The 255,275-nt window shown below is 38.1% G+C and overlaps 3 protein-coding genes and 1 long non-coding RNA gene across 10 annotated transcripts; 3 read left to right on the forward strand and 1 right to left on the reverse strand.

Moving 5' to 3' along the window:
* The first annotated feature begins 5,425 nt into the window (after positions 1-5,425).
* On the forward strand, positions 5,426-87,330 carry LOC106084469 (attacin-A). Of its 5 annotated transcripts, none has more exons than XM_059364118.1 (3): positions 5,426-5,543; positions 86,450-86,795; positions 86,861-87,330. In XM_059364118.1, the coding sequence occupies exons 2-3, from the start codon at positions 86,569-86,571 to the stop codon at positions 87,258-87,260; spliced, it is 627 nt and encodes a 208-aa protein (XP_059220101.1). In that variant the 5' UTR covers positions 5,426-5,543; positions 86,450-86,568; the 3' UTR covers positions 87,261-87,330. The 5 variants fall into 5 exon arrangements, with proteins under 5 accessions (XP_059220101.1, XP_059220105.1, XP_059220102.1 ...); XM_059364122.1 differs by having other exon boundaries at positions 86,467-86,795; XM_059364119.1 differs by lacking the exon at positions 5,426-5,543 and adding an exon at positions 5,821-5,883.
* LOC131995378 (uncharacterized) lies at positions 48,697-49,841 on the forward strand. Its single transcript, XM_059364117.1, has 2 exons — positions 48,697-49,457; positions 49,542-49,841. The coding sequence occupies exons 1-2, from the start codon at positions 48,789-48,791 to the stop codon at positions 49,692-49,694; spliced, it is 822 nt and encodes a 273-aa protein (XP_059220100.1). The 5' UTR covers positions 48,697-48,788; the 3' UTR covers positions 49,695-49,841.
* Positions 87,331-109,179: 21,849 nt separating the features above from the next.
* On the reverse strand, positions 109,180-243,224 carry LOC106084472 (gelsolin). Of its 3 annotated transcripts, XM_013248174.2 has the most exons (10): positions 243,040-243,224; positions 198,911-199,240; positions 171,499-171,679; positions 132,266-132,340; positions 127,299-127,491; positions 120,132-120,425; positions 118,983-120,043; positions 118,552-118,911; positions 118,366-118,491; positions 109,180-109,748 (listed from the first exon to the last, which is right to left on the reverse strand). In XM_013248174.2, the coding sequence occupies exons 2-10, from the start codon at positions 198,949-198,951 to the stop codon at positions 109,674-109,676; spliced, it is 2,406 nt and encodes an 801-aa protein (XP_013103628.2). In that variant the 5' UTR covers positions 198,952-199,240; positions 243,040-243,224; the 3' UTR covers positions 109,180-109,673. The 3 variants fall into 3 exon arrangements, with proteins under 3 accessions (XP_013103628.2, XP_013103629.2, XP_059220098.1); XM_013248175.2 differs by lacking the exons at positions 198,911-199,240; positions 243,040-243,224 and adding an exon at positions 198,728-198,885; XM_059364115.1 differs by lacking the exons at positions 171,499-171,679; positions 198,911-199,240; positions 243,040-243,224 and adding an exon at positions 148,460-148,559 and having other exon boundaries at positions 132,266-132,339.
* LOC106084473 (uncharacterized) lies at positions 240,069-242,918 on the forward strand. Its single transcript, XR_001220820.2, has 3 exons — positions 240,069-240,568; positions 240,656-240,729; positions 242,655-242,918. It is a non-coding gene; the product is annotated as an uncharacterized LOC106084473 (long non-coding RNA).
* Positions 243,225-255,275: the final 12,051 nt, after the last annotated feature.

Raw genomic sequence — 255,275 nt, forward strand, 5'->3', positions numbered from 1 at the left:
CTTATGATCATTAAATCTCCAATGACTTGGTTAGATTTAAGAACAATAGGATGAAACAGGCAATTGAATCACAAAAGGAGCATTTATGCAATGCACCATAAATAGATTCGCATTTTCACTCCAGTCCCTTATTCTCCTAGGTTAGTTTGTCGTCGTTGCAGTACTAATGACCGATGTTAAACACAAAGGATGACCACCGAGTTTGCGAATCCAAGCCATGAAGAAGAAGTTTCTAATTGCAGTTGTACTTCTGGAATACATGGCGCTGAGTTTGTCACTCACTTTGCCTTTGTCTCGATAAGAGATGTGAGCTAAAGGTGTTAAACCAAAACTATTCGCTTTGTTTTGTGCATCTCTAAAAAGTAACATATGTGAACATTTAGATAGCATAACTTAAAAAAGATTTATTTTGGTACTTTTTCTCCAAAGAGAGTCGGGCTAAATCTGGGTGAGCATAATGTTAGTAAAGAAAACTTAACTTTCGTAAAGTCACCGAACCCATGCCCATGAAAATTCCTTTAAGGTACAGGGGCAAACTTCTTACATATCAATGGGTGCTGTCAGATTCAATTGTAAGCTCAATGATCCGTTTATATAGCCCGAACGGCGTACCTCAGTGAGACACCTCTTTGGGGAGAAGTTTTAAATTGGCCTCTATGCATTGCATAGTATCCCAGAATTAGGAAGGGATTACCACTTCCGACATTTTTATACCCTCCTCCATAGGGTATACTAATTTCGTCATTCCGTTTTTAACACCTCGAAGTATGCATTTAAGACCTCATAAATGGTAAATGGACCAAATCGGTCCATGTTTTCATATAGCTGCCATATAAACCGATCATGGGTTTTGACTTCTTGAGCCTCTAGAGGGCGCAATTCTCCTCCCATTTGACTGAAAGTTTGCTCGTAGTTGAGATCACTTCCAACAACTGTGCTAAGTATGGTTCAAATCGGTTCGTAACCTGATATAGCTGCCATATAAACCGATCTGGGATCTTAACTTCTTGAGCCTTTGGAGAGCGCAATTCCTATCCGAGTTGGCTGTTATTTTGCACGTGCTATTTTGGTACCATTTCCAACATTTGTGCGAAGTATGGTCCAATTCGGTCTATAACCTGATATAGCTGCCATATAAACCAATCTGGGACCTTGACTCCTTGAGCCTCTAGAAAGAGCAGTTCTCATCCGATTTGGCACAAATTTTGTACAACGGCTTCTCCCATGCCCTTTAACATACGTGTGCAATATGGTCTGAATCTATCTATAGCTTGGTACAGCTCCTATATAAACCGATCTCCCAATTTTGTTTCTTGAGATCCGAATCGGACTTTAACTTGATATAGCTCCTTCTCCCCCCCCCCCGCCCTCATTCATTATTCTTGTTTGTCTAGAAAGAGATACTGCACAAAGAACTCGACAGATGCGATCCATGATGGAGGGTATATAAGATTCGGCCCGGCGGAACTTAGCACGCTTTTACTTGTTTTTCTGATGTTCTCGCCAGGTGTTCAGAGTCATACTAACCACTGTGCAACGGTGGCCCACAAAATATGAGAAGAACTGTTAATAAATACCATTTCAAAGGACAAAAATTTCAAAAAGAGATCCTGTGTCGATCCGTATATTTATCAATGGATCTATCTCTCTTCCTCATGGATGTTAAAAACAAATGCACTACGCTATATAGCTTACTGTGGTACTACTGTGGTACAGGGTAATATATATTGGTACAGGGTAATATATATTACCCTGTACCACAGTAGTGTGGTGTAGCCTTTCAAGAAACAAATAACTAACAAACTTAGCTCGAAGCCTTTCAGGTCACTCAATCGGATTTAAAGGCGTAGTCGACAAACGCACTAACATGGGACGACGAAAATCCTATGGATATTCGGATCGTGAGAAAATGAGGCTGTTACTGAAAGGAAGTTAGAAGGATGTCAGTATAGCTTTCCGTATCATAACTGGAAATATAGGACTACGATCTCACTTATGCAAAATCGGTGCGGCAAGTGATAGCATGAGTAGAGCGTATCAGGAAGATGATGAGATGTTGAAGCATTTCCTATGTCATTGCCCTGCTTTAGTGTTTCATCACACAAAGGCCTTTTATGTTTACCTGTTTTTGGTGTATACGTTCCTTTCCCGCTTCGTGTGCAGTGGTGGACGCTCTTGCTCTCTTGTCGCTGTCATCCCACTGTTTAAGGCATAATAGCAACCAGTAGAGGTATTCACTGATAACTTTTAATATTTATGATTGTCACAATGATTGGCCAACATACGAGGGTTACGTTCGAAATTATTAACGGTATATTCCCATTTTCATTATTATCGAATTGATGTCCTCGCTTTATGTAAAACCCATGTGGGTGAATATTCTGATCCACAGGATTCCAGGGTATCACACCCTATCTCTTTTCATTCCTCACAGAGGCCTTGTGCTATATGTACGTAATGATAAAGTATTCCAGAGGCAGCAACACTTGGACTCACAAGATCCGGAATTTAGCTCCCACACGTACTTTACTTCGGATATTTATATAGAAGTTCAAAATCGGAAAGGGAGGCTTCCTTAAGCGGCTTTGACTACCTTTCTGACTCAATTACTACTATTTTAAAGGATTGTCCGGACATACGACTCCGGAGAGTCAATATGCCGAGCTTTTCGCCCCGAAGAATGGACTGACGCAACTAGTGAATGAACCGCGACATGTTTCATGTGTCGAAGGGCACCAGTATAGCACTCTTGACCTTTTCTTAACTTCTCACCCTGAGAAGTACAAAGTTAATATCCTTGCACCCCTTTGTAATTCCGATCACTGCATCATTTCAGCCTCCTTATCGTATGCTGCTCTTCGTGGCGACTCTTCTTCAGCCCCAAAAGGTCAATATTTGTATACGAAACGGCACGGTGGAAATAAGTCTGCCATTTTGGAACTTGCTGAAATGTTTACAGGAAATTCTTCCCTGATGTCTAGCAATCAACCACTCCCGGTGATTGAAAGTATATATAGTTCGATGCCTCAGATATTCTTTCGAACACGTGGATTCAAAAGCTTCCTCAATGTTAACAAATCTCCAGGCCCGGATGGTATTCCAACACGTGTCCTTTGTAAGTGTTCTTCGACGCTTGTTCGTCCACTACGCAACTTTTTAAACCTAGCTTACCGCTTGGGAGTTTTCCCGGTGGGTTGAATGGTTACGAACGTTAAGCCCATCCCCAAACAGGGTGAGACGAACATCCCTGAGAATTTCTGGCCAATTGTCGCTTGTAGAGTCGGTAATAACTTCGTTCGATTTATTTCAAGTTTTCTCAGAGATCGCACTATACGAGTGGTTGTAGATGGATTCTTATCCGATGAGTATACATTAACCGCAGGTATGCCACAAGGCTCTGTTCTTTCCCTTTCACTTTTCTTATTCTCATTGATGAACTATTGGGTCAGACTTTGAATCCAGTCAACTCATTTGCCGATGACAGAAGTCTGTCATTCGTAGTCATTCGGCAATAGACCCAATCTCAAGAAATTTGGGACAAGAGGCTCATCATGGATGAGACGCTCTCCGAGGATTTGTTGGCCATTTCCGAGTGGGATAGAATGAAGAGAGTAGACTTTAACGCAAAGAAGAGTGCTTGTTATACCCTCCACCATAGGATGGGGAAACACTAATTTCGTCATTCTGTTTGTAACTCCTCGAAATATTTGTCTAAGACCCCATAAATAATATATATTCTTGATCGTCATGACATTTTAAGTCGATCTCGCCATGTCCGTCCGTCTGTCTGTCGAAAGCACGCTAACTTTCGAAGGACTAAAGCTAGCCACCTGAACTTTTGCACAAATACTTCTTATTAGTGTAGGTCGGTTGGGATTGTAAATGGGCTTTATCGGTCCACGTTTTGATATAGCTGGCATATAAACCGATCTGTTATCTTGACTTCTTGAGCCGCTAAAGGGCGCAATTCCTTTCCGATTCGGCTGAAATTTTGCACGACGTGTTTTGTTATGACTTCCAACAACTGCGTTAAGAATAGTTAAAATCGGTCTACATCCTGATATATATATCTTGAGCCACTAGAGGACGCAATTATTATCCGATTTGGTTGAAATTTTGCATGTAGTGTTCTGTTATGACTTCCAACGACTGTGCCAAATACGGTTCAAATCGGTCTATAACCTGATATAGCTCCCATATAAACCGATCTCCCGATTTGACTTCTTGAGCCCGTACTAGTCACAATTTTTCTCCGATTTGGCTGAAATTTTGCATGCGGTATTCTGAGACGACTACCAACAACTGTGCCTAGTACGGTCCAAGTCAGTCTATAACCTGATAAAGCTTCCGTATAAACTGGTCTCTCGATTACCCTTGTTCGGTTCCTAAAAGCTTAATTTTTTTCTAAATTTATTTTGGGTAACATATCTGTCTCCTTATTTCTGACGTTAGGATGTTCACCAAGAATACAAGACTTGCCAGCAACTCACACCCGTTTGTAATTGATTGGCCAGTTGGCCGTACCATGCACTACAGAGAAATTTATTTTTTCCCCTGAACCATTTGCATGTAGAATCGACTTCCAGCAAATGCCTTTCCCACCAACACTGACGTTCAGAAATTTAAAAGGAATATCAATAAACGCTACTCCCTCTTTCCCCTCTCCAATCCTTAATTTTCCTAATCGTCAACGCAATGCACTGCATTTATAGGGGACAACCCCTGATTGTTGGTTACGAGAAAAAAAGAGACACAATATCAGACTTGAACTGAGGACACAATATCAGACTTGAACTAACTTAGGGGTGTGGTATGAAAAACAATTAAGGATTCTCGACTTAGATTTTCTTTTTCGAGGTTAGTTTTAGTATTTAGAGTGCACATCAAGCCGATTACTGGCTTCGGTGTATGTCCATAGTGGCACGGAGCGGATTAACATCCGCACTCTCTGTTCATCCTAACCTAAGCAATAAACTCTGACTTTTTCTATAAAAATTTCACTTTAAAACGAAGTGCACAAAGTTTAATGTAGAAGGTAATTTAATGCTTACTATAGCAGTTTCGCCTTCTCCAACGACATTGTAAGATCAATCTATCTGGAATTGCGAATAGTCTTCTCTTGACAAAACTAATTTTGCTATTTTAACAAACACAACATTTGATTGATTCAGGGTGTGATATTTTTGAAAAAAGCATGGCAGGACAGTTGCATGTGTCTGTGAACATTATTTTATTTTATTTTTTGTTGTATAGTTTGAATTTCGAAGTTGTCGTTGTTATTACCTAACGACACGTACAAAAACTTAATTAAAAACTTTTCAAAATGTCTCTCGCTTTTTAAATTACAACTTACTTTGGAAAATCATGTTTTAGCTTCAGATTCACAAACGAAACTTTGAGTTACGATTCATACATGTATAGCAAGGCAAGAAAAGTGGGAGTTGTTATCAGACTATTTTTGTTTTTTTTTTTTCTTTTCGATACATAAAAAAAATTATTTCTTTAAGGTTAAAATAGTTATCATAAATCTACGAAAAGATGCGGTAAATACGAAATAAAATTGCAACGGTGAAGTAATGCGTCAAAATTGAAGCACACTGAAGCAAAATGACAAATATTTTGTGTAAAGTTCGAATGCATTTCTATTATCTTTTATCGGAAAACAATGAAAAACATACATTTACTCATAAGAAGGTGAGTCGGAACATTTGTCATTTTATTTCTATTTCTACACGAACTTAATGATCGAAGAATTTTTTGCAATGGAAAAGTAAAGCCAGAAGATATCACAACACCAACCATTGTACGACGCGTTTCGGCTTCTTGGTTAAGGAAGTCTAATCGGATACCCTAAGGCATGAAGCCTTCAAGGCCCGTACGTTGGTAAGTTATACCTATGTATGTGTAATTCATTACGATTTTAGTACGACACTAACCAAGTTCTACACCCTATCTGCTAGCCATTATTTTAAATGGATGTGTTTGTGTGTGTAGTGATATGTTTTATGTCAGTGCAACTATTGTATAATGACTTCCATTGTATACACATGTTTCAGTGCACCTTTCTGAAGTTGTGTGAATAGGCTCGAACGCAAGAAATTTACACACCCGATAAGCCCAGTGAAGGTGGGTCAACCGGTTGGACCACTCAAAGTGTGCTCCAGCGGGGAAGAACAGAACTAAAAAGATACTTCGACAGCAGTAACTAGTGCAGCATCTAAGGAGGAATCGTCCACACCGTAAGTGTACGGTGTCCTGAGGAAGAGTGGTTCCACTTCTTTCTCAACTGCCAAAATCTTACGAATCTTGTAAGGATGAACTTCTGAAGGACTCAGGAGACGAGGCTAACAGTCGAGGAAATTCTGAATCCATGAATCCTAACTATGATCCGGTTTCTGCAGATAAAACCACCATTGTAAGGCAGATTCGGCGGAACTAAAGGTCCTTCTGATGGCAGGACGATTTGACGTGGTTCAGGAACCATGGGTGTGTGGAGGAATGGTTCGTGAACAAAGAATTCCTGGACACAGAGCCAGTATTCTTGCAAAGAGTTGTCTAAATGTTTTTTTCTTCCGCTGCTAAGCACTGATGAATCAGTAGTAGTCTGCCTTGAAATAAATAAGTCTCATTGCTGACTGGCTTCCCTATATATGGCACACGATTCAGAGATGCCGCCTTTAAGCCTTAAGTTGCTCGTTGAAACAGCTTCTGCAGGGAAAAAAAGCCTCATTGTAGGAAGTGATGCAAATGCTTATCACCAGGTATGGGGAAGTTTGGAAGTCAATGACTGGAGTGAGCTGCTTATCAAATACATTATAAGTTGCAATCTGGCAATTTGTAATAAAGTGAATTAACCGACCTTTATTACCAGGAACAGGCAGGAGGTATTAGATGTTACCTTTGTATCGGAAGATCTAAGTGGAAGGATATGCGACTGGGCCGTGTTGGATGACCAGAGCTTCTCCGTTCATCGGTATATCAGTTTCAGCCTTGATAAATATACTGCAGAAGTAGTCCCGAGGCTAAATAGAATAAAAGCGGATTGGGAAAGATTTCCCCAAACATTCTGTACGACTTTCCCTTTTAGACTAGAAAAGGAAGTGGAAACTGCAGAGGATATAGGCATAATGGTGAAGAAGATCACGAAGGCCCTGAATGATTCGCCTGTGTCAGCATGTCCTAGACAGGGGGCTAACAGCGCCCGCCCTAGAATAAGTTGGTTTAAGGAAGAACTGCAGAAAACTCTTTAAAAGAGCAAAAGCCACATGGGCACCACACGATTGGGACGTCTATAAAGCTGAACCAAGAAAATATAAGGTCGAGCTGAGAAAGGCTCAGAACAAATGTTGAGTGGAATTCTGCAGCTCCGTGTTAGATACATATAAAGCCTCTAGGCTATAGAAGATCCTATCCTCGAGTTCCATTACTATGGGTTATATTCAGAAGTTAGAGAATCAATGGACAATATCTAGTGAGGAAACACAAGAACTACTCGTTTACACACATTTTCCGGGAAACTCTCCAACGGACAACGTGGCTCTGGAAGAGGTTGTCATGGGCATGCATTCGTTAGAGTTCATTGGGGAATACATGTCGTGTATACCTTTGGGATAGAGGGACACAAAGGGCATTTTCATACCAAAAGCAGGAAAACCTTAACAAACGAAACTGAAAAAATTTCGACCAGTGGTCGCATATGCTGATAACGTTGCTATTGCTGTTGCTGTTTGGAGAAAGTTTCCCAGCACTCTTAAAGAAAGTGCGACATCGAAGTAGGCTACCAAAAGTGTTCTAGGCATAAATACGTGCAAGACGGAATTAGTTCTTTTCAGCAAGAGATACAAGTTATCTACAGTGGTACTTGTGTTCTTGGGAAGAGATAATGTTGGATTTATTGAAAGCTCGTGTTTTGCTGGACAGGAAATTGAACTTCAAATCCAACATATTGGAAAGGCCAAGAAAGACAACTGACGTCCTATACACCTGCAAGAGAGCCATTGGCAAAAGTTGGTGGTTTAAACCACGTGTTATGCACTGGGTATATACTGCAGTTGTGAGACCGTAAATGGTATATGGTGTTGTGGCCTGGTGGGCGGCGCTTCAAAAGTCCACCTACTGTTCAATACTCAGCCGGATCCAAAGAATGGCTTGTTTGTGCATCACAGCCACACTGAGGCCGAAACCATCAGATGCACTGAATTTAATGTTACTCTTATTGCCCGTGGACATTATGGCTAAACAAATTGATGTGACCACAGTTGTGAGTCTAAAGGAGGTTTCTCTTTGGTTACGCGAACACTGTGTTATCCTTTATATAATGTCCGATGTTCTAAACATTGTGGATTACACATTGTCTCAGTGTTTTTTTTTTTTTTTAATAGAAAAAAACTACAGTACCACTATTCCTGATAGATCCGATAGAAAGTACGATATCCCTGGTAAAAGAAGTTGCATAAAAGAAGTTACACACGGATGGTTCCAAACTAGACGACCGGGTGGGCTTTGATCTGAAGAACTAGGACTGGTCATATCGAGAGGGTTCCTTACCACTGTAGTGTTTATAAATCGAATCGAAACTCATAAAGATATCGTTTGAATTTTTACATCGTTTTGTAGATAAATGTCTCCTCAAAAAAAAAAAAAATAATGATATAAATCTTACCAACATTTCTTGACGAATATACCTAAAATCTCCATACTGGGGAAAATGTTTGCAAATTTGGCATTTTTTAGTCAAATAGCCTTATTTTCCTGTATAGAGATTAAACAATGACATTACCTTTTCTTCAAAAAAAATTCCATGCATTGACTTTTTTTAAAATTTTTTGTTTTGTAACTCGCATAACTTTTGACTGAAGAATTGAATCTAAATATTTATATCACAGCAAATATAGTTAATTTTATCAGCTTTCCTAATCAGTTAAAAAAGTTTAAATCGGTTCAGAAATGCCTTCACAAGCAACAAAATAAAGGACGAACCTCAAAAAAAATGTTGTTGGTCGAATTTCTTGGACACTATAAAAGATATCCCGCACATTTAAGCATTTTTTTGTAGGGTTTTTTTTCAGCAAATAAAAAAATGTTGAAAATCGGACCAAAAATGCTCTTTTGCTAGCCCGAAAAAAAACTTTTGTATTGGCTGGGGCGACCAATTTTGAAGGCCCACCAACGGGCCTTCGAGCGTTCTAGGGCGCTGAAATTTTGCACATAAGCAGGTTAATAACTCAGCTATTACCAGATCATGAATATGTTTTAATCCGTTCGAAAATGGCAGATTTATTGCCACTTATTTTTTCCCCATCTCACTGTGTGTCCCTGGCAAGAACAGGCGTCTCGACCATTATGTCCGTCATTTCAGCCCACTGCCTGATCGCAAAACCTGCTGACAGACGGGTTGCATGGCACGCCTTCTGCAGAAGCCGTGAGGATGTCGAGGAAGAAGAGGCTATAGAACATCTTCTGTGTGTGTGTCCCGCACTGCCAGTAAGAAGGAGTTCCACATTAGGTTAGGTTTCTTTGAAAACTTTTCTGAATCAGTGGATGTGGACATCCGCAAGTTGTTGGTTTTTTAAAACAATCTGGATGGTTAAACGATGGGAACAAGAAGGCATCTTTCTTCTCCTGTTCACAATGGACGAAAACGTCTAAGTGAGTCTGATTGCAGACTGCAATTTAAACTTAACTTAGAACCAGTAAGGAAAGGCAAAAGTCTGGAGGAGCCGACTATATAATAGCCTACACCACCGAGTGTACGTAATAATTTAAATAGATAGCACTTATATCCAAATTTAGTCAAACTTTAATTTTGCATACCTATTGAAATATCGTTCTATTCGATTTTCTTACGATGGTACGAAAATTGTGACTTTTGCAGCCTTAAAAGTCGAAACCCATAAAATATATTTATATAGGGGAGTTTAATCTAAATCGATTTTGATGAAATTTTGCACTCGTATTGAGATGTCAATTAAACCATCTCATGAAAAATTATGTAGAGGTTGGAGCAAAATTGTGGCTTCTATAGCCTTAAAAGACCATATCGGATGAAAAATATACATGGGAGCTATATCAAAATTTGGATCGATTTTTATAAAACTTTGCACACATATGAGGATGTTGAATAAAACGGCCCATGCGAAAGATCGGCCCAAAATTGTGGATTCTGCAGCCTTAAAAGGCCATATCGGATAAAGAATATATATGGGAGCTATATCAATATCTTGACCGATTGTTATGAAACTTTGCACACATATGAGGATGTTCAATAAAACGCTCCATTCCAAATTTTGTAAAGATCGGACCAAAATTTTGCGGGCTACAGTCTAAGAAGACCATATCGGACGAAAGATATATATGGGAGCTATATATAAATCTAATCCGATTATGATGAAATTTTGCACACATATTGGGACGTCACAAAAAGCACTTCGTGCCAAATTTTGTAAAGACCGGATCAAAATTGTGCCTTCTACAGCCTTAATAGATCAAATCGGACGAAAGTTATATATGGGATCTTTATCTAAATCTGAACCGATTTATATGAAATTTTGCACACATATTAGGACGTTGGTAGAGATCACACCAAAATTGTGGCTCCTACAGCTTTAAAAGAGCATATCGGATGAAAGATATATATGGGAGCTATAGCTAAATTTGGATCGATTTTTATAAAACTTTCCACACATATGAGAACGTTGAATAAGACGACCCATGCGAAATTTTGTAAAGATCGGACCAAAATTGTGGCTTCTGCAGCTTTAAAAGGGCACATCGGATGAAAGATATATATGGGAGCTATATTTAAATCTGGAACGATTTTTTTCAAAATCAGTAGCGGTCGTCCTTGGACCAAAAAAGACACTTATGCAAAATTTTGTGAAAATCGGACAACAAATGACACCTGTCCTTGATTACGAGAATCCATGAATAGACAGACAGACGGACAGTTGGATATGGCTAAATCGAATCAGGAAGTGATTCTAAGCCGATCCGTATACTCTTCTCCTGCTTAGCGTTGCAAACAAATGCACAAATCTATAATACCCTGTACCATAGTAGTGGTGTAGAGTATAATCAATGAAAAATATTTCACTGATTTTTTTATACTCTCCACCATAGGATGGGAGTATACTAATTTCGTCATTCGGTTTGTAACTACTCGAAATATTCGTCTGAGACCCCATAAAGTATTTATATTCTTGATCGTAGTGACATTTTATGTCCATCTAGCCATGTCCGTCCGTCTGTCTGTCGAAAGCACGCTAACTTTTGAAGGAATAAAGCTAGCCGCTTGAAATTTTTTAAAAATACTTCTTATTAGTGTAGGTCAGTTGGGATTGTAAATGGGTCATATCGGTCCATGTTTTGATATAGCTGCCATATAAACCGATCTTGGGACTTGACTTCTTGAGCCTCTAGAGGGTGTAATTCTTATCCGATTGGCATGAAATTTTGCACGACGTGTTCTGTTATGATATCCAACAACTGTGCCAATCAGTCCATAAACTGATATAGCTGTCATATAAACCGATCTGAGGTCTTGACTTTTTGAGCCTCTAGAGGGCGCAATTCTTATCCGATTGGAAGGAAATTTTGCACGACGTGTTTCGATATGACTTTCAACAACTGTTTTAAGTTGTGTTAAAATCGGTACATAACCTGATGTAGCTGCCATATAAACCGATCTTGGGTCTTGACTTCTTGAGCCTCTAGAGGGCGCAATTCCTATTTTCGATTCGATTTTTCTGAAAATTTGCATGAAGTATTTTGTTATGACTTTCAACAACTGCGCTGAATAAGGTTCAAATCGGTTCATAACCTGATATAGCTGCCATATAAACCGTTCTGGGATCTTGACTTCTTGAGCCTCTAGAGGTCGCAATTATTATCCGATGTGCCTGGAATTTTGTACGACGGATCCTCCCATGACCATCAACATACGTGTTTATTATGGTCCGAATCGGTCTATAGCCTGATACAGCTCCCATATAAATCGATCTCTCTATTTTACTTCTTGAGCCCCCAAATTTTTTTTCGAATTGGCTCACATTTTACACAGGTCTCCAACATATAATAGAATTGTGGTCCGTACCGGACCATATCGTGTTATCGCTCTAATAGCAGAGCAAATCCTTTCTTTTATCCTTTTTTGCCTAAGAAGAGATGCCGGGAAAACAACTCTACAAATGCGATCCATGGTGGAGGGTATATAATATTCGGCCCGGCTTAGCACGCTTTTACTTGTTTTTTTTTTTGTACATTCCCTTAAAACGACACTCTAATCCATGAAATTTTTCTATTCATTGACTAAACCCAGCAATTACTCTTCCAATGTTACAGACTCAATGAAACATCAACATAGCAAGAAACTAATATCATATTTTAAAAATAGTTTCCTTTGACTTTCGGTGAACTTTTGAACTTGAAGGATGGGAAAAAAGTGCCCTTACATAACGACACATGCCAACACACATTTGTACGTGATTGATATTAATTGCATCCACATGAAAACAACCTGACCAAAGTTAAAAAGCGCCAAGAATAAATATCGACGACAAAGTGAGATGCAAAAAATAAAAGTTTCCTCTTTTCAAAGTGGAAAGCTTGGGACTAAGAGGCATCATAAAAATAAATATTATGGCAAAAATTGAAGGAGAATGTTACACGGGGGACTTTGTAATTTTAAACTTTGTTGAATAAAGGGAATGGAAAATGTCTTCACTTATACAAAAGTTTGAAACACATAAAAATACGTTTTTAACACCATATCTTGTGGTCAGCTAGAGAAGTATTTTAGTAGAAACCAAGGTTTTGTTGTTAAAAATACAAGAAACTTAAAACATAAGACTATCAAAAATTCGAATTCGAATATTTAAAGCAACGTTGGTAATAGCACACATTGTTACCCCTGAATTTAGAAGAGAAGGGCAGCAAACTAATCAACGCTCACTTCTATTTTGCGAATTCTGAAGTGATTGTTTGTAACTACAATCAAAAAATAAAACGTTTGGAACATTTTTACGACAAACAAAATACATTTACGGCGATTTTTTTTTATTGTAACTGTGTAACGTATTGCTTCAACATATCAGACGTGAGCCATAAATGTAGCATTATCGAACATAATTGACATTGCTTATTTTAAATCCTATAGCAGCTTCGTCTAAGGAAAAAGGGATTTCCTTTTATCATAAAACCAACAACTCATTAATGGCAAAAGTATTTCGATAGCTGCAAACATTTATTCGTTAATGGGCCAATAATAAAACTAGAGAGAAAGGGTGAGTATTTGAGCGTAGAAACCAGTACATAAATTCTCACTTTATTACACATTACTGTGTACATTCACAAGAAAATTATCCCAGGTAAGCCCATGGGATCGTTACTGGTATAGACACAATCTCTCACACAACATTTTTCCTCATTTTGTTTTGACTGAGCAAAGAGCAGTATGTTGAGCAGTTCGGTCAAGTGCTGTTGGTAAACTCGGAAAGTGACAATTTTTAAAGTTTCGTCTTAAGTACACCAAGTAAATTCGGGCTAAGTTCGGCGGGGCCCAATCTTATATACCCTCCACCACAGATCGCATTTGTCAAGAACTTTGCCCAGTATCTCTTCAAGAACTAAATCCGGGAGATCGGTGTTATGGCAACTACATATATCCAAATAAAGCATGATCTAGAACATACTCGGTACGAATGTCGGGAGGCCTAATGCAACTCGTTGTGCCAAATTTCGGTATATATGGCATCTTTATCCAAATATAGACCGATCTGGGCCGTATTGAACCGAGATGTCGATTGGCCTAACACAACTCATTGTTCTTAATTTCAGCGATGTTTTGATCTTCGCTATCTGCGTAAACCGCAGAATGACTCAGAAGCCACTAAATCCAGTCCACGGCTTTGGAACGTAGTTTTTACAGAACAACCGGGTAATTCATTAACCAATAATGGAAAAGACAATTAATAGGAGATCGGCCATTATGTGCCCCAAAAATGACCCGATCTGAGCCATATTGAAGACGGTTGTCGAATTGCTTAAAACGAGAATCTGTACCAAGTTTCAGAAAAATCGGGTAATAAATAGGTTTTTTTTTACGGGCGCAAGAACTTTAATTGGGATACTGGTATATATGACAATTATATCCAAGTATAGACCGATCTAAACCATATTCTTGAACCCCTACAAGGCACAATTCTTATCCGAATGAACTGAAATATTACACAATGACTTCTACAATGTTCAGCATTCATTTATGGTCCGAAATGGACTATAACTTGATACAAAGAGATACCGCGCATAGAACTCGACAAATGCGATCCATGGTGGAGGGTATAAAAGATTCGGCCCGGCCGAACTTAGCACGCTCCTACTTGTTTGGATACTAAAGAGTACTTCATCGTTGTGGAGGGTATAACCACCATAGGATGGGGTATATTAATTTCGTCATTCTGTTTGTAACACCTCGAAATATGCGTCCGAGACCCCATCAAGTATATATATTCTTGATTGCCATGCCACTTTAAGTCGATCTAGCCATGTCCGTCCGTCTGTCTGTCTAAAGCACCTTAACTTTCGAAGGAGTAAAGCTAGCCGCTTGAAATTTTGCACAAATACTTCTTATTAGTGTAGGTCGGTTGGGATTGTAAATGGATCAAGTCGATCCATGTTTTGATATAGCTGCCATATAAACCGATCTTTAGTCTTGACTTCTTGAGCCTCTAGAGGGCGCAATACTTGTCCGATTTGACTGAAATTTTGCACGTAGTGTTTTGTTATGACTTCCAATAACTGTGCTATTGTAAGTATAGCGCAAATCGGTACATAACCTGAAATAGCTGATAAAAAAACCGTTATAGCTGTCATATAAACCGATCTGGGATCTTGACTTCTTGAGCCTCCAGAAGGCTCAATTCTTATCCAATTGGAATGAAATTGCGCACGAAGTATTTTGTTATGATATTCAACAACTGTGCAAAGTATGGTTGAAATCGGTTCATAACATGATATAGCTGCCATACAAGCCGATCTTGGGTCTTGACTTCTTGAGCCTCTAGAGGGAGCAATACTTGTCCGATTTGACTGAAATTTTGCACGTAGTGTTCTGTTATGACTTCCAATAACTGTGCTACCGTATTGTACAGCGCAAATCGGTACATAACCTGAAATAGCTGATATAAAACCGTTATAGCTGTCATATAAACCGATCTGGGATCTTGACTTCTTGAGCCTCTAGAGGGAGCAATTCTCTCATGACCTTGAACTTACGTGTCTAATATGGTCTGAATCGATCTATAGCTTGATACAGCTTTCATATATCTCCCGATCTCCCGATGTTGCTTTTTAAGCCCTCACAAGGCGCAGTTCTTATCCGAATGAACTGAAATATTACACAAGGACTTCTACAATGTTCAGCAATCATTTATGGTCCGAATCGGTTTATAACTTGATATAAAGAGATACCGCGCATAGAACTCGACAAATGCGATCCATGGTGGAAGGTATATAAGATTCGGCCCGGACGAACTTAGCACGGTCTTACTTGTTATATGTTGCAATCGGAATGACTATAAGAATTTATGGTGGGAATAAAAACACAAATTTTGCGCTATAGGATAGGGGTTATACTAATCTAGCCATTCCGTTTTTAACACCTCGAAATGTTGATCAGCGACCCCATAAAGTCTTCATTCTCGATCGTTTTGACAGTTTATATTGATCATATGTCCGTATGTCCGTCCATATGTGAAATCACGATAGCGGTCGAACTTGTAAAGCTATCCGCTCGCTATTGTACAGATACTTTTTGTTGATGTAAGTCGATAGGGGTTCCAAATGGGCCATATCGGATCAGATTTGGATATAGCTCTCATATAAAGTGGACCTTTGATTTGACTTTTTGAGCTCCTAGAAGCCGCTATTATTATTAATAACCAGATAAAGCTCCTCTATAAACCGGTCACCCGATTTAACTTCTTGAGTTCTTAGAAGCCGCAATATTTATCAGATTGAGCTGAAATTTTGCTCGCAGTGCTTTGTTTGGACTTCCAATAATATGTACTTATATGACCCAATTTTGTTTTTAGTATTATGCGAATTTAACATTTGCTACCATTTTCGGATTTTTGTGCTTACAACGTTAACCCTAATAAAGACTTTCAATGTGTGTGCAGAGTTTGGTCTAAATTGTTATGTAGCCTGTATAAACCCTCGGTTCGGATTCTCGATCACCTAACTTTCTGAAGCTGTACGGGAATAGGTTATAACATCGGTTTTAGTAGCCAAAACCATTTTTTACTTACACGAAAATTAGAAGATTTCAATAAATTCTTGCAATAGGAGTACTTGACCCCAATGTAATCTACTCTAAGCTATTGCATTTTTGTTTGTACTACCTGACCAATCGACCAACCTACAGACAGCCATCCAACCACTAAATGTGCGTTAAAGTTTTAAGTGTGCCCGAAACAAATTGAATTGTTTTGGTCTGATGTTTGTGACCGGATATCTACCACATCGTCTGTGCTGGTAGTATTACTCTTTTTGCTATGTTTTTCAATCAACCTTTGGCTTTTTCCAATCTGGAAAAAGCCACACACACACACACCAATCAGTTGGTGTGTGTGTGTGTGTGGGTTGTAGTTACAAGTTAATGAACTTTTCACTCATCGCCTCCTGAACTTAGTGCTTCCATCGGCAATGCTCTTTACCTGGTTCCAACTATTGTCGGCAAGTTTCTTGTGCAATTTTCTCGCTTTTTATATTGTGGGATCACATTGTCATCTTATGGTTTATATGGTTTAGTTTAGAAAATTGTGGGATAGCACAAAGTTGCTATTGTTTAATTTACCACTGCATCGAATTGTTTTCTAAGTTAGTTTAGGGATCTTTTTTTTTTTGTCAAAAAGAGCAATGTTAAAATCTATAGGGAATATTGCCACAAAATTGAAAAATAAGTTTGTATTACTTTGGGATTTTGAGTACCAGAAAATATTTCTTTGGGCTTGTTTACCATGAAAATAAAACCAAAAATTTTTAAAACTAAAAAAGGCAACCTAAACCCTTAAATGATTAATTTTATATACTTGATTATATTTTATTTTCTGCGGTAATGAAATTCTGCTTTTAGTTAGCCTTCAGTGTATCAGCATGTCATTTGTCATAATGGGCAGAGGAGTGAGACACTGTTTTACCCAACAACAGCATAGCGATTGACCAGTGCACAGTGTTTTCTGTCAATGGCCAAAAATTAAACTTGGAAACGAATATGTATACATTAACTCCGAAGAGCTTTATCTTCCCCAAAGTAAAGTTGTTATTGATTCATCGTAACGATACTCTTACAAAATTGCCCCAAAAGTGCAAATGCAAATTTTGCCCATGAACATTCCACTACGGAACAGGGCAAACTTCTCACATATTAATGAGTGCAGTCCGATTCAAGTTAAAGATCAATGATAAGAGGCCTCCTTTTTATAGCCGAGCCCGAATGGAGTGCCGCAGTGCGACACCACATTGGAGAGAAGTTTTACATGGCATAGTACCTCACAAATGTTGCCAGCATTAGGAGGGGAAAACCACCGCTGAAAATTTTTTCTGATGGTCTCGCCAGGATTCGAACCCAGGCGTTCAGCGTCATAGGCGGACATGCTAACCTCTGCGCTACGGTGGGCTCCTGCCCCAAAAGTGAGAAAATGTAATAAGTTGGTTTCAGATGTGAGTTCATTGCAAAACTGAAGTGAAAACAAAACATTAATCAAAACATAAATCGAATTTATATTGACAAAACATATAACGAATATTGAGAACAAATGTATCAACTTAAGTTTTATGCAGTTTTGTGTACGAGTAAGTTGAGTTTGTGGAAAAAACCCATGGTTGATTAAAAATAAACTGCTTTTGAATAAAGTTGAACTTCATATAGCGCTAAAAACATTTTTATTCTTTTTTGGTCAATTTTGATCAAAAACAAGTAAAAAGCCGTTAAGTTCGGCCGGCCAAACTGTGGGTACTCACCACCTTGGGTATATATGTAAACCACCTTTCATCAAAATCTGGTGAAAAATGATTACCTTATATCCCATGGCAGCGATATAGAAATATATTCCGATTTAAACCAAATAATAATAAGTACAAGTCATTGTTCAATTTTATATAATAAAATATTCGTCTTTTTAGTAGCTATAATATATCTAAAAATAAACCGATCTGAACCATATACGACACGGATGTCGAACAGCCTAATATAAGTCACTGTGTCAATTTCATTGAAATCGGTTTATAAATGCGTCTTTTATGGGGTCAAGGCTTTAAATCGAGATCTCGTTCAATATGGCAGCTATATCCAAATCTATCCTAAGTCTCGGCGAAATCGGACAAAATATGCGCCTTAAATAGCCCCAACACCTTAAATCGAGAGATCGGTCTATATGTCATATAGCTGGACCGATCTGAGCCAAATTGAAGAAGAATTTTGAAGGAAGGAAGGAAGAATGTTAAAGGAATTGAAGAATGATCTTGAGGGGCTTAACACAACTCACTGTCCCAAATTTCGGCAACATTGGACAAAAAATGCGCCTTTTATGGGCCCAAAACCTTAAATATAGAGATCGGTCTGCATGGCAGCTATATCCAAATCTGAACCGATATGAGCCAAATTGAAGATGGATGTCGATTGGCCTTACGCAACGCCCTGTCCCGAATTTCAGCAAAATCGGATAATAAATGTGGCTTTTATGTGCCTAAGACCCTAAAACGGCGGATAGGTCTATATGGGGGCTATATGAAGATATAGTCCGATATAGCCCATTTTCAAACTTAACCTACTTATGGACAAAAAAGGAATCTGTGCAAAGTTTCAGCGCATATCCCATTTTTTTTTTGACTGTAGCGTGATTTCAACAGACAGACGGACGGACATGGCTAGATCGTCTTAGATTTTTATGCTGATGAAGAATATATATGTATATACTTTATAGGGCCAGAAACGGTTATTTCGGTGTGTTGCAAACAGAATGACAAAATGAATATAACCCCATCCTTTAGTAGTGGGTTTAAAAATAGACCCCAAAATTCATTCCGCCGTTCAGAAATGAATGAACCATCCTGCAGCGTTACCGGTCTACCATAGATATCCATTCCTGTTGTGCATGTTTGTCAACCCAGTATTCTTCCAAGTCTGAAGCTAATGTAACGATGATCAAAGAAGTTGCGATCATATAATGTAATAAGGTTAGGATTCAAAGCCGCCACATGCCACTATGGTCATACACCTAAGTCATTCCTGGTAATAAAGGTTTTCTTATATCCTCTATTACAAATCAAGTCATTTGTCAATGAATCTTGACATTTTCAGTCGATGTTAGTGATTCAATAATTTAAACTTTCTTACTATAATTTACCCTAAGCTGACGATGAAATTTTCTAAGGTTCCATTACATATTTTTTAAGCATATGCATCCTTTGTGACGAAACGTATAATTAAATGAATGAAATGCACATTCACAAGTGATAAATTACAGCTCCAGTGATTTGTTGCTATTTTGGTATAGTCAATTTTGGAGGGAGCGTTGCTTTTTTCCATCATAATGTAGATTGATATTTATTTATCATAGAAAAAGATTGAATATTACTCAGATTACTCGACAAAGTGTTTTTCTTTTTTGTGTTATTCTGAAAGTAAATTCAAATGTTGTCTCAGGTGATTGTGTCCACATTTATAACAGCGTCAAGGGTAGGGACATGGTGGCGTCACAGTACTCGCTGCTGTTGTATCAATCCTACGTTGCTACTCTAGACGATAAGGAGATTCCAAGGACTTTTGAAAGAAAATGTATTTTTATATTTTTGCATATCATGCGAATGAGAAGATTTCGTTGTATCGTTCTTTTGGAAAAATAAATCCAAACCTTGTTCCTTGGTTCCCGTTCACTAGTCTTGTCCTATTCCATTTGTTTTTCTTCTATACTTGGAAGCAAGTCCTTTGGCAAATGCTTATAAATAGTCGTGAGTGTGCAGTTTTCCATTGGTAAACCTCTCAAAGTGCAATTTGACCGTGTATATCTTGCAGCTTAACCAAATACGAATCCTTGTGCACTGTATGCTAAAATACAAAGAGGGTAGCAGAGAAAGCAACGACACAAAAATTCACCTTTGAAGGTGACCCTTGCTGGGCGATGAGCTTACAATGAGCGAATGCACAACAACAGATATTATTGAACCAACAACAAATTTGATTTCAATTTGGATTTCTCTGAAAATTCTAAAATTCTATTGTATCAGCATTGCTGGCATCGCACAGCGTATTAGAATTAGAGCAACAATTTTATTTGGAGAAATCAAATGGTTAGATGCGACTGATATAATTTCATAATGTTAGAATTGTGTATCTAGGTAGACATCTATGGACATGATAACAATTACGAGATACAATCAAATCACAAAAAAGGAGGATAAAAATTCGTCCGGGACAAATTATTATACATACCTACCATCATATCTTCCATGCATATATTTTTGCGTAACGACAGACATTCTTTCTGTGACAAATTACACTTCTTCCGTACTACACATGATTTTATGAATCTGTTGGAAGTTGTATTGATGGCTACGAACGCTAAGACAATAGCGAAGCTTTGCCGAATTTTTAATTCTTTTTGTCCGTTTTTTGCCTGTTAGGGCGAAGATCATTAAATTTTACAATTTCTATTTCGGGGAAAAGTATAGCTAATAGACAGGGTTTTTAAGGGTGGTTAATATGGTAATTCTATCATAGATGCGTTTTCGCTATTAATTCGATACCTTTTCGCTATTAATTCGCACCTAATATGTTTGAAAAGTCTTCCAACCAAAGACGAAACGCGTCCCATAGTGGTTGATGTGGCTTTCCTTTTCCATTTGCATCTCCGATCATTGAGCTCATCTCGAAAGAGAAACAAACAAAGATTTTTTACTTGATTTGAAAAAAAATTATTTCTAAAATGGTAGTAAAAAAAGATCCTTAACCACGCGTCTTATTATGAAAGACAAAAATCGTGTGATGAAATTCAAGACATAGACTAATATTACGAAATTGATTTTGGTAAATGAACAAATTTCGTTTATAGTTGAAGACATGTGGAATAAAATGAGAATCAATCCGCGATCGAAGCGGAAGGTAGTGTTTGTTAGCATAAAGGGACATACAATTATCCAATAGCATAGATGTTTTAATGTTTGCTTCTTTGGCTTTGAAATAATTACTAAACACCTTTAATTTAGGAAAAAATCTTAAATGAGTTGTACTTTTTTGTGTGTATCGAAAATATATCACATTTTGGCCTCAAGCGACTCCAATCCGCATGCAAATGCAAATTTTTGTAAAATTATCCACGAAGATTCTTTTAAGGAAGAGTGGTTCCACTGCTTCCCCAACTACCCCTGGATGAGTAAAGACACTCATTATGACAAGATCAAACGAGTCTTGTGAGGATGAACTCCTGTCGAATTCAGACGACGAGGCAAACCCAACAGTGGAGGTAAATCTGAACCCTGACTAAGGTATGGTTTCTGCAGATAAATATCCACCATTGTAGGCCGCTTAGACGGCACTATAGGTCCTTCGGATAACAGACAGATTTGATGTTGTTCTTATCCAGGAACTAAGGGTGTGTAAGGAGTGGATCGTGTTAGAGTATATCAGCGGAAGGATATGTAACTGGGAAGTGTTAGATGGGCACAGTTTCTCTGATCACGGTTGCATCAATTTTAGCCTGAAAAATACTGCAGTAGTGGCCCATGGGCTAAATAAAAAAAGTCGGATTAGTATAAGATTCGGCACACATTCTGCACGGCTATTCCCTCTAGACCTGAAAAGGAAGTGGAAACTACGGAGGACATTGACTTAATGGCCAAGCGTATCACGAAAGCCCTGAACGACACGCGTCTATCACAGAGCGGTTGGCATTTTGACGAAGCTTTAAGCGCCCACTTCTTTTCACAACTTTTTTTGTTTTTTCGTTTAAAAAGCCAAAAACACACTTTCGGCATAAATTTTTTGGCTACCCGACAATCTAAAAAAAAACTAAAGCAAATAATTTTGCCCATATTTCGGCAAAATTTGTAGTTTTTTTTAAGTTCCGCAGATATATATTTCATCTGATTTGGATGAAATATGAAACAGCGCATTTTGATAGACCTTTACACCTTTTTGTTCAATATATATAAATACCTTTTGGGTATTTACCCATCGCCCATTCCTACGCATATGCACATAATAAGTTTCCAAACTTTCTAAGAGATATACTTTGGGATGCTCACTTGCGAAAGCGAAGTGAGCTGCCGAAATTAGCCCTAAATCCGTGCAAGACAAAAGTAGTTCTGGACAGGAAAGTTAACTTTAAATCAAACATTGTGGAAAGGCCACGAATGGTAACTATTGCGATATATACCTGCAAGTAGTGTTACATAAGTCTGAAATTCCAACTCTTTTTTAAGCCTTCTCTAAATTTACACTAATTTACGACTTTTTGCCAAATTGTGCGACATTTCCCAAAGTTGAACGACTTCTTCTACAATTTATGAGAGTATATAAATTGAACTAAAACTTGGAAATGCTATGCGGATGAAACTTTGGAAGAAAATTCTGATTAGTGAAGATCGGTTAGATTGTAAATGAGCCAAATCGGTCCAAGTTTTGACATAGCTGTCATATAAATCGATCATGGATCTTGACTTTTTAGCCACTAGATGGCGCAACTCTTATCCGATTTGAATGAAATTTTGCGTGAGGTATGACCCCAAATCGGTTCATAACCTCGTATAGCTGTCATATAAACCGAAATGGGATCGTCGATTTTTAAGCCTCTAGGGACGCAATTCATATCCGATTTGGACGAAATATCGCATAAAGAATTTTGCCATGACTCGCAAATACTGTGGAAAGTACGGTCTAAATCGGCTCATAACCTGATATAGCTTCCATATAAACCGATCTCTCGATTATACTCCTCAAGCCCCTTAAAGGAGCAATTCTTATCCTAATCGGCTGAAATTTTGCTCAATTATTTATACTATGGTCTTCAACATTCAATACATTTATGGTCCGAAACGGACCATAACTTTATATAGCTGCACTAGCATAGCAATTCTTATCCATTATCCTTTGAACTCGACAAATGCGATCCAAGGTAGAGGGTATATATAAGATTTGGCACGGCCGAACTTAGCACTGACTTACTTGTTTTAATTATATTTTTTTTTATTGTTGAGATGCTTGAAACAATGTTTTTATGAATTTGTATGTTCTTTGTTATGTTTACATCATTTTGTTAAATAAAACTAAAACCGCTTGTCAAGCAATATGTGTTTACTGCAGTTGCCAGACCTATAATATAATACTGAATCCAAAAGACCGCTTGTTTGTGCATCACAGCCGCACTTAGGACTACACCATTTGAAGCACTGAATTTGATGCTACACCCATTGCCTCTGGACATTGTCGCTAGTAAGTTGCTGCGATCATTGTTGTGAGACTGATGGAGTTTTCTCTTTTGTAATATCCTTTACGATGTTCCAGACAGTGTGCACTACATTTGGCCTGAGCCGCTTTTTTGATAATAAAACAAGTTATGGTCCGATTCGGACGATAAATGAAAACTGAACATTGTAGAAGTCATTATGTAATATTTCAGTTCATTCGGATAAGAATTGCGCCTTGTAGGGGCTCAAGAAGCAAAATCGGGAGATAGGTTTATATGGGAGCTGTATCGAGCTATTAATCGATTCAGACAATATTAGACACAAATGTTGAAGGTCATGAGAGAAGCCGTTGTACAAAATTTCAGCCAAATCGGATGAGAATTGTGCCCTCTAGAGGCTCAAGAAGTCAAAACCCCAGATCGGTTGATATGGCAGCTATATCAGGTTATGTTCCGTTTTGCGCCATACTTGGCACAGTTATTGGAAGACACAACAAAACACCTCATGCAAACTTTCAGCCAAATCGGATGAGAATTACGCGCTCTATTGGCTCAAGAAGTCAAAATCCCAGATCGGTTTATATAACAGCTATACCAAATTATGAACCGATTGAATCATACTTAACTCAGTTGTTGGAAATGATACCAAAACACTTCGAGTAAAATTTCAGTCAAATCGGATGAGAAGTGCGCCCTCTACAGGCTCAGGAAGTCAAGACCCAAGATCAGTTTATATAGCAGCTATATCAAAACATGGACCGATTTGAACAACACTTAGCACAGATATTGAAGTGATACCAAAACACCAAGTGCAAAATTTCAGTCAAATCGGATAAAAATTGCGCCCTCTAAATGCTCAAGAAGTCAAGACCCAAGATCGGTTTATATGGCAGCTATATCAGGTTATGGACCAATTTCAACCATACTCAGCACAGTTGTTGGAAGTCATATTAAAACATCTCATACAAAATTTCAGCCAAATCGGATAAGAATTGTGCCCTCTAGCGACTCAAGAAGTCAAAATACCAGATTGGTTTATATGGCAGCTATATCAAAACGTGGGCCGATATAGCCCATTTACAATCCCAACCGACCTACACTAATAAGAAGTATTAGTGCAAAATTTCAAGCGGCTAACTTTACTCCTTCGAAAGTTAGCGTGCTTTCGACAGACAGACGCACGGACGGACGAACGAACAGACAGACGGACGGACATGGCTAGATCGACTTAACTGGGGTCTCAGACGCATATTTCGAGGTCAGAATTATGAAATTAGTATACCCTCATCCTATGGTGGAGGGTATAAAAATAACTATACCACTGTTTTCTAATAAAACCGATTTAAACTACAATATCCCTGTAAAAGTTACATCGAATTCTTTAAGAATGGTTCTAAACTGGAAGACCAGGCGTGCTTCGGAGTGTTCTCTGAAGAACTAGAACTGGCCATGTCGAAAAGATTACCCGAACGTTGTAGTATGTATCGAGCGAAGATCCTTGCAAACAAATAATTGGTGGAATGGCTAAGATATAATGCCATAATGACGATTGCCATATATATCTTTTCAGATAACCAGGCAGCCATAAAACATATTTCTGAATTCAAAAAACGCGTTGACGTTGACGAGTTGGCTGAACCGTTCAAAATCTACCTGTTCTGCGAGCCGGGCCACAGAGATATCCCAGGAAATTGTAGAGCAGACGAGCTTGCGAGACTAGGAACTACCTTACACTTACCTTATCTTTAAGTATTAGGCGCAAAGCGCAACTTTTGGAAGTGCAACGAATAACAGATGATCACGAAGTGGTGGTTGTGAGCACTCCAAAATTATTGGGCCTAATCTATACTTGAAAGGTCTACCGCTTTGCTGTCGCTTGCTAGAACAAACGTCTTAGTCATTGTGTCCGTCAAGACAGGTTACTGTCTGATCGGAAAACATGCTAACAAACTTAATGTTGCAAGTAACGACTTTTGCAAAGCTGTGAGAACATTGAGGCAGAAGAAACTATAGAACATCTGCTGTCTATATATTTTCGCACTGGCAGTCAGAAGGAGTTCCACGGTGAGTTCTCATTTCTTTGAGAATTTGTCTGATTTAGCGGATGTGAAGATTCGCAAGTTATTAGGTTTTTTAAAGCAATTTAGATGGTTCAATGATTTTTCCTTCTCATGTTCAGGTGGTATCTCAATCGTCTAAAACATCTAAGCAAGTCTGATGGCCATACAAACTTAACCTTACCTTACCATCTTGTCGGGACGGGAATTGTCTTCACAATAATTACAGTAGATTTATAAGTTGGTGAATTCTAAAAGGAAATTTACAGAGTTCTCTAGTTGCATGAAGTTTGAATGTAGAGATTCGTCTGACGATTCGAAGAAAAACAATATGTTTGGAGGCATTTTCTAAAGCATCAACACTTAATTTTCTTTCAATTGCGCTCATATCATGTCCTACACATTATTATACCCTCCACCATAGGATGGGGGTATACTAATTTCGTCATTCTGTTTGTAACACCTCGAAATATGCGTCTGAGAGACTATATAGTATACATATTGGGTTGCCCAAAAAGTAATTGCGGATTTTTTAAAAGTCAATTTGTCAACGCCGACTATATGAAAAATCCGCAATTACTTTTTGGGCAACCCAATATATTCTTGATCGTCATGTCATTTTAAGTCGATCTAGCCATGTCCGTCCGTCTGTCTGTCGAAAGCACGCTAACTTTCAAAGGAGTAAAGCTAGCCGCTTGAAATTTTGCACAAATACTTTTTATTAGAGTAGGTCGGTAAAGATTGTAAATGGACCAAATCGGTCCATGTTTTGATATAGCTGTCAATTGAACCGATCTTGGGTCTTGACTTCTTGAACCAATAGAACGCGCAATTATCATCCGGTTTGACTGAAATTTTGCATATCGTGTTTTGGTACCACTTCAACAACTGTATTAAGTATGATTCAAATCGGTTCATAATCTGATATAGATGCCATATAAACCGGGCGTAATTCTTATCCTATTGGAATGAAATTTTGCACGGCGTGTTTTGCTATGACTTCCAATAACTGTGCCAAGTATGGTTCAAATCGGCCCATAACCTGATATAGCTGTCATATAAACCAATTCTTATCCGATTTGGCTGAAATTTTGCATGACGTCTTTTATTAAGACTGTCAACACCTGCGCTACAAAAGATTCAAATCGGTTCATAACCCGAAATGGCTGCCATATGAACCGATCTGGGATCTTGACTTCTTGAGCCTATAGAGGTCGCAATTATTATCCGATTTGCCTGAAATTATGTACGACGGATCCTCTCATGACCATCAACATACGTGTTAATTATGATCTGAATCAGTCTATAGTCTCATACAGCTCCCATATAAATCGATCTCTCTATTTTACTTCTTGAGCCCCTAAAGAGCGCAATTATTATTCGAATTGGCTGACATTTTACACAGGTCTCCAACATATCATTTAATTGTGGTCCGAACCGGACCATATCTAAATATCGCTCTAATAGCAGAGCAAATCTTTTCTTTTATCCTTTTCTTGCCTAAGAAGAGATGCCGGGAAAAGAAAACGACAAATGCGATCCATGGTGGAGGGTATATAAGATTCGGCTTGGCCGCTTTTACTAGTTTAACTTTGGGATATTTCCTCATTACATGGTGGCAGCTATAAATAATTACTAAGCTACCATTAGAAAAATATTGGATAGCGGGGATATAAAAAAAAAACCTTGAACCCCAATTTAAATAATTTTGTTGCTGAACTTGTAAATTGTTATGTGATACAAAAGTACATTCGTTAATTGAGCATGTTGCTGTTAAAAGGGTTATGCCACCGTTATTTTAGGATTCATTTGCATTGTTATGCTGGGTTATTCATATCTTCCATTAAAGTAACTTGACATTCATTCTCTTTGGCACTCTGCACGAGTATCTCTAGAATCGTCTTCCGATGCATTTTCGCGGCATTATGTGGTTTCAAATTGTTCGCCCCATTGTACGGGGTAATGCTCAGCATGAGCTTGGGTTAGCCGGGGGGTAGTCGTTGGGAGATAGCACTGCTGCTGTTAATGTTGCGTCATGAATTTTTAATTAATTTACTTTTTGCGGTTCTTAGACATTTCTCGCATTTCATTTGCGATATTTGTTGGCCCACATTTTAGCCCACCCGCTGAACCTTAACTCAATGGGAGGAAAAAACACATCTCACGTAGAATTTTCTGGCCATTCTTCACAGTGTGGTGGTCCTTGTGGTCCCACACACACTAAAACCCACAAAACAAAAGTGTTTGATAAAGAAAGCGAACGAAGACTTAGTCGTCGTAGAAGCAAATGCAAATATTTCTCGCGAAATAACATCAGAAATGCATTTAATTTGCATGACGCCTTCTCAGCATTAGTTAATTTCTACGTTACGTTCTTCGTATCCATCTAAGTCCTCTCGTCGTCATCTTTACGGGCGAATTTTTAGCACTTATTCCTTTCTTTGTGGCATTGTTGTCGCTGCTTAGTCTTCGTTTAATTTCATTGTACTTTTTTAAGTTTAGTATTCGTTTTTTTTATTTCGCCGAGTTCTTTACACCATTATCATTTTAGTTGGCCCTCTTAAGAAATTGTTTTCAAGTCGCAGTGTAGGGGTAGCAAGGTGGCGCTTCTGAGGAGCATTGAGTGCACTATGTTAGCTAAGTGGTCGTCTGTCGCAAAATTAGAAAGGAAATTAGGCACAAGACCTTGGTATACTTCTGCTGAAAAAACTGATACGACAACTTTATATCCGAATAAAAGGAGGAGTGCGATAAAATGACCATTTAGTTTCACTAAATTTAAATTAAGTCTTTATTGTTTTTTACATTCAAACGTAAAGTGCTAAGTATTGCTTGAAAAGTTGAAAACTTTAAACAAAATTTTCATATAAAATGTTTGCTCTAAATCGCTTTTAATTGAAGACTGATATATACCCTCCACCATAGGATGGAGGAGGGGGAGGGGTGGAGGGAGGGAGGGGGGTGGGGTATACTAATCTACTTATTCCGCTTTTAATACCTCGAAGTATTGATCTCCGACCCCATAAAGTATATTATGTTATGATTTACAACAATTGTGTCACGTATGGTCCAAATCATTTGCTTAAACTTTTAGCAGAATCTATGGTGGTGGATTCTCAGGATTCGGCCCGGACGAACTTAGCACGAATTTACTTGTTAAATCTAACTTGAACCCACGTGATAAAAAAGAATTTTAACCGCATTTTCGTTCATTTTCTCATCAATAAGTAGCAACTATTGGTAAAAATAGCTCTTCCATTTTAATTTTATATGACGAAGGATGAGGGTGTATTCATTTTGTCATTCAGTTTGCGATACTTCGAAATGTTCGAAAAATCTAAGGCGATTAAGCCAGCTCCCTCTGTCTGTCTGTTGAAAAGTCTTTAAAAACAGAGATATTGAGTCGAAACTTTGCACAGATTCTATTTTTGTCCATAGGCAGGTTAAGTTTGTAGATGGGCACATCGGACTATATGTTGATATAGACCCCCTATTTACCGATCTGCCGATTTAAGGTCTTAGGCCTATTATAGCCACATTTATTATTCGATTTGACAGAAATTTGCCACAGTAAGTGGCGTTAGGCTTCTCGACATCCTTGTTCAATACGGCCCAGATCGGTCCATATTTGGATATAGCTGCCATATACCGACCGATCTCTCGATTTAAGGTCTTGTCCGATTTCGCTGAATTTTGGGACAGTAAAATATGTTAGGTCCCTCGACATTCATGTTCGATTTCGCCCACATCGGTTCAAATTTGGATGTAGCTGACTTAAAGACTGATCTTTCGATTTATAGTCGCGGGTCCATAATAGGCACATTTATTGTCCGATTTCATTAAAATTTGGTATATCGAGTTGTGTTAGGCTCCTCGACAACCCTGTTTGGATCGGTTCAGATTTGGATATAGCTGTCATATGTACCGATCTCCTGATTTAAGGTTTTTGGATCATTAAAGATGTATTTATTAACCAATTTTGCTGAAATCTGGCACAATGAATTGCATTAGGCAACTCGACCTTCATACGAGTATGATTAAGATCGGTCTATATTTCGATATAACTACCACATAGACCGACCTCTTAATTTAAGGTGTAGGGTCAATAACAAGCGAATTTATTGGCCGATTTCGCAGAAATTTGATACAGCGTGTTGTGTTTGGCTTCTAAACATCCCAATTCAATACGGCCCAGATCGGTCCACATTTGGATGTACCTGTCATATATACCGATCTCCCGATTTAAAGTTTTAGACCCATAAAAGGTGAATTTACTAACCGATTTCGTTGAAATTTAGCACTATGAATTCTCTCTCTGTGACATTCATACCATGTATGGTCAAGATAGTTCGACCCGGCCGAACTTAATGACCTTTTACTTGTTCATAATAAAACTACTCAAACAATATAATTTACCAAAATATATGTTGATGGTGTAATATATGATGGGGTTGCCATATAGTCTTTGTTTGCAAACAGCGCTTTTTTGAGGCCAAAATCAGAAATGAAACTTGACTTCACCGAATTTCTACAATTAGTGAAATGATATTTTGTGAAAAATTCAATTAGTGGACGAACTTAATACCAACCTTAACGAAGTAAGGCCTGATAGATGCAGAAAAATTTTAATGAAATTTTGTCTTTTTAAAAAAATAATTTTGGCCGGGCTGAAGAGAATGGTGCTCTCAATTATTAACATTTTGTCTTCAGGACAAATTGCGATGAAGATTTGTCATTAAAAAGATTACGCTAAAATTAATTAAATTAATTTAATTAAAATTCGTTCAGAAAAAATTTTGAACTTAAAAAAAATTATAAAAAATCTGTAGAATATTATAAATATTAATTTTGTCGTTTTAAAAAGTTTTACTAAAATTTTGTATTAAGAACAAATTTAATTCAATTTTTTCTAAAGTTAAAATCATTTTGGGAGTGTGCTATGGCCCGATAAGAACGATTAGAGTGTAGCCATCCACAACTGCCCACACCACCACTTGAGATCACTACGGATGGCCGTTCATGATCATGTTGGGAGTTTACGAATTGCCCAGTTGGGATTTTTTTTCTCATCAGAGAACACGATGTATGGAAATTCACCACGTTCGAACAAGGGCAGCAACTCATTTGCTCTTCGAGTCTAATTAGTTTTGGTGTAAGATGGTGTGCCTTTTGCAATTTTTAACCTTGGGCTCGTTTTTATTTCCTCCATCATAGGATAAGGGAAATACAAATTTCGTCATTCTGTTTGTAACACCTCAAAATATGCGTCTGAGATCCCATAAAGTATATATATTCTTGATCGTCATGTCATTTTAATTCGATCTAGCCATGTCCGTCCGTCTGTCTGTCGAAAGCACGCTAACTTTCGAAGGAGTAAAGCTAGGCGCTTGAAATTTTGCACAAATACTTTTTATTAGTGCATGTTTTGATATAGTTGCCATATAAACCGATCCTGGGTCTTGACTTCTTGAGCCTTTAGGATGTGGTGTTCTGTCATGACTTCCAACAACTGTACCTGGTATGGTTGAAGTCGGTTAATAACCTGATATAGCTGCCATATAAACCGATTTAGGGTCTTGTCTTCTTCAGCTTTTGGAGGGTGCAATTCTTATCCGATATGGCTATAATTTTGCACTTGGTGTTTTGGTATCACTTACAACAACTATACATGATTCAAATCGGTCATAACCTGATATAGCTGCCATATAAACCGATCTTGGATCTTGACTTCTTGAGCGGCTGGAGGGCGCAATCCGATTTCATCCGATTTAGCAGAAATTTTGTAGAACGGCTTCTTCCATGACCTTCAACATATGTGTCCAATATGATTCGATTCGATCAATAGCTTGATATAGATCCCGTACATACCATATTTTCCGATTTTGTTTCTTGAGCCCCTACAAGGCGCAATTCTTATCCGAATGGACTGAAATATTACACAATGGCTCATTCAGCATTTAATTCATTTATGGTCCGAATCAGATTATAACCTGATATATTGTAGCTCCAATAGCATACAGTTCTTATTCATTATTCTTTGTTTGCTTAAAAAGAGATACCGCGCAAAAAACTCAACAAATGCGATCCATGGTGGAGGATATATAATATTCGGCCCTGTCGAACTTAGCACGCTCTTACTTGTTGTCAAATAAGTTATTTTTTGCACAAGATGATTAATATATACACCCAAATCTTAATCAATCAACAACAGTATATGTGAATGAAACGTTTACACCCGTTCACATTCTGACAAAGTCTAGTGCACAGTTTTTTATAAGATTGCAAAAAGATTTTGTGTGCTACTGAGTATCGAACCTGCGTTCCATTCATTCCATTGAATATTTACAAATGCTTTACCACAGCCGCCTATGTACATACAATATTTTTAAAGTAATTTAAACTTAGAGTTGGTATACATACACATTTTGTAGGGATGATGTTCACAACGCTCGGTGTATGAAACAACAAAGCGTGTTGACAAAATCATCCGCGCTTGTTAACAATATACGTCTGTGTATGATAATGACAACATTGGTGTATAATTTTGCAACGTCTTTTTTCTATCAGTGTACTTTATTTCAATGCGATTCTATTAAAACAAGTAATTTTTCAATGCATTACAATGGATTACATTTACAAAATTAAAACCATTTACTTAAATAGTTCTGCCTACAGTAACCCACATTCGAAATGTGTACATCAAGTAAGAGTCACAGTCAATTTTTATTTTTTCTTTTTTTTTTCAACGTAGTATCATAAAGCAATCTACTTTTAAACTCCCCTAGCGTATCTAAGCCGTAATTGTTTTGTTGCCGTGCATTGTTTCAAGAGCCAAGAATGCGAAATTGAATGACGTAAAAACAAGTAAACAATTTTCACCATAATGAAATAATTAAAGTGTTAACACAAAAGCCGCTGCTAACAAAGCAATTTAAGTAGCAGTGAAAAAGCGATTATTAAAACATGTTAACATGAATATTGTTTACGGCGTTTTTCAAACAAATTGTTTTAATTATTAAAATGTAATGAAGCTCCTCATAAAAAGCTTCTATAATTCGCATTCAAGTATACGCAGACACATAGAAAGTCATCAAGCAGGCAAACTAACACACGCACTTCCATGAGCCTCCTCATCTAGGACATATTCAACATAATTTCCTTGAAACTTACTCAAGCCAAATGATGAGCGTTTTAGACAAGTCAAGTAATGTGGGTGTTAATTAATGCAAAATGTTTGCTTATCATTTGTGCGTATTTCAACCTAGAGATAAGTTTACAAATAGATTTTCACGAGCACTGGGGTGTTCTAGTAAACATATGCGAACATAAACAAACCATACACTCAAAAACAAATTGTTAGTAAAAACAGCAAAAAATTTTGCTACAATAGCAGAAAGTCTGCTGAAAATGGGACTGTAAACATTTTCTGCTGTTTTCAAATGATAAAAGAAAATAAGTTCAAAAATGTCAAAAATATTTAATCAACTTTTATGTATTTTCTGTAGTTTGCTATTTTTAAATCGACTATATATATCACAAAAAACCTAACTACTACTATTACATTTATACTTTGTAACAAAAAATTAGCAACTAAATTGGCAAAGTTTTTATTAATATTTAGCAAATGGCTCAATTCAAAAGTCTAAAATCATTCATTCAAAAGTCTAAAATTTTTAATTTAAAATCAGTAGACAGTGTTTGCCGATATCAGCAGACAAATTTATCTGCGTGTAGCTATAGTGGGAGCCATGAGAGAGTGCAATGCTATGTATGGTTCAAATCGGTTCAAAACCTGATATAGCTGCCATTTAAACCGATCTTGGCTCTTGACTTCTTCAGCTTTTAGAGGGCGCAATTCATTTTTCACGTGGTGTTTTGGTGTCACTTCCCACCACTGTGCTAAGTATTGTTTAAATCGGTTAATAACCTGGTATAGCTGCAATATAAACCGATCTGGGATCTTGACTTCTAGGGCCTCAAGAGGGTGTAATTCTCATCCGATGTGGCTGAAATTTTGCATTAGGTGCTTTGTTATGACTTCCAACAACTGTGCTTAGTATGGCGCAAATCGGTACATAACCTGATATAGCTGTCATACGGATCTGGGATCTTGACTTCCTGAGCTACTAGAGGGCGTACTTATTATCCAATTTGGCTGAAATATTGTACAACGGCTTCTCCCATGATCTTCAGCATACATGTGAAATATGGTCCGAATCGATCTATTGCTTGATTCTGCTCCCATATAAACCATCTTCCGATTTTGCTTCTTGGGCCCCAACAAGGCGCAATTCTTATCCGAATGGACTGAAATATTAGTTTAGCATTCAATTCATTTATGGTCCGAATCGGACTATAACTCGATATAGCTCCAATAGCATACAGTTCTTATTCATTATTTTTTGTTTGCCTTATAAGAGATATCGCGCAAAGAAATCGACAAATGCTACCCATGGTGGAGGGTTTTTCGGCCCGGCTGAACTTAGCACGCTCTTAATTGTTATACCCTGCAACACTACTGTGGAACAGGGTATTATAACTTAATGAATTTGTTTGTAACATCCAGAAGGAAGAGAGATAGACCCATTGATAAGTATACCGATAGACTCAGAATCACATTCTGATTCGATTTAGGTATGTCTGTCTGTCTGTCTGTCCGCCTGTTCATGTTAATTTGTGTACAAAGTACAGGTGGCAGTTTTCATCTGATCGTCTTAAAATTTGGTACAGTCATTTATTACTAATATTGCCAACATTTTGTACAACGCTTTTCTCGAGAAGTTTGCTCGAAATCGATTCAGATTTAGATTCAGCTCCCATATATATATTCGTTAGATTTTGAAAAATATTGCAATAAAGTGCTCATATCTCAACCGATTCTCTCGTAATTCGGCAGGAGGAATTTTCTTATGACTTTCGACATTACTGGCGAATTTCATAGAAAACTGTTAAGATTTAGATGTCGCTATCAAATAAGTATATCGCCCGATTTTCATTCTAAGAAATTTTGCACCACGCTTTCCTCGACAACTACCACAACATATACATAAGTTCGTCAGATTTTGGGTAATTTGCCATAATGTTATCATTTGTCAACCGTAATTTTTACAGTTTGAACATATTTGCTCGAAGCGGTCTGGAAAAATCCGCCGAGGTCCATCGAAATTGGTTCAGAATTAGATATAGCTCCCAGGATATCAGGGACATTAACATAGTCCCTTATGCACTTTCTTGAGTTCACGCCGAGGATTTGTCTGGAATGGATTTAAATTAGTTGTCTGCTGCGGATATTAAATGTGAATTATATTTAAATAGTGGATTATTCGAGGATCTAAATTCGGCGCATTTTAAATTGGATGCCTATTAACACTTTCTTGAAAGGATGGGAATAGCCTGGATATGATGCCAGATTTCAAAAGATCTATGGATATTTATACCGTAGGATGAAGAATACTATTGATGTGCAAGTGCATGATGACTTATCATGGATACCTTGAAAATTGATTCCAGAAGTTTTGAAACGAGAGCATGGTCATCACATGGTAGCATAAATAAAACCTAACATAAAATTCAAATTCATTCAGAAGTATGTAAAAGTTGTGAAACTAATATATCGATCGAGCATCCTAGTCAGCCCCTACCACCACAAATAGTGAAACATCAGATTCAACTTGTTTCTTAGGAAAGGTTAATGTTGATGTTTTAGGAAATATTGGCATACTTGTTGCATTTTACCTTTACAGAAAGTTTCCATTTTTGAAAGCCGTGAAGAAATTTACCTCGGTTATAGTTATGGGTTATCTTATGTGGCCCCAGATCAGAAAAATTGGGATCATTTGTCGAGCAACATTGGATGTGCTTTAAGAATTAGCACTCATTCCGCAGTAGGAACCCTCACCCTATTTTCTTGCCTTCGGTTACCATATGATCACCAACGCTATGGTGAATCTTCGTCTACGACAATTGCAAATGTTGGATGATAGAACAGTTCGATTCTGTTTAAAAGAAACGATTTGTTAGCTATTATGGGTAGAAGGGCAATATATCACGGTAAAGCCATAGGGAAGTAATTCCTCATTGGCTGCAAGCGTGATCTGCTTTGGGTGATAATGACTATCCGACATGATTACATGATTTTAGGATAAGATTCAGCGCCATCTAAATGACGTTTTGTGGCATTTGCAGAATTTACCTTAACATCTTGAAATTTCTCTCGGTTGTCAGCAATTTTTTTTATTTCTGACTGGGAAGAAAAATGCTGAGTTAGATGCGTTCCAGAGGTTTCGATTGCGGAAATTGTGTACCTTCGTTCATGTTGTCTGTTGAACTCCTTAAAGCTAACATCGAAAAAGAAAATATAAAAACTGCTAAGTGGTCCTGTAGAGGAAGAACTGTCTTTCTATTCTCGGTTATTAAATCGTGTTTTTTCGGATTAAGAAATTTATTTCTTTTAAACAACTACATCGGTTCAATGTCATCAGTTGTCATATAGCAAGTTATGATTCTACCAATAAAGCTGAAGCGAGATGTTTAATTTTCTTAAAATTTCTAACTGACACTAAAGCCTGCCCATCAGTGAAAAACTTTTAATTTTGACCTCCACTTCATGTGGTTGGTTTCAAGAAGGGAAAAATAACATATTCAACTCCATTTGTAATGATTTTTTTATGAGCCCTTTGATTATTTCTTCTAATCGAAAGTATTTTATAACACCGGTATTCACAAAACTAAATGCAGATTTCAAAAAGGTTAATTTGAGAGATTTCCTTTACAGAACTATCCAATTAACCTATTTTAAGGCTTCAATAAGTTTTGTGAATAAGTCCGTAAGTGATTCACCAACAAAATTCCGAAATAGAAATTTTTGTTTGATTCTTTCAATACGGGCAGCCAGTGGCGGTATTCTGCCAATGTCAATTACTTTCAATAGAACTGCAATTAATCCTCCTTTTGCATAGGCAGCAAGCAAATTGCCGATGATATGCCATGTGTAATCGATAGTCGCACAGTGGGAGAGAACCGTAAAAAACTAGTAACAAATATGCCATTTGAGAACGGATAGCGATAACACTTTGAAATTTGAAAATTTTATAGCAGAGGTGATGTCGAGGCCACGTGTATTTCAAGGCCCTAGGTGGTCCATGCTCATCTTGACAGGTCCCCAAATTGAGTCAACTCGGCATATCGAAAAATTTTTCGGGCTGTTAAATCTTTACTTGTGGTCCAATTTTCAAATTTTTTTTTTGCTGGATAGTGCTCACAAATCCCTACAAAAAATTCTACTCGAGTTGCGCAATTTCTCCACTGGTTTCGGAGATATTCGATTTTTTGTTTTTATTGTTAAAATTTAGGCCGAGATTGGCTTCGTATTTTGCAATTTGATGTACTTAACACACGATATCTCACTTAAAAGTTTTATTGTTTGGAAGTTCCAAATAGGCACATTTTTATTAAAAAATTGGGAAATCGTCTCGAGTTCTCAAAATACAAAGCCAAAACACCCCATTTCGGCTAATGTTTTATTTACTTCATATGTCTTCATATGCACCAAACAGTATTTGTGGCCAGTAAGGAAAGGCAAAAGTCGGGCGGAGCCGACTATATAATACCCTACACCTACCCCACAATTATAAATACGGGCAACATATAAATATATATGTATATGAGAGCTATATCTAAATCTGAATTGACTTTCAAACAGATCGTTTGAAAATTTTTGTTACCACGGTCATATAAGTCCAAATCCGGCGATAAATATGTATGGATGCTACATCCAAATTTGAAGCGATTATGATGAAATCTCGCAAACAGTTACAAAGCTGTCCTTGCTAAATTTTGTGCAGATCGGTTGAAAATTGTCGCTACTACAGCCATTTAAATGCAAATCGGGCGATACATATATATGGGAGCTATATATAAATGGGAGGTATATATATGTATATATATAAACCGAATTTGATGAAATCTTGCAGATATGTTAAGATCAAAAACAAAATAGTCCGTACCCAATTTTGTGCAGATCGGTTGGAAATTGTTGCTACTACGGCCATTTAAGTGCAAATCGGGCGATACATATATATGGGAGCTATATCTAAATCTGAACCGATTTTTTCCAAAATTAATAGCGTTCGTCCTTGAGTGATATGTGCAAAATTTCGTGATGATTGAACAACAAATACGACCTGCACTTTGATTACAAGAATACATGGACTCACAGACGGACAGATGGACGGACGGACATGGCTAAATCGAATCAGAAAGTGATTCTGAGTCGATCGGTATACTTGTCAATGGGTCTAGCTCTTCTCCTTCTAAGCGTTGCAAACAAATGCAAAAACTAATAGTACCCTGTACCACAGTGGTGGTGTAGGGTATAAATACACCATTATGAACCTACTACAGCTTTATCGACATTTGGTCAGATCTGGACAAAACTTACCACAATTAACTCTTCAAAATTTCAACAAAATCGGGTGATAAAAGGGTCTTATCGATCGATATATACGGCAGCTATATCTAAATGTGATCCGATTTGCATCAAATTATGGAAATGTGGAGGTTTAACATAGTACTTACTTTACTTTAATTGGCTACGACAAAATATTTGTTCCACTAGCCGAACGTAGAATAGCGTTCCAAGCACCTCGATCTTTTGCGCTCATTCTAAAATCTTTGACACCAAGTTTCGAGGTGTCTCCCACAACTTGATCTTTCCATCGGGCTTTTGGTCTTCCCGGTTTGCGTGTACTAACGTGTTTACCTTCAAAAAACTTCTTCACTGGAGCTTCTTCATCCATTCTGACAACATGGCCTTGCCAACGCAGCCGTTGTATTTTGATACGTGTAACTATGCTATCGTCGTCATACAGCTCGTGGTTCATACGTCGCCTATATTCTCCGTTAACGCAAACTGGTCCATATATTTTACGAAGAATCTTTCTCTCAAATACTCCAAGCACTGCCTCATCTGCTTCCACAAGTACCCATGCTTCAGAACTATATAACCGCACGGGTAGTATCAGTGTCATGTATAGTGTAATCTTCGTCAGTCGAGAGGTGGCCTTGTTTCTAAACTGCTCACTAAGTCCAAAGTAGCATTTGTTTGCCAGTATTATTCTTCGCTTAATATCAAAAATGGTGTCTTTCTTTTCGGTTACGGCGGTGCCGAGGTAGATAAAGTTACTGACTATCTCAAAGTTGTGGTTCCCAACTTTCTCCATTTTCTTTATCTGCTCGGTTGTGCAAGGCTTTTTGGCAGCTGAAACCATCCATTTCGTCTTATCTCCATTTATAGCCAGACCCATTTTGACTGACTCTCTTTCGATTCTTTCAAAGGCTGCAGTTACTACTTCCGGTGGCCGACCTATGATATCGATGTCGTCGGCATAGGCGAGTAGCATGTGTTCTCTTGCGATTAGTGTGCCATATCTATTCAAATCTGCATCTCGTATAATCTTCTGCAACAGGATATTAAAGAGATCACACGATAGGTTGTCTCCTTGTCTGAAACCTCGTTTGGTATTAAATGGTTCGGAGAGATTCTTTCCTATTCTTACTGAGGAACGAGTATCAGCAAGTGTCATCCTGCAGAGTCTTATTAATTTTGCAGGGATACCAAACTCAGACATGGCCTGAAATACCTTTGAATGTAAAGGAGTATCGAAGGCGGCTTTGTAGTCAACAAAGAGGTGGTAGGTGTTGATTTGTCCTTCTCGGGTCTTTTCCAGGATTTGGCGCAGTGTGAATATCTGGTTTAGGGCGGATTTACCAGGTCTAAAGCCGCATTGATAGGGCCCAATTATCTCACTGACTTTAGGTTTTAATCTTTCACACAGTACGCTTACCAGGCAATAAATTCGGGCTTTTATTGGCCTAAGACTTTAAATCAGAAGATCGGTCTATATGGGGCCAAATTGAGATAGTCCGATTTGGACCACATACGGTACGGATGTCGGGGATCTCAACACAAATCATTGTGCCAAACTTCAGCCAAATCGGGTAATACAGGTTTTTACGGACCTAACACCCTAAATCGGGAGTTCGGCCTATATGGGGGGTATATCAGATTTTATACCGAATCGGACTATACTAAACATTTCTGTTGAATGTCATAAAAACGTCATAGTACAAAATTTAAAACATATGGAATAAGAATTTTCCTCTCTAGAAAATCAAGAAGTAAAATACGGAAATAGGTTTATATGGGAGCTATATCAAAAAATTGGCCGATATGGCCCATTTACAGTCCCAACCTACTTCCACAATAACAGAAAGTATTTGTGCAAAATTTCCTAACTTTGTTCATTCGAAAGTTAGAGTGCTTTCCACAGAAGGACGGTCGGACAGCTGGATCGACTTCAAATGTCATGGCGATTAAGAATATATATACCTTATGGGATCTTAGACTAATATTTCGATATTACTACAAACGTAATGACAATGTTAGTTTTCCCCCATCCTATGGTGGTAGGTTTAACAACTTTTAGGGAAAATCAAGGCTAGAGTTTAATTATTATCTTGTTTAAAAAAAAAAGTTTAACAATTTTGATTTGAGCTGAGCTATCAACAAGTTATCAATATTGGAAAATCGTAACTCCCACCCAGATGGATCTTGAGCCTGCGAAGGTTAAATTCTAATCTATTGGAACCTTTAAAATTTTCCGCCAAACTATTTATCTTTGTAAGCTTTAACTAAATCAGAAGTAGACCTTTTTTCCCCCAAAGTCTAAGCATTCGGGTCATTCAAAGTGATGTTGTACGACCTCTATGTTTTCTTATAAAGTAACTTTCATGCTCCTTCTCGAGTAACACCGTTTTGAGCTATATGTGACTCATATTTAAGTTTTATATCTTTTAGATCAAGAAAAAAATATTCAAATTTTTTTTAATATTTCATGCATATCCATGGACAATGAAATACTCAAAGTGCAATAAAAAAATTTTATTCCTCGTAAATGAAATAGTTAATGTGACCAAAAAAACCCCTAGGCACACATATCCGTATAAGTGTGACCTATGGTTATTAAAGCAGCCAATATGACCTCTGTAAAACTAACGATTAACGCCTTATTTGCAAGCTAGAAATCGCGTGCAACAGATTTCTTAAGCAACATGATCTTATTTTGCGGAAAGCCTAATAAAATTATGGCAAAATATAACGTTTAACTATGGAGGAAATGAAATACAAAAAATATGTGTATGTATGGACAACTAAACACGCAGAATGCTATACTTAATGGTTGGGGCAAGGTGGGAATCGGTCATAGTCCTTGGGTGCGGAACAATGTTACCACAAACTGTAATGTTTGCATAACGAGAGCGTATGGCATGTGGTTTTTGAATTAAGACAATCGTATAATAAATGAAGCGCTGGATTTATGGGTATACTAAAATATTGTCACCAAATTTATATTACGAGAAAGGCAATAAAATCATTTAAGCCCTAACGGTCAAAAGAAGTTGAAATAACACAAGCATTTATCACCATGGAAATAAAATCAACAGCTGAAGGAATTGGCTACACTGATAGAAAAAAGATTACTGAAAATAGCAAACACTGTCTACTGAATATTAGTAGTTAAGTTTGGTGCTATTATAGCAGTAGTTCTGAGAGCATCAGGCTGATTGCTGAACAGACTGTTTCTTTAAATTTATAAACAAAAGGCCATGCCAGTCATTTAAACATTGGTAGTTCAATAACAAAAAATGCGAGCGAGCTCAGCCACATTTCAAAATGTATGCAAATGGATGGATCTGGTAGCTTATTTACAGTAATATTCCACAAATTAAAATTATCTCTTCCAACAAAATTTCTAAAAAAATGTCTAAAGTAATCAAACCAAGTAAAAAGGTGTTAAGTTCGGCCGGGCCGAACTTTGGATATCCACTACCTCGGATATATATGTAAACCACCTTTCGTCAAAATCCGATGAAAAATGCATACCTTAAGCCCCATAGCAGCTATATCGAAATATGTTCCGATTGGACCAAATACCATGTACTCAGAGGTTAGCATGTCCGCCTATGACGCTGAACGCCAGGTATCGAATCCGGGCGGGACAATCAGAAAAATTTTCAACGGCGGCTTTCCCTTCCTTATGCTGGCAACATTTGTGAGGTACTATGCCATGTAAAACTTCTCTTCAAAGAGGTGTCGCATTGCGGCACGGCGTTTGGACTCGGCTATAAAAAGGAGGCCCCTTATCATTGAGCTTAAAACTTGAATCGGACTGCACTCATTGATATGTGAGAAGTTTGACAATGTTCCTTAGTGAAATGTTTATGGGCAAAATTTGCAATTGCACTTAAAAGTGCAAGTCAATTGTGTATAAAAAAATATTGGTCTCGATCTGAACCATATACGACACGGATGTCGTAAAGTCTAATACAACTCACTGTCCCAAATTTCGGCGAATTCGAACAATAAATGCGCTTAACATAACTCACTGTCCCAAATTTCGGCGACATCGGACAATAAATGCGCCTTTTATGGGCCCAAAACATTAAATCGAGAGATTGGTCTATATGGCAGCTATATCCAAATCTGGACCGATATGGACCAAATTGATGAAAGATGACGAAGGGCCTAACACAACTCAGTGTTCTAAATTTTGGCTAAATCGGATAATAAAGTTGGCTTTTTGGGCCTAAGACCCTAAATCGGCGGATCGGTCTATATGGCAGCTATATCCAAATCTGGACCGATCTGGGCCAAAGGTCGAAATCAACAAAAACACATGCATTGGGAAAAGTACAGCTAATAGACAGGGTTGAAGAGCGTGCTAAATGTGGTATTTATATCAAAGAGCTTAATATGGTTAATGAGTAATTCTAAACCTAATATGGTTAACGAATAATTCTAAACCAATTACGAAACTCGTGCCATAATGGTTGGTATGTGTTGCGATCTCTGGCTTTCCTTTTCCATTTGCAAAGGAAATCTTCGATCATTAATTTCGTCTGGAAAGAAAACCAAACACAAATTGTACAAGTAATAAGAAGGCATTAAGTTCGGCCGGGTCGAACGTTGGATACCCACCACCTCGGGTATATATGTAAACCCCCTTTCGTCACAATCCGGTGAAAATTGGATAACTTATGCACCCAAATTCGGCACAGACATTGAGTGGTCAAATTCAATTTTGTAGAACCAAGTATTGGTCTTTTTGGCAGCTATATCAAAATATTACCGATCTGAACCATATAGGTCACGGATGTCGAAAAGCTTAACATAAGTTACTGCGTCAAATTTCAACGAAATCGGATAATAAATGGGTATTTTATAGGGCCAAGACCTTAAATCGAGAGATCTTTTTTTATGGCACCTATAACCAAATCTGGAGTGATATGGACCAAATTAAACAAGGATATAATAATCATCCTATTTTATTATATCTCATATTTTATTCAGGTCCCGAGAAATCATATACAAGCAACATTTTCAGACAATAAATCAGCTTATTATGGGATTAAAACCCTAAATTGGAAAGTCGGTCTATATGACAGCAATATCTATATAATCCGATCTGACCCATATTTGGGTCGGATGTCGGGAGGCTTTAAACAACTCACTATTTCAAATTTCAACGAAATCGGATAATAAATAAAGCTTTTATGGGTTTCATCGGGCTTATCGGCTGATCGGTCTATATGACAGCTATATCTAAATATAGTCCGGTCTGTATCATATTTAGGTCGGATGTTGGGTCCGGTGTTGGGAGGCCTAAATCTACTCACTTTTTCAAATTTCAGCGAAATCTGTTTAAAAAAAAATAAAGCTTTTATGGGCTTCAGACCCTTTATCGGCAGATCGGTCTATATGGCAGCTATATCTAAATATGGTCCGATATGAACCATATTTGGGGCAAATGTCGAGAGGCTTAAAACAACTCACGCAAATCGGATAAAACATAAAGCATTTATTGGCATTAGACCCTTTATTGACAGATTGGTCTATATAGCAGCTGTATCCAAATATGGCCCGTTCAAGAACTTAACCAGCGTACATCAAAAAGACTTATCTGTGCCAAATTTCAACCCAATATCTCAATTTTTGAAGGCGGTAGAGTGATTACAACAGACGGACGGACAGACAAACGGACATCGTTAAATCGTCTTAGAATTTTACGATGATCCGAAATATTTAAACTTTGTAGGGTCGGAAATTGATATTTCGATGTGTTGCAAACGGAATGACTAAATGAATATACGCTCTATCCTTTGGTGGTGGATATAAAAATAAATAGTGAATTCAAATGTAAAGGAACGGGAGCGGAGCGTAGGGCAGAGCAGAGCAGAGTGATAGAGAAATTGTTGGAACAGAGCGGAACGGAAAAAGGGTACCCGCTAATAAAAATCCAATCATATATGGTCTGGCAATTTCTTATCAGCTTTCAGTAAAAATCGATTATTGTGGAAATACTCATCATTAGCAAATTAGCAAGATTCCCTCCCCATTGGGAGAAATAACGTTAAAAAAGATCACATTGGTTGGCAAATTTGGTGTAAATTAGATAAAGTTTATATCGACTTTTGAAGTAAGGTTAATCAGAGGATGTAGATATCAATCCGCCCCATGCTACTGTTGACAAACACCTGAGTAAGTAATCGGCTTGCTGTGCGCTCTAAATACTAAAATGTAACCTCTTCAATACCACGCCCCCAAGTTGAACCATTTCTGGTATTGTGTTGCCACTTAAGTGCCGGTATCTGTTAGCAGCGAAAGACGGGAAATGCCGTAGAAAATATTTCAACGTCTCATCAACATGCTCACCATCTTTTTGTGATTTTCTTTTCTCAACCATGTGTTCCATTCCATAGCCCAACGCTGTTGAGTAAAAGTATTTATGTACACATAAATACGGTATAAAGTTATAATAAAAGTACAAACGTTCTAATATTAATTACAAATACAACAACAAAGTTAACACATAGTTGTAGACTCCAACACACCCATACACGTACGTCCACAGCCGTCCATAAAAAGCACGCAAGTTACGACACCCACCTTATTGTCTCCACCAAAACCAGTTACGACACCCACCTTATTATCTCCACCAAAACCACCGAGAACGTTAACCTATTGATTTAGGTCATAATTAACGCTGAATAACCAATAAATATATTTGTCTCATATAACCAATATCATTGTTAGCAATAAGAACACCAACTAATTAATAAGAAATTGTTTTGTAACTTTTATTGTATAATTCCAAGAAATCTAGCTTTTACTTTAATCATCATTTATTATATTGTAACTTAGTTTTCTTTAAGATTTAAAATGAAAATAAAAATTATTCTTTGTTCAGACTTCAAATTGCAAAGAGTTATTTTTTTTTAACCACGGAGGTTCCACCATCCTTATCTGGCGCAGTCGGCAGTTCAGTGGACAATCTCGTTGTCCCTTGGAGGAAACACGAAAACACACATCAAGCCAACAACGAGATAGTGGGTATCAACCCTTTATCCACTGGAACCTAGGAGGACACAACAAATCACAACATGACGAAATCAACAAGGAGAACGAGCATCGCTAACTTCCTGATCGGGCTTATGTAAGTGTTTGTGTGTGTGTGGAAAAGAAAATAATAATAAAAAAAAAAAAAAAAAAAAAAAAAAATAAATAAAAATGGAACTAAGATTATTTTAAGTAAATTAAGAAAAAATATAATATCAAAAAAAAAAAAAAAAAAAAAAAAAATCGGAATAGTTGTGAAAAACTCTAAAGAAACATCTTTACCTTTTAAACGCAATTTGAAGGTTAATTTTTTTTTCTGTACCAACCTTTAGAACAGTGTCGAAGGTATATCGACAAAACAAAAAAAAAAAAAAGAAAAAGAAGAATTTGTGTGGTCAGACCGAGAAGTGAAAGTCGATCCTTGTCATAGACCTTGAATGATCATCATTGGCTTATTCGACAGGAGTACAGAAGGAATATCTGTATAGTGGCACCCACTACTCAATAGTCCACAAATTTCTTCTATTAGATAGAAGAAGAGATAGACAAAATATAAGTTTTTTTTTTCCCCTCTCTCTCGAATATATATAAGCGAACAAATTGTGAAATCAAGAAATATCGGTACTTATGCCCGACAAAAAGAATCAGAAACAGAAACTTCGATTTATCCCTTATAAATTGAGAAAATTTACTAGCCTAACCTCCATCGCCGGAAGAGACAGTGAATCCCTCGCAGAGGATCCGGACGAAGGTATTGACAAAAGTAACCAGACCCTCACAAATTCTAACAGTACTATTGACGGAGGTGATTTGACCACTTTTGAAGGTAGCTCGTGTTCCATTTTAGATCAAATGAATCAATCGACGCAACCAACTCAAGGCCCGGCAACCAATCAGGTCGAGATTTTCAACTCACTGAGAATCCCCGACGCGATTAAGGATTTGCCTAAATTCGACGGAAACCAAAAACTCCTGTACGAATTCCTCAATAACGTTGAGGAGATCCTATTATATATACGTGGCACGGACAACACTCCGTATGGCCAGATTTTACTAAGGGCCATACGAAACAAAATTGAGGGACAGGCCAATGAGGTCCTCAATATGTACGGAACTCCACTCATTTGGGATGACATAAAGAATAACCTCATACTTCACTACTCAGACAAACGGACTGAGACATCCCTAATAAGAGACTTACACAATGTCAGGCAGTATAATAAGGCTATCGAGCCATTCTACGGAGAGATTATAGAAATTCAATCTTCTCTTTGTAATAACATACTTATTCATGAAAAAGACCCTGGAGTAATAAACGCAAAGAAATCCCTCTATTCCGAGATGTGTTTAAACTCTTTCCTTAGTGGCCTAAATGAACCACTTGGATCTAGGGTAAGAGCGATGCAACCGCGTTCACTGGCTGAGGCATTATCTTGTTGTGTCAAGGAGCAGAATATATCATACCAGAGGGCACCACAGACAAATAGGGTCGGATACCATACACAGTACAGACCGTATGAGAACCGTTTTCAACAGAACAGGAATCGCAATCAGAATTGGCAACGAAATCAGGATTACGGGAATACTAGACACTTGCCTCCAGTGGACAAGCGACCCCAATCAAACCAGTTCGACCGAAATTTCACCCCTCAGGTCCATTTTAATAGAAACAGGAATCAGTATCTTCCAAACAGCTCGAGATACCAACCTTATGAGCCCAGGCATTTGAACCACGACATACCAAGAATAAAAGCGAGTCCTAGCCAACAGACTAGATTTAATCCAAATCTGAATTTCCATGAGACAACCACATCCAACAATTATCGGCAGCTAGATAAGTACCTAGACAACGACCCAAACAATTTCGTAGAAAATCAAAACTTACACCGACGGCAGGAATTTATCAACAACGGGCACAATAATAACGAGCCAACCAATATTGAGGACGCTGGAAATTTTTTCAGATCAGCCTCCAACAGCCAATTGGTTACATAAATCCAACTAAACACCCGTCGACCTTACCATACGTTTCCATCCTTCTACCTTGCGGCAAACCTTTGAAATTTCTCCTAGACACGGGAGCATCCTCTTCTTTTATAAACCCCGAATATGTCTCGCCAAAGGAACAAATTCAGTGCGACCCCGTAACTATTACTACTGTCTTTAAAAGTTACCAAATAGATAAACAGGTAGACCTGCCAATATTTCCAGAGTTCAACCAAACAGGATCCCTTAAATTCCTCATTTTTAGATTTCATAATTTCTTCGACGGACTTTTGGGCATGGATGCACTTCTTTTACTCAAAGCCAAAATTGACCTTGCGAATAGAACCTTAATTACCGGAAACGCTGTCAACAATATCAGTTTCAAGACAAATCAATCTACCGAAATTAAAGAAATTCAAGCTAAATCTAAAACCCTGATAAAATTGCCTATCAATGAGCAGAATGGCACTGTCTACATTAATCCCATTGAATTAGCACCAAAGCTTTTCGTTAGCTCTGGTCTGTACAATGTCGAGAACGGGTACAGCTCTATCGAAATAACAAACTTATCTGACGGAGACCAGATATTTATGTTAGACGCCCCATTGGTGGCGAGACGGTATGACGAGACCGACTTTATAGAACTGAATAATTTCAACTTGGCAATTAGTAATGATGGCGAGGACGAACTCGATCATCCTTCCGGACCTCACCTGAACGACTTATTGAGAACAAGTCACCTTAATAGCGAAGAACGAAAGAAACTCTTAAAAGTATGTACAGAATACAGTGACCTTATTTATAGGGAAGGGGAGCCACTTTCGTTTACAAGTAAAATAAGACACAAGATAGTCACTAGTGATGATATCCCCATATACACGAAGTCGTACAGATACCCATACGTGCACAAACAGGAGATTCAGACTCAGATAAATAAGATGTTAGAACAAGGGATTATTCAACATAGCTACTCACCCTGGAGCTCTCCAATCTGGATAGTCCCTAAGAAGATAGACATCCATGGTAATAGGAAATGGAGATTGGTGATAGACTATAGAAAAGTCAACGACAAGACTATATCTGACAGATATCCAATACCAAATATAAATGAGATATTGGATAAACTGGGCAGATGCATGTACTTCACCACCCTTGATCTAGCTAGCGGTTTCCACCAGATTGAGATGGACCCTAGACATATTCAGAAAACGGCATTTACCGTGGAAAATGGGCACTATGAGTTTACTAGAATGCCTTTCGGGCTAAAAAATGCCCCAAGCACTTTCCAACGGGTAATGGACAATATCCTAAAAGATCTCATAGGGAAGGTATGCCTTGTATACCTAGATGATATAATCATATATTCCACTTCACTACAAGAACACCTGGAGGGTATAACGCAGGTATTCAGAAGACTTAGGGAAGCCAATTTTAAGATCCAAATGGATAAATGTGAGTTTCTTAGAAAGGAGATCTCCTTCCTGGGGCACATTATAAATTCTGAAGGTATAAAACCCAATCCGGCGAAGATCGATGCCATAAAAAATTTTCCATTACCTAAGACACGTACGGAAATTAAGGCATTCCTTGGACTCGTGGGTTACTATCGCAAATTTATTAAAGATTTGGCCAAACTCACTAAACCACTCACCCAATGCCTGAAAAAGGGAGCAACCATCCAGATAGACCAGAAGTATAGCTGAGGCAGTAGTTCTGTCAAAACTAAATATGATTTCAAGATTCCTCCTCAGCCCGGAAGAACTCGAAAACATAGAAGTCAAATTAAAACAAAAAAATATTGAAGTCAGATCTATCGAAAATATTTATGAAATGCTAGGCATGCAAGCCTACTACAATGAAACAAATATCATTTTTAATATTCTTGTACCGAATGTCTCTGAAGAAGACTATTTTCTATACCACATAATTCCTTTACCAATAAACATAACTAAGTTAATAATAACAGAACCATATATATTGTTTAATGAAAATTCCACACACCATCACAAAACACTTTGCCCATCGATCGAAGGAACATATTATTGCGGTATACCGATCCGACAGGAAGAAACCAAATACTCGTTATGTATTGGAAACTTAATAAACAATAAAGAAGCAAATTGCCCAATTAGTGACGTTGGAAAAAGGGAATCGATCACACAAGTGGAACAAAACCTAATACTTTTTATACACTCACCAGAGACACTAATAAATTCTACTTGCAGTATCAAAACTCTCACAGTAAAAGACACAGCCCTTGTGCGTTTCCAGAACTGTGACGTCTCAATAAATGGTATAACATACCACGATGATACCGATGCATATTGGGATCAACTCCACATACCCCCGTTACCAAACAGCAACATTTCCGTAAACTCCACAATCGAAATACTTAGTCTTCAAAAACTCGAGGATTTCAACTTTCTAACCAACAACAGAATTAGCAACCTGGAAATAACCACTACAACAGTTCACTCAGTCACAACAACAACAACATTAGTATGCACAATAGTAGTCATTACCATACTCATCATTGTCATTAAACGAAAAAATACGTACAAACACCACTTTCCACCTCCACAGCCTATCACTCCGACCACAACATCTTCATTGTGGCCGTCGCTCTATCTTAAGGGGGGAGGAGTTACGACACCCACCTTATTGTCTCCACCAAAACCAGTTACGACACCCACCTTATTATCTCCACCAAAACCACCGAGAACGTTAACCTATTGATTTAGGTCATAATTAACGCTGAATAACCAATAAATATATTTGTCTCATATAACCAATATCATTGTTAGCAATAAGAACACCAACTAATTAATAAGAAATTGTTTTGTAACTTTTATTGTATAATTCCAAGAAATCTAGCTTTTACTTTAATCATCATTTATTATATTGTAACTTAGTTTTCTTTAAGATTTAAAATGAAAATAAAAATTATTCTTTGTTCAGACTTCAAATTGCAAAGAGATATTTTTTTTAACCACGGAGGTTCCACCATCCTTATCTCGCATCCGTTTCAACTGAACTCAGCAGGAAATCAAAGGAATGTGGAAAATAAACCCTTCATCCTGCGGTTGCGGAGAAGCAGTGATGGCAAATTAAACTGCAATGCTAACTACGAGTACGTTGCATGCCTCCTGTTAACCAATAAACCGCGACCGGAGGCATGCGTTCCGCCATATCATTATGCGATTCGTTGAGGTACATGTTTATGATTTGCATATTTTCCCCCCTCCTGGTCAATTAGAAATGTTGGTAATGGTTGGTAAGGAGCAGACTGTGTACTCAATCCAAGAATATATGAAAAAAAACACTTTTGATAAATTCTGTTACATTTTGCTTGTATGAAATTAATTAGATACATTAATTAAAATTATGAATATAAGAAAAAAAGAGCAATAAATGGATCTAAACAAAACAACGGCGGCTGGACAAGTGGTACAGAGAGGATAAGTGGACAGACGGATGGCTAAGTCCAATCAGAACAAATTTCTTAGTAGGAATTCAAGTTAAATGAAAAGGTCTATTTTACGAGTTGTTCTGTCGATTTTCGACTTTTTCCGATTATGAAAAAGTCGAATTTTTCCGAATATCGAAAAATCTACTTTTTTTTATAGAAACAATAGAGTTTTCTACTTTATTCGGTATTAAAAATCGATTTCTGAAATGTGAAATCTGATATCTTTTTAAGGTGGGAACACTTCATCCTGAATGGGGATATCGAATTCGTGCCATTGCAGCCTGGCGAGAAAGCGGTGTTTATCCCCTCTTAATGATGGCGACATTTGCAACTTTTCCCAAAGAAGTGTCGCACTGCGGTACGCCGTTCGGACTCGGCTATAAAAACGGTCCCTTATCATTGAGTTTAAACGTGAATCGGAAATCACTCATTGATGTGTGAGGATTTGCCCCTTCTTGATTCCTGGTGGTAAGATTCTTCCTTAGGGTTATGTTCCCATTAGGGGTGGCATGGTACCTCAGACATTTCGACTCAAATATGGATATCAAATTCGTGTTGCACTTCCAAATCCCTTTAATTTGACCCCCATATTGCCATGGCCCGTTAATATGAACCGTTTGGAGGTTGTTACGAGGCTGGTGCGGCCACTGGCAATTTCCACTGAAAATAGATATCAAATTCGTTCTTTTTTCTGGTGCGGCCACCGGCACTTTGTACTGAAAATAGATAATATGTTCGTTCTTTATTCCCAACGGAAATGCAGTTCAGTTTAAGCGGTGCTTAAGGGCGTACCCCAAAACATTTGGCTTCAAAATTGGATATGAAAATCGTTTTCTACTCTCAAATACATTTCATTTGAGTCCCATATTGTCATAATGGGTCAAATAACCCATTTGACGTATCTTTAGGAGGAAAAGCGCCTTCTAGACTTGCAGGTAAATTTTAATGTCATATTCTTAACCTTCTCCCAAATACCTATCATTTGAGTGCAATTTAGCCATGGTCGACTAATTTGCCCGTTTGGGCGTATTTGGGTGTGAACGACCTCCCATTATTTGGACCTAATGTTTTATGCCATATATGTAGTCTAATGCCGAATACTTTTCATTTGAGTCCCATATTGGTATAAACCAAGTATGATATAGTCATAATGGGTCTAATGGCGTTTTTGAGGGGTGGCGTGACCCCTTATACTTCGATCTGATTCTGTATAGCAGATTCGAAATCTACTCCCGAATACCTTTCATTTGAGCCCCATATTAACATTAACGCCCGAAATTACTGTTAAGGGGAGTTTTGGGGATGGGTTACTTGGACTAAAATTTTAGTACCATATTCGTATTCTACTCTCCAATACCTTTCATTTGATACCTTTACTGTCCGGATCGAATCACTTTTGATTTTGGGTTGTGTTATTGGGGCTGAGGCGGCCCTTAGGTACTTGGACCCGATTTTTATTATGAAATTCGTACTCTTCTCTTGAATACCTTTCATTTGAATCCCATATTGTCCCGATCGGTCCACTTTTATTTGTGGGTAGTACTTTTGATGTTAGGGGGAAGGTCCGCTCCCCTCCCGACATCAAAAAATTATAAAGCCTATGTTTCCTTCCACACTAACCTACACAATCTGTGAAAATTTCAAGGTAATTGGTTCAGCCGGTTTTGAGTCTATACTAACAAACCGACAAACAATCAAACAAACAAACAATCATAGAAACAAACATATATTGAATTTTATATACTAGCTGACCCAGGCCCGCTCCGCTGCGCCTTCTTTTACTTTATATGGAACAAAAGTTTCCTTCAAATATTTATTTTCGACAATTAAAGAGCTTTTAGCGCAATACCATGCTACGAAAGTAGTACATCGCTTGATAAACAGTTTATCAATATAAGTGCCTTTATCTGAATCCCATATGATCTTTATTATTCGACGAATTTAATTTTGGATGTAAGGCGTACTGCATTCTTAAAATACTTTATTTCAGCCCGATATTCTCATGATGTCTGATTTAGGGGTGTTTTCGGGGGTGAGGTGGTCCCCCAGACACTTGACCCTGAAAAAATTTCAGCATCGTTCTCTTCTCTCAAATACCATTTATTTAAACCCCATATTACCATAGGTTTTGAGTGGAGTTTACAGGATGAGGAGTCGCCCAAACACGTGGTCCCAAAATTGGTTATCAAAGTCGTTTTCTAATCTCAAATACCTTTCATTTGAGCCACATATTGGCATGGTCGAAAAATGTTTAACCTTTGGGGGTGTTTTAGAGAAGGGGTGATGCCTTAAATACATGGTCCTACATTATATTATTATATTCCCAAATACCTCTAAATTGAGCCCCATATTGCGCTGGTTAGTAAAAAATTGCTGTTTGTGGGGTATTTTGGAAAAGAGGAAGATCCCCAGAAAATTGGTCCCGAAAGTGGGTATCAATTCTTACTCGGCCCCCCAATACCTTTCATTTATGCCCCACATTGTCATGGTCCGTAAATATGCCCGATTTAGGGGTATTTTGGGAGTGGGGTGGTCCCCCAAATTGTTAGCCCTGAAAATATATCAGCAACGTGCTCTATTCTCATATATCTATGTATCATTTATTTGAACCCCATATTGCCATTGCCCTCAAAGTTAGATATCAAATTTGTTATCTAATCCCATTTAAACTCCTTATTGCAAAAGTCAGCAAATATGTACGATTTGGGGTATTGGCCCTAAAACTATGAATATTTAGTTCCACTCTCTTTAAGACCCAAATTGTCTTGGTGACCAAATACCTCCTATTTGGGGGTTGTTATGGTGGTGGCACGTCCGCTAGACAGTTGGCCCCTAATGTTGATATCAGATTTGTTGTCTACTCCCACATACCTTTAATTTGAGCCCCATATTTCCATAGTCGGCAAACATGACCGGCTTGGGGGTGTTTTGAGGAATGGGCGGCCACTCAGTGAGTTGGCCTTGAAAAAATATATAGGATTCGTGTTCTACTCTAAAAACCCTCTTATTTGAGCCTCATATTGCAAAAGTCAGCAAATACTTCCTAGTTGGGTGGTGTTGTGGTGGTGGGGTGGCCCCATAAACACTTCGTGCTTTACTTCCAAAGACCTTTCATTTGAGGCCCATATTGCTATGGTCGTAAATTTGTCCCCATTGGGGGATGTTTTTGGTGAGAGGCGGCCCCCCAAACACTTGGTCCCATATTTTGATATCAGATTCGAATTCTACACTCAAATACCTTTTATTTAAGCCCCATATTACCATGGTCAGTAAATAAGTCCTGTTTGGGGGTATTTTGTGGAGGGGGTGGACCCCCAGAAACGTGGTCAAACATCTGGACATCAGATTCGTATTCTACTCGTAAATACCTTTCATTTAAGCCCCATATTGCCATGGTCGGTAAATAAGTCCGATTTGGGGGTGTTTTTGGGGCTTGGGGTGGTCCCCCTAGCACTTGGTCCGACAGTTGGATATCAGATACGTGTTCTTATTCTAAATACCTTTCATTTGAGTCCCATATTGTCGTGATTGGTGTAAATATATGTTTGGTAGGTTTAAGGGTGGGGCAGCCCCCCTAGGTACCCCATCCGAAATTTGGATACAAAATTTTTATTTTTAGGGTACTATATGAGAGCACACAAAATTTCGCTTAAATCGCACCACGCATCTCCGAGATCTGGCGGTTCTGAAAATTAGGGTAGGGGGGAGGGTCCGCCCCTCCTTCAGATATCAAAAAATGTAGTACCCTATTTTCACCACGGGGTCAATATGTACCATCTGTGAAAATTTCAAGAAAATCTTCAAGAATCTTAATATATAGCCAAAATATAATTCATATGAAAAACTTCAGCCAGCAATACAATTATGACTCTCAATAAGCCAAATCTAAAAATCAGTTTAAACTATATCATATGCGGAGAATTTTGCGGTACCACAGATATAGAAAGCAATAACATGACGTACCTTTCAAAATATTTTTGAAATTGTCTTCGTTGACTTTAAAATGTATAAAAGGAAAATCGTTCCATGATACAGAAAATAACAGGCCGACAATAATTCATATAAAACTTCTCTTTTCAATACGTTTAATCTTTAACAAGCAGGATTCACTAACATTGCCTGAATAATCGGAATTGCATGCATACGCCTCGGTTTCCGATTTAATGCAAGGAGGAAAACAAGTTTTATTAAACAAAATAAATAAAGCAAACATGCCACGCATACGCCCAGATGCAACCAAACACTGTTCTATATGCTGTCCTTAATGATAAAGGATAATATTTTCCTTAATAAAGGCACACGCGATTTGCATTCCAAAGGGTTTCAATTATTTTCCTCTTGCTTTCGAGAAATTTACTTTCCACACCAACTACTCATTCGTATCGCCTCCCCAAAAAATATGTCGTAAATATCAGGTGACTTTCATTTATTTGTATTTTGCAGTCCCAACCACATACATGTGTCCATATACACTTGGAAATAATTGAATATTGATATGAGCTAAAGGACGAAGAATGGACAAAAGTAGAAAATTAAAAGGACAGAAAGAAAGACAAATTCAGAAGACGATTGAATAATATGGAAATATTGACTCATATGTCAAAGTAAATGTAAGTAAAAGTGGATAAAATGTTAACAAACTCCAGTTTTTGAAAGGGACACCTCGAAAAGTTTACGTTTTCACATTCTTATATAGAAAGCCGAATAAATATTTTGATAAATGAAGGCATACCTCATCACTCATAGATGTCCATTTTGTTTCCCCAATTTGTAATACACTTAAGATTATCTCTATGGCTACACTGGCATATAAATGGGATCTAAACCCTAAGCATGTGTGTTCGAGGCAGTTTTTGTTCTTAATCCAGCGAATAATTGCATCCTGTGCCTTAAATGCAATCGCTATACATGGATCTTTTGGATCTTACAAAAAAAGCATACTTCAAATTAATCTTGAAGCTCATGAAGCTCTACGTTCGACGTTCGACAGTTCGATAGAACATCTTTAGTTTGTTCTTTAACCATGAGTCGTCTTACAAACGAACAATGCTTGCAAATTATTGAATTTTATTATCAACATGCGTGCTCTGTTATGAAAGTAATTCTTGTTCAAATTGTGTTCAGCGACGAAGGTCACTTTTGGCACAATGGGTACGTAAATGAGCAGAATTGTCGATTTTGGAGTGAAGATCAGTCAGAAGCGTTGCCAATGCATCCAGAAACAGTCACAGTTTGTTGCGGTTTATGGGTTGGTGGCATCATTGGACCCTACTTCTTCAAGATGATAAAAATCGTAACGTAAATGTGAATGGTGAGCGCTATCGTCAGATGACATCTAACTTTTTTTCACCCAAAATGCAAGAGCTTGACTTGCATGACGTGTGGTTTCAACATGACGGTGCCACATGCCACACAGCACGCGTAACTTATTGAGAGGCGAGTTCGGTGAACAATTTATTTGACGTTCGGGACCGGTCAATTGGCCGCCTAGATGGTGGGGCTTCGTTAAAGTTCATGTATATACCAAGATATTTTCATTTACAGGTAGTGGCAGTTGGGCAACGACAAAATATTGAGTGCACTATCTGTCTGTTATTAGTGCAACTCTGACTTTGTGTATACTACTAATTCATGTCATTTTTCGTTGTTTGTGTGTAGTGATTCTTCTCGGGTAACTGCCACTTCAAATAACGCATTGGAAGACAACATTGAAGCATTTATTCATGAGATACCATCCGAAATGTTGGAACGAGTATGCCACAATTGGCATACTCGTTTTTTTTTAACAGAGCACGTCGTAAAAACGTGGAAGTCTAATGGGATGAGTATTACACACTGCTCAAGAAATACAATAAGATAACGTTAATGACTCCGCCAAGTTAAAAAAGTTTCTCTCAAAAACCCATGTCCAAACTGAAACGTTAGTAGACCACATGGAAGTGAGATCGTAGACAACGGAGAACATGTTTATACTACGAAGGCCTGGCAGGAGTCAAGGGTGGTATTTATACACAAGCCCGGGAAGGCAAGTTATGCGACATCAAAGGCCTACAGACCTATAAGCCTTACGTCCTTTTTACTCAAAACCATGGAACGTATTGTAGACACCATGAAAAAGAGTAGGACATCCAGCGAACTGCTCAAATAAATATGATGTCACGCATAAAATAGAAGAATTCTTCGATACAATAACTTACACACTGGCGGTATGCATTGACATCGAGGGGGCTTTTAACAATGTTCTGCCAATCCTAGGCCATTACCGGATGGACCCGGTCCTTAGAGACTGGATAAAACATACGCTTAGGAACGGGTGGATAATTTGTGTGTCCCATGACATAAATATAAGGGAGAACATGGCTCAAGGCACGCCACTCCCATGGACGACCACCATAAACGACCAATTACAGATGCTGACTAAGGAGAGATTTGAGCCCGTCTGCTACGCAGACGATGTTATACTGCTCCTAAGGGATAAGGATACGAATAAGTTATGCATAGGGGTGGAAGGGTCTTGCATTTAGCATATGACTAGGCCAGACCCAGAGACATCAATGATAACCCAGAGAAGACTGAAATATGCCTGTTCACGAGGAAAACGAAGGTGGGCCAATTTAACACACCACGAACAAGGTCAAATACTTAGGTGTGATCTTGGACAGGAAACTGAATTGGAAGTGTCACACTCAGGAGCGTAATGAGAAGGCTCATAGATGTTGGGCACTATGTAGACGGGTCGTAGGTTCCAAATGGGGCCTGAATCAGAGGATAGTCCACTGGCCCTACAGAAGCATGATTAGATCAATACTTACTTACGCCTCAGTAGTTTGGTGAACTGCTATGGAGAAAAAGTGCAACGTAAGAACCTTACAACAGGTTTAGAGAACATGTTGTCTTGGCATAGGCGGAGCGATGAGGACCACGCCCACTAGGGCACTGGAGACTAGAGATACTAGATATTAGACTACACAAGAAATCCGACCCATTGACATACAGATTAAGTGTGAGGCAGCCACTGCGGCTATGTGACTTAAGGCGATGGGAGAATGGATTGAGGGTGGGAGCAGCTCATACCGTCGCGGTATAATCGAGGCGACAATAGGAAACCTGGAAGGAAGGGAAGAGGTTTCCGATAGGAACCTTGAGGTCGAGTGCGAGGCACTGCTGCCATCGGCACAGTCTTGGATTGACGGAACCCTAGTTTTGCCATCAGGAAGATCATGTTGCACGGATGGATCAAAGCCAGAGGAGTGCCGTCAAATAAACTTGGTTAACCCGAATCTTTTCGGGTCGACGCAATCCGAGTTAAGGGCGTGGGTGATGAATGTGTATGCAACCCTGTTGCACAACGGAACGGTCGGTAGGACGGCGAAAATCCTATGCGAGGAATCCAGTTCGTGAGAAAACGAGGCTACTACTGAAAGGAAGTAAGAAGGACGTCAGTATAGCTATTGGTATCATAACGGGACACATAGGACTACGAGCTCACTTATGTGAAATCGGTGCGGCAAGTGATAGCATGTATAGGGCATGCATTTCCCGGCTTTCGCGTCTAACAGAACCCGGTGCTTAGGTGGGAACACAATACCAGGCATGAGCCAACTTAGGGGAGTGGCATGGAAAACAATGTAAGGAGCACGGAATTCCTAACTTACATTTTCTTTTCGAGTTTAATTTTTAGATTTTAGAGCTCACAACAAGCAGATCACTGGCTTAGGAGTATGTCTTTAGCAGCATGGGGTAGATTAATATCTGCACCCTCTTTTTAACCTAACCTAACCTAGCATAAAAAGGTTAGGACTTGTACCACAAAAAACTGGTCGAGCTGAATTTTGGCCGCATTATTTGGGTAAAAACCAAAATGTGTCCAAAATATAAATTTTTGTGAAACACTAAATTCAAATCGAAATTATCATAAAACCAAAACCAATAGGAGGCCACCGTAGCGCACTCGGCTGTAAAAAGGAGGCCGCTTATCTTTGAGCTTTAACTTGAATCGGTCTGCACTCATTGATATGTGAGAAGTTTGCCCCTGTTCCTTAGTGGAATGTTCATGGCCAAAATTTGCATTTTGCGAAACCAATAGAGTTATCGTTTTAGATTTTAGTGTTTTGCAGACGCATATCTCCTCAAAACAAGTAAAAAGGCGTTAAGTTCGGCAGGGCCGAACTTTGGATACCCACCACCTCGGGTATATATGTAAACCACCTTTCGTCAAAATCCGGTGCAAAACTCATACCTTATGCCCCATAGCAGCTATATCAATATATGTTACGATTTGGACCAAATAGTAATACAATAATAGTCATGGTTCAATTGTATATAACAAAATATTGGTCTTTTTAATAGCTATATCTATAAATAAACCGATCTGAACTATATACGACACGGATGTCGAAAAGACTAACATAAGTCAATGTGTCAAATTTCAGTGCAATCGGATTAAAAAAGCGCCTTTTATGGGGCCAAGACTTCAAATCGAGAGATCGGTCTATATGGCAGCTATATGCAAATCTTGATCGATCTAGACCAAATTGCAGAAATATGCGGAGGCGCTTATCTTAGCTCTTTGTCCCAAATTTCGGCATCATCGGACAACAAATGCGCTTTTTATGGCCCCAAAACCTAAAACCGAGAGATCGGTCTATATGGCAGCTATATCTAAATCTGGACCGATCTGAGCCAAATTGACGGAAGATATTGAAGGGCCTAACACAACTCACTGCCCCTAATTTCCGCAAAATCGGATAATAAATGTGGCTTTTATGGGCCTAAGATCCTAAATCAAAGGATCGGTCTATATGGCAGCTATATTCAAATCTGAACCGATCTGAGCCATATTGACGAAGGATGTTGAAGGGCCTAAGACAACCCACTGTCCCATATTTCAGCAAAATCTGATAATAAATGTGGCTTTTATGGGCCTAAGACCCTAAATCGGAGGATCGGTCTATATGGCAGCTATATTCAAATTTGAACCGATCTGAGCCAAATTAACGAAAGATGTTGAAGGGCCTAACACTACTCACTACCGCAAATTTCAGCAAAATCGAATAATAAATGTGGTTTTTTTGTGCGCAAGACCCTAACTTGGAGGATCGGTCTATATGGCAGCTATATCCAAATCTGTTGAAGGATAATAAATGTGGCTTTTATAGGCCTAAGACCCTAAATCGGAGGATCGGTCTATATGGCAGCTATATCCAAATTTGAACCGATCTGAGCCATAATGACGGAGGATGCCGAAGGGCCTAAGGCAACGTACTGTCCCAAATTTCAGCAAAATCGGATAATAAATGCGGCTGTTATGGGCCTAAGACCCTAAATCGGAGGATCGGCCTATATGGCAGCTATATCCAAATCTGAACCGATCTGAGCCAAATTGACGGAGGATATCGAAGGGCCTAAGACAACTTACTGTCCCAAATTTCAGCAAAATCGGATAATAAATGTGGCTTTTATTGGCCTAAGACCCTAAATCGGCGGATCGGTCTATATGGGAGCTATATCAAGATATAGTCCGATATAGCCCATCTTCGAACTTAACCTGCTTATGGACAAAAAAAGAATCTGTGTAAAGTTTCAGCTCAATATCTCAATTTTTGAATACTGTAGCGTGATTTCAACAGACAGACGGACATGGCTAGATCGTCTTAGATTTTTACGCTGATCAAGAATATATATACTTTATAGGGTCGGAAATGGATATTTCGATGTGTTGCAAACGGAATGATAAAATGAATATACCCCCATCCGTCGGTGGTGGGTATAAAAATAAAGTCAAAATTTTGGATACATTTCTTGACGAAAATACCCAAAATTCTCATACCTGGGGAAATTTTTTTGCAAAATCGGCATTGTTCAATAGAGTTTTTGAAGAGCGCACACAATTTTTCGCACGCATTTAGTGACCACCAGGGTTAACTCAAATTGGAGGTTTATGTCTTGCCTTTGAAAAACTCGTAGGGTTTTTTTCTTTTTACGTAAAAATAAAAAAAATTTTTGACCACCCAACATCATAAATAAATTCTTCTCACTGTATAAGCAAAAAGGGCATAAAAGAAGCCACCTGTACTCTTAAGTGGGGAATTGGAAGGAAACACTCTGAATAGCACAGCAGGAAAATAAAAATTATGACATTATCGCTAATGCAAAACAACAACGAAAAAGGGATATTCATTACTATGCACACATGCATATCAATAAATTAGTATGTGTGTTTGTGTATATAAATTGCTGCGTCAATTTCAAAGAAGGCGTGTGAATGTATGTCTTTACATCCTCGAAGGCAAATAACATAACTTGTAATTAAAATAAGCTGTATAACCTGTTAATCTGAACAAACTTTACAACTGGCAAACACATGCACTCTCACCATTAGGCATATGTGTATGTATATAAGATTTTCTTTATGCTTTATGCTGATAACGGGGTGGCTAAAGGCACCATTACCAAACCACTTTGCAGGAACTGCAATGCCTTCAAACTAGTCACAGCTTAAAAGAATCAACAAAAAGTTAATTTTAATAGTGGGTTGCCCAAAAAGTAATTGCGGATTTTTCATATAGTCGGCGTTGACAAATTTTTTCACAGCTTGTGACTCTGTAATTGCATTCTTTCTTCTGTCAGTTATCAGCTGTTACTTTTAGCTTGCTTTAGAAAAAAAGTGTAAAAAAAAGTATATTTGATTAAAGTTCTTTCTAAGTTTTATTAAAAATGCATTTACTTTCTTTTAAAAAATCCGCAATTACTTTTTGGGCAACCCAATAGCATAACTTGGGCAAAACTTGCCTGTTGGTCTTACATAAACTGATCAACGATGGCTAAAATTGGGTGTATGAAATATACTTTTGTTCTTCCACATACACACTAATATGGTCAAGGTAGGTCCACATGCAGAAGTAACGCAAAATTCACAAAGGTCTCCAATAGGTCCTTCAGCACATGGCCTCCATATAAGTCAAGGCCTCAACTAGAATTATTGCGACTTTCATAGTCTCCTTTTTTTCAATATTTCGCTGTTATGCAAAGTTCAAATTATCAGTATATTAAGGACTTCAGGACAAATAGGACAGTCTAGAAAACAATTGGAATTTTCTTTATTTATTGTATGAATACGGTACCATCTTAGGGTGATGCCATCTTGGATCTCTTATCAATATTAACTATCTCTATTGTTAATTACATTTAATATCAGCGTCGTTCTTCCCAATAAATCAAAATTAATAGCTATAACAAAATAAGATATTATGAAGACCAGGGCAACAACAACACAAATAGCAGAGAAATCTGATTATAAATACGCATTCTATGAAGCCGAACGAACGAAGAACCGTCGAGCTGACCAGGAATATGCCTATGATTGGAACAGATCACCGACGTAATCAGTGAGCCCTCACCACACACTAAGGACCTTATAATGTGTTTATCTGCACCAAGATCCAGATTTGAACTCCAACACCACACACCGAACCAATTTTAGTCGACATGATAGTAAGTTGCGTCTTAGTTTAAATTGCGAGGCTTTTAGTAGGGTGGGCTCCTTCTACGATTGCAGGGTGACACAGGCCCTGTGGCTGAGTATTTCACAGAACAGAGCGTAGAGTATCCTTCGGACTTCTTATATACAACCTAACTGATCATCGTAACGCCAGATCTTTAACGTTGCGCTGCATGAGAAAGAGGCAGACTTCTGCAGGCGATAACGAGGATGAGTTTGCTACGGTTGTCTCACTTCCACGCAATTGCAAGAAGAAGACACAAGATAATGGGTAACCAACTCTTCCCGTGCCTGGATTCCTTCCAGGCACTTAATCCTCTTATCACTCTTGAGCTCTGTAGAGGCATGAATCGGCTGACTGGGCCATACTCTCGCCGGTTATCTCAATCTGGTTTTCTCCGGCTTCTTTTTCTTTTCTACCTTCTTCTACGGCGAACACCATGAACCAAAGCCCCCCAACCTAACCTTACCAATGCCAAACGCATTCTACGACTTAGAAGATACAAATAAGTCACTTCCTCACAAATCTTTCTGCTCGAATAGCTGAGAAGAAACAGTAATGCAAGGAATCTTAAATGGGCGGTACATTGGCTGGATCTGAATCATGCTAAAACTCAGAAACTGAATTAACTGTCGTTTTTTCTAACCATAACACAGCCCTGCATATGCCCACACATGAAACATTCAGTAGAATTTAAGCGGTAAGAATAACTGTCAAAATCCTATAGAGAGATCGTGATAATCCTATATGGATATTTTATTAGTTTAGTTAGCACTTTATGTATCATGTAAACACAGGCATGATCCCCATCGATCTCCTCCCAATGGAGCAACACAGGATCTTTAGAGCCAAAATCGAGGGCGTCGGTCATACTAACCTCGCATAAAAGAAGATACCACCCAAAGATGGCAATAGAGATGGTAAAACTAGATAGGGGGGAAGGTGGACATACCGACTTATCCCAGATATACAGGCGTGGAGAGACAGGAGGCACGGGGACGTAAACTTCTATCTAACCCAACTATCATCCGGCAATGGATCTTGTAGAAAATACATCGAATGGGTAAGTGTACATCTTACACCTGTGTGAACGAGGCACAAGAAGTCGAAAACTACGCCGAACATGCGTTCTTTGATTGCAGTCGCTGGACTGGGCGATACAGGGAACTAGAGACGCTGATTGGCGACTTCTCACTCGACAACATAACGCAGAAGATTCTCGAAAATAAGATGAACTGGGAGGCAATCAACAGATACGCTGAACAGGTACTGCGTAGAGAAAGCTGGACCTCAACGCATTGGCTCAGGGGATAAAACGGAAGTCTGGAAGCAGACACTATGTGAAGGAGATGATTAAGCACCAAATTATGAGGTCCACCTCGAAGCCATGCGAAAATATCTGCGAGGTGGAATCTGTACCCCGAGATCATATAAGGTGGGTTTTTAGCCGGTATCCCCGATTCGACGGTGTCCGGTATACGACGATGGACGTAAGCGTTAGATGTGTAAAGCATATCCAATCCTATCTAGCAAAAACAATTAAAACAAGTAATAACGTGTTAAGTTCGGTCGTTTCATACTTTGGATGCACACCACCAAGGATATAATAATCATCCCATTTTCTTGTAACTCCACTACTACAATATATTCATAGTTATATCTAAATAGGGGCTGGTCTCGATCATATTTTATTCAGGTCCCGAAAACTCATATGAAGGTAACAGCTTCAGCAAAATCGGGCAAGAAATCCGCTTTTTATGGAATTAAGACCCTAAATTAGAAGATGGTTCTATATGACAGCTATATCTGAATAGTCTGATCTGATTCATATTTGGGTCGAATATCGGAAGACTTAACACAACTCACTATTTCAAATTTAAACGAAATCGGGTAATAAATAAAGCTTTTATGGGCTTAAGACCCTTAATCGTTATATCGATCTAAATGCCATATCTAAATATCGTCCGATCTTGGTCAGATGGCGGGAGGCTTAAAACAACTAACTGTTTCAAATTTCAGCGAAATCGGGTAATAAATAAAGCTTTTATGAGCCTTAGACCCTTAACCTGTAGATCGGTCTACATGGCAGCCAACCTAAATCGGGTAATAAATAAAGCTTTTATTGGCCTTAGACCCTTAACCTTCAGATCGGTCTATATGGCAGCTATACCTAAATGTAGTAGGATCTAAACCATATTTGGGTCGGATGTCGAAAGGCTTAATAAATAAATATCCGCAGAAGAAATGTCGCTGCAATCCATGGATGATAAGCTTACACCATTGATGTTAAGCTATTGACATTAAATATTTTTACACGTTAGCGTAGTCTTTCAAAATTTATCCAAGGAACCACAAAGCAATTTCTTTATTTCTTTTATACCTTCCACCATAGGATGGGGGTAAACTGATATCGTCATTCTGTTCGTAACACATCGAAATATGCGCCTTAGACCCCATAAAAAATATATATTCTTGATTGTCATGACATTTTAAGACGATCTAGCCATGTTCGTCCGTTCGTCTGTCTGTCGAGAGCATGCTAACTTTCGAAGGAGTAAAGCTAGGCGCTTGATATTTTGCAGAAATACCGATTTGGGGTCTTGACTTCTTCAGCTTTTGGGGGGTGCAATTCTTATCCGATTGGCTTGTAATTTTGCGCGTGGTGTTTTGGTATCACTTATAACAACTGTACATGATTCAAATCGGTACATAACCTGATATAGCTGCCATATAAACCGATCTTGGATCTTGACTTCTTGAGCCGTTGGAGGGCGCAATTCTCATCCGATTTGGCTGAAATTTTGCATGAGGTGTTTTATTATGACTTCCAATAACTGTGCTAAGTATGAATATACCACTGTGACAAATTTCATTGAAATCGGATTATAAATGCGCCTTTATAATTGAAGAGCCTAACAATATAGGATAAGGGATATACTTACTATACCCACCACCCAGGATTCACTGAATAAGGTTAAGCCAAGCGATCAGCCGATATACTTTTTTTTTAATATTTGGCAGTACTTGGCATTGAGGATGTCAACTTGTTCTCTTTTTACATTCATTCTTTGTTTACGTTTTCTCCTATATGATGACATTTTCAATCGTCAGATTTGACATCCTTAATGATGTTTATGGGGCCTATCCACTTTGTGTTTTTGCATGTGACCTAACTTTTTTTAATGGTTCCTGCCCACCACCGAAGGATGGGGGTATATTCATTTTGTCATTCCGTTTGCAACACATCGAAATATCCATTTCCAACCCTATATAGTATGTATATTCTTGATCTTCGTAAAAATCTAAGACGTCTAGCCATGTCCGCCCGTCTGTTGAAATCGCGCTTTGCACAGATCCTTTTTTGTCCATAAGCAGGTTAAGTTCGAAAATGGGCTATATCGAAATATATCTTAATATAGACCTCATATAGACCGATCGGCCTATTTAGGGTATTAGGCCCATAAAAGCTACATTTATTATCCGATTTTGCTGAAATTTGGGACAGTGAGTTGTGTTAAGCAACTCAATATCCTTCTTCAATTTGGCCCAGATCGGCCCAGATTTGGATATAGCTGCCATATAGACCGATCTCTCGATTTAAGGTTTTGGACCCATAAAATGCACATTTATTGTCCAATTTTGTCGAAATTTGGGACAGTGAGTTGTGTTGAGCCCTTCGACATCCTTCTTCAATTTGGCTTAGATCGGTCGTGATTTGAATATAGCTACCATATAGACCGATCTCTCGCATTTATTATCCGATTTCTTCGGAATTTGGGACAGTGAGTTGTGTTAGGCCCTTCAACATCCCTCTTCAATTCGGCCCAGATCGGTTCAGATTCGGATATAGCTGCCATATAGACCGATCTCTTGATTTAAGGTCTCGGGCCCATAAATGGCGCATTTATTATCCGATTTCGCCGCAATTTGGGACAGTGAGTTGTGTTAGGCCCTTCAACATCCTTCTTCGATTCGGCCGAGATCGGTTCAGACTTGAATATAGCTGTCATATAGAGTGATCTCTCAACTTAAGGTGTTGGGTCCATAAAAACCCATACTGCGATTTCGCTGAAATTTGACACAGTGCCTTATGTTAGGCTTTTGGACATCCGTGTCGAATATGGTTCAGATCGGTCTATATTTGGATATAACTACCAAATTCTACAAAATTTAACAATGACTCAAACTTATTGGAGCGCTCAATGTCCGTGCCGAATTTGGTCCAAATCAGACCATATTTCGATATAGCTGCCTTCGGTGCGTACTTTATGCATTTTCACCGGATTATGGCGAGAGGTGGTTTACATATATACCCGACCAAACTTTACGCATTTTTATACCCTACACCACTACTTTGGTACAGGGTATTATAGATTTGTTTGCAACGCTAAAAAAGAAGAAGAGCTAGACCCATCGATAAGTATACGGATCGGCTTAGAATCACTTCCTGATTCGATTTAGTTATGTCCGTCTGTCCATGTATTCTTTTAATTAAAATCGGACAAGAAATGTCCGATATTCACAAAATTTTGCATAAGTGTCTTTTTTGGTCCAAGGACGAACGCTATTGATTTTGCTATTGAGAAAATCGGTCCGGATTTAGATATAGCTTCTATATATATCTGCCATCCGATGTGCCCTTTTAAAGCTGTAGAAGCCACAATTTTGGTCCCATCCTTACAAAATTTGGCACGAAGTGTTTTTTAACGACCCAAAATGCTTGCAAAATTTTTATGAAATCGGCCCAGATTTAGATATAGCTCCCATATATATTTTTCATCCGATATGGCCTTTTAAGGCTGTAAAAGCAACAATTTTGGTCCGATCTTTACAAAATTTGGCATGGCCGTTTTATTCAACATCCTCATATGTGTGCAAAGTTTTATAAAAATCGGTTCAGATTTAGATATAGCTTCCATATATATTTTTCATCCGATATGGCCTTGTAAGGCTGTAGAAGCCACAATTTTGGTCCGATCTCTACATGAGATGGTTTATTTGACATCCCTATACGTGTGCAAAATTTCATTAAAATTGATTTAGATGTAACTCCCCTATATATCTTGTATGCGTTTCGACTTTTAAGGCTGTAGAAGCCACAATTTTCGTACCATTGTAAAAAAATCGTATAAGGAAGGTAAAGTATTACGTCTACTCGGTGGTGTAGGGTTTTATATAGTCGGTTCCGCCCGACTTTTGCTTTTCCTTACTGGTTTTGAATTTAGCTTTATGTAGGAATTATACTCATGTATGTAACAAAACGCATGTACAAACAAAAAAAAAACCAGCAACAAACGGATCCAGACTGGCGGCAGCAATAATTTCTACAGAAAATTCTGCAATTTATCGTAAATTATCCATATAAATGGCTAATAATTAGTCACATATTAGCCATATTAATTTTTTTGCTTCAACGGCCAGTTTCCACTTACAATAGATCCCCACACTTGGCAGTATATACAATACCAAACTTGAACCAATTAGGACATTGAATGGAAATGATTAACGACTATGTATGTATATGATGTTGATGAATAGCGAAAAGTCTTCTACAATTCACCGTTTCAAATTATACTAAAATTAAATTACAAAAAATTGGCTTTTTTCAGATCTACAAGTTAAAATGAGAACTACAAGCTTTAATTTTTGGGATATTCCGTATACTACACAATTGCTGATTTTAATCCTGCCCCACCTACTATTCATGCATCCATCGATCAATGTACGTTGGATGATATGCACGTATGCAAGAATAATTCACACAATAGAATTTTCTTCTAATTGCACATGCATACCATCAAGTACGTATTACACTTGAGATTTTATTGTTAACGATAAATAATTTGTTGCATACAACAGAATGTGTCATCAATTCAATGCGTCTGGAGATTTGAAAAGATGGAACGGTGTTCATTCCATAGCACGTTCTGTCATATGCAGAAAATGCATTACGAAAGATATTTCTATCGTGACGACATACTCAAGAAGTCGTTTAAATTGAAATTACAAGAGTGCATTGTCATTTAAAGTAAATGTAATTGGATAATATTTAAGAATATCAATTGAGAAGCGATTATAGTTCTTTTTTTAATGAAATTGTGTATGTCAGTATTACATAAAATATTGATAGAAGGATTGAGAAACAGCAACTAGAAAGGCAAAGCTTTAGCCTTATTTATTTATATGTCCTTTGGCAAAGAACCAATAATACTGCATCATCGAAAGTATAATAGCATACACCAACACTACAGGTGTAAATAGGCGAATTCCTTATATGGACTATATACACTGTCGGACAAAACAAAGTGCGGTTTTAAATGTGACAAAATAAAATATAACTTCTCTAATAAATGTTATAGAAAATTAAATAAATTTAAAATTTAGTACGAAGTTGCTCTTCCTTTGCTATTTATGACTCAATCTTTACCGCATACTTAAAGCAAGGTTCTTCAAAGTATTTGTTGGAATTGCCCTACATTCACTTTGCATTTTTTCCCAAAATGTTTGAAGATTTGATCTGCATTCCTTCGGGATTTTGTCATATATGATAGCCCAAAGATCCTCCCAACTCCCTAGGCAGCCGGTTCTATGTACCGGATTGACGCGATGAAGTCCTTCATCGGCAAGGGCTGCCGCTTCAGTGTACAACACACTGCTACAACAACATCCTCCAAGGGGTTTAGATCAGGGTTTTGGGCAGGCTATTCTATATTTTCAACGTTATTTTCTTCAAAATATTTTTTAGCCACCTTACTCGTGTCCGTTGTGTTCGTTGTATTGTTGTAAGATAAATTCCACGAAGCCCATTTCCTCCGCACTGCTATAAAGATTTTATTCCAAAATATTTACAAATTCCTGAACAGGAAAAACATCCCCACGCTTCCTCCGCTATGTTTTGCAGTATGAATAATATTTTTCGATTTTAGCCTTTGTGTTCGTTCACATCATCCTTTCTTCCGATTTTTGCTAATTTTTAGTTCACATATTGACTCGTCTGTGCAAAAACTTTATTCCAAAATTATTCAGGCATATTTATATGATTTTTTGCAAAAGCCAATCGTTTTTTTCTATTGACTGCTCGTAGGAGAGGTTTTTTCTTAGCTAAGGCACTTTTTAAACCCCCTTCATTAAGTCTTCTTTGGACAGTTTGAGTCCAAATATTTAATTCAAGCTTCTATTTTATATGTCCGTCGTAAAAGAATTTCTCTTTGCTAGAATTGCTACAAATTATTTAGGTACTTTGCTTATTCTTTTTTAATAACTAAAGATAATGAAGAAAACTATAAGCAATACACGTAGATAAAAAATATTGAGGATTAAAGAAGAAGGGTACACAACCGCACTTTATTTTGTCCGACAGTATATATATATAAATATGTCCTTTATTTAAAATTGGAGTATATTATATATATATATATATATATATATATATATATATATATTACAATGAAATATGGCCAATAGTAAACTGTTCAGTGTGAACATAGGGCACCAGCAAACTCTCTCCATCGAGCTCTATCGCTGGCCAAAGCCTTGGCTTGATTCCACTATATATGGGTTGATTCCAAAACTCTTCGCGTACAGCGGATCCATGTGTTTTTCGGGCGTCCCTCCCTCGCTGTCCATGTGGGTTCCAGTCTAGGACATTTCTCGCTATATGAACGCAATGTCGGCGTAGGATATGACCCAACCAAGTCCATTTTCTCTTCCGAGTTTCTACTTCGACAGAGGAAGCGTTTGTTCTTATTTGTAATTCTACATTTGAATACGGTTTAGCCAAAAAATTCGAAGTATTAGTCATATGAAGCGATTTATGAAAACTTGGACTTTACAGCTAGTTGCTTGTCTCAAGCTCCAAGTTGTACAACCATATAATAAAATAGATTTCACAATACTGTTGAAGATCCTGACTTTTGTATTTTGTGAGATGTCACTGCATCTCCAAACTTTGTTGAGTTTAAGAAAGGCGCTTCTAGCCTTGTTGATACGTACACGTATGTCTGCATCCGATCCTCCGTCCTTTATTATTTTGCTGCCAAGATAGGAGAAGATGTAAACGTCTTCAATGATATGGCCGTTTATAGTGAGAGGTGTCAGATTTGATATTCATATCCTCATCATTTTGGTCTTTGCTATATTCATTCTCAGGCCTACTTTGGCAGAATTTTCATTCAGCCGTTCCAGTTTCGCCTTTATGTGATCGAAGCGATGCGCAAAGAGGCATGTATCATCCCATGCCTTAGGATGCCTCAGAATAAGTTGCTTCTAATACGGAGTCTAATAAAATTAAAAATAGCGTCGTTGATAGGCTGCAACCCTGCTTCACTTCTTTGTCAATCCCGAAAGTTTTAAATGAGTCCATTGAAACGGACTGAAACTTCAGTATTCCTATACAGCTCCTATTAGTTCCTATTAATGAAAAATCGTGAGATTTTTTTCAGGGATGCCCTTATTCATTAGTTCCATTTACACACAACTCAATTATGATCTGCTGTATTCTTTGTACTATGAATAAAACAAAAAATTGCTTATGAGAGTTATGTGTGAGTTGTTTGCGCACATCTAAATACGTATTTTGGGATCGATATTGCTTTATCGCGTAAATTTACAAAGTCTTGTTGTTTTTTTTTTTTTGAACCTGTTTGTTGCTCTAATAATTTTTGCCATTGGACATACCACCATTTTTACGCGTACTCTGTCTTTACGTTTAAATTCTCACGTTCTCTCTTGTAGGAGAGACACAAGGGAATATTTATTGGACCGGTACAGGAATATTTGTTTGAGCCTATCGAAGCACGTTTCCAATTAAAGAGTGTTTGGTTTTACAACAAAAGAAAGGTCCTTTTACCGCAAGCGAAAATAAAGGGTTTACAATAAAGAAAGTCAGTCTTGTTCAATAATACTACGTTTATGGATAACGTTTGATATGTTGAACGGAAACGTTACACGTTACAATAAAAGAAAAACTTCGTGATAAAAGTATTTCGTTTGCCATAAAAATGTACCAAACGTTTTATTTTGTTGCGTGTATTATTAAACGGTTAAAACGGTTTTATAAAGGCGATTTTGTGGTACATATTATGGCCAAACGGCTGAATGTATTTTTAAGAAAATGGTATCAATCGAAAGATATTTTTACAGAGAAAAGACGACTATGTACGAAATTAATTTTGTCGTAAAGAAAAGCCATGAAAATAAGGAATAATTTTCAATAAAAAAAGAGGAAGCATAAACACAGCAAATTGTTGTTGATTTTTAAACCTTATACCATAGGATGGGGGTATACTAATTTCGTCATTCCGTTTGACACCACGAAATATGCGTCTAAGACCTCATAAAGTATAAATATTCTTGATCGTCATGACGATCAACGACGACAAAGTCGATTTAGCCATGTCCGACGGTCCGTCCGTCGAAAGCACGCTTACATTCGAAGGAGTAAAGCTAGACGTTTGAAATTTTGCACAAAAATATCTTATTAGAGTAGGTCGGTAGGTAGGTAGGTGTAAATGGGCCAAATCGGTTCATGTTTTGATATAGCTGCCATATAAACCGATCTGGTGTCTTGACTTCTTAAGCCTCTAGAGGTCGCTATTCTTATCCGATTTTGTTGAAATTTTGTACAACGGCTTCTTCCATGACCTTCAATATACGTGTCTGAACTTAATCGATCTTAAGCCTGATACATGCCCCTACAAGACGCAATTCTTATCCGAATGGACTGAAATATTACACAATGGTTTCTATAATGTTCCGCATTCAATTCATTTATGGTCCGAATCGGACTATAACTTGATATAGCTCCAATAGCAAAACAGTTCTTATTCATTATACTTTGTTTGCCTAAAAAAAGATACTGCGCAAAGAACTCGACAAATGCGATCCATGGTGGAGGGTATATAAGATTCGGCCCGGCCGAACTAAGCACGCTCCTACTTGTTTGCATTTGTTATGGGTGTGAATGCAAAGCTATATGTGGGAGGATTCGTGGTGAGAGTAAGAGAAACAAATGTTGTGAGAGAAAGAGTATCACTATATAAGAGAGGGTGATGATGTGGGTGATGTTCGTGGCCCTACATGGCATGTTGGTCAGCCAATTCCTTAAGAATTGGCTTTGGCGTACAATGCATTTGCATTTTTGTTGTTGTTTGTATATATTTTGCGGCCTGCACAACATGACAAACAATTTTTATAAAAGTGAGTTTGTGGTACATTTACGGTCAAGCCTTTGAATGCATTTTAATGAAATTGACATGAATCAAAAGACATCCAGAGTTATGCAGAATATTTCTGAAATTAATTTTCCGAAAAGAAAATCCATGGAAATGTGCAATTATTTTTCAATAAGAGAAGAAGAAGCAGAAACACAGCAAAATATTTATGCTTTTTACTTAAATATCCGTTATTTGTGTGAATGCAAAGGCTCAGGTGAGAGTACAAGCGGTGAGAGTATGAGATGTGATTATGTGCGTGAGGAAAAGTATGCTAAAAGAAGTCAAGAAGTATTGGGTGCGGGTGTGTGGTGGTGTGATGCGTGTTGCCCTAATATGTGTTCTTTGGCATGGAAGTCAGTCAGTAACTTAAGCTACGACTATGGCCAATGACGTATGCGGTTAATATGTTGGCAACGGTTAAATACAACTTTGGCAACACACTTGTTTAAACATTGAAGTAAACTCTAACAAGATAAAAGGCATTAAGTTCCACTTCGGGTATATAAATAAAACACCTTTACTCAAAATCCGGTGAAAAATGCATACCTTATGCCCCATAGCAGCTATATCGAAATATGTTCCGATTTGGACCAAATACTAATAAGTACAAGTCATTTTTTAATTGTGTATAACAAAATATTGATCTTTTTAGTAGCTATATCTTAAAATAAACTGATCTGAACCATATACGACACGAATGTCGAAAATCCTAACATAAGTCACTGTCCCAATTTTCGGCGATATCGGATTACAAATGCGCCTTTAATGGTCCCAAAACCTTAAATCGAGAGATCGGTCTATATGGCTATATCCAAATCTGGACCGATCTGTGCCATATTGCAGAAGTATGTTGAAGAGCTTAACTTAACTCACTGTCCCAAATTTCGGCGCTATCGGACAATAAATGCGCCTTTTATGGACCCAAAACCTTAAATCGACAGATCGGTCTATATTGGAGCTATATCCAAATCTGGACCGATCTGGGTCAAATTGAAGAGAGATGTCCAAAGGCCTAACACGACTCACTGTCCCAAATTTCAGGAAAATCGGATAAGAAATGTGGCTTTTAAGGGCCTAAGAACCTAAATCGGCTGATCGGTCTATATGGGGGCTATGTTAAGATATAATGCTATATAGCCCATCTTCGAACTTAATCTGCTTATGGACAAAAAAAAAAGAATCTGTGCAAAATTTCAGCTCAATATCTCTATTTTAAAAAACTGTAGAGTGATTTCAACAGACAGACGGACGGACATGGCTAGATCGCCTTAGATTTTTACGCTGATCAAGAATATATATACTCTATAGAGTCCGAAATGGATATTTCGATGTGTTGCGGACGGAATGACAAAATGATTATACCCCCATCCTTGGGTGGTGGGTATAAAAAGAGTCAAAGTAACCAATTGTGTGGCCACATTATGCACTAGTGAATGAAATAGTTGGCGGCGAGTTAAAACAAGTAAAGGAAAGAGTGCGCAGTATTTTTGCTTACATTATGTGATGGGTCCCATATGTTTTAAGGTAAAAAAATCTATATCTTTTTGTGTGTTTCTATGTTTGTATAGACTTAGATTTACTTGCAATATTCAGATATTTTCAAATGATCATGTGATGATGATAGTGCTCTTTATATTTTAATATCAGAAGGGGATTGTGCGAGGGACTGCCCTACCACTGAACAACACAAAGCGATATCTGGTAATATGGGGTATCGAATGAAGGGCAGAACGAATCTGACATAAAAATATGACGTCAAGTGTTTGGGGGTCATCCTTTTTCATTTAACCACCTATCATGACAATGAGGGTTTTTTACTTTGAAAAATGAATTCAAATTACCCCAAAGGGCGCCAACCAACTATGACAATATGGGGCTCAAATTCAAGGTATTTGAGAATAGAGTAGGAATTTAACATCGAAATTTTGAGCCCCCAAACCTGCTCGAAAGGACATGTTGCCGATGTAACAAAAATCTGAGTCTAAATGAAAGGGTTTAAGGAGTAGAGTACGAACGTAACATTAAAATATTTAACAAGTGGCTGAGGGACTCTTAGCCACTTGGTTAATGTTTGACGGACTGCCTTATACATAAGTCGACATGTAGCCCCATAATGGGAATATGATAATCAAATGAAGGGTATATGGCAGTGGGGTAAACAATTTTTCCGTCCACATGTAAAAGCTCTTAGCAGTAAGTATGGTTATTACCTGAAAAGGCTATATAAAGTTAAGTTTGTAGCACTCTCCCCTCCCTCAATTTCCACCAAGGGTACGAATCCTACAAATAATAAAAGAAAATGAAAAAAAAAACACATTTTGAGATAAGTGCCTACGCAGCTGCAAAATGCAAACCTTTTGAAATATGCACTGCATTCAACCGAATGCCATTGGCAAGTTGTGTATGACAACAATGTGGAACATATTTGAAGTCAAGATACAACACCCATGAGACCTAGAAATTTAGATTATAAATATAAGTACATTTTTATTCTGTGTATTGTAGTTGGCACATTGGAATGTGCTTGGGTGGGCTAATAACCATAAAAATATGGTTCTCACCAAAAATACTCCCTTCAATGCAATTGTAGTCACAACGAGAAACAAACTAAAACTTCAATTAACCATTTATTTCATTATGTTCGTCGATAAAACTCAATCGCTGTGCATAGAATTCTTTCGGATTAATAGCGACACAGCATAGCAATTAGCTAACCCTCTAGATCAGTGGTGGACAAATACGCACACACTATTGCACATTGTTGTGTACGTGAAAAAGAACATAAGCCCATGGGCTTGGAAATAGTGCTCATATGTGTCAGAGTTTCCAACACAGCCCTAGATCATCAATGTATTAGTCTTAACAAGCAAATTCCCGCCAATGCTTACTAGATTTTTGCGCTTGGATTTAGGAACATTGTTATTCGTACATTATGCATTGGTATTGCTCACTTCATTTTGATGAAAATGACACTTTAATTTACAATCTCGTCAATATGCCGCAGCACCAATTGAGGCAAAGTGATTGTGCTTTACAATGTATGCGCAACTTTTATGACCTGCATGCAGTGTACAGTGTTAGAGGTCCTCAAACCACTGGGACCTATGATAATATTTATAAAAATGTATAACCGCAACACAGCGCATTATACATTATTAAAATGCAATTTCCCATAAAACATGTACTTACTACCTCACTGTATGTGTGTGTGAGTTGACTTTTTTCCCTGCCATAAATATTACCTCAATCAACTATGCAAGGGCGACAGCCAACGAGCTTGCACACCCCTCTTGGGAAATCGACGAATGGTGTATTTTGTATACTTACCAGGGTACATAATACTTAGTAATTGATTATAATTAAATTAATTATATTAAACTGCAGTAGCTGGTAAACTTAAACTTTTACATTTACCGGCAACTACTCTCTCTCTCTAAATAATTGCACCCATACGCAGACCCATACTATGGGCATGCCCCAAACACAGGCTTTCAGTGTGTCAACACTTTGATGGCCACATATTAGGGACGAAAACCCAAATCACTCCTTTTAATGAAAAACTAGAGTATGTTCCTTTAGCTAACCATTTCAACACGTGCCATCAAAGAGGAACACCTTTTTTTTGAATTGGAATGTAATTAAATGTACACTCAATATCTTGTAATATGTGAAATAAAATGAACACTCGAAATCTTCTTTTCAAAAGGTGTTGGAGGTTTGGTGGAACACAGTGGATGATATCAAGCATTCAGATAAAGAAATTGGAGATATTTGGAAACTACAACATTGGGATAGTCAGTAATTTTCTCTACCTCGGCACCGCCGCAATCAAACCAAATGACACCAGCCTTAATATAAATCAAAGGATACACTCATAGAATGTTTTAGTAGAAACAGCAAAAATGTTTGCTGAAACAGCAGAATGTCTGCTGAAAATGGGACAGCAGTAATTTGTTGCTAAAATAGCAAACATTTTCGCTGTCTTCAAACCCTAAAAATTTAAAATAAGCTCAACAATGTCGTAAATATTTCAAATATTTTTATACCCTCCTCCCTAGGATGGGGGTATACTACTTTCGTCCTCGAAATATGCGTCTCAGACTCCATAAAGTATATATATTCTTGATCTTCATGTAATTTTAGGTCGATCTAGCCATGTCTGTCAGTCTGTCCGTCCGTCTGTCTGTCTGTTTCGACAGACACGGAAACTTTCGAAGGAATAAATCTAAGCGCTTGAAATTTTGCACAAATACATTTTATTAACGTAGATCGGTTAGGGTATTAAATGGTCCATATCGGTCCATGTTTTGATATAGCTGCCATATAAACCGATCTTTGGTCTTGACTTCTTGGGCCTCTAGAGGACGCAATTCTTGTCCGATTTGACTGCAATATTGCACGTTGTGTTGTGGTATCATTTTCACCAATTGTACTAAGTATGGTTCAAATCGGTTCATGCTTGATGTAGCTGCCATATTAACCGATCTTGGGTCTTGACTTCTTGAGCATCAAGAGGGCGCAATTCTCGTCCGATTTGACTGAAATTTTGCACGTAGTGTTTTGATATGACTTCCAACAACTGTGCTAAGTATGCCGCAAATCGGTATATAACCTGATATAACTGCCTTAAAAACCGATCTGCGATCTTGACTTCTTCAGCTTTTAGAGGGCGCATTTATTATCCGATTTGGCTGTAGTTTTGCACGTGGTGTTGTGGTATACTTCCAACAACTGTGCTTAGTATGATTCAAATCAGTACATAACCTGATTTAGCTGCCATATAAACCGATCTCGGATCTTGTATTCTTGAGCCTCTAGAGGGCGCAATTCTCATCCGATTTGGCAGAAATTTTGTACGACGGATTCTCTCATGACCTTCAACATACGTGTCCAATATGGTCTGAATCAACCACGTATAAACCGATCACCCGATTATCCGAATGAACTGAAATATTACACAATGACTTCCATAATATTCAGCATTCAATTCATTTATGGTCCGAACCAAATTATAACTTGATAATGCTCCTATAGCATAAAGTTCTTATTCATTATTCTTTGTTTGCATAAAAAGAGATACCGCGCAAAGAACTGGACAAATACGATCCATGGTGGAGGGTATATAAGATTCGGCCCGACCGAATTTATCACGCTCTTACTTGTTTTCATCTTGTTCTTAAATTTTACAAGCATATAACGAAATAATTTTTTTTTAAGTTTTGTAAAATTTGCTAATTTTTGATCGAATTTTAATAAAAGCAGACAAAATGACTGCTTCTATTATATTTATGCTTTTAAGCAGAGGAAATGCCTAAATTATTTTTTTATACGGACATGCTAACCACTGCGCTACGGTGGGAAAGACTTGTAACTAACTTTTCCAGCGAACTTGGGATATATTTAGTCAAAATTCGAGCACATCTAAGAATAACTCATCCGTATTTCAACTTGTTCTCCTCCCCAAAGCCTCCGAGAGTTTTTTAGTGGTTACCGGGGTAGACCAAGAAAATATATGCACTCAAAAAAACATTGACTTAGACTCAAAGAATTTGTTCTTGATCTAAAGATTTTGGTTATTAATGCGAGCCAAAGAAGCGAATATCCAAAATAAAGATGTTATCTTTAAATATGAACATTCCACTAAGGAACAGGGGCAAACTTCTCACATATCAATGAGTGCAGTCCGATTCAAGTTTTAAGCTCAGTGATAAGGGGCTTCCTTTTTATAGCCGAGTCCGAACGGCGTGCCGCAGTGCGACACCTCTTTGGTGAGAAGTTTTACATGGCATAGTACCTCACAAATGTTGCCAGCATTAGGAGGGGAAAACCACAGTTGAAAATTTTTTCTGATGGTTTCGCCAGGATTCGAACCAAGGCATTCAGCGTCATAGGCGGACATGCTAACCTCTGCGCTACGGTAGCCTCCTATCCTAAATATAATTATTAAATTTAAATATAATTATTAAATTATTATAAAATCAAATTCCTATCTTTAAATATAAGAAGCAATATACCAAAGGACACAAACTTTCGATTCTAATTTCGATCGCTACTTTTTTCTTATTTTATTTCAAATATGACTCTCAATTTCTTATTTATGGGAAAACTCAAATAATGAACGTAGCATCTTTACTTTTTAATTATCGACATTTAAAGACCCTCCTGTTTGGCATTTCTGTGTCTTTAAATAAGGTACACCGTTGTCCTTGTCCCAAAGTAAATTTCCTAACTTCCAACGATATTTTGACCTTCATTAAAAGATTTTAGCCTTCAATAATAAGACGCAAAATTAAAGATATATTAAACTACTATTTAATACAAAAATTCTTTGGAAAAAAATGTTTCTTCGCAGTAATTGTGTCCTTTAAGAAATGGAAAACTGGGCATTTTTATATATATTTCGGCGTCTTCGACTCGAGTTAGGATCAAATTTTCACTGTACAATAAGGGTCACAAATAAATATTTCGATGCGTTGCAAACGGAATGACAAAATGAATATACCCCGTCATGTGGTGGTGGTTCCAAATGCTTAAAATGTCAGCTAGGAAAGTAAAGCGTGCTAAGCTCGGCCCAACCGTATCTTATATACCCTCCACCATGGAGCGCATTTGTCGAGTTCTTCGCCCGGTATATCTTTTTCAGCCTGATTCGGACCATAAATGAATTGAATGTTGAAGACCATAGTATAATTCATTGTGTAAAATGTCTGCCAATTCGTATTAAAGTTGAGCCCTTTAAAGACCTAGGAAGTATAATCGAGAGATCCGTTTATATGGGAGCTATATCAGGTTGAACCGATTCAGACCGTAGGTATATTTATTGCAAGACACATGCAAAATTTGGTCCAAATCGGATAATTATTGCACCCCTTGAGGCTCAAGAAATCAAGATCCCAGATCGGTTTATAAGGCAGCTATATCAGGTTATAGACTGATTTGAACAGTTGTTGGAACCGCATGCAAAATTTCAGCCAAATCGGATAAAAATTGCGCCCTTAAGTGGTCTAAGAAGTCAAGATTCAAGATCGGCACCGCAAAAAGCATTGCCTTTTAAATCACCAGGCCCAGATAACATATAACCCAGTTTTGTTGGCTCTAAGGCTTAGGGACATACATATACTCTTCATTGATAGCAGCTTCTTAATAGAAATGACAAAGCTGCAATAGCTTATATTTGCGTTATTCGGCTGCATACAATTTTATTTTAATTTTCTTGTCCATTCATAAATTACCGTTGTTTGTACACATTCATTAAGAACTCCAAGTTATGAAATGAGTCACAATAGCTTAAAAAAGCGAAGACATCTTTTAAACAACATACTCAAATCGATGTATTCAACTTCCGTCTTATGTGCCTAGAAGCACGCAACAACAGACTTCTAATGTGTCTGAAAGTACGCTCAAGTGTGATAGCATTACACTCCTAGGATTCAATTTGGGTAGCCTTCTTCCGCAATAATACAACATCATATTAAACGCCTTCAAAGTGTTATGATTGGCTTAATAGAAACATCACACCACTCAAGCGTCTAAACACATACAATCCATACGAATGGCTTCCAATTTCCGGTAAACAATAAACCGAAATGTGTCAGAAATTAACGGCAATGTATGGTTTTGAAGAGGTTCATTGTAAAGGGATTATGTCTTGTATGTTGTATTGTTAGCGCCAACACAAAAGTATGTCTGTCATAAAGAAAATGTAATATTTATATTAAGTTTGAAGGTGCTACTTAAAGATTGTCCATTCATAAGGCTGAAATGTAACGCGTTTGAATGTATAATATAAATCTGCCGTCTATAACTGTCCCACCCCCTAAATGTTCAAACGGATATATGTGCACTGATTACACGAAAAAAAAAACAAAATGTTTGAGATATTTCTGCGAGAAACAAAATGCTTTTTTTACGAAGTTTTTCTTTTATCGTAACTATGCAACGTTTAGCTTCAATATACCAAACGATAGCCACAAACGCATTATAGGTAGAATTTAACTAACTTTGTTTACAGTAAACCCTTTAGCAATTTAGCGAAAGGTAAAATGTTTTTTTTCTATTGTAAAACCAAGAACTCTTTAATGGCAAAAGTGTTTCGATTACAGCAAATTATTATTCGTTTACCGGACCAATAATTGTTATCCTTCTAGAGAGAGAGGGTAAGTATTTGAGTATAGACCAGTGATGGGCAAAAATACTCACTCTATTGCACATTGCTTGCACATAGTTGCAATTGTGTGCAACTATGTTTACCAGGAGCACATTCAAACAACATTTTTGCTTTTTTTAACTGAGCAAAGAGCAGTCAGTATGTTAAGCAGCTTGATCAATCTCGGAAATTGACAACTTTCAAAGTTTCTCCATAGGTCAGGTATCGCACTTGCACAAACGTATCAGAAATTGTTAGCCACGAAAACCGCAAACGCTATATCTTCTGTATAAATGCACCAATAATTCCATGTATCGGGTTATGGTGCCGAATCCCACACTCCACAGTATTTAAAGAGTTTTGTAACGATCTGGAACTACCCATAGGATTTTCGTTGTCCCTTCGATCGTTTCACTGTTCTACTGTACAATATACACATTCCACAACCAAGACCTTGACTGTGTCGCCTTGAGGACTTCCCATTCACCAATTTTATCGACGGCAGTTCTCCGGCCCTTACACCAAAATCGTGCGCCTTCCCATTCTGCCTTAGCTTATATTAGATTGGAATAGAGTGCGGATTATAAAAAGCTCCATTCCACTATGGATATACACCTTTCAATATACGGATATTTAGCTTACCTAGTCTTCCAATCTTAAGAAAGTAGGCGCTGGTCTCATCGTCGGCTCCCTTTTCGTTAAGCAGTATTTAGTGCCCTGTCACAGATGTTTTAATATTAGGGTCTTTGCCAATCCTAGTCTTCCCAATCTTGAAATATATTGCCTTGGACACATACGCCATGCCTTTAGTCTTATCTTAACTTGTCATGGAGACTTTGTCAAGTCCCACCACAAGTAGGGTCCTCCTCCTTCTCCTTTCTCCTTCTCCTCGCTGTGGAAGACCTTCATTTGACCGCGACCAAACCTTGGCTTTGCTTGCTTAAGACTTTCACCATGCTTTCTGTCGCATTAGCTGCCCCATGCTTTGACGAAGATCGCCTTTGTGAGCTGGGGGATATCAATCTTTCTTGCCAGGGACCTTATCACGGCATTCGGAAACGTGTTCTTTTTTGATTCGAGCAAATTGTCGATACGAAAACATATTTGGATCACGGCATTCAACAACAATGTCCAATCAAAAAGCGAACTAGCTTCAAAACAATTAAAAAAGCTTTAAGTTCGGCCGGACCGAACTGGGGATGCCCACTACCACGGGAATATATGTATGTTAACCGCTATATCCAAATATAAACCGATAGGGGCCATACATATTGTACGCGGATGTCGAAAGGCATATCACAGCTCACTGTGCCAAATTTCAACGAAATCGGTTTATAAAGACTGGTTTTAAGAGCAAATGCAAATTTTTTGCCCGTGAAGGAACAGGGGCAAACTTCTCACATATCAGTGAGTGCAGTCCGATTCAAGTTGGCCCATTTGCAATCCCAACCGACCTATGCTAATAAAAATGAAGATCAAGAATATATATTCTTTATGGGGTCTCAGATGCATATTTCGAGGTGTTACAAACAAAATGATGAAATTGGTATACTCCGATCCTATGGTGGAGGGTACAAAAATCATTATTTATAATAAAATGACATAACAATAAATGCATAAACAATCAAAAACAAATGCTTCTTGATGACAACAGAGCAATCGAATAGGATTTCGAATTAGCGATACTCGATATTAACTCTCCACATTCTTAAAATGTACAATTCGATTGTAGATATGATTGTAAAGGGTGATTTTTTTGAGGTTAGGATTTTCATGCATTAGTATTTGACAGATCACGTGGGATTTCAGACATGGTGTCAAAGAGAAAGATGCTCAGTATGCTTTGACATTTCATCATGAATAGACTTACTAACGAGCAACGCTTGCAAATCATTGAATTTTATTACCAAAATCAGTGTTCGGTTCGAAATGTGTTCATTCACCATAACGTTGCGTCCAACAGCATCTTTGAAAAAATACGGTCCAATGATTCCACCAGCGTACAAACCACACCAAACAGTGCATTTTTCGGGATGCATGGGCAGTTCTTGAACGGCTTCTGGTTGCTCTTCACTCCAAATGCGGCAATTTTGCTTATTTACGTAGCCATTCAACCAGAAATGAGCCTCATCGCTGAACAAAATTTGTCAAAATTTGAACACATTTCGAACCGAACACTGATTTTGGTAATAAAATTCAATGATTTGCAAGCGTTGCTCGTTAGTAAGTCTATTCATGATGAAATGTCAAAGCATACTGAGCATCTTTCTCTTTGACACCATGTCTGAAATCCCACGTGATCTGTCAAATACTAATGCATGAAAATCCTAACCTCAAAAAAATCACCCTTTACTAATCAAAGCACTCGGGGGCGATTTACCATCGCGTGATTAGGCGCGAGATCGAGCTTTGCACTTTCCCAAGAAGTATGGATACTTCCAACGGTATGAATATATTCTGCTGACGCAAAGTGCAGCATCAAGACGTCCTCTCTATACTCGCAGCTCATAATTTGTATGGACCCTCTCCATTGTTTTCCAGGTTCAGCACATGTTCCATAATCTACCTCGTTAACCAGGTTTTCCACTTGGGAATGATGATTTGGTGGAATCCTAGGAAACCTGTTGTGCTTCCTGGCCACTTTGATGCAAGAGGGCGGTTCCATACCTTTTTCGGAGACCATCTTCCACTTTTTTTGCGTCCTTGGACTCTGCGCGATTCCTTCGTGCCTGTTCCGACCTTGTCTCCTTCCGTTTCCTACTGGGTCTCCATTAAAGGAAGGCTGGCTTGGGACCAAGTTCCTGAAAGCAGGGAGCTCTTTTTCAGCGGTTTCGCAGTGCTCTGCTCTTCGGGAGGCCTGATTCTTTTTATAGCTTTCGTATAAGAAATTAGAATGTCAATTCAATCCCTACTAGCATCCTACACTTTCGTCCGAATCCGCTGCCGGCACGTACCCCTCAGCAACAATCGTCGTGCCCCAAATTGCTTTCTTCTCGTCTTATTCTTGAGAGCTTAGCTGACCTCATCTCTTAATTCGACTACAATGACTGTTTCATTGACACTGTTGTTGTCTGAGTCTGAATGAATCGAAAACACAACCTTTATTTATAGGCTTGCGTTATCCGCCAATTCCTTATTTGTTAGTCTGACGACTGAGAGGGCGCTTGAAGCATCACTCTCAACTACATGTGCTAAGTCTCACACACCTTTAGGAGGTTAGGTTAGGTTTAAGTGGCAGTGGCTACCAGAGGCAGTGGCTACCATCAGACTCACTTAGATGTTTTCGTCCATTGTGATACCACAGGAACAGAAGAAGGAAGTTGCCTTCTAGTTCCTACCGTTGAACCATCTAACCCAACAACTTGCGACTGTTCACATCCGTTTAATCAGACAGGTTCTCAAAGAAATGAGAACCTAAAGAGGAACTCCTCCTGACTGCTATTGCGGAGCACACGCACAGAAAGTCTCTTCTTCTTCGATGACCTCACAGCTTCTGCAAAAGTCGTTATTGACAACCTTCAGTCTGTCAGCATGTTTTCCGATTACAGAGTGACCTGTCATGATGGACACAATGACTGAGATGTCTGTTTTAGCCAGTACCAGCAAAGAGGTGGACCTCCTCAAGTCTAGATTAGGCCACATAGTTTTGGAATGCTCATAGCCCACTCTTTGTGACCATCTATCATTCCTTGCCCTTCGGGCCTGGTCCTGAAAACTTAGCTTACATGTCGCTAGGCATAACAGTAGATTCTAATTTCCCTGAAATGTATAATGTAATTCCTAGTCTCGCCAGCTCATCCGATTTACAATTCCCTGGGATATCTCTATGCCCCGGCACCCAGAACGGGGGAATTTTGAACTGTTCAGTCATCTCGTTGAGAGATCTGCGACAGTCGAGGTCGGTTTTTGTGTCCGTAGCCGCCACATGATCAAAGAGAAAACTCCCTTAGTCTCACGGCAGTGGTCGCAGCAATTTGTCTAGCCACAGTGTCCCGAGATGGTGTCGTCCTCGATGCGGCTGTGTTGCACAAACAAGCCATCCTCTGGATCCGGTTGAATATCTGAACAGTAGGTGGACTTTTGAAGCGCCGTCCACCAGACCACAACACCACATAGCATTATAGGTCTGAACCCCAACTTATGCCAATGGCTCCGTTGCAGGTGTATAGAGCAAGACTTGCTTTTCTTGCTCTTTCCAGTAATAAGTTATCAGAGTTATAATTTAGAAGCTATTTATTACTCAAGTGACGTCTAAGGTATATGAGCATAAAGCACCTCCAAACCATCGAGTTATCCAATCGTCGCCTTGTTTATCCCGCTATGGTATGCTTTGCTCCCATCTTCAATCTGGTTGATAACGTGATATAGCTGTCATATAAACCGGCTTCTGAGCTTCTAGAGGAAGCAATTCTTATCCGATTTGACTAAAACTTTGCACATATCGTTTTGGTATGACATTCAACAACTGTGCCATGGTCTAATTCACTTCAAAACCTGATGTAACTGCTATAAAAACAGATCTTTCGATTGGATTTCTAGATGGCACAATTCTTATCCTAGGGTCTTATCTTCTTGAGCTTCTAGAAGGCGTAATTCTTATCCGATTTGGCTGAAATCTTACACATGCTCTTTTGGTATCACTTCCAACAATTGTGCTAAGTATGGTTTAAATTGGTTCATAACCTGATATAGCTGCTATATAAATCGAACTCCCGATTAGACTTCTTGAGCTTCTAGAGGGCGCAATTCTTATCCAACATGGTAGAAATTTTGCATATGTTGGTTTTATATGACTGTCATATAAACCAATCTCCCGATTAGACTTCTTGAGCTTCTGCCATAAAAACCGATCGCCCGATTAGACTTCTTGGACTTCTAGAGGGGACAATGCTTACCCTAGAGTTTTGACTTCTTGAGCTTGTAGAAGGCGCTATTCTTATCTTATTTGACTAAAATTTTGCATATGTCGTTTTGGTAGGACTTCCGACAACTATTCCAGGTATGTTCTATATCGGTTCATAACCTGATATAGCTGCTATTCTTATCCAACATAGTAGAAATTTTGCATATGTTGGTTTGGTATGACTGCCATATCAACCAATCTCCCGATTAGACTTCTTCAACTTTTGCCATAAAAACCGATCTCCCGATTAGACTTCTAGAGGGCACAATGCTTATCCTGGGTTCTTGACTTATTGAGCTTGTAGAAGGCGCAATTCTTATCATATTTGACTAAAGTTTTGTATATGTCGTTTTGGTAGCACTTCCGACAACTATTCCAGGTATGTTCTAAATCGTTTGGTAACCTGATATAGCTGCCAAATAAACCGATCTCCCAATTTGACTTTCAGAGCCCTTGGAGTGCACAATTATTTCTCGTCTTGCTTGAAATTATGGAGGTGGTATTTTTCTATGATTTCTAACAGCCAGGACAAGTGCGGTCCATATCGGTCAATAACTTTATATAGCTCATATATATATATATATAAAAATCATTCTAATAACTTGACAAATGCGATCCGTGGTCGATGACATATAACATTCGGCCTATAAAAGGAGAGTTATTGTCTTCTCTGAAGATTCAAAAGACGAGCGCTTCCTTCGTTCCTTTACCAGTATTGTCTTTCTCCGTAGTATACTGTCTGGAGTCTCCATTGCGGAAGGGCTGATTTGATATTCCAAGAGTTGAATTCTGTTTCGGCGGCTTCGCAGTGTTTTACTCATCATTAGAAATATTTCTTTTCCCAGCTTCAGCGGAAATGGCTGAAAGGTTAGTTGTATCCCCAAGAACATCCTTCATTTTCGCCCGATTTCTGAATCTGTTTTTCTCGTTAGTCGGGGGTCGTGACTCGTCTTTCTTTCCTTAGTTAATTTTGTCAATTTGGATCCACGAAAACGTAAAAATACCTCAAATAAGATTTTGCCTTCTTATAAACTTTGACACAAGATTGATTATAAAGCTATTTAAAGTGCATGAAAATATAAATTGATTGAAACAAATTTAAATCGAATAAACTCATTCATATGTGAATCCCAAAAACTTCAGTGAATTCCCTTCATCTTTTTACCATAGAGCTACAAGTGATTCCCATATATGGTGCAGATAAGACACCCATGTTTTAATTGAATTTTTCTTTTAAAATTTAATATTCATAATTTAGCGATATGTATGTTCCAGAATCTGCCGCTTGATCCGTATATAAAAGCAAAATCCAATTGAAGAAAATTCATATAGCATTGAGTTTTCTAAGTGCAAGCATTAAATTAAAAGTGAAAGAAAATGTCTCATAGATTTATTCAAATTTTTGCCTTTTTGGCTTCATTGGCTATGGCTCGAGCACAATTTGGCGGTTTTGTTACATCAAACGGCCGTGGTGGTATGGATGGTTACATACAAGCGGGTCGCCAGTTTGGAACTCCGCAACAGAACATCGCTGGTGGTGTCTTTGCTAGAGGAAATACTATGGGTGGAGATGTGACTCGAGGAGGATTCCTAAGTGCTAAATCGTAAGTATTTAATACGAATTCTATGTCAAAGAGATTGAATCATAAATTTGTTTAACTCACATTAGAAACGGCTTATCGGCATCTCTGCAACATGCCAAAACTGACAATGTTGGCTCTGTATTCTCACAAAATGTTCGAGCAAATATCTTAAATACACCAAGACACAATTTGGATGCTACCGCCTTTCACAGTCGAACTAATTTGGATAATGGATTCAATTTCAACCAAGTTGGTGGTGGGCTGGATTACACTCATGCCAGCGGCCTTGGAGCAGCAGTTACGGCCTCACGCATACCCCAATTGAATATGAACACTGTCGATGTAATCGGCAAGGCTAATTTGTATACTTCTCCAGACAAATCCACAACAGTAGATTTGACAGGAGGTGTTTCCAAAACCATGGGTGGCCCAATGGATGGACAAGTCAATAAACACATTGAGGTGGGATTAACACAAACATTTTAGTACCTTCCGAGACACTATATTGTAATAAATTTCACCTAATTTGATTAAATATATTAACAACTATAAAATATATATGATCAACATTTTAATTTATCTTAAGGAATAGTTTGTACATCTATACTCCCGGAGGATATAGTCAAACGTGATCCTATTTGGATAATCAAATAAGCGACTTTATTTAAAATCCGTTTAGACTCAATAAATGTTAACTTTTTAAAACAATTAAAACAGTGCTCAAATATTAGTCAAAATTATTCATATTTCAGTTTCTGAGACAACATTGATGAACTGGTATTCAAGGAAATGGTCGCAAATAGAAGAGTGTTAAGTTTGGCTGGGCTGAATTTTATGTGTCTCCCACCAGGGCGTTGGCAAGTTTTTTTGTTTTCTCAGATATAAGGGTGATGGAAGGTCTTAGTAAGAATTTCCTTGGATTTTTTTATTTTGGATTAGGATTTCTTCCTTTAGGTGCTTAACATTGAAAGATTAGTTTATATAGAAGCCATATCAGATCATGAACCGATTCTGCCCATATTTGGTTCAGATATTGGAGGTGATAGTATAATACCTCAGCCCTATCGGATAAATCGGTTTATTGGAACTATATCAAATTATGGACCGATTCGGACCATATTTGATATAGATTTTGAATGTCAAAACAAAAATTTTTGTTCAAATTTTAATCCAAATACCTAAACATAGACCAATTTAATCCATTTAAAATCCCAACCAATGAGGTAACACAGTGGTGCCAAAAAGCGGATAGTTCAAATCTATTTTTTTGGCTAGATCGACTTAAGATGTCATGACGATCAAATGCAAATTAACCTATGAACATTCATTTGGGGAACTGGGACAAACTTCTGACATATCATGAGTGCTGCCTGTTCTAGTTTGGACTCAATAATATCGGGCCACCTTTTTAAAGCCGAGTGCTAACGGCGTGCCGCATTGCGACACCCCTTTGGGGGTGTGGCTGTGTTGCTTGCTTGCTGAATGAAGAATTATCAGATTCCAAGCTATTCACTTCGCAAGAAGTGAAATTACAAATCTCATGATCTGCAAAATTTCTGGGAATTTGTCTCGATAACAAACCAAATTGAAAACGCAACATGGAATCACTTCACTATATGCGTGTCAGCTGCCGGGATTCAAAGCCTACGATCGGCCACTCTTAGCTTATGGTTTGCACGACTGGTGGTCGGTGACAGGTATTTTGTCACATGTACACGATATAAACGGAATAAATTGCGTCGGCCTAAGACTTATGTCGGGGACTTTGGGAACCACTGAGACTGGTTGATCCAAGACTATATTAGGGACTAAACGTATTGTCGTACTTATAAGAGAAACAGCAGAAAGAACTTTTTTCAGATTATCGCATGTTGATATATTTCGTAATTTTCTTCAAATCCCGGCCAGAACATCAACAAAATGTTCAGCCTCTTACTAATACTGGCTACATTTGTAAGGTATCCTGCCATATTAAAACTTCTTTACCAAGTAGTGTCGCTATACGGCACGCCGTTCTGACTGCACTTATTGATATGAGAGAAGTATCCCCTGTTCCTTAATGGAATATTCATGGAAAATTTAGTTAGTTGGAGACCATAGTAGAAGCCACTGTGTGTAAAATTTCATCATTAAGGGCTCAAGAATTCAAAGAGGGAAATCGGTTTATTTGGGTGCTGTATCAGGCTATAGACCGATCCACACCATATTTGACACGCATGTTGAAGGTCATGGGAGAAGCCGTTGCATAAATTTCAGCCAAATCGAATAATAATTGCGCCCTCTAGAAGAAGTCAAAAACCCACATCGGTTTATATGGCAGCTATATCAGGTTATGGACCGATTTGAACCATACATAGCACAGTATTTGCAAGACATAACATAACGTCTAATGAAAAATTTCAGCAAAATCGGATAAAAATTGCGCACTCTAGTGGCTCAAGAAGTCAAGGTACAAGATCGGTTTATTTGGCAACTGTATTAGGCTATCAACCGATAATTGGCACAGTTGACACGACATATGCAAAATTTGGCTCTCTAGGGGCTCAAGAAGTCAAGACCCCAGATCGGTTTATATGGCAGCTATAACAAAACATGGACCGATTTGGCCAATTTACAATACAACCGACCTACAGTAATAAAAAGTATTAGTACAAAATTTCAAGCGGCTAGCTTTACTCCTTCGAATGTTAGCGTGCTTTGGACAGACAGACAGACGAATGATATGGAACGATTTAAACCATACTAAATACATTAGTTAGAAATCATAACAAAACACATCTTCCAAAATTTCATCCAATTAGGATAAGAAGTGCGCCCTTTAGTGGCTCAAGAAGTCAAGATCCAAGATCAGTTAATATGGCAGCTTTACCAAAACACGTACCGCTTTGGCCAATTTACAATCCCATTCGACCTACACTAATAAGAAGTATTTGTGTCAAATTTCAAGCTCCTAGCCTTACTCCTTCGAAATTAAGCGTGCTGTCGACAGACAAACGGACGGACGGACCTGGTGAGATCGATTTAAAATGTCAAGAGGATCAAGAATATATTTAAAAACTGAATAAAACAAGTAAAAAGGCATTAAGTTCGGCCGGGCCGAACTTTGCATACCAATTTTCATCCACAATCCAATGAAAATTGGATTGGATCGGCACTGACATTGAGTGGTCTTATAAATTTAAGTCACTGTCGAATTTTGTATTTCAAATTTCAACAAAATCGGATAATAAATAAAGCTTTTATGAGCTTCAGACCCTTAACCGGCATATGACAGCTATATCTAAATACAGTCTTATTTTTTCCATATTTGGGTCGGATGGCGGGTGGCCTAAAACAATTCACTGTTTCAAATTTCAGGGAAATTGGATAAAAAATAATGCTTTTATGGGCTTTAGACCCTTTATCGGGAGATCAGTCTATATGGCACCTATATCTAAATATAGTCCGATCCAAATCATATTTAGGACGGATGTCGGGATACCTAAAACTACCCACTGTTTCAAATTTCAACGAAATCGGGCGATAAGTAGAACTTTTATGGGCTTCAGACCCTTTATCGGCAGATCGGTATATACGGCAGCTATATCTACATTTTGTCCGATCCGAACCATATTTGGGTCAGATGTCGGGAGGCTTAAAAAAAGTCATAATTTAAAATTTCAGCGAAATCGGCTAATACTTGCGGTTTTTATGGACTGAAGAACCAAAATCGGCAGATCGATCTATATGGCAGCTATATCTAAATAAATTCCGATCTGAGCCATATTTGGGTCCTATGTTGGGAGGCTTAAAACTACTCACTGTTTCAAATTTCTGCGAAATCGGTTAAAAAATAAAGCTTTTATGGGGTTCAGACCCTTTATAGACAGATCGGTCTATATAGCAGCTATATCTAAATATAGTCCGGTCTGAACCATACTTAGGTCAGATATCGGGAGCCTTAAAATAACCCACTATTTCAAATCTCAGCAAAATTGGGCAATAAATAATGCTTTTATGGGCTTCAGACCCTTTATCGGCAGATCGGTCTATATGGTGGCTATATCTAAATATTGTTCGACCTTAACCACACTTGGGTCAGATATTGGGGGCCTAAAACTACTCACTCAGCGAAATCGGATGAAAAATAAAGCATTTATGGGCATTAGACCCTTTATCGACAGATCGGTCTATATAGCAGCTATATCCAAATATAGTCCGATTTGGCCGTTCAATAACTTCATCAGCGTGCATCAAAAAGACGTATCTGTCCCAAATTTTAGCTCAAAATCTCAATTTTTGAACCTGTAGAGCGATTACAACAGACGGACGGATAGACGGGCAGACACACGGACATCGTTAAATCGTCTTAGAATTTTACGACGATACGAAATATATATACTTTGTAGTGTCGGAAATTGATATTTCGATGTGTTGCAAACGAAATGAATATACCCCTATCCTACGGTGGTGGATATAAAAATTAGTATACCCCCACCTACCCCTCTGAGAAAACGAAGCTTGTATAGAAAGAATGTTCGAGACGAAGCACAGACACTCTACGGTCAATTGAGAAAATGCATATAAGCTCATTTAAGGGGATAATAAGTAAAGTTAATATATGTCCCACATAGGTATTAGAAACTATGATATTGCCGCTGATGCCATGAAATTTTATGCACTTAAATACTAAGGGCGAACCCGCAGTTAAACACAAAGCATCAAAGCGGCAAAATAGTGGTAAAATATAAATTCAAGTTGAACCATACTTAGTTCGACTTCACCGAAAAAAGGATGACGGACAAAAACTGATATGCTTTTGGTGCTATATCATTTTATGGATCGTTTCCGTCCCAACGTCACTTGGAGGTCAAAGTAGAAGTCCTTGTGCAAAAATTTAGCCAAACCGGATAAGAATTTGCAACCTATGGGGGCTCATGAGATCGGAGAAGTCATTGTGCAAAACTTCACCCAAATCGGATAAGAATTTTACCCTCTAGAGACTCAAGAAGCATAATCGGAAAACCGGTTTATGTTGGAGGTATATCAGATTTAAGACGGATTTTAACTATACTTGGTGCATCTGTTAAATGCCATAGAAAAAGTCATAGGGCAAAATTTAAGTCAAATCGAAAAGGAATTACCATTTCTTGAGGCTCAAATTGAATATTCGGGAGTTCGATTTATGTAGGGGCTATTTCAGGATATGAACCGATTCAAACAATACTGTGATAGCATTTTCAAGGTCATTGTAAAAAATTTTGTGCAAAGTTTCGGCCAAATCGAATAAGAATTGTGCCCTCTAGAGGCTCAAGAAGTCAAATCGGGAGACCGGTTTATATGAGCTATATCATGTTTTAGACAGATTTGGAGCAAACTTAGTACATCTGTCAAATCGGGTTAGAATTGCACTCTCTAGAGGCTCAAAAATATAATCAAGAGATCGTTTTATATGGAAGCTATATCTAAAGATGGACCCATGGGCCATTTCCAACCCCCAACCGACCTACATTAATAAGAAGTATTTGTGCAAAGCGACTAGCTTTACTCCTTCGAAAGTTAGCTTTCTTTCGACGGACGTCATGACGATATCTTAAATCGGAGAAGAAACGCTTGTCCAAGAAGTGGATGTGATCTTAGAGTCACTTATATGAAAATGCAATTGCCTGATCGTTCCGTTCCCACTCATATACATTCTCTACCGAAATCTTATTGTGGGATCTATTTATCTCACGACTAAGCTCTTATCATGCAGTGATTTTTGAAGTCGTCCCTCGGACTTTCTTGCCGAGTGTCAGCTGTTCGTTAATCCTTTTCTGAGGCATGCCAGATCAAAGAGCCCTGGTATTTTTACAATCGCAAATTTATATATTCCTTGACCACGCTTTCTCATTTTGACTACATTTGTTTCACAAATCTAACGTTTATCAAGACCGAGCCAAATCCTTAAGTTATCTTAATTGAATTCAAGACATTGAGTGGTGCCTTACATTCAAATATTAGTTTAGTTTGAAAGAAATAAAAAGGCGTTAAATTCGGTCGGTCCGAACTTTGGATACACACCATTCGGGTATATATGAAAACCACCTTTCGCCAAAATCCGGCGAAAAATGCATAGCTTAAGCCCCATTGCAGGTATATCGAAAAATGTTGGATTTGGACCAAATACTTATAAGTATAAGTCATTGTTCAATTGCGTATAACAAAATATTGGCCTTTCTAGTAGCTGTATCTAAAAATAAACCGATATGAACCATATAGGACACGGATGTCGAAAAACCAAACAACTGCGAAAAATTTGTGTGAAATCGGGTTGTAAATGCGCCTTTTATGGGCCCAAAACCTTAAATCGAAAGATCGGTCTATATGGCAGCTATATTCAAATCTGGATCGATCTAGACCAAATTGCAGAAATATGTCGAGGGGCTTAACTTAACTCATTGTTCCAAATTTCGACGACATCGGAAATAAATGCGCCTTTTATGGGCTCATAACCTTAAATCGAGAGATCGGTCTATATGGTAGCTATATCCAAATCTTGATCGATCTAGGCCAATTTACAGAAGCATGTCGAGGGGCTTAATTTAAGTCACTGTCCCAAATTTCGGGCCCAAACCTTAAATCGAGAGATCGGTCTATATGGTAGCTATATCCAAAGCTGGACCGATCTATTCCATATTGCAGAAGTATCCAAATCTTGATCGATCTAGGCCAATTGGCAAAAGTATGTCGAGGGGCTTTTTTTAACACTCTGTCTCAAGTTTTGGCAAAATCGGACAATAAATGCGCTTTTTATGGGCCCAAAACCTTAAATCGAGAGATCGGTCTATATGGAAGCTATATGCAAATCTGGACCGATCTGGGCCAAATTGAAGAACTCACTGTCCCAAATTGCGGCAAAATCGTACAATAAATGCGCCTATTATGGGCCCAAACCCCTTAAAAGAGAAATCGATATATGGCAATTTTATCCAAATCTGGCCAAAATGAAGAAGGATGTTGAAGGGTTTAACACAACTCACTGTCCCAAATTTCAGAAAATTCGAATAATAAATGTGACTTTTATGGGCCATAGTCCCTGAATCGGCGTATCGGTCTATATGGGGGCAATATCAAGATATAGTCCAATATGGCCCATCTTCGAACTTAACCTGCATATGGACAAAAAAAGAATCTTTGCAAAGTTTCAGCCCAATATCTCTATTTTTAAAGAGTGTATGGTGTTTTCAACAGACTGACGGACATGTCTAGATCGTCTTAGATTTTTACGTTGATCAACAATATATATACTTTATAGGGTCGGAAATGGATATTTTGATATATGGCAAACGGAATGACAAAATGTATATACCCCCCTCCTTCTATGGTGGGTAACACCTCAATGTACCCAATAAAGTATATAAATTCTTAATCGTCATGACGTTTTAAGTCGAGTAAAGCTAGACGCTTGAAATTTTGCACAAATATATCTTATTAGTGTAGGTCAGGTGGGATTGTAAATGGGTCATATCGGTCCATGTTTTGACAAAGCTGCCAAAAAAAACCGATCTTGGATCATGACTTCTTAAGACAATAGAGGGCGATTTTGTTGAAACGTTGTACAACGGCTTTTCCCATGGTCTTCAACATACATGTTCAATATAGTCTTAATAGATCTTTAGCCTGATACAGTTCCCATATAAACTAATCTCCTGATTTTGCTTCTTTAGCCCCTCCAATGCGCAATGCTTCTCCGAATGGAATGAAATATTACCAAATGACTTCCACTATGGTCTTCAGCATTCAATTCACTTATGATCTGAATCGGACTATAACTTGATATATCTCCAATAACATAACAATTGTCATCCATTATTCTTTGTTTGCTTAAAAATAGATATGGGGCATAGAGCTCGACAAATGCGATCCATGGTGGAGGGTATATAAGACTCGGCGTGGCCGAACTTAGCACGCTCTTAATTGTTATACCCTCCACCATAAGATGGGGGGTATACTAATTTCGTCATTCTGTTTGTAACTACTCGAAATATTCGTCTGAGACCCCATAAAGTATATATATTCTTGATCGTCGTGACATTTTATGTCGATCTAGCCATGTCCGTCCGTCTGTCCGTCCGTCCGTCTGTCCGTCCGTCCGTCCGTCTGTCTGTCGAAAGCACGCTAACTTCCGAAGGAGTAAAGCTAGCCGCTTGAAATTTTGCACAAATACTTCTTATTAGTGTAGGTCGGTTGGTATTGTAAATGGGCCATATCGGTCCATGTTTTGATATAGCTGCCATATAAACCGATCTTGGGTCTTGACTTCTTGAGCCTCTAGAGTGCGCAGTTCTTATCCGATTGGAATGAAATTTTGCACGACGTGTTTTGTTATGATGTCCAACAACTGTGCCAAGTATGGTTTAAATCGGTCCATAACCTGATATAGCTGCCATATAAACCGATCTTGGGTATTGACTTCTTGAGCCTCTAGAGTGCGCAATTCTTATCCGAATGGAATGGAATTTCGCACGACGTGTTTTGTTATGATACCCAACAACTGTGCCAAGTATGGTTTAAATCGGCCCATAACCTGATATAGCTGCCATATAAACAGATCTGGAGATTTGACTTCTTGAGCTTTTACAGGGCGCAATTCCTATCCGATTTGGCTGAAATTTTGCATGACTTTTTTTATTTTTACTTTCAACAACTGTGTCAAATAAGGTTCAAATCCGTTCATAACCTGATATAGCTCCCATATAAACCGATCTGAGATCTTGACTTCTTGACCCCTAGAGGTCGCAATTATTATCCGATTTGCCTGAAATTTTGTACGACGGATCCTCTCATGACCATCAACAAACGTGTTTATTATGGTCTGAATCGGTCTATAGCCCGATACAGATCCCATATAAATCGTTCTCTCTATTTTACTTCGTGAGCCCCAATGGGCCCAATTCTTATACGAATTGGCTGAAATTTTACACAGGTCTCCAACATATAATTTAATTGTGGTCCGAACCGGACCATATCTTGATATCGATTTAATAGCAGAACAACTCTTTTCTTATATCCTTTTTTGCCTAAGAAGAGATGCCGGGAAAAGAACTCGACAAATGCGATCCATGGTGGAGGGTATATAAGATTCGGCCCGGCCGAACTTAGCACGCTTTTACTTGTTTTAAATTCAATTACGTAGACAGTCTGAACGTTTTTGCCTACATGTACAATTAAAAACCCTCATTTTAAGGATCAATACAAAATTCAAAGCTTTTTTTGTGCTTTGTATCAAGGAAACAAAAAAAGCGGTTCGCAAATGAAAAAGAAACTAAGAAAAGGAACTAGTTTATTTTGTGAAACCGAACTAAAAGGAGCGATCACTAAAAGGAACTAAAATGCCCACCTCTAATCCATATCCAGAATGGTCCAAATTTTATTCACAACATGGTATAGCTCTCATAGTGTGTTCTTCTAGAGCTCTCAACAGTTCTAATTCGAATAGGATAAATTTATCAATTTTAGACTTCTAACATTCCATGTTAAGTATGGTCTAATTAAGCTCCCATACATATACCCTATCGACAGTGATGGGTATGTCAGATACCCTTCCTAACGTTACGCCTTAGTCCTTTATTACTTGAATCCTTAGAGACACAATTTTACTTTCAATTTGCACCAATCAATTACTTAATAGAGAAACTTTTCTTAAAATATTTCGTAATTTGGCTTACCATATACAAGGCATGTACAAGATTTCCTCTAACAGAACCCATTGCCCTTTTTATGATTTAATTTATTTTTATATTTTCGGAAAAGCTAAATATGTATATAATGTGAACAATTTCTAAACATGAATCTCAATGAATTAGCACAAGTGTGACATTACGTGAAAAATATGATTACCTTTAATACCACAATTTCATGTATACCTCTCACGTTATGCGAGTATATCTGGAAAGTATGAACAAAAGCAACACGGAAATGCAATATGCATACCATTACATGATTATATTGTCGTTACCCCTGGGATATTTCCAAAGATATTTTCATCCAATCATACACAGCCATAGTGCCGTAGTGCCTTTCATAGGTATACAGGGTATGCTATACACACGCACACACATACTATCGTATAATGCATCCTCATACAATAGAGGAAAAAGACATGCAAGAGTATTATTTATTTGTATGCGAGAATTTCTGTTCGTGTCATAAACAAGTTTTCCTCCACAGCACAAAGAAATTTCATTCCATGTAAACTGCATATAATTTCATTGGTATTTAGGCTAAATTCCATCCAAGTGGTAACACTTGCCCATACTCTGTTCCATGGAAATATGGAACATTAGCATTTCTGCCTTTCTTTGGGTGCTAGCCTTACTCAGGCTGGGAAGGACACAAATGGTTATAAAACAATTTCTGTTCTCTTACTTCTTCCTTGGTTTGCACCTAAATTTGGGCTAAGAAAGGAAATGGAAAACTTAAATTTCATTGGTTTTAATTTACACTTCGACTTGAACATGTGCTGCCCAACAGCAACTACAATTGAAAAGTCGGTAAGTGCCTTTCCTTTTGAGCTAAACGAAACATTTCACATTTGATGAATGGCATATTCTAAAGCTTTGTTTGGTTTGAACAGGTAAATGGCGAAGCGAAATGTATTCCTTATAATTGAGCATTTTTGCATTGGAACAAAGAATAACAATAACAATAATTGAAATGAACACGATATCCATGAATTGCGGAAAATTCGAAGGAAACGTCATATAAAATGTTCTGTACGTCCATGCAAATTAGTTTTCGAAGACATTATTTTAATATATAAAAAAAAAGTGAAAGTACTTGATATGATGATGATGATTATTTTCTTTTGAAAGTAACAACGGCATTCTAAATAAAAGTAAAATCCGCATTGAATTTGGCGAGCAAGTTGGGAGTTTGAGGGCTGTATCGTAGAAAAAAATATGTGAAATTCTACTAAAACTAATTGTTACGAAACTCATCGAAGAAAAAAATAAACTAGGAACTTTCAGGGTCCAAAACTGCAATTGAGAGCAAAGTGCATATGTTGTCTTTATTCTAAGGTGAATCAATGTGTACCATAATGGAACGAAGCGAAGGAGTATCTGTTATAGGCCACCCAAAAATGATTTTCACATGTTAGCTTCATTTGTATCACAAGACATGTACTACATGTGCTAAATTTTTGACATGTTATAAGACAAGTACGTGCGTTCTAGTAGCTCCTTAAGTCTTCTTTGGGAATCAAAAAATATATATTCATATGGAGAGATAAGTATGTATTATCTCGAATACCAACTCGAACAACATCTGCATCTCGAACACACTACCTCGTCGACTTATATTGATATCGATGTCGCCGGCATTAGAGACGTTATCGATTATTATTCACATCTGAATACAAGCGGGGCCACAGTGACGCAGACATTAACGTGTCCGCCAGTAAAGTGAGAACGTGAGGGTTCAAAGTCTGTAAGTGGCAGTCTGGACTTTTTAAAGCTATCTAGATGGTTCAACGGTAGGAACTAGAAGGCATCTTCATCTTCTATTCCTGTAGTATCCCAATGGACGAAAACGCCAAGTGAGTCTGATGGCAGACTGCCACTTAAACCTAACCTAACTTATTTCCCCTGCAGAAGCGGCTTCAACCAGCAACTTAAGGTTTGATGGCGTCGTCTCTGAATCTTAAGTGCTTAACGACGGAAGAAGAAAAACATTTAGACTACTCTTTGCAAAAATATAGGCTCGAGGTACGGGGAATGGGAGATTCTAGTTTATTGTTGTTTTTGTGGCAGTGTGTTGTACGCATCTGGTTGAGATAGAATTTTTGTTGACATTGTATAACGTTTCGCATAAATGTAGAATTTTTTAACATATGTAATTTTGTTTCCACTTAGGGTACGTCAATGCATTTCTTATAGCAACAAAAATTGCGTTTGAAGTGCATGCCGAACTATGTGTAGAAAAATTATCGTATCAGTGTTGCCACTTACGAAAACAACTTCCTACCAAAATTTAAGAAAAATCCCTCCAAACCCGACTAAATGGTACCAAATATTTTCAATCCTACAAAATATACATAGTACTCGTAGATTGTCGTTATATTCCTATACGATATACCCATGTCTGTTCATCAGCCTATACAAATAATATGGAAAGTTCTAAGAATAAGAACGTTCTAATATGGTCAATATCTTGATAAAGCACCCTTTAGCCCAATCTCTCTATAAACAAGTAAAAAGGCGTTAAGTTCCACATCTGGTATATATGTAAACCACCTTTCGTCAAAATTCGGTGAAAAATACATACCTTATGCCCCAAAACCTTAAATCGAGAGATCGGTCTATATGGCAGCTCTATCCAAATCTGGACCGGTCTGAAGGGCCTAACACAACTCACTGTCCCAAATTTCGGCAACATCGGACAATAATGCGCCTTTTATAGGTCCAAAACCTTAAATCGAGAGATCGGTCTATATGGCAGCTATATCCAAATCTAAATCGATTGGGGCCAAATTGAAGAAGGATATCGAAGGACCTAACACAACTCACTGTCCCAAATTTCGGCGAAATCGGACAATAAATGCGCCTTTTATGGCCGCAAAACCTTAAATCGAGAGATCAGTCTATATGGCAGCTATATCCAAATCTGGACCGATCTGTGCCATATTGCAGAAGTATGGCGAGGGTCTTAACTTAACTCACTGTTCCAAATTTCGGCGAAATCGGACAATAAATGCGCCTTTTATGGCCGCAAAACCTTAAATCGAGAGATCAGTCTATATGGCAGCTATATCCAAATCTGGACCGATCTGTGCCATAATGCAGAAGTATGGCGAGGGACTTAACTTAACTCACTGTTCCAAATTTCGGCGACATCGGATAATAAATGCGCCTTTTATGGGCCCAAAACCTTCAATCGAGAGAACGGTCTATGTAGCAGCTATATCCATATCTGGACAGATCTAAGCCACATTGAAGAAGGATGTCGAAGGGCCTAACACAACTCACTGTCCCTAACACAACTCACTGTTCACAATAAATGTGGCTTTTATGGGCCTAAGACCCTAAATCGGCGGATCGGTCTATATGGGGGCTATATCAAGATATAGTCCGACATAGCCCATCCTTATAACTTTGTTGTTAAAGACTGTAGCGTGATTTCAACAGACAGACGGGCGGACATGTCTAGATCGTCTTAGATTTTTACGCTGATCAAGAATATATATACTTTATAGGGTCGGAAATGGATATTTCGATGTGTTGCAAACGGAATGACAAAATGAATATACCCCATCCTTCGGTGGTGGGTATAAAAAGAAAATTTTAAGTTAGGAACTCCGTGCTACTCACAAAATCCTTAATTGTTTTCAATTCTACTTCCCTAAGTTGGTTTATGTCTGATATTGTGTCTCCACCTAAGAGCCGGTATCTGTTGAACGCGAAAGCCGGGCAATGACAAAGGAAATGGTCCAACGTCTCATCATCTTTCCCGCATGCCCTATACATGCTATCACTTGCCGCACCAATTTTACATAAGTGAGCTCGTAGTCCTATGTGTACCGGTATGATACCAATAGCTATACTGACCTCCTTCTTGCTTCCTTTCAGTAATAGCCTCGTCTTCTTACGGTCTCCCCATAGGATTTTCGCCGTCCTACCGACCGTTTCGCTATTCCACAATATTGCATGCGCAATCGTCGCCGTCGTCGAAATCTGTATGTCAATGGGTCGGATATCTAGAATGGTCTCCAGTGCCCTAGTGGGCTTGGTCCTCATCGCTCCACCTATGCCAAGACAACATGTCCTCTGAACCTGATGTATGGTCTTTATGTTGCGCTTTTTCTCCATAGCAGTTCACCAGTATTGGTCTAATCACGCTCCTGTAGAGACAGTCGACTATCCTAGGATTCAGGCCCCATTACGAGCCTGCGGCCCGTCTACATAATGCCAAGATCACACCTTAATATTTGACCTTGTCAGATATCGAAATCGCCTTATTGAGGAAACGTAGTGGGTTAAATTGGCCCACCTTCGTCTTCCTTATGAACCGGCATATTTCAGTCTTCTTTGGGTCTAGCCCAGTCATATGCAAGACACTTTCGGCCCTTCTGCATAGCTCATTCGGATCCTTACCCCTTAGAAGTATTATAACATCGTCTGCGTAGCAGGCGGGTTCAAATCCCTCCTCAGTCAGCATCCGTAATAGGTCATTTATGGTGGTCACCCATATGAGTGGCGATAAAATTCCCCCCTGTGGCGTGTCCTATGCCACTTTCTCCCTTATATTTATGCCATGGGACACACAATTTATCCACCTGTTCCTTAGCATATGGTTTATCCATTCTCTAAGGACCGGGTCCACCCGGTACTGGTCTAAGGATTGGATCAGTGTGTCGCTCCGCACATTGTTAAAAGCCCCCTCGATGTCAATGTATACCGCCAGTGTGTACGTTTTGGCATCGAACGATTCTTCTATTTAATGCACAACCTCTTGCAGGGCAGTCTCCACCGACATAGTCATGCTGTTTGTATTTGAGCACTTCACTGGATATGATACTCTTTATCATGGTGTCCACAATACGTTCCATGGTTTTGACAAGAAAGGACGTAAGGCATATGGGTCTGCAGGCCTTTGGTGTCGCATAACTTGCCTTGCTGGATTTGGGTATAAACACCACCTCCTGCCAGGCTTTCGGAGTATATGCAAGTCGTAGGCAAGCTGTGAAAATGTTTGCCAGACGAGGCGCCAGATAGTCTGCCTCTTTCTGTAGTAACGCCGGAAATATTCCATCAGGAATATCACTCCCATGTCGTCAACTAAAGTTTCAGTTTGGACATTGGTTTTTGAGAGAAACTTTTTTATCTTAGCGGCGTCATTAACGCTATCGACCTGTTCGCAGGAGGCACGTTTTGCTGCTCTGGTAATCTTATTGTATACCTTGAGCCGAATGTAATACACATCCCAATAAACTTCCGCCTTTTTTCGACGTGCTCTGTTAAAAAGTCTGCGGAACTCTTTCCCAATATTGCGAATCTCCCCGGTCATCCAGGGTTTTTCTTGGGCGGATTTCCTTTCCTGAAGAGGACAACTATCTTCGAAGGACCCCAGCAGTGCAGTCTTCTATGCTTGGACAATCTAAATTATCTTGCCCAAGTCTTCTTCTGAGAAGCCTTCCGAATTTTGTCCAGTTGGTTTTTAACTTATTCCGAAAGCTTATCGGATTCGGCGCTAGCCGTGCTATTCTAAACCTAATGTAGCGATGGTCAGAGAAAGAGTGTTCCATGGAGACCCTCCAGTCCTGAACTTCATCGATTAGATTTTCCGAACATATCGTCACATCTAATACCTCCTAATGTGCATTAGTAAGCTAGAATATTTTCGTAATGCTTGCAAGGCAGGAACAATTTTTTGCTGGGATGTTGAGTAAACGAATATAGCGCATAAGTATTATAAACTATAACATCTGCCGCTGGTGTCACAATGTCCTTGTTTCCTTAGTGGTAATGGAGTATGGGTTCTTTATTTCTTTCAGGAGTTTGTAGGCATAATGCAAACGCAAATTTGGCCATGAATATTCCACTAAGGAACCGTGGCAAACTTCTCACATATTATTGGGTGCTGTCCGATTCAAATTTGAAGGCGTAAACCCAATCAAATACGAAACTTACATCAGAGCAACGCCCGTCTTCACAATGGTGTCATCCGATTCCCATATTAAACTTTGTGAGGGTTCCCTATAATAAATTTTTAGTATACCCACAAAAAAAGGTTGCTACAACAACAGAAAATCAGCTGAAAGGGGGAGAATAGTATTTTTGACCGAACCAGAAAACCTTTTGTTTGGCAGTACCCAGGTAATTTTCTCTTTGAGTCGTGAAGGCTTTTTTCATATTTTGAAGGTCTAATTTCTGATTCCGATATATTTTAAAAGGTATTTTATATCAGAAGCTCCAAGTAAGGTATCATAAGGCCACTTTTCCATGCACCCTTTTCAAGGGGTCACATGAAAAAACACTCGGTTTAACCTTTTAAGTTCACGCAAGGTATTCTTTTCATGCGATATCAATAAAATTGGGATTGAGATAGGTTTTTTAAGCTCCAACTATCAACTCAGCCGTCACAAACATCAACGGCAGTATTCAGAACACTTAATGAAATCTCAAAATAGGTTTATTTGGCAGTTCTATAAATGAAATCTATCAGGAAACCTATTTCAAAGCTACATAAAGTTTTGTGAATACCGGTGTTAGATATGCCCTTAAGCTTATACATAAAGATATACAAATGATTTTCACTGCTCATCGAACATTTAAAACTCCAATTTGTCTTTGGCAAATTCCCAGACTAACAAGAAATATTTTGAATGTAAATTAATTTCATGTACTGTTGGCAATATACGTACTTGTTTATTAAAGGATAACACCAATAATGCACTTCGTCCTTTTTAACGTCCTCCTTTGTGTATGAAGTGTATATTTGTTATGGGTACGAAAGCCAACATTACGAGTGTGTGCGGTTTTGAGCTTTTTCCCGTACACACACACACACAAAAGATTTTACACACGTGAGTGTCGCTATATCACGTGTTTTGCACTCATAAATAATATGTCAAGTTAAGGACGTTTACCATATTTTGCGTTGCATGCGACAACTTTGGATGCGTTGTCAACCCAAGCACTGGCACTCGTGGCACGGTCTGCAGGTTAAGACCCTCGTTAGCCGAGGGAATATGACTAATGTGCCAACAAAATGCATACAACAAAAACACACACACACACTCACATATTGTTTCAAAAGTCGATTGCATCGACCGACTGATGGGCGGGTTGATGACATTCTCATTTGTGTTCCACAACATAGCCGGAAGCTCATGGGTGGTAATTTTTACATGAGTTTCGTAAACAAAAGGGACAAATGATCACCAAGGGCTCTTGGGTACATTGTGGGCAGAATTGCATTATACCGCTGATATGTTGTTGTTAGGTCATAAACAAAACGATGATATCAACAGGACCTTAAGCAACAAAGGGAATTCATGTACTAGTAGTGTCCAGAAAATAGGAATATTGGGAGCATAAGAATATTAGAAGCATTCTGCAAAAGAAGGATGTTAAAGTTGGGCTATTCGTAGAAACTTATTTATGTCCCACCCTATTAATGTGGTTTGAACTCAAATGAGGAGTCTTCTCCTAGAACAAATGTTTAGTATATCGATCGCCTCAAAATCATTTCCTGATTCCATGGAGTGATGTCCGTCTCTATACTCATGAACAGATGTAACTAAATAAAATACAGTTTGCAATTACTGACCGAATGCAAATGCAAATTTGCCCATTAACATTCCATTAAGGAACAGGGGCAAACTTCTCACATATGAATGAGTGCACCTCTTTGTGGAGAAATTTTTACATGGCTACCATACCAAATGGTACAGTACCTCACAAACGTCGCCAGCATTAGGAGGGGATAACCACCGCTGAAAATTTGTTCAGATGTTCTCGCCTGGACTCGAACCAGGCAGTCAGCGTTATAAGCGAACAAGCTAACCTCTGCGCTATGGTATATTACCTCTACAAATGGTATCAAGACCTAACTGTTTTCTGAGATAATCGGATAGGCGATACAAGAAAATCCAGTCAATAGTAGGTTTTCAAATGCACGAAAGGTTGGATTGGAGTATTGAGTGGAGTGGGTGTGTTTTCAATTCCCTCAAAAAGGCAAAAAATTTTATAACCACTCAAGGCATACCATCAGTCGCCTATAAGCGTTGAGCGAGTAGCACCCTCTTGGCGCATGTCCGCCTAAAGGCCGAAACAAAATGTGCGAGATAAGCTTTGTTTTTGAGCATCGCGTTGCAAAAATGCAACTCTGCATACAAGGTTTTGATCGAGTTTGGTAGGACTCTTCTTAAATGTTGGTCGGAAATTTCCTACCAACATTTAAGAAGAGTCCTACCGTAAGTTTTCGTAAGTGATAACACGGTTCGTAGGTAAGAATTAGCTAATAAGATACCACTATACCACTACTGTGGTACAGGGTATTATAACTTTGTGCATCTGTTTGCAACGCTAAGAAGGAGAATAGCTAGAGACCCATCGATAAGTATACCGATCGGCTTAGAATCACTTTCTGATTCGATTTAGCTATGTCTGTCTGTCCACGTATTCTTGTAATCAAGGTACAGGTCGCATTTTTTGTCCGATTTTCATAAAATTTTGCTTAAGTCACTTTTTTGGCCCAAGGATGAACGATATTGATTTTGCAAAAAATTGGTCCAGGTTTAGATATAGCTCCCATATATATCTTTCATCCGACATGTCCTTTTTAAGCTGTAGAAGCCACAATTCTCACCAAATTTGGTTCAAAGTGTAATTTTGGACGTTTTAATATGTGTGCAAATTTTTTCCAAAATCGGTCCATATTTCGATATAGCTCCCATATATATTTCATCCGATATGGCCTTTTAAGGCTGTAAGTGACACAATTTCGGTCCGATTTTAAAAAATTTTGAACGAGATGTTTTTTTTCACATCCCAATACGTTTGCAAAATTTCATAAAATCGGTTCAAATTTAGATATAGCTCTTATATATATCTTCCATCGGATATGGTCTTTTAAGGCTATAGAAGCCAGAATTTTGGTCCGATCTTCACACAATATTGAACGAGATGTTTCATTTAATGTCCCAATACGTGAGCGAAATTTCATTAAAATCGGTTCAGATCGGATTGTGAGATGGGGACACACGTCACCTGTTCAGAGTCGCAGAGTTGCAAAATCTTGCCTTCATATTTCATGGATGGGGGTGTATTCATTTGTTACAAAATCTTGCCTTCATATTTCATGGATGGGGGTATATTCATTTTGTCATTCCGTTTGCAACACATCGAAATATCGATTTCCGACCCTACAAAGTATATATATTCTTGATCAGCGTAAAAATCTAAGACGATCTAGCCATGTCCGTCTATCCGTCTGGCTGTTGAAATCACGCACAGTCTTTAAAAATAGAGATATTGAGGTGAATCTTTAAATAGATTCTTTTTTTCTCAATAAGCAGGTTAAGTTCGAAGATGGGCAATATAGACCGATCCGCCGATTTAGGGACTTAGGCCCATAAAAGCCACATTTATTATCCGATTTTGTTGGAATTTGGAATAGTGTGATGTGTTAGGCCCCTTTACATCTTTCAGCAATATGGCATAGATCGATTAAGATTTGCATATAGCTGCCATAAAGACCGATCTCTCGATTTAAGGTTTTAGACCCATAAAAGGCGCATTTAATGTCCGATGTCGACAATAAAGGGATCGGGGGTTGTGTTAGGCCTTTCGACAGCCCTCTTAAATTTGGCTCAGATCGGTTCAGATTTGGATATAGCTGTCATATAGACCGATCTCTCGACATAATGTTTTAGGTCCATAAAATGCGCATTTATTGTCAGTTTTCCCCGAAATTTGAGACAGGAAGTTGTGTTAGGCCCTTCGACAGCCTTCTTCAATTTGGTCTAGATCGGTTCAGATTTGAATATGCCATATAGACCGACCTCTCGATTTTAAGTCTCGGCCCCATAAAAAGTGCTTTTATAATCCGATTTCGCTGAATTTTGACAATATGACTTATGTTAGGCTTTTCGACATCCTTGTCTTGTATGGTTCAGATCTGCCTATATTTGGATATGGCTACCAAAAAGACCAATATTTTGTTCTACAAAATTGAACAATGACTTGTACTTAATAGACCTATCGATATCCCTGTCGAATTTGGTCCATATCGGACCATATTTCGATAAAGCTGCTAGGGCATAAATTATGTATTTTTCACCGTATTCTGATGAAAGGTGGTTTACATATATACCCGGGTTTACATATATGGTGGGTATCTAAAATTCGGCCCGGCCGAACTTAATGCATTTTTACTTGTGAATTTAAAGTTTTTTACCCTCCACCATAGGATGGTGGTAGGTATAACTCCTCGAAATATTCGTATATATTCGTTAAAGTATATATATACTTGATCGTCATGTCATTTTAAGTCAATCTAGCAATGACGTCCGTCGGTCAGTCCGTCCGTCTGTCTGTCGAAAGCACGCTAACTTTCGAAGGAGTAAAGCCAGCCGCTTGAAATTTTGCAGAAATACTTCTTCTTAGTGTAGGTCGGTTGGGATTGTAAATGGTCCAAATCGGTCCATGTTTTGATATAGCTGCCATATAAACCGATCTGGGATCTTGACTTCTTGAGCCGCTAGAGGGCACAATTCTTATCCGATTTGGCTGAAATTTTGCATGAGGAGTTTCATTATGACTTCCAACCTTGCTGAGTATGGTTGAAATCGGTTCATAACCTGATATAGCTGTCTTATAAACCTATCTGGGGTATTAATTTCTTGAGCGTCTAGAGTGCGCGATTATTATCCGATTTGGCTGAAATTTTACACGACGTGTTTTGACTTCAAACAACTGTGCTAAGAATAGTTCAAATCGGTCCATAACCTGATATAGCTGCCATATAAACCGGTATGGGGACTTGACTTCTTGAGCCACTAGAGGGCGCAATTATTATCCGATTTAGCTGAAATGTAGCATGAGGTGTTCAACAACTGATATGATATAGCTGCCATATAACCGATATGGGATCTTGACTTCTTGAGCCCCCAAATGGCGCAATTCTCATCCGATTTGAAATTTTGCACGTAGTTTTTTGCTACCACTTTCAATAGCTATGTTAAGTATGATTCAAATCGGTTAATAATCTGGTATAGCTGTCATATAAACCGATCTTGGATCTTGACCTCTTGAGCCAATAGAGCTCGCAATTCTCATCCAATTTGGCTGAAATTTCGCATGAGATGTTTTGTTATAACTTTCAACAACTGTGCTAGGAATAGTTCAAATCGGTCCATAACCTGATATAGCTGCCATATAAACCAATACGGGATCTTGACTTCTTGAGACTCTACATGGAGGAATTCCCTTCCGATTTGGATAAAATATTGCATGAGGTGTTTTGTCATAACTTCCAAGAACTGTATTAAGAATGGTTCAAATCGGCCCATAATCTGATATAGGAACCATATAAACCTGTCAGGGGACTTGACTTCTTGAGCCAATAGAGCTCGCAATTTTCATCCAATTTGGCTGAAATTTCGCATGAGGTGTTTTGTTATAACTTTCAACAACTGTGCAAGGAATAGTTCAAATCGGTCCATAACCTGACATAAATGCCATATAAACCGATATGGGATCTTGACTTCTTGAGACTCTACATGAAGGAATTCCTTTCCGATTTGGATGAAATATTGCATGAGGTGTTTTGTGATAACTTCCAAGAACTGTATTAAGAATGGTTCAAATCGGCCCATAATCTGATATAGGTACCATATAAACCTGTCTGGGGACTTGACTTCTTGAGCCAATAGAGCTCGCAATTCTCATCCAATTTGGCTGAAATTTCGCATGAGGTGTTTTGTTATAACTTTCAACAACTGTGCTAGGAATAGTTCAAATCGGTCCATAACCTGATATAGCTGCCATATAAACCAATACGGGATCTTGACTTCTTGAGACTCTACATGGAGGAATTCCCTTCCGATTTGGATAAAATATTGCATGAGGTGTTTTGTCATAACTTCCAAGAACTGTATTAAGAATGGTTCAAATCGGCCCATAATCTGATATAGGTACCATATAAACCGATCTGGGGACTTGACTTCTTGAGCCACTAGAGGGCGCAATTATTAACCGATTTAGCTGAAATTTTGTACAACGGCTTCTCTCATGACCTTTAACATACGTGGCAAAAATAGCATAAATCGGCTTATAGCCTAATAAAGCTCCCCTATAAACTGATCTCCCTATTTTACTTCTTCAGCCAATATTCAGTATTATGGTCCGAAAGGAACCATAACTTGATATTGTTCCAATAACATAACAAGAGCTCGACAAATGCGATCCATGGTGGAGGGTATATAAGATTCGGCCAGGCCAAACTTAGCACGTTTTACTTGTTTTTTTTTTTTAATTTGTTTTTTTTTGTAGCAGTATTTGGTACACCGAGGTGGCAGCCCTTGCGGATGAAGGATTCCATTGGGTCAATCCGGTACGTACAACCGGCTGCCATGGGATTGATATGGAATTTGTAATGTGAAAAGACGAACAGAGTACCAACCCAAATGGACGAAAAAAATGTTAGCGAAAAGCTGTACTTCAGATTCGGCCACTTTCCCATGCTAAGTGTCTTGTCCCAGCTCCCACATCCGTTTAACAGATAGTCATAACCAGTGACTTAGTCACACTCGGAAAATTTTGCAAATATATTACATCCATACTCCCAATAACCGGCTTCGATGAATTTAAAATTAATAAAAAGCAATTTTAAATTCACAACAGCATCTACAAAGCTAATTAAAACAAAAGTGAAATGCTTAAATTTCAAACGAACTTTTTTTTAATTTTTTTATTATAATCTTAATAAAATAATATAAAAATAATAAAACAAAATATTTTGTTATATGGAATATACGTAGATTGGTTACTGTTTTTGATTTGGCATTTGCTTTTTATGCGTAGTTTTTTTTTAATGCAAATAAGTTATGCAAAATGTGTGGTTCGAAAATATGTGAAGTGTTTATATTGGTTAAATTATGAATGAGAGTATAAACGAGAATCACAACATCAACAACAATTAAGAATCGTTTGTTTGAGTGTGTGTGTGTGTGTGTGTGAAAGTCAAAAACAACATTAAACAAATTAATAAAAGCAAAGAAAAGATTTGATGGTGATGTTGGCCTAGATTAGCAGAAAATAGGATAGGAGTAAAGTACGAGTATGTTTAAATAAATTGTTCATTTTGTGAAATGGTAATTTTGGTCCTTTCATGACGAATTTGGTTAGGACTTTGGCATCATTAACATCCGTTTTAGACATCATTGTCATCGAGACGGTCATTGTCTTCAAGCACCTGCTTGCGGGCATCTTCATACGATGGAACATCCTGCGTATAAGAAAATGCAAAAATTAATTACAATTCTTGAAAAATATTCCAAAAAAGATTACAAATTACTTTGAAAATATTGAAAGCGTTAACATATGATAAGAAGCTATGATGATGAGAAGTTGTGCCTTAGTCAGTTTTGTGCAACATATGTTTTAGGTTATAAATTTCCTTCACCTATCTTTCTTTGTTAGACTTACCACAATGAGATATTGGTCATTTTGTACTCGCATATAAAGGGTGATTTTTTTGAGGTTAGGATTTTCATGCATTAGTATTTGACAGATCACGTGGGATTTCAGACATGGTGTCAAAGAGAAAGATGCTCAGTATGCTTTGACATTTCATCATGAATAGACTTACTAACGAGCAACGCTTGCAAATCATTTTCAGTGAATGGGCCCTAGAAAAGTTGGCAGAAAATCCGCTTTTTTATCGACAAATTTTGTTCAGCGATGAGGCTCATTTCTGGTTGAATGGCTACGTAAATAAGCAAAATTGCCGCATTTGGAGTGAAGAGCAACCAGAAGCCGTTCAAGAACTGCCCATGCATCCCGAAAAATGCACTGTTTGGTGTGGTTTGTACGCTGGTGGAATCATTGGACCGTATTTTTTCAAAGATGCTGTTGGACGCAACGTTACGGTGAATGAACACATTTCGAACCGAACACTGATTTTGGTAATAAAATTCAATGATTTGCAAGCGTTGCTCATTAGTAAGTCTATTCATGATGAAATGTCAAAGCATACTGAGCATCTTTCTCATTCACACCATGTCTGAAATCCCACGTGATCTGTCAAATACTAATGCATGAAAATCCTAACCTCAAAAAAATCACCCTTTAGGTCAAGCTAGTCAGACCCATATTAATGTTTAGACTTTTTTTGCACTACAGCGAGTCAACGCCATTACCGGTACGCTTCTTTCAATATCTGTTAACCATACATTTGTATCGAACATACTTATTTCGTTTCAGTCCGTGTGTCTGTCTATACGTCCTTTTATTAGTTTTTATCACCCTTTAACTTTTGCAAGGGCAAGTCCACTAAAACAACCCTTCACGTCCTAATCAGCCGCACAGAAAAAAATAACTCGTAGAAAAAACTACCTTAGCTAACTTATCCTTCACAAATAAAGATTCTCATTTTTGGCGATTCCCTCTATCAATAAGTGCCGTCCGATTCAATTTTTAATCTCCTTTTAAAGCCGAGCCCGAACAGAATGCCGCAGGGCGATACCTCTTTGGGCAGACATATTTACATGCCATATTACATGGCATGACAAGTTACCTCACAAATGTGCCCAACATTAGAAGAGGATAACCATAGGTAAAATTTTTTCTAATTTTCTCGCCAGGATTCGAAACCAGGTTTTCAGCGCCATAAGCGGAAATGGAAACCTCTACGCCACGGTGGCCTTCCGTCACATCTTTTTTTAATAACTTAAATGTATGTCATGTTGTATGCTGTTATTGCAATTTAGTATGATATTCAATTAAATAAAATATAAGGGCATAAATTGTTGTTTGCATATATTGACGAAATTATATTACAAATAGCTACTTCTAATGAGCAAAATTAATATAATATGATGCATGAGTGTTAGTATTTGAATTTCAATTTGAAATCTGTTGAAATTCATATTATGTTTAATAGTGTATGTAAATGTCTACACGGTATATATTACTTCATTAAAAGCTATCGTTGACATATACAATAATTAAAATGAAATGCATACGTTCAAATGCGCATTTGAAATCAATAAAAATTGCAAATACGACTGGAAAGTAATAAATGCTGTAAATTATATTGCAATTAGTAAAAGGCATGCACGCTATTTGATATCTTCTTACAATCTGTGAAAATATTTTATTATACTCGCAGAGGGTGATGCACGCCTACAAACTGCCTACAAAACGAATGTCAACGTCAAAATTTACTCTGAACATATCAGCTCCACATTACCAATACTAAATATCTACCCCGTTTAATGCATGTACATTGAATTTACGACTTGAATGGATGATATGATTGAATTGGCGTAGCCTTAGGTTTTTGCAACAAAGTTGATTATTACAGGAAAGTTAAGGTACAACTTTTTTCAACAAATTTAAAATGTTCCTATGGTACCAACAATTTTACAAAATATGCCTTATCAACTGAAAATTTTGGCCGGGCCTATACTTGGATACCCACCACCATCGATTCTGACAAAAATTTGCATATATTAACCCAGTTCATGTTTGGATGAGTTTGAAGAAATTTAATATGAAAATGTTGGCTCTTCTTGGGAGGTGGCGGGGCCCACCTAGATATCCTACCCTAAATAAGGATACCAAATTTCTGTTTTTGAGTTATTATAAACAAACTAAATTTCGCTTAAATTGCCCCACCCATCTCCGAGATCTGGGTAAGGGGAGGAGCCGCCCATTAAAGTTTGGATATTCGATCTACTTAAGTCTCTTTGCCCTGAAAGTGGATATCAGATTCATACTCTACTTTCAAAAACCACATTTGAGCTACATATTGCTATAGTCGGTATATATGTGTGATTTAGGAGGAGTTTATGGAGTGGGATGTCCCTGAAACACTTGGCCATAAAACTGATATCAGGTTTGAGCCTCTTTTCCAGAATCCACAAATATTTCCAGTTTAAGAGGGAGGTAGAGTGGGGCGGCCACCAATGCACTTAGCCCTGAAAAAACATCAGCATCGTGCTCTACTCTCAAATTTCTTTATTTGAGCCCCAATTGCCATTGGCTTTGGGGGAGTTTATGGGGTCAGACGACCCCCAAACACTTGGCCTCAAAATTGGATATCAAGTTTGTTTTCTACTATCAAATATCTATTATTTATTGCCATAGTCGGCAATCATGGCCGGTTTGAAGGGAGTTTAGGGGGCGGACCCTGAAGTAATATCAGAATCGTGCTATAGCACGATTTTGTTTACCTATAATGTCAAGCATTTTGAAAGTGGCTATCTAGATATTTAGGGCAACGGATCTAGTTCAGAACCACACAAATTATTATTTTTTTTTTTGTATTGCTTATTGACATTCAAAATCATATTTTAAAGCTACCACTTGCAATACCACATTTTTAAAGATTCGTAGATCCTTTAAAAAGTGCTCCTTTACCCTCAAATTGGGATGAACACGCTTAATTTGAGGGTGAAAAATTGTACTCTACTACCAAAGACCTTTTATTGCTGTGCTATTATATCCTGATCGATCTTCATATATTACTATGAATTCATTTTTTTTTGGTAGGATAGGGGGAGGGGGATTTCCCTCTGACAAATCCTTTCATTTGAGTACAATATCTTCTCGGTCGTCCTACATGTCAGTTTGTTGTTGTTTTTATTGGGATGAGAGGGTCACTCCGTAGACACCTTGGACCAAATTCTTATAGCAAATGTGTACTCAACTTCCAAACACCTTTCATTTCATATCCATATTGTTCCAATTGGTAAACATGCCCTGCTGGGAGGTTTTGGGGAGTGGGATGGCGCCTCAGACACCAAGGAATACATTTTTATATCAGATTCTTACTCCACTTTTAAATACCTTTCATTTGATGTCCATATTGTCCCAATTGGTAAATATGCCCCGCTGAAGGTTTTTGTGGTCTGAGTAGACGCCTGAGATGCCAAGGAATAAATTTTTATGTCGGATTTGTACTCTACTTTTAAATACCCTTCATTTGGTGTCCATATTGCCCCAATTGGTAAATATGCTCTGCAGGGGGTTTTGGGGGGGTGGGAAGGCGCCTCAGATACCAAGGAATAAACTTTTATGGCAGATTTGTACTCAACTTTAAAATTCCTTTAATTTTATACCCATATTGCCCAAAGTGGCGAAAGAGTCCTGTATAGGGTGTTTTTGGGGGTGGAGGACCTCCCCAAACATTTAGGATGAAATTTATATACCAAGTACGTACTCTACTCTTAAATACCTTACGCTTGATACCCATATTGTACCAATCGATAAACATGTCCGTCCGGGAGTGTTTGGGGATGGGGTTATTTGACCCAAAAATGTTATACCATTTTCATATATTTGTGGTAAAAATATCGCTTAAAGCGGTGCACCCATCTCTGAGATATGGCGTGTTTGAAAACTGTGCTAAGGGAGAGGGTCCGGAAAGGTATTTCAAAGAGCTTTTGCAATAAAAAAGTTCGCGGAAAAATTTCGAACATGAGTTATATATTTGGGGCAAAATCGAAAAATATTGAAATGATTTTTATACCCTACACCACTACTGTGGTAAAGGGTATTACAACTTAGTGAATTTGTTTTTAACACCCAGAAGGAAGAGAGGTAGACCCGTATAGGCTCAAAAACGGCTGAAACGATTTAAATTTTCATAATGATCCCGTGGTGAAAATAGGGTATTACATTTTTTGATATCTGAAGGGGAGGGCGGACCCTCCCCCTCAACCTATTTTTCAGAAATTCCAGATCTTGGCGATGGGTATGGGATTTAAGCGAAATTTTGTGTAATCTCTTATAGTAACCTAAAAGCAAAAATTTGGTATAAAAAATTCGGAAGGGGTATCTAGGGGTATCTACAAATGAAAGGTATTTAAGATTACAAAACATATCTGATATCCAATTCTTGAACCAAAACACCCCTAAATCGGACATATTTACTATACATACCAATATGGGACTCACATGAAAGGTATTTGCGAGTAGAATACGAATCTGCCATCCAAATGGGCGACCAAGTTTCTTTCCCAAAACACCTTCCAAACAGGACTTATTTACTTACCATAAGAATATGGAGCTCAAATAAAGGGTATTTGAGTGTAGAATACGAATGCTATACCCAAATGTTGGGGGCCGCCCGTCTCCAAAAATACCTCCCAAAAAAACAAATTTACTTCCATAGAAATATGGGGCTTAAATCAAAGGTCTTTGGGAGTAAAGCACGAATCTGATATCAATATTCGGGAAAAGTGTCTATGGCGCCACCCCACCCCCATAACACCACCCAAATAGGAAGTATTTGCTGATCATTGAAATATGGGGATCAAATAAGTGGTATTTTAGAGTAGAGCACGAATCTGATACATATTTTCAGGGCCAACTCACTGAGTGGCCGCTCCACCTCCTAAACCGGACATGTTTGCAGACTATGGGAATATGGGGCTCAAATGGAAGGTATTTGTTAGTAGACCACTAATCTGATATCAATATTTCGGACAAACTGTCTAGGGGACGACCCACCTCCATAACAACCCCCAAATAGGACGTACTTCCTCACCATGACAATTTGGGTCTTAAAGAGAGTGGAGTTCGACATTTATTGTTTTTAGGGCCCATACCCAAACCGGACATATTTGCTGCCTTTTGCAATAAGGGGTTTAAATGAAAGGTATTTGAGATTAGAAAACAAAATTTAATACTCAATTTTGAGGCCAATGGCAATATGGAGCTTAAATTAAAAAATTATATTTGAGAGTAGAACAAGATTCTGATTTATTTTCAGGGCTTAGAGTTTGAGCGACCTCCCCACTTCCCAAACACACACCTAAATCGGACATATTTACCGACCAGGACAGTGTGGGGTTCAAATGAAAGATATTGGAGAGTAGAGCATGAAATTGACACCCGCTTCCGCGACCAGTTTTCTGGGGGTCTACTCTTTCTCCAAAACAAACAGCAAATATTTACTGACCATCGCAATATGGGGTTTAAGTAAAGGGAGTAGAATACGAATCTGATATTCAAATGTGGGACCATGAAATTGGGGCACCGCCCCTTCCCCAAAATTTTTTCGGTAATTTTAGGTTATGAAATGAATAACTTTTGGTAGGATGGGACAAACTGCACCAATTTTTATACCCACACCCAAGGATGGGGGTAAATTCATTTTGTAATTCCGTTTGCAACACATCGAGATATCCATTTCCGACCCTATTGCAAATTGCAAATTTTGCCCATGAACATTCCACTAAGGAACAGGGGCAAATTTTTCACATATCAATGAGTGCAGTCCGATTCAAGTTTAAGCTCAATGATAAGGGCCCTCCTTTTTATAGCCGAGTCCGAACGGCGTGCCGCAGTGCGACACCTCTTTGGAAAGAAGTTTTACATGGCAAAGTACCTCACATATGTTACCAGCATTAGGAACATTTTTTCTGATGGTCTCGCCAGGATCCGAACCCAGGCGTTCAGCGTCATAGGCGGACATGCGTACCTCTGCGCTACGGTGGCCTCCGACCCTATAAAGTATATATATATTCTTGATCGGCGTAAAATCTAAGACGATCTAGACGTGTCCGTCCGTCAGTCTGTTGAAATCACGCTACAGTCTTTAAAAATAGAGATATTAAGCTGAAACTTTGCACAGATTCTTTTTTTGTACATAGACAGGTTAAGTTCGATGATGGGCTATGTCGGACTATATCTTCATATAGCCCCCATATAGAGCGATCCGTCGATTTAGGGTCTTAGGCCCATAAAAGCCACATTTATTATCCGATTTTGCTGAAATTTGGGACAGTTAGTTGTGTTAAGCCCTTCGACATCATTCGTCAATTGGATCGGTCCAGATTTGCATATAGCTGCGATATAGACCGATCCTACGATTTAGGGTCTTTGGCCCATAAAAGCCACATTTATTATCCGATTTTGCTGAAATTTGGGACAGTGAGTTGCCTTAGGTCCTTCCACATCTTTCTTTAATTTGGCCTTGATCGATTCAAATTTGGATATAGCATCCATATAGACCGATCTCGCGATTTAAGGTTTTGGGCCCATAAAAGGCGCATTTATTGTCCGATGTCGCCGAGATTTGGGACAGTGAGTTAAGTTAAGCCCTTTGACATACTTCTGCAATATGGCACAGATCGGTGAAGATTTGGACATAGCTGCCATATACACTGATCTCTCGGTTTTAGGTTTTGGGCCCATAAAAGGCGCATTTATTGTCCGATGTCGCCGAAATTTGCGACAGTGAGTTGTGCTAGGCATTTCGACGTCCTCCTTCAATGTGGCCCAGATCGGTCCAGATTTGAATATAGCTGCCATATAGACTGATCTCTCGATTTAAGGTTTTGGCTCCATAAAAGGCGCTATTATTGTCCGATTTCGCCCAAATATGGGACATTGAGTTGTGTTAGGTTCTTCGAAATTTTTCTGCAACCTGGCCCAATTCGTTCCTGATTTGAATATAGCTGCCATATATACCGATATCTCGATTTAAAGTCCCCATAAAAGGTGCATTTATAATCCAATTTAACTGAAATTTGACACAGTGACTTATGTTAGGCTTTTCGACATCCGTGTCGTATATGGTTCAGATAGTTTTTTTTTAGATATAGCTACTAAAAGACCAATATTTTGTTGTACACAATTGAACAATGACTGGTACTTATTAGTATTTGGTCCAAATGGGAACATATTTTCATGTAACTGCTATGGGACATAAGGTGTGCAATTTCACCGGATTTTGATGAAAGGTGGCTTACATATATACCCGAGGTGGTGGGCATCGAAAGTTCGGCCTGGCCGAACTTAACGCATTTTTACTCGTTTTAATAAAATATTCAATCGGTTCACAAATAACCCCACAATTTCAAACATAGCGACAAAACCTTGACTAAAATTTTCACAAAAAATATTTGTAACTCCAAAAACTCATTGCCCGGCTTTTGCGGCTAATAGATACCGGCACTTAGGTGGGAACACAATACCAGACATGAACCAACCTAGGAGCGTGGCATGTTAAACAATTAAGAATATCCGCACCCCCTTTTTAACCTAACCTTAGTCCAATAACTCATAAGCCCTTAGAGATTTACATTTCAGAATGTTTTTGTAGGGATTTAAGAGTTCTATCTTTAAAAAAGAATCAATCCGATCGATCCATAAATAAATGTTTGGCAAGCAATTCAAAATTTGACATGCTCGAGGGGACCAAATTCCAAGTCTCATAAATCATCTACTAGACCACATAGTGGGTCCCCAAATTTTGCATACTTATTGAAAAACATCTCAACATTAATGTTAAGTAACGTGTACATATCTCTATCCGTTCAAAAGTTACAGAATTATTTCCAAGAATTTTCGATTTGACAACACTGTGCGACGGTGAGTTTTTTTTTTTTTGCCTCTTGGGTTAAGAGTTTTTAAATGGCATTACATACACCTTCCACTGGATTTTAATAAATAAAGCAATGTAGTATTCTTTTTCGAAAATCTCAACACTCAAAGCAAAAACCTTTTCGAGCTCGATTTCCAAACGATGGATGAAAGAAGTATTAGTTTCTACGTGGGTTATTAATAATAAAAAAAAAATAATTATTAAAATTTAAAAAAAATACATATATATGTGTATATTTAAATTGATTTAAAACTACAGCACTGCAAAGTACACACAACCAAACACTCAAAAACTGCATGCATGTTTAATGCTTACAAAAAAATGGATTCATGATGTTAAAAATTAATGAAGGTGGTTAATTCGATTAAATGAGCTAAAAATTTGTGTTAAATTGTTTTGCTAATTTTTTTTTTTTTTTTTTGTTGGTTAGAATAACAAAAAACATTTCGGAAAACATTTAAATGATGTGATGCCATATGAACAAAGGACGAAACTTTTTACTGACCTGCCAGAAACCATCTTCCCAGCTGGGGAACAAACGCTTGAAGACTCGCGGCTCATGATCTTGGGCAATGCGAATGACGCTGACAGTGTCAATGGTACGATCAGTGGGTTCAGATCTGATGTATTTCTGTTGCAGGGAAAGGATAAAAGATTGAATTTCAACAATTTTTTCCACACTCATTCTTACCTTGGCCATATCCAAAATTCTGTTATTCTCATCTTCGGTGGCACCGCTGCCCACCCACATATAGATTTCATCACCAGCATCCACAAGCATAACATCATCCATATCCAAATCGGCCTGCTCGAAATGATTGACTTCCTCTACCTTAATGCGATGGCGCAACAAACGGCAATGGAAAAGACGGGGTTCCAAAATGGGCCTACCACCCTTTTCGACCAGGCTACGATCGTAGCTACCTTCACCATTCAAATCATCCCAGAATTCTTCTGGTTCTGCACCCTCTTCAATAACTTCAGCCTCGGCATCGGGCCAATAGTGGACAAAGCGCTCTTTAGCCACTTCCTTTTCGAATTCCGAAGCAGCCTACAGACACATAGAAACATTGAAATACACTTTAATTTAGCCTTGACCAACATAATAAGGGCGACGCTTACCAATCCAATCCAAATGTAAACCTTGTTGCCATTATTCCTAACCAAAGCAAAGACATCGGTGGAAGTCAGGGAGGAAGAATCAGCCTTGACCTCATAGGTTTGTACACTACCCTCATCGGCACCGCGTATATGGAATAACTGGGGTCCAGTGGGCATGCCATTTATCATGGTCAACAATTTACCCTTGAACATCTTAATGAAATGTCTGGGCTCATGGTTTTGCACACAGCGTATCAAAATGCCATTCTCCTCCATAGCCATGGACATGCCATCTTCGAAGGCTTGATGTTTGGCCTCATCACTGGCTCTAGCGCCTTCCCACACATACACCAAGGTACCAGTCTCACCATTCTTAGATTCATATTTGTAGGGTATGAGGTAGGCGGCAAAGCCCAACAGGGGCATTCTCTCCTCAAACGCAATGCGATTACGTTTAACTTCTCCCGAACCAGTTCTGGTCACATACTGGGTCAATTCATCCATTTCCTGTTGGCCATTGTCGGGCATGAAGCCAATAGCATGGCCACCACGCTCCTTGAGACTCTTGAGCACAGAGTCAACATCATCTACATCGAAATCTGAGTCGTCGGTGTCATAACCCAAGGCAGAACGCACCAAACGAGTGTGGGACATACCGACATCGCGCCAGGTGGCAAAGTATTGCTTGAAAGGAGCCGACTCAGCACCTTCGACCACACGATGGATTTGGGTCCAGGCTGGATATTTCTTGGTGCGCAAAAACTCTTGGGCCTTGGCCATGGAGTCTGTCTTCTCCTTTTGAGTGGCCCCACGACCCACCCACACATAGATACCAGAGCCAGTATCCAGGATAAAGCAGTCTTGCGATTGCAACATTTCCTGGCGCAAAGGTTTCTGGGCGATGGGATCGATTTTAAGTTTGCCAGTGCTGTCGCTAACCTTGTACAAGGTCACCGAGTTGGCATCAGCTGTCTCGAAAGCACCATCCTCCTCGGCCGTAGATTCTTCGGGTACCTGTCCAGGGGACCCGGATCCCAAAACAGTAAAGAATTGCTGTTTGTCACCATCAGTGCTATATTCATCTGTGTGGCAAAGATGAAAACGTCATTAAAATATTGTCGCCCTACTGTCAGCGTCAACGCTAACTCCTCCACTTAACACACGACTTACCAATAATTTGCACTCGGGCTCGGCCATTATGATCCTGATCTCTTATCTGATTTGCGGCACTAATGGCTTTCAATTTTTCCACACGTTTAGCCTGGGCACCCACATAGACATAAATATCATTACCAGCATCCAATATGAAGCAATCGCCCTTGTTCATCGACGACACGGACAAATTAACTTGACGCACACGTACGTTACGTTTACCCTTTACTTGGAAGAGGCGCTTCTCGCCTTGTGCATTCGTCTCGACATGCTTGAAGCCGCTGCCAACACCACCCTGTTCATAGCGCACACCTGCATTCAATAAATCGACAGGCAGGACAGCAGCCGTGTTCCAGGCAGGCAAACGACAGGCGGAATACACACACACACAATACGGATAATACAGAGAGGGAAACGAAGGAAAGCATCGTAGCATCGTAGCAACAAAGCAGCAGAAAAGAAAGAGGAAGTAAAATTACAGGTAAGTATGTAGTCACTGCGTATGTAGGTGGGTAAGCATAAATGTAATGTGTGTAATGGTAATTTGTAAAATGGCAGCATATTAAAGAAACATTTAACCGAATGAGAGTAATAACTTAATTAGATTGAAACTGAAAACTGCTCGACTCCAGCCTTGTGGTTAACTACGATTTTTTTCAAATGGATCTTTCGTCTAGGCGAAACAAGCAGAAGTTTTTTTTTTTTAATTTGTAATGGCAAAGGTGGCAGAGCAACTGACAGTTCGCCTAGGCAGGATCAGTGGTAAATGTGATGGCAAATAACGTTATTGGCCATAACATTTAACATGTTTTTAACAAAATGTTACTGAGGGAAGTTTTTCCGATGCAAAACGGGTAGGGGGAGGGGCACAATTTTATGCTGTTAGCTTTGACGCGGTAGTAAAGCGAAGTTAAAAGTAAAACCTTAAATGGTAATGGCCTGTGAAAATTGTATGTTGAAGTTAAGTTCTATGTAGAATTTTTACTCCATCAATGTAAGTGTTGAATTTCACTTCGTTTATTGTGTATATGTAGCACAGACAGAAGTTGCTGAATGTTAGGTCGGGGTGTAGTGGGTTAAAACCCAAAAAGGCCAGGCCAGTTTGTGACATCTAATGGCCCCGCTTTTAGAATTAAATGAAAAAAGTTCTGTCCGATACTCTGAGTGGCTGCCTTGCCTAGGTAAACGAATCTAGCACTTTACAAACGATGGGCAGTGGCTTATTATTTATTTATTATTATTATTATTTATTATTTATTATTATTATTTATTTATTTATTTTTGATATACCCACCACCATAGGATGGAAATATTGATCTGTGACCACAGAAAGGGATATATATTCTGGATCGTCTCGACATTCTGATTCGATCTAGCCATGTACGTCCATCTGTCGAAATCACGATAGCGGTCGACTACCCGCTTTAAATTTGGTACAGATACTTAATATTGATGTTGGTCATTGGGGATTGCAAATGTACCATATCGGTTCAGATTTAGATATAGCTCCCATATAAACCGATCTCCCGATTTGACTTCCACAAATTAAAATCATCTCTTCCAACAACATTTCTAAAACAATATCTAAAATAATCAAAACAACCATAGCAGGTAAAAAGGCGTTAAGTTCGGCCGGGCCGAACTTTGGATACCCACCACCTCAGGTATATATGTAAACCGCCCCATAGCAGCTATATCGAAAATTTGTTCCGATTTGGACCATATACTAATAAGTACAAGTCATTGTTCAATTGTGTATAACAAAATATTGGTCCTTTTAGTAGCTATATCTAAAAATAAGCCGATATGAACCACGTATGTCGAAAAGCCTAACATAAGTCACTGTGTCAAATTTCAGTGAATTATAAATGGGCCTTTTATGGTGCCAAGACTATAAATCGAGATATCGGTCTATATGGCAACTTTATCCAAATCTGGACCGATTTGGGCCTAGTTGCAGAAAAATGTCGAAGAGCCTAACACAACTCACTGTCCCAAATTTCGTCGCAATCGGACAAAAAATGCGCCTTTTATGGCCTCAAGACCTTAAACCGAAAAATCGGTCTATATGGCAGCTATATCCAAATCTGGACCGATCTGTGCCAAAATGAAGGAGCATGTCAAAGGGCCTAACACAACTCACTGTCCTAAATTTCAGCGACATCGGACAATAAATGCGCTTTTTATGAGCCCTTAAATTGAGGGCTATATGCAAATCTTGATCGATCTAGACCATATTGCAGAACTATGGCAAGGGGCTTAACTTAACTCACTGTCCCAAATTACGACGACATCGGACAATAAATGCGCTTTTCATGGGTCCTAAACCTTAAATCGAGGGATAGGTCTATATGGCAGCTATATCCAAATCTGAACCGATCTAGGCCAAATCTTTGTCGAAGGGCCTAACACAACTCACTGTCCTAAATTTCAGCAAAATCAGATAATAAATGTGGCTTTTATGGGCCTAAGATGCTAAATCGGCGGATCGGTCTATATGGGGCCTTTATCCAGATAAAGTTAGATATAACCCATCTTCGAACTTAACCTGCTTAAGGACAAAAAAAAAGAATCTGTGCAAAGTTTCAGCTCAATATCTCAATTTTTAAAGACTGTAGCGTGATTTCAACAGACAGACGGACTCTGCAACGGCTAAAGCTATTTGCCCGTGTCATACATCAAATTAAAGGCCATTCTCTTTTTGACATTTTATGTTCAATGAGGAAGAACATAAGTAGTACTGAATTCGAGATAATAAAGCCAATGTCCCTTAAAAACGTTGCACGTAACCCTTGTCCTGATTGTCAGTCTGTCGTTTTTAGTAATTAAGGTAGAGATAGCATTTATTATTCAATCATCACGAAAATTTACATATATCACTTTCAAAGCCCACTTTCTAAGCTATAAGAAAGAAAAATTCTACTAATTATACCACAGCACCAGACTACACTTTCTATGGAAATTTCAACTAAATCAGCTCAGCTGATTTTTATACCCTACACCACTTCTTGAGGCCACCTTAGCACAGAAGGTAGCATGTCCGCCTATGATGCTCAACGCCTGTTTGCTCCTATTCCTTAGTGGAATGTTCATAGGTAAAATTTGAATTTTGAAGGTATACCGATCGAATTAATAGGTATACCGCTCGTAATCACTTTCTGATTTGATTTAGCTGTGTCCGTCCGTCTGGCTGTTTGTCGGTTTGTCTGCCCATATTAATACTGTAATAATATCATCATCACGAAATAGGACATTCGGAAGTCTCTTAGCTCACATATGTATATAAATCGCCCGACTTTCAACTCTAAAGTCTTTGCAGTCACATTTGAGAAGAATCCCTTGATATCTTCTCCCAACTTTGCACTTCACTTTCTTCTTCCACAAAACGTGTGAATTTTGATCGAAATCGGTTAAGATTTCGATATAGCTCTAACATATATATTCGTCCGATTTAAACTAATATTGCGATTATTTGGCCATTTGTTAGCCGATCCACATGAAATTTCGCACAAAAAAAAATCCCTTATGTCTTCCGGCATTGCTGTTGAATTTCATAGAAATCGGTTCAGATTCAAATATAGCTCCCATATACGGGTATATATTTGTATCATCCGATTTCAGAATTTAAGCCTTTGTCAGCATATTTCTTACCAGATTTTCCTGAATTTTGCACAATGCCTTTTTCTATGGTTTTAACTATGTGTACCGATTTTGGTAAAAATCTTCTAAGATTTAGATATAGCTCCCATAAATATTTTCGTCCGATTTTGACTAACATTGCAATAATTTGATCATTTGTTAACCGATCCTCACAAAATTTCTCACTAAAGTTTCAGTTACGATCAATGGATCAGATTAAGAAGCATCTCCCGTTTAAACGTATCTCCTGCATTCCCAATATGGTGTAGAGTATCAAAAGGGAGGATTCGCCCGACCCATATTAATACTGTAATAATATCATCATCACGAAATAGGACATTCGGAAGTCTCTTAGCTCACATATGTATATAAATCGCCCGACTTTCACTTCTAAAGTCTTTGCAGTCACATTTGAGAAGAATCCCTTGATATCTTCTCCCAACTTTGCACTTCACTTTCTTCTTCCACAAAACGTGTGAATTTTGATCGAAATCGGTTAAGATTTCGATATAGCTCTAACATATATATTCGTCCGATTTAAACTAATATTGCGATTATTTGGCCATTTGTTAGCCGATCCACATGAAATTTCGCACAAAAAAAAATCCCTTATGTCTTCCGGCATTGCTGTTGAATTTCATAGAAATCGGTTCAGATTCAAATATAGCTCCCATATACGAGTATATATTTGCATCATCCGATTTCAGAATTTAAGCCTTTGTCAGCATATTTCTTACCAGATTTTCCTGAATTTTGCACAATGCCTTTTTCTATGGTTTTAACTATGTGTACCGATTTTGGTAAAAATCTTCTAAGATTTAGATATAGCTCCCATACATATTTTCGTCCGATTTTGACTAACATTGTAATAATTTGATCATTTGTTAACCGATCCTCACAAAATTTCTCACTAAAGTTTCAGTTACGATCAATGGATCAGATTAAGAAGCATCTCCCGTTTAAACGTATCTCCTGCATTCCCAATATGGTGTAGAGTATCAAAAGGGAGGATTCGCCCGACTTTAGCCCGCCTTTACATGTTTTAAATAAGCAAGAACACATAACTCAAACCTTTCAATACCAACAAAAATACTGCACCTTCTTTCGTGGCCTGAGAAATTCAAACCCTTTCGGAGTTTTTATACCCTCCACCATAGGATGGGGGTATACTTATTTCGTCATTCTGTTTGTAACTCCGCGAAATATTCCTCTGAGACCCCATAAAGTGTATATATTCTTGATCGTCATTTTAAGTCAATCTAGCCATGTCCGTCCGTCTGTCTATCGAAAGCACGCTAAATTTCGAAGGAGTAAAGCTAGCCGCTTGAAATTTTGCACAAATACATCTTGTTAGTGTAGGTTAGTTGGGATTGTAAATGGGCTGTATTGATCCATGTTTTTATATAGCTGCCATATAAACCGATCTTGGATCTTGACTTCTTGATAATTGCGCACTCTAGCAATTATTATCCGATTGGAATGAAATTTTGCATGACGTGTTTTGTAATGATTTTCAACAACTGTACTAAGTATGGTTCAAATCGGTCCATAACCTGATATAGGTGTCATATAAACCTATCTGGGGTCTAGACTTCTTCAGCCTCTACAGGGCACAATTCTTACCCGATTTGGCTGAAATTTTGGCTGAGGTGTTTTGCTATGACTTTCAACAACTGTACTAAGTATGGTTCAAATCGGTCCATAACCTGATATAGCTGCCATGTAAACCGATCTTGAACCACTAGAACGCGCAATTCTTATCCGATTTGGTTGAAGTTTTGCATGACATTCTTTGTTATGACTTTCAACAACTGTGATAAGTATGGTTCAAATCGGTTCATAACCTGATATAGCTGTCATATAAACCAATCTGGGATCTTGATTTCTTGAGCCTCTAAAGGTCGCAATTATTATCCGATTTGGCTGAAATTTTGTACAACGACTTCCCTCATGACCTTCAACATACGTACCAATTATGGTCTGAATCAGTCTATAGTCTGATATAGGACCCATATAAACCAATCTCCCTATTTTACTTCTTGAGCCCCAAAAGGGAGCAATTTTTATTCGAATTGGCTGAAATTTTACACGACTTCTACTTCGGCCTCCAACAATCAGTTCAATTATAGTCCGAATCGGACAATAACTTAAGCCCCAAAAGGGAGCAATTTTTATTCGAATTGGCAAAAATTTTACACAATGACTTTTACTACGATCTCCAACATTCAGTTCAATTATAGTCCGAATCGGACATTAACTTGATATTATAGATCCGATATCATAGCAATTCTTTCCTTTTATCATATGTTTGCCTAAAAAGATATGCCGGGAAAAGAACTCGACAAATGCGATCCATGGTGGAGGGTATATGAGATTCGGCCCGGCCGCTTTTACTTGTTTCTAATGACCATTTCCCTAACTAACGAGTAAGTTTGCAGATTTTAACAAAAGCAAAGCTGTCTGCTGATTTAGAACTAAAATTTGATAAGATGCATGTATATTATAAATTTTAACATATTAATAAAATTTTTAGACTACAGACAACTTTTATCATTTGAAAATAACATTAAATGTTTGCTGTTTTAGCAAAACAATTTATATTTTTACTATGGAAAAAGCTAAATCCGAAAAAAATGTGCGCAGTTTTAAAACCAAACCAAACATTTTCGCTTTCGCAAACAAAGAAGTTTTATAGTGAAATACTCACTGACAACCACATAGTCTGCAGGACCCAATCTGATTCCATATATTTTTATAAGTCCATTATCTACCACTGTCAAAAAAAATGTTAAAAAATCTCTTCCCTTATTCCCCTTTTGCCTTTTTCAACTTTCTTTTACACCATTGTCTTGCATTAAGTTTTAAAGCTAATTCCGCATAATCCATATGTTCAAGGGAGGACCATGAATATGCCATAGAAGAAAAACCATGCTGCAATGATTCTCTAAGTAGCCTTTTCCCAACGAAATCCCTTCAAACTTTCTTTAATAAGCCATTAGAACAAAACTTTAAGAAGATGGACCGACCATTAACCACAAAAACACTCCGCCAAAGTTCGGCAACATTGTTCATTGGCCATGGGCAGGTAGCCTTTTCGACAGCAAAACTATCCAAAAAGTAAACACACTTTCTTCATACATAGTAGAGTGGAAATTACTTCAAAAGCAGCCAAAAAGTCAAAACGTTTTTCTTTTTTTAAATTTTTGCCACGATGTGCAATATTAACACTACAGCCAGGATTCGACAACAACGGCAACAACCAAAACATTCAGCCATTGTTAGCTTCCATCACCGCAACTACCGAAGATATAGGACCACAGGTGCATGCAATCCCAGCAGGAGTCAATGGGCACAGAAATATGGCGGCGTAAAGCGTTCAGCTAAGAAATTCCTTTAACACACTTGAGTTGCTGCTGGAAAAGGAATATCTTCACCATACAAAATTCTTTGGGTAATTCATTGCTCGATGAGCAGGGAATGTGAAAGCCGTGAAAAAAGGCAGAGCAAAAAAAAAACATGTGATATTTATAGCCAAGCACAACTTACCGTTTTTAAAATAGCTCAAAAACAATTGCGATTCATGATCCTGAACTTCACGATGTTGCACTGGTCCACCATTAAGTAGGTCATCAAGTTGCACGGTCAAAATGGCGGCAGCACCAGCCTCATCCACGGATGTTTCAGAGCCCAACCAAAAGTGCACATCCCAAGAGAGTTGTTTGTCTTTGTTTTGGACAGTCTGCAAAATGTAAAAAAAAAACAAATAATATTAAAAAATTTTAAAACTAAAACCAGTAGGGAAAGGCAAAATTGGGGTGGTGCCGACTGTATAATACACTACACCTACCCTAAAGGTACAAAGTGGGAGCTATTTAAAATTCAAAATATTTGAAAAAATCGCTACGTCAATATAAACTCTCTAAATTATGAATATACTACTAGCATATGCCCAGTCGCTTCCCAGCCCCCGATGGTACACCCAATACCAAGGTGTAACTGTATTGCAATTTTAATAGCTTTAGCCTTATCTATAAAGAAATAACATTTTGAATGTTTTAGTGCCTAACCGTACGAATTGAAAAAATTATCTAGGCGGCCAATAAATACTGTCAAGGTGCAACTGTATCGCAGTTTTAAGATTTTTAGCTTAATACGAAAATAATGTACCATTTTTTACGTTTTAGTTCCTAAATGTACAAATTTTAAAACAATCTTCTTGTTATCCGTTGCATACTGCCAAGATGTACCTGCATCCCTAATTTCATAGATGTAGCTCAGTCTGCAAAAAGTACTACTTTATAGTACCTGAATGAACAAATATTCGCTCGGTACATAATGCCTAGATATAACTGTATTCCAAATTTCAGAGCTGTGGCTCAATCCGTAAAGAAGGGACCATATTGTACGTTTTAGTACCAAAATGGGCGAATATTAACAAAATCTTCTATTCGTCCGATACATACTGCAAGGATGTGCCTGTGTCCCAAATTTCAGATCTGTACCTCAATCTATAAAGAAAGTACTAAATAGTACCAATTACAGTACTTATTATTCCACTTCTGGTACTATTTCAACATTTCATATTTGATACAACTTATCGTATATTTTGGGCACGGTAGCCGAGTTGGTAGCGTGCTTGGATTACCAGTGCCAAGGTCGTGGGTTCGATTCCCGCCAGAAGCCTTGGTCTGTCGCTACTGTGGTATCACAATGGACTTAAAATTGTTTAAGTGAGTCTGTAAAGGACTGCCACTCTTACCTTACCTAACCTATCGTATATTTGTCAAGACATCGATCATTTTTAGCAGTTTTTTTAATTTTATCCTTCCCCGTTCACAGTAAAAGTAAATAAGCTATTTAGTTATTCGTTATTATTTAAACTTACTCAGTCAGCCAACTTATATTTCTTAGTAGAATCTACATATTAAATTTCAGAGGTCTAGTTCAAGCAGCAAAGAAAGTATGACATGGTACCAAATAAGGTACTAAACGTACAATTCTTCCGTTTCCACTACTATTTTACATATTTTCTCTATCCACCCCCTTAATTTCGCAACAACAATCATTTAAGCCAAATTTCGAAGTTCTAACTCTACCCGTTCGCCCTATGCTAAGTTCACCTTTCTCGTACCTTTTTTGGGTAAAAAGTGACCATTTTGTACTTTTGAGTACCTAAACGTACGGTCAGGCGTAATGGTTTAAACATATGTCTTTAACAAGTAAAAATGCGTAAAGTTCGGTCGGGCCGAACATTGGATACCCACCACCTCGGGTATATATGTAAACCACCTTTTGTTAAAATCCGGAGAAAAATGCATACCTTATGTCGCATAGCAGCTATATCGAAATATGTTCCGATTTGGACCAAATACTTATTACAAGTACAAGTAATTGCTCAATTGTGAATAAAAAATATTGGTCTTTTAAGTAGCTTTATCTAAAAATAAACCGATCTGAACCATATACCACACGGATGTCGAAAAGCCTAACATAAGTCACTGTGTCAAATTTCAGTCAAATCGGATTATAAATGCGCCTTTTATGGGGCCAAGACAAAAAGAGATATCGGTCTATATGGCAGCTGTATGCAAATCTGGACCGATTTGGCCCAAGTTTCAGAAAAATTTCGAAGAGCCCAACACAACTCACTGTCCCAAATTTCGACAAAATCGGACGCCTTTCATGGCCTCAAAACTTTAAATCGATAGATCGATCTATATGGCAGATATATCCAAATCTGGACCGATCTGATCCAATTTGAAAAGAAATGTCGAAGGGCCTAACACAACACACTGTCCCAAATTTCGACGACATCGGAAAATAAATGCGCCTTTTATGGGCCCAAAACCTTAAATAGAGAGATCGGTCTATATGAGAGCTATTGTATATTCAAATCTAGACCGATATGGGCCAAATTGAAGAAGCATATCGAAGGGCCTAACACAACTCACTGTCCCGAATTTCAGCAAAATGGGATAATAAATGTGGGTTTTATGGGCCTAAGACCCTAAATCGGCGGATCGGTCTATATGGGAGCTATATCAAGATATAGTCCGATATAGCCCATCTTCAAACTTAACCTGCTTATAGACAAAAAAAGAATCTGTGCAAAATTTCAGCTCAATATCTCTATGTTTGAAGACTGTAGCGTGATTTCTACAGTCAGACGGACGGACATGGCTAAATCGTCTTATATTTTTATGCTGATCAAGAATATATAAACTTTATAGGGTCGGAAATGGATATTTCGATGTGTTGCAAACGGAATGACAAAATGAATATACCCCCATCCTTCGGGTATATAGAAGAAATTTTAGGAATCATGATAAAGAGCCTTTAAAAATGTTTATGGAAAACTTAAATTTTGGTTTTAAAAAATAATCTCGAGGTAAGATTGTCTTTAAAGAGTTTTTCGCTGAAAATTAGTCCTTAAAAATTTATTAAAATGTAGTCTTTAGAAAAATTTTATGAATTTTTTTAATTAAAAATTTTGTCTTTAGAATAGATTGTAAAGAATTTTTGTCTTTTGTCGGGTTCGGGCCCGAGGGCCCCCCCTGACTACGTCCCTGATTGGAGCTATATCTAAATCTGAACTGATTTCGAACAAACCTCTTAGATATTGTGGAAGTCGTCGAGGAAAGCGTTGTACAAAATTCTGGGAAGATTGGTCAATGAATGCGCTTGCAATGGTTTCTATAAAATTCACCAAAAATGTCGAGGGTCACAAAAAGTCTTTCCTGCCAGAGGGAATTGCTTAACAAATGAGCACTTTAATGCAAAGTTTCTCAAAATCGGATGAACATATATATGGGAGCTATATCCAAATCGGAATCAATATTTTCAATTTCAACAAGATTCGTCTCTACGTCTCTACAAGGGTATGTGCAAAATTTGAAAATGATCGAATGAAAATTGGGACCAATTATTTGTACATAAATTAAGATCGACAGACGGTCATAGCTAAATCGAATCGGTAAGTTATTCTGAGTCGATCGGTATACTTATCAATAGATCTATATCTCATCCTGGGTGTTACAAACAAATGCACTAAGTAACAAATGTCACAGTGGCGATGTAGGGTAAAAAAAATCTGACTGAGCTGTAAGGCTTGCACATAGCATATGTGTGTAAGAGATCATGAAAGCATGAAGACATACATTAATGCGAGATAAAATATATTGGGTTGAATCATTTGTAAAAGTTTCAAACTAATCACACTACTTGCATGAGTATACGATTCGGAATTTATTTTGCATACCTAAAATCATAGTATAAACTAATTTAGGGGGTATACTAATCTAGTTATTCCGTTTGCTATTCTAAGTATTGATCTGGGACCCGATAAAATGTATGTATGTCTTCTTCAGTCTAAACATTCTAAGTCGATCTAGCCATGTTCGTCCGTCTGTTGAAATCGCGATAGTGATCGAACGCGTAAAGCTTACCGCTCGCAATATTGCACTGAAAATTTTTATTGACATAGGTCGTTTGGAATGGCAAATAGTCCATAGATTTGTATATAGCCCATCTATAAGGTGGTACTTCGACTTGACTTCTTGAGCCCTAGCATCTGCAATTATTATCGAATCGGGATGACACGTAGTTTACTGTAACGACTTTCAACAATCATGACAAGTACGATTCAAATCAGTGTATAGTCTGATAAAACTCTCATATAAACTGATCTCCAGATTTGATATCTTGCCCCAATTTTTATCCGATTGGATTGAAATTTTGCATGTATTGATCTGTTGTGACTTGCAACAATCGTGCCAAGTGTGGTTCGTCCATTAACGACAAGCGGCACTTGTTGACGTAGTGGAATAACCAATAACTCGACTCGCGAGGGCGAGCACCTGCGACATCGCTATATGTTATGCTGAATCAGGTGAGTGACGCCTTTGGTGCTCATAGATAAACGAGTGAGGGCTCAATCGCCTACTTCGTAGTACAACCGCATATATGGGTAGTGTATTATATGGGTAGTGTATTATATTGGGACTAGCTGTGTTGCATAAAGGAGTAGTAAATATACACGCTTTTCATTAGTCCCTCGCACCACTGAGCTAATTTCCTCATTAACACCCAAAAAGTGGTCACATTAAAAAAATAATTTCCTTGGCCTTTATGGGTGGGCAAGGATGTAGCTTGGACTCTATATCTGATACTCTACTACACCAACATATTCAAACTTCACAGAAAACGAAAACTCCCAAAAAAACCAGTGAGTTGTTCAACTACTTGCAGTAGCAGAGGTATGATGTTATTCAAATACACATTTTTTGAGGGTGAAAAGTTCTCCAAAACTTTTATAGTGTCACACACATAAATGAATTTTCACCTTTTTCGCACATACCACAAAAAAGGAAAAGTTTAGGTGAAAAGGTGAAAGAAAAGTACATAATAACATGTTTCACTATTATGCGAATTTGTATGGATATGAAACACATATTCATCGGAAAGTTTTATGAAATAACTGTTATTGGTACTATTATGTATGAGTTCGTACTTACATTTAAGACAATGAAGGAGTCACCAGTGTAGAATTTACCATAGTTATTTTTGGGATATGCCACAGGTTCGAAATTCTGAAATAAAAAACGGAAAAAATTCAGGTATTGAATCAAATGAAAAAACAAAAACTTGATGCAGGCATATTTCTTAGACGAGGGCTGAGATATAAAATTCTGGTGTAATTATGAAAATGCTAATTTTTATCACCAAAAACGGTTTTTATACCCTTATACTTATTTCCTTATTATGTTTGTAACACCTCGAAATAGGCGTCTAAGACCCCATAATATATATATATATATATATATATATATATATATATATATATATATATATATATATATATATATATATATATATATATATATATATATATATATATATATATATATATATATATATATATATATATATATATATATATATATATATATATATATATATATATATATATTTTAAGTCGATCTAGCCATGTCCGTCCGTCTGTCTGTCGAAAGCACGTTAACTTTCAAAGGAGTAAAGCTAGCAGCTTGAAATTTTGCACATATACTTCTTATTAGTGTAGGTCGGCTGGGATTGTAAATGGCCCAAATCGGTACATGTTTTGATATAGCTGCAATATCAACCGATCTTGGGTCTTGACTTCTTGAACCTCTAGAGGACGCAATTTCTATCCGATTTGAATGAAATTATTAACGTGGTGTTTTGTTATGATATCCAACAACTGTGCCAAGTATGGTTCAAATCGGTCCATAACCTGATATAGCTACCATATAAACCGATCTTGGGTCTTGAATTCTTGAGTCTCTAGCGGGCGCAATTCTTATCCGATTGAAATGAAATTTTGCACGACGTGTTTTGTTATAATATACAACAACTGTGCCGAGTATGATTCAAATCGGTCCATAACCTGATATAGCTGCCATATAAACCGATCTGGGATCTTGACTTCTTGAGCTTCTGGAGATCGCAATTATTATCCGATTTGCCCGAAATTTTGTACGACGGATTCTCTCATGACCATTAACATACGTGTTTATTATGGTCTGAATCGGTCTATAGCCCGATACAGCTCCCATATAAATCGATCTCTCTATTTTACTTCTTGAGCCCCCAAAGGGCGCAATTCTTATTCGAATGGGCTGACATTTTACACAGGTCTCCAACATATAATTTAATTTTGGTCCAAACCGGACCATATATTGATATCGCTCTAATAGCAGAGCCAATCTTTTCTTATATTCTTTTTTTGCCTAAGAAGAGATGCCGGGAAAAGAACTCGACAAATGCGATCCATGGTGGAGGGTATAAAAGATTCGGCCCGGCCGAACTTGTTGGTCGATTTATTTTGTACTTTTATGTATGGGCACTTAAGTATCCCCATTTGATACCCCAATTTTTGCCAATGACCCTCTTGCAGGTGTTTGGGGAACATTTCGCATTTTGGACTATTCCAAAAATTTGGATTTGATTCCAGCAAAACAGCACTCTAACACTACGTACTTGGCTAATAGGAATAGCTAGAAAGATTGCAAGCTTCCCTTCCCGCTCGTCTGCAACATGATAGCCTATACTACCATTTTTACTCTGTTTATTTTTATTTTTAATATCAATAAATTCAAGCAGTCAAATTAAAATCTAAATGAACACGCAGCATACAATTTACTCAAAGGCTTGAAGATGTCCATCGTTATGCCCATGAAAGCAACAATTATTTCAATTCAACTTCAACTGATGATGTTATTCACTAACTCAACCTAATACGCGAATACAACACATTATGCTCATTGCTTTATCGCTTGAATCTCATTGATGTTTCATTAAAAAAATTAATTAAATTTTAATTTTTTCCTCTTGCAAAGAGATATGCTAAACATGGTCTTCTTATCGGCATCGTTTTCTAAGAAATTAAATTAATTTTAATCGGCGCATTAAAAAAAAGAGCTATGGAAAAGACAGTGAATAAAATGGGTATTTATACAACAACAAAAAAGAGAGAATAAATTTATATGTAGGTAATTATGCATGTTTGTACAATATATATGCATTACATACCTACTCACAATTGTATGTTATGTATTGTACATAAAGATTCAAATAAATTGTTTAAAGCATGGCAAAAAAAGATTCGTGTATGCGCCCCTTTTCATGGGAGAGTGAGCTTAGCTTGCCTATACCGCCAGAGGAAAAACGTAAATTTATAATTAAAAATTGTTATCTCAATTAAAGGGAATCATCTCATCTCTACTTGTTTTTTTTGTTGTTCGATAGAGCATGCAATTATATTTAAGCTATTATAACTGTTGCAAATGTTTTAATCGAATTTGAATAAATTGGCTTTTTTTGCTATCCAAATAAATGCTGCCATTAACTTTAAACTGTTTACAGTTGAAGAAAATTTTTATTTTAATAGCCATGCAAGAGAAACGTTAAATTAAGTCGAGATCAAAGTCAACCGTGGGTTTAAGAAGTCAAATTGTATAGGTTTATGTGAGATATACAGCGGTCAAAAAAAGTATTCATCATTCAATGTTTTTTTTTTTTAATAAGTCTACAAAAGACAATTGGAATAAAAACATGTTAAACTAATGATGCAGTAGTGCTTGTGTGATATATATGTACACAATTTCATTTTTTTTAAAGAAAAAAATAGTATTTATTGTAACAAAAAGGGCCATTTTACAGCTGAACACAAAAAATTAAACAAAAAAAGTATTCATCATTGCAAAAAAATAAATAACATAATTTAAAAAAATTAATACTTTGTTATTCGACCACCGCGTCTTATAACTTCTTTTAAACTGTTTGACATCGATTGGACTAATTTAGCGGTTATATTTTGGTCTATATTAGTCCATTCCTCCATTATCACCTGTTGCATTTGACTCTTGCTCGAAAAATTGCGCGTTCTCAATTTGCGTTCGAGACGTTCCCAAAGATGTTCAATTGGGTTCAAGTCGGGACTTTGAGGAGGAGTTTTAATGACTTTGGGGCAGTTATACAGCATCCACATCTTGGTATTTAAAGCAGAATGTTTGGGGTCATTATCTTGATAATATTGAAAGTTATTACCAAGCCCAAGTTTTACAGCACTATCTTTTAAATTCCTCTTTAAAATGTCAATGTAATACTTATGATCCATTACTCCATTAATAATTTCAAGATTTCCCGCTCCTGAAGCCGCCATACACCCCCAAACCATTAAACCACCTCCACCATGTTTTACAGTAGCAACTGTGTTTCGTTCTTCAAGCTCTGTATTTGGTTTTCTGTACACTATGACCTTTCCATCGCACCCAAAAAGATTAAACTTGCTCTCGTCTGCAAAAATGACTGTTTTCCAAAATGATTCGGGCTGTTTTACATACATTTTTGCGAAGTTTAGCCTTTTCACTCGGTTTATTTTATTTATAAAGGGCTTCTTACGTGCAGTTCTTCCTCTGTAACTATGCCTTTTGAGTGTATTTCGAATTGTTTGTGTAGTAACTTCCTTCCCTAAATATTCCATAGTGTTTTTACGAAGAATGGTCGCATTTGTCTTCGGAGTTTTCTGAACTTGCCGCACTAGCCAACGCACATGTCCAACTGAAAGTGCTTTTGGTCGACCAGATCTTGGTTTATTGTCAACAGTTTTCGTTTCTGTCCACTTTCTGATGATGGATTGTATAGTAGATCGTGGTCTATTTAATATTTCACTGATAGTTTTTTGAGTTAAACCATTCCTGTGGTGTTTTATTATCAAAACTTTTACCTCATCAGAAACCTCGTTTTGCTTACGACCCATTTTGACAAAAACTATATTTTCAATGAAATTAAATATTTGCTGTCAAGGGCAAAGCCTCCTTTACTAAATAAAACAGAAAAGGGGGATTCCCAAATAATATTTGAATTTGACTTTGATGATAGCACATCAATGATGAATACTTTTTTTGTTCTGTTTTTGGTGTTATTATATAAAATTGCATTTTTTGCGCTAATTAAATTTATTTTTTGAATTGATTTTAAAACATATTACGAAAAATAAACTATTGCATAAAACTGCATTATTTGTTTACTTTAAATTTTCTTCAATTACCCAAAATAAGTGAATTTATTATCAATTTTGCTAATGATGAATACTTTTTTTGACCGCTGTATATGAAAAAGTAGATGGATTTTAATAAAATTTATACGTAGGTTTTGGAAGGGTAGAAAGAATGCAAAATTTTTTACATGAACATTCCATTAAGGAACTTCTAACATATCAATGATTGCCGTTTGATTCAAGTTAAAGCTCAATGATAAGGAGCCTCCTTATTTAACCGACTCCGAACGGAGTGCCGTAATGCGACACCTCTTTGTGGAGAAGTTTATTTAAGCTCAATGATAAGGAGCCTCCTTTCTATAGCCGACTCCGAACGGAGTGCTGTAATGCGACACCTCTTTGTGGAGAAGTTTATATATGGCTGTCATACCGAATGGTACAGTACCTCACAAATGTCGCCAGCATCAGGAGAAGACATAACTGTAACTCTCCGTTTACGAATGATTTATTGCAAGCTCTCATATGATCACCTAAAAGAAAAGGATACATGTTGTGCTCTGTGTGAACAAACAAATTCTTATATGCAACATTTAGTTTCCTGCCCCAAAATAAAATTGCCAGGAAACAAATATCTCTCAAAAACTAATTTGTTAAAAATTTACACAGATTAAATAAATTAAATTTTTTTAATATCACAGTTTCGAAGGCATTGGTCCAATAGTTCCTCCATCACAAAATCGGCTATTATGGACGAGGCTGCTGTTCCCATAGGCAATCCTCGGTTTCTAAACAGACAACGGCCGACGAAGATGATCGCATAGTTTTTAGTTTTTGTTTGCATTTTTGTAAGTTAAAGTATGGTATAGGTGATGATAAATATTGTCCTTATACAGCGGTCAAAAAAAGTATTCATCATTAGCAAAATTGATAATAAATTCACTTATTTTGGGTAATTGAAGAAAATTTAAAGTAAACAAATAATGCAGTTTTATGCAATAGTTTATTTTTCGTAATATGTTTTAAAATAAATTCAAAAAATAAATTTAATTAGCGCAAAAAATGCAATTTTATATAATAACACCAAAAACAGAACAAAAAAAGTATTCATCATTGATGTGCTATCATCAAAGTCAAGTTCAAATATTATTTGGGAATCCCCCTTTTCTGTTTTATTTAGTAAAGGAGGCTTTGCCCTTGACAGCAAATATTTAATTTCATTGAAAATATAGTTTTTGTCAAAATGGGTCGTAAGCAAAACGAGGTTTCTGATGAGGTAAAAGTTTTGATAATAAAACACCACAGGAATGGTTTAACTCAAAAAACTATCAGTGAAATATTAAATAGACCACGATCTACTATACAATCCATCATCAGAAAGTGGACAGAAACGAAAACTGTTGACAATAAACCAAGATCTGGTCGACCAAAAGCACTTTCAGTTGGAGATGTGCGTTGGCTAGTGCGGCAAGTTCAGAAAACTCCGAAGACAAATGCGACCATTCTTCGTAAAAACACTATGCAATATTTAGGGAAGGAAGTTACTACACAAACAATTCGAAATACACTCAAAAGGCATAGTTACAGAGGAAGAACTGCACGTAAGAAGCCCTTTATAAATAAAATAAACCGAGTGAAAAGGCTAAACTTCGCAAAAATGTATGTAAAACAGCCCGAATCATTTTGGAAAACAGTCATTTTTGCAGACGAGAGCAAGTTTAATCTTTTTGGGTGCGATGGAAAGGTCATAGTGTACAGAAAACCAAATACAGAGCTTGAAGAACGAAACACAGTTGCTACTGTAAAACATGGTGGAGGTGGTTTAATGGTTTGGGGGTGTATGGCGGCTTCAGGAGCGGGAAATCTTGAAATTATTAATGGAGTAATGGATCATAAGTATTACATTGACATTTTAAAGAGGAATTTAAAAGATAGTGCTGTAAAACTTGGGCTTGGTAATAATTTTCAATATTATCAAGATAATGACCCCAAACATTCTGCTTTAAATACCAAGATGTGGATGCTGTATAACTGCCCCAAAGTCATTAAAACTCCTCCTCAAAGTCCCGACTTGAACCCAATTGAACATCTTTGGGAACATCTCGAACGCCAATTGAGAACGCGCAATTTTTCGAGCAAGAATCAAATGCAACAGGTGATAATGGAGGAATGGGCTAATATAGACCAAAATATAACCGCTAAATTAGTCCAATCGATGTCAAACCGTTTAAAAGAAGTTATAAGACGCGGTGGTCGAATAACAAAGTATTAATTTTTTTAAATTATGTTATTTATTTTTTTGTTTTTTTGCAATGATGAATACTTTTTTTGTTTAATTTTTTGTGTTCAGCTGTAAAATGGCCCTTTTTGTTCCAATAAATACTATTTTTTTCTTTAAAAACAATGAAATTGTGTACATATATATCACACAAGCACTACTGCATCATTAGTTTAATATGTTTTTATTCCAATTGTCTTTTGTAGACTTATTAAAAAAAAAACATTGAATGATGAATACTTTTTTTGACCGCTGTACGTGTTTGTTTATATATTTTGTTTTACGTTAGATTTTCATGAAAATGCCTACCAAAGGATGGGCGAAATATTGAAAAATAAATGAAAATTTAAATAAAAACCCGTAAGGAAAGGCAAAAGTCGGAAGGTGCCGACTATATAATACCCAACACCACTTCGTACATGTAGTACTTTATATATGTAGAGCTTATTTCGAAATCTAGTCAGACTTTAATTGGGATACCAATTGAAAAAGCAATTAAGAACCTTGTAAGATTTTCCTACCATAGGACAAAAGATTTGGATTTCCACATCATTAAAAGGCCATATCGGATAAAAGATTATATAGGAGTTATATCGAAACCTGCGCCAATTTTAATGACACATACCTGGACATGAAATAGAACAACTCACACCCACCCTATATTGTAGAGATATGACCAAAATCGTGGATTTTACTGCCTTAAAAGTCCATATCGGATGAAATATAGACATTGGAGTTATATCTAAATTAGGACTGATTTCAATGAAATTTGCACATGTATTGGTACGTCAATTTAAACGTCTCATACAAAATCGGACGAAAATTGTGGATTCTACAGCCTCGGATGAACGGATCGGATGAACGATATATATGGGAGCTATATCTAAATCTAAACCGATTTTTATAAAATTTCCCAGATATGTTAAGATCAGTAATAAAACAATCCATGCCAAGTTTTGTGCAGATCGGTTGAAAATTGTAGCTACTGCGGCCATTTATGTGCAAATCAGGCGATATATATATATGAGAGTTATATCTAAATCTGAACCGACTTTGATGAAATATTGCAAATATGTTAAAATCAGTAACGAAACAATCCATGCGAAATTTTGTGCAGATCGGTGGAAAATTGCCTTTACTACGGCTATTTAAGTGCAAATCGGGTGATACATATATATGGGAGCTATATCTAAATCTGAACCGATTTCGATGAAAATCAAAAGCGTTCGTCCTTGGGTCAAAAAAGTGATGAATGATGAAGTGAATGTGCAAAATTTCGAGATGATTGGATAACAAAAACCACCTGCACTTTGATTACAAGAATACAAAGACTTACAGACGGACATGACTAATTCGAATCAGAAAGTGATTCTGAGTCGATCGGTATACTTATCAATGGGTCTAGCTCTTCTTCTTCTTAGCGTTGCAAACAAATGCTCAAATCTATAATACCCTGTAATACAGTGGTGGTGTGGGTTATAAAAATCTTAATGGATATGAATGCATTTTTGTTGCATATCCTCGATCTTCGGTCAGGGACTGCCTTTTCTCTTCAGCAAGATTTTGTCTAGCTATCCCCACGCAGGTAGCCTGCCCTAGGCCGATGATGAAACAATCTTTAAATGCCTTAAAATTTATTAAAATTCAAATATAGAGAAATTCTTCTTTGATTACCTAAGCACAGCATAATTATGCTTTTATCAATTTGTCATATTAAAAGTTTCATTTTTCCTTCCCCAAGACTGAGCGAAGCAATTAAGCCGTATGCATATTTAAAATGTTCTATTCGAAATCTTGCATAATCTGCTTCCTACCCATTTCCAATCCATCAGCACAACATTAATTCAATTTTAAACCATTTTTTTTTCATTCTTTTCTCATTTACAATAATTTATTTTCACTCAACTACTACTGATGAAACAAGCGCTTGAGAAATTGCCGCAAGTGCTTTTATAATTTTTTCTGACATTATTAAAAAATAATTATAAATGCTTTCACTTACACACAGACACTTACACATACACATACATCAAAAAAATCCCCAACTCATTTAAATAATCTCAAAGTTAAGGATTAATACTCGTGATTCATAAAAAGTAACGCCAACTTTTAAAGTTTGATTTCAGAAGCATTTGCTTTTTGTTTATTATATGCTATTATACATTCAGATAATTAAAAATGTACTTGATTATTATTAAAATTTTTTGTTTCTAAAGGCAAATTGTTTTTGCTCTGTATTTGGGTAGTTTTACATTAATGAAGAAAATTTTTCAACAGCATTATAATCAACTTTAGACCATAGTTCTATTAAAAGAAAACCCCTTTAAACAAAAAGTAAGGCAAAGTGTTATGTTGTTTTAGATTAAATATTTACATTATCAATATTAAATTTTTTTTAAAAGATGTTTTTTGTTAAATTAAATTTTGAAAAATACATACGCTTGAATGCCTTCCCCGCACTATTCTAAATGTGCTTTCAGTTTAGTTTCCTGTGTATGACAATTTAATTCTATCGGATTTTGAGATCGAGATTGAGTGATCGTATTGTTTTGGTTTAGGTCTAACCTATCCGCTATAAACAGTCTACTGAGAATCTGTTTAGGGGAAGAAATACATTTTTTTCTTAAGGAAAGCTGAGCCAGTACAAGACATTGCATATGATTATCACTGTATTTTCTCAACTTTCCAAAAAAAAATTTAAATGAGAGCTACTTCTAAACCTGATTCGATTTCTACGAAATTCACCAATCATCTTAAGAGTCATAAGAGAGAGTAGCAAAGTTCGTGAAGATCGGTTAACAAATCACCAAATTATTACACCATTAGCTGAAATCGAATGAACATATATATGGGATCTATATTTAAATCTGAACCTATTTCGACGAACACGGTACATATTGTGGCAGTCATGCACGCAAAAAAATAAAATGTTTCGAATACCTTTGCGTTAATAGCAAATTTACCATCTTTTGATGTAAACGTCATTTTCTTTATAGTAAAACTTTTAGAAAATTCGTCTATGATAAGGGATGACCCTATTATGCTAAAATTCAGCAATTTTTAAGCCAAATACATTTTGTTTACAGCAAAAGATGTTTTGTTACACGAAAAAGGTGACTCGTTTCAATTTTTTATCTCTTGTGTCTCTTCATAAATTTTAGCTTTGCAGCAAAAAAAAGCTAAGAACATATCATTACCCACTGGAATACCTGTAATTAAAAACCTATTACACGAAATAATACCTAAGATTAAACAAATAAAATCATTCTAAGATCGGCCTCCACCCTCCACCATGGATCGCATTGCTCAAGTTCTTTGCCCGGTGTCTCTTTGTAGGCAAACAAACGAGCTATGGAGCTATGTCAGGTTATAAACCCTATTAGGACCATACTTGCTAAAGACAATAGTAGATCCCATTGTGCAAGATTTCAACTAAATCGGATAAGAATTGAGCCCTAGAGGGACTTAGGACGAGATCGGTTTGCATGGTACCTATATCAGTTTATGGACCGCTGTAGACCATATTTGAAACGTATACAGGCAAAAACAAGTAAGAGCGTGCTAAGTTCAGCCGGGCCGAATCTTATATACCCTCCACCATGGATCGCTTTTGTCGAGTTCTATGCGCAGTATCTCTATTAAGGCAAACAAAAAATATTGAATAAGTACTGTTATGCTATTGGGGCTATATCAAGTTATAGTCCGATTCGGACCATAAATGAATGCTGAACATTGTAGAAGTCATTGTGTAATACTCCAAATTATTCGGATAAGAATTGCGCCCTGTAGAGGCTCAAGGAGAAAATCGGGAGATCGGTTTTTTATGGGAGCTATATCAAGCTATAGATCGATTCAGACCATTTTAGACACGTGTGTTGAAGGTCATGAGAGAAGCCGTTGTACAAAATTTCTTCCAAATTGGACGAGAATTTTGCGCCCTTTAAAGGCTCAAAAATTTAAGACCCAAGATTGGTTTATATGGCAGCTATATCAAAACATGGACCGTTTTGAACCATACTTAGCGCAGTTTTTGAAAGTAGTACGAAAACACCACCTGCAAAATTTCAGTCAAATTAGACTAGAATTGCGCTCTCTAGAAGCTCAAGAAGTCAAGACCCAAGATCGGTTTAAATGGCAGCTATATCAAAACATGGACCGATTTGGCCCATTTACAATCCCAACCGACCTACACTAATAAAAAGTATTTGTGTGTTGCTCTAACCGAGACTTCAAAAATTCGTCCGAGCTGCTCAATATACTGACTGCTTTTTGCTCAGTCAAAACAAAAAAGGAAAAAATGTTGTGTGTGAGAATGTCTCTATACCAGTGACAAGCTCATACCAAGTAATAAGCAAGAGAGTAAGTATTTATCACTGGTCTATACGCTCAAATACTCTTCTTATCTTATCATCTTATCTAGTAACAAACATAAGATAATAATTATTGGTCTAGTACACGAATAATCGTTTGCGGCTTCGAAGCTCTTTTGCAATTAAAGAGTTTTTGGTTTTAGAACAATAAGAAGGTCCTTTTGCGGTAGACGAAGCTGCTAAATGGTTTAGGTAATCACAGTTAGTTACTTTCAATAACACTTCGTTTAAGGCTATCGTTCGATATGTTGAAGCGAAACGTTACACGGTTACAATAAAAGCAAAAAAGTATGATAAAAGTATTTTTTGTTGTACAAATTTCCCAAACGTTTTAGTTTTTGCGTGTATTAGAGGGCATGGAAGAAATCACTGTGCAAAATTTCAGCTAAATCGGATAAAAATTATGTCCTCTAGAGGCTCAAGATATCAAATCAGAAGATCGGTTTGTTCCATGAAGGAACAGGGGCAAACTTCTCACATATCAATGAGTGCACTGCGATTCAAGTTTTAATCTCAATGATAATGGGCCTCCTTTTTATAGCCGAGTCCGAACGGCGTGCCGCAGTGCGACACCTCTTTGGAGAGAAGTTTTACATGGCATAGTGTTGCTAGCATTAAAAGGGGAAAACCACCACTGAAAATTTTTTTTGATGGTCTCGGTCAGATTATGGACCGATTAAGAGCATTTTTTGCATGGATTCGGTGAATGAGCCAAATTTCAACAAAATCGAATAAAAATTACGTCCTCTAGAGGCTCAGAAGTCAAATTGGGAGATCGGTTTATATGGAAGCTATACCAGGTTTAAGACTGATTCGAACCAAACTTGCTGCATCCATTAAATGTCATTAAGACGTCATAGTACAAAATTTCAGCCAAATCCGATAAGAATTGCACCCTCTACAGGCTCAAGAAGTCAAATCGGGAGGTCGATTTATACGGAAGCTCAGGTTTTGGATCGATTTGAATCGTACTTGGCGTCCTCCACCATAGAATGGGGGCATACTAATTTCGTCATTTCTTCTGTTTGTAACACCTCGAAATAAACTATCGAAGGAGTAAAGCTAGTTGCTTGAAATTTTACACAAATACTTCCTATAAGTGTAGATCAGTTGTGCATGTTTTGATAAACCGACATCCGAATTTATCTTCTTGAGCCTTTATAGGGACCAATTACTATCCGATTTGGCTGAAATTTTATATCGTGTTCTATGACACTTAATTGATGCGCCCAATATGGTCCAAATCGGTCCAAGACCTTATATAGCTCCCATATAAACCGATCTCCCGATTTAACTTCTTGAACCTTTAGAGGGCGTAATTCTTATCCGATTTTATTGAAAATTTGCTCAGTCTCTGTACCTATAACTTCTAATATACGTGCCAAATATGGTCTGAATCGGTCCATAACCTGATATAGCTCCTATATAAACCAATCTCCCGATTTTATTTCTAGGGCGCAATTCTTATCCGATTTGGTTGAAATTTTGCACAATGGTATCTACAACCAAACCAAGTATGGCCCGAACCGGCTCCAATAGCATAGTAATTCTTATTCATTATCCTTTGTTTACCTATACGATCCATGGTGGGGGGTATATAAGATTCGACCCGGCCGAACATAGCACGCTTTTACTTGTTTTATACTATTTTGTTGTAATTTGGAGAAGTTTCATAACGATGGTGATGAGTATCCAAAGTCGTCTTTAGAAACAGTTATCTCGACTCATAAGAATGAAATGTTGTAAGATTAATCGTGATGACATAAAAAGTTTTGATGTAAAATTCAAGATTTAGGTCCAGCTACATAAGTTATTAGGATGACCATAACCAAAAGCTATATTTGGAAGACGTTCAAAGAATCACTGACTTTCAAAAACCAACAAACTAATAATGCTTCCTCTTTTTAGTGCTGATTTAATTAAGATCATTGAAAATAAGTGGTGGTCAAGGTGAAGCTTTGATACACACTTTGACAACAAAAGTCAATCATAATAATGATGAAGTATATTTCAAAGGAGTATGTGGTGGCAGACATCCTTACCAAACTTTTTGCCTAAATATAATGAACAAGGATTATGCTAATTTCTTAGTTAACAGAACTTTAGTTGGAGTATCGACCTAAAGTCAATTCTTCTTCTTGTTATTATTAATCGAACTATTGTATCATATATAGGTTTCAAATGTATATTCAATTAAATTGATCCAGCATTTTTTGCATTTCTATGTATGTATATTGTATATCGGTACATAACCTGATGAAACATAATCCTTCGTTCTTTGCCAGCCTTACTCTCTAACATAAGTTGTTTATTAGGCTATTCATGAAAATAATCCATTTCTATAAAACTTCCTCGCTATGAAAAACATAAACGGGTTAACCCATTCAATGTTCGAATCGCCCAAGAGATTTCGTTTTTTAATTCGTTCATCTATATTGCATGCTACATGCGTTCTTATGACGCACGATTGCGTATATTTATGCTTCAGTTATACCTGAACAGTTACATATCACTATTAGACATTATTTTTATTAGACAACACATGACTTAAATGAATTTACTATTCAATTTAATCTTGATTTTATGGTTTTAACGATAACCTAAATTAAGTTGATCATATAATCGGATTTGAAGTATTTTTTTACTCATTTCGTAGAATCCCCGAATTTCGCACAAAACAGTGTTTTAAGTGAACACTTTTTCCTATCTTTAATTAGAGAAGGATCATTAAACAAGACCTAGAGCATGTCTTGTGAAGTGTAGATTAAATAAGTAGGTAAATGTCAGTCAATTATATGGCTCATGAAAAAAAATCTAAACAGTCATGTTAACTTCCAAAAGAGAAACTAATGGAAATCATAACTATGCTGTTTTTAGGCGGTAGATCAGTTTTTCATGTGTTCCTTACCATATAACGAATTTGCAATTAAATAGAAACAAGTAAAAAAGCATTAAGTTCGGCCGGGCCGGATATCGTGAGGCTCAGAAACACTCACTTATGTGCTTCAGACCCTTTATCGGCAGATCGGTCTATATGACAGCTACATCTAAATATAGATCGATTTAATCCATATTTAGGTCAGATGTCGAGAGGCATAAAATAACCTACTGTTGTAAATTTCAGCGAAATCGGGTAATAAATAAAGCTTTATGGCCTTCAGATTCTTTATCGGGAGATCGGTCTATGTGGTAGATGTATCTAAATATCGTCCGATCTTAACGATCAGTTGTCGGGAAGCCTTAAACTACTCACTGTTTCAAATATCAGCAAAATCGGATGAAAAATAAAGTTTTTATGGTCATTAGACCCTTTATCGGAAAATCGGTCTATATAGCAGCTATATCCAAATGGGTCGGAAATTGATATTTCGATGTATTGGGTGACTAAATGAATATACCCCCTATCCTACGGTGGTGGGTATAAAAACCTTCGATGCCAAGACGTACACATTGACGGTATGCATTGATATCGAAGAGGCTTTTAACAATGTGCGGACCGACACACTGATCCTTAGACCCGTACCGGGTGGAACGGGTCCTTTAGGCCTGGATAAAACATATTCTAAGGGACATGTGGATAAATTTTTGGTCAAATTTGCAACAACTGGTGCAGAAAAACTAAGAAAATCCCAAACAAAAATGTTTTAATATATTTTTTTGACTTTTTTGCAGGAACTTTTAAGCACTATTGAGCAAAAAAGAAGAATTTTAGAAATCGGACCACAAATGAAGATTTGGCAGCCCAGAAATATTTTGGAAATGCCGGAGTGACACTTATTGTAGAGTGCGGTACAGTCCTTGATTGATGAAACTCTGGTACTGTCATCCGGAATTCAATGATACACAGATGAATGAAACCTTGAGGACAGAGTGGACCTGGGGGTCTACATTGAGAACCCAGGAACTGAGATCTGTTTTAGACTGTCTGACCATAATTCGGTCCTGCAGGCGGAGATCCAGGCGATCACGGAATGCGTGAGGTGATGTGGTGCCAAGGCGAGGACGTCGAGGGTGAACATCTTTACGAACATTAAAATTGCCATAAGGGCAATAACAACCAAGACGGTAAGGTCACAAACAGTCTTGCAATGTAAGAAGAAGATTAGCATCTTTAGACAGAGGATGGCACGATCCGCATTGTTTGATACCGGGCCATAGCGGAGTAAGGGGGAATGAAGGACCCGACGATTTGACAATGAAGGCCAGGGAACTGCCATCAATAAACTTGGTTAACCCAAGGCTTTTCGGGTCGACGCAGTCCGAGTTATGAACATGGCGACTAATGCGCATGTAACACTGTGGAATAGCGAAACGGTCGGTAGGACGACGAAAATCCTATGGGGAGATCTGGATCGTAAGAAGACGAGGCTTATATCGAAAGGAGATAGAAAGGAGGTGAGTACATCTTTCGGTAACATAACGGGACATATACAGGGTGGCTGATGAAAGCCGCTACCAAAAAAAAATGTAATAACTTTTTTTCTATTTAATGAATGTGGTCGATTTTTTTTTTATTTTGCAGATTGATTCTTAGATTTGACAAAAATGGATAACTGGGACACCGAAACAAGAATTTGGATTGTCCGCCGCTATCACGCACTGGAGTCTGTAGTTTCGGTTCAAAGAGAGTATAGACGCACGTTTGGCGGCAATCCTCCGAGCAGATGGACCATAATGAGACTTGTAAACAATTTTGCCGAGCATGGGACAGTCAACAGAAGACCTTACCATCGAAACCCTTCAGTTCGAACGGAGGAAACAATCGCTGCTGTAGCTGCTGCGATACAACACAATCCAAGAGTTTCGACAAGAAGCTTATCTGCTCAAATGGGTATAAGCAGACAGTCATTACAGTCAATTATGCACAAAGATTTGGACTTATTCCCATATAAAATTCAAATGGCCAACAAACTGAACGCTGCAGACTTGCCGATTCGCTTGGAATTTTGCCAGAAGATGCTTCAAATGGTGGAAGAGGATGGAAACATGTTGAACTGTCTTTTCATGTCTGACGAGGCCCATTTCGATTTGAACGGCAACATAAACAAACAAAATTGTCGAATATGGAGTGCTTCCAACCCACAGACACTCCATGAGACGGAATTGCATCCACTTCGTGTCACAGTGTGGTGTGCAGTTTCATCACGTTTCATTGTCGGGCCCTACTTCTTCGAAGAAAACGGTCACCCCGTTACGGTTACTGGAGACCGCTACTTGAACATGTTGAGAGAGTTTTTCTATCCAGAATTACGCCGAAAGAGAATTTCTTTTAACTCTGTGTGGTTTCAGCAAGATGGTGCAGGTCCTCACATAGCCCAACCTGTTATGACAGAATTGCGACGAAAATTTCCCAATAAACTGATATCCAGAAACTCCACATTCCGTTGGCCACCCAGGTCGCCTGACCTTACTGCACCTGACTTTTTCTTGTGGGGTCATTGCAAACAGGAAGTTTACAAAGCAAAACCAACAAATTTGAATGAACTAAAGCAATCCATTCGAGCAACAATTGCGGCTATTCCTGTCTCAACTCTCCAAGCAGTAATGAATAACTTTTTGCTAAGATGCCGCACATGCATCAACGAGCAGGGGGGGCATTTAAATTCCATTATTTTTAAAACAAATTAAACTATATTTAATAAAATTGAACGAGCTTTAACATGAATAAAAGAAATATGTATTCCATACACCGAAAAAAAATTATTTGAGTTTCTTAATGTAGCAATATTCATCAGCCACCCTGTAGGAATACAAGATCACCTATGATAGTATGCGTGGGGTATGTGGGGAAGATGATGAGAAGTTGGACCATTTTCTATGTCATTACCCGGATTTCATGGCTATCTGATATGTACCGACTTAGGGGCGTGGTATGAAAAAGAACTAGGGATTTATTAGTAGTACAGAATTACTGACTTACATTTTTTTTGAGGTTAGTTTTTATACCCTCCACCATAGGATGGGGATATACTAATTTCGTCCTTCTGTTTGTAACTCCTCGAAATATTCGTCTAAGGCCCAATAAAGTACATATTCTTGATTGTCATGACATTTTAATCTAGCCATGCCTGTCCGTCCGTCTGTTTGTCGGAAGCACGATAACTTTTAAAGGTGTAAATCCAACCGCTTAAAATTTTGCACAAATACTTCTTATTAGCGTAGGTCGGTTGGGATTGTAAAAGGGCTATATGGGTCCATGTTTTGATATAGCTGCCATATAGACCGATCTTGGATCTTGACTTCTTGAGCCCCTAGAGGGCACAATTCTTATCCGATTTGGCTGAAATTTGGCATGAGGTGTTTTATTATGACTTCCAATCACTGTGCTGAGTATGGTTGGTCCATAACCTGATATAGCTGTCATATAAACCTATCGGGGGTCTTGACTTCTTGAGCGTCTATAGGGGGCCATTCCTATTCGATTTGGCTGAAATTTTGCACAACATGTTTCGATATGATTTCCAGCAACTGTGCTAAGTATGCTTTAAATCGGTCCATAACCTGATATAGCTGCCATATAAAAAGATCTTAAATCTTGACTTCGTGAGGCACTAGAGGGCGCAATTCTTATCCGATTTGGCTGAAATTTTGCATGAGGTGTTTTGTTATGACTTCTAACATCTGTGTCAAATATGGTTCAAATCGATCCATAACCTGATACAGCTGCCATATAAACCGATCTGGTATCCTGACTTCTTGAGCCTCCGGGGGGCGTAATTATTATCCGATTTGGCAAAAATTTTGTACAACGGCTTCTCCCATGACCTTCAATATACTTGTCAAATATGGTCCGAATCGGTCTATAGCCTGATACAGCTCCCATATAAACCGATCTCTCTATTTTACTTCTTGAGCCCCTAAAGGGCGCAATTCTTATAGAATTGGCTGAAATTTTACACATTGACTTCTACTATGGTCTCCAACATTCAATTCAATTATGGTCCGAATCGAACTATAACTTGATATAGCTCCAATATTAAATCAATTATTGTCCTCCTCCTTCCTCCTCCTAAAAGAAGATATCGGGAAAAAAAACTCGACAAATGCGATCTATGGTGGAGGGTATATAAGATTCGGCCCGGTCGAACTTAGCACGGTTTTACTTGTTAGTATTTAGAATGCACAATAAGCCGATTACTGCTTTAGGTGTATGTCTATAGTGGCATCAGGCGGAATAATATCCGCACCCTCTTTTCAACCTAACCTAGCCTAAGCTACTCATCTAACTAGAGGTGTGTTCATGAGTTGCAGTTGTCGTGTCCAGAGATGGTCCGTAATACGATTTTTTAGGTTTCCGACTGTCAAAAAGTTGTAAAAGTCGAAAACGTCGTATACTTGTATAAAACGTAGAAAAAGTCGCAAACGTCATAAACCTTAATAACTCAGTGTAAAAGTTTGATTTTTAACAAATATTATTGTCACTTATTTGTTGTATATAGAAGAGTTTATATGTAAAAAAATTTCGCAATAAAAGAAATATTAAGTTTTTTTTTTAATTTTTGCATTTACATTTTTCACACAATAAATTGGAAATATACGCAAATTTCAAGTCAATTTATAAAGTAACGTTTAAGGATTTTTTTGTGAAGCAAAAAATCAATAAATTATTAGTTTTCATCAATTATATTTAGAAATTGCAATTATTTTGTATCCTTTTGCAAAATTATTTGCTTCTCCCGTTTTAATTTGCTTTTTGAAAGCTGTTGTAAACGACATATGTTAAAAATGCATGACATGAGGAAGTGTCAAGTGAAATGGTACATGGAGTGTTAATACTTATGCCAAAATTTTTAGTTAATCATATCAAAAAATCGACATATTTTCGTTCGAATTTTTTTTCTGTCAGAAACCTAGTTTTTTGGCTAGGTTTACGACGTTTTCGACGTATGTAATATACGTCGGAAATGTATGTCATATACGTCACTGTTTCTGACAGACCATCTCTGGTCGTGTCACAAGTGAATCACGTAGTTCGTGAGTGAGATCCAAGTGCAATCACGCGTTCGTGCTTTTTGATTTAAAATGTATCTCTACTCTGGCACTGACGCTCCAGCAGTTTTTTTTTAAATCTGTGCGATTGGTTGTTGATTCCTAATTCTTTTAAAATTGTATTTTCTCAATGCTGTTTTCCTCTCTACCATTGAACAAAATTGCCCTTATTTATACTCTTCAATCTGTGATTGCAACTACATAAAAGTTTAAAGCATTTCTTGGTGTTGGAATTGAGTATTTAAAGATAATTTGTTAATATAAACAGTATTTCCAGGCGACATAATATATCGATATAGACTTTCCGCACCAGACTATCGTACTCTGAAGGTATAAGTATGTGTGTGTTTGCAATCGAAGGATACAACGTTTAAGCTCTTTTTAAATATTGGCAAAATAAAATTAAAAATACTTTCAGGAGGATTTTTTTAATAAATAAGGATATAATGGTGTTAAATAAATGCGACATAATATGACTGTGATATGGGAAATGCTTTTTTTAATATGTATGGATACATGTAGCCGTAGTCATTGGCCATTCGCTCTGGTTTACAAACACCCATGACACCAATGCAGCAGAGCAAAAATGCATTTACAAGAATGCACATGATGCGAGTCCGAGGTGCATGTGAGTGTCTCCTGTCAATCAACCGCCTCGTTCTACCTTGCTACGAATGTTTGTGACATTAAGGATGGATATTCAAATAAAAATGTTATGTGAACCATTTCCTCCATATATGAAATATTTAAAAGAAGGAATCCAAAAATGTTCCTTAAATAAATATGGCAAATTATTTGTTTAAACATAATAAGTTGTCTCGAGAAACACTTGAAAATCCAAATTTGCCTTCGTTCATCCCATTACGGGACTGAGAAGATAAATCTCTCATATCAATCAGTGATAGCTCATAGAAATTTGAAGTCTAATGATAAGGTACCACCTTTTGTAGCCGAGTCTGAATGCCATTATACAGAAGAACACAATGTTCATGGAAGAAGACGCTAGAAATGTCGCCAGCATTAGTAAGGGGATAACCACCATAGACGGAGAAGCTAACCTTTCCGCCATGGGGCTCTTCATAGAAGGCAGGCATTTTTGAAAATAACACAATTTTAGTCTTCACAGAAAACAATTTAGCCCGAAATTTATGATTTTTCCATATTTGCAGGATTTAAGCAATGAAAACGAGCCATTTTGGTATTTGAACATCATTTTAGATTAAAAGTTAAGGATCTATTAACCTACCGTTTAAAATAAAAAATCTTTAATAGAATGTAAAAAATATCTTTCACCAAAGCAAAAGTTTTCTAAAGAAGTTCGAAAATTCATCATCTTTAAACTAAGTTTGCTTATCTTTGGCTAGAATCTTTAAAACTAGGACAACATTTTTTCCCGTGTAAGAACTCTTTATTTATAGAATATATGAAAAATGTTAAAAGCATATAAAATAATCTTAAAGTTTATATTCAACAAAAGAAGTTAAAGTTTTCTGCCTGCCACATATGCATTCGACATTCCATGGCCACAAATGTACAGTCGAAGTCTGGCCATTGATAATTATGTGACCAACAATATTGACCATCATGATGGTGATTTTTTCCAGTCGTTTGTTTGGCTGATTCCTTTCTGGCTACTGCTGCCATTTGCTTTAAGGCTTATAAAATCCAGTCACATTTATGTCAATTACGTTGATATTGTATATAAAATGCATATAAAAAGTCATGAGGATGTAACTCAAGTGAGGAAGTTACCATAGATTGTGCCGAAAAATTCATGCAAGATTGCAGAATTGTCAAACACAATTGTACACATTGGCACAATGTACAACACCTATCAATGTGAGGACCGACGCACCTATCAATCCTTATACTAGAACCAGGTGAACCAGTCTTTTATAGACTGTATTGCCACTTGTTAAGGAATAGATGGATAAAATTTGGATCTTCTTGCCTAGTGATTAAAAGCAGGGAACTTCACAGAATGGTATTTAATCACCACTCCTAAATATAACTTAAGAATGATTTTTGAAGCTATTATATTTTTGGCAACACTAGTTTAAACAGTTCACGCACGTTTCGTGTTTTATTTCACTGTCAAACATCTTCAGTTTGGTCTATAATTCAACCATGAATCGTCTTACAAACCAACAACTCTTGAAAATTATTGAGTTTTATAATCAAAAAAAATGCGTGCTCTGTTAAGAAAGTTCACTGTGTTCAGCGACAAAGCCCATTTTTGGCTCAATAGGCATATAAATAAGCAGAATTGTCGATTTTTTGGAATGAAGATCTGGCAGAAGCAATGCCAGAGCTACCAATGCATCCAGAAAGTCACAGTTTGGTGCGGTTTATGGGCTGGTGGCATCATTGGAACGTACTTCTTCAAAATGCGAATGGTAACGTAACTGTGAATGGTGAGCGCTACCGTTAGATGATATCCAACTTTCTTTGCCCAAAATGAAAGAGCTTGACTTGCATAACATGTGGTTTCAACAAGACAGTGCCACATGCCATACAGCACGTGTAAAAATGGGCAACGGATTGAGAGGCGAGTCGGTGAACATTTTATTTCACGTTCGGGACTGTCAATTGGCCGCCTAGTTCGTGCGATTTAACGCCTTTAGGCTATTTTTTGTGGGGCTATATTAACGGTCAACATTTGCATGAACCAATCTTCAAACATTAAATTATATGGAGCGAACTATCGATTTGAATAAAGATTTCATGAATTTTTCGGAATTTTATGTTTTTTTTATCACCCTTTTCTATAAGCGGTAGCCCATAATGGTTTTGAATCAGTCTGCCACGTAGACGATATTATACAACTTCATAAGGAAAGATATTCAAATGTTCTATATAAGATGGCGGAGGGGTCAGCATGTCAGTGTTTGAAAGCACGGATCTGCTTGTTTATTTGGTCGAAAATAATTCAATATCAATCAGAGATGGCCTGTCAGAAACAGTGACGTATATGACATACATTTCCGACGTATATTACATACGTCGAAAACGTCGTAAACCTAGCCAAAAAACTAGGTTTCTGACAGAAAAAAAAATTCGAACGAAAATATGTCGAATTTTTGATCTGATTAACTAAAAATTTTGGCATAAGTATTAACACTCCATGTACCGTTTCACTTGACACTTCCTCAGATGTCATGCATTTTTAACATATGTCGTTTACAACAGCTTTCAAAAAGCAAATTAAAACGGGAGAAGCAAATAATTTTGCAAAAGGATACAAAATAATTGCAATTTCTAAATATAATTGATGAAAACTAATAATTTATTGATTTTTTGCTTCACAAAAAAATCCTTAAACGTTACTTTATAAATTGACTTGAAATTTGCGTATATTTCCAATTTATTGTGTGAAAAATGTAAATGCAAAAATTAAAAAAAAACTTAATATTACTTTTATTGCGAAATTTTTTTACATATAAACTCTTCTATATACAACAAATAAGTGACAATAATATTTGTTAAAAATCAAACTTTTACACTGAGTTATTAAGGTTTATGACGTTTGCGACTTTTTCTACGTTTTATACAAGTATACGACGTTTTCGACTTTTACAACTTTTTGACAGTCGGAAACCTAAAAAATCGTCTTACGGACCATCTCTGATATCAATGTCTGTAAGAACCTCGTTATCTAGGGGCGGAAGGGATAGTTTTGAGCATTAGGCCCAAAGACATGCAAATTGCAAATTTTGCCCATGAACATTCCACTAAGGAACAGCGGGAAACTTCTCATATATCAATGAGTGCAGTCCGATTCAAGTTTAAGCTCAATGATAAGGGGTCTCCTTTTTATAGCCGAGTCCGAACGGCGTGCCGCAGTGCGACAACTCGTTGGAGAGAAGTTGTACATGACATAGTACCTCTCAAATGTTACCAGCATTAGAAGAGGAAAACCACAGTTGAACATTTTTTCTTATGGTCTCGCCAGGATTCGAAGCCAGTCGTTCAGCGTCATAGACGGACATGCTAACCTCTGCGCTACGGTGACATCCAGGCCCAAAGACATACTCGTACAGATTAAGTATAAGATAGCCTTTGAGGCTAAGAGAGACAAAAAAATGATGGGGGAATGGATTGAAGCTGGTCGAACCATTGCCAGATAATCCAGGTTTCCTTAGGTTAACGGGATGTAACTGCAGAAATTTCGGACCGAATAGCTGAGACGACACTTGAGGTCGAGGAATGGATAAGAAGAACCCTAGCACAAGTGCTACCTAGCAACTGTTTCTACACTGAAACCCAGTTCTTCTATCGTTTACCTGTTTATAAAACGATCCATCTAGCGGAGATCCGAACGATGGGTATTGGGATGATACAACCAGGGCAACTCAGTCGAAAAACCCGTTCGCGATTTACAATTGCGAAACATGTAACACAGTCCGTAACATTTCGGAGCCGAATCATAGTGGAGTAAAGAGAAATGAAAAAGGGGACAACCTGGTGGTCCGGGTTTAAGTTTTGCGGACGACATATTTGGAAAATCGTAACAACTCTATCTGAGGAAGAGGCTGTCAGATTACCGTCCTATGGAGTTTCCAAAAGATCACTAGGGCCCTCGGCGTTTTCACAGTTCACACAGGATTACAGAAGTACGTACTCCAGAAAGGTGAGACTAGCAAGGAGTAGAGCACTTCCTACGCCAATGTTCAGCTTTCACAAGAAAATATCATTAACTAAGGGGCATTAGATGAATATGAATAATTTGAATTTGTGAAAGCAGAGAATCCCTAACAGAGAGCTTTTGAAGTTTCTTTTTAGAATTGATAGAGCGTGCAATAAGTCAATGACAGGATATAGGGCGGGTTAAATCCAGTTCCTTCTTTTCCCATGCTACAGGGTCGGAGAACATGTTGTCTTAGCAACGCCCGCTAAGGCTCTAAAGGTAATTCTAGATGCGTTAATGGGACTTAAAGCGATGGGAGAGTGGATATAGGACAGGAGCAGGTCATATCATCGTTGGATAATGGAGGCGACTGGATGAATTGGAAGAATTTTTGATCTGATACCTGACACTTTAGGTCAAGTCAGACCAGCTGTTGCCGGTGGCATGGTCTTGGATTGCCGACACTTTGGGATTGCCACCTGCTATGCTACACGGACGGTTTAAAGTTAGACATACTAGGTCTGAAGGCTTCATTAACCGGCTAACCATAATGCAATCCTGAGGGCGGAAACTCGGGCAATCACGGAATGCATGAGGTGATATTGTGTTAACGCAAGGCCATCGAGTGTGAGCATCATTACGAGCAATAAACATACCATCGGGGCTATAACAATCAGGATGGTACAATGAACAGCCTTGATGTATAAGAAGGAGATTAAGGCCTTCTCCGAAGTTGGCACGATCCACATTATTTGTTTGCTAAAAGGAAAACGAATACGCCGTTGAGTCCGGAGGACTAACAATAGTATACTTGGTGAATACGAAACCTTTCGGGCGATGCAGTCAGAGTTTAGGGCCTGGGCAATAATAGGACGACGAAAATCTAATGAAAGAATCCGGATCGTATGTACACGGAGTATTACTGAGAGGAAGTAGGTCAGAGTGGCTTACGGTATTGTTGCGGGACACATAGGACTATGGGGGGAATAGTAAAACAGTCAGTAGCAAGATGAAAACCATATGGGTGAATGTGGGTCGTGTAAAGACAAGAGTAAGTAGAAACAAGGTTGGTATGGCTTCCGATATCATTACACCTATGCAGAATAGATGCTGCAAGTAACGGCGTTTGTGTGACATGTGGGGACGGTGATGAATCTTTGGTATATTTCAAATGTCAATACCCGGATTTCGCTAACTCGGGCACTAAGTGCGTAGACGATACCAGACTTGAAAAAACTAAAGTGCTTAAAATGGAGAGCGATTAGGCATTTTGTGAGCAGCACGGAATTCCTTTTTAGAGCGCACAACAAGCTTTAGTGTACCCAGAGGGAAAGTTCAGGAGTAAAAGCTGCTTCAAAATGGCCTAATTTTGGAGACATAAGACTGCCAGAGACCTTCCCTACTGCTTGCTATTTAACAAGGCGTGTCCAAAAATATAAGGCCTTTCCTTCTCATATCTAAGAGTAGGGCTTAATGAAGGCCGTATGCAGAAGGAGGTTTTGAACGTATAGGACAACAAGAAAAAACAATAATGCTCTCAGTTTTACTTAAGAGAGACAACTTATTTTAATTGTTTTATCATTAGACTGAAATCACCAATAATCTATTTTTAGAATGATAATTTTATTAAAATTTTCGAAAACTTAATTTGCCATCGACGGGATTTGATCCACTGACCCTCCATGACGTCGACAAAAGCCTAATATGTGTCGACTTGCTTTTTATTTGTATTTTTTATACCCACCACCGTAGGATAGGGGGTATATTCATTTAGTCATTCCGTTTGCAACACATCGAAATATCAATTTCCGACCCTACAAAGTATATATATTTCAGATCGTCGTAAAAATCTAAGACCATTTAACGATGTCCGTGCGTCTGTCGGTCTGTCTGTTGTAATCACTCTACAGCCTTCAAAAATTGAGATATTGAGCTGAAATTTCGCTGAAATTTGAAACAGAGGGTTATCTTAAGCCTTCTGATATCTGACCTAAATATGGATCAAATCGGACTATATTTAGGTATAGCTGCTATATAGACCGATCTCCAGATAAAGGGTCTGAAGCCCATAAAAGCTTTATTTTTTCCATTTTCGCTGAAATTTGAAACTTTGAATAGCTTTACGCCTCCTAACATAGGACCCAAATATGTTTCAGATCGGACTATATTTAGATATAGCTGTCATATAGACCGATGTCCCGATTAAGAGTCTAAGGCCCATAAAAGCTTTATTTATAACCAGATTTTGTTGAAATTTTAAATACAAAATTCAACAGTGACTTATACTTATTGGACCACTCAATATCCATGTCGAATTTGGGTGCATAAGTCATCCAATTTTCACCGGATTGTGACGAAAGGGGGTTTTCATATATACCCGAGGTGGTGGGTATCCAAAGTTCGGCCCGGCCGAACCTAATGCCTTTATGTTTGTTGTTTTTGTTTATTTGCGCAAGGTCATAAAGAAATCATAGCTAAGAAATGCCCTTATAGAAGGTGCTTTTGAACGAAGCGAATTTGGAAAGGGGAAAAGATTCAATGCAAAGTAGAGGTTTTTTGAGGTTGAATTAAGTTTCCCGCTGGGTATGTCCGTAGTGGCATGGGGTGATTTATATGTATGTAATTCAAAACCTCTTTTTGAACTTTATCTTGTTATGTGATTGTGCATCCATGTCAAGTATGGTCCAAAGTGACTGGTGTAGCACCCCTACAAATTGATCTTCTTATTTACCTTCCAAAAACCTACAGATCGCAGTTATTATCCTAATTAAATGAAACTTGGCATATGGATTAATAATTTGCCAATTATGTTTTCTGTACAACCTAATAACCCATATGCAATATTACTTCTTCACGTATGTTTGGTTGACCGTGTGTGAATTTCTGAGAAGTAGTTATTTGGCTTTTTTTCCTTTAAAAATATATTTATGTTAAAATTGTTACTCACACATGTGCAAATTTGCCAGAATGATTCGACACTACGGTGAACATCACCTTTTTAATTTGAATGGATTCATTCAATCTGTTTGACATTGTAGCTGAATTTGTTTGCATGCAACAATAGTATAAGTATGTGGACACGAATTATATGTACGCATGGACATTGGGGTAACATATGTAAATTTATAACATCTGACAAGAAATCTTTAAACGAAAGAAATATTAAAGTATGTTTAAGTATCTCCTCTTTGAGTTATGTAAGGTTAGGTTAAAAAGGGGGTGAGTATATTAATCCACCCCATGCCACTATGGACATACACCTAGTGCGCTCTAATTACGAAAAAGTAACCTTGAACAAGTAAAAGCATGCTAAGTTCGGCCGGGCCGAATCCTGCTAAAAAAAAGCGAAACGGTCGAACACGTAAAGCCAGCTGCTTGAAATTTTACACAGATATTTCTTATTGATGTAGGTCGTTAGGGGTTGCAAATGGGTCATATTGGTTCAGATTTGGATATAAACCCCATATTAACCGATCCCCGCTTTTGACTTCTTTAGACTCTAGAAACCGTAATTTTTATCAGATTTGGATGAAATTTGAAACAAAGACCTGTGTTATGACTTCTAACATCCATGCCTAGTAAGATATTAGTCGGTCTATAAACTGATATTTGACTTCTTGAGCCCCTACAAGCGTAAATTTTCGTCCGATTTGGCTGAAATTTGGAACAAGGACTTTTGTTATGACTTCCAACATCCATGCAAGTACGATAAGAATCGGTCTATAAAAAAAACAGCCCCCGGTTTGCCGTTTTGATTCCCTAGAAGCATAATTTTCACCTGATTTAGTTGAAATTTGACCCTAAAACCTATCTTATAACTTACAACATCAGTACCAAGTTTTATCCTAATTGGTCAATATGGTGATGTAGGCCCACCTAAGTAACGATATCCCGATTTGACTTCCTCAGATCATTGGAACCACAATCGCTTCCCAATTTGATCGCTACAAAATAATTCAAATACAAACTCAGTTAATATGGGTATTTTTTTTAGCGGAATCCATTGTGGTCGGTACCCAAGATTCGGCCCGGCCGAACACGTTCTTACTTTTTATACCCTCCACCATAGGATAGGGGTAACTAATTTCGTCATTCTGTTTGTACCACCTCGAAATATGCGTCTAAGACCCCATAAAGTATATATATTCTTGATCGTCGCGACATTTTATGTCGATCTAGCCATGTCCGTCCGTCCGTCCGTCAGTCTGTCTGTTGAAAGCACGCTAACTTTCTAAGAAGTAAAGCTAGCCGCTTGAAATTTTGCACAAATACTTTTAATTAGTGTAGGTCGGTTGGGATTGTAAATGGGCCAAATAGGTCCATGTTTTGATAGGATAGGTCCATAAACCGATCTGGGGTCTTGACTTCTGGGCTTCTAGAGTCTCAAGAGTGCGCAATTCTCTTTCAATTTGACTGAAATTTTGCACGTGGTGTTTTGGTATCACTTTCAACAGCTGTGCTAAGTATGGTTCAAATCGATTCATAACCTGAAATAGCTACCATATAAACCGATCTTGGGTCTTGACTTCTTCAGCTTTTAGAGGGCGTAATTCTTATCCGAATTGGATGTAATTTTGCACATGGTGTTTTGGTGTCACTTCCAACCACTGTGCTAAGTACAGTTAAAATCGGTCAATAACCTGGTATAGCTGCCATATAAACCGATCTTTGATCTTGATTTCTTGAGCCGCTAGAGGGCGCAATTCTCATCCGATTTGGCTGAAATTTAGCATGATGTGTTTTGTTATGACTTCCAACAACTGTGCTTAGTATGGTGCAAATCGGTACATAGCCTGATATAGCTGCCATATAAACCGATCTGGGATCTTGACTTCTTCAGCTTTTAGAGGCCGTAATTCTTATCCGATTTGGCTGTAATTTTCCACGTGGTGTTTTGGTGTAACTTCCAACCACTGCGCTAAGTACGGTTAAAATCGATTAATAACCTGATGTAGCTGCCATATAAACCGAACTGGGATCTTGACTTCTTGAGCCTCTATTATCCAATTTGGTTTAAACTTTGTACAACGGCTTCTCCCATGACCTTCAGTATACATGTGAAATATGGTCTGAATCGATCTATAGCTTGATGCAGCTCCCATATAAACCGATCTTCCGATTTTGCTTCTTGAGCCCCTACAAGGTGCAATTCATATCCGAATGACTTGAAATAGTATACAATGACTTCTATAATGTTTAGCATTCAATTCATTTATGATCCGAATCGGACTACAACTTGAAATAGCTCCAATAGCATAACAGTTCTTATTCATTATTCTCTGTTTGTCTAAAAAAAGCGCGCTCTTACTTGTTTTTCTTTGATTTCACGGAACTGTAACCAATGAAAATACTGTTCCCCTAATGTTTATTTGTAGGTAGCACTCACAGTGCTTCTTAAATCCAATCCCAATGTAGCAAGAGATGACTATATAGGAGTTTAGTGTTGAACATAAAAGTCGTATCTAGTCGTTCCGCTTGTAATGCAAATTTGGCCATGAACATTCCATTAAGGAACAGGAGCAAACTTCTCATATATCAATGGGTGCTGTCCGATTCAAATTTTGATCTCAATAACAAGGTGCATCCTTTTTGTAGCCGACGTCCGAACGGCATGATGCAGTGCGACACCTAATTGTGGAGAAGTATTTACATGGCTGCCATAACATTTTTTTCAAATGCCTTGGCTCCTCACAAATATCGTCAGCTTTAGGAGGGGACAACTACCATTGAAAACCACCGGACATGCTAACCTCTGCGATACGGTGGCCTCCAATCCGTTTGTGAAACCTGCAATTGCTGTTGGATTTGGCTAAAATTTCGTAATTTGCGTTTTGTTGCGGTTGCGGTCATAGGGACAATATGCCGATATGAGTCCAATGTACGATACTAAAGTCTATTTGAAAGATTAAATTTGATTAACAGAATTTATACTAACTATGCATAGGGTAGGATGTGCGGACCGACACATTGATCCAATCCTTAGAACAGTACCGGGTGGACCGGGTCCTTAGAGACTGGATAAACCATATGCTAAGGAATAGGTGGATAAATTGTGTGTCCCATAGCATAAATATAAGGGAGAAAGTGGCACAAGGCACGCCACGTCAAGCGTGAACATCTTTACGGACAGTAAAATTGCCATAAAGGCAATAACAACCAGGAGGATAAGGTCACGAACAGTCATGCAGTGTAAGAAGAAAATTAACGCCTTCTCTGAGGATGGCACAATCCGCATCGTTTGGGTGCCGGGCCATAACGAAGTAAGGTGGAATGAAATGGCAGTAGATTTGGCAGTGAAGGCCAAAGAACTGCCATCGAGAACTGCCGTCGATAAACTTGATTAACCCGAAGACTTTCGGATCGACGCAGTCCGATTTAAGGGCGTGAGCGACGAACCCGCATGTAACGCTGTGGAACAGCGAAATAGTCGGCAAGACAGCGAAAATCCTGTGCGGTGATCCAGATCGTGAGAAGACGAGGCTATTACTAAAAGAAAGTACGAAGGAGGTCAGCATACCTTTTGGTTTCATAACGGGATACATAGGACTAATAGCTCACTTATGCAAAATTGGTGCGGCAAGTGATAACATGTGAAGGGCATGTGGAGAAGATAATGAGACGTTGGAGCATTTCCTTTGTCATTGCCCAGATTTCGCGTCTAACAGACACCGGTACTTATGTGGGGACATGATACCAGACTTGACCCACTTAGGGGAGTGGTATGGAAAACAATTAAGGGTGTTGTAAGTAGCACAGAATTCCTAGCTTAAATCTTACTTCTTCGAGGTTACATTTTTGTTTTTAGAGCGTACAACAAGCCGATTACTGGCTTAGATGTGTACCCATAGTAGCATGGGGCGGATTAATATATACACCCTCCTTTCTTTTTAACCTAACCTATGCATAGGATAGCGGTCAATCTAAATGTAATTTCAGTTTAACTTAATTATATACACGCAGAATAATTAGTCTGCTTATATCACTAAACACTGTCGGCTGGTATTAAATTACAATTTTTATACCCACCACCGAAGGATGGGGGTGTATACATTTTGTCATTTCGTTTGCAACACATCGAAATATCCATTTCCGACCCTATAAATTGTATATATTCTTGATCAGCGTAAAAATCTAAGACGATCTAGACATGTCCGTCCGTCTGTCTGTTGAATTCACGCTACAATCTTTAAAAATAGAGATATTGAGCTGAAACTTTGCACAGATTCTTTTTTTATACCCACCACCGACGGATGGGGGTATATTCATTTTGTCATTCCGTTTGCAACACATCGAAATATCCATTTCCGACCCCATAAAGTATATATATTCTTGATCAGCGTAAAAATCTAAGACGATCTAGACATGTCCGTCCGTCTGTCTGTTGAAATCACGCTACAGTCTTCAAAAATAGAGATATTGAGCTGAAATTTTGCACAGGTTCTTTTTTTATCCATAAGCAAGTTAAGTTCGAAGATGGGCTATATCGGACTATATCTTGATATAGCCCCCATATAGACCGATCCGCCGATTTAGGGTCTTAGGCCAATAAATGCCACATTTATTATCCGATTTTGCTGAAATTTGGGACAGTGAGTTGTGTTAGGCCCATCAATATCATTCGTCAATTTAGTTCAGATCGGTCCAGGTTTGGATATAGCTGTCATATAGATCGATCCTCCAATTTAGGGTCTTAGGCCCATAAAAGCCACATTTATTATCCGATTTTGCTGAAATTCGGGACAGTGAGTTGTTTTAGGCCCTTCGACATCTTCCGTCAATATGGCTCAGATCGGTTCAAATTTTGATATAGCTGCCATATAGACCGATCCTCCGATTTAGAGTCTTAGGCCCATAAAAGCCACATTTATTATCCGATTTTGCTGAAATTTGGGAGAGTGAGTTGTGTTAGGCCCTTCGACATCCTCCGTCAATTTGGCCCAGATCGGTTTAGATTTGGATATAGCTGCCATATAGACCGATCCTCCGATTTAGGGTCATAGGCCCATAAAAGCTACATTTATTACCCGATTTTGCTGAAATTTGGGACAGTGAGTTGTCTTAGGCCCTTTGACGTCCTCCGTCAATACGACTCAGATCGGTTCAGATTTGGATATAGCTGCCATATAGACCGATCTCTCCGTTTTAGGTTTTGGAGCCATAAAAAGCGCATTTATTGTCCGATGTCGTTGCAATTTAAGACAGTGAGTTTAGTTAGGCTCTTCGACATCCTTCTTCATTTTGGCCCTGATCGGTCCAGATTTGGATATAGCTGCCATGTAGACCGATATCTCGATTTAAAATCTTGGCCCCATAAAAGGCACATTTATAATCCACTGAAATTTGACACAGTGACTTATGTTAGACTTTTCGACATCCGTGTCGTATATGGTTCCGATTGGTTTATTTTTAGATATAGCTACTGTACTTAGTAGTAGTAAGTCCCAATCGGAACATATTTCGATATAACTGCTATGGGACATAAGGTATGCAATTTTCACCGGATTTTGATGAAAGGTGGTTTACATATATACCCGAGGTGGTGGGTATCCAAAGTTCGGCCCGGCCGAACTTAACGCCTTTTTACTTGTTTTTCTTTTGAATGACACATACAAAATTTTTTAACTTCTAAACAATAATTGAATGAGTGTAAATTTTTTGTTTAAAAGCCTAAAAAAAATTTTAGTAGTTAACTTGCTTGCTGTTCCTTAAAGTCCTTAAAAAATTATCAAATTGTTGAAAATTAGAAAAAATCTACGCTATAGCCTTTAAAATTAAAAGTTGATATGAAACGTATAAATTGTTGATATATTTATTACACTTTTAGACACTTTTCAAATTTGCAACATGTGAAAATAGCAGAAAATGTTTGCTATTTTAGCAAAAAATTACTGCTGTCCCATTTTCAGGAGACTTTTTGCCGTTGCAGCAAACTTTTTTGCTGTTTTACTAAAAAATTGGTCTGAGTGCAAGAAAAAACCATTTTCGAGTTTATGTATAATCGATCCAAGAGATAACAACATATAAAATGACATAGTAATTCTTTGGAATTCCAAAGTCATATGTCTGCTTTCAACATTCAAATACAAGAAAACACCACCACAGTTATCCTCATCGACAACCCTAAAAAGCATCCTTGTTTCAATTGGCCGTTGGTGAATACATTAAGGATAGCAGCCACACACGTCTGCATTTTGTATTTGTGGATCTAAGGATTTATATCCGGGATTTATGTCCGGATAATGTCATGTATCTCTCAGCTCTCTTGATAATCACCATGTACGGCTTTTAATGCGGAAAAGTACGTACCGTATAGGATTTCCTTAAGCTGTTGGTGAGTGCTGCACAAGTAAACAATTAAATTACATTACAGACAGTTTTTCCTCTGCGGAAAAGTGTACATTAAAATGAGCACACTCACACACAAAAAGACAAAACAAATTGTAATAATTAAACCGACTGTTGACCAGTCATTTTTTGGCTTCTGCCCCGGGCGTTCGTGTTCAAAAGAGTTCTTTTGAAAATGTGCTTCACTCACTGTCAATGTCCACATCATAGTCCATTTTATCTGTGGCCAGATCTTAGTTTATAGCCATGTTCGCATATTTATTGTTGAAATCCGATTTACTGCAATGGTCATGGTAATATCCTGATTGGGCAATTGGTTGTCTGGTGATTTTTCAATACTTTTGTATTGCACCATTTCGCATTGATAAAATGCTCCAAGTGGTGTTGGAATCCGTGGACACACTTAATTTATTAAATTTAATTTTTTTCATGTTGTTCGTATTTTAAATACAAATGTAAAAACACAGAAAATTGTCTAAGAATATATTAATTCAGCAAATAATAATATATTGGGTTGCCCAAAAAGTAATTGCGGATTTTTTAAAAAAAAGTAAATGCATTTTTAATAAGACTTAGAATGAACTTTAATCAAATATACTTTTTTACACTTTTTTTCTAAAGCAAGCTAAAAGTAACAGCTAATACCTGACAGAAGAAAGAATGCAATTACAGAGTCACAAGCTGTGAAAAAATTTTTCAACGCCGACTATATGAAAAATCCGCAATTACTTTTTGGGCAACCCAATAATAATAATAATATAATAATAATATAATAATAATATAATTTTTAACGGTGTTATTTTTGCCTGGAGTTTCCAACTTCAGATTTATAATTGAAGTCGATCCATGTTTTGATATAGCTGCCATATTAACCGATCTTGGTTCTTGAGTTCTTGAGCCACTACAGGGCATAATTCTGATCCGGTTTGGCTGAAATTTTACATGAAGTGTTTTGCTTTGATTTCTAACAACTGCGCTGAGTATGGTAGAAATCGGTTCAAAACCTGATACAGCTGTCATATAAACCAATCTGGGGTCTTGACTTCTTGAGCCTCTAGAGGGCGCAATTCCAATCTGATTTGACAGAAATTCAGCATGACGTGTCTTGTTTTCCAATAAATGTGTTAAATATGGTTCAAATCGGTCCATAATCTGATATAGCTGCCTTATAAACCGATCTGGGATATTGACTTCTTGACCATGACCTTCAACATACATGTCAAATATGATTTGAATCAGTCTATAGCATGAATCAGTCTATAGCTATAAACCGATCTCCCTCTTTTGCTCTTCAGCCCGTAAAGAGCGAAATTCTTATTCGAATTGGCTGAAATGAAACGCAGTGACTTCTACTATGGTCGCCAACATTCAATTCAATTATGATCTGAATTGGACCATAACGGCCCGGCCGAACTTAACTTTATTATTGAAATGCTTACTTTACTTACTTTAATTGGCTATGACAGAATATTTGTTCCACTAGCCAAACGTAGAATAGCGTTCCAAGCGCCTCGATCTTCTGCGCTCATTCTAAAAGCTCTGACACCATGTTTCGAGTTGTCTCCCACAACTTGATCTTTCCATCGGGCTTTTGGTCATCCCGGTTTGCGTGTACCATCGTGTTTGCCTTCAAAAGACTTCTTTGCTGGAGCTTCTTCATCCATTCTGACAACATGACCTAGCCAACGCAGCCGTTGTATTTTGATGCGTGTAACTATGCTATCGTCGTCATACAGCTCATACAGCTCGTGGTTCATACGTCGCCTATATTTTCCGTTAACGCAAACTGGTCCATATATTTTACGAAGAATCTTTCTCTCAAATAATCCAAACACTGCCTCATCTGCTTTCACAAGTACCCATGCTTCAGAACCATATAATAGCACGGATGGTATCAGTGTCTTGTAAAGTGTAGTCTTCGTCTGTCTAGAGATGGCCTTGTTCCTAAACTGCTTACTTAGGCCAAAGTGACTTCTGTTTGCCAGTATTATTCTTCGTTTTATCTCAAAACTGGTGTCATTCGTTTCGGTTACGGCGGTACCAAGGTAGATAAAGTTAAGTGGTTCAAAGTTGTGGTTCCCAACTTCCTCCATTTTCTTTATTTGCTCGGTTGTGCAAGGCTTTTTGGGAGTTGAAACCATCCATTTCGTCTTATCTCCATTTCCTGCCAGACCCATTTTCACTGACTCTCTTTCGATTCTTTCAAAGGCTGCAGTTACTACCTCCGGTGACCGATCTATGATATCGATATCGTCGGCATAGACGAGTAGCATGTGTTCTCTTGTGATTAGTGTGCCATATCTATTCAAATCTGCATCTCGTATAATCTTCTCCAGCAGGATATAAAAGAGATCACACGATAGGCTGTCTCCTTGTCTGAAACCTCATTTGGTATTAAATGGTTCGGAGAGATTCTTTTCTATTCTTACTGAGGAACGCGTATCAGCAAGTGTCATCCTGCATACTTCACGAATACTTATTAATTTTACAGGGATACCAAACTTAGACATGGCTTGAAATACCTTTGAACGTAAAGGAGTATCGAAGACGGCTTTGTATTGAAATGCTACCATTGTATATTTCTTGAACACGAGAAAGGCTCGCCGACTAGGTCATGGAGAGCTCCTTTTGTGGACTTCGTCTTGCTTTATGCGTACTTTTGTCTATACAGGAGATATTTAGGAATGCTCGCCCTAAGATATGTACCTATCAACGCCTCTAGATGCCAGACTAATAGAACGAAAATCTTTTGCTTCATGTGCTACGGTTTTCCAGTTTTGGAAAACGCGTATCAGCAAGTGTCATCCTGCAGAGTCTTATTAATTTTGCAGGGATACCAAACTCAGGCATGTCTTGAAATACCTTTGAACGTAAAGGAGTATCGAAGACGGCTTTGTATTGAAATGCTACCATTGTATATTCCTTGAACACGAGAAAGGCTCGCCGACTAGGTCATGGAGAGCTCATTTTGTGGACTTCGTCTTAAGATATGTACCTATCAACGCCTCTAGATGCCAGACTAACAGAACGAAAATCTTTTGCTTCGTGTGCTATGGTTTTCCAGTTTTGGAAATGAAAACTTTGTGTAACTCCAAGCCTTAGGAATATATCCCAGGCATATCCTAAGGCAGAGAGCCAGTCTATCGGACACAGCTTGTTATTCAACCGGTCATATTTTAAGAGTCGCATCTTCTGATCTCCAAAGAAATCTGAAATATGACACAAAATCAGTGACACCTTTTCCGGCACCACAAATTACGTTGGAGAGCTTGCCAGAAAATGCGTATCCAAGAGTAGTTCTCATGTTTCCTAACATTACCCATACGTTCTTCGACTTCTGAATGTAACCTACCATGATAGGTGTGGAGGGTAGAATCTTTCGTATTCTAGAGGCCTTGGATATAACTACCATCGAGTTGCAAAATTTCACCCGGGATTTGTTTTGAGCATTGTATTTCTCTTCTCTTGTATTTTTATTTCAGACTTATAAATGTCCCACCCAGTCTTGCCACTAAAGAAAATTATTTCCTACCAAAATAAAAAAAAAATCCTACCAAACCGGACCAAAACCTTCCAAATGTCCTACAAGCCAAAAATTGGATATATGTTTTCATAACCAACTCCGAAGAATAATGAAATTATACATTTTCAAACCTATAAAGTATCTACGGCGTTAGCCTAGGGCGATTGAGTTTGAAAAGGGTAATCCGGTAAGGTCTTGAACCAATAAATGCGCCTTTACTATCCATTTTCGCTCTAACAGTGAGTTTCATGGACCCATCAACAGACGAGTATGGACAAAATCCTAATACATATCTATTATATAAAACTCAAGTGTATTGTTCCGAATAGACTCGAAAACGGCCCTGTAAGCCGGTCGGTCTGTTGAAATCACTATACAGCCTAGGGCGTTTGAGTTTGAAAATGGCGATCTCCTGCGGAAAGGTCTTGAACCGATAAATGCGCACCGATTTCCTTGAAATTTTCACAGATTGTGTAGGTTGGTCTGGAAGGAATAATGAAGGCGCAGCAGAGCGGGCCGGGTTCACCAAGTGTACTATATCTGCCATATTTCCAATTCAAGAAATTAAACACACAAAAGTCGTCTTTCTTGCCCGGAATGTACGAAATTTGGAACAGATTACGTACCAATTACAGCCAATATCAAAACTTGCACACTTTTTTCTCTGAAATTTGATACAGTAAGACCATTGCAAAAGTATTAGGACCCCCGACATCCATGGCTTTATTCTACACTCTTAACGAATACATAGACACGACAGGCAGTGAAATAATTTTGATGTATTCCTGCTGATTTTTTCAGAAATTAACTTGGTATTTATATGTGGGAAAAACCTACCAAAAATTGAGGTCAGCCTACCAACCTATCAAAGAAAAAAAACCTACCAATTTTGGTAGGAACCTTCCGATTTTGGTAGGAACCTACAAAAACGGCAATACTGGTCCCAGTCCCTATGCGTCCATTTGGCCTTCGCTTCATTGAAACGTCTTCTACCACCCCCACCTTATACACACCAATTCTCATGGACCGCAACGGCGGTCCTTCTGTCAAGCAGGGTAAACCCATCTCTAGTATTTTCTCCAAAGCTGAAGCTAATGTAGCGATAACTAGAGAAGCTGTTATCATCCACGACTTCCCAGTCACACCAGTTCTCCGATACAGGGTAACAAAAAGTAAAGTGGGAACTACACTAATGCTAGCTAATTGTGTGGGGCCACATAAACTAAACCGTATCATGTGATGTCGCTGTAAATCACACCGATTTCACTCGTCTATAAAAGTGTCAGTGAAAATTTGGATTGGGCAACACACAATGATATCAGAGATGTCTCTTAGCTATAGCTACATAGAATGTTCAAGGCAAACTTGCAATTTAAAAACAAACAAACAAGCAAAAGCATACCAAGTTCGGCCGGGCCAAATCTTATATACCCTCCACCATAGATCGCATTTGTCGAGTTCCTTTCCCGATATCTCTTTTTAGGTAAACAAAGGATAAAAGAAAATAATTGACTAAATATTGGAGCTATATCAAGTTGTAGTTCGATTCGGATTGAAGTGAATGTTGGAGACCATAGCAGAAGTCAATGTGTAAAAGTTCAGCCAATTCGAGTAAGAATTGCGCACTTTAGGGGCTCAAGAAGTAGAGAGATCGGTTTATATAGAAGCTTTATCAGGCTATAGACCAATTCGGACCATATTTGACAAGTATGTTGAATGTTATGGGAGAAGCCGTTGTACAAAATTTCAGCCAAATCAGATAATAATTACGCCCTACTGAGGCTCAAAAAATCAAGATCCAAGATCGGTTTATATGACAGTTATACTAGATTATTAACCGATTTGAATCATACTTAGCACTTAAGTGATAACAAAACACTACGTGCAAAATTTCAGTCAAATTGGACGAGAATTGCGCCCTCTAGAGGCTCAAGAAGTTAGGACCCAAGATCGGATTATATGGCAGCTATATCAAAACATGGACCGATTTGGCCCATTTACGATCCCAACCGACTTATACTAATAAAAATTTATTTGTGCAAAATTTTAAGCGGCTAGCTTTACTCCTTCGAGAGTTAGCGTGCTTTCGACAGACAGACTGACGGACATGGCTAGTTCGATTTAAAATGTAATGACGATCAAGAATATATATACTTTATGGGGTCTCAGACGAATATTTCGTCTGAGTTACAAACAGAATGACGAAATAGTATACCCCCATCCTATGGTGGAGGGTATAAAAAGGCTCGTATGTCCAATAACAAACCCAATAGAGCAACAGACAAATGGCGTCGCACACTCGAAAACACATCAAGAGTTTCTGCAAGAACAACAACTCCCATAAGTAATTTTTGTTTTAATACAGCAGACCATAATACAAAGTCATAATGGAGTTGTTCGAAAATGGACGGAAGGCCTCAAATTGAATTAACATCAAAATAAATATTAGGTGAAATCTGATTATAATAGGTTGGTAGAATTTTAAGTTTGTATTATAACCGTATAAAGTGGTAAAGTGTAGAAAGTGCTTCCCTTCATAAAACCAGCTGACTTGAGCCCTTGTTCCTTGGTGGAATGTTCATGGGCACAATTTGCATTTTTGACTTGAGCCATAAATCCGGATTTAATAGTTAGTGTAAAGTGGTGCTATTGTTAGAACATTCATTCGTATTTGGGTAAAAATGTGTATTCATCACAAATTCTTGCATGAAGTTATCACAAGAAATCATGTGCTTCCATGTTAACAAAATTTCAATATTTTTCACAAAAGAAGTAGTGGGAGTCTTTAATGGACATAACAATCAGTGGAATTTTCTGCTAAGCAACGGCCAAAGGCAAAACCTTGGCAGAACAGATTGATGACTCCACGTGTTTCACGATTAATGAATAATCAGGATAATGCGTGATTTCAATTCCATCAAACGAATATGCTTCAATGGGCATTATTTGGAAGATCGTGCTTTCCCAGTTGAAAGGTTTCACAGCACTTTGTTAAAAATAACTGATTTCATAAATCTAATAATCTTTTAACTAACAATACGATTATTGTAATCTCTTAAATTAATTATTTTTTACTTACCTCAACTCTCCAGATTTCCAAGCCAGGTGTACGACCAGCATTGGCGAAAGCAGGCGACATTACTCTCCTTCCTGGTGATTTACTGCCCGGTTGTAATTGATTTGTTTGTACTGGGATATTAGCGCGATTTTGAACAGTACCGGCCGAACACAGTGTTGCCAATACTAAAGCAATAAAACAGCTGTTTTTGTTTCCATCGAACAAGTCACGCGCAATGCATACACCAGGCAGACGAGATAAAATTTCAATGAGTCATTCAATGCCAATGTCAAGGATATGCATTCAAATGTTTGAGAATAGAAATGAAATAGAAAACAAACAAAATAAACACTTTAATATGTATGAAATATAAAATTTTTAATTTAAATGCAATACTCATAACAACAAAATGAAATTACATTAAAACGTCAAGCAAAAAATTGGCGATTTGTAATGTTTTGAGTTAAATAGGTTTTTGTTTTATATCAATGAAGGCCGAGTTAAAGGCATCGAATGTCGAGTTACAACTACTTTTTGGGGCTGAATATGATGTGTTTATTGTGCCTTAGATAGCGTTTTATGACTATTGCGAGGCATTATAACACGTCACAATGTTGGATTATTGATATGAGAACGGGGTATAGACTAACATGTTGAGTAGCCCAATACCTCATTGTATTATTTCTATACAAACGTATGTAGTATACGGAGCAATCAAACCGCTATAATATAATAAGGGTAAAAGAGACCCCAAAATGGGTGAATATGGTAAAACCCTGATAATATGACACTTAAATGAAAGTGATGTGAGAGAGACAGAGAAAGTAAGAGAAAAATAAAATAAGTAAGAATAATTTTATGCAAACTTTTTATAAATATGAGTTTATTTTCAGAATGTTGTACTCCTGACCAGCATACATATGAGCCACATTTCTTAAAGTTCTTGTACAGCACTTATTGTGTTTAGTTGTACAGCACTTATTGATTGATATGAGCGAATTATTCTCGCCGTTCCTTAAGAAATTTTGGTAGGCAAATTTGTAATGTGAATTAAACTTGGGTGAGGTTATCTATATATAAAAGAGTCGAGTGACTGACTGATCATCGCCCAGCCCAAACGGTTAAATTAGAAATTTCGTATGAATTTTGGTCTTGGGTCATAAGCACGAGATAAGGCTGGATTTGGTGATATTTGTACGTTTAGGTACAAAAAATACCAAAAAGTACAAAATGGTACATATTTGCCCAGCGCGAACGAAAGGGCTAGAATTATGTTCTGGCGCTCGAAAAAATAAGGTTTGGTAACAAAATTTTTGAAAATCGTACCGAAAGTGGGAGAAATAGTACGTTTAGTACCGCAATTTATACTATTTGGTACTTTCTTTGTTAATTGAACTATTGCAGATCTCTGACCATAAGAGTTTTTGTAAATTTGTACATTTAGGTACTAAAAAAGTACTAACAAGTAAGAGCGTGCTAAGTTCGGCCAGGCCAAATCTTATATACCCCCCACCATGGATTGCATTTGTCGAGTTCTATGCGGGGTATCTCTATTTAGGCAAACAAAGAATATTGAATAAGAACAGTTTGCTATTGGAGCTATATCAAGTTATAGTCCGATTCGGACCATAAATGAATGTTGAACATTGCAGAAGTCATTTTACATTCGGATAATATTTGCGCCTTGTAGGGGCTCAAGAAACAAAATCGGAAGATCGGTTTATATGGGAGCTGTATCAAGCTATTGATCGATTCAGACCATACTTCACATGTATATTGGACGTCATGAGATAAGCCGTTGTACAAAATTTCAGCAAAATCGGATTAGAATTGCTCAAGAAGTAAAGATCCCAGATCGGCTTATATGGCAGCTATATCAGGTTATGTATCGATTTGCGCCAAACTAAGCACAGTTGTCGGAAGGAAACACCACATGCAAAATTTCATCCAAATCGGATCAAGACGTCAAGATTCAAGATCGGATTATGTGACAGCTATACCAGGCTATTAACCGTACTTAGCACATTAGTTGCAAGTGACACCAAATCGCCACGTGCAAAATTACAACTAAATCGGATAAGAATTACTCCCTCTAAAAGCTGAAGAAGTCAAGACCAAAGTTCGGGTGCATTCCAAATTCGTAAATTTTGGTACCAAAAAGTACAAAATAATACGAAACATTTTTAGTTTGCCTACAGCAAACATATGTTCAGGTACTCAAACGTTTTGTTTCGTATGTTTAGGTACTTAAACGTACAAAATGGTACTTTCTTAACAGAATGAACTAAAGCTCTTAAAATTGGGTACAAAATGTTACATTCTTTACGAAATGAGCTAAAGTACTAAAAATTAAGATACGGTTACACATTGACAGTAAATATTGGGCGGTTAGAAGACTTGTTTTTAATTCGTGCATTTAGGTACTAAAACATACAAAATGGTACTTTCTTTACAGTATGATCTTAGGCTCTTAAAATTGGGACACAGCTACACCTTGACTATAAATATTGGACGACTAGAAAATTTTTTCAAAATCGTACATTTAGGTTCTAAATACAAAATGGTACTTTCTTTACGAATTGATTTATAGTGCTCAAAATGTATACCTTGGCACTATATATTGGGCGACTTAATGACTTTTGCGATGTATTGTTATTCTATTTGGTACTTTCTTTACAGAAGGTGACAGATTTCTGAAATTTTATACGCAGTTATTACAAAACTTCATAATCTTATAAATTGAGTTACTACCTATGTTTTTGGAAGTCCTTCACTAAACATGGGGTGTCATAAACGGGGGCAGTGAAGATCTGATTGTTTACTAAGAAACTAAATTAGTTCGACGAGAGGACCCACGCTTTTAAGAGAGAACAAACACACCTGTCCGTTACAATTAAATAGCTGGAAGTAGTTTTAAAGAGAAAGCTGAGCTGAAAGTGCCATATTCAGGAGAGTACAAAAAAGGGTCCGTTGATCTTGATAACTATAAAGAAGCGCCATTAACTAAAAAATAGGTAATGAATCCCAAGATGGCTCACTGGCTCTACGATAGTGTGATCAAACCGACTCTGACATCTTCATCGGTAGTATGGTGGACAGCAATGGAGAGAAAGTGCAAAGTAAACATTTTACAACTAGAACTATGCAGAATATTGAAAAGGTCTCACAATTTAACACTTTACAAAAGAATATAACTTAAGGCAGTAATGTCCAAATTGGATAAAAATAAGTCATGTTTTCGCAAGTTTTTGTGGATAAATGGGCTTGTTATGGCTGTAATAATGAAAATTGGGTAATGTATGTGGAGTTGTATCTAAATTAACCGATTCCCACCGTTTGCAGGGTGACATTGTCTGGCACTGATCATCATAGAGAAGAAAGTCTCCGAACCATTCAGTACCAAACAACGAGACAATCTATCATATGATTTTTATACCCACCACCGAAGGATGGAGTTATATATTGTATTCATTTTGTCATTCCGTCTGCAACACATCGAAATATCCATTTCCGACCCTATAAGGTATATATATTCTTGATCAGAGTAAAAATCTAAGGCGATCTAGCCGTGTCCGTCCTTCTGTCCGTGAAATCACGCTACAGTCTTTAAAAATGGAGATATTGAACTGAAACTTTGCACAGATTCTTTTTTTTTGTCCGATTATATCTTTATATAACCCCCATAAAGCCCGATCCGCCGATTTAGGGTCTTAGGTCCATAAATGCTACATTTACTATCCGATTTGGCTGAAGTTTGGTACAGTGGGTTACGTTAAGTCCCTCGATATATTCCTACAATTTGGCCCAGATCGTTTCAGATTAAAATATAGCCCCCATATAGACCGACCCGCAGATTTATGCTCTTAGGCCCATAAAGGCCATATTTATTATCCGATTTTGCTGAAATTTGGGACAGTGAGTTAAGTTAAGCCCCTTGACATATTTCTTCAATTTGGCCCAGATCGGTTCAGATTTAGATATAGCTGCAACATAGACCGATCTCTCGATTTAAGGTCTCGCGCCCATAAAAGGCGCATTTATTATCCGATGTTGCCGAAATTTGGGATAGTGAGTTAAGTTAAGCCCCTCGACATACTTCTGCAATATGGGACAGATCGGTCCAGATTTGCATATAGCTGCCATATAGACCGATATCTCGATTAAAAGTCTTGGCCCTATAAAAGGCCCATTTATAATCCGATTTCACTGAAATTTGACACAGTGACTTATGTTAGACTCTCGACATCCGTGTCGTATATGGTCTAGATCGGTTTATTTTTAGATATAGCTACTAAAAAGACCAATATTTTGTTATATACAATTGAACAATTACTTGTACTTATAAGTATTTGGTCCAAATCGAAACACATTTCGATATAGCTGCAATGGGGCATAAAGTATGCATTTGTCACCGGATTTTGGTGGTTTACATATATTTGCGAGGTGGTGGGTATCCAAAATTCGACCCGGCCGAACTTAACGCCTTTTTACTTATTTTACCGTTACCTCTTTGCCTTCAGAAAAATTGAGACATAACCCGCCTATGTTGACTAGGATTTGAATGAGACCAAGAAGTTGCCGCAACTAGATAGTCATGGGTTCACACAGATTGAAAAGACAGAAACAGGATACAGATACATGTCTCGAATTTCGATTGGAAAGCAAACAAAAATCCATAAAATAGCAGCGCTTTGGGATTTTGACCACAACAGTTCCATAAACTTACAGATAAAGTTGTTGATTACGAAATGCGTGAACTGGTGTGGTATAAAGCTAAAAAGAGACCTTCGATTTTGATAGTCACATGGCAGTTGAGGCGTTGACAAACAGGGCAGTCAAGTCGAAGACCATTCTGGATTGCAAAAGAGTGATTAACGCGAACGCTATCTGTGGCACAATCTGCATCATTTGCGTGCCGAGCCTGAGTTAGGTACGTCCTTCGTTATCTACACATAGAGTTGCACAATGAAGGTGCGATGCCAATGCCTAGCTTTAGAAAGGGAAAGGTTCCACCGTTTGGGATCGGACGTTATACCGAAATTGAGCTGGCATACAATGGAAGAGGACGAAGAAACATGGAAAAGCTCAGATTTCCTAACATAAGTTTTCAAGGTTTGTGCATGTCCGGTGGGACATGGATCCTCCTATTCAATCTAAACAAACCTCACCTAACCTTAATTCCACCATATTCATATTTAGTTAAAGACTTTGTAATGTATATACATATATTCTTAACCGCCATGACATCTTAAGTCGTTGTAGCCCTGTCCTTCCTTGTGTTTACTCGGCTGGTTGGCTGTCTGAAGCACTCTACTTTTAAAGAAGTACATAAATACAACTAATCGTCCGTTGAGATTGCTATGGTGTGAATCAGTTCATGTAAACATCTCCCGCTATGACCACACTTTAACTTTGCACGAAGACTTCCAATATTCAAGCCAATTATAGTCCATATCGGTCAATATTTTGATTCTTATCCAATTTGGGTGCTAGTTTTGCTAATTTATATAGTTTTGCAAATACATCAGACAAGATCCAATTCGGTCAAAAAAATTATCTTGCCAAATTAAAGGCATTATTACAAATCAGTTTGGCTTATATTTTAAATTTCTGTTTATAAATACAAAAAAAAATCCAAAAAACTGGAAAAATATGATTCATTTTGGAGAGTATAATCCGAAATTTCAGCTTTCGGAAATGTAATAAATAGATGTTTCTATATATTCACAGGTATCAAGCATTCAAGTTAATTTCGGTTCATTGACTTAATTGAAACTGGTTGTGCTCCTCATTTAAATTATTTACACTAATCACTTATGGATTGATGTCTTGCTGTTTTTTTTTTTTTAATAAATTACACGTAGTTTCGTTAAAATCTTGTTATTAATTCCGCCTTTTGAACATCCAACTATGTTTACATTTACATTAGTCAGTGTTTAGGTTTGACAGCTTGCAAAACTGTCCAATAACCCTTAAAATGATTACAATTAAAAAAAATTAACGGAATCGAAAACAAGATTTTATTGATAACATTATGAATAAATTAGATACTATGAATGAAAAAAAACTAGTATTGTGATGTTTGAGCTGTTTAGATGAGTTTCACTTTCATTTCTTCTTTTCGATTGTTAATGTTTAAAACACCAAGATTAACGAATACATAATTTTTCTACGCAGCACACTACATTGTACGAAAAACTCTCGATTTCAAGCCTGTAAGGAATGCCATTGACTGGCTTGAAGAAAATAGTGGATACCCACCACCTTCTCATTTACTACGAGATTGATCTTCCGCTATTTAAATAGGAAATAACATCTCAACAATATAGAAATCAAACTAAATTCCAAACAGGTAATAGGTTGTTTCATAATTATGATCTTTTAACAGAATCTCATTTAAAAACACACCGGACGATTCAGGCATACAGGAAAGTAAAAGACTTCGCTGGGAACAATATTTGAAGAAAGACATCACGAAACTTGATAAAATCTTCAAGATGTACAGTGCGGAGCAAAACCGAGTGGAAGTTCTACTTTTTGCATTTCTTTCGAATATTAAAAATGATAAATAGGCCAAAATCATTTTTTTTTTTCATTTGTTACGATTTGTTACTTATTACTGAAAATTTAAAGAAAGGTCCCCACAAAAAATAGTGCAAACAAAATTGATACATGCTCTCAATTTTGCACTTTTAGAACAATTATAGAAAATGGTTTGTCTTTGATACATTTTCCATAAACCACTATTTTTGTGAAGGTGAAGTAGCATGTGTTAACATGTCTTCCATCAATTTCAGAGTTATTTTACTAGAAGTTAATTATTTAAAACGCTGAAATTTAATCTGCTAGCCATTAAACTTGATCGTAAAGTAACGGTTGAGTGGAGCAGAGTTGTTTTCATTTCGCTTCTTAAAGAAAACCAGTAAGAAAAGACAAAAGTCGGGCGGAGCCCACTATATCATACCCTACACCTACCCTACAATTATAAATTCGGGCAATATATAAATATATATGTATATGATAGCTATATCTAAATTTGAACCGACTTTTAAACAGATCGGTTACAAATTGTGTTTATTACAGCCTTATAGGTGTAAATCAGGCGATACATATATTTTGGAGCTATATCCTAATCTGAACCAATTTTGGTGAAATCTCGCAGATATGCTAAGATCAGTAGCAAAACAATCCCTGACCTATTTTGTGCAGATCGGTTGAAAATTGTAGCTACTACGGCCTTTTAAGTGCAAATCGGGCGATACATATATATGGGAGCTATATCTAAATATGAACCGATTTTGACGAAATTTTGCAGATATGTTAAGATCAGTAACCGAATAACTGATGCCAAATGTTGTGCAGATCGGTTGAAAATAGTAGTTACTACGGCCATTTAAGTGCAAATCGGGCGATACATATATATGGGAGCTCTATCTAAATCTGAACCGATTTCGATGAAAATCAATAGCGTTCGTCCTTGGGCCAAAAAAGAGACAAGCGATGATTGGACAACAAATTCGACCAGCTTTTTGATTACAAGAATACATAGACTCACATACGGACAGACGGACATGGCTAAATCGAATCAGAAAGTGATTCTGAGTCGATCAGTATACTTACCAATGGGTCTAGCTCTTCTCCTTCTTAGCGTTGCAAACAAATGCACAAACTTATAATACCCAATACCACAGTGGTGGTGTAGGATATAAATATCTGTATCTCGTAATAGGTATAACCCGTTACCTAAAACGTTTAAAGCCTTTCAGGAGTAGGTTCAAAATGAACTCCAAAAACCCAACAACTACGGTGGTGGCATCGGACCGTAGTATATTGTGTGCCCCTCCTATAGGTGTGGGTGCCTTGTCACCTGTAGTCCAGAGTAATGCTTTAGTTAGTTGTCAGACTAACGAATGAAGTAGATACAGATAGCACAGAGGGATGCGCAATTCGTTCCCAGCCTTTAAGTAAAGGTTGTGTTTCCAATTGAGAATCAGGCAGCGACAGTGTCAATGAAACAGTCATCGCAGACGAATGGAGAGATGAGGTCAGCGGGATGACGGCTGAAGTGTGCGCGGGCTTTGCTAAGCTCAGAAGAAGTCCGAGAAAGCAATCCGGGGCACGACGGAGAAGACTAAGGAGAATGCATCAGCAGCGCAATCAGGCGAAAGTGCAGAATGTTGGTAGAGGTTGGTAGAGCGCTGAAAAAAAGTCCCCGTTTTCAAGTACTCGGGGAAGACCAAGCCAACCCTCCTACAATGGAGACTCCAAATAGTATCCTACAGAAGGAGACAAAGTCGGAACAAGAATGAAGAAACTGGGACTTCCAAATGGACGCCACAGTCATCACGGTAGGGAAATAGGATCGCTGAGAAAGGTAGAAATACGCTCTCTTACACCAGAGTGGCCAAAAAGCACAACAGAGACGAGTCATGACATATGCAATCATCGATATCAGTAGTTTATCCAGTTGAATTCCACCAGATCATCGGTCTCAAGTGGAGGATTTGGTTAACTAGCAGATTATGGAAGCATGTATTGAACTCTGGAGAGGGTCCACCCATACAAATTATGAGCTGCAAGTATGTATGGGACATTTTGATGCTACGCTTTACGTCAGCAGAATGTATTGATACCGCTCGTTGGAAATTTCCACACTCTCTGGGAGGGCGCAAACTCGACCTTGTGAAAAAGATGGACATCCCCCGGCACAGAAAAAAGACTATCTTCATCAATACCCCACAGCATGAAGGAGAACTTAAACAAGAAAAACCAATGTTTGGTCTCGAGAAATGAGAGGCCTTCCATGGGGAAGAGATGTAGGAAGGAATAAGCTTGGCTAAGACTAAAGCCATGGTGTTCTAATATTAAGCGTCGGCAGTGCAGTAGCTGAAGACCCAATACTGCCTAACGAACAGTGAACCGACAACGACTTTCATCATTGATTTTCTCGATATTGAGAAGACTAGGACAAGCTAAGAACCTAATATTAAAACATCTGGCAGTGCAGGGACAGGAGACTCAATACAGCGTAACGAACACGAAGCCGATGTAACGAACAGGAAGCAGTAGCAAATTACAATTGCCGTTTGTTTCACTTTCGAGACGAGGTCAATGATCGGAGATTTTCTTGCAATACCAACTTACGATCCTTGAATCCTTCACATGAAATAAGGTTGAAAACTCTTCTCACCAAAGACGAATCGCGTCCCATAGTGGTTGATGTGTGTGGTGATCTCTAACTTTCATTTTACATTGCAGGCAAATCTCCGACAATTGACGTCGTCTCGAAAGAGAAACAAATAGAAATTATAAAATTAAAATGATCTTCGCCGTAACAGGCAACAAAAATCTTGAAAAAGAAAGAATCGGCAGAGCCCGCCGGGGTTCGAACTTGGGCACACGGGGCAACAGCGAGAGCCGTTGCCGTTATTTAGCGCTCAAAGCCATCAATACAACTTCCAATGGATGCACAGAATCATGTGTGTGCATCGGAGTAGTGTAATTGTGTAGACAAAAAATCTGTCATTTGCGCAAACACAAGCATTGGGAAAGAAACCGCGAGCGCACAGGGTTGTCCAGCATGGGTAATGTGGTATTTTTAACATAGAGGCGTTTTCGCAATAAATACGATACATATACCAACTTACAGCCGTTGGAGCCTTCACACCTGATATGGCTCAAAAGTCTTCTTACCAAAGACGAAACGCGCCACCTAGTGGTTGGTGTGTGTAGCGATTACCGATCATTGACTCGCCTCGAAAGAAAAACAGACGGAAATACAATTTTTCAAAAGTCTTCTTACCAAAGACGAAACGCGCCACCTAGTGGTTGGTGTGTGTGGCGATTACCGATCATTGACTCGCCTCGAAAGAAAAACAGACGGAAATACAATTTTTCCTTTATATGAAGTTTGAAAATACTTTAGATAAATAAAAAAAAATTTAATAAATTTCTTCACCAAGGCTTCCCATATTCGAAAACGATTTTTATATATCAAGTTTGCATTGTGAAAGATCTTTATCCAAGCCATTTTAATTATTATCATTAATTTTATTTATACAAGTCAAAATACTCCTAATGAGTATTTAAACAGCATTATAATTGTTGTCGTCATCAGTAACACAATGTCATGTGGATATTTCTCAATAATTAATAATAAAATAGGTATCGCTTCATTAAACTCTTTGGCAATCAGTCGACTGTGCAAAAGCAATCAAAGGTGCACAGATTATGCGATAATATTGAAAAGTAATAAATATATACAATAATTTGTTTCTAATTGAGCGTAAGGCAACATAAACATATCTACTCAGGTTGCGTTAATTTCAAGTTGAAACAAGTAAAGGTCATTAAGTTCGGCCGGGCCAAACTTTGGATACCCACCACCTCGGGTATATATGTAAACCATCTTTCGTCAAAATTCGATGAAAAATGCATACCTTATGCCCCATAGCAGCTAAATTGAAATATGTTCCGATTTGGACCAAATACTAATAGGTACAAGTCATTGTTCAATTGTGTATAACAAAATATTGGTCTTTTTAGTAGCTATATCTAAAAATTAAAATGTCTAAGAGCCTAACACAACTCACTGACCCAAATTTCGGGACATCGGACAATAAATGCGCCTTTTTTGGGCCCAAAACCTTAAATCGAGAGATCGGTCTATATGGCAGCTATATTCAAATCTAGACCGATCTGGGCCAAATTAAAGAAGGATGTGGATGGCTCCAACACAACTCAATGTCCCAAATTTCGGGACATCGAACAGTTAATGCGCCTTTTATGGGCCCAAAACCTTAAATCGGCGGATCGATCTATATGGCAGCTATTTTCAAATCTGGACCGATCTGGCCCAAATTGCAGAAAGCTGTTGAAGAACCTAACGCAACTCAAATTGCAAATTTGTCCCATGAACATTCTACTAAGCAACAGGGGCAAACTTCTCACATATCAATGAGTGCAAATTTAAGCTCAATGATAAGGGACCTCCTTTTTATAGCCGAGTCCGAACGGCATGCCGTATTGCGACACCTCTTTGGAGAGATGTTTTTCATGGCATAGTACCTCACAAATATTGCCAGCATTAGGAGGGGAAAACCATCGCTGAAAATTTTTTCTGATGGTCTTGCCAGGATTCGAACCCAGGCGTTCAGCGTCATAGGCGGACATGCTAACCTCTGCGCTACAGTGGCCTAGCACAACTCGCTGTCCCAAATTTCGGCGAAATCGGACAATAAATGCGCTTTTTATGGACCCAAAACCTTAAATCGGCGGATCGATCTATATGACAGCTATATTCAAATCTGGACCGATCTGGGCCAAATTGCAGAAAGTTTTCGAAGAACCTAACGCAACTTAAATTGCAAATTCTTCCCATGAACATTCCACTAAGGAACAGGGGCAAACTTCTCACATATCAGTGAGTGCAGTCCGATTCAAGTTTAAGCTCAATGATAAGGGACCTCCTTTTTATAGCCGAGTTCGAACGGCGTGCCGTAGTGCGACACCTCTTTGGAGAGATGTTTTTCATGGCATAGTATCTCACAAATATTGGCAGCATTAGGAGGGGAAAACCACCGCTGAAAATTTTTTCTAATGGTCTCGCAAGGATTCGAACCCAGGCGTTCAGCGTCACAGGCGGACATGCTAACATCTGCGCTACGTTGGTCTAGCACAACTCACCGTCCCAAATTTTGGCAAAATCGGACCATAAATGCGCCTTTTATGGGTCCCATACCTTAAATCGAGAGATCGGTCTATATGGCAGCTATATGCAAATCTGGACCGATCTGGGCCAAATTAAAGAACGACATCGTAGGGTCTAACACAACTCACTGTCCCAAATTTCAGCAAAATCGGAAAATAAATGTGGCTTTTATGGGCCTAAGATCTATATGGGGGCTATATCAAGATATAGTCCGATATGGCCCATCTTCGAACTTAACCTGCTTATGGACAAAAAAGAATCTGTGCAAAGTTTCAGCTCAATATCTCTATTTTTAAAGACTGTAGCGTGATTTAAAAAGACAAACGGAGGGACATGGCAAGATCGTCTTAGATTTTTACGCTGATCAAGAATACGTATACTTTATAGGGTCGGAAATGGATATTTTGATGTGTTGCAAAGGGAATGACAAAATTAATGTACTCCCATCCTTCGGTGGTGGGTATAAAAATATAAAAACAAGTAAAAGCGTGCTAAGTTCGGCCGGGCCAAATCATATATACTCTCCACCATGGATCGCATTTGTCGAGTTCTTTTCCCGGCATCTCTTCTTAGGCAAAAAAAGGATATAAGAAAAGATTTGCTCTGCTATTAGAGCGATATCAAGATATGGTCCGGTTTGGACCACAAATAAATTATATGTTGGAGACCTGTGTAAAATGTCAGCCAATTCGAATAAGAATTGCGCCCTTTGTGGGCTCAAGAAGTAAAATAGAGAGATCGATTTATCTGGGAGCTGTATCGGCCTATAGACCGATTCAGACCATAATAAACACGTATGTTAATGGTCATGAGAGAATCCGTGGTACAAAATTTGAGGCAAAACGGATAATAATTGCGACCTCTAGAGACTCCAGAAGTCAAGATCCCAGATCGGTTTATATGACAGCTGTATCAGGTTATGAACCGATTTGAACCATACTTGGCACAGTGAGTGGATATCATAACAAAACACGTCGTGCAAAATTTCATTCCAATCGGATAAGAATTGCGCACTCTAGAGGCTCAAGAAGTCAAGACCCAAGATCGGTTTATGACAGCTATATCACGTTATGAACCGATTTGAACCATACTTGGCACAGTTGTTGGATATATAAACAAAACACGTCGTGCAAAATTTCATTCTGATCGGATAAGAATTGCGCACTCTAGAGGCTCAAGAAGTCAAGACCCAAGATCGGTTTATATGGCAGCTATATCAAAACATGGACCGATATGGCCCATTTACAATACCAACCGACCTACACTAATAAGAAATATTTGTGCAAAATTTCAAGCGGCTAGCTTTACTCCTTCGGAAGTTAGCGTGCTTTCGACAGACAGACGGACGGATAGGGTTGTAAATGAGCCATATCGGTCCATGTTTTGATATAGCTGCCCTATAAACCGATCTTTTGTCTTGACTTCTTGAGCCTCTAGAGGGCGCAATTGTTATCCGATTAGAATGAAATTTTGGACGACGTGTTTTTTATGATATCCAACAACTGTGCCAAGTATGGTTCAAATCGGTTAATAATCTGATATAGCTGCGATATAAACCGATCTGGGGTCTTGACTTTTGAGCCTCTAGAGGGCGCAATTCTTATCCGATTGGATTGAAGTTTTGCACGACGTTTTTTGTTATGATATCCAACAACTGTGCCATGTATGGTTCAAATCGGTTAGTAACCTGATAAAGCTGCCATATAAACCGATCTTGGGTCTTGACTTCTTGAGCCTCTAGAGGGCGCAATTCTTATCCGATTTGGCTGAAATTTTGTACAACGGCTTCTCCCATGACCTTCAACATACATGTCAAATCGGTTTATAGCCTGGTACAGCTCCCATATGAACCATATGAATTAATATCCGATTTGGCTGAAATTTTGTACAACGGCTTCTCCCATGACCTTCAACATACATTTCAAATATGGTTCTAATCGGTTTATAGCCTGGTACAGCTCCCATATGAACCGATCTCTCTTCTTGTTTTCAAATCTCAAACTATCTACAATAATTAATTATCCATAATAACTAAGCAGTCCAGTCGGCTGATACCGAAGATAAAAAAATTCCCACACATTTTCACATTTTTGTTTTGTGTTTCAAATACCATTATATTCGATTTATGTATTTGTTTAATTTCTTAAATACAATAGTTATGTATATGTCGACAAAGAAAACGAGGAAAGCGTATTTATTGCTTACCAAAAAACATAAGACTTTGCTAATTTCCAAAATACATTTCGAATATTTTCATTTTAATTAGAAGCAAACACATGCCTGATTATTAAATGTATGTAAAGGGTGATTTTTTTGAGGTTAGGATTTTCATGCATTAGTATTTGACAGATCACGTGGGATTTCAGACATGGTGTCAAAGAGAAAGATGCTCAGTATGCTTTGACATTTCATCATGAATAGACTTACTAACGAGCAACGCTTGCAAATCATTGAATTTTATTACCAAAATCAGTGTTCGGTTCGAAATGTGTTCATTCACCGTTCAGCGATGAGGCTCATTTCTGGTTGAATGGCTACGTAAATAAGCAAAATTGCCGCATTTGGAGTGAAGAGCAACCAGAAGCCGTTCAAGAACTGCCCATGCATCCCGAAAAATGCACTGTTTGGTGTGGTTTGTACGCTGGTGGAATCATTGGACCGTATTTTTTCAAAGATGCTGTTGGACGCAACGTTACGGTGAATGAACACATTTCGAATCGAACACTGATTTTGGTAATAAAATTCAATGATTTGCAAGCGTTGCTCGTTAGTAAGTCTATTCATGATGAAATGTCAAAGCATACTGAGCATCTTTCTCTTTGACACCATGTCTGAAATCCCACGTGATCTGTCAAATACTAATGTATGAAAATCCTAACCTCAAAAAAATCACCCTTTATATAAAATCGTTTTGAACTTTTTTATATACACACATAATGTGACTGTTAATTGGTATATGGAAGCGTTTGAAAAAAGTTTTCCCTGAAAAATTTTTCCCGGCAAGGGGAATGAAAACATTGAATTGTGAAAACCCCATAGATTTGGAAATTAAATGCAGCATCAAATGTTAGATAAGTACTTGCGCGGTAGCCTTTAAAGCTTCCCTCCACCCACATGACATAATGGGGGGCTATCCTATCACACATACAAATTCAGACAACACCTTAGGTAAACTGTATTTGCTTGCGCAAAATATTAATGCAGTTAATTAGTGTATCTAATGAGGGGAAATTTTTCACATATCACTCTATAATGGGCAAAATCAAAATGAAAGAACGCCCCATTGGTTTGTAACAACATAAGAACGTATAAAACAACAACACCCTTCTGTCCTTAGTCCCCTTAAGAACTATGACATCTACTTGACAGTAGACATGTTTTGTTTGAACTGAATTTAAGATTTGTTAAGGTATGTTATAAGATGTCCAATTTTGCAATCTTTTTGTTAAAAATACGTGCAACATTTCAGCCTGCAAAAGAAAATTTGCCCAATGAGCATTCCATTCAGGAACAGGGGCAAACTTCTCGTATATCAATGAGAGCTTTCCGATTCAAGTTTACGCCCAATGATAAGGGCCTTTTTTTAGCAAGGGGGGCATAAGGTTTAGGTGGCAGTATGCCATAGCTTTAAAACTCCCAACACAACCACTAATTCAGACAAGTTATCAAAGAAATGAAAAGGTGGCACACATCGCAGATGTTCTATATCCTCCTTTTCTCCGACGTCCTCACAGCTTCTGCAGAAATCATTACTTGCAACCTTCTGTCTATCAACATGCCCCCACGGGGAACCATTAGGTGAATAATAGCTATTCACAACGGTCTGAAATGGAAGATTAACACTACCCAGGTACGTGTTGTTTTGGAATGTTCCCTAACAATGTTTCTCCTGGGTACGACAGTGCTGTTTAAATGGTGTATAAATGATTCGTGATTGTCTAATAGTTGGAATGGTATAAATGATGGTAAGGGGATGAAGGACGATAAGGAGGTAAAAGACGAAGGATGAATGAGGAGTTAGTAGACTGCATCGAAAAGGTCTGTGAGTCAAAAGCTTCTGTACTGTGTTGCAGTCTTCGGAGCTGAAATAGTTGGACTACGTGGTCAGACCAGAGTCCTTAATCTGGTACCACGGGAGTCAGGAGCCCCTGAAACTTCGGTTACAGCCTGATTATGGTGAGGCCCCAGTTGGGAGAAACGTGGAGTGGCTGTGGTTTAGACCTAATATCGTATTCGATGCTCGGTGTGGTGTTGCATATAATCAATTGGATGCCGTGACTCATAGATTGGAAGGAATTTTAGTTCCGCTCCTAACCAGGGGGGACATCACGTCCAAACAACGTTGGATCGCATTGTTACTCATGTTTGCTTCGATCATGTATGGGGGCGTTGGTAGACACATTATATTCACCCGGATATCTAGAATATAAAATATCCGACCCAAAGACACGCAGATTAAGTGCGAGGCAGCCACTGCGGCTATGAGACTTAAGGCTATGGGAGAATGGATTGAGGATAGAAGCAGCTCACACCATCGCGGTATAATAGAGGTAACGATAGGAAACCTGGAAGGAATGGAAGAGGCTTCCGATCGAATATCTGAGACAACACTTGAGGTTGAATGCGAGGCACTGCACCCAGCGGCACAGTCTAGGATTGATGGAACCCTAGTATTGCCATCTGAAAGATCATGTTAGACGAATGAACCAATGCTAAAGGACAGAGTGTGGCTGGGGGTCTACATTGAGAACCCAGGGAGATATGTTTTAGACTACCTGATCATAATACGGTCCGGCAGGCGGAGTTCCTAACGATCACAGAATGCGTGAAGTAGTGTGGTGTTAATGCGAGGACGTCGAGTATGAACATTTTTACGGACAGAAAACAGACCATAAGGGCAATAACAACCACAACGGTAAGATAACAAACAGTCTTGAAATGTAAGAAGGAGATTAACCCTTCTCTGAGAATGACACGATCCATATCATTTGGGTGCCGGGCAATAGCGGAGTAATTGGAAATGAGAAAGCAGACGATTTAGCAGTGAAGGCCAGAGAACTGCCTTCAATAAACTTGGTTAACACGAAGCCTTTCGGTTCGACGCAGTCCGAAAAAAGTGCGTGGGCGACGAACGCGAATGCGAATGTAACCCTGTGGAACAGCGAAACGGTCGGTAGATTGGCAAAAATTCTATGGGGTGATCCGGATCGTGAGAAGATGAGGCTATTACTGAAAGGAAGTTAGAAGAAGGTCATTATAGCTATTGATATCATGACGGGACACATAGGACTACGAGCTCACTTATGTAAAATCGGCGCGACAAGTGATAGCATGTGTAGAGCATGCGGGCAAGATGGCGAGACAATGTCATTGTCCTGCTTTCGCGCCCAACAGACACCGGCACATAGGTGGTGACATTATAACAGACATGAACCAACTTAGAGGCATGGCATGGAAAACAATTAAGGATTTTGTAAGTAGCACCGAATTTCTAACTTATTTTTTTTTTTTCGAGGTTACTTTTTAGTATTTAGAGCGCACCACAAGCCGATTACTGGTTTAGATGTATGTCTATAATGGTATGGGGGGTTCGTACCCAATTATCAACCTAACCAAACCTTAGTCGGACCGCACTCGTTGATGTGAGAGAAATGTACCCTGTTTCTTAATGTAATGTTCATGGGAAATTTTACATTTCCAAAATATTTGATTTAAAGTTAAATTTCCTGCCCAGTAAAACACCGAGGTATTTTACGCTTTCAGTATAGGGAACATTCTCCCCTACGAAGCAGACAGTTGCCACTGTGGGTTACTTGTATGTCCTGCTGATCGACTTAAAATGTTATTACGATCAAGAACATACAGTCGAAACCGCACAACTGTAATACGCTAAAGTGAAGAAGTATAACTTGATTAAAAGTATCATTTGGTGTTATACAGTACAATTTAATTCGCTTTTGTAAAAATTCCGCCTAGCTGAAAACATTTTTACAACGCAATTTTTGTTTTTATATGAATCTGAAATCGCAGCATCTTCGAGCTTACCTTTACCTTACGCTAATCCAGAATAAATATACTTTATAGGGTCGGAAATGGATATTTCGATCTGTTGCAAACGGAATGACAAAATGAATATACCCCCATCCATCGGTGGTGGGTATAAAAAGCATTCCTCTTTCACAACTTGGGTTGTTTCAAACATAATTAGTGTGGTGAAGTGGATGTTGTCCTACACTTATGCCTTATCGCTTAACTGGAAATAATTTGCACTTATCCAAACTACGCCTAACTGAAAATTAGGGATAAGTAAACCAAAATGGGCGCATGGGGCGAATAGATGCTGTAAAGCTAGTTAGAAACTAGCCCGTTGACCAAAGCAACACATTTTTAATAAAAGATTTCAATTAAGCGGAGTTGATATCTTTGAATAGTATTTTTTACATAAATTTCTATTGCAATTAAGCGATTTTTCAATTAATCAGTTTTTCAATTAAGCTGTGTGAAATGTATTTAAAAGTTTAAATTTAAATTTTTCCAATAAAAAAATATTCAATTAAGGGGATTCGACTTGGGGTCTTAAACCTTAAATTCTAGGTGTTATAATCGGAATGACGAAGTTAGTATAGCTCCATACTACAGTGAGGAGTATAAAAATATTAATTTTTATAAAAAGAAATTAGAAGTCATTTGTGAAGAAAAATGTGTATTTTTTTCGGCTATCGAAATGCCATATCATTACCAAAACCCTTCCATGAAGGAAACATTTTTAATAAAAACTAATCTTTTTTCGTGTGTTAGGAGGGGCGTAATGCTGGCGACTTTTGAGAGGTACTGTACCACTTGGTATGAAAGCCATGTTAAAACTTCTCGACAAATAGGTGTCGCACTGCGGCACGCCGGTCGGACTCGGCTATTAAAAGAGGGCTCCTTATCACTGAGCTTAAACTTGAATCGGACAGCACTCATTAAGATGTGAGAAGTTTGCCGCTGTTCCTTAATGGAATGTTCATGTGTATGGATCGATTGTGACCATACATATGGTTCGTATGGTGATGGATTTTTAAGTAAACATACATTGATTTGGCTCGTAATGAGCAATTTCTTGCTCTCAACGCTCCAACAATTTAAGGTAATGGTGAATATTCGCACTTATACCATTAATATCTCTTCCACAGTTCCGTGGATGTAAGGAAATATTGCGTCACCTTAGCCCATATAGTCTCCACATTTGTAGTCCTATCTTTTCGTCAATTGAGGAAATACATTTTATGTACAAATCGACCTAAAATCGACAGGTTGTGAGTGCGTGTTTGCGTTTGTGTTTGTGCAACTGTTATATGCTATAAACTCAAATCTAGTGGAATAATTTAGTTTGGCTTCCGGTGCAGAAAATGTGGAAAAACAAACATACACAGCATAAAAGCCAAAACATTTTGTATAACAAGTGAAGAAAAATCATTAGAAACATTAACAAATATGCTCATTAGGAGGATACCAACAGCAAAAACTTATGTTTGCAAGCTATATGTACATAGGTATCCACCATCAAAGTTGTTATTAACGTGTTCGCATACTCTTTAATTAGGGAATACAAAGTCAGCCGTTGAGCTCGAAGTTTGGTCTACGTATATTTTTGCATAAAAAAACTCTAATAACTACGATTTTGTATTGAATCTCAAACCACACATCGTATTGAGGTTTTACATACCTAAGAGATGGGTGTAATAGCTTGGAAATAATTTTCTCATTGATGGGAGTAAAAGCTATTTAATAATTTCTTCAGAAATAAAGTAAAACGTTTGAAATTAAACTTTCTCAATGACTAACATTTCTCATTGCAAATAATAATCAATGCAGATCTCAAATGGCAAGTTTATTGCCTGCTAAAGGAGTTCATATCAAAACAGTTAATTTGTACAAAATATGTAATGCTTCCTTAAAATAAGGAATGGCAATTTGAAACAGTTGATTGTGAAGCACAACTCCTTACTTTCTTCGAGCTCAAGCATTAAAATCGTTTGATGGATTTTTTGGTGTATGTCTTTAAGTTTCGATGTGTTCTCAAGTCCAAAATTTTGGCCAAATGGAAGTAGCTTAAGTAAAATCGGGCTAAGTTCGGCCGGGCCGAATCTTGGGAATCCACCACCATGGATTCTGCTAAGAAATGGGAGCTATACCTAGTCATAGACCGAATTAACACGTACTTGGCGCAGTTATTGAGAGTCATAACAGAACGCTATATGCCAAATCAGATTAAAATCGCGGTTTGTAAGGGATCAAGAAGTCTAATTGGCAGATCGGTTAATATGAGAGCTATATCATGTTATTGACCGATTTGAACCGTACTTGGCACAGTTCTTGGGAATCTTAACAGAACTTCATGTTCATGTTTCAGCGTAATCGGATGAAAATTGCGGCTTCCAGGGGGTCTAGAACTCAAATCGGGAGATCGGTTTATATGGGGTCTATATCCGGTTATTCACAGCCGTACTTGGCACAATTGTTGGAAGTCATAACGGAAAACTACATGCAAAATTTCAGACATATCGGACAAAAGTTGCAGCTTCCAGGGGCTCAGGAAGATAATTCGCGAGATCGATTCATTTAGGAGCTATATCAGGTTAAAGACCGATTGGGACTGTACTCAGCACAGTTGTCGAAAGTCTTACAAGAACACAACGTGCAAAATTTTATTCAAATCGCACAAAAATTGCGGCTTCTAGGGGCTCAAAAAGGGAGATCGGTTTATATTGGAGCTTTATCAGGTTATAGACCGATGTGGACCGTATTTGGAACAGTTGTTGAAAGTCTTAACAGAACACTGCGTGCAAATCGGACAAAAATTGCGGCTTCCAGGAGCTACGGAAGTCAAATCGGGAGATCGGTTTATATGGGAGCTTTATCTAAATCTGAACCGATATGGCCCATTTGCTATCCCCAACGACCTACATCGATATTAAGTATCTGTGCCAAATATCAAGCGACAAGCTTTACGCGTTCAAACTCTATCGTGATTTCGGCAGACGGGCGGACATGACTAGTTCGAATCAGAATGTCGAGGGGGTCCCCAATATATACATCCTTTGTGGAGTCGCAGTTCAATGTTTCGAGGTGTTACAAACGGAATGACTAGATTAGTATACCCCCACCCAATGGTGGTGGGTATAACAAGTAAGAGCGTGCCAAGTTCGGCCGGGTCGAATCTTATGTACCATCCACCATGTATAGTATTTGTCGAGTTCTTTGCGCGGTAACTCGTTTAAGGCAAATAAAGAATACTGAATAGTCCGATTCGGACTATAAATGAATTGAATGCTTAACATTGTAGTAGTCATTGTGTAATATTTCAGTCCATTTGGATAAGAATTGCGCCTTGCAGGGGCTCAAGAAGCAAAATCGAGAGATCGGTTTATATGGGCGCTGTATCAATCTATAGATCGATTTAGACCATATTAGACACGTATGTTGAAGGTCATGGGAGAAGTCGTTTTACAAAATTTCTGCAAAATCTTATGATTTGAACCATACTTAGCAAAGTTGTTGAAAATGATACCAAAACACCACGTGTAAAATTACAGCCAAATCGGACAAGAATACCGCCCTCTAAAAGCTGAAGAAGTCAAGACCCATGATCGGTTTATATGCCAGCTATATCAGTTTATGAACCGATTTGAACCATACTTAGCACCGTTGTTTAAGGTGATACCAAAAAACCACGTGCAAAATTTTAGTCAAATCGGACGAGAATTGCGCCCTCTAGAGGCTCAAGAAATCAAGACCCAAGATCGGTTTACATAGCAGCTATATCGAAACATGAACCGATTTGGTCCATTTATAATCCCAAGCGACCTACACTAATGAATAGTATTTGTAAAAAATTTCAAGCGACTAGCTTTACTCATTCGAAAGTTTGCGTGCTTTCGACAGAAATACGGACGGATGGACGGGCGGACAGACGGACGGACATGGCTTGATCGACTTAAAGTGTCATGACGGGGTCTAAGACTCATATTTCGAGGTGTTACAAACAGAATGACGAAATTTGTACACCCCCCCCATCCTATGGTGGAGGGTATAAAAATTAGTTTATAAAGGACCCATATCTATTTCCGCGCCACGTTTGGTATTGGTGTTATTGCAGAAAAAATAACCGTAATGACCACAGTTTGAATTAGCAAAACCCATGCTATAAATTCTTCCCTTACCACATTATAATTTTTTCTGCCTTTTTATAGAAATAAAGGTCAAAGCCACTGGTGTTTCACATTACATTGACTTGTTAACATGTAATAAAAGTAATAATTTATTATTAAATACAAAACCAGCCAACATCATCAGTACTCACAAATAATTATTGTTAGTCAATGTGGTGGTTTTAGCTACAAATATGGTAAAATCCAATCACATTTTATCAGAGAACTAAAAAAGGCCATAAAAGGAGAACATAGTGAGGGTTGAAATTGTTAGCAGTTATTTCAGTTTGTGTAGATACTTGACAATAAGTTATAGCTTATCTCTACACCCAGAAAAATAAGTCTGCTAAAATACGCAAACACTTGCTGTGTTTTTTTTTAGTACTGGATAGACAAGCCGTGAAGGACAAAAATAAAACGCAAAATTGTATCCAGTGCAAGTCTATTTTTATAGCCTACACCACTGCTGTGGTACAGGGTGTAATAACTTAGTGAATTTGTTTGTCACACCCAGAAGGAACAGAAAGAGACCCATTGATAAGTATACCGATCGACTAAGAATCACTTCCTGATTCAATTTAACTATGTCCGTCTGTCCATGTTGATTTGTGTAGAAAGTACAGGTCGCAATTTTCGTCCGATAGTCTCAAAATTTGACGACGACTACCACAAATCTCAGAAGTTTTCTCGAAATCGGTTCAGATTTAGATATAGCTCCCATATATATGTTCGTCCGATTTTGGATAATTTGCAATAGTGTTGACATTTGTCAACAGTAGTAATTCAATTTTGAACATATTTGCTCGAAATTTGATAAGGAAGACATGCACCGAGGTCCATCAAAATCGTTTCAGAATTGGATATAGCCCCCACATTGTACTAATAGGATAGGTGTAGGGTATTATACAGTCGGCACCGCCCCGACTTTTGCCTTTCATTGATTTCCGATTAGCAACGTGCCAAAAAAAGTGCAAATATTTGTAAAATTTATAAAACAAAATTTTTTTAAAAGCACAATATGTTTAAAAGTAGAGAATATGATTTTAGTAGTTATTTTGACTGCTTAAAAGCCTTTAATAAATGATAAAATTGTGAACTAAACAAATATGACCCTAAGTAAAGAGATGAAATGCAATATACAATTTTTTTTAAGTTTTGATAACATTTTTAGACTACTTTCAACCTCTAACAATTTCAAAACAGCAGAAATTGTTTGCTGTTTTAGCAAAAAATTACTGATGGCCCATAAAATTGGGATATGAACCCAGGCGATCGGCGTCTTAGGCGGACATGCTAACCTCTGCCGAAGTGGCCACCTTCAACTGAAACCTCCTACTGTCCCATTTTCAGAAATGGTTTTTGTTATTACAGAAAACTCTTTTGTTGTTTTAACTAACAAATTTATCTGGGTGTCGAAACCTCAAATAGAAAAAACCTCACGATTATTGGGCTTCTTAGGAAAGTCAGAGGCCACAGTGGCACAGAGGTTAGCATGTCCGCTTATGACGCCGAACGCATGGGTTCAAATCACGGCGTGAACACCAGAAAAATTTTCAGCGCTGGTTATCCCCTTACGATACTATGCTGGCTGCATTTGTGAGGTATACTCCATATTAAAACTTCTCTAACAAGTTTTGTCGCTATGCGACAAGCCGTTCGGACTCAACGAAAAAAAGGCCCCATATCATTGAGCTTAAAACTTAAATCGGACCGATATTCATACTACCCTTTCAAAACAACCCCCATACAGGAGCTGAGATAGCATGACCACAAGCTGATGAAGGGGTTACCCAGACATTTTAATCCATGGTTATACCACAGACACAGGAGACTGTCGATCGCCTTTAAATACCTAACGAGTTTCAATTGTTCACATCCACAAATTCAGACAAGTCTTTCAATAAAACGCGTTCGACCGCTATCATGATTTCGACAGACGTCTGTCTGGACGGGCGGGCATCAAGAATATATATGCTTTATGGGGTCTTAGATAAATATTTCGAGGTGTTACAATCGGAATGACTAGATAAGTATACCCCCATCCTATGGTAGTGGGTATACAAATGACCGCAATATTTAGCCAAGACGCCTCATTTTAAAGCAAATGTCTATACCTTTCCTACGATGTCCATACACACTCCCCAACTCGTATTCTATATACTCTAAATTCCATGTGGACTTTACTAAGATCGGTGAAAAATCTAACTTTCTGAAATATACTCTAAAATGTGAACCAATGTTTGGAATATTCTTTTGTCTTACTAGCTGACCCGGAGTGCTTCGCTACACCCATAGGTTAGGTTAGGTTGAAAAAAGGGTACAGATATTAATCCGCCCCATGCCACTATGGACATATACCTAAGCCAGTATTCGGCTTGTTGTGCGCTCTAAAAACTAAAAAGTAACCTCGAACAAGAAAATGTTAAGTTAGGAATTAAGTGCTACTTACAAAATCCTTAATTGTTATCTATACCACCCACTCCCCTAAGTTGGATCATGTCTGGCACCGTGTCCCCACCTAAGTACCGGTGTCTGTTAGGCAGGCAATCTCATATGCTCCAACGTCTCATCATCTTCCCCACATACTCTACACATGCTATTACTTGCCCCACCGAGTTTGCATAAGTGAGCTCGTAGTCGTATGTATCCCGTAATGACACCAAAAGCTATACTGATCTCCTTCTTACTTCGCTACGTCGATAAGTGTTTGCATTTACTCGTATTTAACTCTCAAATGACTTTCATTGGAATCCCGTTGTTCCGTTTGGCATTCATGTCCATTATTTGGCGTATAATTTTGGAGTAGGGCGATTATGCGATCCCCCGGGAATTGACGCATATTTTTATATAATTATCATATTCAACTTTTAAACACCTTTCGTTTGATATCCGGGGGACCCGAGAACAGATACCAAACTGTCCCGATCAGCATATATGTCCATTTGAGCGAGATTTTTGGGATGGAGCGGCATCTTTGGGACTTGACCCCAAATTTTCAAATAAGTTTCGAATTCAACTACCAATTACCTTTCATATGGTACCCATATTGCCCTTAATCGGTAAATATGTCCTTTTTGGGGCGGATTGTAGGGGTGGAACGGGCTCATTGATACTTGGGGTCAAATTGTTAAATCAATTTCGTATTTTGCCCTTAAATAACTTTCATTAGATACCCATATTGTCCCAATCGGTAAACATCTCCGTTGGGATGAATTTTCAGGTAGGGCTTCCATGCGGTTATTTGACCCCAAAGTTTCATACCCATTTTGTGTTTTTGAGTTACCGTAAGGCGGCACCTACATCAGCAGCACGGGAAAAATAAGTTTCTTAATTATTTTAATATGTATCTCCCCAGTACAATTTGTTTACGTGCTTCCAAAGACATTTTATTGAACCTCATATAGCCATGATTGACAAATATTCACATTTTGGGAGGTGTTTTGAGGAGTAGGCAACCTCTTATGACTTGAACCTCATTTTAAATACCATATTCGTAATCTACTACCGAATACCTTTTATTTGAGTCCCATATTATCATAATCGTCTAATATGCCCACTTGGGACGGTTTTGGTTTTGTGCCGGTCCCTTGGTAATTACAACCAATTTTTGATATTCTATAAACATATTCGTAATCTACTCTCGAAAATTTCTCATTGGAGTCCCGTATTGTCCCGATCAGTCCACTTTTAATTTGGGCGGTGCTTTTCTTGTCATTATGAGCTTGGGGAGGCGCCCTAGGTATTTGCATAACATTTTTTTACAATTATTCGTATTCTACTCCCGAAAACCTTTCATTTGAGAGTCATTTTATCCCGATCGGTCCACTTTTATTTCTGGCGGTACTTTTGAGACGGTTTTGGGCTTTCCACGGCTCCCTAGGTTCTTGTACCCAAATTTAAATATCATATTCATACTCTACTTCTAAATACCATTCATTTGAGTCCCATATTGTCCCGATCGGTCCACTTTTGATTTTGGGCGGTTTTGAACCTGGGGCAGCCTCTTAGGTACTTGGACCCAATTTTTAATACCATATTCGTATTTAACTCCCAAATATATTTAATTTGAGTCCCATATTGTCCTAATCGGAAAATTATCCTGCTGGGTGGTTTTTATGTCAAATTTGTACTCCACTTTTAAATACCTTCCATTTCATACCCATATGGCTCCAAGCGATTAAAGTGTCCTGTTGGATGATGTTTTTGGAAATGGGGGACCCCCGACACTTTGGGTGACATTTTTATGCCAAGATCATAGTCTACTCTTAAATACCTTTAATTTGATACTCATCTCCTCCCAATCGGTAAACATGTCCGTTCGGTTGGGTTTTGGGATGGGGCATCCCCCCAGGTTATTTGACGCCAAAGTTGTATAAAAAATTTGTGTTGTCGGTCTTACCAAAACTCGGCATACAAAACTTTTCTTATATCCGTGCACCCATCACCGAAATCTGGAGTTTTTGAATATTATGGTAAGGGGGAGGGGGGCCTATTTGGATTATATTTGTCTTTGATGAGTAGGTATATTATAACTAATTTTTCCAAATTTCAGCAAAATCCAAAATTAGACACACCTTCTTTTCAAAACAAAAATTTTTTTGTTACTATCTTTTTTCAAAATATTTGGTCAGGATTTTACATGTTTTTGTTTTAATATAAAAAAAAACCCACACACACACACTCCTATTCAATTTAAAAATTTCTCGAAATTCTAATGCAACAGATCTTTTCATTCATTCGTTTCTTTGCCTTTCAAAGTTATCTCGTAAATCTTGCCACCTTAGATAGAAGATTCGTTTGTGCCTTATTTGGGGGAAAATCCCCCACTTCCCGGCAAATGACTCATTCAAATTGTGTTCAAAATAAAAAATTTATCTCAAATAAGATTCACAAGTGTAGCACTATTTGTTCTACCGCTCACTCTGCATCACTCCTCCCCTCATCGTACAGCCTCTATCTCTATTGAAGTGGTTCGGCGAAAAAAAAGGTTGTTAAGTCTTATCTTTGAAGGTAAACATGGGAATATAAACAAAGAGAGCGCACTATAGGTACTTTTTGTGGAAGCGTATTTGAAACCCATAACACGTTTTCACGCAAACGCCAAATTTGAATGGCTCAATTTATTCCCAGGGAGTCACATGAAAAAGTGAAAACTTAAGAAGCCAGAGGTAACCTTCCTCTGGGCTCTATGATTAGTTGAAACACATAATTAAGACTCCAAAAACATCGCAGGCATAGTAATGAAACAAATCCATACAAAACGATTCGATATAGCCCCGTGTTAATTACTTTGTCACATACGTAGTTTCGTATGACGAATGAATTGCAATTCACAGTTTTTGTATACCTCTTTTTCTCAAATTGTATAATAACTTTTTGCCAAAATTTTAATTCAATTCGAGCACTTTTAACGATTTGTTTTAAACCAACCGGTTGTAGGTATACGAAATTCAAAAAAAGAAAAACAGTTGCTAAACGTTTTTGGTTTTGTTTTTTGCCGCGCCTCGGTTGTTGCTTTTACTTGAATTACCTGTAGATCACTGCCATGGTGATGAACGCAGATCGCTTCATGCAGCGATTCCAGCGATGGCAAAAAATGCTTTGTGTTTTTTTGGAGAATTTATGTGAACGCTGTTCTGCTGCCCGCCTCTCAGTCGCTGCTGACTGCTACACTGGTTAATTGCTGTTGCTTTTGTTGTTGTTTTTTATGGGTCTCCAATTCAGTTTAGTTTTGTTTTCCGAGATGATTCACTTTTTGTTTTGTTTATTTTTGTTGGAGCACATGTAACGCTTTTGCTATGGTATTTTGTGCCTCCTCTCAATTGACAGTGAGTCTCCCTGCAACGATCTGTAAGAAAAACTAAAAAAGAGAGAAAAACATGAGAAATGAAACACATCAAAAGTAAGTCAATTAAAACGTCAACATCGACATCATTCACGAAACAACATTGTTTATTGCCATCAGCGGCACATGCATGAATGAATCTCTACGTAGGTCGGTATGAAAGTTTTCTTAAAGTAAAAATATGTTTGTTAAACCTGATATTTTATGTATAAAAATCAATTGGTGTTTATTTGTTTGTTTGTGTGTGCATAATGATCCCGTGGTGAAAATAGGGTACTACATTTTTTTTACATCTAAAGGGGGAGCAGACCCTCCCCCTTACCATAATTTTCAGAAACGACAGATCTCAGAGATTTGGTGCGATTTAAGCAAAATTTTGTGTGCTTATAGTAACCTACAAACAAAAATTTGGTATTCAAATTTCGGATGGGGTACCTAGGGGTGGCGCCCCACCACAAAACCTACCAAGTACATACATACACCAAACTCGACAATATGGGACTCAAATGAAAGGTATTTAAGATAAGAAAACATATCTAACCTAAAACACCCTTAAATCGGACATATTTACCGACCAGGACAATATGGGACTCAAATGATAGGTATTTGCGAGTAAAATACGAATCTGATATCCAAATTTGGGACAAAGTGTGTGGGGGTCAACCCCTTTACCAAAACACCCCCCAAACAGGACTTATTTACTGACCATGGCAATATAGGGCTTAAATAAAAGGTATTTGAGTGTAGATACGAATCTGATATCCAGATGTGGGGCCAAGTGTTTGGGGGGCCGCCCATCCCCGAGAACATACCCCAAAGAAGACAAATTTACGACCATAGCAATATGGGACTCAAATGAATGGTCATTAGAAGTAAAGCATTAATCTGATATCGATGTTCGGGAGAAGTTTCTATGGGGCCACCCCACCCCCATAACACCACCCAAATAGGAAGTATTTGCTGACCATTGCAATATGAGGCTCAAATAAGAGGTATTTTAAAGTAGAACACGAATCTGATATATATTTTCAAAGCTAAGTCACTGAGTGGCCGCCCCATCCCCCAAACCGGTCATGTTAGCCGTTTAAGGAAAAATGGAGCTCAAATGAAGGGTATTTGGGAGTAAACCATGAATCTGACATCGACATTCGGGACTAACTATCTAGGGGACCCATCACCGTAACTACCCCCAAGTAGGACGTATTTGCTCACCAAGACAATTAGGGTCTTCATGACAGTGGTGCTCGATATTCATAGTTTTGTGGGGCCCATAACCCAAACCGGACATATTTGCTGGCTTTTTCAATAAGGGCTTTAAGTGAATGGTATTTGAGATAAGAAAATGAGTTTGATGTCCAATTTTGAGGTCAATGGCAATATGGGTTTCAAATTCAATAGAGCACGTTGCTGATATATTTTGAGGGCTTAGTGTTTGGGAGACCACTCCACTCCCCAAAACACCCCTAAATCGGGTATATTTACCGACCATCTCAATGTGGGGCTTAAATGAAAGGAATTGGGGGGTAGAGCATGAATTGATATCCACTTTCGGGACCAATTTTCTGGTGGTCTACCCCTTTCCCAAAATACCCCACAAACATAAATATGGGGGGACTACCTCATCCCCGAAAATATTCACAAATCAGACATCTTAGAATATCGGGCTAAAATAAAGTATTTTAAGAATGGAGTACACCTTACATCCGAACATAAATTTGTAAACCAATTAAGATGGGATTCAGATAAAGACATTTATATTGTTAAACTATTTGTCAAGCGATATACTATTGGGTTGCCCAAAAAGTAATTGCGGATTTTTCATATAGTCGGCGTTGACAAATTTTTTCACAGCTTGTGACTCTGTAATTGCATTCTTTCTTCTGTCAGTTATCAGCTGTTACTTTTAGCTTGCTTTAGAAAAAAAGTGTAAAAAACGTATATTTGATTAAAGTTCATTCTAAGATTTATTAAAAATGCATTTACTTTCTTTTAAAAAATCCACAATTACTTTTTGGGCAACCAAATATTTTCGTAGCATGGTATTTCACTAAAAGCTCTTTAATTGTCGAAAATAAATATTCCAAGAACAATTTGGTTCCATATAAAGTAAAAGAAGGCGCAGTGGAGCGGGCCCGGTCCAGCTTGTAGCTCCCATATAAACCGATCTCCCGATTTGATTTCTTGAGCCCCTACAAGCCGCAATTTTTGTCCGACTTAGCTGAAATTTTGCATGTAATATTCTGTGATGACTTCAAACAATTGTGCGGCGTATGGTCCGAATCGGTCTATAGCCTGATATAGCTCCCATATAAATCGATCTCCCTATTTGACGCAATTTTTGTCCGATTTGGCTGAAAGTTTTGTATGAGGTGTTTTGTTATGACTTTCAACAACTGTGCTAAGAATAGTTCAAATCGGTTCATAACCTGATATAGCTGCCATATAAACCGGTCTGTGATCTTGACTTCTTGAGCCTCTACAGGGAGAAATTCTTATCCGATTTGGCTAAAATATTGCATGATGTGTTTTGTTATCACTTCCAACAACTGTATTAAGAATGGTTCAAATCGGTCCATTGCCTGATATAGCTGCCATATATACCGATCTGGAGTCTTGACTTCTTCAGCCACTTGAGGGCGCAATTATTATCCGATTTATCTGAAATTTTGCATGAGGTGTTTTGTTATCACTTTCAAGAGCTGCCATATATACAGATCTGGGTCTTGACTTCTTTAGCCACTTGAGGGCGCAATTATTATCCGATTTAGCTGGAATTTTGCATGAGGTGTTTTGTTATAACTTTCAAGAACTGTACTAAGAATAGTCCAAATCGGTCTATAATCTGAGATAGCTGCCATATAAACCAATATGGGATATTGAATTCTTGAGCCTCTACGGCTTCTCTCATGACCGTTAACATACGTGTCGAATATGGCATGAATCGGTTTATAGCCTAATACAGCTCACCTATAAACCGATCCCCCTATTTTACTTTTTCAGCCTCTAAAGTGAGCAATGCTTACTAGATTTAGCTGAAATTGTACACAATGACTTCTACTATGGTCTCCAATATTCAGTTCAATTATGGTATGAAATGAACCATTACTTGATATTGTTCCAATAACATAGCAATTATTTTCTTGTATCCTTTGTTTGCCTAAAAAGAGATACCGTGGCAAGAACTCGACACATGCGATTTAGGTGGAGGGTATATAAGATTCGGCCCGCCCGAACTTTGCACGCTTTTACTATTATAACCTAGTGATTTTTACCCAAAGTTCAGTCCAGCGGAATTTAAAACATTTTAAGTTGTGGACAAATTTCAAATTAATATCATATTTATTTACAGCTTTGTGGGGCTAATGGTACATCCATGTCAGTTCACTTGTTTCTTGGCTTAACTACACAATAGTACTAGAGAAAGTTCATTGATCCTACTGTAATCCATGTGACCTATTAGTAAAACTAAACAAATCTTCTCAAAGCTTGAGTCCCTGGATCCAGTAAAAATAACTTGTGAACTTATAATATATATGTATCTTGATTTCAATATGATTATAAATGTTGCCAAATTTGGTATTTGACTTCTCAGCATCGATGTATGTATGATTTTTGTTATACATTTACATAATTTTGTACACAAATACGCTATGACAAACATACATACATACATTTGAATATTTGTACGTAACGTGTTAATAAACGGGTGCTAAAATTTATGCTAATGACTATTTTATAAGCTTACTGTTCGCACTCATCATAATGGCATAGTGTTGCTAAAGGTATTCGGTTACTTTTCGTTGGATTTCAACAGTAACATGCATACGAAATGTATATGGCTGTGAATATTTGCCATAGTTATTTCAAATATTTCTGTCTTATTATCATTGACACTATAGTAAACTGGAACATAATACAATTACAAGTACCAAGAACGTTTCCTACCGCGGAAAGTACACACAAAACTGTAAAGTATATAAACCAAAATTAAGCAAGGCAAAAAAGGGGCGGTACCGACTACATAACTGATTACACCCAGCCTACGCGTCTTAATTGGGCGATATAATTATATACACGATATATATCTAATTTTGAACCAATTACGATGTACTTTGACAGAGGTGTTCAGATTAGTAATAACAAGTAAAAGCGTGCTAAGTTCGGCCGGGCCGAATCTTATATACCCTTCACCATGGATCGCATTTGTCGATTTCTTTTCCCGGCATCTCTTCTTAGGCAAAAAAAAAAGGATTTAAGAAAAGATTTGCTCTGCTATTAGAGCGATATTAAGATATGGTCCGGTTTGGACCACAATTAAATTATATTTATGTTGGAGACCTGTGTAAAATGTCAGCCAATTCGAATAAAAATTGCGCTCTTTGTGGGCTCAAGAAGTAAAATAGAGAGATCGATTTATATGGGAGCTGTATCGGGCTATAGACCGATTCAGACCATAATAAACACGTATGTTAATGGTCATGAGAGAATCCGTCGTACAAAATTTCAGGCAAATCGGATAATAATTGCGACCTCTGGAGGCTCAAGAAGTCAAGATCCCAGTTCGGTTTATATGGCAGCTATATCAGGTTATGGACCGATTTGAACCATACTTGGCACAGTTGTTGGATATAATAACGAAACACGTCGTGCAAAATTTCATTCCAATCGGATAAGAATTGCGCACTCTAGAGGCTCAAGAAATCAAGACCCCAGATCGGTTTATATGACAGCTATATCGGGTTATGAACCGATTTGAACCATATTTGGCACAGTTGTTGGATATCATAACAAAATACTACGTGCCAAAATTCATTCATATTGGATAAGAATTGCGCCCTCTAGAGGCTCAAGAAGTCAAGACCCAAGATCGGTTTATATGACAGCTATATAAGTTTATGGACCGATTTGAACCATACTTGACACAGTTGTTGGATATCATAACAAAACACGTCGTGCAAAATTTCATTCCAATCGGATAAAAATTGCGCACTCTAGAGGCTCAAGAAGTCAAGACCCAAGATCGGTTTATATGGTAGCTATATCAGGTTATCGACCGATTTGAACCATACTTGGCAAGGTTGTTGGATATCATAACAAAACACATCGTGCAAAATTTCATTCCAATCGGATAAGAATTGCGCACTCTAGAGGCTCAAGTCAAGACCCAAGATCGGTTTATATGGCAGCTATATCAAAACATGGACCGATATGGCCCATTTACAATACCAACCGACATACACTAATAAGAAGTATTTGTGCAAAATTTCAAGCGGCTAGCTGTACTCCTTCGGAAGTTAGCGTGCTTTCGACAGACAGACGGACGGACAGACGGACGGACATGGCTAGATCGACATAAAATTTCACGACGATCAAGAATATATATACTTTATGGGGTCTAAGACGAATATTTCGAGTAGTTACAATCAGAATGACGAAATTAGTATACCCCCCATCTTATGGTGGAGGGTATAAAAACAAGTAAAAAGGCGTTAAGTACTGCCGAACCGAAGTTTGGATACCCACAACCTCGGCTATATATGTAAACCACCTTTCCGATGAATCCGGAGAAAAATGCATACCTAATGCCCCATAACAGCTATATCGAAATATGTTCCGATTTGAGCCAAATGCTAATATGTACAAGTCATTGTTCAATTGTGTATAATACAATATTGGTCTTTTTAGTAGATATATATAAAAATAAACTGATCTAAATCATATACGACGCGGATGTCGAAAAGCCTAACATAAGACACTGTGTCAAATTTCAGTGAAATCGGATTATAAATACGCCCTTTATGGGGGCCAAGACTTTAAATCAAGATATCGGTCTAAATGGCAGCTATATCCAAATCTGTACCGACTTGGGCCAAGTTGTAGAAAACGTCGAATAGCCTTACCCAACTCACTGTCCCAAATTTCGGCGACCTCGGACAATAAATGCGCCTTTTATGGGCCCAAAACCTTAAACCGAGAGATCGATCTATATGGCAGCCATATTCAAATCTGGACCGATCTGGGCCAAATTGAAAAAAAGATATCGAAGGGCATAATACAACTCACTGTCCCAAATTTCGGCGACATCGGACAATAAATTCGCCTTTTATGGGCCCAAAACCTTAAATCGAAAGATCGATCTATATGGCAGCTATATTCAAATCTGGAATGATCTGGGCCAAATTGAAGTAAAATGTCGAAGGGCCTAACACATCGAATAATAAATGCGCTTTTTGTGGGCTCAAAATCTTAAATCGAGCCAAATTAAAGGAAGATGTCGAAGGGCCTATCACAACTCACATAATTGTAAATAACGTATTTTCTACAGAGTTGTCAACGTCGGATGCAACTTTGATGAGACAGGGAGACGTTGGATCCAACCTGACATCACTTTATCTGCCTTTTGACTTTCTGACACCGCAACAGACAGGAAACGAGGTACTAATAGGGTGCGATGCGAACTCTCACCACTTTTCGTGGGGTAGTACCAACACTAAAAAGCATGGCTAGGCCTTGGCAGAATTCTTGAATACTAACGACCTAATAACATAATATTGGTAACACCGCTAGGTCTTTCGATGATAGTTGTCCTCTTCGAGAAAGGAAATCAAGAAAAACGCGGGATGACCGGAAAAATTCACAACATTGGGAAAGAGTTCCGCAGACTTTACAACAGAGCACGTCGTGAAAAAGCGGTTGCGATATGTATTATAAGCGGTTCAAAGAATACACATGTTGAGGATTTTGATGAAAACGCATTTTTCACAGGATACGACGGGACTCACGGAGACACCTGCATCTTGGAATAATGAAATTGATGGAAGGCTTATTACTACAGAGTTTATGGTAAATGAAGCCTCGAGGAGCTTCAAAACATTTAAGTCACCCGGAACTAATGGAATATATCCAGTGTTACTACAGAAGGAGGCCGACTATTGCGCACCCCTTTTGACCACTATTTTCACAGCGTGCCTATCACTTGCATATACTCCGAAAATCCGGCAGGAGGCAAGGGTGGTATTTACACTCATGCACAGCAAGGCAAGTTATGCGACACCAAAGGCCTGCAGACCTATAAGCCTTACGTCATTTTTACTCATTACGGACGATGACTGCGGAGGGATTTGAACCCGTCTGCTATGCAAACGATGTTATGATACTTCTAAGAGATAAGGATCCGAATCAGCTATGCAGAAGGGCCGAAAGGGTTTTGCAGATAACATACGACTGTATGAATACTGAAACCTGCCTGTTCAAGAGAAAGACGAAGGTGGGCCAATTGGAGGCACCACATATCCTCAATAGAACGATTTCGATATCTGTCAAGGTCAAATACATAGGAGTTATCTTGGACAGGAAGGACAATACTGAGAAGACTCACAGATGTTTGGCACAATATAGACAGGAGAATGGATAGAGGATAGAAGCAGGTCATACCATCGCGGTGTAATCGAGACGACGATAGGAAACCCAGATAGATAAGAAGAGGTTTCCGACCGGATACCTGAGATGGCACTTAAGGTCGAACGCGAGGCACTGCTGCCAGCGGCACAGTCTTGGATTGACGGAACCCTGGTATTTCTACCAGGGAGATCATGCTATACAGATGGATCAAAGCTAAAGGACAGAATGGGCCTAGGGGTACAGCTGGTAAACTATCGATAATCTCAACATTTGATACTTCCAATATTTCTAATAATTAATATCGATAGTATCGATACTATCGTTAATTTCCCATCACCTATCAAATGAAAATGAGAAGTAAAAATCAGAAGATCGATTTAAGGGAAGCAATATCATTTTTGGCCCAGTCGGATAAAAAAATTACTTTGCCGATAGCATACATAGGAGAAATATCAACCGATATTCACAGAAAAAATATTAATCGTTCCATCGATGAATTTCCAGTTCTACCTGGGGTCTACATTAAGGGTACAGAGACTGAGATATGTTTTTGACTGCCTAACCATAATACAATCCTGCAGGCAGAGATCCGGGCGATCACGGAATGCGTGAGGTGGTATGGTTTTCACCCTAGAACGTCGAGTGTGAACATCTTTTTGTACAGTGAACTAGCCATCAGGGCAATAACAACTAGGACGGTAAGGTCACGAACAATCTTGGAGTGTAACAAGGAGAATAACGCCTACTCTGAGGATGGCACAATCCGCATCGTTTGGATGCCGGGTCATAGCGGAGTAAGGGGGAATGAAATAGCAGACGAGTTGGCAGTGAAGGCCAGAGGACTGCCGTCAATAAACTTGGTTAACCCGAAGCCTTTCGGGTCAACCAATACATGTATACATATGTTAAATAGACAGACCTTGACCCGCATTCACACTGGCCACTTCGTTTACAAGTTCGATAAATTACGCGCGTGTGAAGTTGGTCTCTTCGTGTCTAGAATTTTGTTGTGTCAAATGATTGTATACATCCCATACACATTCCATCAACGATATGATGATTTCAACTATGTACGAGTAGATCCCCAATCTCAATCCAACTGCACTTTGGAACCACTTCTGAAGATTGAGATAACAGTATTCTATGCACAATCTTAGAAATGCGTAGCCTAAAGATCATATAATGAATATGTGTCAATAGTAGGTAGTATGAGTCCTTCTTCCGTCTTCCCTAAATTTCTATCGATTCTAAAATGGAGCCATAATCGTACCTATATTTTATTAGCAGACCCAGTTCCCTCCAACTAAAACCTTATGGACCTCACTGATCTCGCGATCCCGACAGAGACTGGTCTTTGAATATTCGATAATTCTCGGGAACAAATCTTGCTATATACAGCAAGATGGTCCTACGGCGATTGATAGCGCAAAGATAAATTCATATCGTGGATTGGACCTATGAATTTTGCTTCCTTTGACAGTTGCAGTGCGACAAAATTTGTAGATAACAGTTTAAATACTGATTCTTAGTATCGACGAGAAAGGCTTTTGATCCATCTTTCTCTGATTTTATCCTGTTATTGTTGTTACTATCATCAAATTTACCATAATCGGTTACTTAAGACCTACACTTCACTGCCATATGTTTGAGAGCAAAAGATATTTTCGATTACCTCTGCATAAGTAGTAGTCATGCAGCCATACTTGTAATAACGGTGTTAACTCCAATGATGTAAAGTACAAAAGTGTTGTTGCTATTATTACCGTTACCGCTGCCATCGTTTGATGTTTGAAGAGGTGTTGCGTTTGCCATTTCCCGCCTAATCACACTGAAATCGTTTATTTGTATCAATAATTCAATAAACGATGCAAAATAATTATAAACTATAATTGAAGTGCATGAAGTCTATTAACAATGTAATTCGCGAGCAAAATGCCAGTGCTGGCTTCGCTAAATGCTGCATGCACCAACATCTACAAGAGAAGGATATAGTTGTAGGGAGACATACCTGCTCATATTATATTATTTGGGGAGTTCTTTCTGGAGTGACAGAACATTACACTCAATAGGTATTTAAATGTACAATAATAAAGTATGTCAAGAAGCTAAGTTTTAGGAGACATTTGCAATACCTAAATGAGCAAAATATTGTAACATCATTGAAACTCTTTAAAACATAGACCAAGTCAAGTAATATTGAAAATCTTCCAAGACCTTAATCCTCCTTCAAAAGAAAATGATGTCAAAATCAGTTGATTTCATAAGGTCAGTCAAGTCACTCATTTGAGTCGACAGAATTAGTGTGATGCCATGAAGGCAGAGGTTAGCATGACCGCCTATGTCGCTAAACGCCTGGGTTCAAACCCTGGCGAGAACATCAGAAAAATTTGTCAGCGGTGGTTATCCCTTCCTAATGCTCGCAACACTTGAGAGGTACTGTACCAATCGGTATGGCAGCCATGTATAAAATTCTCCACAAAGAGGTGTCGCATTGCGGCACGCCGTTCGGACTCGGCTATAAAATGGAGGCCCCTTATTATTGAGTTTAAACTTGAATTGTACAGCACTCATTGATACGTGAGAAGTTTGTCTCAGTTATTTAAGGAAATGTTCATAGAAACATTTGCATTGCCATTAAAATATAATTGCATTCATTAAGTTGTTCTGATTTGATTTTCAAAGTTCTGTCATTCTAAAAAAAAACACCCGCCTTATGCAGATGTGAGCCTCTAAACGGATAAGCAGAGAGGAAATTTAATGAAAGGTTACGTTATGGATTTTGGGTTCAACATCAATATAGGTGCTTATATTTATAATTTGAACTTAAGTGATAGGCCAACATGATTACAGGCAAAATTTGCATATTTGTGAAAAGGGTTTGTAATTATAACTCTAAGAAATGGCGGTTACTGGTGCATGACAACAACTAAGCCACCAATATTCCAATGACAAGCTTTTAAACAAACTGCGTGACAACGCCGTTCATCAGCCAGCCTGGGGGTAAAAAAATCCATATTAGGCTGATAGTATTCGGTCCGTAGAGTTCCCAGGCCAAACTTTTTATTTAAGGCCCTTCAATATAAACTTGTTCGAAGACGAAGGGACACTGTATTTTGCGATATATTCAAGATATATAAGAGATGGGTGTATCGATTAAGGAAAATCAAATATTTGGTGCACTACATCGAATCAGAAAGTAATTTGTAGCAAATCAGTTTACTTAACAATGGAGATAGCTTTCTCCTTCTTAGCGTTGCAAATAAAAGAACAAACTATAAGAAGTAAACGTGTGCTAATTATAGCGTATCTATTTAAAGGCAAACAAGGATAATAGATAAGAATTGCTATGCTATTAGAGCTATATCAGATTATGAACCGATTCGAACCATATTCTTCCATAGTAGAAGTCATTGCGTAAAATTTCTGCCGAATCGGATAAGCATTGCGCCCTCTAGAAGCCCAAGAAGTCAAATCGGAAGATCGGGTTTTATGGGAAGTACATCAAGTTATGAACCGAGAGAGAAGCCATTGTTAAAAGTTTCAGCCGAATCGGATGAGAATTGCTCCCTCTAGAGGCCCAATAAGTCAAATGAATCGGTTTAAATGGCAAATATATCAACACATGGACCGATTTGGCCCATTGACAGTCGCTACTGGCCTACACTATCAAGTAGTAGTTGTGCAAAATATCAAGCGCTTAGCTTAATTCCTTCGAAAGTAAGCGTGCTTTTGACGGACATACATCCGCACAGTGGGATAAAACCGAAAAAAAGCTAGTAAAAAATATGTCATGTGAGAATGAATAGAGATATCTCTTGAAAATTTGCAATGGTTAGACATGAGGTTACCGAGATCGTGCGCAAAATTTCAAGGCTTTAGGTGGTACGGACGCCTCTTGGCAGGCCCCTTAAGTCGGCCATCTCAATATTTCGCAAAATTGTTCGGTCTGGAAAATCTTCATTTGTGGTTCGATTTTCAAAATTCTTTTTTTGCTGGATAGCGCAAATTTCAATGAATTATCTCTACCCGCTGACAAAAAATAGTAGAAGCGTGCTAAGTTCTTCAAATACATATGAGTTATATCAAGTTGAAGCTGGAAGTCAAGACCCAAGATCGGTTTATATGGCGGCTATATCAGGTTATGGACTGATTAAGACCATACTGGGCACAGCCATATGTGCAAAATTTGAGCCAAGCTCAAGAAGTCAAAATCAAAGATCTGTTTATATGGCAGCTTTTCAAAACATAGACCGATTTAACCCATTTGCAATCCCAACTGACCTACACCGATAAGAAGTATTTGTACCTAGCTTTACTCCTTCAAAATTAAGCGTGCTTAATGGTGGAGGGCATAAAAATTGTCTAAGTGAGTCTGTAAAGGACTGCCACTCTTATCTAACCTTGGCCGATATCTCTTTATACACAAATAAAAGATAATGGATAAGAATTAAAATCCTATTTCAGCTATATGGCCCTATGGGGGCCATACTTGGTTTGGCTGTTCGTGACCAATAATAAATCGGATTAGAATGGCTCCCTCTAGAGGCTCAAGAAGTATAATCAGGAGATCAATTTATATTGAAGCTATATCAGGTTATGAACCGATTTAGGTCATACTTTACTCAGTTGTTGATGGTTAAACACTTCATGCAAAATGTCAACAAAATCGGATAATAACTGCGCCCTCCAGAGGCTCAAGAAGTCAAGATCCGAGATTGGTTTATATAGAAGCTATATCAGGTTAGGAACCGTTTTGGACCATACGTGGCAGAATAGTTAGAAGTTAAAGTAAAACACTTGGTGGAAATTTTCAACCAAATCGGATAAGAATTGCGGCCTCTAAAGGCTCAAGAAGTCAAGATCCGATATCGGTTTATATGGCAGCTATACCAAAACATGGACCGATTTGGCCCATTTACAATCTCACTTATAAAAAGTATTTATGCAAAATTTCAAGCACCAAGCTTTACTCCTTCGAAAGTTAGATATAGCTCCAATAGCAAAACAGTTCTTATTCAATATTCTTTGATTGCCTAAAAAGAGATACCGCGTAAAGAACTCGACAAATGCGATCCATGGTGGAGGGTATATAAGATTCGACCCGGCCGAACTTACTACGCTTTTACTTGTTTCGAATAAGATTAATTGAACTGTTAAATCAATATAGTCAATCACTGCGAGAAAAACCAAATTTACAACATTCTCTCATGTATACTATTTTTATTTTCTTTTGCGAATAAAAGTAAATATATGTTGCATCATCTAAAATCAAAACTATGCCAATTTATATATTAGTATACTGGAAATACAGAAGAAAAATCTTAATTATGTATACTTTGTCAACATCTGGTTTACGGTTAAATTATTAAAACTTCCATAATAATGTAGTTCAATGATTTTTAAATTGTATGCGAAAATAAACAAATAAACATCTCCTAGAATATGCTAATAACTCAATTGGAAGATTTATTTTATTGTGATATTTGAAATTTAATTATATTTATTTCACTGTGACCGAAACCAGATTTGACACATTATTTGCTTTCTTAAATCTATATCAGATTAAAATGTCGGTTTACTTTTGGAGATCGGAAACAACAAAACTCCCTATACATGTTATATACAAATTATGATTTGAAACAGGAAAATGTTGAAAGCGATAACAAGACATAAACGCCATGGAAGAAACAGGGACTGGTTCTTTTTTCAATTTAGAATAAATGAAATTGTCATTGAAGAAGTTCAATGATTTTTACCTTGACAAACATGTGACAGGGCCAAAAGTCAAACTTCGGCCTTGATTTTTTACTAATAGTACATGCGAAAAAAAATAATTCGTTAGCCATAAACAATCTTTTCGGGAAGAAAAAGTCTTTTAATGATAAAGTTGGCACTTTCTATATGATTTATCACGCAAACAATCTATGCGCTATAGAAATTCTTGTTGCAACATTTTTGTTTGTGATATTTGGTTTGTGGTATACGAGCATTTTTTCTACACTCAAAAAAATAAAACGTTTGGAATATATCTGCAACAAACAATCTGTTTTACTAGAGATGTACTCTTTATAGAAACTGAGTAACATTTACCTCCGCAGTTGAACGTTAGACGTGAATTTGCAAACTTTAGATTAAAAATTCACTACGTTTATGGTAAAGCCTTTAATAACTTTTTCAGCGGTAGAGGATGGCTCTACGCGCTTAAATCCAAAAATTCTTTCCAGTCAAAATCCTTTTTCAGTAAAAGATGTTTTATTACACGTAAAGAAGCGTTGCCTTAGTTTATCTCTTGTGACTCTTCACTATGGCAGAGAGTGGGAGGCCCTGAGCTTACAAAGGCGTACGCTCAAACGCCTCATTTTTTTTAATGAGTAAAGATATTGAACAGAGGTACACCCTTTGATAAGGATACGGATCGACTCAGAACCAAATCGGGTAATAAATATGACTTTTATGGGCTTCAGACCTTTTATCGGGAGATCGGTCTACATGGCAGCTATATCTAGATATAGTCCGATCCAAACCATATTTTGGGCGGATGTCGGGAGACGTAAAACTACCCACTGTTTCAAATTTCAGTGAAATCGGGTAATAAATAGGGCTTTTATGGGCTTCAGACCCTTTATCGGGAGATCGGTCTATATGGCAGCTATATCTATATATAGTCCGATCTGAACCATATTTGGGTCAGATGTCGGGAGGCCTAAAACTACTCACTGTTTTAAATTTCAGCGAAATCAGATAAAAAATAAAGCTTTTATGGGCTTCAGACCCTTTATCAGGAGATCGGTCTATACAGCAGCTCTATCTAAATATAGTCCGATCCAAATCATATTTAAGGCGGATGTCGGGAGACCTAAAATTGCAAACTGTTTCAAATTTCAGCGAATTCGGGTAATAAATAGGGCTTTTAAGGGTTTCAGACCTTTTATCGGGAGCTCGGTCTATATGGCAGCTATATCTAAATATAGTCCGATCTGAACCATATTTGTGTCAGATGTTGGTAGGCCTAAAACTACTCACTGTTTCAAATTTCGAAATCGGATGAAAAATTAAGCATTTATGGGCATTAGACCCTTTATCGGAAAATCGGACTATTTAGCAGCTATATCCAAATATGGTCCGATTTGGCCCGTTCAAGAACTTAACCAGCGTGCATCAAAAAGACATATCTGTGCCAAATTCCAGTTGAACATCTCAATTTTTGAAGGCTGTAGAGTGATTACAACAGACGGACGGACAGACACACAGACATCGTTAAATCGTCTTAGAATTTTAAGACGATCCGAAATATATATATACTTTGTAGGGTGGGAAATTGATATTTCGATGTGTTGCAAACGGAATGACTAAATGAATATACTCCCGATCCTACGGTGGTGGGTATAAAAATAAATCGTTTGGAAAATTTTTTGACACAAAAAATACTATTATTACGAAGTTTTTCTTTTGTTGTAACTGGGTAACGTTTCGCTTCGCCGTATCAGACGTAGACCATAAACGTAGCATATTGAACGAACCTAACTTTGTGTAATATAAACCCTTTAACAGCTACGCCTACAGAAAAGAGGACCTCTCCCTTGTTCTAGGCCAACAACTCTTTAAAGGCAACAGTGTTTCAATAGCCGCAAACGATTATTCGTTGAAAACGACGTCGGCGAGCTTAAAGCAAAATAAGTCGGCTGTGGCGAGGATTATCATGACAAGAGTACATTGATGAACTTCAACCTTTGTATGGCGATGAATTCAATCAGGGCCAACGCTCGCTAAATGTCAAATTCCATGAGGTAGAGGCATCTTCGGGCATTTCTTCCACCAGCATACATTCGATATTCCATGAACACCTTGTCTTAAAAACAGGTTTGATCTCATTGAACTCCGCATAATTTGACAACAGCTAACAAAAGGCTCGCGTCGGTTAGTGCGCCGAAAAGTTAATCTCACATGCGTATGAACCCGAAACAAACAAAAACAAGTAAAAGCGTGCTAAGTTCGGCCGGGCCAAATCTTGGGAACCCACCACCATGGATTCTGCTAAAAATTTATACAAACTAAATTTAGTTGAATGGCTTCTGTCAAACCAGCAAAATTAAAGCTTCTAGGAACCAAACAAGGATAATCGAAAGACCGGTTCATAAGGGAGCTTTATCAGGTTATATACCGATTTGGACCATACTTGACAAATCGGGAAATCGGTTTATATGGGAGCTAATACAGGTTAAAAATCGATTTGAACCTTACTTGGCATACTTATTAGAAGTCATAACAGAACAATATGTGCAAAATTTAAGCCAAATCGAATGAAAATTGAGGTTTCTAGGGGCTCAAGAAGTCAAATTGAGAGATCGGTTTATATGGCAGCTATACCAGGTTATTGACCGATTTAGACCGTACTTGGGGCACAGTTGTTGGAAGTCATAACGGAATACAATATGCAAAATTTCGGTCTCCAGTGGCTCAAGAAGTTATGAGATCGGTTTATATGGGGGCTCTGTCAGGCTATTGACCAATTAAGACCGTACTCAGCAGAGTTGTTGGAAGTCATAACAGAACACTACGTGCAAAATTTCAGCCAAATCAGACAGAAATTGTGGCTTCCAGGGGCTCAAGAAGTCAAATCGGGAGATCAGATTATATGGGAGCTATATTCAAATCTGAAACGATATGCCCCATTTGCAATCCCCAACGACCTAGCGTTCGACCGCTATCGTGATTTCGACAGACGGATGAACATGGCTAGATCGATTCAGAATGTCGAGAGGATCCAGAATATATATAATTTATGGGGTCGCAGATCAATATTTCGAGGTGTTACAAACGGAATGACTAAATTAGTATACCCCCATCCTATGTGCTGGGTATAAAAACAATCGACCGTGTGGGCTTTTGAAGTCAAGCCAAATCTAACGAAAATTGTTCGTGGAAGAAGCACTTTGAGCAACATAGGACGCTCAATTCTGAGTGGTACATCACAATTTGTTTGCCTGAAGAATTGGGATAAATAAAGAAGTAAAAACGTGCTAAGTTTGGCCGGGTCGAATCTTATATACCCTCCACGATGGATCGCATTTGTCGAGTTCTATGCGCGGTATCTCTTTTTAGGCAAACAAAGAATATTGAATAAGAACTGGTATGCTATTGGAGCTATATCAAGTTACAGTCCGATTCGGACCATAAATGAATGCTGAACATTGTACAAGTCATTGTGTAATATTTCAGTTCATTCGGATAAGAATTGCGCCTTGTAGGGGCTCAAGAGCAAAATCAGAAGATCGGTTTATATGGGAGCTGTATCAAGCTATTGATCGATTCAGACCATATTAGACACATATGTTAAAAGTCATGAGAGAAGCCGTTGTACAAAATTTCTGCCAAATCGGATGAGAATTGCGCCCTCTAGAGGCTGAAGAAGTCAAGAGCCCAGATCGGTTTATATACTTAGCGCAGTTATTGGAAGTGATACCAAAACGCCATGTGCAAAATTACAGTCAAATCACCGACCTACACTAATAAAAAGTATTTGTGCAAAATTTCAAGCAGCTAGATTTGCAAATGCAAATTTGTAAAATCTTTACTCCTTCGAAAGTTAGCGTGCTTTCGACAGACAGAGGGACGAACGGACGGACGGACGGACATGGGTAGATCGTCCTAAAATGACATGACGATCAAGAATATATATACACTTTATGGGGTCTCAGACGTATATTTCAAGGTGCTACAAACTGAATGACAAAATTAGTATTCCCCCTATCCTATGGTGGAGGGTATAAAGAACGAACAAGAGGGGACGAATTATTGTATTTTTGACTGGTCAAAACCTTATATTGATGGATCATTCACCGTACAGCTCTATCTGGGCATTCATTCTTTTTTTTCCCGCACATTAAGATAAAAATGCGTGATCAATGACTTTTGTCGCCAGGAAATGCTGTTGAAACGTTTAATAACCTTTTTGGAGGTGTCTCAATCGGAGTGGAAAAGTGTTGGGTTTAGCGAATGTAAAAGCGTATAAATCATGCTGATGGAAACTTTGAAAAACTATTAAACCATTTTTGGCAGTACAAATTTGCGTTTACATATAGCAGCTCTCATACGGCCCACAGCTTTCATATAAATCTCTCCTTCAGTTTCACTTCTTGGACTAAAAGAAGCCTCAGTTATACGCCGATGCATGGTACTGGAGCGCAAAAATAATTTTTATGAACACATTTTACACCTTGGCTAGTCGTTTACTGCGAACGTGACATATTAAAGGGCTTCTGATATTTTTTTTATACCCACCACCGAGGGATGGGGGCATATTCATTTTGTCATTCCGTTTGCAACACATCGAAATATCAATTTCCGACCCTATAAAGTATAGACGATCTAGACATGTCCGTCCGTCTGTCTGTTGCAATCACGCTACAGTCTTCAAAAATAGAGATATTGAGCTGAAATTTTGCACAGATTCTTTTTTGTCCATAAGCAGGTTAAGATCGAAGATGGGCTATATCGGACTATATCTTGATATAGCCAACATATAAACCGATCCGCTGATTTAGGGTCTTAGGCCCATAAAAGCCACATTTATTATTCGATTTTGCTGAAATTCGGGACAGTGAGTTGTGTTAGGCCCTTCGACATTCTTCGTTAATTTGGCCCGGATCGGTCTAGATTTGGATATAGCTGTCATATAGACCGATCCTCCGATTAAGGGTCTTAGGCCAATAAAAGCCACATTTATTATTCGATTTTGCTGAAATTTGGGACTGTGAGTTGTGTTAGGGCCTTCGACATCTTTCTTCAATTTGGCTCAGATCGGTCCAGATTGTAATATAGCTGGCATATAGACCGATCTTCCGATTTAGAGTCTTAAGCCCATAAAAGCCACATTTATTATCCGATTATGCTGAAATTTGGTACAGTGAGTTGTGTTAGGCCCTTCGACATCTTTCTTCAATTTGGCCCTGATCGGATCAGATTTGGATATAGCTGCCATATAGACCGATCTCTCGATTTAATGTTTTGGGCCCATAAAAGGCTCATTTATTGTCCGATGTTGCCGAAATTTGGGACAGAGAGTTAAGTTAAGCCCCTCCATATATTTCGATGAAAGGTGGTTTACCTATATACCCGAGGTGATGGGTATCCAAAGTTCGGCCGGGCCGAACTTACCGCCTTTTTTTATTTGTTATATGTTAAATCAATGCCAATAGTTCTCAGAGACATTTTCTAAGAAAATGTTATCATAAAACCTATGTGAAAATATAATTCTCTGTAATTGTTTACCAAAGGAATCTTGGAATTCTAAAACCTGTTTTCTACCCCCACAAGCATCCACACACTTCAAAGGTATGGATTTTCATTCATTCCCATTATTGAAATGGCAAACCGTACCTCACCACCGTTGATAGCAGCAAATATCAAATCGATATTAGAATGAATACACATCTACGATAGTTTTATTCCTATGAAAGCAACAAACATTTTTTATTTATACGCAAATCATTTGTAATAATAGTCTATTTAAATGGTTTCTAATTAATTGCTAATTAATTGTACCAAGCCAATATGGATTGTATTAGTAACACATACATCATACGCCCGTGGGTATGGTGTTAAGCTCGTGAGCTATCATTTTTCATTTCATAAAAGCCGTTGTTTTGAAAAAATTATTTTATTTCGTTTCTTTACAATTGGAATAGTAAACAATACCTGAGCGAAAAAAAGTCGATCGCATAAATAAAAGGTTTTGTGTTTGTTTGTCACATCAAAGGCATTCACATAATAAAAACAATTAACCATAAATACGCGTGTAAACACAATTATGTGTGTGACCTTTATTAAATACATATTTCTCACCGCCAGTCAGTCATTTGGGCCAACAAACGGCCTGTCAATTCAGTTTTATGCCATTTTAATTAAAGACTGGCAAACGATCTGTGACTCACAGCAGTCTATAAATCTGGCATAAATAAAGATTGGCGCAAACTAAGACTAAAGATTTAAAAAAGACAAAAACATTAACCTTAAACAAACTAATTTCTACGATGCCATAAATCATCCCAGTTTTGTCATATAATGTCTTGCAATTAAATATTTAAATCTACCCTTTATTTCACCTTATTTTTCGGAATCAAGTAAACAAGGTGAAGAATTTGACCGGGCTAGATTTTCTGAACCGGAGTTAAAAGCTGACTTACTATGGATATTGTAAGAACGCTTACAAAATTTTAACTAATTGAGAAGAATATCAAGTTGAATTTGGTCGGACCCAATCATATATACACTCCATCATGTATCGCATTTTACAAGTTCTTTGATTGACATTTTCTTTTCCTAAAGATATCGATTTATATACCCAATAGCTGGACGGGGCCAGCTCCCCTGCGCCTTCTTTTACTTTATTTCGAATTATATAGAACCAAATAGCTGGACGAGGCCCGCTCCGCTGCGCCTTCTTTTACTTTATGTGGAACACAAGTTTCCTTGGAATATTTATTTTCGAAAATTAAAGAGCTTTTAGGGAAATACCATGCTACGAAAATAGCATATCGATTGATTAACAGTTTAACAATATAAGTGCCTTTATCTTTATCACCACATGAACTTTGTTGGTCTACGAATTTAAGTTTGGATGTAAGTTGTATTCCATTCTTAAAATACTTTATTTCAGCCCGATATTCTCATGATGTCTGATTTAGGGGTGTTTTCGGGGGTGAGATGGTCCCCCAGACACTTGGCCTTGAAAACATGTCAGCATCGTGCTCTTCTCTCCAGCATCGTGCACTTCATACCATTTTGGACCTTTATTTGGGAACCTTTATTTGAGCCCCATATTGTGATGGCCAGTAAAAAATTGTTGTTTGTGGGGTATTTTGGGAAAGGGTTTGGCCCCCAGAAAATTGGTCCCGAAAGTGGGTATGAATTCTTGCTCTTCCCCTCAATTCCTTTCATTTAATCCCCACATTGAGATGGTTGGTAAATATGCCCGATTTAGGGGTGTTTTGGGGAGTGGAGTGGTCCCCCAAACACTAAGCCCCTAAAATATATCAGCATTTTGCTCTATTCTCATATACTTGAAACCCATATTGCCATTGGCCTCAAAATTGGATATCAAATTCGTTTTCTAATCTCAAATACCATTCCCTTAAACCACTGATTGAAAAATCCAGCAGATATGTGCGGTTTGGGGAATGGGCCCTAAAAACTATGAATATCGAACTCCACTGTCTTGAAGACCCAAAATGTCTTGGTAAGCAAATACGTCCTACTTGGGGGTTTTTGTGGTGGTGGGAGGAATGTTGATGTCAGATTCAGGGTCTACTCCCAAATACCCTTCATTTGAGCTCCATTTTTCCATAGTCGGCAAACATGACCGGTTTGGGGGGTGTTTTGGGGGATGGGGCGGCCACTCAATGACTTGGCTTTGAAAATATATATCAGATTCGTATTCTACTCTAAAAAACCTTGCATTTGAGCCTCATATTGCAATGGTCAGCAAATACTACCTATTTGGGTGGTGTTATGGGGCCACCCCCATAGACACTTTTCTCGAACATTGATATCAGATTCGTGCTTTACTTCCAAAGGCCTTTCATTAGAGTCCCATATTGCTATAATCGTAAATTTGTCATCCTTGAGGTATGTTCTCGGGGATGGGGGCCCCCCGAACACTTGGTCCCACATCCGGATATCAGATTCGTATTCTGCACTCAAATACTATTTATTTAAGGCCCATATTGACATGGTCAGTAAATAAGTATTGTTTGGGGGGGTGTTTCGCTGAAGAAACATTGTCCCAAATTTAGATTCGTATTTCACTCACAAATAGCTTTCATTTGAGTCCCATATTGCCGTGGTCAGTAAATATGCCCGATTTAGGGGTGTTTTTGAGGGTTGGGGTGGTCCCTCAAGCACTTGGTCCGACATATAGATATCAGATACGTTTTCTAATTTTAAATACCTTTCATTTGAGTCCCATATTGTCGTGATTAGTGTATATATATATTTGGTAAGTTTTGGTGTGGGCGCCCCCCCTAGGTACCCCATCCGAAATTTGGACACCAAATGTTTGTTTGTAGGTTGCTATAAGAGAGCGCACAAAATTTCGCTTGGATCACACCACCCATCTCTGAGATCTGGCGTTTCTGAAAATTAGGGTAAGGAGGAGGGTCCGCTCCCCCTTCAGATAACAACCAAAGGATCATTATGCACTATCAGTGAAAATTTCAGGAAAATCGTTTGAGCCGTATCTGAGTCTATAAGGAACACACAAACAAACAAACCTACAAACAAACACAAAATGATTTTTATATATAAGAAGATATCAAGATATAAAGCGTTATCGAACATACTTGTCAAGGCTATTAAAGTCATAACTAATTACCACATTCATAATTTCAGCTAAATCGAGTAGTAATTGCTCCCGCTAGAAGCTGATAAAATCTAATCGGGACACAGTTTTAAATGGGAAGTTTATCAAGTTATGAACCGATTTGAACCATTCTTGGTATATTCTTTTTTATCCATATAGGATAAGAATTGCGTCCTCTGCAGGCTCAGTATAATCGTGATATCGGTTTACAATTTCGGGTGGCCAGATTTATTCTTGCGAAAGTCAGCGTCCTTCGACAGATGACATCAATAATATAAATTGTGATTTTTATGAGTTTAGTTTTTCAGGGTGACAGCACTGGTTAAAAATTGTGTTCAAACGGCATCTGTGAAAGTGAAAAGTGTTCAATATACTCTGCCAATTCACAAACTTAGTAAATAAACAACTAGTGCTGTTATTACCTGTTATTGTACATTTTTGGACATTAAACCAACGAGTCGCATTCGTAGAGTGCGTACCGAAGAGAATATTGCAACTATAACGAGCAGTGCCAACGAGAATAGTGAAATGTCCGTTCGTAGCTGTTCTCTAGACATGGAAAGGCTATTTGAAACGGACCCGTGAACATATTTACATGAAGTTATTTAAAACAACTGTTTTAAACGGTCCTTAGAGACTGGATAAACCATATGCTAAGGAACAGGTGGATAAATTGTGTGTCCCATGGCATAAATATAAGGGAGAAAGTGGCACAGCGGGGCATTTTATCGCCACTCCTATGGGTGACCACAACAAATGACCTATTACGGATACCGACTGAGGAGAGATTGAACCCGTCTGCTAAGTATTATAACATGATACTTCTAAGGGGTAAGGATATGGCATAGGACTGGGCTAGACCCAGGGGTCTCAATGTTAATCCAGAGAAGACTGAAATTTGCCTGTTCACGAGGAAGATGAAGGTGGGCAAATTTAACGCACCACGTTTCCTCAATAAGACGATTTCGATAACTGACAAGGTCAAATACTTAGGTGTGATCTTGGACAGGAAACTGAATTGGAAGTGGCACATTCAGGAGCGTACTAAGAAGGCTCACAGATGTTGGACACTATGTAGACGGGCCGTTGGCTCGAAATGGGGCCTGAATCCGAGGATAGTCTACTGGCTCTACAGGAGCGTGATTAGACCATTACTTACTTACGTTTCAGTAGTTTGGTGGACTGCGATGGAGAAAAAGTGCAACATAAGGACCATACAAAAGGTTCAGGAACATGTTGCCTTGGCATTGCCGGAGCGATGAGGACCACGCCCACTAGAGCACTGCAGACTATCCTAGATATCCGACCCATCGACATACAGATTAAGTGTGAGACAGCCACTACGGCTATGAGACTTAAGGCGATGGGAGAATGGATTGAGGAAGGGAGCAGCTCATGCCATCGCGATATAATCGAAGCGACGATAGGAAACCTGGAAGGAAGGGAAGAGATTTCCGATCGAATACCTGAGATGAACCTTGAAGTCGAGTGCGACGCACTGCTGCCATCTGCACAGTCTTGGATTGACGAAACCCTAGTATTGCCATCAGGAAGATCATGTTACACGGATGGATCAAAGCTAGAGGACAGAGTGAGCCTGGGGGTATACATTGAGAACCCAGGGACTGAGATCTGTTTTAGACTGCCTGACCATAAAACGGTCCTGCAGGCGGAGATCCGGGCGATCACAAAATGCGTGAAGTGGTGTGGTGCTAACGAGATGACATCGAGTGTGAACAATGTTACCGACAAGAAAATTGCCATAAGGGCAATAACAACCAGGATGATAAGGTCACGAACAGTCTTGCAGTGTAAGAAGGAGATTAACGCCTTCTATAACGGAGTAAGGGGAACTGACAGAGGAGACGATTTGACGGTGAAGCCCAGAGGACTGCCGTCAATAAACTTGGTGAACCCGCAGCCTTTCGGGTCGACGCAGTCCGAGTTAAGGGAGTGGGTGACGAATGCGCATGCAACATTGTGGAACAGCGAAATGGTCGTTAGGGGGGATCCAGATCGTGAGAAGACGAGGCTATTACTGAAAGGAAGCAAGAAGGAGGTCAGTAAAGCTATTGGTATCATAACGGAATACATAGGACTGCGAGCTAACTTATGTAAAATCGGTGCGGCAAGTGACAGCATGTGTAGGGCATGCGGGGAAGATGATGAGACGTTGGAGCATTTTCTTTGCCATCGCCCGGCTAACGCGTCTAACAGATATCGGCACTTAGGTGGAGACACAATAACAGACGTGAACTAACTTAGGGGAGTGGTATTGAAAACAATTAAGGATTTTGTAAGTAGCACGGAATTCCTAACTTAAAATTTTCTTTTTAGGGGTTACTTTATAGTTTTTACAGCGCACAACAAGCCGATTACTGGGTTAGGTGTATGTCCATAGTGGCATGGGGCGGATTAATATCTGCACCCTCTTTTCAACCTAAACTACCCTTGCCAAAATAGTGGATTTAAAGTTAAATGTCCTGCAGAACTCTATGGTATTTTGTGCTTTCGGAGCTTGTATGATATTTACTGTTGAAATTTACGCATAGACCGCATTCGTCAGCCCACTTTGCTAAAGAATATTTCTTAGAGTGCTGGCAGAATTCTCTCTAACCGAAATAGCCAAACCGACAGCACACGTGTCCACCTTCATCCGCCACTTTCGTCCATAGGCAATAATATATTGGTCGTGGTTTTTGCTTGTTTTAATTACTGTGAGCCACAGTACGTACATACTCTATGTAGTTCTGTAAGACTATGTGTCATTCTTTATAGATGTTGATACATTCATTATATCATCATGTATGTAAACAAATACATGTATGTTTGTTTCTGGTAAATACGTGTAAATATAATTTTTAAATATTTATTTTTAAAAATTCTTATCATTAATCAAAAATCTTTTTAACCATTTTGTTGAAACGAATCAACAAAAAATTCACAAAAATATGAACTTCGGACGTGTTGTGCCGAATTCGTTAAATATTTGTTCGCCTTCAATAGATTATGATTTATGTACTACTTTGCAAAGGCCTTTCTGAAAAAAAATTGGCGTAGGTGTGTGAAAACTTAAAATAACATATTTTTAAAGGGTTTGTCAAACTTCGCCAAGCATGACACAATTTTGTTTTGTTTTTTTATAATAAATCATTGCTAAATACGTGCGGTTTAGTATTTGTCATAATTTCTGGTCACATAATTCCAACCTTATAGTAAATGTTCATGTGTGCAATTTTGCGGTTACCTTATTCTTTACGAAACCCAAAATTCTATATTCGAGCATCTAATCTCGCTGATTTGTTGGTTTACGTACCCGCAGTAATGTTTTATTTTGATTTTGACAAAAACAAATTGTAAACGGTATTTAGTTTGGCATTTCGAAAAACCTGTGGTTTATACATATCTTCCTCTTCTTTCTTATTTATAAAAATCAATTTGTTTGTCTGTTCCGTATAGACTCAAAAACGGCTGAACCGATTGTATTGAAATTTTCACAGATGGTGCATAATGATCCCGTTGTGAAAATAGGGTACTACATTTTTTGATTTCTGAAGTGGGGGCGGACCCTCCCCCTTACTCTGATTTTCAGAAACGCCAGATCGTGCAGATGGGTTGTGCGATTCAAGCGAAATTTTGTGTGATCTCTTATAGCAACCTTAAAAGAAAAGTTTGGTATCCAAATTCCGGATGGGGTACCTAGGGGGGACGCCCCATCCCAAAACCTACCAAATATGTATACACATTCATGAAAATATGGGATTGTATGTTTTCAAAGATTAGAAAACATATCTGATATTCAATTTTCGGACCAAGTGTTTGGGGGACCACCACAACCCCCAAAACACCCCTAAATCGGTTATATTTACCGACCATGGCAATATGGGACTCAAATGAAAAGTATTTGCGAGAAGAATACGAATGTGACATCCAAATGTGCGACCAAGTTTCTGGAGTCCACGGAGTGGCCGCCGCATCCCCCAAACGGGACATGTTTGCAGACTATAGGAATTTGGGGCTCATATGAAAGGTATTTGGTAGAAGACCACGAATTTAATAACATTCCGGACAAACTCTCTAGGGGACGACCCACCCCCATAACTACCCCCAAATAGAACGTATTTGCTCAACATGACAATTTGGGCCTTAAAGAGAGTGGAGTTCGATATTGATAGTTTTTAGGACCCATACCATCAAATAAAAATTTTATGCATTTTTCCGAATTTTATGTTGTTTTTTTTTCTGAAAAACTTTCCTATAGCACTTTAAAAATCATCCCTTATATCCTTGATCATGACATTTTAGGTCGATCTACTTTTAGGTAAGTTCGTTCGTCCGTCTGTCTGTCGTAAGCACGCTAAGATTCAAAGAAGCAAAGCTAGGCGCTTGAAATTTCTCCACCATAGGATGAGGGTATACTAATGTCGTCATTCTATTTGTAACACCTCGAAATATGCGTCTGAGACCCCATAAAGTATGTATATTCTTGATCGTCATGGCATCTTAAGTCGATCTAGCCATTTCCGTTCGTCTGTCCGTCCGTCCTTCTGTCTGCCGAAAGCACGCTAACTTTCGAAGGAGTAAAGCGAGCTGCTTGAAATTTTACACAAATACTTTTTATTAATGTTGGTCGGTTGGGATTGTAAATGGGCCAAATCGGTCCATGTTTTGATTTAGCTGCCATATAAACCGATCTTGGGTCTTGACTTCTCGAGCCTCCAGAGGGCGTAATTCTCATCCGCTTTGACTGAAATTTTGCACGTAGTGTTTTGGTATTACTTTCAACAACTGTGCAAAGTATAGTTCAAATCGGTCCATGTTTTGATTTAGCTGTCATATAAACCGATCTTGGGTCTTGACTTCTCGAGCCTCCAGAGGCCGCAATTCTCTTCCGATTTGACTGAAATTTTGCACGTAGTGTTTTTGTATCATTTCAACAACTGTGCCAAGTATAGTTCAAATCGGTCCATGTTTTGATTTAGCTGCCATATAAACCGATCTTGGGTCTTGACTTCTCGTCCGATTTGACTGAAATTTTGCACGTAGTGTTTCGGTATCACTTCCAACAACTGTGTTAAGTATGAGTCAAATCGGTTCATAATCTGGTATAGCTTTCATATAAACCGATCTTGGATCTTGACTTGTAACGTCAATAGAGCGCGCAATTCTCATCCGATAATCTGGTATAGCTGCCATATAAACCGATCTTGGATCTTGACTTCTTGAGCCGCTAGAAGGCGCAATTCTCATCCGATTTGGCTGAAATTTTGCATGAGGTGGTTTGTTATGACTTTCAATAACTGTGCTTGATTTCTTGAGCCTCTAGAGGGCGCAATTCTTATCCGATTTGGCAGAAATTTTGTACAACGGCTTCTCTCATGTCCTTCAACATACGTGTCTAATATGGTTTGAATCGATCTATAGCTTGATACAGCTCCCATATAAACCTATCTCCCGATTTTGCTTCTTAAGCCCCTACAAGGCGCAATTCTTATGCGAATGAACTAAAATATTACACAATGACTTCTACAATGTTCAGCATTCATTTATGGTCCGAATCGGACTATAACTTGATATAGCTCCAATAGCATAGCAGTTCTTTTTCAATATTCTTTGTTTGCCTAAAAACAGATACCGCACATAGAACTCGACAAATGCGATCCATGCTGGAGGGTATATAAGATTCCGCCCGGCCGAACTTAGCACGCGCTTACTTGTGAAATCTCCCGGTTTTACTTCTGAAGCCTATAGAAGGAACAACTTTCATCTGATTAGGCTCAAGTTTTGTGCAATGACTTCTCGGGTGGTTTCCAACCGACTTTATTAAATTTGGTTGTAATCGTTAATATTGCTTCTATATAAACCGATATCCTAAATTTTACTTCTCATTTTTGTTTTAAATACAGATGATAGGAACTAAGCGATAGTAACTAACTAACGATATTTATTATCAGAAGTATTGAAAGTATAAAACGTTGTGAATATCAATGATTTGCCAGCTCTTATATAAACCGATATCTCGATTACACGTTGTAAGCTTCTAGAGGGCAATTCATATCCGATTTGGCTGAAATGTAGCACATATCGTTTTGGTGTGACTTTCAAAAACCTTGTTAACTATAATCCACCTCAGTCCTTAAGCTGATATAGATATCATTAAACCGATCTCCCAATTTGATTTCTTGAGCCTATAAAGGGCGAAATTTTGCACATGACGTTTTGGTTGGATTTCCAACAACTGTACCGTATACGGTTTAAATCGGTTCATAACCTGATACAGCTGCCGTATAAACCATTCTTCCAATTAGACTTTCTAAGCCTCTAGAGTGTTTAATTATAGCTCGATTTGCCTGAAATTTTTGGAGGTGGTATTATTCTGTGACTTCTAACAGCCGTACCAAGTACGGTCCATATCGGTCAATAACTTGATATAGCTCATAAATATTTGAATAAGTCATTCCTAATCTTGATAAATGCAATCCATGGTGGGGGGTATATAAGATTCGCTCCGGCCGGACTTAGCACGCTTTTACTTGTTGTCTTGTGCGTTGGTTTCAGCCTCCATTCTGCTATAGTTCTGCTGTGCAGCACCACACTACGGTAGATCACTTTCAGCATTCTTTGTCTTATTTTTTCCCCGTTTAAAAGCCCACCACCGAAGGATGGGCGTTTATTCATTTTGTCATTCCGTTTGCAACTTATCGATATATTCTTTTCCGACCCGAGTATTTATATTATTAGTCCTGGTAATAATCTAAAAAGATCTTGCTATGTCCGTCCATGCGTTTGTCGGTCTGTCCGTCTATCCGTTGAAATCACGCTAAGACTATAAGATATAGAGCTTAAGCTTTGTACAGGTTCTTGTTTTTATCCATGGACAGTAAGGTTCGAAGATGGGCTATGTCAGACTATATCTTGATATAGCCCCCATATAGACAGATCTCCCTATTCATAATCTTAAGCTCATATAAGTTGTATTTATTACCCAATTTGGAACAATTATTTGTGTGAAGATACTCAACATCCGTGCCGACTATGGTCTAGATCGGAAATTTAATATAGCCCCCAAATAGACCGATCTCACGATTTAGGGTCATAAAAGCGTATTTAATACCCGATGTGGCTGAAATTGTAAACAATGTTTTGTGTTAAGATCCCCGGCATCCGTGCCGAATAGGGTCCAGATCGCTATAAAACTTAATATATTGTAGCTCCCATGTAGAACGATCTTTTAATTAAGGGTTTTAGGCTCATAAAAGCAATATTTCTTATCCGATTGGCTGAAAATTAGCACATTGGTTGGATCTCCCACATCCGTGCTTAATATGGTCCAAATCGGTCTATATCTCAATATAGCCCCTACATTGACCGATCTCCCGATTTAAGAAAATTCTACACAGTGAGCTTCTTTCGGCCTTTCAACGTCCGCGTCGGGTGTAGTTTATATCGGACCATTTTGGGTTTAGCCCACACATTGACCGATCCCCCGCTTGAAGGTCTTTCACCCATTAATAGCGTATTTACTACCCGATTTTGCTGAAATTAAGTAGAGCGAGCTATGTTTATGTTTAGACATCATATTTGTATATAGCTGTCATTTTTATCGATCTTCCGACTTGGGTCTTGAACTGATATACGGCTCATTTTTTGCACGATTTTGTTGAAATTTGGAAAAGTGAATTGTGGCGAGTTTGGTCTAATTCGGTCCATATTTTAATGTAACTGCTATGGGTTCAGAATCGTGAATTTTTTAACCATGTTATAACGCAATGTCGTTTATGTATACCCAAGGTGGTGGCTATACATAGTTCGGACCGGCCGAACTTAATGCCTTTTTACTTGTTTTCTCTTCTAAAGTCTCCGAATGAAACGATGTTGCTAATGAGCATCCAACCAAGGTTTAAGGCCTTTAACTAAAAATCATTCCGGTTGTTTGAGTGGAAATTTCATTGTTGTCATCACATTGGGGCAAATTTCTTTATTGTTTTTCAGAGAAAATTAATATGCAAAAACTATCAAAGAATACTTGAAAAGAGCTTCACTGTGCTCACTTTTCGATGGACCTATCTACCTTTCCAGTAATGGTGCAGGGCTTACCTTTTAGAAACTCGATATTCTCTCAAAAAAAAAAGAATTTCAAGAAGAATTGCTCAATTTATTATTTGTTCAATTCACTTGTAACTTGATTACAATAGAAAAACATATTTGCCGGTATTGTTATGCATTAGTTTACATTCGACTAGAGGTGTGGACTTTGCGAGTGAACTCAATTTCATGCATAAATTTAACAGCAATTGCGAATAATAAAAAATAATATAACAACAACAACAACAGTAGCACTATGTAGAATACCAAAATACACATACATTAAGCTTGTTTTATATTTACAATTAGCCATTGCATGCACTTGAAAACTGTACTGGAGGTCAGAGAAAAAAACTTGTTTTTATAGGCCAGGGGAAAAAGTGTAGCTCAGAGCTGAATGAATCAAATTTATTGTATTCTCCCACAAATCATTTCTTCTCTTAGGTTTAGTCTATTACTTGTAAACACATATCAAACGATGCAACAATTATTTCAGCTAAATATGCGGTAGGGGATAGCCATTTACAACATGACTAGGTAACTGTCAACAAAACTGAGTAGATTAAGAGATTTCTAGCCGTTAGCAATTTTGTTTTAATCTATTGACGTCATAAAAGCGCTTTCTTCCGCCTTCTTCCTTTTAAGAATACAGTTTACATACATTAGTAAAATAACAGAAAGGCTGCCCTAAGCCAAGGGTCAATAAAGGGGTTTTCAACGAATCTGGATGGGTACCCAAGATTCGGCCCGGCCGAACTTAGCACGTTTTACTTGTTCCAAAATAAGATTGGATTGCGCTATCGAGAGATAATTAATGATTTTTTAAGGTCGAGTTGGATGGTATGGATCTGCACAACGCTTACTTTCAACAAGACGGTGCTACGTGCCACACAAGCAACGAAATCTTTGATCTTTTACGGGAAAAGTTTCCAGGCCGTGTTATCTCTGGTAGAGATGACCACAATTGGCCACCGAAGTCTTGTGATTTAACACCTATCGACTTCTTCCTTTGGAGCCACGTGAAAGATAGGGTATATGTCAAAAGCCCAGCGTAGATTCAAGACCTCAAAGATAGAATTCGTGCGATTTGGTTATGGAAAATTTCATGAAAAGGAGATGGTTCTGTAAACGTTGTCGTATTTGCAATTTGGCTGATGTTCCTTTTCTTCCTTTTTATTATGAAATAATATCCTTGTATCTCTGAAAATTAAATTTTTCTTTGAATACCAAAATAACACGCATTATTAGAAAACCCTTTACAATGTTTGTATCAGCGTGTCAATTATATCCGTGGGATAGACGTACACAAAGGTAATTTTTATTGCAAAAACAGGTAAACCATATTAGATGAACGAAAAATATTTTAGTTCTATAAGTCTGTCACCCTTTATGGTAGAACAACTATTGAGAGGTTGGCTAAGACTACTAAATATTGCCGTCTCCCCAACAGCAGGCCTTTAGCAAGCTCAGCACAGAGATGCCAAATAGAAAAATCTTGGAAATAATTCTAGAACCTTGAGCGTTGTCAATGTTGGGGTGTTTTCCAACAAGTAGGCAAAATTTGGCAACTCTAGTAGATCCAGGTGCTGATCCATGGGACTTGAATGCTTTCCGAACAATTTTTGATTATTAACCCCTATAACTTTGCATTCTAATTGTACAACACTTTAACATTGACTATGTTACATATCTCTATTCGTTCAAAAGTTCTAGACTTATTACCAAGATTTTTCGATTCGGCAACACTGTGCGCTGGTCTACAGAAACAACCTTTCATTAACTAATTGGCTACATAGAACGCTCACCTTTCCTTCAAGAATGTAACACCGACCTCAATCATGAAGCAACTGGAAACCCTAGGAATCAACAATACCATAAGAAAGTTTATTCATAACTAGCTCGGGCCCGCTCCGCTGCGCCTTCTTTAACTTTATATGGAACAAAAGTTTCCTCGGAATATTTATTTTCGACAATTAAAGATCTAATCTCAAATACGTTTCATTTGAGCCACATATTGGCATGGCCGAAATTTTTTTCCCTTTGGGGGTGTTTTGGGAAAGGGGTGATGCCCTAAATACATGGTCCTGCATTTGGATATCAAATTCGTATTCTACTCCCAAATACCTTTATTTGAGCCCCATATTGTGATGGTCACTAAAAAATTGCTGTTTGTAGGGTATTTGGGAAAGGGATAGACCCCAGAAAATTGGTTCCGAAAATGGGTATCAATTCTTACTCTACCCCCCAATACTTTTCATTTAGGCCCACATTGTCATGGTCGGTAAATATGCCCGATTTAGGGGTGTTTTGGGGATTGGGTGGTCGCCCAAACACTAAGCCCGGAAAATATATCAGCAACGTGCTCTATTCTCATATATCTATATATCATTTATTTGAACCCCATATTACCATTGGCCTCAAAATTGGATATTAAATTCGTCTTCATATCTCATTTAAACTCCTTATTCCAAAAGTCAGCAAAAATGTCCGGTTTGGGGTATTGGCCCTCAAAACTATAAATATTTAGTTCCACTCTCTTTACGACCCAAATTGTCGTCTTGGTGAGCAAATACGTCATATTTGGGGGTTGTTATGGTGGTGGGACGACCCCTAGACAGTTGGTCCCTAATGTTGATATCAGATACGTGGTCTACTCCCAAATACCTTTAATTTGAGCCTCATATTTCCATAGTCGGCAAACGTGACTGGCTTGGAGGGTGTTTTGGGGGATGGGCGGCCACTCTGTGAGCTGGCCTTGAAAATATACATCGGATTCTTGTTCCACTCTAAAAACCCTCTTAATTGAGCCTCATATTGCAAAAGTCAGCAAATACTTACTATTTGGGTGGTGTTGTGGGGGTGGGGTGGCCCCATAGACACTTTTCCCAAATATTGATATCAGATTCGTGCTTTACTTCCAAAGACCTTTCATTTGAGCCCCATATGGTCCCACATTTGGATATCATATTCGTATTCTACTCGCAAGTACCTCTCATTTGTGTCCCATATTGCCATGATCGGTATATGTCCGATTTAGGGGTGTTTTGGGGCTTGGAGTGGTTCCCCTAGCACTTTGTTCGACAAATGAATATCAGATACGTTTTCTTATCCCAAATACCTTTCATTTGAGTCTCATGTTGTCGTGATTGATCTAAATATATGTTTGATAGGTTTTAGGGTGGAGCGGCCCCCCTAGGTACCCCATTCGAAATTTGGACACCAAATTTTTATGTTAAAGATCCTATGTGAGAGCACACAAAATTTCGCTTAAATCGCACCACCCATCTCCGAGATTCGGCGTTTCTGAAAATTAGGGTAATTTAAGTGAAATTTAAACAAGATAGACAACTTTAACGTTTTCTCTATGGAATTCAAAATAGGCAATTTTTTTATTAAAAAATTGAAAAAACCCTTCGAGTTCAAAAAGTCGAAAGCCCAGATCTCCCAATTGGGCACATATATTTTTTACTTCATATGTCCCCCAAACTGTTTTTTTTTTTTTTGCATCTAACAATATTAGTAGTCTCCACAGCAAATTTACTAAAAAAATGCAGATTTTTGAACCATCTTTGCCCGAAAGTTGTACTTTGGGAATTTTCGTAGAAAAATTCGGGAGGAATTTATCTTTAGTTTTTTGAGGATACGATCAAATAAAATTTTCAAAATCTGACCACAAATGAAGTCCGAACAATTTTCCGAAATACCGATATGACTAAATTTAGGAGACTGCCTAAAAAGCGCCCAGACAACCTAAGGCTTTGAAACTTCGCACACGATTTCGCTAACACCTCAACCATTTCAAATTTCAAAGAGATATCTCTAGCCGTTCTCACACGGTGTTTTATTTAATTGTTTTTTTCCGATTTTCTCCCGAGGCCGAGAGAGCTTTATCTTTGGTCATATGACGACTACGGACACAGCATTATCCTTAATAGAATGCCAGATGTTACAGGTAGTCTGGGTTATACGATTACCTATAAAAATTATTGTGCTACTATCCCCGACAGAACCGTTTCGAAGTACAATATCCCTGGTGATCGAATATACGTAGACTTCTATACGGATGGTTTTAGATTAAACGACCAGGTGGGCTTTGGAGTGTACTCCGGAGAACTAGGTCTGGTCATATCGAAATTGTTACCCGACTACTGCAATGTGTTTCAGGCATAGAAATGATGAAAAGGCAAATGTGTATTGTATTACATGCGGTTGGCATAAACATTTTACAAAAATCGAAAGCTGTCCATTATTATCGCAGAACTCTAAACAAAATGGCTGAACAGTTTAAAATTCACTTGCAAAACTTTGAATTTGTGGCTATAAAATTAAAATTTTGTCCATGAACATTCCACTAAGGAACAGGGGCAAACTTCTGACATATCAATGAGTACAGTCCGATTCAAGTTTAAGCTCAATGATAAGGGACCTCCTTTTTATAGCCGATGATGGTCTCGCCAGGATTCGAATCCAGGCGTTCAGCGTCATAGGCGGACATGTTAACCTCTGCGCTACGGTGGCCTCCAATGTAAGCAAATTCTTCGGGATAAGGCTAAAAGGACGACGAATAACATGACGTCACGAATTGGAGGGGCTGTGAACGCTCCAAGATTATGTGGACCAATCTAAATTTGAAGTGCAATGTTGCCAGTTTTGGATATTTCTACCCAATGTGGATATTTATTTTCGAAAATGGAGACTAAATTTTTGACTAGGGGATTTGGAGCAAAAATTGGGGTTTTTTTGAGGAGAAATTAACTGTTCAAAATTTGGTTTTTACCTTAACTATTTTTTACAGTAATTTTTGATAAACATTTAGATAACATACATCGGTACAATTGACACCAAGTTATGATTGCTGTAATTTACACCAACTTATAATTGTTAAATGTTCTCCAGAACATATGACTTGCACTGTATCAATGAAATATTTGCTGTGTTTTAGGTTAGTCCTATCCAGTGCAAGTAAGTTTTTCTGAATAAAATATCAGAGCAAAGCTTTACTACTAAGTTATCGATAACATGCAATAACAGATAATAAGAAACAATTAAACGTTGTTTGCACAATATAGTTCTTAAATAAAAATAGCAATGATGTACCTGTTCTTCATACAATACAGTGCAAATCACGTGTTATCGATTGTTATTGCATGATAACGATAGCAATCTATCCAGTCCAACTTGGCAATGGTTATCTTTCCACTACACCTGAATTGCATTGAATGTATAATACGCAAAAACAGACCCAATATCGCTCTCCATTTTTTACAACTTATCACTGCCTTCACCTGATAGACATACTTAACCGGTTTAGTCGCCAGTAGAAAATATATTTGTCCAAGAAATGAATTTTTTTATAAAAAAGCCTTTCAAAATTGTTTGGGGATTTTTATTGAGGATATTAATTTGTAATTTGGGATTTTTGGGTACAAAGAATTAGAAAAATATGGCTACTTTGTTGAAGAGGTCTATTGTGGAAATGGCTAGCTATCGTAATCGCAACATTCGATATTTCTAATTATAACTATTGAAAGTATCGATACTATCGTTAATGGTCCATCACCTATATTTCAATCGAAAATGAGAAGTAAAAATCTGGAGATCGATTTGTATAGAAGGAATATCAATGCACAGACCGAATAAAACAAAATTTAAGAAAGTCAGTTGAAGAAAAATCATTAGCCCAATCGTATGAAAATTGCGCCCTCTATAGGGGCAATATATTTTAAAGTATACATTCAGTGTCAAATCGTGCATTTTTGTTAAATTTTGTAAAAAATTAACATTGCCGATTGTATCATAGCAAAAATATCAATTGATATTCAGACAAAAAATAATATATCTATAGTGTCATCAATATTTTGCCTACTGTTATAAGCTAGAAATCTTCATCATCTTGTTCGTTAGATAGGTCACTGTGTGGCTGGAAAACGTGTTGCTAGACCAAAGGTTGCAACTAACGTTTCAGCTGAAGCTGTGAGGAATTGTAGGACGGGGAGACTTTGGACCATCAGACGCAGGCCTGTCCTAAACTATATAGCTAGAAGAAGATTTAAATTTATTTCTTTGAGAACTTGTCTGAATTAACGCATGTGAACATTCGTACGATATGAGAGTGGTTGGTTCAACGGTAGGAACTAGGTGTCGTTTTCTTTCTTCTGTTCCTGTGGCACCACAATCGATTAAAATGTCAAAGTGAGTCTGATTATAGACCCCACCTGAAACCGAACCTAACTGTACTTGTCTGCCAAATACTTTTTCAAGGTTTCAATAATTGGCCATGCGTTCTTCTAGCCTTATCCGCGTGTTGCCTGTTAGCAACTCATTGGCTCCTGCTGCCTTATTATTATTTACTTATTGGTATTCTCACCTTATTCAAAGGTATCCTTGCCACCGCTATGAACGGAAAGTAACAGTTTTGAGAAATATTCTCTCTATATCATCAGCAGTCTTTAGGTACCGGTTACCAGATTACAACTTTGAAGTCTTCTGGGAGTATGTCTATACCAAAGAAATGTTTCTTTGATAAAATGTTAAGACTGTATTCCGTTTGCTGGCTATCTCTATTTGCTCACAATTCAGTATTTCAATTTCTTTCTTTTTCACGGCAGAGTTTCTTTGCAAGCTGCATGCTTAGCCTCAGTGGCACTGTGGTACTTGCGATTATACCATTATCTGCTGGATGCGGATTTCTGATACCCAAGAATGGATTTTGCTGCGACTTTCGTAAAGCGAGCAATGTTTTGGCAGCTTAACGAAGAAAAGGTTCCGTGTTTTATCATGCGCGCTTCACTGGTAAGGATTTGAATAAATATTGGCGCCTCAGATCGATGGTACATCCACAATCATACATTTTAGGAGTTTATTTGAAAGAGGGTGAGTTACTTAACTACACCTCATCCTATAAGTGGGGCTGTCAATCTTTCTATAGGGAGAGGCTTCTGACATCCAACTCAGAGTTGTCAATTGGCATTAATAGAAAATACGTTACAACCCTTTTAGTTCCTAATACCACTATGATAATGTGGAGATTTCGTTTTGTTTTAGTAAAAATGTTTATTACTTAAAAGCTTTTCAAATTCAACAAACAGTGCCAACACTATTTGACCTTAAACCGTGCTCATAACCTTTGATAAAGAATAGAAATAATCAGAATATATTTAAATTAAACCAATGAATTTGATAAGATTTGAACAATGTTGCCTTTTAAGAGAATCTAAGAGAAAAAGTTAAGAGTAAATATTTACTACAATGGTTGAGACTGACATAATATGAGACATGAGTTTGGCTGTGGATTTGTGAAGCGTAGCACAGTGCGACAGAATCGAAAAAAAAACTAGTAAAAAATATGCCGTTTGAGAACAGATGGAGATAACTCTTCGAAATTTAAAATGGTTAGAGTTGAAGTGTTATCGAGATTTTGTGGTCCTACTTGGTCCGAGCGCCTCTTGTAGGCCCTAAAGTTGGTCACCTCGCCAATCAATTCTCGACGCACAGTGGGAAATAATCGAAAAAACTAGTAAAACATATTCCATTTGAAATTCAAAATGGTTTAAGCTGAGCTGCTATCGAGATTTTGTGGTCCTACGTGGTCCGGGCGCCTCTTACAGGCACTAAATTTGTGTCCTCGCCATTTCGAAAAAATGTTCGGGCTACCAAATCTTCAGTTGTGGTCCAATGTAAATTTTGTTTTGCTGGATAGTGCTCAAAAATCTCTACAAAAAAGCCCACTTGAAATAAAAATCAATTTTATGTTATGCAAGTCTTATCTTTGCCATTGCCCCGACAAAAAAACGCACAACTGTTCAAGGTCTTAGTTTTCGAGCACCTAGAGAGAATATATAGACGCTGCCCCGCACATTACATTAAAATCATGCTAGGAGATGTTAGCGTCATACTCCACTCGACTGACTCTCAACTGCTTGAAGAAAGCAAGCCTTGTCTCCATGGTTTAGCGGTGCAATGGTCATACTTACCAAAGTATGACCATTGACTCCTTCTGACCTACTCAATATCTATACGACCTACATACAACAGGGTAAGAGCTTCCAAATCATCTTTGAAACCTCTGGACCGCTTTAAGAAAAGTGCATGGTCTGAATTAGCAGCGGTAGGGTATCCAACTCCATTGTTTCCCTTAATCATTGTCGAAATATAAGACTTTCTAGAAACTCACACCCGTTTGTAATTAGTAGACCAGCTGACGGGACCATGCACATCAGAGAAAATTCTGCAGGCACATCTGCCATATAGAGTACTTAGGACATAGAAAGAACCTTTTCCCCAGCTATTGGTGTCCAATAGTGGTGGCGTTGAGAATACCACAGAATCAATTCCTGTTGATGGTTTAAAATGTATACCCGGTCAGAATGAAATCTACGTAGTAACAGCTTTGCTGAAGAATAACATGACAGCTGGAGCCAATGGGTTACCAGCTGAACTATCTAACACCGGAGGCAACACCGTAATGATGCGTACGCACCAACTCGTCTGAGCGTTATGGCCAGAAGAACATATACGCTATGATTGGTTTATATGGGAGCTATATAAAAACTTCAACGATTGGACCCTTTTACAATCCCGACCGACTTACATCGATAGGAAGTTTTTGTACAACATTTCAAGCGCCCAGCTTATATTTTTCAACAGACGAGCGGACGAAAAATGCAAATTGTAAAATTACCTTTTAACATTCCATTAAAGAATAGGAGGCAAACTTTCTCACATATCAATGAGGTCTATCCGATTCAAGTTTGAGGCTCAATGATAAGCGACCTCCTTTTTATAGTCAAGTCCTAACGGCGTGCCATTGTGCGGCACCTCTTGGGCGACATGTTTTACAAGACATTTAGAAATTTCTTTATGTAAATGTTGCCAGCGGTTAAGGTTCAAATGAACCATTCGTAAGGTCATTCCACGTGGTTTAATGGCGTATGCCTAAAAGCTGAGAATGGCGACGAACTTAAATTTCACTATTCTCATTAACGCTGCACAGTGGGCCAAACGGTGAACAAATTGGAAAAAAGTGCACAACTTTTTATCTGTTGAACTGAGCGGTAAAAAATGTTCTAGACTTTCAAAAAGCTTCGCATTGCAAAAAAGTTCAGCGATGATTTTTAGCAGCCAAAGAACAGAAAAAATGCATTTTCAACTAGTGCTATTTTCATTGATAAAAACCAAGTACAACGTCACATTTTAGTGCACATATGTGCAAATAACTATTCTTTTGTACTACTACTACTACTAATTCTATTTAGACTTCACTAAACTCTGGGTTAAAATCATTTTTTTTATATCCACCACCATAGGATAGGGGGTATATTCATTTAGTCATTCCGTTTGTAACAAATCGAAATATCCATATCCGACCCTACAAAGTGTATCTTTTCGGATCGTTGAAAAAATCTAAGACAATTTAACGGTGTCTGTGTGTCCGCCAGTTGTAATCACTCTACAGTTTTTAAAAATTGAGATATTGAGTATTTCGTCTGTACGCAGATAAAGTTCTTGTGTGGGATTATATTTGGATATACAACAGCTGCCATATAGACCGATCTGCCGATTTTGGGTCCTAGACCTAACTTTATTTTATTTATTACACGATTCCGCCTAAATTTGAAGCAGTGGATTGTTTAAAGCCTCCCGATATCCGATCCAAATATGATTCAGATCGGACTATTTTTCGATATAGCTGTCATATAGACCGATCTGACGATAAAAGGTCTGAAGCCCATAAAAGCTTTATTTATTACCCGATTTCGCTGAAAGCAGTGAGTTGTTTGAGTTTTTAAAAGCCTCTCGACATCTGACCCAAATATGGTTCAGATCGGACGATATTTCAATATAGCTTCCATATAGACCGATGTGCCGATTAAGGGTCTGAAGCCCATAAAAGCTTTAAATATTACACGATTTCATTGAAATTTTAAATAATGAGTTGTTTTAAGCCATTTAATATCCAACCCAAACATGATCCAGATCAGACTATAAAAATTGGCCCAGTTGTAGATTAGGGAAATAAATTTTTGAGTTTCTTTCTTAAAAATTATTAAGTTTATTTAGGAATTCCGTGCTACTTACAAAATCCTTAATTGTTTTCGATACCACTACACTAAGTTGGTTCATGTCTGGTATTGTGTCTCCACCTAAGTGCCGGTATCTGTTAGATGCGAAAGCCGGGCAATGACAAATGCTCCACATCACATCGTCTTCCCCGCATATCCTATACATGCTACCACTTGCCGCACCGATTTTACATAAGTGAGCTCGTAGTCCTATGTGTCCCGTCATGATACCAATAGCTATACTGACCTCCTTCTTGCTTCCTTTCAGTAGTAGCCTCGTCTTCTCACGATCTGAATCCTCCCATAGGATTTTCGCCGTCCAACCGAAAGTTTCGCTGTTCACAATGTTGCATGCGCATTCGTCGCCCACTCCCTTAACTCGGACAGCGTCTACCCGAAAGGCTTCGGGTTAAACAAGTTTATTGACGGCAGTCCTCTGGCCTTCACCGCCAAATCGTCTGCCCTTTTATTTCCCCTCTATTTAAATATTGAAAACTTTTCTGGTCAACTTTGACACCCTGTATCTCACCATGTATTACAGATATAGATCATTTTCGTGCACATATGCGCTCCTTTACAAATGTTTAAAACATTTTTTACCGCCCAGATCAACAGATAAAAAGTTGTGAATTTATTTCCAATCGTGCCGTTTGGGCCACTATGCGTGGGTCGCTACGACTACAATATTTTCTTCTGCACGCACTCTACGAACTTGAGTCAGTGCATTAATGTCCAACAAAATAATTTTTTTGAGAAATTTGATGACAGCACCACGAATTGTTGATTCACTAGGTCGATTATGGTGACCATAAAAATGTAGGAACAAACGATGGACATTTGTCGCAGAGCTTTAACTTTGATAATAAATTTCAACGATTTCTATGTGTACTCAACACTTTTCACTTTTACAGATAACGTTTGGACACTAATATCGTATCAACCAGCGCTGCCACTCTGAAAAACTTAACTAATAAAAAAATCACCCTTTATTACTCACTGCAAGTTCTTTGGTATCTCTCTCTCTCTCTCTCTGTCTTTCTTAGACCATACAATGACAAAGATGTTTGAACTCAAACTATAAGTTCACATACAAAATATCATCCAATTCATTTAGTTTTAAGCCCTTCAGTAGCCAAATTAGAATGTCAGAAGATCTATATTGAAGCTTCATTTGTCATGTAGTTGATTTGTGCAAATTTGCACAAATTTTTACTGGAAGTCGTTCGCGTACTTTATTTGCCAACAGAAGAGAGCACGAGAGAGATCAAATTTTGACAGTTAGAAAATAGAGAACCTGCAAATTTCTACTGGGACTTTTTTTGCCAGCAGAAATTTGCAACTTTGAACAAATGTTTTGTAAAGGTCAGCTGTTTTATGAAAATCAGCCGTTACATGAAAATACAGAAGCTAACGCCAAAATGGGTCAAAAAGGCGGAGGTAAGTAAAAAATATAGATATTGATAATTGGTAATTATTAAAATTGTTTCATTTTTATTTACTTTTAATGAAAATTCATGTTAGCAGCTGGTGTTCAGGTACAAAAAAATCGACATCTTAAGTTCTAATTTTACCTCAAGCCGGTTGTTCTACATTAGAAGGTAAGTGCGGAATTATTTGGAATATCTTGAAAAATTAAAACATTGTATCCTTCCAGACACCAAAAAAAGCAATTATCGGTTTTTTAAGTGTTTTGATGGAATCATCCTTCATAGAAGAGTCGCGATGAAACCAACACCGTTTCTTTGAATTTGTTAAGTAGGAAAGATGCTGCCATGGGATTGAGTGGGTCTAGTTGAACAAGTGATGCAGGAATAAGAAAAAATTAGTGAGTGGGTCTAGTTGAACAAGTGATGTGGGATTAGAAAAAAATAGTGTAAATAAGTGTGCCAATTGTGAACGGATACAGATATCTGCAATGATAACAACGTGCACGTAGCCGCCACATGACCAAATAAAAACTCCCTTAGCCTCACATCTCTGGTCGTAGCAATTTATCTAGCCACAATATCGAAAAGCATTAGATGGTTAGTCCAAGGTATGCAGCCTTCGAAATACATGCTGATGCTCGGCGAATGGAAATTGTCGAACAAGAGGAGCTAGAGGAGTAATCCCTCATGTGCCTTGGCTTCTGATGATAGAAAGGAGATCGGTCTATACGACTGCCCCTTGCTCGTGTCCTTTTAGTTTTAGTAGAGGGATCAGACTGCCTATCTTCCAAACATCGGGTACTATAACAGTGTTTAGATAGGCTGGGGACAGTTGTGAGGAAATCGACTCTAGGCAGATCCAGATTCTTCAGCATCAGTGTAGTGATTCAGTAGAGGGATCAGACTGCCTATCTTCCAAACATCGGGTACTATAACAGTGTTTAGATAGGCTGGGGACAGTTGTGAGGAAATCGACTCTAGGCAGATCCAGATTCTTCAGCATCAGTGTAGTGATTCTGTCTAGAACCAGCGCTTTAAGTGACTTGGCACCGCGAATGGTGTTCGTAGCTTCGTGCACGGTTGTTGTTGTAGCAGTGTGCTGTACACTGAAAGGCCCAGTCGGCCCAATGAAAGACTCCATCGGGCCAATGCGGTACGCACAACCGGCTGCCATGGGATTGCACGGTAATTTGTGATGGCTGTCCAACGGCACGGAGATCACGTATATACGATTGGGTCCCCTTCTAGCCTGTTCACTATCGGGTCAATAAGTTGACGTTTATCTGGGTCAAATTAACGAAGGAAGTCGAAAGGCCTAACACAACCCACTGTCCCAAAGTACAGCAAAATCGGATAATAAATGTGGCTTTTATGGGCCTAAGACCCTAAATCGGTGGATCGGTTTATATGGCAGCTATATCCAAATCTGAACCGATCGGAGCCAAATTGACGAAGGATATCGAAGGGCCTAACACAACTCACTGCCCCAAATTTCAGCAAATTCGGATTGTAAATTTGGCTTTTATGGGCCTAAGACCCTAAATTGGCGGATCGGTCTATATGGGGGCTATATTAAGATATAGTCCCATGTAGCCCATCTTCGAACCTGCTGATGGGCAAAAAAAGAATCTGTGCAAAGTTTCAGCTCAATATCTCTATTTTTGAAGATTGTAGCGTGATTTCAACAGACAGACGGACGGACATGTCTTGATCGTCTTAGATTTTTACGTTGATCAAGAATATATAAACTTTATAGGTCGGAAATGGATATTTCGTGGTGTTGCAAACGGAATGATTAAATGAATATACCTCCGTTCTTCGGTGGTGCGTATTAAAATTGAAAATTAGCCTCAATGGCAACCATTAGTACCGGCACTAAAGATTTATCTTTTTATCAGTTTTTTATACGGTTTTTGTTTATAAACATTCAAACGCTTATGAGTGTAAACAAATGTTTACATCACCGGCACGACTACTTGAAATCAATTGAAAATAATTTAAGTCAATAAATCAGCAATTAAGCTCATCAATATCATCCACGAAAAATACGTGCGCGTACTGAACACTCTAAAATACGTATATATTTTTATTTTCAGGCGTTTTAGTCAATGAAGTCACCGCCACCCTGGGTAACGATCATAATGTAAACACAAATCTATTTATTTACACAACAAACAGTGGATGTCTTTTAACTAAAAGTCTTAGACAAACAAAAAATTTATTTGAACAGCTTTAGCCATAAGGAACAGTACAATACATATCTCCAATATCTCGACACAACAAAAACTAATCACAAGCACACTTCAAATAAAATTGTACATTTTTTTGCTGAGTATTTGATTATTTTGTTATAATTAACATATTTCCAAATTAAAAATCAATCAAATTCGATTATGAATTCAACGGTTTCATGATCTTTCACTTGGACAAAAACTGGCGTTTTGTCAGACACGAGAAACGTATATTAAGTGTGGACAATACCTTTTTCTTTCTTTCTTTATTTCCTCTTATCACAACACTCGTCCGTCTATTCATAAGACGATCGATCCGGCGACGATTACAACTTCGATTTGTTTTTTTTGTTATTTCTTAGGTGTGTCGGAAGTACGTTTCGTACAACGCTTGGCGAAACACTAAGCTTGAAATTGCGGCAGTCCGTGATTTTATTTTGTCAAGCTATGATCAAAACGACCATCGCCTTAGTGTTTTGAGTGTTCTCCCAATTCCAGTAGCAACAATAGTCTCAAAACACACACAAGCAACAGTCTGTGATACGGCGCATCGTGTCACCATCAAGTCTCACCGATTTGAATATGAATGACTTGAGAGCATTTCATACACACACAGAAAATCTTAAACAGATTATCTATTAATCTATAGCATAAAATCAGCTTCTACTACAATGCATTCCCCTGCGGAGCAGATTTTGAGCTTGTCAATAATACAAAGCCAAGAGAGAAAGACTGTAAGAGAATAACATGCTGTGATAAGACTTGAAGATGATAACCGAGGAAATTAATGTACCTTTCTAAGAATTGTCGACATTAAGTTGGTTTTTGTTTAAGCCACGATGGTAGGTATAAGTGGAATTTTGTATAGGGTGGCCCATCTAACGTTTGCTTTTTAACAAGGGCCTAAGCTATGACATATTCAATGACTTTTCCAATGTGTACAAAGTTTATAGTTAATGAAAATTATTTTAAAAACTTGAATCAACAGAATTGGCTACTCCAAGGCCAGAGGCATATGAATGAAGTGGTGAACCATCCTTTACCGGAATGTTAAAGCAATTAAATAAATGGAATTCTTGTTTTAGCCGTTGAGTAGGGCGGACGTTTTGTTATATCGCTCCGCAAGAATATTCTGCACCTCGTAAGAAGTAGTTATTTATGGTTAAAAATGTTAAGTCGCTCAAGGATAGCGGCAGGCCTCATCGTCGAGGCGTCTTAAAAGAAGGATGCATGACCTTATTAAATCATTGAAAACATATAGTCGACAGCACATACAAATCATTATTGGTATTTTCATATAATTGTCGCGAAAATCATGCATGACATTTTAAGGGACATTCTGAACGAACATGTCATCAATGAATATATAGAAGACAGAATCCCCTATATATTCGTTAATGACAAAATTCCAAAATTTTTCTGCAAGTTTGTCTTTGATAACAAAAAATAATGTTATTGGTGAATTCATTTGTTATTAAAATTATATTTATACACAAAAAAATAATTAAATTTTTATAAGATATTATATTATTTTGGTTCTCCTTTTGTGTCCGGGAATTTTGTTTATGACTGGTGTTGATTTTCGAATTAATAAATGCAGTTTTTGTCAAACGCCTCCCATTTTACGGCTTGTAATAAAAACGAGTAAGAGCGTGCTACGTTCGGCCGGGCCGAATCTTATATACCCTCTACCATAGATCGCATTTGTCGAGTTCTTTGCGCGGTATCTCTTTTTAGGCAAACAAAGAATAATGAATTAGAACTGTTATGCTATTGGGGCTATATCAAGTTATAGTCCGATTCAGACCATAAATGAATTGAATATTAAAGACCATTGTAGAAGTCATTTGGTAATATTTTTGCCCATTCCGATAAGAATTGCGACATGTAGGTGCTCAAGAAGCAAAATTGGGAGATCGGTTTATATGGGAGCTATAATTAATATTAAATTACACGACAATAAAAAGGTTTATGCTTTTTTCGTCGATTTTAAGGCCGCATTTGATAGAGTGCCAAGAGGACTGTTAATATATAAACTGCACAAAATCGGTCTGTCATCTAAAATTACCCGCTTTGTAGAAAAAATCTATGAGAACACAAGGTCTACAGTTTGGGCAGGCTCCCAAATGTCGGAATATTTTGACACATGTACTGGAGTTAAACAAGGCTGTTTATTGTCGCCAACCCTTTTTGCCATTTACCTTAATGATTTACATGAACACTTGGAGGGAGGACTTCAAGTGGATCAAACTAACATTCGTCTATTAATGTACGCGGATGATATAATAATAATGTCTGATAATCCGAGAACTTTACAACAAATGATCTACAACTTGGAATCTTACTGTGATAAATGGGGAATGGAAGTTAACCAGATAAAATCTGAGATAATGGTATTTAGGAAAGGCGGAAAACTTTCCACAAACGAAAAATGGGCATACAAAGGCGAACTGATCAGAATAGTAAATGAATACAAGTACCTGGGACTGATACTAACTCCGAAATTATCATTTACTAAACACCTGTCAAAGAAAGAAGAAGCTGCAAAAATTGCTCTTAATTCCACATGGAAACATTTTATTGCTAAACCATCCGTTAACCTAACCTCGAAGTGGAAAATGTTTTTAGCCGTTTGTCGCTCTATACATAGCTACGGTGCGCAGATATGGGGAAATTCCTACTTTAATGAGGTGGAAAAACTCTACCGATACTTTATTAAAAAAATATTGAAACTTCCAGAAGCCACTCCAAACTATGTAATCGCTCTAGAGACAGGATACGAACCTGGTTACATATATACTTATTCTTTGCACTTACAATACTTGTCGAAAGTGTTATTCGATCTCGAGATCCACAGACTGCCACATATACTAGCCGAAAAACTTGCAAACAAAAATCTAGCCTGGTTTAACGATTATAGTACCCAACTCTCGTTGCATAACATAAATAGTAATAATGTAAAAATAAATAAAAAATCTTGGATGAGTGCAGCACAGCAACTTTTAATGGACATGAAAGCCAATACGTTTAATGATCACTTACAAAAAGCGAAGCAAAGTGAAAACAGAATATATAAATACCTCGATTACAATGTTGGCCCCATGTATTGCACAGAAAAATTCAGCCAAGAACAAATAACTTTGATTCTGAAAGCTAGAGGTGATCTAATGTGGTTGAACTTTAATAAATATAGGACCTCGAATGAACAAAGATGTTCATTGTGTAATTTGGGAAAAGCAGAAAATTTAGTCCATTTCATTGGCCGCTGTCCAGTATAACAAATATGAGAGTTAGACTATTGGATCAAACCGAAATTATTAGCATACTAAATGGTGGTGAAGGTTTTTGCTGGGTGAATTTACTAAACTTCTTAAAGGAAGCAAGAAAATATAGAAATATGTTAATAGAAGAGTTTAATTACTAATTAAGAATAAAATTAAACAGAAAAATATAATAACTCAATACTCCGGCAGACGGTTTAATTATAAACCATGCTGTAAAATTCTTTATTATCAATAAGATATTTTTTGTAAAATTGTTTTATACATATTATAACGTTATATGAAATAAAGAACCATTGAATTGAATTGAAATTGAATATATGGGAGCTGTATCAAGCTATAGATCGATTCAGACCATATTGGACAGGTATGTTGAAGGTCATGGGAGAAGCCGTTGTACAAAATTTCAGCCAACTCGGATGAGAAATGCGCTCTCTAGAGGCTTGAGAAGTCAAGATCCCAGATCGGTTTATATTGCAGCTATATCAGGTTATGTACCGATTTGCGCCATACTTAGCACAGCTATTGAAAGTCATAACGAAACATGTCGTGCAATATTTAGAGACCTAGAGGTTCAAGAAGTCAAGACCCAAGATCGGTTTGCATGGCAGCTATATAAAAACATGAACCGATTTGGCCCATTTACAATCCCAAACAACCTACACTAATAAAAAGTATGTGTGCAAATTTCCTTCGAAAGTTAGCGTGTTTTCGACAGACAGGCGGACGACCAGACGGACGGACAGACGGACGGACAAACGGACGGGCGGACATAGCTAGATAGACTTAAAATGTCATGACGATCAAGAATATATATAATTTTGCACATAGTGTTCTGTCATGACTTCCAATGGGTGTACCAATTATGTTTGTACAATTAAGCCTTGTACTGACTTCATTCGCAGTGAAAATTATTGCGAAATCCGACAGACTCAAAATCGAACAACAACACCCAACAAAGACAACATCATTGAAACAGAGTTGATTGGTGGCCATTTCATGAACACTTGGCAATTAATTGAAGCGAAATTTGTATTTGCGCAGCGACATGTCGCTAATATTTTGCTTAAAGTACCACTTCTACCGAATGTTTTTACACCCACCACCAAAGGATCAGGGTATACTCATTTTGTCATTCCGTTTGCAACACATCGAAATATCCATTTCCGACCCTATAAAGACGATCTAGACATGTCCGTCCGTCTGCCTGTTGAAATTACGCTACAGTCTTTAAAAATAGAGATATTGAGCTGAAATTTTGCACAGATTCTTTTTTAGTCCATAAGCAGGTTAAGTTCGAAGATGAGCTACGTCGGACTATATCTTGATATAGCCCCCATAAAAGCCACATTTATTATTCGATTTTGCTGAAATTTTAGACAGTGAGATGTGTTAGGCCCTTCGACATCAATTTGGCCCTAAACGGTTCAGATTTGGATATAGCTGCCATATAAACCGTTCTCCAGATTTGATTTCTTGAGCCCCTGGAAGCCGCAGTTTTCGTCCGATTTGGGAGAAATGTAATCTGTTTCAACTACGGTTCGAATCGGTCTATAACCTGGTATAGCTCCCATATAAACCGATCGCCCAATTTGACTTCCTAAGCCTTTACAAGCCGCAATTTTTGTCCGACTTGGCTAAAATTTTGCATGAAGTGTTTTGTTATGACTTCCAACAGCTGTGCTAAGTACGGTTCAAATCAGTTTTTTGCCTGATATAGCTCCCACATAAACCGATCTCCCGATTTGACTTCTTGAGCCCTTACAAGCCGCAATTTTTGTCCGATTTGGCTAAAATTTTTAATGTAGTCTTTTGTTATGACTTCCAACAACTGTGCCAAGTACGGCCAAAATCAGTCAATAACCTGATATAGCTTCCATTTAAATCGGTCTCTCGATCATGCTTGTTCGATTCCTAGAAGCTTTAATATTTGCTAGTTTGACAGAAGTTTGGTATGTAGAATAAAATTATGCCCTACAACTTAATTTATTTTAAATTTTTCGCAGAATCCATGGTGGTGGTTTCCCAAGACTCGGACCGGCCGAACTTAGCACACTTTTACTTGTTTGTTATTGCTCTACTAATATGTACATGGCCGGAATAGCTTTTTGATTCTAAATTTAAAGAAAAAAGATTATGAAAAGTGTACTTTCAGTGGTAATTGTAAACATCCACTGAGAAACACATTTACACATTTGAAATTGCAGAGCTACTGCTGTAATAGCAGAACTACTGCTATAATATAAGCAAAATTAACTACTTATATTCAGCAGACAGTGTTTGATATTTTCAGCAAAAATTTTTTTTCAATTTTAAATAATGGCGTAGTTTCTAATTGTTAAGTTCCAAAGAATAAATGCTTTGAAAGTGACAGCTAGCAAAATACCGGTTGATTCAAAATAACACCTATTGTTGGAAAATCCTTTAGTACACTCAACGAAATTTGATATTCAAATCAGCAAGAATTTTTGGTAAGACAACAGTTTTTGTTTGTTGAAAATTGGAATGCAGATATTACTGCTGTTTCAGCAAACACAGTCCTGCTGTTTTAGCAAACATTTCGTACTGGAAACATTTACTACAACTTTTGTTAGCTGATATAGCTAACAAAAGCTGCTGTTTTAAAAACAAAAATTTGCTGAAATATTGAAAAATATTGGAACAGATCTGCTGACATGAAAAAATGCTTTGTTTTTTCTTTAATGCTATTATTTATGTTTACCTTTTACAGCCTGTCATGTGTTTTGATTACTTTGGGCATTTTTTCCAAAGGGAGTCAAACTAATGACCATGACAAGTTAGTTTGGAAGAGAAGATTTTCATTTGTAGAACATTACCGAAAATAAAATACCTGATCAACAGCTCCTTGTACACATAGTGTCCATTGGTAGGAAGGTGGCGAGAAGTCCCCGCGTCAATTTAATTGGTCTGCTAATGCCCACACTGGTGAAGGAATCCTTGAGGAGCTTCAAACCATTTAAGTCACCTGGACCTGATGGAATATTTCCGGAGTTACTACAGCAAGAGGCAGACTATCTGGCGCCTCATCTGGCCAATATTTTCACAGCGTGCCTGGGAATTGCATATACTACGAAGGCCTGGCAGGAGGCAAGGTTGGTATTTATATCCAAGCCCGGCAAGACAAGTTATGCAACACCAAACCTCTACAGACCCATAAGCCTTACGTTCTTTCTGCTCACAACCATGGAACGTATTGTAGACACCATGATAAAGAGTAGCAGCGAACTACTCAAATACAAACAACATGCCTATGTCAAGGGAAGGTCGGCGTAGACTGCCCTGCACGAGGTTGTGCATAAAATAGAAGAATCCTTCGATGCCAAAACCTATACACTGGCGGTATGCATTCACATCGAGGGGGCTTTTAACAATATGCGGACCGACACACTGATCCAATCCTTAGACCAGTACCGGGTGGACCCGGTCCTTAGAGACTGGATAAACCATATGCTAAGGAACAGGTGATAAATTGTGTGTCCCATGGCATAAATATAAGGGAGAAAGTGGCACAAGGCACGCCACGGGGACCACTCATATGGGTAATCACCATAAATGACCTATTACGGATGCTGACTGAGGAGGGATTCGAACGAGCTATGGAGAAGGGCCGAAAGGGTCTTGCATATGGCATATGACTGGGCTAGACCCTGAGTTCTCAATGTTAACCCAGAGAAGACTGAAATATGCCTGTTCACGAGGAAGACGAAGATGGGCCAATTTAATGCACCACGTTTCCTCAATAAGACGATTTTGATATCCGACAAGGCCAAATACTTAGGTGTGATCTTGGACAGAAAACTGAATTGGAAGTGTCACATTCAGGAGCGTACTGAGAAGGCTCACAGATATTTGACACTATGTAGACGGGCCGTAGGCTCGGAATGGGGCCTGAATCCGAGGATTATCCACTGGCTCTATAAGATCGTGATTAGACCAATACTTTCTTACGCCTCAGTAGTTTGGTGGACTGCTATGGAGAAAAAGTGCAACATAAGGACCATACAACAGGTGCAGAGAAAATGTTCTCTTGACATAGGCGGAGCGATTAGAACCACGCCCACTAGGACACTGGAGACTATTCTAGATATCCGACCCATTGACATACAGATTAAGTGTGAGGCAACCACAACCACTTAAGGCGATGGGAGAATGGATTGAGGATGGGAGCAGCTCAAACCATCGCGGTATAATCGAGGCAACGATAGGAAACCTGGAAGGAAGGGAAGAGGTTTCCGATCGGATACCTGAGATTAACTTTGAAGTTGAGTGTGAGGCACTGCTGCCATCGGCACAGTCTTTGATTGACGGAACCCCAGTATTGCCATCTGGAAGATCATGTTAGACGAATGGATCAAAGCTAGAGGACAGAGTGGACCTGGGGGTTTACATTGAGGGACTGAGATCTGTTTTAGACTAGCTGACCATAATACGGTCCTGCAGGCGGAGATCCGGGCGATCGCGGAATGCGTGAAGTGGTATGGTGCTAACGCGAGGACGTCGAGTGTAAACGTCTTTATCGACAGTAAAAATGCCATAAGGGCAATAACAACCAGGACGGTAAGGTCACGAACAGTCTTGCATTGTAAGGAGATTAACGCCTTTCCTGAGGATGGAAAAATCCGCATCGTTTGGGTACCGGGCCATAACGGAGCAAGGGGAATTGAAAAGACAGAGGATTTGGCGATGAAGGCCAGAGGACTGGCGTCAATAAGCTTGGTTAACCCGAAGCCTTTCGGGTCGACGCAGTCCGAGTTTAGGAAGTGGGCGACGAATGCGCATGCAACTTTGTGGAACAGCGAAACGGTCGGTAGGGTGGCGAAAATCCTTTGGGGGGATCCAGATCATGAGAAAGGAAGCAAGAAGGAGGTCAGTACAGCTATCATGACGGGACACATAGGACTAGGAGCTCACTTATGTAAAATCGGTGTGGCAAGTGATAGCATGTGTAGGGCATGCGGGAAAGATTATGAGACGTCTTTTCAACCTAACCTAACCTAACATACATACATGTATCATCGGATTTGCAGTTGTACGGTCATGTCAAGCCATTTATTACCTAATCTTCACAACAATTTTGCTCTTTTCAATGATTACCGGAGGAGCATTGGTTTATATGGGAGTATAATCTAATGTAAACTGATAGAGCCCATTTGCAATCTTTAGAGATCAACACCAATAAAAAGTATCTGTGCAAAATTTCAATCGGATAACTTAACTTTTCTTCCAAGACTAGGATTTTAAGATCTTAACATAAAAAATCTTAGATATTGATAGCCTTTGGGTTTGATTGTTTCATTTAAGCAACGAACTTCTAGTCATTCTTTATTTAGCTCATCTAAAGTAAACAGTTTATTTAAAAAATTAGAAAAATCTTTTATTAGATTTTTTATTTGATAAGACCTAAACAAATTTAAACTGATATGTATAACGTAGAAGCTACTACGTGGGGATTTCCAAGCGATAAGAGAATTTAGAAATACATACATATTTATATTTGTATATCAATTGATTTTTTGTATTTTTATTTGGAAAGAAATGTAATAGACAGATTCTTTTAAAAATATCTACAATATGTAGTATATGGTGTGTAAGAGTATATATTTTCAAACCTTTCTTAAATTCTTAGTATTTCTTTAATCTGACATTTTATTCATGCAATTTCTTTGAACACCAACGACATCGTATTTATGTTTTTGTTTTGATTGTCAATTTATTCGCAATGGTTTAAATACCAATTCTGAGAAATTTCAAAGATAATTCTTTTAGCCTCTATAACCTCAATGTGAAAGTCCAGTTAATCACATACTGTGGGACTAGTTTGCAAGCAATGGCAATTTAAAGCGGGTGTCGTAGGCTCTATCCTAAGACCTTCAGTCCATGTTAGAGAGTTTCTGCGGCATGGGACAACAATTTCCAACTTGCATATATTTTTATACCCACCACCGAAGAATGGGGGTATATTCATTTTGTCATTCCGTTTGCAACATATCGAAATATCCATTTCCGATCCATATATATTCCTGATCAGTGTAAAAATCTAAGACGATCTAGACATGTCCGTCCGTCCGTCTGTTGAAATCACGCTACAGTCTTTAAAAATAGAGATATTAAGCTAAAACTTTGCACAGATTCTTTTTTCGTCCATAAGCAGGTTAAGTTCGTAGATGGCCTATACCGGACTATATCTTGATATAGCCCCCATATAGACCGATCTGCCGATTTAGGGACTTAGGCCCATTGTGCTAGGCCACTCGACATCCTTCTTCAATTTGGCCCAGATCGGTCCAGATTTGGATATAGCTGCCATATAGACCGATCTCTCAATTTAAGGTTTTGGGCCCATAAAAGGCACATTTATTGTCCGATGTCGCCAAAATTTGGGACAGTGAGTTGCGTTAGGTCCTTCGACATCCTTTTTCAGATCGATCCAGATTTGGATATAGCTGCCGTATAGACCGATCTCTCGATTTAAGGCTTTGGGCCCGTAAAAGACGCATTTATTGTCCGATGTCGCCGAAATTTGGGACAGTGACATACTTCTGCAATATGGCAGAGACCGGTTCAGATTTAGATATAGCTGCCATATAGACCGAACTCTCGATTTAAGGTTTAAGGTCATATAGACCGATCCGCCGATTTAAGGTTTTGGGCCCATAAAAGGGGCATTTATTGTCCGATGTCGCCGAAATTTAGAACAGTGAGTTAAGTTAAGCCCCTAGATATATTTCTGCAATTTGGCAGAGATCGATAAGGATTTGTATATAGCTGCCATATAGACTGATCTCTTGATTTAAGGTTTTGGGCCCATAAAAGGCGCATTTATTGTCCGATGTCGCCGAAATTTGGGACAGTGAGTTAAGTTAAGCCCTCGACATACTTCTGCAATATTGCAGAGATCGGTTCAGATTTGGATATAGCCGCCATATAGACCGTACTCTCGATTTAAGGTTTTGGGCCCATAAAAGGCGCATTTATTGTCCGATGTCACCGAAATTTGGGACAGTGAGTTAAGTTCAGCCTCTCAATATACTTCTGCAATTTGGCCTAGATCGATAAAGATTTGTATATAGCTGCCATATGGACCGATCCGCCGATTTAAGGTTTTGAGCCCATAAAAGGCGCATTTATTGTCCGATGTCGCCGAAATTTTGGGACTGTGAGTTAAGTTAAGCCCCTCAACACACTTCTGCAATATGACACAGATCGGTTCAGATTTGGATATAGCTGCCATATATACCGATCTCTCGATTTAAGGTTTCGGGCCCATAAAAGGCGCATTTATTGTCCGATGTCACCGAAATTTGGGACAGTGAGATAAGTTAAGCCCCTCAACACACTTCTGCAATATGACACAGATCGATCCAGATTTGGATATAGCTGCCATATAGACCGATCTCTCGATTAAAGATTTTGGGCCCATAAAAGGCGCATTTATTGTCCGATGTCACCGAAATTTGGGACAGTGAGTTAAGTTTAACCCCTCGATATACTTTTGCAATATGGCAGAGATCGGTCCAGATTTGGATATAGCTGCCATATAGACCGATCTCTCGATTTAAGGTTTCGGGCCCATAAAAGGCGCATTTATTGTCCGATGTCACCGAAATTTGGGACAGTGAGATAAGTTAAGCCCCTCAACACACTTCTGCAATATGACACAGATCGATCCAGATTTGGATAAAGCTGCCATATAGACCGATCTCTCGATTTAAGGCTTTGGGCCCATAAAAGACGTATTTATTGTCCGATGTCGCCGAAATTTGGGACAGTGAGTTCAGTTAAGCCCCTCGACAAACTTCTGTAATATGGCAGAGATCGGTCCAGATTTGGATATAATTGCAATATAGACCGATCTCTCGATTTAAGGTTTTGGGCCCATAAAAGGCGCATTTATTGTCCGATGTCACCGAAATTTAGGACAGTGAGTTAAGTTAAGCCCCTCAACACACTTCTGCAATATGACACAGATCGATCCAGATTTGGATATAGCTGCCATATAGACCGATCTCTCGATTTAAGGCTTTGGGCCCATAAAAGACGTATTTATTGTCCGATGTCGCCGAAATTTGGGACAGTGAGTTAAGTTAAGCCCCTCGACAAACTTCTGTAATATGGCAGAGATCGGTCCAGATTTGGATATAATTGCAATATAGACCGATCTCTCGATTTAAGGTTTTGGGCCCATAAAAGGCGCATTTATTGTCCGATGTCACCGAAATTTAGGACAGTGAGTTAAGTTAAGCCCCTCAACACTTTTCTGCAATATGACACAGATCGATCCAGATTTCGATATAGCTGCCATATAGACCGATCTCTCGATTTAAGGCTTTGGGCCCATAAAAGACGTATTTATTGTCCGATGTCGCCGAAATTTGGGACAGTGAGTTAAGTTAAGCCCCTCGACAAACTTCTGTAATATGGCAGAGATCGGTCCAGATTTGGATATAATTGCAATATAGACCGATCTCTCGATTTAAGGTTTTGGGCCCATAAAAGGCGCATTTATTGTCCGATGTCACCGAAATTTAGGACAGTGAGTTAAGTTAAGCCCCTCGACATATTTCTGCAACTTGGCCTAGATCGATAAGGATTTGTATATAGCTGCCATATAGACCGATCTCTTGATTTAAGGTTTTGGGGCGATAAAAGATGCATTTATTGTCCGATATCGCCCAAATTTGAGACAGTAAGTTAAGTAAAGTCCCTGGACATATTTCTGCGATTTGGCCTAGATGGATAAATATTTGTAAATAGCTGCCATATAGACCGATCTCTCGATTTAAAGTTTTGGGGCCATAAAAGGCGCATTTATTGTCCGATTGGCCGAAATTTGGGACATAAAGTCTTGGCCACATAAAAGGCGCACTTGTAATCCGATTTCACTGAAATTTGACACAGTGACTTATGTTTGACTTCCGACATCCGTATCGGTTTTGTTAGATATAGCTCTTAAAAAATCAATATTTTGTTATACACAATTGAACAATGACTTGTATCTATTACTATTTGGTCCAAATCGGAACATATTGCGATATACTTGCTATGGGGCATAAGGTATGCATTTTCCACCGGATTTTGACGAAAGGTGGTTGCTATATATACCCGAGGTGGTGGGTATCCAAAGTTCGACCCGTCCGAACTTAACGCCTTTATACTTGTTTTTTTTTTTGGGTTTTGCCGATTC

Source organism: Stomoxys calcitrans, chromosome 2 (assembly GCF_963082655.1).
Source record: "Stomoxys calcitrans chromosome 2, idStoCalc2.1, whole genome shotgun sequence".
NCBI classification, from domain to species: Eukaryota; Metazoa; Arthropoda; class Insecta; order Diptera; family Muscidae; genus Stomoxys; species Stomoxys calcitrans.

Bases quoted from the DNA above. Each gene is read 5' to 3' on its own strand.
- LOC131995378 (XM_059364117.1), top strand. From the start codon at position 48,789: ATGCTAGGCATGCAAGCCTACTACAATGAAACAAATATCATTTTTAAT. The intron at 49,458-49,541 runs GTATGCACAATA...CCACCTCCACAG, and splicing joins TCACAACAACAACAACATTA to CCTATCACTCCGACCACAAC.
- LOC106084469 (XM_059364118.1), top strand. From the start codon at position 86,569: ATGTCTCATAGATTTATTCAAATTTTTGCCTTTTTGGCTTCATTGGCT. The intron at 86,796-86,860 runs GTAAGTATTTAA...AACTCACATTAG, and splicing joins GGATTCCTAAGTGCTAAATC to AAACGGCTTATCGGCATCTC.
- LOC106084472 (XM_013248174.2), bottom strand. From the start codon at position 198,951: ATGAAGCGATCTGCGTTCATCACCATGGCAGTGATCTACAG. The intron at 120,426-127,298 runs GTAAGTTGTGCT...TATTGAATGCAG, and splicing joins TTTGAGCTATTTTAAAAACG to GTGTGCGCTATGAACAGGGT. The intron at 118,912-118,982 runs GTAAGCGTCGCC...ATGTGTCTGTAG, and splicing joins TTTACATTTGGATTGGATTG to GCTGCTTCGGAATTCGAAAA.